The sequence below is a fragment of the Mustela lutreola genome, chromosome 5, assembly GCF_030435805.1.
Source record: "Mustela lutreola isolate mMusLut2 chromosome 5, mMusLut2.pri, whole genome shotgun sequence".
In the NCBI taxonomy this organism is placed as follows: Eukaryota; Metazoa; Chordata; class Mammalia; order Carnivora; family Mustelidae; genus Mustela; species Mustela lutreola.
The window spans coordinates 73,260,184-73,547,696 of record NC_081294.1 but is presented as its reverse complement, the minus strand read 5'-3'; the positions used below and the strand labels follow the sequence as shown (position 1 = coordinate 73,547,696).

Here is a 287,513-nt window from a genome sequence, read left to right as displayed (position 1 = left end):
ATCAAAGCCGAGAACCCACGAATATATAAAAGGGCAGTACAAATACTCTTCCTTTTTCCAACTACACATCTGAAGCGAACTAGACTTTCTTCATGGACTTCAAGCAAGAGCGCATCACCACAAATGACGGGCAGAAACAGGTGAGAATATAGCTAGCTCTATGAAAGCACATGTTACACAGAGTGGCAAAAATATACAACACAGTCACATTTTTCACTGAAGTTTTGCTTTGAAAAAATACATATTCACTTCCGTAAGTTCTGTTCTATATGTTCTCAAGGAGCAGGTTTATTATTATTTTCATGACTTACTCTTTAAATGTCTGTTGTAATTTCTTTATTATTATTATTATTATTATTTTGACAGAGAGAGATCACAAGTAGGCAGAGAGGCAGGCAGAGAGAGAGGAGGAAGCAGGCTCCCCGCTGAGCAGAAAGCCCGATGCGGGACTCGATCCCAAGACCCCAAGATCATGACCCGAGCCAAAGGCAATGGCCCAACCCACTGAGCCACCCATGGCAAATGACAACCTGCATTAACAAAGGTTTCTGGGATGCTCAGTGATCTTTAAGTGTGAACAAACCTGAGGCTAAAAAGGGACCTGAGACCCAAAGGTTTGGGAACTGCTGCACTAGAAAAAAAAAAAAAAAAAAAAAAAGCAGCAGAAAATAAGGAAATTAGGAGAAAAGGCTAATTAGAGAATCAGTTTGGGAAGCTCAACCAAAAAAAAGGGGGGGGGGAATGAATGAAGAATGGAAATTTTTATCAAATTCATAATGTAAGGCAAATCCCTAGAGTTGAATGGAAGTATCAACCAAAAGCAATGCATTTATTGACTCATATTAAGCAACGGAAATGTGACATTTCGGTACCCTGGTGATAAAGAGACAATCCTCAAAGCTTCTGGGTGAGGGGGGAGGAGGGTGGAAGTGGGGAGTATGTGCAAACAGTCACATTCTGAGGACTGGGACACAAAATAGCACCTGACCGGTCAGATAATGGAAAACTTTCTATGGGAAAAGTGATTTTTCCAAGTTTCTAAGGAAAAGCAATTTCAACCTAGGCTTTGATATTTGACTTTTATACTTGATTAATATTTGGGCCAAACAAAGATACTTTCATTCATGCAGTATGTCAGAATCTTTGCATCCCATCTACCCTTTCTCAGGAAGGTTCTGGAAGGCAAGCTCCTTGAAGGTGAGACTAATCACAGAGAGAGCAAGGCATGGAACTCAGGAAGGAGGTGATCCTGCAGGACAATGGCGAAGAGGGAACTCAGTGAAGCGGCAGCACCAGGAGAGCCTAGTATCCAGACTGGGGCTTGAGGGGGTGCTGTGGAGAAACAGAACAAATATTACCTGATGTCTCTGAACACGTTCAGGAAATATTTCCAGTTTAGTCAGAGAACTAGAGGATAAATAGTAATAGAAAACCAGGCCAACTGAAAAGCATGTTGGTTGCTATGTACCTAATTCCAGGGAAAACAATAGTCTATTAGAAAAAAGGCAATCACAGGACACTACGTGGATGGTGACTGACATCGCTATGGGTGTTGACACACTTAGAACCCTGGGGGCTGCCATGCTCTGGCAAGGCTGGCAGAGACTGGGGAAGTTAGGTTAGTCTTACCTGTTTCAGCTGCAAGAGAAGTGGGGCACCTGAGTGGCTCAATGGGTTAAGCATCTGCCTTTGGCTCAGGTCATGATCTCAGTGTCCTGGGATCAAGCCCCACACCGGGCTCCTTGCACAGTGGAGAGTCTGCTTCTCCCTCTGCCTCTTCCCCCACCCCCTGCACTGCACACACACTTTCTCTCTCTCTCTCTCAAATAAATAAAGTCTTAAAAAATAAACAAATAAATGACAAAAGAAGTGATCTAGGAAACCCAAACCCCCCATCTCTCACAACCCAAATTCAAAAAATACTAAATAACACTGAAAAATCAAGAAAGAGGTAGTGTAAGCATATCACTTAGGAATACGGTAAATACCAAAACAAACCAAGAATGCAAACCAGTTACCCCTGGGAAGTGGAAACCACAGGTGAGAGGCAAGGGGCAAGTGGGCTGCTGCTTTTCATTACAAGCTTAGTACTGCTTGGCTATGAATATGTATTCCTTTGGCAAAAATAAAAGTTAAATTAAAAACTACCCGGGCACCAGAAGAGCCAAACTCCCCTCCTCACAGTCTCAGCCTGTAATAAACATTCCTTGAATTTTTACTTGCCTCTACCTTTTTGTTTTTTTTAATTTTTTTATTTTTTATAAACATATATTTTTATCCCCAGGGGTACAGGTCTGTGAATTACCAGGTTTACACACTTCACAGCACTCACCAAATCACATGCCCTCCCCAATGTCCATAATCCCAACCCCTTCTCCCAAACCCCCTCCCCCCGGCAACCCTCAGTTTGTTTTGTGAGATTAAGAGTCACTTATGGTTTGTCTCCCTCCCAATCCCATCTTGTTTCATTTATTCTTCTTCTACCCACTTAAGCCCCCATGTTGCATCACCACTTCCTCATATCAGGGAGATCATATGATAGTTGTCTTTCTCTGATTGACTTATTTCGCTAAGCATGATACGCTCTAGTTCCATCCATGTTGTCACAAATGGCAAGATTTCATTTCTTTTGATGGCTGCATAGTATTCCATTGTGTATATATACCACATCTTCTTGATCCATTCATCTGTTGATGGACATCTAGGTTCTTTCGATAGTTTGGCTATTGTGGACATTGCTGCTATAAACATTCGGGTGCATGTGCCACTTTGGATCACTACATTTGTATCTTTAGGGTAAATACCCAATAGTGCAATTGCTGGGTCATAGGGCAGTTCTATTTTCAACATTTTGAGGAACCTCCATGCTGTTTTCCAGAGTGGCTGCACCAGCTTGCATTCCCACCAACAGTGTAGGAGGGTTCCCCTTTCTCCGCATCCTCGCCAGCATCTGTCATTTCCTGACTTGTTGATTTTAGCCATTCTGACTGGTGTGAGGTGATATCTCATTGTGGTTTTGATTTGTATTTCCCTGATGCCGAGTGATATGGAGCACTTTTTCATGTGTCTGTTCGCCATCTGGATGTCTTCTTTGCAGAAATGTCTGTTCATGTCCTCTGCCCATTTCTTGATTGGATTATTTGTTCTTTGGGTGTTGAGTTTGCTAAGTTCTTTATAGATTCTGGACACTAGTCCTTTATCTGATATGTCGTTTGCAAATATCTTCTCCCATTCTGTCAGTTGTCTTTTGATTTTGTTCACTGTTTCCTTTGCTGTGCAAAAGCTTTTGATCTTGATGAAATCCCAGTAGTTCATTTTTTCCCTTGCTTCCCTTGCCTTTTGCATTGTTCCTAGGAAGATGTTGCTGCGGCAGAGGTCGAAGAGGTTGCTGCCCGTGTTCTCCTCAAGGATTTTGATGGATTCCTTTCGCACATTGAGGTCCTTCATCCATTTTGAGTCTATTTTTGTGTGTGGTGTAAGGAAATGGTCCAATTTCATTTTTCTGCATGTGGCTGTCCAATTTTCCCAGCACCATTTATTGAAAAGGCTGTCTTTTTTCCATTGGACATTCTTTCCTGCTTTGTCGAAGATTAGTTGACCATAGATTTGAGGGTCTATTTCTGGGCTCTCTATTCTGTTCCATTGATCTATGTGTCTGTTTTTGTGCCAGTACCATGCTGTCTTGATGATGACAGCTTTGTAATAGAGCTTGAAGTCCGGAATTGTGATGCCACCAACGTTGGCTTTCTTTTTCAATATCCCTTTGGCTATTCGAGGTCTTTTCTGGTTCCATATAAATTTTAGCATTATTTGTTCCATTTCTTTGAAAAAGATGGATGGTACTTTGATAGGAATTGCATTAAATGTGTAGATTGCTTTAGGTAGCATAGACATTTTCACAATATTTATTCTTCCAATCCAGGAGCATGGAACATTTTTCCATTTCTTTGTGTCTTCCTCAATTTCTTTCATGAGTACTTTATAGTTTTCTGAGTATAGATTCTGTGTCTCTTTGGTTAGGTTTATTCCTAGGTATCTTATGGTTTTGGATGCAATTGTAAATGGGATTGACTCCTTAATATCTCTTTCTTCTGTCTTGCTGTTGGTGTAGAGAAATGCAACTGATTTCTGTGCATTGATTTTATATCCTGACACTTTACTGAATTCCTGTATAAGTTCTAGCAGTTTTGGAGTGGAGTCTTTTGGGTTTTCCACATATAGTATCATATCATCTGCGAAGAGTGATAGAACTCAACCACAAAAGGAAGTTTGGAAAGAACCCAAATACATGGAGACTAAACAGTATCCTTCTAAAGAATGAATGGGTCAACCGGGAAATTAAAGAAGAATTGAAAAAAATCATGGAAACAAATGATAATGAAAATACAACGGTTCAAAATCTGTGGGACACAACAAAGGCAGTCCTGAGAGGAAAATATATAGCGGTACAAGCCTTTCTCAAGAAACAAGAAAGGTCTCAGGTACACAACCTAACCCTACACCTAAAGGAGCTGGAGAAAGAACAAGAAAGAAACCCTAAGCCCAGCAGGAGAAGAGAAATCATAAAGATCAGAGCAGAAATCAATGAAATAGAAACCAAAAAAACAATAGAACAAATCAACGAAACTAGGAGCTGGTTCTTTGAAAGAATTAATAAAATTGATAAACCCCTGGCCCGACTTATCAAAAAGAAAAGAGAAAGGACCCAAATAAATAAAATCATGAATGAAAGAGGAGAGATCACAACTAACACCAAAGAAATACAAACTATTATAAGAACATACTATGAGCAACTCTACGGCAATAAATTTGACAATCTGGAAGAAATGGATGCATTCCTAGAAACATATAAACTACCACAACTGAACCAGGAAGAAATAGAAAGCCTGAACAGACCCATAACCAGTAAGGAGATGGAAACAGTCATTAAAAATCTCCAAACAAACAAAAGCCCAGGGCCAGACGGCTTCCCGGGGGAATTCTACCAAACATTTAAAGAAGAACTAATTCCTATTCTCCTGAAACTGTTCCAAAAAATAGAAATGGAAGGAAAACTTCCAAACTCATTTTATGAAGCCAGCATCACCTTGATCCCAAAACCAGACAAGGATCCCACCAAAAAAGAGAGCTATAGACCGATATCCTTGATGAACACAGATGCGAAAATACTCAACAAAATACTAGTCAATAGGATTCAACAGTATATTAAAAAGATTATTCACCACGACCAAGTGGGATTTATTCCAGGGCTGCAAGGTTGGTTCAACATCCGCAAATCAGTCAATGTGATACAACACATCAATAAAAGAAAGAACAAGAACCATACGATACTCTCAATAGATGCTGAAAAAGCATTGGACAAAGTACAGCATCCCTTCCTGATCAAAACTCTTCAAAGTGTAGGGATAGAGGGCACATACCTCAATATCATCAAAGCCATCTATGAAAAACCCACCGCAAATATCATTCTCAATGGAGAAAAACTGAAAGCTTTTCCGCTAAGGTCAGGAACACGGCAGGGATGTCCATTATCACCACTGCTATTCAACATCGTACTAGAGGTCCTAGCCTCAGCAATCAGACAACAAAAGGAAATTAAAGGCATCCAAATCGGCAAAGAAGAAGTCAAATTGCCTCTACCTCTTAACCATGGGCCCAGTTCTGAGTGGCCAGCCTGGCATCACCGGGACGGAGGGGCGGGGGTGGGTAGGAGCACAGGAAGTTCGGGTCCCTCTATCCAAACGTGACACCTGCCTCTCCCATGGCAGAGACTGAAGCTATCCCAACAAACGTGGTCATTGCCATCACTCCTCCTGGACCCTCGTACGGAGCCTGGCTCATGAGCCCTGTGTCCCCCACAGTGCCAACCACCGTCATTGCCCTCCTTTTCCCAGATGAGGGTGGTACTCAGCCAGGCAGAGGCAGGGCTTACCCTCCCGGGCCCCTCGGCTGCAGAGCTGGGATGGGAATCCAGGTGCTCAGTGAGTCTCTCCAACCCGCACTGCTCTTCCAAGCTGGCTGGAGCCCCCTTTCCCTGTGGCTTCCACAGCCTCAGTCCCCAAACCTCAGAGGGTCATCTGCTCCCCTTAGGAGACCTGTACACACCTGCCTGTCATCCCAGATACCCTCGATAATTCACATGTATTCAAGCAAGAAAGCTGCCACGTGCCCCAGAGCATCACTGTGGCAGGAAAAGAGGCAGGACAAGCATTAGTACAGCTCACCTGGGAGAGGAGGAAGCTTAGACCAGGGAGAAGAAGGGGACAGTCTCAAGCCACACAACAGGCAACCAGGTGGCCTGACTTACCTTCGGGCATCCCTTTGGCTCGACTCGGAGCAGGCCCCTTCCGTGTCCTCGTTCAACCTCTGGAATTGGTCTTTATTCTTATAAAGACCATTCATGGGTTTCCAAAGTCCAGCTTTGAGCTTACTCCTCAGGGACAAGAGTCACAGGTGAACACCAACAGACACTGTGACACGTGGGGCCTGGCTCCTGTCGAGAGGAGGACACGGTGGGGCAGGGGGGGTTGCTGCAGGTCCGGGTGCCAAGACCCTCAGGCTTGGGAAGTCTGCTCCTGGGAAGCCCAAGAGGATGAAGACATATATAGAGGTCAAAGTGACCCACAGGCTTTAGGGAAAATACCTGGCTTCCCAGAGAAGTCCAGAGCTCTTCCTAAGGACCCAAGTGGAGCCAGAGTAGGGACAACATTCCCGTGGCAAGTAGTACATCATTTCTCCTCCAAGCTCCCACACAGGGTGGCCCAGCTGGACACAAACCAAGGGTTCCCCCAACATTTTCTAGAGACACCCTGAGAACCCTTCCCGATGCTGAGGACAGGTCACTTACAGGACTGGGCACGAAGTGGACACTGACGGATGCCTGCCGAATGAGCGTGTAAACCCACAATGCTCCAGGCGGCTGCAAGCAGGCTCCGCCCACCTTGTGAGAGGTTTTAGCTTCTTTCTTAAAAAGACAAGGACATGGTTCCATGGACACCCAGGCTCGCCCAGTGAGTCTTCTTCACTCCTTCAAAGGTGTCCATGGTCCGTTCTCAGACCCAGGGAAGTTCTAGAAAGAGCTCCCCCATCCCTTACCAGAGCCCACATGCTTATCTCTCTAGCGCATCATTTCCCAAGCGTGGCCACCCCATCAACAGCTGCAACATCACCCAGGAACTTGTTAAAAATGTGAATTTCCAGCACCGAGCCAAGACCTAACACATCAGAAATTCTGATGGTGGCTGGGACCTGGAAATCCGTTTTTAATAAGCTCTGCAGGTGATTCAGAACCAAGATGGTTTAGAACCATGGTTCTGGGTATAAACCTGCCCACAGACTCTGTATAAAACAGGCTTCCTCTTCTGAATCAGAAACAAAATAGCTGATGTCAGAGATTACTCGTTGTTAGGATCCTATCCAATTCCTCCAAAATCATTTATTCAGGACCTATTCAATCTCTGTCTACATATACCTGTGGATACACACGTATATAATATTAAAGAGACACAGAAATAAGTTCATGAATGAATGCACACAGATTTTTCACAAAGCTGTGAGTATGTGTTTTTGCCAGCATCTCCCTAAGCTCCTCTATACTCCCTGTGCCTGGGACCCAGTTAGCTCTCCCTGGAACACGGGCCCATCTCTACGGATCTGCACAGGGCTGTTCTGCCCACTCGAGGGGACCCGGGGGTTCAGCTAGCCACCATCCCTCCCTGCCTGCCCAGTCTGTCCCAGATGATCAGCTTCAAGATGCTCACGGCTCAGGCTGCCTCCCAATCCAGGATGAGGCACCGCGTTTCCCTGGTCCCAGGTCACCAGTGAATCAGTGATGGCCCCAAGGGACCTGAAGGACAAGGAGACACAGCCCGTGTGTTTGCAGGGTCCCCTTAGGAACGTGCCACAGGCCAGCCCAGCTGGAGACCTGGGCCTGCAATGTGGACCCCTCTGAAAGCCTCATGAAAGCATTCCAGGGTGTAATAAACCCGTCAGGCCCTGGCTAATTTATATCGAAGCGGATGCTTTCCCATTTTTCAGAATGTAAATGTTTAGATTACAGCATTCCCCTGCCTCGGGATCCGGGGTCCTGGCACGTAAGTGGCGCCATCAGCCCGCTTGCCCTCGGGATCCTTAGATGGAAGAGCCCCAATGCCAGGCTCCCCGACTGGGAAGAGCTTCCTGCCCTCCAGTGGCCCCTGTGCAAATCCCACCCAAGGGAAGCCCTCACTCTGAGTCACTCTCACTTTTCTACACTAGGGGAGGGGGAGTGACCCTTCTGAAGCCAGGATCTCAGAGCCAACAGCCACTCCTACAAGCTAGGTAATTCAAGATAGCATTTCTCATATTCCTTTCCAGAATGTTCCTCATTTGCTCTGGTCTCAAATACATTTTATTAGAATCTGCAATGCATAAACAGGCAAGAGAAGTAGATTAGTGAGAATAAATAAAACGCAACAATCCAAGAAAACAGTCCAGTTCGGCTGAATGAGTCCAAGCATACCACTGCCCGCTCTGTACAGAGAGGCTTGCACTAACCCATGAGACCCCACTAGCTAACACCTGGGGGGTCCACCAGCCTGGGCAGTCCCCAGGAAAGAGAAGCTCCCCACCAAGGGAGCTATGAGCCCAGGGGATCACTAACGTCTCCTTGGTTTCCAGACACTGGACAGTCAGTTCCCCAAGACCAAGAGAACTTCAGGTGATAGCCCCCGTGATAATCCACCCAAGGACGTCAATTCTTTCAACCAAAACAAAGCCATTATTTCAGCACCATGTTCCACAAACGGGTGTCAGTTCATATGTGAGTTATACAGGCCACTCCATCTTTCAGTTTCCTCATGGGCAACGTGAAGCTGACAAGGCCTGACCCTCCCCACCTGCCAAGAATGATGTGAGGAATCCAGAAATGCTACAGGGGAAGGCTTAAGAGTCATAGGAGGAAATCTGCTTCACTCACCCAAGAAGGTAGCAGAAAGCTATGCCTCAGAGCACTGGCCTGGTTGTGAGTCACAGTGCCCAGTTCCTGTCCACCCTCTCCTGGCTGTGTGTCCTTGGGCAAGTCACCTCACCTCACTGAGCCCCAGTGTCTTCCCAGTAAGATGAAGAGGATCTCCATCAATCTCCTAGGTCGTTACTAATACTCCACACGTACTGAGTATTCACTCTCCTAATCCAAGGATAACCAGGTGAGATCACCTGAGTAGACTGTGTACCTGGCTGAATGATCCATTCCCTTGAGGGCACACTGGCTGGATGATGGAAAATGGTACTCGGGCACCATTTTGAGAATGAATTACAACATGAGCGGAAGGCAGACATGAACTAGACCTGTTCCTACACAAAAGCAACAGACTCTGATACCCTTCCAGAGAGCCAGGGCTCTGCCTGGGGTCCTCAGCTCAAGCCAACACTGCTCCCTTTACCAAGAGTACTAGCAGAGGGTGACTGGTAGAATCACTGACCTGACTCACCCAACCATGGTACCCCACACTTGTCCTCAGGACCCATGGCAAAGAGAGGAGTAAAGCCCACCAGGGGCTCTCCCTGCACAGTCAAGTCACTTGACCTGCCCTAAGTCAGCGGAGGACAAGGTCTTCTTGCAAATGCTCAAAAGTGAGCCCAACTTCCATGCCAGCTTTGCCCTAGGTCTGAAGCTCACCAGCAGTCCACAGCTCCACACCACCCCTTCAAGATAGCCAACCAGGGTCTCCTTCAGCTGTGAAGGCTGGCCATGGCACCAAGGGGATTCATCCTGTCTCAGATCTCTGCACACCAAGCCCTGTCCAGCTTCTCTTTCTGGTCTTGGCCAAAGGGACAAAGCCGTGAGGATGAGCAAGGACCCCCTGGCCCCCAGTCCAATCATTTGCAGATGGTGTGTGCTTCCTTCCTTGGCTTGCCTATGATCACCTCAACACTTGCTGGCCAATCCCTACCACAAACCAGAAGTTCTCCCTGCTCTACCATTGGGCAGCCTGGCTAGAGGTTCTATTCCATTAACTTCCATCCTGATAATTAGAAGCAGCTCTCTTCCATGCCCCTGCATGATTTAACAAGCCACATAACGTCACATTTCCCACTGAGGCAGCTTAAACCCACCTTTCACTCTGGGGACACCACCATTCCGTCCTGCCCCTGGATACCAAGCAGCCCAGTGGCCACGTCCTGCCAACAGCCAGCACTTCCCCTTTCCTGCAGTCTAGCCTCCAAGCAGGGCCAGGAGCTCGGGCCTCCACAGGGGTCTCCAACAAACCCCTTGGTAGAAAGCAGAATAGAATCCTCTTCAGACCCACGTCCACATTATGGGTAATAAAGGCCTTTATGTGCCTATAAAGCAAAATTCCTGCAAAGCCTTTCCATCTAGATGTGCCACGTGCAGTAAAGTGGCTGCTGCTTGAACGTGGCCTTTACGCGTGCCAGGGTGTAGCCCACCCCACCCCCCGCAACCAGGTGATACCATACCCACCTGACCTGCACGTGCGTGGGGATCCAAATCCCACCCCCGACACCTGCCAGCTGAGTACGACGGGCCAGTGACTGCATCTCACCGAGCCTCATCTGCCCCCACTGGAGCATGGGATAGCAAGAACCCCTAATTCTATGACTGATATAAAAATCCCACTTGCGTTTTATCCATTCATTGAATCATGGACCAGATACCTACTGAGGCTCTACTCCGTGCCAGGCCAGGTCTGGGCTCAGGAGATAAAACACTGAGTGACAAGATCCATGCCCTCATGGCTTCCATCCTAGTGGCAAGGAGCCAAAGAAGGAGGTTCCATTTCCACTAATGCAGAGTGCCAGGGATGCGATGAGGTGGGGAGCCACGGAGGTGTGGGGGGTATGAACACAGACCGAGGATTAGAATCAGACCCGTTCACGTACGTGATCCCCACAGAGCTAGAAAACACACCCACTGCAGTATTGCACAACATTAATATCTAAAGAATTCTCTACTGTTATCAGTTGCGGCATGTAATGTGCTATTATCCCACATCACAGCACCCTGCGCTCACTGACCCCACAGCTCAGGCAGCCTCATGGAATCCTCTGGATCCTCTGGGGCTTTGCTGCTGCCACATCATTATCAGGGATGACATCTGAGAGCGTAGGCCAGAGGCAGATTGTAACCCTCCCACCAAGCCCTCCCCCACTTCCTCAGAGGGAGTCCGGGTGACCCCCACTAAGGACCAGGACCTCGTCTAGCCTACCCAGGGAACCAGCACACAGCAGATGTCCTGAATGGCTGAAACACCGCCACCCCACATGTGGGGACGCAGGGAAGGAAATCCACATTGTTCATAGGAACGGTAACAGCCAACTGAGACAAGAGACTCCTGCATGCATGCCTTTCCATTTCCATCTCTGCCGAGACTGTGTCACTCAGCCTCAATAACCAGCTCGGACAGTCCTTCAGCCCACCACTCCCCAACTACGGGGGTGATGTGCCAGCCCCACCAACCGCATCTTGGCAGCTGAGGCAACAGTGATAGAGAGAGATCACTCTGAGGTCAACTGGTGTGCAGGCTGTCCTCAGGAAGAAGCCAGACGGGGCCTCCCCAGAAGCCCAACCTGTCCACATTGTCCCCTCCTGCAGGCCAGACCGGTCTGCCTGGTGCAGGGTGTGGGACTGGCCTCCTACTGTGTGCCTGGCCCTGGGCCAAGCAGCTCAGCTGGCACGAGGACAGAGCAGTGCCAGCCCTGCCATCAGACGGCAGATGACGACCCGTGCCTTCTTTCTGCACATGTCCTCCGTCCGTGAGAAGTCGTGCACAGCAATGGTTTACAGCAAGCCCACAGCGAGAGAGCAAGAGCGAGGTCGGTGGGAGAGCGGGCAGTGTCAGGAGCAGGGGAAGCCAGAATGCAGGGGGCAGGGGGTACATCCGGGGAAACGGTTAAGGAGAGGGAGACCCTGGAGCCCTGACCCAGGAAGGCTCCCCACTACATACTGTGAACCTTTAAAATAAAGTGGCCAGGTATGTTCCCACCCAAAAATGGGTTTGTTTGAGACTGGGAAAGAAATGTAATCCAGCACAAGGAATGTAGAGCAAAGCCGCAGGCAAGGCTGGAGAAGAGAGGAGAGGTGCGCTCCGCTATGGAGGAAAGGGGGGATGTCAGGACCGTTACCAACACCAAGGCCACTGGAGCACACTGGCTAAGATGTGACTGCCTCTCACAGGCTGGGCTGTTGCTGGGGACCTGCTAGGGAAGCCCTTCTTCCTCCTGCTGGGGTAGTAAGGTAGTATCCATGCAACAGATGATGAGCGGAGGGCGTGAGAGCTCCTGTCGCCCGACCTCCTGGCTCCATTTCCGCGAGGCTGCCCTTCGTCCATTCTTACAATACCAACAACCTGCTGTCCAGGGGTGCCTCTCCCCGCTCCTGCCCGAGGGTCCCTCAGAAACAGAGCCAGCTCTATGACTGCAAGGGGGACCCCAAGCCCTTTGAGGACAATGGGGTGGCTGCCTCCTTCAGAAAAGCCCACCAGGACGGAGGAGTGTGGAGACTGTAAAGGGCGGGGACCACCGCAGGGCAGGGGAGTCACAGGACACACAGAAGCAGAGTTTTCCCACCCAGCGCAGTTCAGCTATCCTTCCTCTCCCATCTCTGGTGCTCAGGGCACTTGACAAAGCAGCTCAGCCTCCCCTTTGAGAGAGGTCAGGCCATGGGCACCCGTTCCATGGCTGGCACCCCCAGACCACACCCTGCTCATCACCTTGGACCCTAACAGTTCGACTCAGCCCCTTGGCAGCTACCTCACATCACATCTGTCCCAGACTCCAGTCCACAAGGGCCTCCCAGGAAATCTCTGGCCATGGAAAGTCGAATGCTTCCACCTCTCTCTGGAATGGTCAGGTGTGGGAATTCACACCACCTCTGCTCACACACCCCCCAGGGATGGCAAGTGGCCCTCAGAGGGCTGAGTCCCTAGAAGGCCACTCTGACAGACACCAAGTTCCTCCTTAGTGAGCTGACATCTGTCCATCCCAATTTGCCATGGGATAGCCTGGGTCCTGTCCCCCAAGGACACACCATCAAACGGGCGCCTCTCCTAGCAGACAGCCCTTCAGCCACGGGAAGATGCCCTATTCCTCACCATCAATCACCACTGCCAGGAGAGAGGCCACGTGCCAGGCATCAAGTGAGTAGGCCAGGAGCAGAGCCCTGCCCGGCTGCCTGCTGGGGAAGAAAGTGAACCAGAAGGTGACTCAGGTCAGAGAAAAGTGCTCCACGATGGTGAGTGGAGAACAGGGGGAGCAAGGGAAGAGGCCACCAGCTCTATGGTGTCAGAGGAGGCTTCGCATGGAGGCTGTGCACAGGGTGTTCCCGGAGTCGCCAGAGTCTCTCAGTGTCTGGGGAAGAACATTCAGGCACAGACAAGCCCTGGGACCCAGCAAGGCCCAGAGCTGGTAGGTTCTGGGACAGACAAAGACCCACGCCAGGCCAAGACAGGCAGGGGGAGCCTCTTCCCGTATTCCCACCCACACCAAGGCACCTGCCACAAGTTCCTAGCCCTGCCTCCAGGATGCCCGGCTGCTCCCAGTCTCCTGATCAGCAAGGGAGCCTCTGGGGCTAGAGAACCTGCAAAGCCGTCCCCGGGGGGTGCCCAGCATTCCCCAATTCGTTCATTCATCCATCCCCTCATTACTCTCTCAGATACACAGACTCCCTCTCTGTCTCTCTCACCTTCTAGAATGGTCAAAGGGCTCTACCTTGCAGCCTGGGAGGCTTCTCCAGCTAGTCATGCCCTGAGTCCTCGCTGCACTCAGGAGCCAAGTAAACGGAGATGGTGTGCCGAGGGATGGCACCCCCCGCCCCCGGTAACTTTCCTCCTCTCTATAGAAGCCATATAACCTTCTCTGCATGTAGGGCCTGGGACGGAGAGAAGATGGGACACTGTGGTTCCTGCCCTTGGAGCCCTCAGTCTTCTGCCAGATTCTGCCACAGGTCTGCCACCAACCATCCCCTCCCAGAACTCACTTATGCAACAAATACTTATTAAGCTCCCACACTGTGGTCAGCACTGAACAAGTATACTGAAAAGGCTCCATCCTTAGGTCACCACGGTAAATCCCTGTGCCCTCACCCTCCAGTCTGTGTACTACTCATCTGGTATGTATAGGGTCCCATATTGGGCCAGCGCTGTTGAACACACTGGCTAAGTATGAACCTGACAGTTCATACTGTCCATGAAGGTCCATGAAGCTGACCTGCTCAGGGAGCAGAAAGAGAATAAATAAGTAAACAAACCGGTTAAGTGCTGTAAAGATAAATATGGTAAAGTCATTAAGTGACAGAGGAAGTAGGGCAGGGGGGAACTCAGGGAAAAAGCGCTCTGAGAGGTGACATTTAAGCTGAGACCTGAATGAGAGGGAGGTGTCCCATGCAAAAATCTGGGGAAATCATTACTTCAAGCAGATGAAACAGGAAGTGCAAAGGGCCTGAGGTGGGAGACACAGCGGTATGTTCAAATAACAGAAAGCCAATGTCCTTGGTGCTTAATGAGCAAGAAGGTGATGCAAAAAAGGCCTTCTGCTACTTTCATAAGCTCTTAGGTTCTAATTGTAGGCTGGACACAGGGTTTTGTTTCCCTATCTTCCCCCTTCTTGTGCCGTCAGGACAGGCTAGGTATGCTGCAGTTACAAACAACCCCAAAGTCTCAGTGACTTGAACCCACACAGGGACCCTCCTCCTTTACACTATATACGCACCATGGACCAGATGGCATCACTACCTGGCCTCGACTTGCTTCTGGGGCCTAAGCAGACAGATCGGCCACTCTCTGGAATTCTGAGCCAGAGGGAAAGAGAAAGGAAGGCTCGTCCCATGCTGGGTTTTTATAGAGCCACGTGTAACATCAAGGGAACAGAGAAGTCCAGTCCTACGACATGGCTGGGAGAAGAACCGGAAACCGTCGGCGTCATCCCTGCCTGACGCACGGCAGCCGATGTCTCCAAGGCACGCAAAGACTCAGCTGGGTAATGGGAGAGTAAGTGAGCGCCAACACCAGGCCTCTCTTCTTCCGCTCTGCAGTGAACCTTTCCTCTGACTAAGCCTTCTGCTGTGATACAAGCACAATCATGAATACCCCACCTAAGAGGCCCTGCGCACGCCAGACCCGTTCCTCCCACCTCTGTCCCTTACCTAGACGGGCCTCCGAATGCATCATGCCAATCCCTTCCTGAGGCAGCAGAGGGTTGAAGGAGCAGCCTGGACCTCCACAAGGGTCTTGTTTCGCCCGTCCTTCCCAAAAGACTCCGGATTTGCTCCCGTTGCTCTTCGCGCCCCTTCCACGGGCCACCAAGGAGACGACCTCAACTTCTGATGCAACCATGGCTCCTCTGGGTGAGGCCAAGAAGCTTCCAAAACCATAAAGATGTCCAAACATTGGCCCAGCTCCCTCCAAACAGACATAAACCACCTCGCACACATCCGGGCCCACCACGCACCACACCCCCTCCTCCGGGCCTCAGGCACCATCTGGCACCTCCGCCCTCGGGCAGCCCACGGTGGTGTGGTTAGGGGGAGGGGGCACAGGGGAGAGGAGGGACTGGGCCACATCCGACCCCAGCACCTCCACTGCCCGAGGCGTAGGGTGCCTTTGATGGGGCCTATCCCCACCCTTGACAGAGCAGTGACAGCCCGCACGCTCGATTCGGTGCCAGGCCGCCCCAAATCTAGTTATTTTTAGTCTGTTTGTTTACTCCATCTCAAGCTAACTCTGTCACCACTTGTTATCATAACAGAGAGCACCTGGATGTGTCTCGGAAAAGCAACAAATAAGCCTTGGAGAGGCTTATTCTGGCAATTGCCAGAAACACCAACTGCATTTCCAGCCTGATGCCCCCATTGCAACAAAGCAGATTCCTTTCTTCCCTTCACGTGGGAAGCCTAATCCACATAAGCCAGCCAGCAATGGCTGCCTGGCCGCCCGAGACATTCCTTCCCCCTCATCACCCCAGTGCCTGGGGACATCAGCCCAGCATGGGGCTGAGGGCAGGTCCTGAGGATGGTCAATGATGTCCCTCCCCGCAATGAGACAGCCTCAGGCCAACCCATCCACCGAGAGCCAGAACCCCCAGGGATCCTCGCAGTGTGGGGACAAGTAAGCCAGGGACGTGGTCATCCAGGCAGACAGGCCAGAGGGGCATGAACACAATCACTCAGACCATGTCCCGTGAGCCCCATCCTTCCACGGGCAACACACACTGCAGGACGCCAGCCCTCTGCTACCGTGGCCGCACACCAGGCCCCAGAGGGGCTGGGAGTGGGTGCTCTAACCCCCTGGAGCTCCCAATCCCAAGCTTCTACACGGTTCTCTCACCATCAGCACAGCAGCTCCAAGAGCATCGACTTGCCTGGGACATCATCTGAGGAGCAGGAGAACCAGACCACACCATCTCCATCTTGCTCGGTCTTGCTCTCATCTCCACTTGGAAAGAACCAAGGGTGACAGACAGCCCGTTGGGAATGCCTTTCCACCTGGATTTTATCCGAAGTCGTGGCCTAGGTCCAACTCCAGGCAGCACATCCCTGAGCACCTACTGTGAGCCAGCTGTGTACGGGGGGGGGGGGGGGGGGGTGTCCATGCAGGAGATGGGTGAAGGGGAAGCAGTGGCCCAGGCCGACCCAGCCTACTAAGCAGGTCCATGCCTGGTACCTGGACAGAGAGGTCCAGACAGCATCAAACACAGTGGCTCCTCCTACCCACACCCAGCCCTATCCTCCCTAACCCAGGCCTTCATTGTCTCAGAGGTTCTATCAGCCTCGTGAATAGCCCCCTCTTCTCCTACTCATATGTGGCCAAGAGACTCTCTCCGACCATGTCACTCACCCACTCAAAGCTCTCAGTGGTTCTCAGGGTGCCTGGGTGGCTCAGTTGGTTAAAGTGTCAACCCTTAATACTGGCTCAGGTCATGATCCTAAGAATGAGCCCCACATCAGGCTCAGCACTGGATGTGGAACCTGCTTCAGATTCATCCTCTCCCCCCTGCGCTTTCCACTCCTAGGCTTGCACGCTCTCTCCCTTAAAAATTAATTCACTAAAAAAATAAATGAAAAATCAAAATGAAAAAAAAAAAAAAACAACAACCCTTCAGTAATGCTCCTCCTCCCCTCATCCATTCATTCACTAGCCGGTGAGCACTCACTATGCACCAGAGTCAAGGCACCAAGGCCTATGTTCCAGTTCAGTGAGAAATTCTGGATCCCAATTTTAAGGCAAGACCTTCGACATCTAAGGACACTGGCCATGCAGTCAGACCTCAAGACTCATGTCTGCCCCTCGCTACATTGGTTGGCTGGTCCCTGGATATCGAGCCCAGAGATACCCTGGGCGAAGAGAGGTCATTGCAGTGGGAGAATAGGTCCTTGGCAGTGTCCTTGCCTTCAGTCTCAAGGGCCAGGGGTGTGCAAAGCAAGAGGGAGACGCCTGGCCAGCGGAGCAGATCCAACAGAGGCCAAAAGGCACAGAGTAAGTCTGGTTTGGGGAGGGGGGTATTGTCAGATTTAAACAGAGACAAAGTTTGGAGACCAGAGCAAGAGGTCAAGGCCAGTCACAAAGGTAGATTTTGCTCTCTGTCCCCAAGGCTTCTAGGCATATGGTACCAAGCCCAGAACTGCCAGTAGGCAAAGGACTTTCCTAAGGAGCCCTGGTGGTCAAGAGGGTGGGAAGAGACTGGAGTCAGGTCGGTGGGAGTGAAGGATGCCCTTGTCCTGGGGCCCAGGGAGTGGAGCGGAAGAAAGTGGTGGGTGGTGAGCCAGCCTTAACAAGTGATAGCTCACAAGGGCAGGAGAGCTGGGGAGCAGGGCTACACATCCTAAGGACAGGTGTGCTCCCCTACCACGCAGGCATGGCAGCAGAGCAAAGTTCTGGGCAGTGAAGATACTCTGGCTTGGAGCCTGGCTGTGAGGAGCAGGGTGTCCTACAGCAGCTATCCAAGCTCTTTAAGTCCCAAGGGTAAAAGACTTCTGACTGCCAGCCCACAGGACATCTGTCTCACTGCCTCCAGGTGGGACTGCCCACCAGGCCTGGCAGGCAGAAGGCTGCTCCACATTCTTCCCTTGGTCTCAAGGGCTGCTCCATTTCCCCCTGAGACACAGCCATGCCCTCCCCAGCACTGCAAGACCAGCATCCCATCCCTCACCCAGCCCCTGCTCCAGTGGCCCCACCAACCCCGTCCTAGCTCTCCTTTGCCGGTTCTCCACCAGCGTAACTGAACGAGCACCGGGCAGAGACTTCTAGAGAGAGACCTGCCTGCAGAGGGAAGTCCACACCATCACTCACACAGCACTCTACTTCAACCTCCCTTGGGAGCCACACCTGGCTTTGAACATATGGACGAGGGCTCAACCACGCACAGCCAAGTCAATGCCAAACACGACCATGCAGGAAGGTACCATTGCTCACCAGTCAGCCTGGCAAAGATCAGCATGTTTGATAATACCCGGAATGGATGGACATATGGTCCAAGGGCCTCCCTTACGCTCCATTGCTCAGAGACGAAATGGGCAATATGGCAGAAGCAACAAAGCTTATGAACACACTTCCATCAGCATTTCTATCTGTAGGAATTGTTGTTCAAGGCGTGCGTGTTCCCTAGCACACTCGCAGCAGCATGCGTTATCATAGCCAAGATAGAAAGCAACTGCAAAGTCCATCAATGGGGCACTAGTCAAAAAAAAAAAAAAAAAGTATGGCCCAGCTATACAATAGAATAATATGCAGCCAGTAAAAAGAAGGCAACTCAGCATGAGCTGATAGGGAATGGGGGCCAGCATATCCCAAGCATCAAAAGGCAGAAAGCGGGTGCCTGGGTGGCTCAGTGAGTTGAGCCACTGCCTTTGGCTCGGGTCATGATCTCAGGGTCCTGGGATCGAGTCCCGCATCAGGCTCTCTGCTCAGCGGGGAGCCTGCTTCCTCCTCTCTCTCTCTCTCTGCCTACTTGTAATCTCTTTCTGTCAAATAAATAAATAAAATCTTTAAAAAAAAAAAAAAGGGCAGAAAGCCACGGAGCAGCTCAGCACATCGAGGACGGTGCTATTCCCATCAAAGGAAAAGAGGGCTGGTATCAATCTGTGGACAAGCCCTGGCCCCTGTCTGTTTGACAGAGCACATCTTTGGGAGGCACAAAGGGGATGCTGAAAATGGTGATTGCCCCTGGGAGGTAAGTGTGGCCAGAAGCAGGCAGGGGGACGCAGTTGTCACCATGAGGACAATCGACCCAACCAGAGCGTCAGCACAGGGCTGTTGTGCCAACAACAAAGGAAACCAACAAAGCAATTTCTCAAGGGACAGCGCTTCCCATACCCTCATCCTTCTGGGAGGTTCTTTTCCTGCCCCTCCCTCAAGAGAACACAGACGACTGTATACAGCTGCTATTCCCGCGGAGTGCTCAGCACCCAACACTGTACTTGGCACCTGGGAGGGGGGAGGGGAGAGAAGCTTCCACAAGTGGCTGGACAGAAGGACCAGCACTTCAAGGTCCAGGGTCCCCCCGTTTCCCTGGCAAGCTGGCAGAGGCCAGGGCTCACCCCTACACACAGGGTCTCTGGGAGAAGGCGACCAGCTCCCAACTATATTGTTCTGCAGTAACCAGCCTCCCACACCCAGAAGCCAACCCATGAAGGCCAGTGCTTGGTGTCCTGGGAAGACCAACAGGGTGGGTATGGTGTCTGCAGAGGGCTGCCTGGGATCCTGGCAATGGCCTCTATTGACTAACCTCTGCACATAATTCCACCCAGGGAGAGTCAACAGCAGGGCAGACAGGCCTCCTGGAGATTGGCCCCAAAGCTGCTGAGAAGGGTAGGAAGGCAGAGCACACAGTGGCCCAGCCTCTAGCAGACAGAGAGAGAGAGAGACACCCCCCTTCCATCAGGCCACCCCAGCTGTGGCGGCTTCTGCAGTGACAATCCCCCAGGCCTGGGCATAAGCCCCAGTACTAATGATGGGGACATGGACCCCCTTCACTCTGTCTCAGGCCTCTGCTCCAGCACCGGGCCGGGCTGAGCCAGCCCACGCCACCAGACTCCACCTAACCACCCTCCAGAGGCAGACACGGATTATGAAACACCATCATCTGTCAAGCCCTGCGTCCTGGGCAGGTCACTGTGACCTGGCGGTGGGCCTGGGGCTGACCCTTCCTATCCCCATAGGACACCTGCCTGAACAGGCAAGCTTTTGCAGATGCTAGTTAATACCTCACCCCTTACTGCCTGGGTCATGTGGGGCCAACTCTGGTGTTTCTGGTGCCTCAGTGTCCTCACCTGTCAAATGGGCTTCTGACACTCCTGTCTCTCAGGACAGCTGGGAGGGGTACGCGGACTCACGCACCCAGTGTTCTCAGCACGGATGAGGGCTCAGTAACTGGAATCCCCAGGAAATCCATCCCATTCCGCCTCACTACAGCACATGGTCTGAGCAGGGAGGGCCGAGAGAGGGTCCAAGGAGAACAGGCCACTCCTGCCTGGCCCCAGCACATGGAGCAAAGACCGGTAGCAGCACCCCTCTCTGCACCTTTGTTTGCCCTCGAATATCCTCTCCCCTGTGTTGGCCTTCCCAGCCCCGGCGCCAGGCCCTGCTCCTGGAGCAGCAGCAAATCCTTGTCAGCAAACAGCACATTAATTGCTTCTTGGCCCAGTTTCAAATGATATCACAGAACTGAGCTGCTCGGTTTGAGCGAACAAGGAGGAGGAAGGAGGGGTGCCTGGCAACTCACTGAAGCACCCAGGATGATGGGTCGCTCCAATTACTAATTAATTGACTGCTCAGATGGAACAAATATGAAACCCTCACAGGTTGGGCGGGCAAGCCCTGGGCTTCCCGCCAGCGCCTTTCATCACAGGAGAGCAGAGCTCCAGATCTTGGCCACTTTCAGGAGGGAAGCCCTGGAGCCCAGCCGCCCACTGGTCACGGGAGTTCACGGGACCAGGAACTGGGTTCCAGAACATTCACCCATTCACTTGTTCCACCCAGGACACAGCACTAGACGGTAAGCTCTAGGAGAGGGGAATCTGGACCACAGTGTCCACGGCTACACTCCAGTCCTCACATCCAACAAGAGCCAGAGTGGCCCAATGAATGTACAAGCTGATGAAAGTATGAATGAAATCCTGAATATCAAGTATGATGCTAGGTTTGAGGGAAAGGACACTGGACAAACCCAACACAGATTCTGGCCTGATGGTGCCAGAAATACCCTTCGCCAAATAAACAGACCGTTAAAAACCAAATGACAAACACAGTTAGGGCCAGGAAGATGCCTGCGAAGGCCAAAGGAGAGCGGAGCCTATCCCCCAACGGGGAAGTCAGGGGCCTACAGGCTGCGTGAGGAGCAGCCTGCCACCTTTGCACTGTGCCTACCCAGCGTAGCTTCTCCCAGCCCCATACCCCCTGGGCTCTGCCAACATGAGCACCCGCACACCTCTCCTCCCCCCTTAGTAGGGCTGCCATCCACCAGAGGGGCAGGACGCTGGCTGGAGAGGATTTCCTGCAGAATCTGTGACGAACCACCCCCCACAGCAGGAGGGGCCATGGGCATGGAAGGATTCATGGCATGCTTCGATGCCCACAGCATCTAGAACCCCAAGCTCCCCAGGCACTTTTCTTTATCCTGCTGACTTTCTGAGACTATCAAGCCACCATTCCCAGATACCTCTGGGCCTCACAATGCATCAATGTCATGGTGCAGTGTCTCCATTCTTACCTTACACTCCTGGAAACTCAGAAGTTTCCAGGACTTCTGGAAAATGTTTCTGGAAAAGTATATGGGGGAGTGAGGTACAGGCCTGGGTTTGAGCCTTGGGTCTGCTCCTTCTTAGCTATGAGAGCTGGGATCAATTATACCCCTTTTCTATATGACAGACTATAGGTGTGTGCAAGGAGCAGCCACCAAAAGATATATGCCAGGATTTAGGCACACAGACTCCCTGAGGCTGACCAGTGAGGACATCCTTTCCCCTGGCTTCCTTCTCAGATTATTATGAGAGGGGAGTACAAGAAACCCATCCTGGGCCCCAATTTCTGCTTCTCTCTCCAGATCTTTCCACCTGTCCCACATTTTAGCAGCCCAGGTGTGTGCGTAACCAGCTCCCACCTGCATATTCTCTGAACCAGGAATCATGCCAGTTGGGTCCAGAGTCCTTTCCCACCCATAACTGCCTATTATTTGGAAAATGGCATGTCATTTTGAAATATTTCTTCTATCAATATTAATCAGTGACCACTCTAGAAGTCCTACAAAAGGGGGGCATAATGCTGGCCACCTACTTAAAAGCAGGCTAGCAACTTCTCTAGAACCATGCTATTTTTGCATGGATTAGGTGTATATTTTGAGGATCTCTGGAAGGTGTTGATGGAGACTGGGGGGGGGGGGGCACCCATGGCCCCAACACCACCTCCACTGAGTGGACCAAGCTCAGTGCCAAAAGGTTTGCATGTATCATCTCATTTAATTCTCTTAGTAACCAATTAAGTATTATCCCCATTTTACAGGCAAGTAAACTAAGGCTGAGTGACATGAAGGACCTTGTCCAAGATCTCGCAGCTGGATCGAAATAAGAGGCAACCCTTGAACCCAGATCTGTGGGATGGCAAATGAACTACTATTGTCAGAGACGTCAATTACCCTCCTGCCTCGCTCCCCAGCTTCCCCGGGCTCCACTCTCCTTCCACTCGAGGACACCCGTCCCACCCGTTCGACCACCCAGGTCGCCAATCTGCAGCTGGAGGGCTTCAAACTTCAAACTTCCCGCAAATGGATTTCTGAGCGGGAGCTCCCCCCACCTCTTGGTGAGAAGCTGAAAAGATGATTCCTCTTGGTTATTGCTGTCTAGCGCTTGTGAAAACATGCGAGTGGCTTAGTCTAACTCAAGAGGCCAGTGGGTGCTCAGTCAGGTCTGGGCTCTCGGTTTGGGTTCCTCCCCTGCCCAAGTAAGAGAGGTGTGGGGGCTGTTCCCCGCCCCCCTACGGAACGTGCCCTCTTCCCTAACACACCTGACAGATTCTCTTCCACACATGCCGGCCCGGCCCCTGGGACCACACCACACAATGAGGCCCACACCTGCAAGAATGTCTGTAAATCCCGGGGCTCTGCACAGGGCGGCCAGATTGCAGGGAACAGCAGCAGATCCCAGGATAAAAGCAGAAAGCCATCCTGTTGACAGTTCATTCCTGTTTCTCCCCCAAATCTATCCACAACAGAACTGTTAAGCTCATGTTTCCTCTCCTGTTGCAAACAATTGTAAAAATGATTGGTATCTGCCCTCACCATAGAGCCCATAGAGCCCGTCCACTTCATCCCCAGGCTAAATCTTTCTAGAAGGGCCGCATGTGTGAAAAACAGGCATTCCCAAGACGCACAGATAATGGTTACTCTTAGAGACCCTAATCACTCAGCTCAGAGTAATGCAAAGCCTGACTCACCTAACTGCCGAGAGTCCGGAGAGGGGGAAGCCCCCAGCAGACTCAGGGCTGGGCACCTGTGGCAAGGAATGCTCAGGGCTGCCTCTGGAGCCTGGGCAGAGCTACAGGGAGTCATTCCAGCGCTTGACCTCCCCTAAGGAGTCCTCTGGCTTCCAGCAATGAGTCTCTCCTGCCTATGTCCAGAGCTCTAAAACCTCTTTGCAAAGCAGAAGCTGTGGGGGGGAGAGGAGGGGGCAGTGCTGTGGGAGCGTGGTCTAAGGAAGAGAGTTCAGACAGGGCCAGGATGCCTGGTTCCACTCCTGGCTTTGACACGGACTAGCCATGCCCTCCAGGAAAAACCTTTGCCTTCCCGGGCTTTGCTCCTCTCATCTGGGCAACTGGAAGAGAAGGCATCCAGGGCTCCGCACAACTGACCTCTCCCTGAGTGAGAAGGGCAGATGGAGAGATGCTTAAGCCAGAAAGCATCAAAGAGCCCATCGCCAACAGCCAGTCCCCGGCTAAGCCAGGGGGCCAGCATCTGCAGCGCAATTTGGCCTGGGTGGGTGTGTACACACAGAATTGCAGGGGCTGGTGCTGTTAACTAAAGAGGAAAACACCTTCTGCCCCTGAAGGGACCCAGAACTGAGGTACAGATCTTTTTTTTTTTTTTTTAAAGGAAGGTACCACCTATGATGAAAATACCTTTTATCTCCCTTATATCCTTGTCTCCCCGCGCCCCAGGCAAGTGAGTTAATTTTATTGGAGGATCCATCCCTCCCACACTCTCATTCTACACGGGGTGGGGCACAGGTCCCATCAGGCCTTCCCCTGCCCAAGTAATCGGCTCAGAGGAGGGCACATGACCAAAGCTGCCCAATCAGAGTGGGATTGGATCTCCACTAGGTACGTACGCTGGGACAAGGATTCTCCATCCAGCTCATGGGACCAAATAAGAAAGGAAGTGGGAAGACTTTGGCTGCAGCTATCCTTTAAACCATGTGGGCCTGTGAACAGAACTTTGCTTAAAGGAATCAAAGAGTGGGGGAGAAAAACACTCTGTGTCTGGCTCAAACCACACCTGATCTACCCACAAACTACTAAGCTAGAGAATATGAAGGGAAAAACCCACATAACCCCTCAAATTCCTAACCTTTCTCTGAAGAGATCTAAAGAAACCCACCCCAAGCACATCCAGCCAGTTCCCAGGGTTGGCAATGGATTCGTTCAATCATCTACTGATTTAACAAATATTCACTGAGAGTCAATGCTGTGGTCAAGGCACAGTCCCTGCCTTCAGAGCTCTCAGAATGGGGGATATGACCTCACGGATTAGCAGTTTGGCTACAGTGTAATGTCAACTCAAACATTCTCACCCAGTGAAAATCAAGGCAGGCTTCCTGGAGGGTGGCTAAAGGCAGCCACCTACCCAGTTGGGTTTAGAATGGACAAGCCCTTTGCTAAGTCCTCTCAGCAGTCTTCAAAGCAACCCTGAGCCAGCAGGTGGACTGGGATGGCCATCCCCACTTTACAGAGGAAGTGGCAGAGACCAAGAGATGGCTAATGACCTATTCAGGCTCACACAGTAGGTTTGGGGCTAAAGAGGGAGAAGAATCAGGTCTTACACATCCCACTTATCATATGTCACATCCTTTCTGACTTGGCCTCAGAAGGACAAAGATTGGCCATCTGCCCCAGAGGATGTGTAGGGTCTCCCAGGAAGGTGTCAGAGGAGTCAGGCAGGCCATGCACCTGCTGGCCAGGGAGAGGGCCTGGTGTGCCCACTGCCACCACAGCAGACCTTCTGGAAGTATGACAGACCCAGGCCAGGCACCACATAGGCCTTCATCATCAGTGGGGTCCTGCCATTGGAGGGAAAGCTTTCTAGAGTCACAAGTACTTCACACAAAGTCTTTAGCGGAGCCCTGACCAGCCGGCTGCATTCATTATGGCCCATGAGGATGGCAAAGGGTTTGTGGTCACCAACACCAGAGGAAGGGATATGCCCCAGACTCATCCCTACACACAGTCCTTGCTCTGAGAGCAGTGAGGTCCATGATAAAGATGGAATTATATCCTCTCTTGCCTTTGTTTTCACATGACCTAACCCAGTTCAAGTGCATATAAAAGCTATTAAAAGAGATTGAGAGTATGAACTTTGGAATCGAGAAGTCCTAAGTTATACATAGTGATAAAGATATTGTGTTTATACACAACAGAATATTACTCAGCCATTAAAAAAAATAAAATCTTGCCATTTGCAACAGCATGGATGGATCTAGAGAGTATAAAGCTACATAAAATAAGTCAAAGATAAACACCATATGGGGGCACCTGGATGGCTCAGTTGGTTAAGCATCTGCCTTTGGGTCAGGTCTTGATCCCAGGGTCCTGGGATCGAGCCCCTGCGTCAGGTTCCCTGCTCAGCGGGGAACCTGTTTGTCCCTCTGCCTGCTGCTCCCCCTGCTTGTGCTCTCTTATTCGTGTTATCTCTGGCAAATAAATATATAAAATCTTCTTTTAAAAAGACAAATACCATATGATTCCACTCATATGTGGAATGTAAGAACAAAAAAATGAACAAAGGAAAAAGAGATGAGAAACACAGACTCTTAAACACAGAGCAATGGTGGTTGCCGGGGGGGAGCTTATGGGGGGGATGGTTGAAAGAGATGAAGGGGATTAAGCATACACTGATCATGATGAGCTCTGAGTGATGTAGAGAAGCACTGGATCATCATATTGTACGCCTGAAAACAATATAACACTGTATGCTAGTTATACTTGAATTAAAAAAAAAATTCCTGAGTTTGGGTACACTTACTAAGCTGTGTATTATGTATGCTCCTTTAAACAATATTAAGATCAAGTAATAACCAAAGTAAGTCATGATTTCTTTTTTTTTTTTTTTAATTTTAATTCAGTGTAGTCAGGATTTCTAAAACTCAGTTTCCCTATCTGTAAAATGGAGCTAACATCTACCTCCTGGGGCTCCTAAGGCACACGTCAAGCACAGAGGAATGCATAATAAATGTCAACTCAACAGCAGAACTGATACAAAGGGAAGACCATCTTTTGATTATTAGGACTATTCCCACACACAGATGGCCACTCTCTGTCCCCTGATGATAGACAATAGCTACAAAAAAATGGAAAAAAAAAAAAAAAAAGAAAAAAAAAACTGGAGACCCCTTCATTGAAAACAAGGGACAAAGAACTACAGACTAAAATATCCTCCCTTCCCTCAAAGCAAAACACAAAAAAGATAATTTCACAAAAGCAGCCCATGGCCCCTATAGAGCTCCAGACACCATGGCTAGAAGCCTGTGACCTTCTCCATCAGAAGTGTCAAGGCCAGATCTCAGGACCCTAATTTTCTCTCCCTGGGAGGGGGCTCCAAACCACTCATAAGGGGTCTCTCAACACTCCAGGTCCCTAGAGTCTTCAGGCTGCCAGCCCTAGGACACCATACTGCAATTGTGCACCCTCTGACACTCCCAACTCCACAGCCGCATTCCCTCAGACCAAGCATCAGAAGACCTGTTAGGTTTTCCCACAGAAGCCCTGTAGAGGCCTCTCCTTCCAGCCTTCTCGAAAGCAGGCCTGACAGGCCATGGTTCCAGCCTCCTGAGACTCCTCCTGAGGGACTCCAGGGACTGGAGGAAGGCAGGCAGAGGTCAGCCAGTTCCCAGTGGGACCAAGGGCTCAGCTGTGGAGCCCAGAGCATGATGGGAGGGTAGCCCTGTGGACTTAAACTTCAATTCACAGACCACACATGGCCAGGCCCTGAGAGGGCAGGTCACAGTCTTCGTGGCCCAGGAGGGCTGACTCTGGCTCAAACACCCAACTTGCCTTGTTTCTCTTCACACTTTCCCAAGAACAGGCAGTTTCAGATTCCAGGCAGCCTAAAATCCTACCGTTCTCCTCCTCTTGGCCCCTCCTCAGCTATGCCCCTGCAGCAAGCTGAGCTTCTCAGGAAAGTAGCCCCACCGGCCCTGCCCCTCACCAGAAGCCGTCTGTTCCTCAGCCCAGAATACAGCCCCAGAATACACCCCCAGAATACAACCCCAAAATACAGAAGCAGCCCCCAAAGTCTGTTCCATCTACTCCACGCTGGGCATATCTGGGCCCCTAAGATGACCACACACGACCCCAACCCTCAGGAGGCTCACAGGGCAGTGTCACCAAGGCCAGTAATGTGCCAGCCACTGCCACAAGAGTGCCTCCCCTGTGCCAGTCACACCACCACGTGGGTCTTGAATCTTTAAGCTCCTGCATCTGCGAGGTCAGCACAATGTTCCTCTGATACAAATATATAATAGGTGGACAGCTAACATATCTCCCCAGGCACATGAAGAGATCAGGGACAGAGCTGAAATAGGAATCTAGGCTGGTCTGTGCACAAAGAACAAGACTTCAGGGCTGATGGGGTGCCCGGGTGGCTCAGTTGGTTAAGCGACTGCCTTCAGCTCAGGTCATGATCCCAGGGTCCTGGGATCGAACCCCGCATCAGGGGCTCACTGCTCAGCAGGAAGCCTGCTTCTCCCTCTCCCACTCCTCTGCTTGTGTTCCCTCTCTTGCTCTGTCTCTCAATCTATAACATAAATAAATAAAATCTTTAAAAAAAAATAAAAAGAAGAAGAAGAAGACTTCAGGGCTGGCTCTTTGCAGACCACTTTCACTGTGATCTGCTCAACACTGCTCTTCAACAGTGACCAATAGTCATCGTAACTGACCCCAACTGAGAAATACACGCTGAGCACTTTCTAAATGCTTCACGTGCATTAACTCACTTAATTCTCATAACAGCCCTAGAAGGAGGATCTTCTCTGATCCTTGATTAGACAGGAAGAGCAAGCAACAAGCCCAAGGGCTCCCTATCGGTCAAGGGCAGGGGCAGTATTTGAACCAGGCAGTCTGGCCCCCACAGCCTGCTCTGACCCCCCACAGCCTGCTGCCACCCACAGACTCGGGGTCTCATCTTGGTTCTAATACCTGCAGTCTCCCATGTTGGTGAACATCTTCTGATATACACCAAACACAAGTTTCTCGAGGGGCCTTCTGGAGGCATCGGTACCGCTGGTCATACACAGACCACACTCCAGGAGAAGCCTGGGTAGGAGCCCCATAGCTCTCGCGCTGGCCCTAGGCAGACAGCAGCCTGATGCCTGGGGACCCAGGGCCCCCTGGAGCAGAGAAAGCAGGAAGGAGGAGGGAGCACTGGGGGCTCAGATGGAGAGCAGACCCTCAAGGCACTTGAGCTCCATACCCAGTGTGTTCTGCCCCATGAGGGCCTTGCTGGAATTAGCGGGGTCCAGAATGAGCCCAGAGGGACAGAGGCTTTGGGGCCAGCCTGCAGCTCTTGCCCCGGCACCTCCCCCAGAGCAAGTCCCATCACCACCACCCCTCCCTCCAGCTGTTTCCACGGCAATGGGAGATGGTCCTCTAGGTAGACAAAGAACTGTTTTTCTTTCTCAAAAAGCTCCCCTAAAATAAGACACCCCTGCCTGTCCTCTATCCAGGCATCTGTTAAGCCTTGAAGACCAGTCACATCACCCAAGCAGACCTCTCTGCCCCCTCTAGCTGAGGCAAGGTGTCACTTCACCCCACAAGAGGTACCACCTCTGTCCTTCCCCGGCAATCCCACGGCAACATCCATGGGTCCGCTTCAGGGAAAGAAGAAATCGGACACTCTGGCAAACACACCTGCTTTGTCTGCCCCCTCCACTGTTTCCTGGCTCAGAGACTGCCCGAGGTGGCCCCTTAGGTCATTCTTCGGGGAGCTGGTTGCTAGCAGACACACAGGACATGGCTAGGCTGCTCCTGGAGAACAGCTAACATGGTCAAGAAGACAGGAACAGGTTTACGCAGGAAGAAACGGGGCTTTCAGAGACCAGCATCCCAAGTTTTACAGTTTTCACCCTCCACGGACACACCGATGGTCCTGGGTGTCCTTTCGTTCTTCAGCTTCGACACCCATTTTCCATCAATATGCTTGGCAAAAGCCTGTTCCCTGAGCTCTCCATGTAGCCCTTCTCACAAAGATTCCATTCCCCCCCCCAAAAAAAACTATTCCCACAGCCCCCAACCTGAAGCTGAATGCTCCCCAACAACCCACCTAGTGAAGGAATCTGTCCCTGTTGGCCATATGTCCCCAAACCACACACCTAAAGATCCAGAAACGCCCTGGATAATGCCTTATATCAGAAATCGCTCTCACACGGGCGTCTTCTTCCAAAGCAGCACCAGCACTTTCCCTGTCACAGCTCCTGTCCTTCCGAGCCCCAGCCTGAGCGTGGAGATGCACCGTGCCTCTGCCTCACTGCGCTCTCACAGCACACACACACCCAGCCCGGCCAAAGGGCTCTCCACCGGCTGCTTCTCAGACATGCGCTGGCCGTACTGCTGTCTGCTTTGGAGCTCGGATCAGATAATAATGGTCAGGGCTGGGGCGCCTGGGTGGCTCAGTGAGTAAAAGCCTCTGCCTTCGGCTCAGGTCATGATCCCAGGGTGCTGGGATCGAGCCCCACATCGGGCTCTCTGCTCAGCAGGGAGCCTGCTTCCTCCTCTCTCTCTGCCTGCTTTTCTGCCTGTCAAATAAATAAATAAAATCTTAAAAAATAATAATAATAATAATAATAATGGTAGGGGCAGTGGGGGGCAAAGTAAGAGCTTGACGCCTGTGAAAGACATTGGTAAGGTGGGGGAGAATATCCCATGGTATCCACTCCCTGGAAACCGCCAGAGGAAAGGTACAGTGTGGCCTCAATTCCATCATGCAACTCGTGCTGCAGCCCCACCTGCCCCTCTTGGAATGAGGCTCTTAGCTTGGACAGGGCAGAGCTGGCCCACACTCTCCTCCGTCGGCACAGCTCACAGGCCCTTCCCCACCAGGAAAAAAAAAGCCTGCCCAGCTCGGCTTTGGACAGTGACCAGCCACATCCTGACCTGCCCTCTCCTCACGGCCCCCAACACCATCCCATCCATCCCTGGGCACAGAGAGGAAACATCCAGGTCGGGGCCTTCAGCAAAACACCAAGGTCCTAGGGAAAAGCCGCAGCCAAGATAGTGTCATGAAGCAGTTGCTGGTGGGAACCCACCATAGTGGCCAGAGGCATATGCCGTGTGGACAGCCCAGGGTCGGATGGCAGCTCCAACACATGAGCATTTGGTTGGGGTCAAATGGCTATTACCCACATCTGTAAAATGTGAGTGATAATGTTGACCTCACAGACTTGTGGGGTTTAAAGGAATTAATTCCTGTGAGGTACCTACACCAGTCTCTGGCCTGTCTATAAACACTGCGTTAGCCTGATGATTCTTTTACTTTTCAATTTATTATAACTTCTGGTGGCCAGAACAAAACCCCTGTGACAAATGGCCTCTGTATCCCCCACATGAAATCTTAACTCCCGTCCTAGTCACACAGTAGTACCCTGGGAGCCCTCCCTGACCTAAATGCACCTCTTTCTGTGCCTCTCTGCCCTGCCACCCTCTCCCAGCACATCACATAGCTCTGAGCACACAGCTAGGCTGGACGCTATTGGGGAACTAGCCCAGAGAGATTCCAGGTCCCCCCCACACACACACACCCGTGAACTTCTGGGTGTCCTTGCAAAGTACAGCATCAAGGTTTATAACGTTCTGCCATCCCAGGAAGCCCATAAAAACACAAAGCTCGGCCAGGGAGGAAATGAAACTTTGGGCAACAAGACCGTGATCATGAACAGAGCCATGCGAACAACGCCGAAGTGTCCCTGCCTCACTTGGAGATGTCACAGGGCTGTCCCCTTGCAGTAAAAACACCGTGGGAACTCAAACGAATGCCCCAGGAATGGGCACGCGGCAACCCAGAGCGGCTCTGCTCCTTGAGACCGGCCACCTGCTAGATCATCACAGGGACCAGAGGCCGGGGGTCAGGGCTCACCAGTGCCAGCTCCACGAACACTTCCCAGAGCCGACATGCAGGCTGGAGAATTCCAGAAGGAACCGTGAGTGCCCCCACATCCACACCCCACTGTGGTCACAGAAACAGAGCCTGCCAGCGTCAAGTCCCCCCATCTGTACAGACAGGCACCTGAGTGTTTATGTGAGGTCCCACAAGCCCTTCTTTGCAAGGTGCCAGCTGCCAGCGGCAGCCACAGTTTCCACGGCTCAACAATTCCTAGAGGGAGACCATGGCAGGGGTCCGGGTAGGGGGAGGCATATCTCTCCTTTCCACCCAGGAGATGCTCCAGGGAGGCTCAGGCTTCAGGCTAAGTGGCAGCCGCCCTGAACGGCATTCTGCCCCTGCCCACGTGCCTTTACACGGGCTCTCGCCACGTGTGAGTGTCTGCATGAGGCGAACACATGCAGACACCAAGAAGAGGAAGGGAACCTCCCGGAGCCACACGCCGGCTTCTAGATTAGCGAGAGCCCAGCAAGGCCCGGAGCATGAAATCGCCGCCCCCCAAGGTCGCCAGAGGCAGGCACCCTTGGTAATAAGAACTCCACTTTGACCTTGCTGAACGCTCAGCCCACACGACCGCTCCTACGGAGTGCCAGTTAAATATGTTTCGCCAAGAAACTGCAATTCGTAGAACCCAAGGCTTTGCCATTTTTATTCAAAAATGTTTACTTCTTGTTTCCCTATTAAATATAAGCAACTTCCCGCCTTGTATATATTTGCACTACATTCACACAATGTGTTCCCCATCAACATGTGAGTTATGGGCACGGGCCCTGAAATGTTAGTTTTGTGCTAAGATAAATATTGGAATAATCTTCACTCAGCTTTTTTGAAGCAGTGAACACAGTTGGGATGGAAGGCGACAGCTCCATTTGCTGTGTGAAGTCATAGCAGGCCACGCTCTTGGGGGAAAGCGATCACAAGGGCCTCCGGCAACACTTGCACTCCCTTTTCTGCTGACTGAGGACCAGCACAGCTTCTCTGATGGCATGGGGCAAATGCCCCGAGCCTCTGAGCCTGGCCCTGTGAAGACCGGCCACACTCGAGGCGCCTGCCACCACCTGAAGCCCGGCCACGGTGGCCAGACCCTGCCAGGGTTTCCTCAAGACTTCACCTGAGGCTCGAGAAAGAGAAAGAGAGAAACAGAAGGGGATAGGACACAGAGGACTTACCTACGGTCGCTCTCCGGTTCCTAGGTGAGCCACGCCGGCTAGGAAAGCAATGGGCCTCTGATAACATAGCCCTGTGCCTCCCACAGGTGATTCAGCTGAGGCTCTGCGTCTGTGGACCGACATAGTCGAGACCCACTGAGCTCAAACACACAGCACCCTCAGCTCGCCACACGGGATCCACACGAGGGCCATTTCTGGGGAAAGCCCCAGGGCTCAAATCCAGGCCACCCACAGTCAGCAGCCCACCCCTGGTTCTGGCAACTCTGACCCTTCTGGTCATCTTGAGCTCAAAATGAGGCCTGGCTTGAGTCAGGCAGCTTCTCCCCGTACAGGTGACAACACTCTGAGGGCAACGATTCGAAAAACCTGGCAGCACTTGGCAGAGCCCTCTCACCTGGATTCTTTCTCTCAAGGGCAGCCTAAACCAAATTGTGAGCGACTTGGAGCAGGGGTTGGGATCCCCATTTTACAGACGTGGAAACGGAGGCTAGCAACCCTTACCCAAGATCAAGCAGCTCATGGCCCTCTCCCCTGTCCATGCGTCATATCTGCTCAAGGGATCTGTGTCTATGAATTCCATCGAATCCCCCTGCGCTCTGGGAAGTCCAAAAAACTGCGTCCAGGGTCCGTCCCCAGTCCCGGCAGGTGACTGGGAGGTGGATTCCCAGGTGTGTCGTGCCCCGCAGCACCCCTGGTCCCTCAACTATAAAACAAGGCCACTACCCTAATCATCATTACAACCGTTGCTGTCACCTGAAATGTTAGTACTTCCGGACCCCTTGCAAACCTCACCTTCTCTTCTGACCATGACCATCCTGGGAAATTACAGAGAGTTATGCCCAGCTGAGAGCTATGTATCACATATAGGAAACACCTGCTACCCCGGCCCCTTCTAGAAGTCCCTCCATGGCCCCAGCCCGGTGGCATGCACTCCCAGAAATTCTGCTGACGAGTCAGTGCAGAGCAGAGCCAGGCAACGCGTGGCAGCCCAGGAGGCTGGCGGCTTCTCCCGGCCCTAGCACAGCACGCTCGCTTCCCTGTGGGAAAACTGGAACGAGGCTGCATCTGCGCGAACAGCATTAGCTTATGATAATTTGAGCTCTGTGCAATTATTCCTATTAAATGCATGAGCAGAACACTGTAGCTGGTGGGCTGGGTTCTTGTTAAGAAAAATAAGTGGCTTTATATTTCAAACTGGAAGACATCTCTAACCAAATGATCCAAATGAATCAAGTAACTTTAGACCTTTTCTTCTTCTGCCGCGCTTGCCTCAGAAGAGAAATGTGCCTCGTTTAACCAGGACCCCGGGCCCATCCTGGTCCCGTGCTCAGCTAAACCCAGCTAATTAAATTAAGCCACAGCCACCTCATTCTTAACTGGGAGAGAGGGGGGCCCATAAATTACGCTACCCTGAGCTCCCCACAAATTGCCTCTCCCTAAAGAGGGCTTCGCCATTTGAGAAAACGCGTCCAAGGCGTTGCGTGGCGGTAGGCCCTGGTAATTGGCCCTCCCTTTGGCGCAGCCTCTCCCACTCATCCCCCAGCCAGCGGAGAAATAATGAGCTACCAAAGCTTGGGGAGGCTCAGCAAACAGGAGGAGAGAAAGGGCTGGTGCTCCAGAACCTGGGCTAGCCAGCCAGTCTTGCTCCAGCCAGCCCAGAGGGGCAGGGAGGTCTGGAAGCTTCTCCTGGGTGTGGCCTGCTGCTCCATCTTAGACGTACTGCTATCGGCACACAAGCCACACTAGCAGGTAGCCGCCTGGACAGGGGATGGTCAGCACGTCCTGTGGATACCATCGTGCACAACCCCTGGGCTGCCATGTGTCAACAGTTATGTCTGTGAACCCCAGAGGGGAGGTCCCAACGCTGAAGAGTAAATAAACCAGGCAAGGCTTCCTGGAGGAAGAGGCAAAAAGGAACAACACTTAGAACTCCCTACACGGTTACCTGGAGAGGGCCCACTGTCAGAGCACTTTCACTCGGGTCTCCCTGATCCTTCCCACAACAGCCAGAGCAGGAGACAAAGTCGGGGGGGGGGGGGGTTCCAGACAATGTCTCTGCCTCTCTCTATCCCCAGCCCAAGTGACTATTTTTGTGCCCAAGGCAAGGAAAAAAAAAAAAAAAACTCTCCATCATTTTAGCAATGGGAGTTGCCCGCCATTATGGGCTGGGGAAATTCCCCTGGGTATGAAGGGGGATCCAGAGATGGAGAGGAGGTAAAGTAAAAATGCAGGCAGGCCTGGGATGGCAAGTTTGCAGAGCGCTAATCCCCCCTGCACCAAGGGACTGATTTTAACAAGGCAGGCTGTTTGCGAGGCGCTCCGGGTTGACTCACACGGGCTGTTGCGGCAGGCTCTTCTGCTTTGTTCTGCGTTCAGAATTTTCTTCTTGCAGGATTTCTTACCCACCACCCCCCTCCCCCCCAAAAAAAACACGATGTGAAAGCTCACCCCATTTTGGACAACTCCCAAATTTAGAGGACACTTTCTACAGGTCACTTGTCCGCACGATGCTGCCACTCAGAAAGGGGAGGGTGCGGAGGGAGACGGGGGGGGGGGGGGGGGGGGGCTGACTCTGTCCACATGTGCCTCCGCTCCCCCATCGAGCTGGGGGCAAGGACCCTGAGGAAGAGCCAGCCCTCCTGGACGCAGGGGAAGGCTGGGTAATTGGGCTCCACGGCTAGGAAATCCCAGCAGGCCACAGGGGAGCCCCGGGCAGGGCCCTCCCGCGCTGCCTTCTCCAGCAGCTCTTGCCGGGTCTGGACAATAGCTCTAATAGCGGGCATTACCGAGAGTCAGGCAGCAGGCACTGTGCCAGGCACTTTACACGCACCATTTCACCTCGGGCTCACCGCCGCTCCGAGGAGGGCTCCGCTCCCCCTCTCACAAAGAAACTGAGGCCTGGAGGAACGGAGGAGTGTGCCCCTGTCCACGGCTGACCACCAGTGGAGCTGTCTTTCCAAGGTAGCACTGACTCCCACCCCCCCCCCGCCCCTCAGCCCCCCTGCCTCTCGGCGGGCGGGATTCTGCTCCACCCTGTGACGGGGCTCTGGGAGGCAGTGGGTGCAGGGAAATGGGCTGGGCTGGGCTGGGCGGAACTGGTGAGCGCAGAGAAAGAAACCCAAGTGTTCGGAGAGTCCCTGCTTGCTGGGTTAGCCGGTCCCGGCATGTGACTAGGAGGTGGAATCCCAGGTGTGCCGTGCACAAAGCTGCCACAGTCCCTTAACCCCCTTTCCCCACCCCATCAGGGAGCACTACGAGACCTTCCCTGGAGCCCAAGGGGCAGCGCCTGGGGTCATGCCAGAAGCAGCTGGGACATCAGGAAGCCACTCCTCTCTGCACCACTCGACCATATCTGCCAGAGTGCTGGGGCAGGAGGCAGCCGGCTGGGCCACTCTGTGAGTCATAGAGGGGTGTGGGTGACGCCGGGAAGCCGAGCTGAAAATTGACCTTCTCCCTGAGGTCACTGCCAACCCAGTGCCAGTCACGTGGCAAGCCTTTACCAATGGCTTCCAATGGCTTAACCTTCTTCGAAGGGAGAGAGGGCAGCTGGACAGGCATGGGACGTCACCAGCAGTGGAAGATCCACCAACCCTCTCTGCCAGCAAGGAGGCCCAGGGCTCAACGTCCCCCAGCAGGGCCAGCACCACGTGATGAAGGCCAGTCCCCAACACAAGCACCCATCTGCCCGCTCTCAGTTGCTAGCAGGCTGGGATGGGACGGCCACACCTTCCCCGGGCGGCATCACTTCCCTCTACCCACCTCGGTAAACACCAGCTTGATTGGCACTCACTTTGAAATCTGAATCTCCGGGATGGAAACCCAGGGTTGTAAGTGATCAGACTTTGTTAATTTTGCCAGGCATCACCCACAGGGTGTGGCCGCCATCAGCCAAACCAGCCACATCTGCTTGCATTTCATCACCAACATGGTAAAGTTTGACTTTCAGCTGACCTTGAAATTCACAAACTCCAGCAGGGGAGGGGTGGCAGTGGGGGATAGGAGCCAAGTGAAAGCCGCTAAAAGGAAGCAGAAATAAAACAAGCTGGGCCTGCCCTGTGCCCCCCAAAATTAAAACCAAATGAGCATATCAAAGGGCACTTTTCCCAGCTATTTGAGCTCCAACACTCCTCAGCTTTAATCAAGTCCCTGGGAGAGAAAGCCTCAAGTGGCTGTAATTTCCTACCTGCCTTCACCTGCACTGCTTGGACCTGAATCTGGGAGTTATTTGGGGCTGATTTTCCCCGAATGCACAAACCCTTTCACAATGGCTTCTCCCTAAGCCAAGTCCAGCTCTGTAGGCCCTGACAGAGGACATCTGCCGGCCTGAGCTGTCTAGGCCCTGAGGAAGGCAGCAGGATGAAAGGCCGGGGTTCGTTTACCCCTAGGGGGTCTGGAAGGAGAATACCTCTGTACAGTTCCAGGCTCGGACAGATCAGGTCCCTTGGACAAAGAGGAGGTGGGCTGCCCCAGGTCATTTGCAGGGGTGGTAGTGCTGGGAAGAGATTTGGGTCCCTCTGGGCTATTCCATGATGCCCCTGAGGCCTCTCCAGCTCTGGCATTCACACATCTACTCAAAGACTTCCGGGATGTTGGCTCCTGGGGAATCTTCCCTGGAGAAATTACAGCGTCTGTGTTCTGCTGTGAGGCCTCAGAATCCCAGAGCAGAGGGACAGCAGGTGAAGAGGAAGCTAGAACAAGTCATGGAAGCACCGTGTTCCAAGCTCCCCTGCCCCACCTACAGAAGAAGAGCTCCAAGCACTTATTTAGTGCCTACTGCATACCAGATGTTGTCATCTCATTCCTTTGCCCACAAGCCTCTGAGACAGGAACTGGGATCATTCTCATTTGATAGATTTGCTCAATGACTACATGACCCCTGGCTGTGTGTTAGGACGGGATGAGACAGCTGGGGCTCGCCTCAAATGAATGAGGCGTCCAGAGGTCCTACTCCAAGTTGGGACCTCAAGCATACCACTATCATTTATGAGCCAATACCCACAAATACTCCATTTTTTCTTTCTGCATTTGTCATCCTTCATTCTAAAGGCTACCTTTTTGACGGTGTATTCTAGGAAGCATGGAACTTCAGACAGATGCCTGTGGGCTCGTCGGCCTCGGTTGGACTCCATGGCCAGTATACTGGGCTGGCAGTGGGGATGGCTGTCCTGCCATGGAATGCAGAGGCACCTGTGTCCCGTCTGCCTTGGGGCCGCTCGGCCAACACTGGCAGAGTCCCCACAGGGCATCTTAGACCAGGGGCTGGTGGCTGCATGGGTTGGCTCAGAGCCCCAGCTTGACTGAGGTCCTGTCAGCAAGAAAACCCAACCCCAGACCAACATCTTTCCAGGCTGAGGACCCAGCAGCAAGCCCAGCCCAGGAAGATCTGAGCCCTCGAGCCCAGCTCTGCAGATTCTCTTCCTCTGCTTACTCACCCACACAGTCTGCCCTCCTCCTATTAGCTAGCCCAGAGCTGCGGGCCAGATGGGACATCTCAGACCCTCAGACCCTCTGCACAGAAGAGCCAACACCCAGAGCAATCAAGGGACTCAGCCTCTTGAGGTGGTTCTGTCCTATGGGCTTCTGACCCCAAGTCCTCTGCTACTTGCAATGTACATCTCTGGCAGGACAAGGGGCACAGACTTTGATGTCAGCAGGTCTGGCTGCAGATTCTGCTCTGACCTTAACCTCTCCGAAGTCCTATTCCCTCGTGTGTAAAGCGGGGATACTGAGGGGTGGCTGGGTGGATGGGTAAGCTGCCGACTCTTGATTTCGGCTCAGGTCAGGATCTCAGGGTCATGAAATCAAGTCCCACTTCGGGCTCTGTGCTCCGCAAGGGAGTGCTTGAGATTTTATCTCTCCCTCTGCCCCTCCCCACCTTGCATTCCCGTTCTCTCTCTCTCAAATAGATAAATCTTTAAAAACAAAATGGGGGTACTAACCAGGCAGTGGGGTGGGGTGAGCCAAGCAGCCCACCTTGGAGAAGAGCTGGGAGAGGGCAGAGGTTGCAACAGGTGTGCAAGAAGGCTAGGACACCTTCCTTGGGAAGGAAATAAGAGCAAAGCAAGTGCAGGGTTGGACCTGTCAATGAATGAGGCTTGTACGCAGCACATACCTGGTACACCACTGGCTCTGGTAGGGGCTGCAAGAGAGGCCCCGAAGGGGTGAGACAGAGTAGCAACAAGCATTAAGTACCTACCAAAAACACGTGAGATGACAGGGGGGCAACCAAATGCATAAAGAGCACTGTCTAGCCCAGGGGAGCTACCGAGGGCCAGCCTGCCCCACAGGACCTTGAACTCTACGCTGAGGTTCATTTCCATGGCTGGCCCCAGGGCCCTGTGCTCCTTGGCCAGCTCTTGCCTTCAGACGACAACATGGACCCAGGAGGCGTCTCCACGTACTAGGTCACCTCGGCCCACCCCCAACACAAGCCCCTGACACACTCACAGAACACATCTATGCACTCGAGGTCCTGCCCGGGGCTCTCCTGGTCCTGAGGCTGCTTGGGGTTGGGGGATGGGGAGGGAGTGGAGGTAAGGACATGGGGGCAAGCAGCGATCCTGTTAGTCAAGACAACAGATAGCGACCCAAGAGGCCTCACACACATCCAACCAAGCAAGACGACCACTCCCCGGTCAGGAGTCCCTGCAGGGCTGCAGGGTCCCCGGGGTGAATGGACAACTTCAATCCCACAAGGAAGTGACACTGAAATAACCCAGAGAAGCAGGAAGCCAGCTTCTCCCTGCCCTGTGAACCCCCAGTGAAGCACGGCCCCTGTGACCCTAAACAGAACCACACAGGACATGGAACAGTCCTGTCCCAGGTTCACGTCCAAAGCCTGGCACTTACCAGCTACAGGTAAGGCCCTGAGTCACAGCTTCTTCACCTGTGAAAGGGCAGGGAAGAGTGCACAGGGTTCCCCCGGGGGTGTCGCAGGACCCCTTTCGTGTGCCTGAGTCCTCTGCTGCCAAAAGTCTTCTTGGGGACAGAAAGTCCCTGGATCCAGAGTGTAATGCTGAATGGTCCCAGAGCAGGGACGGTTCTCCTTTACAGGGTGAGCAGGAGTCAAACCGAACAACCTTATATGGGGTCCATAACGTGGTCACTAAGTGTGGGGGAATTCCTGATCAGGAAGGAAGCCGGTGCCCCGCCTCTGGGATGAGGGTCAAGGGGAGCATCTTTGCCCAGGTGCCACCAGGACCATGTTCTTGCTTTAGTTAGACTCCCTTGGGGGAGAAGGACGTGCTCTCTCAGCCCTCAGCGAACAAGGCCACACCTGCCAGGACCTCCATCCTCAGGCTGCAAACCAGGGCCCAACATGCCACAGAGCAGAGAGCCTGCTGCCCGCAGCCCCGCTCACGCAAGGGCTTCCTGACCGCTATTGGCAGCGCCTCTATTACCCGAGGCCGGGCTGGGGGAGGGGAAGGAGGAAGAAAAGCCAATTTTATTTCCTGGGGAGAAACGAGATTGCCGCTGACAGCTGTCCGTAGGAAGGCGAAGGCTCGTGCCCGCGTAATCTAAACTAGAGCAGCCTGGGTCTCCCCTCAACCCAGAAATGAGCTTGTTAGAAGAGCCTGGATCCTGGCCGTTTCCCTTGACAGCTTCCTTCCCCTAATACACGCAGCAAATTGGCAACCTGTCCTCGGGCATTTGCATCCGGAGTCCCTGGAGGGAGATATCTCTATTATTCTGTTTTGGATAAAGGAGGCCGTTTGAGATGACAGGTAGCAAACGCCTCTTTAATAAAGCACGCAAGCAGCCACAGAGAGCCAGGCGGTGGAGAGAGGCTTGACAAATAGGTAGATTTGCAACCCGGGAGCATTAGCAGGGCCAGCCAGAGCGGGGAGCAAGGGAATGTCAGGGGCTGAGAGCTAAATCACCCCTTGTTATTCTGATTTAACCATCTCACGGCTGGAGCCCCTGTCCACACCCCTCCAAGAGACAGACTCAAGACACGGACGCACCAATGGCTTTCCAGCCCAGCGTGCACAGGCTGCAACTTGCTTCTGTGAGCTCATCGCCTGCCGTGGTGTGGCACTGCTTCCGTACGGGCTCGCAGATATTTCCAGAAGGGTCCCTGCCCTTCCCTCATCTCCAGTTCAGTCTCTACAGCCTTTTTTTTTTTTTTTTTTTTTTTGCAACTACCTCCATTTTAAGAGAGATAAACATTTACTCCATGTTAAATGCGTCTCACCCTATGTATCGTCCCAAGTCACAGAAGCTCATTGCCCTCCCCTCTTCCATTCAATTCTCTCTCCTCAGGCTCTAGCTTCTCCTCTGTGCTTAATCTGAAAGAGCTGGGCCTAGGACGTTGGGTTCTGTCCAGCGATGTGCAGGCAAACACTTAACAGCCAGCTCTCTGAGAAAATAAATAAAAACCTGATTTGGAGTGTTTGCCGATTTCTGTGGTGTAAATACTCACACTGGGGCTGACTCCAAGCTTCCTGGGGGGATGTCACTGAAGTCAGCTGCAAAGGAGGACACACAGCCGGTGTGGATGCTGGCCCTAGCACCCTGCGGGCTCTGTTTCTCTTCCCCCAAACCCCGGCCACAGTCCCCATGCACACTGGGATCTGCCCACGTGGACTAGACGGATTTGCACGGGTAACACACCAAGAACTCTTCACCGCTGACGGTTCCAATCCCCGCGATATCACCGGAGAATATCCACGTGATGTAGGAACAGTCTGTAGCTAGGCTGCTCCTGAGCTTCTGCCCTGGGAAATGGCAATCCTGGGTCATGTGGAAGCTGTGGGTTACCTGAGGTGAGGTAACCCACAGTCCCTGAGAAGGAGGCCAATTCAAAACAGCAGGAAAGCAAGAGTGTGAGTGGGCCGCCGGTGTCGCAAGCAGGCTCTGGCCTCAGAACATACTTCGTGATGCCCTACGACCCTGATGTGACCCATAGAGACCATGCTGTAGAAGAAATTCCAGCAACTAGGTGGACACAGGACTGTAAGGGTCCCCTGACCCGTGGTGTTGTGTCTCTATGCAACCCCCATGTGCCTACTTCAAATACTCCGAGAATCAGGCAAGACTGTTCTCATGGGAGAAAGCACTCTTGGGGATCATGTGCTCATAGTTGACATGACTGTACACACTGGCCAAAGTCAGCAAACACAGTGTTGGGGTGCATGACCAAAACCCGAGGGGATGGTCCCCCTGCAAAAAATGGGAGTGGGATCGCTGTTTGCCAGGTCATTTTCTGCAGAACTCCATTTCGATGGGATAGTCATCAGGGCTGTGGGCCAGAGAGGCTCTGATGCATTGGACAGAAGCAAGACTAGACAAAGCTGCCTCAGTTTCCCTACTGCATGTCTCTGTGTAATCCTGTCCTTGAGTAATCTCCAAGAGCCAAGGTAAGATGCAGTGCTTCCCAAACTTACTAGACCCTGAAACCTTCCTCCCACACGGCGCCTGCCATGACCAGTGATCCATAAAGCATGTTTGATGAAGGCTGAGGAAGATCTCATGGCTACGAGGCCCTGCCAGGACACCAAGCGGAAGGCGAACCTGCCCGCCCCCGTCCCCACCAAAGGACAGTCACCAAGAGGAGAAGCTGCTCTAGAGACGCGGGAATAAGATGCTAAGCCCAGGATCCACTCCAGATCCCACAAATAGGCTTGAACAGGCTTGGGCAAAGCATGGATTATGTAAATACGTATTTGGGGACTTTTTAAACACAGATTATTCACCCAATTAACTCTAATGGCCCCTCAGAGCTGAGAGAGACGATTGTGTAAACATGTGGGGCAGAATGTGGCCTCAGCCCCAAGATTTCCTCAAAAGACGGGGTTTACAAGTCCCCCATAAGAGTTCCCTCTGGGCCCCAACTTGGCAGATAAGTTCATTGCCCGGAAGGGAATTCTTGCCTAAAATATGAAAGGGTAAGAGTAAAAGGAAGGATCCAGCTCCCTTTAAGCAAGCAGGGCGCTCTCTGGGTACAGATTTTATATATTTTTTCATTTGCCATAAAACATACATTGTAAGACACAGAACATCTGGTAGCCTCTGGTAGTCTCACTCTCTCTCAATACAAGGAGGAATTGTAGATTTGTCTCCAGCAGCCGCTTACATTCACATATTCTGTTTCCCTCTGGATACAGCACAGCCGGGGGACAGGCAGACCCCGGGCCTACACCAGTGAGGCGGCGGGACCCCCACCCTGGATGGCTCTGCTGAGACCCAGGAGGCCGAGCACCCCGGCCCCAGCATGAAGCTCAGGAGAAGCTGGGCCTCCTCGCCAACACAGACAGCCATGGAGACCAGGGGACACATCCAGAGTTGAGTCTGCTAACTGACGAACAACGAGGGGCTAATTTTACAACCTCAACTAGGACCAAGTCTTCTGGAATCCTCCTGGGCCCTAAAAGGCCGAATGGAGCCCTGTAGTCTGAGATCAGCTCCGGAGTCTGGCGGGGAGATGAGTTGAGGGCTGGTCTTCCCTTGCCCCCCAACCCACTCTCTGTGCATCCATATGTCATCCTCTCACAAGACCCAAAGATCTGGAGGAGGCATTGTTTTTCCTTCCTCCCTCTCTCACTGCCCATGCCCCACCCACCAGCACACTGACCCACCTGACTCTAGAAGGTCTCCATGGCTGCCACCCCCACGCCGAGCAACCACGGCTCTCCCGGGCTCAGCTGCCCTCCTCGCTCTTCTCCCAGGCTCCTCTCGGACCTTCTCAGTCTTTGGTCTGTTTTGAGGGGTGCAAAGGTGACATGTCTCTCCCACAACCACAGAGAACTGCTCCTACTACTCTTAGGATGAATACATGAACACAGCTCCTGCCCGACTGGGTCCCACTTACCCTGTTGCTTCCCTCCGCCTAGAACTTTCTTCCTGTCTTTTCCACATCACGTCCCAGCCACCAGAGCTCGGCGTGAGTGGCATTCCCTCCCAGAATGGAGTATGGACTGACTCTCACAACCCTTGGTACCACACATTCCAGCAAAAGTCGTTCCCCATGCCCAGCGCTCGGCCCACGGTAGGTGCTCAGGAAACATTTTTCCGAGTGAGAGGCCTTTTCGGAGACAACCAGGGGACGGGGCACCCACGGGCCTCGCACTAAGAATGGCAGCAGACGAAGGGGGAGAAGCAAGGGCAGGCACATCCTCCCTCGGCTTAGCCCTCCCATCAGCCCTGTGAGGTCAATGCTGACGTGTTTTGGAAACAGACCCTGAGAAGTAACACGCACAGCTGTGAAGTGGTGAAGGCAGGGTATAAACCCACATCTAGCGGACTCCAAATCCCACGTTCTTTCTGCTGCAGGGTTCTGCCGGGGAGTCTAACCGGGATGCCGGGGAATCAGTCATCCTGAGCCCAGAGGAGGCAAGGATGGTCCAAGCAGAGAAATCAGCATGAGCAAATGCCTGGCGGCGGGAGGGAGGCCGCCAGCGCATGTGGGAAAAAGAAGAGGTTCAGGGAAGCTGGAGGAAGTCCTGGAGAACACAGAGCCGAAGCAGCCGGCGGAGCCTGGGGAAGCCTTGCCAGCCACGGGGGCCTCAGTGTTATCTGGGATGGTGGAGAGCAGAACTGAAACCTGTCCCCCATGCTGGGGACCGTCGCCAGCTGCACTCAGGTGAGCCCAGTGTAGACCACTGAGCAGACCAGCCTCACATCACCAGATCCAGCCCAGAAAGGCCAGGCAGGCATACAAACAAAAGGCAAGCGCTATACACCTCTCTCTCTCTCTCTCTCTCTCTCTCAAAAATGGCCCCCAGTTAGAAGCCCTTGAGAATTCAAGGGAAAACATGTCCCACTCCTAGTACAGTCTTCTGAGAGCTCCCAGGGCTGACTAGAACAAAGATCCAGGCCCAAAGAGTGTGAGAAGGAACTGCATCCCACGGCCTAATGCCAGACCCCTCAGCCCTCCTATCCAGGAGGCCTTCCAGGTGGAGGGAGCAGTTAAGTTCTGATGCAGCCCCTCCTCTCACCCACCAACCAAGGGCCCTCTCCCCCTGCACAGCACATAAAGCACAGCCAGGTTCACAACAACAGGGCCCCATGAGCTCACCAGCCCCTCATCCTCAGTATTTCTCTCTGATGTGTCCCCCCATGGCTGTCTCAGGTCAAAACCGCCCACAGGGTACATGAGCCCACCTTACCCCACGGAATAGCCTAGCCCCTACTGCTCTCCCGGGCCTGAGAGTACTTCCGTCGGTGTTAATGTACAGGCTAACTCCAGACCGACCAGGCAACCGACATTTCCTAGGAGCCTACTATGCACCATGCATTGATGAGGAGATAAAATGGTGTGAAATACGGGGCGCCTGGGTGGCTCAGCCAGTTAAGTGTCTGCCTTCAGCTTAGGTCATGATCCCAGGGTCCTGGGATTGAGCACTGCATCGGGCTCTCTGCTCGGCAGGAAGCCTGCTTCCTCCTCTCTCTCTCTCTGCCTGCCTCTCTGCCTACTTGTGATCTCTGCCTGTCAAATAAATAAATAAAATCTTTTTTTTTTTAATGCTGCGAAATACAGGATTACTGCCTCATTCAATCACCAAGATTTCATCTCATGAAAGAATTATAGCAATACAAGCTATAAGGGAAAGTGTGAGTATGTGCAAAAATACCATATGAGTGACGGAGAAGATGCCATTGGCCTTCAAAAGAGGGAGAACAGTGGACCTTTGGATTGGGTCAGGGAGAAAAGACTTGACGGAAGAGCCAGAGGAAGATCCAAGCTGAGCCCTTGAGATGAGCCAGCATGGTGATGGGTGATAGAAAGGGAGCTGGCAGGATGGCTGGGCAGAGGGGCCCAGGCCAAAGCCCAAGAGACAGGACTCCCCAGACTAGGATGCAGAACTGAACCCACAGACCGTAGCCAAGTGACTCTGTGACTTGGCGCAGACAGCGCTGTGGGGACATGGCCGTCCCAGAAATTAACGGCTCCACACACACACGTGTGTGTGTGTGTGCATGCGTGCACAAGGACACACACCCTGCACACTGCACCACTGGCCAGTAATGACTCAAATCTGAGGCCAGGGCACTTCTGTGGGAATCAGCCTGCGGGAATACTTGAAAGAGCTACCAGGAGGTGCCAATCTCCACACCTATGCTTATCAAGTCCTGTAAAACTCCCCAAGTGTCAGGCATGAAGACCATTGAAACAGGAGGGCCTGGAGGAGAAGCTTCAGCACGCCAGCCTCCCAACTCTTCCTACAGCTGTTTAGCAAGGCCTGTCCTCAGGGCTGTCCCAGAGTTGCAGAGCGGGCTGGGGTTTTACCTAATATCTTCCTACCACTGTCCCTGGCAGCCAAAGGCTGTTTCAGCTGTGCTTCTTACCCAACGGGCCTCTTTACGGGCTGTGGATTTCAGAGTGTATCCAAGATCACCACCATATGGAGACCTTCTTAATCTACACATGGCAGGAGTGGACTGTGCGACCAATAAGGACCTGTCTGTTCTATAGCTCTAAGACCTGAAAGAATCCTGTAATTCCTCCACTCAGCATTGGGGCAAGAGTTTACCTGGGCATGAGCCTGACCCACTTATTTCTCCGAGGAGACCGCCAGCCAGCCCTGTCTGAGGCAGAATCTTATGTAACCGCTCCGAGACAGGGCACAGATAATCCCATCACCATGCCAACAGGCCAGCTCTCTCATGACACTGCTCTGGGGATCCAAGGTCAGCGAGCTGAGAGTCAGTCCCAGATCTGACTGTCCTCTAACCACGACAGGCTTGGGGCAAGTCTCTGCTCCCCACAGTCTCTGTTTTCAGTGATGGGACGTAAGAGCCAGTTACCTTCCAGCTGACACTCTCGCAGCCCCATCTCCCATGTGCTGTGGAGAGTGTGGAGCGGGGTCACGTTGGGCAGGTCAGAGACGTGAGAAGGACCAGACTCAGAGCCACACACCACTAGGTTTGATTCCTGACTGATCCCACTCACTACCTTTTTGAACCTGTCAAGGTCACTTAGCTGGCAAGCCTTGTTGACCCTGGGAACATTAGGACTATACTCCATAGAGGGTTGGGAAACATTTAAGACAAACTATATAAAGTACCGGAAACACAGTAGGAACTCAATATTCGGTGATTATTATTCAAAGCACTTTCATAACCAGAACACAAGCAAACCAATGGACAAGGAAAAATCCATAAACAGATGCAAATACCGATAGGAATTTAGTATATGACATAGGTGGCGTTTCTAGTCAGTGAGTCAGTGGCACTGAAACGGATTTTCTAACAAATAGTGTCAAGACAATGGATTGCTGCTTTTTGTTGGTGGCAAGGTCAGGGGAAGGAATGCTTAGACCTATACCTTTGTCCTTAAACTATAAAAAACTCTGGATGGAGCATGGATTCAAATATAAACTATAAAAACTTGCAAGTTCTAGAAGAAAACACAGGTGAATAGTTTTAAAATCCTGCAGGAAAAAGGGATGGTTTTTCTTTTTTTTAAAAAAAAAAGAAGAAGAAAAAGCCATAAAAACCTAAAACTTCTAATTTAAAATCAATTTATGGTTAAATGAACATCAAGACAAGACAGAAAACAAAGTTACTTGTCAACAAAGGTTTATGAAGGGCCTGTCGGGCATGCTGAGTACCACTTGCTACATTCCTAACATTCAAAGAGCTCTCAGTATTCAGTTCTTTAAAATGAGCCCCCAGTAGAAAAATGAGCTAAGAACGTCAACAGGCAATTTGTAAAACAAGAAATTTTAAAAATGGCCCCTAAGAATCAAGTCAATGCAAACAAACACAATATATCATTTTTCCACTACCATAGTGGCAAAAAATAAAAACATTAAGCAAACCCAGGTTGCCTGGAGGGTGGAGAAACACACCCTCATGCCTCGTGTGTGCCCTCGGAGGGTGACAATTTGGCATTAGGCATCGAAATGATACTAGGGCATTTTGATCCTCCAAAGAGAGTTATCCACAGAGACGGTCACCAAAGTTTGTTTATAACAAAGAAAAACTGGAAACAACCTAAATATGCATGAAGGGAAGACTTGCCAAGTCAGTTGTGATATTCAGAGAACACTCTCCCTGCCTAAACTAGCCAGAGAGGTGGGAAGCCCAAGGCTCCTTCGTGAATGTCACAAGAGTGGTGGCACAATGTAATCTAGAAGGGGAGGGCATGTTTGAGCACGACCCTTGGAAAACAATGGAACAGCTCAGCTTTGCCCACTGTGTGAGGGATGGCGTGATGAGGGGGAGGCATCCACTCAGTCCTGGGGATCCAATCCAGAGAAGAGGCCGCACGTGTCCACAGGGGACAACCTCCACGCTCCATGATGGAGAGCAGGAGGTTTGTAAATTACACCCTGGCCACCTGCCCTCCTTAGGTGGGAATGAGAGGGAGGTTGTCTTATATCTTTGCTCCAACATCTCAGGCAGGAAGACCCCAGATTAATGGGTGGGCACTGAGGGCCCAGCATCTGGGTGCAGATAAAGTTACTCACAAACCAAGCCAACCCCTGGGCAACATCCTGAAGGCACAACCCATACTCTGCCCCAGACACATACACAATCCACCTGTTAGATTAGCCTTGTCTGAGATCTACAGGCCTCCTGGGTCAAGGCTTTTGCTCAGAATCTAGCACGGACGGGTAGATGGACTTGGGGCACCAGGCCTCAACACTGGGGATCCCAAGGCAGGGAGAAGGTGGGACAAGAAGGAACCCAGGACCTAGAAGAATATGGTGAGGGAGTTTGGAAACTAAGTCTGACTACCCAAGGAATTCTCAGGCCTTCTATGAAGGAAGTCTCAGCACAGAAACCTCGGCTCAAGCAAAGGTTAAAATGGAACCCCGGTTAAAAAACACACATGCACACCCCAAGGAGGCAGTCACATGGGCAAGAAGACTTGGGGGCTGAGGATCTGTTGTGTGATAGCTCTGTGTGCTCCTCTGTGAGAGGGGAGGAGGAGGAGGGGGCAGAGTCCTGCCTTCCAGAAGCACAGTCAGGTGGGGATAGGGGACTCTGCAGAGGTCGGTCAGAGGAGGGAGTGCTCACATTGGCCATCCTGAGGACAGAGTGGCTCCTGAGGCAGAGACCGCAGACAGTTCAGGAAGACCTGAAGGTCTAATCTGGGAAAGAAGCAAAATCAGCTTCAGAATCCAGTGCAGAAACACCCCCCAGGATGAGCCCAAGAAGAGGTCCCTGCCGGGAGGTGGCGAAGTCTGCTCCAGTCAGAAGTGGAGGAGTGAGGGGAGAGAGTGTGGGAGTGTAGCAGCGGTACCCGGGGAGCCGCCAAGGACTTGAGGAGCTAATCACTTAGTGATTCTGCTTGACTGGAAAAAGCCATGGCTGGAATACAGTGAATCATGCAGGCCCGCGCCCCTGTGGCAGCCCGCAAGCTCGCCAGCCTTCCTTCCCCAGGTGGGCAACACGCAGTTCCTTCAGGACTCCATGGGGCTGGGCGCTCAGCAAACAGGAGGAGAGGAAGTGGACACACACGGGGGCAGTGCCTAGGCCAGCCTCAAGCAGAGGAAGTCGAGGCTGCACGGGCACAGGGTCCCATTATGCCAGAAAACCCTGGCAACGGGCAGCGGGCACCCTCTGAGGGGCTCTACACGGGCCTGACCTGACTTTGGCCGAGTGAGGCCAGAGGATGAGGAAGAGGAGGTGGAAGAGGTTTTACAGGGAGACCATCTGGGTGGAGGAGTGGTGGTAAGCCAGGCCCAGGCAGGGGCCGAGGCCCTGGAGAGGATACAAAGAATCAAGAAACACTTCAGCACCAGGATGGGGGACACAATCCGCCACTCAGGCTGAAAACCTGGACCTTTCTTGCCTCTTCCTCGTGCCCTTGGCCTAACTGGCCTCCCAGAGATGGCTGTCCACGGGAGAGGCAGCAGTGGGAAGGGGTGTGGACAAAGACCATCAGCTTGCGTGTGACCTGGAGAGCGCCCCCTACAGGCAGGACACATGATGCAGCTCTTGGCCACCCACCCCTCTGTACACCTCAGAGCCAGGACCTGGCTTCCTCAACACCACAAGCCCTGACAGAAGGCCACACACGTGATGACACGGCACAGGAGCTTGGCCTGAAATGACTAAAGGGAGGACGCCCAGCAGGCAGCTGGAGGTCAGCAGCTACTGAGAGAAGGGCTATTCAGCAAAGAAGGGCAGCGCCCAGAGCTCTCTTGAGTGCTGACCTGCTGTCTGAGTACTGTCACCATTCTCAGAGCTTTGTAGAGATTAACTCTGCCCAGCCTCATAACCGCCCAAGAAGGAAGCCTTCTTATCGTCCCCAGTTTATAGGTGAGGAAACCGTGTCACAGAGAGGTTGAGAAACATGCCAAAAGTCACACAGCTGGAAAGCTATAGCAGGCAGAGTGGCCCCCACTTAATCACTCTGTGATGGAAACTGGGCCAAGGACATGGGAAAATGTACAGAAAGAGAAAAGAAAAGGACCAAGGACAGAGCCCAGGGCTCTAGCCATGAGCAAAGAGCAACCAAAGGAGAGGAGGCCACCAGGGGAAAGTCAAGAGCATTGACCCACCAGGAGGGTGCTCAATATGTGGCTGAGGAAGTCAATGAATTAGTGAGTAAGTGATGCCCGAGGAATTCGGGTGATGCAGACACCATGAAGCAGACGGCTGAAGGAAAGAGGGTGTGTGTGGTCTGTGGTTCCCCACTTCAGATCTGGGACACGACCTGGCCCTTCCCAGCCCACCGATGCAGTGCTCAGTCCGAGACTGGCTGGGCCACAGCAGGCCTCGATCTGCTCTGCATGGCTGCAAACATTTGCTTTCTCTCTCCATCCACTAGGCTCCTGCTCTATGCCAAGTTCTTTCAAGTGCAGAAAGGATTTGCTCCCCAAACAGTTCACAGCTATTTCTAAAGCTCACATTGCAAGATGTTGCCTATTTATAACCAGAAATGCCTCCATAACCCAACTGGACAAAGAGGAGGCAACTCCTTATTGTCTTTGGTTTTGTTTTAAATAAGAAGAGCTCAGAATTGCGTCCTTGACCGTATCCAAGTTAATCCTTTTCCCCATATATGGTCGGATCCACTGTGTGCCAGGACAAGCCGTGTTTTCCTTATTAAGCAATATACAAAGTTAGCAAATAGAACATGCTCACTGTCCCACACCCCAATCCCAACTGTCCCTACCGGAGCAAGGGCATGACCAAGTTGTAGAGGGTCAGAGGGTCCTAAGGGCAGTGGGGTACGGACCAGAAAACTAGACTGGGGCCTGGGCAGCCTGGCAGCTCTGGCCGCCATGGACCCAATGTTAGACATCAGCAGTGGTAGTGCCTCCTGGGTGCCAGGTTCTGCAAAAAGTCCTGGTGGAGCCTCATAACAACCCTAAGAGGTGGGGTATCATTGTCCCCATTTCACAGATGAGCAGAGTGAGGCACAGAGAAGCCACATCATCTGTTCAAGGTCCTCCGGCTGGGTGGCAGAGGTGGAGAAGGGCCCATTTCTGTCTGACTGCTCAGTTCATCCTCCTCTCTCTTCCCCAAGGGTCATCTCTCCTCTCGGAGCCTCAGTTTACCCACTTGCAAAGTGAGATGGCTGGAAAAACAATTTCTCCACCCCCAGCAACACACACATCAGCACTCACCCTCTAACAGGTATCAGAACATTCCAACGTGTCTGTTGGTCAAGGTCTGGCATGGATGAAGGCTGGAAGGGGTGTGGATACACAGACCTGCCCACCCTCAGCAGAATCCTGAGGCTCCAACCAGAGCAGCAGAGCACCCTCCACCTGTCAGAAACTCAGAACAGTCTCCCTCCACCCACTCAGCGCCTCTCAGATCCCAGGATTTTTCCAATCCTTCAAGACCTCCTCCTCCAGGAGCTATTCTGCCCCTCAGAGCCCACACCATGTCCACAGCCTGCTATCTGAGCCCCCCCACCGGCCTGCCAACCTTGGATGCCCAGGCCTGGAATTTGAAACCTAGGATACACGGGGCAGAGGGGATGCCTATGGCATTAAATGGTGGGGCCTGGGGGTGCCTGGGTGGCTCAGTCAGTTAAGCAGCTGACCATGATCCCAGGGTCTTGGGATGGAGTCCTGCATCAGGCTCCCTGCTCAGCAGAGAGGCTGCTTCTCCCTGTCCCGCTCCCCCTGCTTATGTGTGCTCTCTCTCTCTCTGTCAAATAGGTACATACAATCTTTAAAAATGAATGAATGAATGAATGAATGAATGGCGGGGCCTGGAATTTCCATCCTCACAAGTGGACGGATCCAATATAACCCTAAAACAGGTGCCACCCCCCCCCCTGCCAATAATCATCTTTGGAAAATGCAAGCCTGGGGCTCACCTCTCCAGAGCACAGCTCCTCAGAACCACCTAAGCTGGGCAATTGATTAAGACTTTGGGCTGCAGGGCTCCAGACCAGACTTCTAGAGGAATCTCTGGAGGCGGGCCCTAAATCTGCATGCTTAGCCGGCACCCAAGAGTTTACAGTGGCATCAGTGGGACCCACTGTTCTGGGACAAGCCTGTTTCTCCTCTGGCCCTCCCATCCCTCCTCCCAAAACACGCAGCCTGTACGGTGGCCACAACATGCCCCACACTCCTGACTTTTCCTCCCAGGCTGCATTTGTTCACGTTCATCTGACAATCACAAGTATAATAAACCTGCACTCGGATCTGCCTTTCCTACTTTCAGGAACTATAGCATCTTAATGTCCCCTGGGGTGAAAAGTGAGCATTTTCTCACTCCCGTCTTCTTGGGAGCCCACCTTCTTCACCTTGCCTTCTGGTTAGTATCAAAGCACCAGTTCAACGAATCAATTAAATCAATTAAATATCAGTCACGTGAACACATGAATGGACATCCAACACTTAAGAAGCCAGGTTCAAGCAGTTGATTTGTTTCCCATTTGTCCTAAACTTTCAACAGATTAGCAAATGCTCCAAGAAATGACTAGCGCCCTTGGATCGAAGAAGGATTTTAATCCGTGGTGACAGTTTGTCTTGTATCACGACCTGGCGTACCCTTCTCAGCAAGGTGCTGACTGAGTGCCTCGGATTTCCAAAGACACCTTCCCTTGGGCTGTAACCACACGCCTCCGACCCACCGTGGTTCAGAACAACTCTGCAGAGCTCAGCCCCCAGAACCCATCTGGACCCATGTGACTTCACACACCCTGTCTCCTTTTTTATTTGGCATGAAAACAAGACATTTATCATTTTAATTAGCAGCCTGTATTTTTGTAAAAATCTCAAATGGATCCAAAGCGTATAAAACATGCAAGCCTGATCCCCACATGGGTACTGTGGGCAGAGGAATGGCGTCGTCCCTTCTCCTCGGGAGAACCCACGGCTCGCTGATATACCCGAGTACAACTTGCACAGTTCCATTCCCCTCCCGGCCCCCAGCCATTACTGAAACCAAGGCAGAGGTCACCTGGGGCTCGCTCTCCCTCAGTACCTCTCTCCTCAACCTGAATCATCTCTGCCTGGCCCCTCACAATCACCTCTCTCCACCCCAAACCATCTTACTCGTGGTACCCAGTCACATTTCTTTCATTTTTGTTTTTATGTTGCCTTATTGAAAGTCACCATACACATCACTGCTCAATCCTGGCAAGAGCTCTCCATCCCCAGAGAGGAGTTCTTCATTTCCTCTAAGACAGAGGTCCTCCCTACTTTTCAAGATGTCATCTCTGGCTTCACTTCTACACACCATCTGTATGTCCCCCAGCCCCCTTCTAAGCCCCCAGTCTCCTGTCTTCTTAAATTTGCTCAAGACTATTCCACCTGGAAGCCTTCTCCAGCCCAACTTTGCAGGACCAAATCCCTCCCTTGCATGCCAAGACTCAACTCATGGGCTTCCTCTTCCATGAGGTCTTGTCTGATGCTCCCAGCTGGTTGGGAGCAATGGTTGATTACTCCTTCTTCTGACCTGTCTCATAACACCATGGGAGACACTTCTCTCATGTCTCAAGTCCTCAGTAGACCAGGAAGCTCCTGGGGACAAAAGCCATGTCTTATGTGCTTGATTCCTCCATAGACTGGGATGGCGACAAGCATGCAGTAGACACACAAAGAAAGAAACAACTAGAGGACAGTGTACAGAGAGATGACGCTTGACGTCACTTGAACAGCAAGAAACAAGCAGTTGAGGAGAAACATTTAGAAATATCCAAACTGTGCAGGTACTAGCAATCACAGTTGCAGCAGGAGGTAGAGAAGCAGGGGCTTCTGGGACACGTCCCCTGAGCAATGGTGTCCTGGGCAAGGACAGCAACCTGAATAAAGTCTTAGAGATGAGAAGTAGGGGGAAATGAAGATGGGAAAATGAAGTTGGCGAGAAGGAGGGGGAAAGGAGGGTCAGATTCAGAGGGACTTCACCCCCGGAAAGAAGTTCCCAGTCAACTACTAACAAGGCAGGGCCACTAATCTGGCCCCTAGGATGATGACCTATGGGTTGAGTGGAAGAAAAACATCTCACCCTTCTCACATCTGCCTGAAGAGACCTTCTCTACTTTCTCTTCCTAGAACCAAGTCTTCCCATCCTCCAAGGTTCACACAAAAGCCACCTTCTCTGTGAAGCCAGAGACCAGAAACGAAGACACAAGATCTCATCTATGATACTCACAGAGTGTCAGGAAAAGTGCCTGAGAAGAAGGCTCTCGTAGAGCTTCAGTGACTTCTCAGTATGGAAAGATAATGCTGCTACACCATTCAATGAGACAGTATTTGCTGGAGCAGATGAACTCATGGTCATACACTTACTAGCACAGAGTGTAGGCACAGTGGAAAGTAAAAAGGGGAGTTAAGGAAAGACTCGCTTATGAAGTAACAATCAGGGGCACCTGGGTGGCTCATTGGGTCAATCGTCTGCCTTCAGCTCAGGTCATGATCGCAGGGTCCTGAGATGGAGCCCCGTGTTAGTCTTCCTGCTCAGCAGGGAGTCTGCTTCTCCCTCTCTCTCTCTCTCTGCCTCCCCCCTGCTCATGCTGTCTCTCTCAAATAAATAAAGTCTTTTTTTTTTTAATGTTGAGGTAACCATCAGTTGAGATCAAAAGGACTCACCCTACATCAATTTACATTTATTCATTTGAAAAATATATGAATGCCTGTTATGTGAGGGATACTGAATTCCTAGAAACCGGCTGTGTGGAGGGAAGGGGAGTAACAGGATGAGAACATTCTAGGTAAAAGAAACAAAATCTACAAAGAGGTCAAAGATAAGAGTTGCAAGATTGGGTCTGACTGCCCAGGAGGGGCGGATGGAGCAGAGAGGCAGGAAGGTTTGTGAGAGACAGGTGACAGGATGACGGCTTAAACCAGAGCTGGGGCAGTGACTCAGGTGGAGAGAAGGAGACGCATTTAGGAAAAAGGACAAAGGCAGGGTGTGTAGAGTTGGCTGGTGGGTGCACAGATAGGAAACCACAAGCATCCTAAGCAAACCTGGTTCTGGCACTAGGCCTCCCAAGAAGATAGTCATGCTCATTTATGGGGCCCAACTACATACGTGGCCAAGGCAGGAGCCACGACTGGTGGCCACAGAGAAGGCCACAGACCAAGATCACTGATCTCTCTATGGCTCCCCCCAGTAGGCTGGGTCTCCCCCGGCACAGTGGATTCTCCCAGCTGGCACTGCAGTAGGTAAGGACAAAGTGAGCCTGAACTCTTAGCCCAGAGCCCCACCCAAGAGACTCCATAGAACGTGCTCTCCAGGGATCATGTGGCTGAACATGGTAAGGTTTTGTACTTCTGAATACCAAAAGCCTGAGCCAAGTCCAGATTGTGAAAGACAGGCAAGAAGTAGGGGCTGGCGGGGTGTCAGGGGGTGGGGGGGAACGGAGCAGGGACAGCTAAGCTGGCTTACATCCTATGAAGCCCTAGAACACCGCCCATACCTAAACAGCCTAATCGGGATTTGACCTGTACTGAATTTCAGCTCGTACTCCAAAGTTCTAGTCCCCCAAAGGGACACCGGTATAATTAGGCAACCCGCTGGCTGGAGGTCAGATCAAAATCTCAAGAGAAATGAGTCTGGCAAAATATGCAGGCAGGAGGCAGAGTTCAGGGCCTGGCATGGCTCCTCTCCCTCCTGCTAATGCCCAGAGTCTCCAGGATCAGCTAGTGTCCATGAGGGGAGCCTGACCCCACACAGTGAAATTCTTCTTTCTGGAGCAGGTCCCACTTGGTCCCTTCTTGCTCCTCCCCCCACCCCGTCTTCAGCCCCCTTCATCCTAACTACAGGCTGGAGGTAGGCAAAAGCCCCACAACACACACGCACACATGGGTGCACGTGCACGCCCCACAGGCAGAAGTAGCAGAGCCCTGGCCACATCCCAGTCAGGACACCCTTTCCCCAGTCTCGGCTGGACCTGTGCCAGTCAAGAGTGACAGCTTAGTGGGAGAGCCAGCGATAAGCGGGCCCACGCAGCTGGACCTCATGCCGGGGGCTCCCACATCTCCGTTCCCAGGCCCAACCTCAGTGCTTGCAGCAGACTCCTCCATGCAAACACTCAGGAACCTCAAATACAGTTCACCAAGCAGAACTCACCTCTCTCCCTCAGGACCTGCCACTCCACCAGCACTCCCTGACTCCACAGAGGCTCCATAGGCCTCCCCATTTCCTCAGCAGGAAGCACCTGGTCCCTAGTGAGCCCTGCTCTCCCTCCCTCAGCGTCCACAGTTCCAAGTCTCTCTTCAGTTCCCCCCATCCCACTGCTGCGCTTCTTCAGCTGGTCTCACCTTCCGGACCCTTCTCCTTCTACACAACACCAGGGGGAACATCTTAACATGCAAAGATGCCCACAGCAGGCCCATCACCAAATACCCCTCCAGGTGAAGCGTGATCCCAGGGTCTATGATTCTGGCCTCTCCTATCCCAGCTCCCATGACCTCTCCCTCATCCTCTTTGCCCCAGCCATACTGCCCTTCCTCCCTCCTGGACATGTGTGCACATCTCCCCTCCTCAGCAGGCCTTTGCACGTGCTACTCCCCCAACTTGACCCCTCTGCCTGGGTCCCCCTCCCCTCCTTCAGGACTAGCTTATGCAAGAAGTCTTCCTTGGCCACCGCTGCTTCATGCCAAGCGCTGTAGTTCCCAGGTTCTTGTCTATCATGTCCCTCCCTGCACTATTCAGTACCGGGGGAACACCCTATCACCACAGAAAATTCTCCCAGACACTCTAGACCATAAGTTTCATGAGGGCAGGGACTGAGTCTGCCTGCCCCTCACTGTCACTCAGGGCCTGGCACACACAGGCAAGCTCCATGTGGGCTGAACAAGGGAAGGGGCAGCTGAGAGGGAAAAAAGGAGAGGTGGGCAAGTGGCCTGAGGCCCATCTCCTCTGTGTCGGGGCTGTGCTGGATGTGGTCATTCCACTTGGGGCCTAGTCACTAAGGGAAGACATCCCATCTGGAGAAGCACCAAAGGCTGGTGCAGCAAAGGGAAGTGAGTTGCCAGGAAGAGGAATGTTCTTCAGCTGTCCCAACCCAGAGTGAAGAGCCACAGTCCAGACCTTCCCTCAGCTGCTACCATCCCAGCCCAATCCATGAGGAAAATCTCCCACACCGAGGCTGGTCCTCCTCAAACCCTCTTTGGTGAGAGGGCAGCTGCAGCCACATGACATGGCCTCGCTCCCAGACAGACTAGGGCTAGGCTCTGCTGTGCAGAGTGAGTGCTTTGTGGCTAGCCCCAAAGCCCAAGCCAGTCAGACCCGGCCTTCAGGCTGGTTCAAAGCTTTGTACTCTGGATTCCTGGACTTCCCCGCTGCCTGGTTTCCACCCAAATTCCTGGGGTCTGAATGTTCCCTGAGTCTGTCAGAACACAGGTCCGTGAAAGGGGCCAAGAGGTGAAGCAAAAGTCACAGACCCAATCCCCTACCAGACCACGGCACCCTAAACCACAACTGCCCCACCTGAAGTGGTCCTTCCATGACCAAGGGGTGCCCCTCGCTGGCCCAGAGCCCTAGGGTGGGCTGCCCGGGAAAGATACAGCCCAACAGTCAAGGCAAGGTGCCAGCTCCAGTTGCCACAGTATTGTTAAAAGTCAACTGTCTCCCAGGGAGGTGGTTACACGGGTGTTTGCTTTATAATAATTTGTTAAACTGAACATTTCTGTATGTGTTGTATTTCACAATTTTTTTAAGACTTAAAAAAAAAAGGCAACCGTCTTTGTGGAATGTAAACCCTGGTGAACGTCAAAACTCAGACCAATGCCAGAGTCACCACCCAGGACTCAGCCACCAGCAAGAGCAGCCCCGGGAGCCAAGCACCCTAGAAGCCCACTCTGCGCCCAGGGCCTGGCAGCTCCAGGCCTATACTTGCTGGGGAGAAGGTTCCGCCGACTCCCAGTTAAGTGCCTTGGCAGGAGGAAAGGGGAGAAACAGACGAGCACACACTGCTCTCGAGATGGCACTCACCAGCCTGACGCCTTTTCCACCACCCACACAGCCTGCCAGCCTCTGGACCCCAGGACCCACAATACCCAGAGAGCAAAGTTAAGGATGAAGTGGGGTCTGAGAACTGGTTTTGGAAGAGAGAGTAAAACCACACAGAGAGCAAGCAGTTCACACGATGGCCAGCACACAGAAGAGCTCCACATTGGGGCATCTGGGTGACTCGGTGGTTAAGCATCTGTCCTCAATCCCAGGCTCAGGTCATGACCTCAGGGTGCTGGGATCGAGCCCTACATTGGGCTCCTGCTCAGCGGGGAGCCTGCTTCTCCCACTATGCCCCCCTCGCCCCGCTTGTGTTCCCTCTCCCGCTGTGTCTCTTTCTGTCAAATAAATAAATAAAAATCTTAAAGGAAGGAAGGAAGGAAGGAAGGCAGGCAGGTTCCATCTTACTACTGAAAGACGCACAAACTAAATCAGCAATGGGATGCTGTCTTCACCCAACATACCAGAGATGATTACCAAGAACGATAAGACAGGAGAAAGCAAAGAGCCATGATAAAAGCCCTCTCACAAACCAAAGAGCGGAATATAAACCGGTCACCTGGCTGAGGGCAATCGGGGCTATCTGCCAATGTCGGGGCTTTGAACACCCATCTGGTAATTCCACTCCAAGGAAACATGTGAGGAAACAAAATGACTGGAGTGCAAAGACGTGGGTACACTGGTATTCGGAGCAGCACCCTCTACAGGAACAAAAAATTGGAGGCATCCTAAATGTTTGATGCATAAGTTGTAACATAACGGAAAACTGGGCAACATGTTAAAAAGAAAGCAGAAACTCTTAATTTATTATTAAAAGATGCCGCTTGATCTTTGGCCAATGTTGAGGGAAGAAGACCAGTTAGAGAATATTATGGTATAGTCTATACTGGGATAGTATGATCTCATGTATATTCATGAAGTGTAGGGGCAGGGGCTTACAAGTATGAACAGTTCAGCCTACAGAGGCACACAATTCATAAAAGCAAAACTATCTGGAAAGATAAATTGTTGATCAGCTCTACATGAAGAGGTGGATTCTGAGGGAGGTTCAATGACCTTGGACTGTTCTAATTTTTTCTTATTTTATCAAAGAAGTAATAAAGATATCCCATTAAAATAAAGCACTAGGTAAGAAAAAACAGGCCTAAGTACACATGGATACAAAGAACAGGAAAGGAGCAGACATTTCTCCAAAGAAAACATCCAGATGGCCAACAGATACATGAAAAGATGTTCATCATCACTTATCATCAGGGAAATGCAAATCAAAACTACAATGAGCTATTACTTTACACCTGTCAGAAGGGCTAAAATCCACAACACAGGAAACAACAGGTGTTGGTGAGGATGTGGAGAAAAAGGAACCATGTCGCACTGTTGGTGGGAATGCAAACTGTGCAGCTTCTGTGGAAACAGTATGGAGGTTCCTCAGAAAGTGAAAAATAGACCCACCCTATGACCCAGCAATCTCATACCTGGGTATTTACCCAAAGAATACAAGAACATGAATTCAAAATGATATATGTGCCCCAATGTTTATAGCAGCATTATCCACGATAGCCAAGATATGGAAGCAACCCAAGTGACCACTGATTGATAAATGGATTAAAAAAGTTGTGATATATGGGGCGCCTGGGTGGCTCAGTGGGTTAAGCCACTGCCTTCGGCTCAGGTCATGATCTCAGGGTCCTGGGATCGAGTCCCACATCGGGCTCTCTGCTCAGCGGGGATCCTGCTTCCCTCTCTCTCTCTCTGCCTGCCTTTCCATCTACTTGTGATTTCTCTCTGTCAAATAAATAAATAAAATCTTTAAAAAAAAATTTTAAAAAATTGTGATATATATACACAACGGGATATTGCCAGCCATGAAAAAAAAAAAAAAATGAAACCTTGCCATTTGCCATAACATGGATTGAGCTAGAGGGTATAAGACTAAGCAAAATAAGTCAGTCGGAGAAAGACAAATACCATATGATTTCACTCATATGTGCAATTTAAGAAACAAAACAAATGAGCAAAGGAAAAAAAAAAGAGACGGGGGGAAAGCAAACCAAGAAACAGACTCTTAACTCCAGAGGACAAACGGATGGTTACCAAGGAGAAGGGTGTGAGGGAAATAGGGAATGGGGATGGAAAAGCACACCTGGGATGAGCCCTGGGTGATGCCGGGAAGTGCCGGGTCACTGTATTGCACCCCTGAAACTAACACAACACTGTATGTTGACTAACCGAAACTAAAACAAAACTGTAAAAAAATGAAAGAAAGAGAGAGAGAGAGAAGGAAGGAAGGACAAACAAACGAACGAGGGAGGGAGGGAGACAAGAGCGACAAAATTTGGGGAACTAGGAAGCAGGTAGATGAGAGGAGCTGACTTAACAGACCTAAGCAAACTAAATCCTAAGTCAGCAGTGAGGAAAGCCAAAAAGCCACCTGATGTTCAACCAAGAATTACACAAAGCCTTAGGAATTACAGGCACCAGGGACCAGGGAGAGGTGGGGCGTGGAGCAAGAGGGCGGCTGAAAGCCCCTGTGATCAGCTTTTAGGTCTAGAGATCCCTCTCCAGCTCCCCACAGCCAGGGGGCTGCCCCTCACCTTGCTGGCAGAAGACTGGAGGATTATTTTCTCTGAAGGGCTACGCAGAAGATCTCTGGTTTGGGAACACCAGGTGCAGTTGAGAGCAGAGATACCACACTGAAAACAGGGGAATTAAGCATGGGTTTACACTCGGAATGTTAAGACCCCCTTGCTTGATTCCCCCATCAGATTCTCAGAATGCTGGCAGCACAGTGAATGTCGTCAAAGCTGCAGGATGAAAGAGGCTTCTCTTGGTTACCTAGCCAGCCCTAAAGAAAAGAAGAGTCAGAAGTTCCCCCAAAAGGACTGCTTTTCTGTGCACAGTGTACACACACACACACACATATACCAGAGCTTCCAACCCACTTTTTAGTGAATGTGAATAAACAGGCAAGTATTATCAGACATTAGAAGAAACTGTCTAATAAGAAAGAAGACAAAGTAAGCAGAATAAAAAAGGGAAGAGACAAAGCAAGGAGAGTAAAACTTTAAAGAGTAACAGTTAGTGTAGTCAAAATATGCTTCCAGGAAATTAATAGATTGCTACAGAGCAACAACATGCAAAGAACCTAGGAGTTCTTGGAAATTAAAAATACAACAGTAGTGGGCGCCTGGGTGGCTCAGTGGTTAAGCCTCTGCCTTTGGCTCAGGTCATGATCTCGGGGTCCTGGGATTGAGTTCCACATCAGGCTCTCTGCTCAGCGGGGAGCCTGCTCCCCCCCCCCCCCCGCCTACTTGTGATCCCTCTCTCTCTGTCAAATAAATAGATAAAATCTTTAAAAAAAAAATACAACAGTAGCAATGAAAAATTCAGTAGAAGGAATGAAAGATATGGTTGAGAGAATCTCCCAGAAAGAACAGTAAAAAGAAGGCTAAAGAGCGATGCTGCTAGGTTCAGCATCTGAATGATCAAATATATCAGTTACTAGCACAACAATGATAAATAATAAACTGCAACACGTCAGTGGAATCCAACAATAAGAATGTTCTGCGTATGCATCTGGGATGGTTGCTGACCTTGCCTGGGGACGGTTGGCTCTGCTCCATGTGTCTCTCATCTTTTTCCTGGAAACAGTAGGCTAACCTGGGTGCGTTCTCATGGTGATGACAGCAAGCAAAAGCAAGCGAACTCTATCACTCTATAAGTGACTTTCAGACCTTTATCTCTGTTATGATTACAATATCCCATTGGCCCAGAGCGAGGCACAGGTCTCAGCTCAGAGTCAGAGAAAGAGGGCACGCTGCATTACACTGCAAAGGATATGTTCATGAGGAAGTGGTTGTTCTTGCAGTCGACCATGTAAGAGTTTGTTTTTTTTTAAGACAGAAAATAGAAAAAATAGGAAGATATCACAAAATAAATAATTCCAATATACTTCCTAAAGCTAAAGGACATGATTTTTCTAGACTGCATAGCTCACCAAGATCTTAGCAAACAAAAGGAAATAATATCATACCAAAAATCACACCAAATATTAATTTCAGGTCACTGGGAACAAAAAAAAGTTCCTAGAACTCTCTAAAGAAAAAAGCTACAACAGGATTCATTCAAAACTCGGAGAACCAAAATGACATCTGGATTTTCTTTTTTAAAGATTTTTTTTTTCTTTAATTTGACAGAGAGAAATCACAAGTAGATGGATAGGCAGGCAGAGAGAGAGAGAGAGGGAAGCAGGCTCCCTGCCGAGCAGAGAGGCCGATGCGGGACTCGATCCCAGGACCCTGAGATCATGACCTGAGCCGAAGGCAGCGGCTTAACCCACTGAGCCACCCAGGCGCCCCGACATCTGGATTTTCAAAGGCGAATTCAAAAACTAAAAGGCAATGAACAAAGACCTCAAAATTCTTAAGGAAAATACTTTCAAATTAGAATTCCATACCCAACCAAACTATCACATTAAGTATGACAGAAAAATTAAGAGTTTATAACATATACAAGGTTTAAAAGCTTCACCTCTGGGACATGTTTTCTTAGGAAGCCACAGAGAATGTGAAGCCAGAACAAGGGGTAAACCAAGAATTACAAAGACACGGGACACAGGGAACAGGAAATCCTACTCAGAAGAGAAGAGAAGCCAATTCTCAGGGTAACGGTGAAGGAAAAGTTCAAGAATATAGACATACACCCAGCACAGAGAACAACCAGTCCAGATCAGGGCAAGTCAGAAGGTTCCAGGAGACACTTTCTCAGCAAGAAAATCCTGGTAAAATATTCATGCGCTGAATATACTGAGAGGAGATCTTTGTAAGTCAGGGGAAATATGGAAACAAAACAGTGACAGATGCACAGAAAATTAAGCAAATACCAACAACGATTAATTGTGGCGAAAACACAAGGTTCTTTAGCCAAAGGGAAATACTCACAATTTCCGAGGACATAGGCCAAATAATGTAAACACTAAATACTGATCTATCAAAACATCTATTACAACTGCCCTGGAAGCACAGGGGCGGGGAGGGGGGGCACAGTATGAGAGGGTGTGCAAGCACGTGTGTGTGTGTGTGTGGTGTGTGTGTAAGTGGACAAGAATGCTCACTTTCTACAGTGAGAAGTCAGTAGATAGTGATTAGAAGTAAAACATTAAAAAAATAGCAACACAAACACGTTTTGTAGAATTATGGAAATAGATACTAAAAACGATCAGTTAAAAGGGTTGAAAATGATTAGTTCTGGGATGTGAAACTGAGGACAAATGAGTATATAGGTGGAAGACGGGCTTCCTTTCATAACAAGTGTTATGTAAGCATTTAGTTCTTATGCTAGTGTACAACTTTGGTAACAAGTGGAAACTAAATCTGAAAAGGAAAATTGCCCCCCCCACCAAAAAAGGGGGAAAGAAAACCCAGAGAAACCAGTGTGCTTGCCACTGTCAAGAGCTCAAAAACCAGCAGGCAAGACATCCATCCATGCCAGGCTGAGGAACAAGTGGAGGATAAGGAAGCAAGTCATGGGGGTGCCCGGGTGGCTCAGGCAGTTAAGCATCTGCCTTCAGCCAAGATCATGATCTCAGGATCCTGGGATTGAGCCCTGGGCTCTCTGCTCAGCAGGAAGCCCGCTTCTCCCTCTCTCTGCCTGCCACTCCCCCTACCTGTGTGTTCTCTCTCTCTCTCTCTCTTTTTCCCTCTCTCTCTCTCTCTCTGTCAAATAAAATCTTGAATGAAAGAAAGAAAGAGAAGAGGAGAGAAGATGAAAGGAAAGGAAAGGAAATGGAAGAAAAAAAAAAAGAGAAGAAGCAGGTCATGGGCAGGGGGACCCAGGGGAAAGGACTGAATTCTGAGCAGCCATACTGGTAAAGACTTCTGAAAAGCAGGTGATCGATAATAGAATTTTTCTATTCATCTCAAAGAGCCCTTTCAAAATATACTACTTGCAAACAGTATTTGAAAAAAATGAAAAACTGGAAACATCCCAGGTGTTCATCAGTAAAGGACTTAAATAAATTGCAGACTATCCATCCAATGGAACACAAAGCAGATGTCTGAAAGGACCTAACGTTTTGTGTGCTGATGATGTGGAAAGATGCCCAAGACATGCTATTAAATGAACACAGTGAAATATGTATCATATGCGTCCATTTGTGGAAGTAACTGTGTGTGTGTGTGTGTGTGTGTGTGTGTTTGTCTACATATATTTCTAGAAAAGAATGGTGAAGCTTTATTCAACCATCTATCAACAATGGGTATTTCTGGGAGATAGACCAAGGGAACTGATACTTTCTATAGTCCATTCATATGTTAATCAAATATTTATTGAGCACCTGCATATGGCATGTGCTATAGTACTTGGAATTTTTATCATAAAAATCAGAAGAAAATAAACAAGGATTTAAAAATAAGAAAAAAACAAGGGGCTCCTGAGTGGCATCTGAATCTTGGTTTCAGCTCAGGTCGTGATCTCAGTGTCGTGAGACTAAGCCCCACCCCAGGCTCCATGCCCAGCCTGTAGTCTACTTAAGATTCTCTCTCCCTCTCCTTCTAGCCTTCCGCGGCCTCTCTCTAAAATAAATAAAGATAGATCTTGGGAAAAAAAAAATTTTTTAAAGAACTAAGAAAAAATAGGGACTAAAATAGTTGATTAAAATTTGTTTTCATTTTATAAATAAAATCCCACCCAGAGGATATGGAAGGATGTAGGAGCCAATCAACCAAGGCTCAAAAGGGACTGTTCCAGAAAGTTGGGAGCCTGTAGGTGGATCCTTCCTCCACTTTCTGAGCCAGGAGCCTTTGCCACACTGGAGAGTGAACAGCACCAGCCCTACAGTCGGCCCTGTGGGAGCAGGGCTCTTCATCTCCCGGGCACAATAGGACCGCACACTGGAGACTGGGACACTTGGCTGGGACCAGAAGAGGGACCCAGTTGGCCTGATCCTGGTGAGGTCCGTGTGCTAGTCACTGCTGCATGAAGTGGGGATGTTCTCTGGAGCCTAGAAGCCATCCCTCACAGCCCGTAGAAAGCGCCAAGCTCCCTTCCAGTCTCAACTAACAGAGCTCCCCTGGCAGTGGGGTTCCAGACTCCTAACAGGTACAGGCAAGGGATGCCCCTGTCTTCAACACACAGCGATGACTGAAGCAGCACAGGCCTGAAGGAGCAAGTCAGCCAGCCCTGGGCTCTGCGGTGGGTACTGTCTGACTTGGGAAAGGCCCTCAACCACTCCAAACCTTGCACGCCACGATAATGACACCCACCGGCGAATTCACTGGAATGCGTCACACAGAGTAGCCAGCACAGTGTCTCATGCGGGGAGGTGAAAACGTGAAAGGATGGCAGTGCCGGGTAAAAATACAACCGCAGAAGGTTCCTGACTGGAAAGGCAGAGCGCTCTTACTGGAACAGCCTTCCACAAGCGCACATGAGGAAGTGGGGATGCGTCCTTAAACCACAACAGATGATCTCCCAAGAGAGACGAGGCTGGGCAGGAAGGCTCCACAACTGAGAGACAGATACTATGATCCTCATTTTGCAGATAAGGAAACTAGGGTTTGATCTAACTTCCCCAAGGTTACCAAGGTTAGGAAATGAATTCTGCCTCTTAAAAAAAAAAAAAAAAACAATAGATGTCGCCTCCAAAGCACCATTCCAGCTGAGTGCGGGGAGGACCTCATGCTACTATCAGAGAAATCCAAATTCATGTGCAAATACTGAATTCCTTCTTTTTTTTTTTTTTTTTTACCAAATAGACATTTTTAAAATTGATAATCCACAGACCAAGTAAAAGAGGTCAAGAAGCAGGCATTCTCAGCCTCTGCTGGTAAGAGTAAACAGAGTAAAAGAGTAAACAGAACCTTTCTGTGAACTGATCAGCAATATGTGTGACCAAACACACGCGCTGACTTCACAGTAGCGGGAAATATTTTCAATGGGCAGAAGTCTCCCACTCAGTGATTCGACTCCCAGCATTTCCTATAGTGACACCCGCACAATCAAACCAAGACATAAGGGTGTTCACCACAGCCCACTCTGTCATTTTTTTTTGGAAATGATATAGCTCCACCGTGAAGCTGTTGGGTTGACGTGGGAAGTTGTCCAGAATACACTATTAAGTAGAACAATCACTTTTCACGCTGTTATGAAAGTTCCGAATCAGGGGTGCCCCGGGGGGTTCAGTCCACTAAGCATCTGCCTTTGGCTCAGGTCCCGGCATCGAGCCCCTCGTCAGGCTCCCTGCTCAGTGGGGAGTCTGCTTCTCCCTCTCTCTCTGCCCCTCTCCTCCATACATGCTTCCTCTTGCTCTCTCTCTCAAATAAATAAATAAAATCTTAAAAAACAAAAAAGAAAGAAAGAAAGTTACCAATCAATTATATTAAAGACTCACACGCACACACACACACACATAACTTCTGGAAGGATCCTTAAGAATATGCACGGAGGTAGGGGCGCCTGGGTGGCTCAGTGGGTTAAAGCCTCTGCCTTCGGCTCAGAATATTCACAGAGGTTATTTCGGAGAGCAGAGGTTGATGGGCTTCAAGTGTTTGCTATATTCCCTCCTGCACTCTTTAAACGTTCACCATGAATGTGGTAACTTTAAAAGCACCCACATGATGTAAGCCAGAAAATCCACTTCTAAGAATTTAATGTGTCTTGCTCTCCACCAATATTTCCTGAATAATAAATGTGAGCAGAGATCCAGTGATGCGGACGTTCGCCCACATGGAGGGAGAAGAAAGGAAGAAGCATCTTACATATCCATCCACAAAGTATGGTTCCAGCCAATGCAAGCAGGAGTGCAGCCCCTGGGAAGATGGTCAGGAATGTCCACCAAGACCCACACGCATGGCCAATACAGCAAGAGCAACATCTCAGTCACAGAAATGTTGTACAGTCAACATGACCCCGCTTTGGGTTTTGTATCCAGATGGTGCTATTATTAAGTTCTTTTCCTTTGTATTATCATTCTATAATAATCACGTGCTTCTTTTCAATAATGAAAAAACTTCTCTCTTATAAATGCTAATGCTAGAGCAAAGTCTTGCATGAGAAGCTTGCCTCTGTATAAAACTGATAGTTTCCATAATCTCAGTAGTGATGAAAAGACCATCACCAATGCAATGAGACCTGACACTCCCAGCATGTCCGCCGGGACCAAGGGAACGAATGGTGCCCCAGGTTTGACAATGGGCAGTGCCCACATTTGGATGCGGTCTCGAAATACATGCTCCCCAACTCAAGAGTCCCTATCTTCCTGACCCCTTGAGCCTGAAGGAGGCCAGAAGGCTAGGGAACTAATCCCAGGCTGGGACCATGGCAGCAGAGCATGGTACCGCATCAGGAGTGCAGGCTAGTCCTGTTCTGGCACGTTGGGGGACCTTTACAAGGGCCACGTCCCCTCTCTGATGCTATTGCTTTTTTTTTTTTTAAGATTTTTATTTATTTATTTGAGAGAGAGAGAGCACATGTGCAGGCGCACAGGAGTGGGTTGGGGGGAGAGGCAGAGGGAGAAGCAGACTCCCCACAGAGCAGGGAGCCCAACTCAGGGCTTGATCCCAGGACCCAGATAATCAGGACCTGAGCTGAAGGCAGACGCTTAACCGACTGAGCCACCCAGGTGCCCCTATCATTTTTTTTTCTTAAGATTTGTTTAGTTGAGAGAGAGAGAGAGAGAGAGCAGCAGCAGCACAAGCAGTGGGAAGGGGCAGAGAGAGAGGGAGAGAAGCAGACTCCCCGTTGTGGGTCTCAATCTCACAACCCTGAGATCATGACCTGAGCCAAAATCAAGAGTCAGAGGCTCAAGTGGCTGAGCCCCCCAGGCATCCTGATGCTATTATCGTCACAGACGATGAGAACTCCTATTCTGGCTACCTCGAAATAGGGCTGACAAAAGGAGCAAAAGAGAGGCCTACCACATGCCAGGCACTGGTGGGGTACATGCGAGAAGCTGTTCCTCATAGCCTCCAGGCCTGACTCTCACAGAGCCAAGGCAAAAATCTGGAGATGCCCCCCGGGAATGGGCTAAGGTGGGTTTCTAGCCCACCCCCCCCACACACACACACCCGCATCCCCATCCCCACCCCGCTGTCGAGCCCTCAGCCACACACACCTGCTGTCCCCTCCCCAACGCATCTTTCAAGGAAGTCAGAGTCCCAAAGAAAAGCAAACCCCTTGGGCGGCTCCTGGAAGCAACAGTAGCCCTACTGTCCCAGTTGTAAGAATCCCTTTGCAAAGAAAGTTTTTACAAAGAGAAAGGCAAAGAGAGGAGTGGGGGAGGGTTAACGACAGCAGAAGGGCAGAGTAAACCATTTCAAGTCCTGACATAGGCAAACTGGTTCTTAAAGTCACCTGTTTCTGAACAGGAACGCAAGCTCTGTCCCGTCATGCCACACAGCTGGGGCGCCGCGCACTGCCAAGTAACTTACATAAGCTCATGAAAACCCCATTCTTTTGAGCTCCTGTTTGTGCAAATAGTGTCAGGGGCGCATCCGAGCGCTATGGCCATCCATCATCGCCCGTGCGTTTCCCAGGCTGGCGCTGACTCACCTGGGCCCGAACCCATGCTGTGTACACACCACCCGAGCTCTGCGGGCTGCAGGCAGCGTCTGTCACCTTCCAGCCTCTGGCCACCTTCTTCCCCACGTATCAGGCCCACAAAAGCTGAACTAATGATGACACAAACCTGAGCATTCAGAGCGAGAGGAAAAGGGCCCTGGAGATGGAGAGGATGTGTTCTGTGTTTACTTTGACCGATTGCAACCAAAGCTTGGGGGTTTGGAAACCACTGCCCTGCCCTGGAGAGAAGAGAGCCAATGGGCTTGAGACATCCTTGTACACCCGCCAGCCCAGAGCGAAACCTCAAAGGGCTCTTTTGCTCAGCTCCCATAGCACAAGGGACCCTGGGACTCTAATAATCCATAGTTAGCAACTATCAAGTAGCTGTAAGCTGCTCTCCCAGCCAGTTACTTACCCTCAAAAAGAAATTTTTTTCTAGAAGTCCACTTAAAAAAGAAAAAACGCACACATACCCATTTGCAGCCTCAGAGCCCTGACCCAGAGGACAAGATGGATTCAGCGGCACACACCCACTGGAGCCTGGATCCCAGAGACGATTCGATGCCTTGATTTTACACCACAATGAGCACCAGGCAAGCCCCATCTGTGTCTGAAAATGAGGTGCATTTACTGAGTTACATATCTGACATGAGCTCAGATAAGCAAACGGTAGGATACATCCCACTAGGACACTTACAAAACTTCACACCTTCAATTCTCTGCGTATATTGATCTTTGCTATTTATGTACAGAAATAAATACAGACGCATTCAGGCACACACAGCTAACGTACAAAATCTGGGTGATGTGAATGCTACCCAAACAGACTGGAAAGTGTTAACAAAAATCTGCAACACGGTTCTCACTAAATCAACACCCTTAAAAATCAACACTTGCTGCTTCCGTGAGTTCCTGAGCAACAAAGCTGGGTCGGTCTCCTTGGGAGCACAGATCCATTGGTCTTTTCTCTGTCCCCAAAGTATTTCCCAGGAGACCTTGGACCCTAACCACAAATGAACATCCATCTTGCAGGTCTTGTTCGGACAGGAGAGACCCAAGCAAGCCCAGTTATTCCAGAAGAGATCCATTCTTTACTAACATCTGTATGATCTAAACCCCACTTCAGTGGATAGAGGAGCAGCAAGGAACAAAGAAGATAGAACAGACCTATCCTCCACCTCACAGAGCTCACTTCTTTTTTTTTTTTTTTAATCTATTTGAGAGAGAGAATGCGTGCAAGCAGGGTGAGAGGCAGAGGGAGAGGCAGAGAATCTCAAGCAAACTCCCCAGTGAGCTTAGAGCCCAAAGCAAGGCCCTATCCCACAACACTAAGATCATGACCTGAGCCAAAACCAAGCATCAAGACACTCAACTGACTGAACCCCCCCAGGTGCCCCCATTATGGTTTTTAGTATGGGGTTTTCAGTTTTGCTGATCTGTTTCCTAATCAAGGTGACAAAATCCTTTCAACTTCACACTTTTGTCAAGAGTCTCATTTTTCTCAAACGTGTAAACCGTAGCCCCAATCACTGTATCTATTAAAAGGGCCACATGATCCTGAAGTTAGTTCTAGGCTGAGAAAAGAGACCGCTGAATTACAGCACGGGGTCCTATCTTCTGTTTCTGAGTTACCCCAGAGAGGTCAGCTGTCAGCCTACGTTCAACATTTCTGAACTCCTTGCCATCCGGCTGTGGGAAAACTTTGAGCATCAGACCACCTACCAAGAATCCAGAGAGGTCTCAAAACATCTAGCAAGTCCTGAGATGTCTCAGCAATGCCCTCAAGAAAGTTGTGCCCAAGAGTTAAAACCATCTCTTAGAAAAACACATCACCAGATAAAGAGAAGTTGTTTTGTGGGATCTAATTGTGGGTTCCAGAGTATGTTCCAAACAGGGGGGACAAGAAAGAAGGGCCGTGCTCTCCTGGGCCATGTATGACCAGCAGATCTGGTCTGGTAGATCCCAATGGAGGCTCCAAATCAAGACAGCTCTGGAAGCTCAGGGATAGAATTCAGCCATTTCAGCAGCTTCATGCCTGCCTCTCTCAGGAGCCACGAGGAAGAATGTCTTTCAGCCTGAGCACCTCACCCGCCTGATATTTGAAAGAACATCCCTGCTCATCTGCAAAGGGTCAGCCCCATCGCTCCCTGGGCAAATCAGGTGGAGATGGAGTTTTTCCGAGCTTTTATTTATTCTCTGATTCAGCTCCCAAGAATCCAGGGACAGGAGGGCTAGCAGAGTTTGCTCAGAACTGAGATAATGTGTTTTCTCAGCCAGTTACCACCTCACTGCCTTTCTCCAAAGTGATTATAATTATAGTATTTGTTCCGTAATTGCTGCCTACTTGCACATACAAAATCCCTGAATCTTAAAATAAATTATAGCTCCCTTTTTTATTTAACAGCCATTGTGCTGCTAGTTTACAAAGAAGACGAGATACCTCTAATTATTATTGTAGTAACCAGCCAAAGGTGAGTAAAGCTTGAGTTCTCAGCAGGTGACGTGACTTATTAGTACAAAAGAGAATTATCAAGAATAATTTTACTGAACAGCCTAATTAGGGATGTCTCAATTCTAGGCTCGAGGACCAGCAAGAACAACCTTGGATCTGCCCTTTTTCTGGCTTGCTGCTGACCTCAACACAAACGATGAAGAAAGGCAAGCTAGCTGTGGTCACTGTGACACTTAATTTCTCCACGCCTATTTAAAGAGGGCTCTGGACTTCTCTGAAGAAAAGGGTACAAGACCCAGGAGGTTATTCTGTGTCTAGGAGCTATCAAGAAACCTCTGATGAGCTGGGTCTTGGACCCTGGCACCAAGGCAGGCAGAACAGATTCGCATCTGGGGCCCGGGCAGCAGGGCTTGACGGGCAGGAAGGCAGCTGGTTTAAACCTCCTCTCTGACGTGCCTTTTGCCTCTGAGTGAGGCCAGAAGCTGACACAGCTGTCAGAGCCCCAGTGAGAAGGTCTGAACCAACTCGTGCTGCTATGCAGGGAGGAGGGACTGACAGAGGCACTCCCATCCTGGGAGAGGTCTGTGCCAGGTGCACCCAACAAAAAGCAAGGCCACCGCTTCTCCCTGTTTGCTCACCAGGGGCAGAAGGGGACTCCAGGCCCAAGAGAAGCTCATAGGAAACCAAACCTCACCTTCCAAGACAGGCACCTCCATTCTTGCTGGGGGGGGGCGGATTCTATGGGAGTCTCCATCCAAGATTCCTGCAGCAGGGGGGGGGGGGGTGCTCCCTGACCACACTGCTCCCGGACAAGAGTGAGGACAAGAATGAACTCGGCCGGGTGGAAGGAAAGCCCCACAAGGCCAGAAGCAGCTGACCAGCATCCTCCCATGACTTCTCCTGGTTATCTGAGTTACATAGGGAGTGGCTTAGGGCCATACTCTGGCCGTGTCTGCTCGGATGGCTTTGGTGGCCCCACAGTAGAAGGCCCAAGTGGTCTCTGCTAGGTCTCTATCACCTACCCTGCGATCCGCCTGACGACCAGGTCTAGCTCTCCCGCTCCAACCTCTGGCTCCCTGTCTCTTGTAAAGTCATGCACAGTAGGTCACCTAGGTCACCTAGTCTGAGAAAGGCTTCAGAGCAGAAACTAACACTGTTTTAAAAATATGAATCCCGGGGCACCTGGGTGGCTCAGTGCGTTAAGCATCTGCCTTCGGCTCAGGTCATGATTTCAGGGTCCTGGGATCGAGCCCCGCATCGGGCTCTCTGCTCAGCGGGGAGCCTGCTTCCCCCACCTGCCTCTGCCTGCTTCTCTGCCTATTTGTAATCTCTGTCAAATAAATAAATAAATAAAATCTTTTAAAAAATATATGAATCCCAAACCCCAATAAAGCCAAATGCAGTTGGCCCTGCACCGTGGGGCAGGTGTGCCTGTGTAGGGGGAAGCCGGCACTCCATGCCGGGTGACATGTTGACAGGGTGCAGAGAGTGACAACTGACAGCCCAGCTCCCAATCCCAGACCATCATCTCCTCACTGTGTGATCTGAGGGAGTCACTTACCCTCTCTGTGCCTCGGCCTCCTCACCCACAAATAAGTTTCCTAATAGCCCATAGCCCAAGAGGTTGTCTGAAGAGTAAAATAATGAACATCAAGGGTCCAGGAGATCTTTGCACAATCTGGCTCTCAGTCCGGTCAGCTCTTATCATTCCAGTACTTTTTGGATGGCAGGGATGGGAAGGCCATCGGAGGCACTGTCAGTGACCTCCCAAGTAGCATTTCCTCCACTCCAGGAGCATGTGGGACCTAACAGAAACAACCCTGGAAACCTCTTGTTTGCTGTGGGGGAGGGAGGCAAAGCTTTGGGAGAAAAAAAAAATTCATTCAAATTTTTATGGGCACTTTTTTGTCACAGACTTGAGCATCAGGCCAGCCATTCCTCAAATCTATTCTAAAATCAAAGGCAAGTCAAACAGTAGGGGACGTAGAGTTAATACAAGTCACGATGAACATACTCATCCCAAACCAAATCTGGGAGCGAGAGGAGTTCTTCTCGGTGCTCCGTGCGCGCTCTTGGTTCCGGGGATACCCCCAGATGTGAGTATGGACAGTTCACCCATACCCATCTGGACAGGTGGGATTCACATCAACTCCTGTAATTCACCATGACAAGGTGGGCTCTTCCTCTGTGATATGCTGTTTAGCATCTGCCTCTGGGGAGGAATGGAGTCCCCGCCATAGCCCAAGGACCAGAACACAAAGCCCCAAAGAGAAGGTCATCAGATGCATTAGACGCCAAGAGCTTCCCAGCCACTTCTGGGAACCACACCATGGTCACCAGAGAGCCCACATCTCCAGAATGCACTTCCTCACGTCCCCCAGAAAGCCCAGGCAGGAGCTCCGTCCCCTGCTCTATCCTTCCCTCTCCTCCATGGGCTGCTGCAGCCCTCCCCAGAGGTCAGGCCAACCAGCAGCGCATGGGAGAATTCAGACCTCTCCCCCAGTGAGAGGCCCCTTGCACTGGGCTGCCAGGCCCCTCCGCAGGGCAGTTCCCAGACCTCTGGCCTGCCCAGTCCACAGCAGACCTACCACGGAGGCCACAAGCAGGCACAACTCAACGCAGCCAGCCAGGCCACTGGACCGCCCCAGAGCCCACACCTGTAATTAGGCCACAGGCTCAGGCTGGGGACAATGGCCTAGAAAAGCCAACAAATGGGATACATGCATTAAAGTCAGGTTTCTGTGCCAAGTGTGCGACTTAATTACATAGCCTGGGTACTCTCTTCTCCCATGAACTCTCACCCCAGCGTGTGATGACACAAAGGAGAGATTAAGCACTGCCTGCCACAGGCCAAGGAGCCCGGGTCTGTATCCCAAAAGCAGAGAAGCCAGAGCAGGGTGGAGGAAAAGAGGGACAGATGTTCAGCAGCCACGATCTGTGTGAAATTCTGAGTCTCCTTCCATGATACCGCGTGACTATATGGCCTTCTAGCACAGAAGCCAGGCTGCTGAATGGCCCAGCACTTGCAGCCCTCTTCCCCACTTCGGGCCTTCTTTCTAGGTGTCCATGACCTCAAAAGGTGGCCAACTACTTCACATTGCCATCTCTCTGCAGCCAAGGCCAAGTCACAAGGACAGAATAAGCCACTGACTCTGATGGGGGAGGCGGAGCCCAAGTGGGATCAGCAGGCCCCTGTGGGGACACAACCTGATGGGCACAGCTCTTACCATGAGCTGATCATCCCCACCCTCCAGCTCCCTGCCTTGGGTGGGTTTGGCCCTCCCAAACCACATCTGGAAAATGCTATGACTGAGTGGTGGACAGTGAGCTTCAAGGAAACCCAGGGCAGCCTAAGTTCCTCCTCTCCTGAGGCCCTCCAGCTAGAGTGTGCGCTCCGGGGTAGAGGAGCAGCCAAAGGCTTCCATCCTGTTTGAGTAACGTCACCCCAGTCTCTAGAATGGCCCCCAATCCCAGCCCACGTGCCTAGAGGGAAATACAGGGATGCCACCTGCTCAGGGTCTGGCCCAGCTAGGGACTCAGGGCTGAGACTTAGAGCAGCAAGAGAAGCACAATATCTCAAACCGAAATGGCAGTGGGCGGAGGGGTGGTGTTCCAGTATGCATTTGCAGAGGGGAGGAAGCAAAGCAGGCCAGACCAGTCAAGGAATGGTCTACCAAAGGGAAGAGTCTCCCACTCTTGCCCCAGCCTGACCATGAAGAAGCAGGGGCCAGGAGGACAGGAAGACGCAGGGTCAGACATGTGACCCTGTAGGTAGGTAGGCCTACCTACAAATGTGGTAGGCCTGCCACCCACCAGCCTAAAGGATAGGCAGCAATGGAGCCTGGACCGCAGATTCAAGCCAGGGGCCCCGAACCAGCAGCAGGGTCCCTGGAACAGGGAGAACCCCCATGTTGAGGGGGCTACACCCCTCAGCCCCTCAGCCCTGCTTGAAGCCCTCGTCCACGCCGCCTTTGAAGTGCATGCCAACTCAGCAGCCTCGAGATGCTCTCCACATTCCCAGCCCTGCTGAGGACCCCGCATTCCATCTGTGCTGTCTGTCACTGTGGTCGGGGCCAGGTGGCGCCTCCTGTCAGACCCCCTCAGGCTGTGGTGGGCACATGCTTAGGGCAGAGACTTGCCAGAGCCACGAAACCAGTCTTCTCATTGACCCAGAAACCAGGGTCCCCAGAGTTGGCCCTTCCGGCAGACAACTCAGCAGAGAGGGGTGCTCTGGGCTGGCGACAGACCATTCCAAGAGCTAAGAGAGCACCACAACCCCCAAATTGACTCCATTCCCTGGAGAGTATGGCAACACAGCATTCCAGCCATTGTAACATGAGCAGTTAAGTAACTGCCTCGGGGCCTCAGTGTCCCCATCTGTGAAATGGCCCCTGCTGTAACCCCACTTCAAAGGAGGAAAATGAGGAGGCATTACCAGGGAGTGTGTATCACACTGCTCAAAACACACATGTGGCTCTCACCCTGGGGCTCCTTCTCATTAGCAGGGTTCTGATGCTCGCATGTGTGTCTCCAGTCTGTGGCTAAGACGAAGGACCAAAACTGGGGAACAACTTCTACAGATTTGGAGCAGATTTAAGAAAGCTCCTCTAGCAACATCCCTTTCATCATTGGCTTCCCAATTAGTTTTCCTGTGTGGCAAGGAAAGGGTAGAGCATCAGGGGAGTAGAGATGGTGGGTGGCCTGGCCACACGTAGGGAGGGCAGAGCGCCCGGGACAGCAGTCCTCACGCTGCTCTGCTAGGCATGAGGTAGCCCCCAGCGGCCTGGGAGCTGGCAGAGTGGCCCCAGAGCAGGGGCCGGGGCCGGGCTCAGACCACCAGGGCTTCAAACTCTAGTTCCGCTACTTCCTTGCTAAACTCTCCTGCCTTGGGGTTCTCATCTCTACATTAGGAATCACACTAGCACCTGCCTCTTGGGGTTGAGGATATACAAGGAAAAATAGTGTCTAAACCCCGGGGCACTCAGCCTGGCTCACATCCAGCCCTGGGAGCCCTGGCAGTCATACCAGCCCCCCCACCGCCAACACCAAAGGGCCGGTGCCGGGTCTCAGGCAGTGGCCTGACACAGGCTGGCACGCTGCCGTCCTCTCTCCTATACGCCCCTGGGACTGGGGCTGTAGCCCCACTGTCAGGCGGGAGGAAGATGCTGCCTCCACCGTCTGCTGCTCCCTTCCCAATCTCCACTAACCAGCCTCCTCGCAGGGCTCCTTGGAAAGTTAGGATAGGCAGAGACAGGGAATCAAAGAAAGCAGGGAAGAAACCTGATCCCCTGTAAGAGTCTGAAAATTGTCCTCCTGCACACAGGAATAGGTCCAGGGGTCTGGAGGACTCCAACAGAATGGACCAAGTTCTCGGGAAGGAGGGTCCAGGGTCCCAAGGTGGGGTCAGACAGGTTGGAGAAGCATCCAAGCAGATCCCTGAGTCTCTACTCCCCCGGGAAGCAAGCTGTCCTAAAGGAAGAGTCCCGAGTTTCCCTACTCATGCCCTCTTGATCTCCTCCCCAGGACCGTAGGTCATACCAAAGGAGGTGACAAGTGGCAAACGCCTTGAGACCCATCAGGCCAGCTCCCTGACTGGGGGGACCGCTCCTCTGCAGCCACCATTGGCCTGGATGTCAACGGAGACGCCCTGAGCAGTGATGGGAGGGGGAGACCTGTCCAGTCCCAACCAGAGGGCATTTTCAAAGCCCACCCTCCCTCTTCAGGCAGTAGAGAATGGGCTCAGGAGTGCCGCAGAGAAACTGGAGAAGGGGGGAGAGTGAGCATCTCCCAGGGTGTTCACAGCCAATGCCCAAGAGGCACCAGGAGGCACAGCAAGGCCACAGTCACACTCAGAAGCAACCCTCAGGCCCACTGGTCAGCTACCCGAGGATGACTCTGGACGGTGTGCGCCCTCCACCTGGTGGGAAAAGAGCAAACACAAGACACATTTCCAAAATGAGTTCAAGGAAAATTCTAATCTGTCTTCACTCTGAAGACTACTTTTGAAAAGTGCAGTGTGCCCATGCTCGACGGTCCTTACCCAACCGCTAACCTTATCGGCATCATCACTGCGCTATGATTATTTATTTTTTCGGTGCCCACTGTGCTTCGGGACACAGCATTGCATTTAAGTAGCCCTGGAAGGCAGGCAGTATTATTTTTCTCATTTTACAGAGTAGGAAGACAAGGCTCAGAGAGGTCAAGTGACTTACTGCGAGTCACACAGCGTAGGTCGGGGGGAGCGGGGGGGAGGGGAGCTTCTTATCTCACCTCTGAGAGGCAGCACCAGTCTGCTTCCTTGGGCCAGATGAGCCACCTGCCGTACCCACATGGAAGCTACATGTCCCTAACTCGTCCATCAGTGGCCGCAGGCCTCATTTAACAAACCTGCAAGCACACGCTTATCATTAACTCCCAGGACAGGATCTTCCCTACAACCAAAAGAGGGAAGAAGGAATGTCAACTCTCTCCACATCTCTGGGATCCAAGGAGGCAAGTGCCTGCAGTTGAGACACAGCATCACCACCAACAACCGGGCGATTTCAGGGAGGCCACTGCCCTCTAATGCCTGGATCTCCCTTCCTGTAACACGGGTGGCTGGACCGGCCAGGACAGGAGAGTACAAGGGCTTCTGGCCTGTCCTTCCAGAGAAGGGCAGAGCCGTCGGCTGGTCTACAACATGAGCCATCAATGAGAGCCACGTACTGAACTTTAAATTTCCTAATAGCCACATTAAAAAAAAGAAAGGAAAACGTAAAAAGAAACATGAAATTAAATATAACAATATATTTTATTTAATCCTAGGTAATAGAGACTATCATTTCAACATGTAATCAATATTAAAAAGTTATTAATGAGGGGTGCCTGGGTAGCTCAGTCGGTTAGGCGTCTCCTTTCGGGATCCCAGCATCCCGGGATCCGGGGACCTGGCTGTGTCAGGCTTCCTGCTCAGCAGGGAACCTGCCTCTCCCCCTCCCTCTGTTCCTCCCCTGGCCCCCGGCTCCTGCTTGCTCTCTCCCGCTCACTATCTCTCTTAAATAAAAAAGTTTAAAAAATCTTTTAAAAAAAAGTTATTAATGAGATATTTAAGAAACTTTATTTCATACGAAACTTTTGAAATCCTGGGTATGCTCATGGCACACCTCGGTTTGGACTAGCTACGTTTCTAGCGCTCAGCAGCCCTCATGTGGCTAGTGGCTCCTGAACTGTACAGTCCAGGTCTCACAGAAGTGGCAGGAATCCTTCACTCTACACCTACTTTGACAAGCCTGGAACTGTGAATGCCTTGCTTTTTATTAAAAATGATTATAATTATGGAGTACGAGATAATCATCACTGAGTCGTTCCTATGGGCCAGGCACGCACTTCGCAACCATCGGGTGAGACCAGATTCTACAAAGGAAGAATCTGAGGCACAGAGAGGTTAAGTCATCTGTCGAAAGTCACACAGCTACTATGTGGTAGAGGTGAGATTGGAACCAGGCAGTGGGGACACAGAGCCCAGGCTCCAAATCCCTGCTCTACCCTGTCTCCTCAGCCCCACCCTTTCTGCCTACCCCCTCCCCGGCCCCAGGCCACACCTCAGGCTGTCCAGGAGAGCAGGGCAATACCAGGAGGGCAGCTTTAAGCAGCTCTCTTCCTCCCCTCCCCACCTCCCAGGCTTTCCCTGCTTTCACAGCCCAGGCCTCCACCGGCTGCACTTGGGCGGCTTACCCTACCACCACCTGCGAGAGCTGGCAGGCCTGGCCCGGGAGCAGCCACTTCATTCACAGGCTGGTAAAGGGGCTAATTAAACACCCAGCCCACGCCCCCCCATGACCCGGGAACCCAGCCACCTCGTTGCCCCGCTGCCAGCCAACAGGCTCAGAGCAATGCCACACAGAACTCGGCAGCGGGCAGAGCGGGGCGAAATCCCTCTTTATAGAGTTATTTTTGCTGTGGAATTTTCACTGGCCTGTAAAATATTTTTATATTTATTACACGTTTAACGGGAGCTCCTAGAATCAACAGGGTGTAAATAATGAAAACTAGGGTAGTAAAGGTCCCAATAAACCTCGCACCAGCCCTTTGATGCTCCCTATGAGCTCCAGTTTCTCCTTCCCCCCCAGACCTCATCCCCTTGCCCCAGAGCAAGCCCAGAAGGCCGGAGGGACCCCGGATGAGCCCATCTTTGGCTCCCACAAATTAGGCTCACCCATCAGCTCCCAGACTGTGCCATTAGCAGAGCCTGCTGGATGTGCCGGCGGAGAAAGAGCCTACTGTGCACATGGTCTGCGCCAGTGCTCATGGGAGCTAGGCCAGGAGAAGACCTGACAAGGGCCTACCCCTCCCCTAGCCCTCCAGCCTCAGAGGGCTTTCACGGTCCTCGATCCCAGCATTGGCCCTGCCCCGATGGAACTCGCACGAGTACATCACATCTCCAAGGCCGGAGGATCCCAAAGTCTACTGGGGAGCCTGAAGTCCTATGAGAAAGTGTTCCATCCCCAAATACTGACCTCCATGGGCCCCCCAGCACCCTGTGCCCATAGACAGTTCCCAGAGCCCCTGTCGGCACCCTACTCCCCATATCCCCTTTATAGCACCCACAGGACAAAATCGGAAGGAACCTGGGCCTTACCCTCTATCCCAGGCAGCAAGACCGGAGGCACAGTGAAGGGAAGGGACCCACCCAGAGCGGGGGTACCCATTTGTGGCAGAGCCAAGAGTAGCCTCAGGGCTCGAGATCCTGTGCCCAGGCACACAAACAGAGCCTGAGCTCCTCCCCAGGAAAGAACTGTCCTCTCCATGTGTCAACAACAACTACCCCAGCTCTGCCTCCCAGAGACCCTGACCACTGGGGGACCCAGCCCCTGGCAACCCAATCCTGTCCATTCTGGGTCCTCTGAGTGTCAGCAGCCGTGACAATCCAAACAAAACCTGTCCGCTGCCTCCTCATCACACACATCCTTCACACACCTAGACAAAGGTAAGCACCCCTTCCCAGGCCATTCGCAGCTCCACAAGCAGCCTCATGGTTCCAGGCCACCCCCACCTCTTACAACGAGGCACCCACCCCCAAGTGCACATGCTGTCTCCTCACCCAGTCGAGACACCAAACGTCCATTAGGGCATTTTGAGGCGGCCTTCATGGACCTTTTATCACACAATCATCTCATGGGCCAAGCTGACTCCCACTCTAGCCAGAACCCCTGCTGCTGAGTCCAGTCTGTCTGTCTGCTGGCAGAATTCGGGAACTGATTGACAAACACTGCCTTCACCCTAAGAGAAGTCCCACTCCCTGGCTGGGGCTCGCCATGACCTCCGCGGCACCCCTGCGGTCACAAGCTGTCCCTTGCCAGCTCGGCAGCCCCAGGCAGCCAGCAAGACCACACAGGGTGCCTGTCCAGCCCAGAGCGTCACAACGACGCCCAGCCACACTCCAGCTGAACACCAGCCACGTAGCTGCCGCACCGAGAGAGGCACGCAGGAACCTCCACGGGGAGAAGTCCCCCTGGGGCCACCGTCGGAGAAACGTGAAGGTAGGTGAGGGGCATGAACCCTGCGGCTCTTCAGACACGAGTCAGAGCAGCTCCCCTCTGGGGACAGACCAGGCGGGGCTCCTGCCTGCAGCTGCTCCGCCACCAGGAGATTCTTGTCTCTCAACCCTGGTAATTATAGTCCCTGGTGCTCGGTTAACACCCGTGTCATTGCAGGGTGTTGGAACAAGCAGAGTCGGAGCGAGGAAAATTAAACAACAACATCTGACAAGTGGCCCATCCCCTGTGGCTCCAGGCTGAGCCAGGCCAAAGGGACGGAGAAGAGGCCTCCCTGGCCCACCCAGGAGAGCCCCCACCTCAGGGCAGAAGGCAGGCAGCTCAGGGTAAGTAGGACAGTGGCCTACCTGGGAGAAAAGTGGGAGAAGGGGAGCCACAAAAGCTCTGGAAGGAAGGAGGCTGGAAGCTACAGCCACAAGGGCAGACTCAGGGCTGCAGCAAGGGGACCTCGCCCGGAGGCCTGAGTGGATGGGGAGACTGCGCCTCGCGACACAGAGAGCAGCACGCCACCTCCCCGTGCTCCTGCAGTGGGTCTCCAGCCCGGACCCAGCTCATGAGCAGGCAGGCCAGGGAGAGATGGGATCATGGGGGACGGTGGCCAGGTGGCAGGTGGCCCTGCCGTCCCCGCCCCCATCAGCTCTCCCACATCCCAGGGAGCCACGACCCAAGACGTCAGCACTAAGCCCCACATGCGGAGTCGGCCAACGGTGCTTTGCCCACACCACTGAGTCCCCAGTGGGCTTCCACACAAAGTACACATCCTATATTCTCTGCTCTGTGAAAGCTCCCGGGTCCCAGAGTCAGTCAACAAACGGCAGCAGGTGTTAGCACACTGGGGGCAACTTGCCACACATGCGGGCTTTGCAGAATCCTTCCCCAGACCCAGGGCTAGTGCCAGCCACCCAGCCAGTCCTGCCCTTCATGGTTTCCCCCACGCAGGACCAAACTCGGCCTCACAATGAGGACCAGAGACCCACCAACGGAGCTCCAGCGCCAGCAGCACCGGCCTTTACCAGCTCTGTGCCCAGGCCCTGCAGCCACTCTCATTTAGCCCAGCCTCACGGTTCCTGTGAGTGTCCCATTTTATACCTGAGACAGCCAGGGAGGCCCTCAGAGGCTACGTGGCTTGTCTGAAGGGTTAGATTCTGGGTGTAAACCCAAGGCTGATCATCCCCAAATGCCAGAAGATATCTGAGGGTAGTTTGAGCTTTAAAAAAAAAAAGAAAAAGAATTACCCTTGAGGGCAACCCCCAGACAAGTCTCCCCGAACCCCAGTTCCCAGTGCACCAAGCTGCGGAGCAGAGGGATGGCCCCCCCAGATCCCACACCAAGAGAGGCGCTGAACAGATTTCAGCTTCCTGGCCCCCGCCGTGAGGCGGAACACATGTTTTCTGAGTTCTCTCCCTCCTCTGGCTCTGCGAACATGCTGGGGATATTATTATTATTTATTATTTGCTGAGAGCTGACAGTGTGCTGAGCATCAGGCCTGGAAGCCCAGGCCCTGCCAACGAGGCTTGCCGTCCATCAGCCAACACAGCCCAGATCCACTGAGACCAAGATACCCCCGCAGCTGCCGGGGCTGGTGGCTCGGGTCCCAGCCCAGCCTCCGAGAGCCCCCCCTCTCCGGCCCTCAACCTTCAAAGCCCAGGTCCCTGGGCCTCCAACCCCAGGAGGAGGGGGAGGATTCGCTCCATTCCAGGAGCACCCCCTACCATCAGGGGTCTCCTCAGCTCAGCCCACACTCAGGCCTGCGGTGGCCTTGACAGGTCCTAAAAGAGACCAAGGTGGTCCTGTCCCCACCCCCTCCTGTCCTGGGCACCCAATGAACGCTGCCCTTCTCCTTCCTCAGATGAGAGGACCAGACGCCAGAGTGAGTTCCTGTGGGGATGAAGAATCCCGGGGCCTTCTCCTAGAAGCAGGGCCAGGACCAGAGGGAGGCAAGCAAGGCACAAAACATAAAGGACACAAATGTAAGGAAGCACCAAGAAAACCCAGTCACCAAGATGATAACTATTTCTGTGCAATATTTTTTAAAATCAAAATTAAGGCAAAAGTCCATGATGAATAAAATACCAAGATTTTAAGTGAAGACAGGCTCCGTGTTACTGGTTTTTCCAATGACTCAGGCTCCCTTGGGGTTCCACGCAGCACAGCTAGGAAGACCCCTCTGACCGGGGGGTGCTCCGGAGCCTCCATCACCCCGCAGCAATGTCTGCCTGGGTGTGGACACATAAGAAGGTCATCATCCACCCCTGAGGGTCTTCCTGGAGAAGGAAGTGTCCAGAGGTCAGCAGGAGCCTGTCAACAGCTAGGGGTAGGACGGGGGAAGATGCATCTGTGCCTTTTCCCCATCGCAGAAAGGGGCTTCCAGCCCAGGAGCTCAGAAGCCACTGTCCCCTGCTGCTCCACACACACACCCAGCCCCAAGCTCAGATACACTACAGCAAAAGCCTGAAGAAAAACCCACCTTGGGTGTAGGACAAGCCAAGAATGGGCAGTCCTCACAGTCAGGATGCCTGCACCTGACCCCTGCGGGTGAGACCATGTCCAAGTTGCCCAGAGCCCCTCAACATCCCTACCACGTAACTGGGGCCACTGGGACCCAGACCCCCGAGCCCCTCAGCATCCCTACCACGTAACTGGGGCCACTGGGACCCAGACCCCCCAGAGACCTCCCAGCCCCATCTCTCCTGTAGCCCCACCTACGCATGCATACATGTGAACCAGCCATGGCCCCCGTCCTGGACAGCTGGGGGGACCCAGCCACCCCCATCATCATTCCTGACACACCAGCCTCGTTCCAGGACCCTCTACTCCCTCAGCTGATTCATTCTTTTATTCGTGTATTTCACAATGCCCACTGGTCGCAAGCTCAGGGCGGGGTGCAAACTGGCCTCAGAGATGGAAGGGTCCTGCTCCACCTTCAGAAACTCACAGGAGGGGGAGGACACAAGCGTGGGCCTTGACTACTCAGGCAGGAGCCGTGGGAGCTGCCTGACCCAGGCAGCAGCAGAGGCAAGAAGGCAAGCAGGCAGAGCAGCTTTTGGGAGGGGCAGGGGGAGAGGTTAGCCAGGGGCAAGCAGTTTGCACCAATTTGGGGTGAGAATAAGGTAGAAGGAGGAGGGGGCTGTGGGCAGAGCAAACGTGCAAAGTGTGGAAGCAAGGAGAACCTGGCACGTTTGGGGAACTGCAGGTAAACGAGGTGCAGGCCTGGAAAAGGAGGCAGATGAGGTAGGGTAAGGCAGCCTTCTGAGGAGGGGTCCTCCACACCACTTCCGGTTGAGGAGTTTCCACAGTTGTGGGTCTGAGGGGGGACCTCCTACCCTAGAAGCCAAAGAAAAGTCCCATGCTTTCTTGTTTCTGGCTGTGGAGATCCCTGAGCCTCGGAGGGAACAGGGGGCATCCTCGGCCCCCTCCAAAATGCCCATGTCCTAATCCCCAGAATCTACCATCACATGGTTTACATAACAAAAAGGGGTTTCTGCAGGCATGATTAAGTTTAAGCGTCCAGAAATGGGGAGATGATCCTGGATTGCCTGGGTGGGCCCAATCTAATCCTGTGAGTCCTTAAAGGCAGGGAACATTTCCCAGCTGTGGTCAGAGACAAGCGTCTGTGCAAGGAGAGCCAGAGAAATGCAGTGTGGCTGGCTTTGATGACCGAGGAAGGGGCCACCAGCCAAGAAACGCAGGCGGCCTCTAGAAGCTGGCCAGGGCAAGAAAACAGATTCTTCCCTCGAGCCTCCAGATGGCACGTCATCCTGCCGACACCTTGATGTTAACCCAGTGAGCCCCTGTCAGCTTCGGACTCACAGAATTGTAAAATGATAAACGCGTGTCATTTTAAGCCCCTAAGTCTGTTGTAATCTGTTACAGCAGCGGGAGAAAATGAATATGGCCCCAGAGCCATTGGCCTCCCTGGCCGAACCGCCTCCTCAGGCTCCGGACAGAAGGTCCTCCCCTGGGAGGCTGTTTAAGGAGCTCAGCTCTGAGCTGAGCTGCCTGAGGCGGCCTGCTCTCTGAAGAAGGGCCAGAGTCTGTGCTTAGAGCCACCCGAGCCCACAGGCAGCCAGGGGCCCCAGCAGAACGTTATCTCATCAGCCAGCTCGGACCGCACACCTGGCCCTGGCTGCTTCACCTGCAGGGCTCTGCACCCCCAACCCCCGTCAGTCCTCCCGGCCGCCGTCGGGCTCAGAGCCACGTGCACCTTGCTGCTACGGCACTTCCAACCTCTCACTACCTGCTGCAAGACCATCCAGGCCCCTGGGGGCTGGGGGAGACAGGCTGAAAGGCAAGTGAACAGAGATCCTGAACCACCCTCCCCCCGCCCCAGCTGCTCTGAGGTCATATAAGCCAGAAATCCCTTCCACAAAGGGACCTCTGGATAAAAAAGAAATGTGAGTATTCTGGCCTGAGGTACAAAGTCACCAGTCAGCAACAAAGCTCCGCAGAGTGCCCCCCATGCACCCCCAGCCTCACACCCGGCATCAGAGTATCTGTGTCTTCTACTGTGACTGTCGGAGTCCCCTCTGTCCCCCTCCACGGGCTGTGAGTCCCACGTGCGTGGAGACCGTGTCAGTTTGTTCCCACCTTGGAACCCCAGAATCACACACAGTGATGGAACTCGTGAGTGAATAATTATGAATAATGGGATGAACAAGGGAACGAATTACTGAACACTCCCTACGTGTCCCACGGACACACGCCCGTGCGCGCACATACAGAGAGTAGCCCCAAATCTCCACCCAGCCTCTCAGCACGCTGTCATAGCACACACCCAAGAGCTGGCCTCTCAGGGGCCTCGCAGGACCCACCCTGGAAGTGGTCCTGGGACGGAGGTAGGGGAGAGGGCGCTTGTTCCTCTCCACTCCTTAGATGCTGCCAGGCTCGGGGCTGGACCTGTCCGAGGTGCTAGCCACACAGACCAAGGGTCAGCCATCAGAGGCGATGGAAAGAGGGTAGGGGTAGGGGGTTCTCCCTTGCTGTAAGCCTCCTCCTGCTTCCTCTCTGCCTGATGCTGCCTGCCTGTCCTTGAAGCATCCTCTGGCAGCCCACGAGTCTGGCCAAGGACAGGGGATCCAAGTGTACTTCCACAAGCGGAGGTGTTTACAAGTTGGCCCTAAGTACACACATTGACCCACCCCCACCCTGGTCAGAGCCCCCAGGGGTTAGAGTTGGTTGTGCCTTCTGAGCCACTGGGAGAAGGGATGAGGAAAGCACTGGGGGGCCTCGCATGGGTTGGGTCTAAGCACTGGGGCTCCTACCCTGAGCCTTTCACGCTCCCATCCGCAGACACCATCAAGAGACAACACGCACCGGGCACTCTCTACCCAGACCCTGCAGGATGTCTGCACACAGTAGGCACTCATCTCCTGGCCGCGGCAGCAGCTCCTCCCCAGAAAACTTCCCTGGGCCGGGAAGCTTCATCTGGGCAGCTTGACAGCCGGCTCAGCTCAAGCCTTCACACGCGTGTGCGTCTCCATGCGCCAGCAACAGGCTCCGAGAGCCCAGGAGATACAATCAGGGAGACACTCCAATCTGTGTAGTGCACGGTGATTCACAGCCCAAGACATCCCTCCCCGGGCTAGGCTGAGGAATTATCGGCCCTACCATCTTCAATTACGAGGCTTTGTCACTCATCTCCAGCCATCAGAAGGAAATGAGTGAGGAGATTAATGTCTTTTTTAAAAACTGCTTTCATCCCCTTCCTTCACGGATCCATTTGCATTTCTAAGAGGAAAGGCTCTCCACCCCCTCTGTCATCTTTGATCATCTCTCCTCTCCCAAGGCCTTCCAGGCCCTGCAGGAATCCCTTCCAGCTGAGGGCCCTGGTGGGCTCCCCCAACCAGCACCTGCCTCCCCAAGACCCAAGCAGCCCCCCTTGGACAGCTCAACTCCTCTGGGCTCCGCTGAGAGGACAGGGGCAACAGGGCTTCAAATCTGGCGGTTCCACAAAGCAGTCCCCAAGTATTTCCCTCAGGGAGTCTAGGATGAATTGAATTGTGTCTCTGGAAGCCCTAACTCCCCAGTAGCTCAGAACGTGATCTCCTTTGGAAATTAGGATGATTGCAAACGTCATTAGCTAAGAGGAGGTCAAACTGTTGTAGGATGGGTCCTTGAGCCAACGGGACCGGTGGCCTTAGAAGAAGGATACTCAGGGGTGCTTGGGTAGCTCAGTGGATAAAGCCTCTGCCTTTGGCTCAGGCCATGATCTCAGGGTCCTAGGATCGAGCCCCGCATCAGGCTCTCTGCTGAGCAGGGACCCTGCTTACCCCCACCCTCCCTGCCTCTCTGCCTACTTGTGATCTCTCTCTCTCTGTCAAATAAATAAATAAAATCTTCAACAAAAAAAAAAAAAAAAGAAGAAGAAGAAGGATATTCAGATACAGCTGCACAAGGAGAATGCCAGGGGAAGATGGCATCAGGGAACGACACAAGGCATATACCAAACAAAGAAGGCCAAGGATTGCCAGAAGCTAAGAGAAAGGCATGGGCAAAAGTCTCCCTCTGAGCCTCTAAAATGGGCTGTCCCTGGTAAGACCTTGAGTTCAGGCTTCTGGCCTCCTGAAAGGGGAGAGTGAACTTCTGTAACTCTGTCCGAAGTACATTTTTAGGATGCCCCCAGGACCCTAATACCAAGTCCATGGCCACCCCCAAGTCCTTCATCCAAGACACCTTCACTCTGGCTCAAGTAGGGGTGTGGGCACTGAAAACTGAGCACAGAGAAGCTCACCATCAGTCTCAAGATAAGACAGGTCCCTCCTCTCACCAACGGGCTCCCAGCTACACAGGCTAATTCATTAGAGAATTGCCATCACCAGTGGGGCCTTCTGCCATACTATTAAAATCTGTTCTCTAGAGATTTAAGGCTGAGTGTGTCACTAAGTTAAAAGCTCTGGCTCCTACTCAATCTGTCCAGACACTAAGCAAAGGAAGCCCTAAACTGATGGACGGTGAGGAAGGCTCGAAGTCCTCAGAAATGCTCAGGCTGGGACACCTGGGTGGCCCAGTGGGTTAAAGCCTCTGCCTTCGGCTCAGGTCATGATCTCAGGGTCCTGGGATCGAGCACTGCATCAGGCTCTCTGCTCAGCGGGGAGCCCGCTTCCCACCCCACCCCGCCCCCATCTGAGTGCCTCTCTGCCTACTTGTGATCTTTCTCTTTGTCAAATAAATAAATAAAATCTTTAAAAAAAAAAAAAAAAAGAAAGAAAGAAAGAAAGAAAAAGAAAAAAAAGAAATGCTCAGGCTAGCCCAGGGTTCAAGGTAAATGCCAGCAGGTGTGGGCACCACCTGGAATGTGTGCCCAGCCAACAACACTGGACCATACTTGAAAACCATGCTGGTTGACCTGATCATGCTGCCCTGGGACAGGGATGGCTCTACCCGCAAGGCCTGACATGGGATTAACAGGCAATAGAACCTTCATAAATGTGTACAGAATGAATACATTTCCTGAAGGAGAGACCAAGGTCAGGTACTGCCGGGCCTCACATGGCAGATAGCGAGGGTGAGGAAAAGAGACGCTAAGACAGGTCCAGATAACTCTCCAAGACAGAATCAGGAAAGCCCTCCACCCTCCGAGGGTATGCCCCACAAACCATGGTCAGGTACTGCCGGGCCTCACATGGCAGATAGCGAGGGTGAGGAAAAGAGACGCTAAGACAGGTCCAGATAACTCTCCAAGACAGAATCAGGAAAGCCCTCCACCCTCCGAGGGTATGCCCCACAAACCATGCCTCCATGCAAGGCTGCCAACAGACATCAGCATTAGGACCCAGCCAGAATGGGGTGGCCCTACACTTCCTAGGGGACAAGTGTCACCATAATACCTGGTAAGGAAGAAGCGATAGTTTTTGAGCTTAAATCAAATTTGTATTGGCTCAAATCCTATATAGGAAACCATCTCAGTTTCCTCATCAGTAAAATGAGAAGGTAACCACACCAGTCTCTTGGGCTGTGGTTGGATTCAGTGGGCTAATACATGGAAAGCACTCAGTACGGTGCCGGGCTCATGGTACATGCTTGGTAAGTGTAAGCTGATCCTGTCTGCTATCATTATCCCATGCCCTTACAACTCCAGGGAATAGATCCTCCCACTTGCTTTGTTGGCATTCACTAATGGCTCTGCTCTGTATGACAACACCCAGCAGCTATTTACAGAGAATGGTGCCTCATGCCAGGAACACAGAAGAAAGTTACCAAGGCCCAGTAGGAAAAGGAGATAAAACACTCTGAGAATATGAGATATAAGACATCATCAACAGTGGAGAACGAGTGACCTGGAAGGTCATGTTGGTGAAGGTATATGAGACCAGAAGACACTTGGGTTTTGAGGGTTGAATAGGAGTTTATCAGCTGATTCTGAACCAGCCTATAACAGGTGTTCCATAAATAGGTAGTGATTAAACAAGACAGAGCAGAAGAAGGGCATTGCAGCCAAAGGAACTGAGATTTTCTGGTGTGTTCAGGGACAGAGAAAGGACAGTACATAATTTAGCTAGAACAGCAAGTTTGTGGGCATAAAAGCAGGCAATGGGTTGAGGCCAGGTTGGAGAAAGTTCTGAATGCTATACGAAGGGTTCTTGGCTTTATTCACAGGTTATGCAGGGCCAAGTCAGAGGAGAAGTGACAATTAAGATCTGGGTTCAGAAAGATGGCTCCACTTGCAAAGCAGGTGACATAGGACTAAAGACAGCAGACCCCAAGAGGAGACCATGGCAGTCTGTCTTCCCTCCACCAACTGAGCCCCGCTCTCCATTTGCCTTTGAACTTTTTTCCTCATAGAACATGTTCTCAAGTTCACACCCCCAAAGACCCCACATTCCCAGCTATTCTACTTAAGGACATGGTGCCCACAGCTGCTTGTTACCAGAAGTCAAGACCTTTGGGGAAATGTTCATGTCTCCATTCAGTTCCCGGCTGACAATGGCGCTGGGTTGAGAGACCAGTTCAAGACATACCCTGGAAACCCCTAACGGCAGACTGGCTTCTGGAATTCCAGAGGACTGAATTTTGGGTTCTTAGGGCCAGCAGCTTTCTTCTCCCTCACCCGCCCAAAGGGCCGCCTACCCTTCCACTCAGTCCAGAGGTCCTGGTGCATGGATTTCTTCCCAAACGCAGGTTGTGATGTTCTGTGTCACGGACACTTGAGAATGCCCTTGAGGCTCTGTGACTTAACCAGCCTGAGTCCCAAAGCTGTGCTCTGATCTCAGCAGCCTGGCAGAAATGTTGGCAATGTTGCGGACACCACCCTGACCGTCTGCCCAGCGGCTGGGGCCACACTTAGGCAGCTGCCCCATCAGGCACTAAAATTAGGTGACCCATCAGACCCAGGACACGGCAATCACGGGCAGGTAGCCAAAGCTGCCCAGAGGGTCATCCGTCTTTGCTCGGGACTTGAGTCAGGGCACAGCAAGAATGGCAGCCCAGAGTCCCCTTTCATGCCAGGGAAACTGAGGCCTGGAGAACAGCAGAGACCACTAAAGGGGTGAGAACTTGAATTTCTGTTTTTTCCCTAAGTAAGTGTCCCTAAGAATAAAAAGTAATATACACCCCTAGGAGAAATTTAAAATATATTCCATGAAGATATAAGAGAATTTAAAAATCACAATACCCATCCTCTACGTTAACTTCTACTTAAATTCTGTCGTATCTCCCTCCTTCTTTGTTTTATACAACAGAAACACTTGACAACCTGTAAAGCATTCCCTTCCTCTACTTAGAAACGTATCGATGAATCATCCGAAATCCTTCACATGGACCAGTTTTAATCTACATACAGTTGCTTCCCCCCTCGTGCTCTTCTGAGTCATGCCGCAGTGAACATCTGGTACAAGAGTCTTTGTCCTCATCCGTGATGATCTCCTCAGGCTGGATTCCCAGCAGGCGAATGAATGGGTCACAGGAGAAGGACATGTCAGGGTCCCAGAGACAGCCTGCATCCTCTTTTCCAAAAAGTCACCCCACACGCACCTCTGTCACCTATGGCCGTGGCCCCTTCCGTGGGCTACTTTCTCTGCAAAGGAATTCTGTGTCCGTAACACACATCTGCCTCATGCTGCAGACAAATGTCTCCTTTCAGGGCAATGCTTGCCCACCGTTCTGTTCTCCTAAACTAACCAGCCGGGAGACGCAGGAAATATCAAGGCCCCGGGGCCCAGGGACTCAGAGTTCCTTCTCCCATGTTTGTGGTCCTTCACTCAGGACTCAGAGGGAAACGCACTGACCAGGTCCTCCCAAACAGTCTCGCGCTCCGGTTCACCTCCACGGCACACACCCCCAGAAAGTGATTTCCCTCCAGTGGGGCTCTCCATCCCCAGCAAGCTTAACCAAGGAACCGAATTAAGCCAGCAAGCCATCCAGTGACTTGGCCAAGAATCGAATTGCCTTTTCACTTCCCCGCAGAGAAACTAAACTCCAGGCTCAGTGTAAATAGGCTGTCTCTGGTCCGATGTCTGCCCCGCCGCCGACAAGTTATGGATGGCATGGCCATATCCCCCGTCATAAATATAGCCCCTCGGCTAAACAAAGCTGACGGTTTTGTGCCAATAACCTTTGAACCACTCAAGCCCAGTGTCAATTGTATTTGTCTTCCAGCTAAGGTTTACTCTAGACTGTCGGCTAAATCACGGCTCATCTGCGGAGATAATTCAAATATATTACAGACCTGGGGCAGACAGGAGGGCCACCTCCCCACGCTCCGGGGCCTCCCCCACATGGCCTCACAGGCCTGCAGGCAGCACCTTCCCCTAACCATTCAGCAAGTTCTACCGGAAAAGCACAAGAAACAAGGGACAAGAAGCAACACCAAGCCCCAGCCTGTTGCCCCCGGCTCTGCCGCCAGCCTTCTGTGGCCCCCAGCAAAGTCGCCTGCCCCCCCCCCCCGGGGAGCCTCTATCTCCTCCCAAGTGAAGGAAATATGGAGTACCCATTCTGCTGAAACTTGGAGTACCGGCTTCGGGAGGACCGTTCACGCATCAAGTCAGGCCACAGGAAGGAACCAGCTGGGCAAGGGGATAACCCAGGAAGGGCAGACGTACAGAATGAGCTCCTGGTCCCGGGCAAGGGGTGAACGTTGCTCGAGAAGACAGCAAGACCCTCCACATCCTGCTGGGCTGAGCAGCTACCGATGCAGAAACTCTTGCACCTGACTGGGGTGCAGAGGGTTCTAGAGACATAGGATACAGACATAATAGGCTCTAATAGACGCTTACCTTCTAACAGAAAGGGAGAAACACAGGAAGTCACTCTGGGGTCAAGGCAGGTGCAATTACTCTGGCCAGCCTAGGCCAGGCTAATTTGCGCAATTAGCATTTCCTGCCACATGCCAAGCCCTGGGCTGCTCCCAAGGAGAGAGGAACTCCGACGAGATTCCTGGTCCTGGTCGGGTGGCTGGGGCTGCTCCGACACCCACCACCACAACTACCCCCACCCACCTACCTTTGAAATCTGGGACCCTCTCAGCCATGACCAGAGTGCTCAGTGCCTCTCACCATTTGTGGGGCTTCCGCCAACCACATCCCAAGCTGACTGGAACTCAAACACCCCCAGGGAAGGAGGAGGAAAAGGCCCAGGAGACTTCACCTACTCTGCTTCTCGGGTGGCTCTGCACCTCCAGGCTTGGCCGGCTACGAGGCCAGAACCACAGTGCTAGGGTGGTGTTGTTTGGGCTGTGTTTGGAGACCTCCCATGAACCTCTCTTGTTGAGAAGAAACTCAACAAGTAAAGCTCAGTGAAGGACCAGAGGGGCGAAGAGGTGTCATCGTTAAGAGAGCCCCCAAGCCGGGCAGCTACCTAGCACCTCGGAGCACCATTCTCTGCTCTCTGTAAAATGGGAATCACATTCTCTGCCCAGAGGGTCACTGCCAAGAGCACACAAAATGGGTAGCACTGAAGCCCTTCATGTCTGGAGACACACTCGGGTCATGAGGCTGTTTCCTCCACATTCTCATCCTGGCTCCGCCTCTCCCTTGCCCCCTGCCATCCCTGGGCTCGGTGGAATCAGGACAGGCTTGTATAAGGCCATCCCTAGCGTCCTTTCAGTGTTGATGACACAGGAGTCAGGACATGGGTCCACCCCTGAGGCCAGCCCAGGGTGGGGTGCTCCCTCTGCTCCCTCATCAATATCAAGACAGTCCAGGGACGACGTTGACAGGACCAGGGCCCAAGATGACATCATCACTCACCTCTGGGAGCCTCACCCCCACCTGGGGATGGCGGGACCGCTCTGGCTTCCCCTTCTCATCTGTGCTGGCACTGGGAGAAGGGAGTGCCTGCACCAGCTCCGCACCCAGGGGGAGATGAGAAAGAGCAAAGCCACAGCCTCTGTGCCGAGGGGAGAAGGCAGAAGACATTTATAAATGACCCTCTTAGCTATTTACGAGACACCTTCTGAGAGAAAGCAGGAGAGGAGTAGAGGAGGAGAAATAAACTTGAAGTAGGAGAGCCGGCTGGTGTCTGAGATGAGCTTTGATAATCCAGCTGTGGCAGCATTTCTTCTCTGTTTTTATGGCCGCCTTTACAGCCCTGTGTTTGCGACTCTTTATCAGGAGCCGGAAGGAGAGAGTGAGCAAGATCCAAGGCAAAGAGCCTTCCCCAGCAACTCCACAAGCAGATACCACCTCATCTGGAGATCAAGATAACCCCAGTTTTCCTCCCAGGGCGGGCGGCTGTGCCCCAGACACGGGGATCTGGGCTGGAGAGGCATTCCTGAGCACGGCAGTAAATCTGCAGAGCCAGGCCCTCCTGGCAGTCCAGACTGGGCTGCAGGCACCCGACCCTGGAGCTGGGGCGGGGCCTGGGACTGAGGTTCTCCGGAGATCCGGACGCTCTGGATCCCTTGTCCCAAAACTCCCTGAAGTCAGGGAGTCTCTGGGCTCCATAGGCATAACCTGGTGCCGCCCACTGGGCCTGGGCGTGACAGCCTCACAGTGGTCACACCAAGGCTGGGCCTGGGACTTTGCCATCCTCACCCTCCTGAACTTTCCAGGATTATGAAACAATGGGGGCTGGGGAGGACTCCCATCAGGCAACCTAGATCTGAATCCCAGCTTCTCCCCTTGCTCTCTGGGGCAGGGAACTCTCTCTGGGCCTTCATTTTCTCATCTGTAAAATGGCCCCTGTGAGCGGTCCCTAACCTTGCATGAGGGGACCCCCTGCAGGAGCTCAACAGATTGCGGTAGTCTTCGTAGTGGGTGACCAGCCTCACCTAAATGATGATGGCCCTGTTCCCCACCCCACACAGGCGGCGTACCTTACTGAGCTCTTAACATGGGCCAATATGCTTGCAGGAAAGGGACGTGTCACAGAAATGGCGAAAAGCATAGGCCTGACCCCTAGGCTCCTCTAGGGAGCCCAGAGTCTGAAGCCAAAAATAAATCTACAAATACAGGATCTGCTAAGAGTAAAACTCCAGGATTGTGCAAAGGGAGAACGATTGTGGATACAAGTATGGCTGGGGGCCGGGGTGGGTGGGGGGTGCCAGAGAAGCTACTCAGAGAGGTGTCTCCAAGCTGGGACCAAAAGAGGGAGTAAGAGTTGGCCAAACAAAGAGGAAAGGGGAGCTGTTGCCTGTAGTCAGTTAATGGCTGGTACTGGGAAGCTGCTGAGCCCCACGCAGGGGAGGCAGAGACAGCTGGACCCCGGCCGCAGGGGAAGAGAGAAACTGGCAGACCAGGATCCAGTTAGCAAGAGCCTCTCTTGTAGGCTGGGCAGCCCCGGGCTGATGCGGAAGATGCTGAACATGGCGTCCAGGGCCAGGAAGGGGTGGGGGAGCGCGGTGGTGACATGAAATCAGAGTGCCTTTGGGGAACTTCTCTGGGATCCCGGAAGATGGCAGGTAGGGGAGGGTTGGGGAGATCTGACAAAGCAGCAGCTGCAGCAGGGGGATGGCCTGGAATCTGGCTCCTTCCAGCTGCCTGGAGTGTCAAATGCTCTTCAGTGAACCCACATGGCCACATAATTGCCCCACCGCCTACACTTCCTCGAGCAGACCTGCTTCTCCAGGGCAGCCAGGAGGCCAGATCCAGGTGCCTGGTATTGGGCCTGGCAGCTTCGGAGCCCCCAAGGGCCACAGCGGGCTGTGACACCTGCCTCCTGGACCCTGGATGGAGACACCTGCCCCTGGACAACCCAAGCACCTAGAGGTGCAGACACCCTGCACGTTGCCTCTCCACTGCTGGGTGACAACCAGGGCCCCCACTCTTGAGCTGCCTTTGGGAGTACAACCACACACCTTCTTCTCCTTGCTCCTCCTTGAGCCCAGCTCAACCCAGTTGCCCCACGCTCCTGTCAGGTGGTGCTTATGGCCACCCGAGCTCTGGGAGTCCCCCTAGCCAGAGCCCTGGATGGGCTCAGTGCGACGAGGTGTCGCTCCCAGCTCCTTGTACCAAACAGTGACTCTCTGTCTCCCCTTCTGTCTCACTGGCCTTCCCCTTCCTTCCTTTCCAAGGGTTCCCCAATAGCTCCTACTGTGCTCTGTGGGGACATGCCCTCGACCCCTCAAGCAGAACCCCAAACTGGCTTTCCAACATTTTATTTTTAAAATAATATGGATTCACAGGAAGTTGCCAAGATAGTACAAACAGGCCTGTGGACCCTCCCCCGCAAGTCGCCCATGGCTACATCCCACACTCCTCGAGGACACACCAACCGCAGTAAGCCCACATTGCTATCAAGGGTGTGTACCTCCCGTCATCTCATCATGTGTGTAGACGCATGAGATCACCACCAAAATCAAGATACTGCACCATTCATTAACCTGATCTTTGAGATGGCCTCTTTTTTTTTTTTAAGTATATGCGATAAAACTACCCCCCAAAAACCAAATCGGGATGAAGAATAGAGACTGAACTCAAGAAATTTAACATTACCAGCATTGATCAAATGTCCCCACCTGAGCAAAGACGCAGACACCTTGCTGCCCTCGGCCCACCTTCCGTCCACCCAGCCCCACCCTGGCCCATCAGAGAGAGGCAAGCAGGCAGCAGGAACCCAGGATGCAGCTCCATAAGAGCCAGAGCCCTGCATTTCTCTATCCCACCCACCAGGGTGAGCCACTAGTCTTCCGGGCAGCCTATGCCCCTGCCCCTTCCCCTTCCATACCGTGCAAACCAGCTACTGCTCAAGTCACTTCTTGCCCCTCCTTGAAGGCCAGATGGGGCTTCTCCAATGCCTCACCATTGCCACAGATGGACCCCTAGCCAAGTGGGGTTCCCACAAAGTTGCTGAATGAAGGAGTGTGACCGTGGACGAGTCCCTTCCCCTCTTAGTCCCTGAGATTCCAGCCCCACCACCAAAGTGTGGTGCACAGCCAGGGAAGCTCAGATGGGAACTCCACATGGGCTTGTGACAGGGTCCCAAAAGGCAACAGCACTTAGACTTTGTCTCCCAGGCCTCCTGGCCAGCCCTCCCTCTCCTAGGGACCCCTGGAGCAGACTCCTGGGAGAATACTGGATACCGGGGAAGCAGAATCAATGGCAAGCCTGGGAAACGAGAGGGAGACACCGGAAGCCAGCTCCCTGGTATGGGGCCCAGAGATCCAGAGCCCAGGGCTCTGGGCCACCTCTACTCAGAAAGAAAGGACCCTGGCCCCAGGAAAAGAGGCCAAATCATCAGAGTGAGGGCAGGGATTGGGCTTCCCCTGTCCCCACGCCCACCCACTTCAGGAACTCCTTCCCTAGCCCAGAGGGAAAAGCCAGGAGCCCTCTGGGGCCCACCTCTGGCCTCTCGTTCAGGCCTGCCTCGCCTGTCTCTTACCCTCTTCTCACCATCCTAGAGCAGAGCCCTGCTCAGACCACTTCCCAACTCAGTTACCCTCCATGTGTCCCCATTTTCCCAGGGGATCCTTTGTCCTGGCCTAGGTCCATCCCACCCCCATCACCCTCTGCCCTGGGTCACACTGAACGAAACCAAACTGACAGATGCCCAGGTACTCCCCACATTCCCCATTTCCCTATTCCGGGTTCACCTATTCCGTGCGCTCTCCTATATGGCCTCCCCCTCTGCTCCAGAGGAAATCTCCCCTCTTCCTATCCAGAAAGCCTGCTGACCTGCACCGGGAAATCAGGGACTAGGGGCTAGCCAAGGAAAAGGATGTCACATCAAGCTGAGGAGACTGAGGCCAAAGTAGGGTATCATGCCCTCTGCCCCCTACCTCCTCTGTTCTGCCCTGATCCTTGGAAAAAGATGAGTGCCCATATCTGCCTGGACCATGGGCAAGAGATAGGAAGGTCACCTTGTACACTTCCAGAATAGTGAGGGGGTGGGCCTCTCTGACCTGGGTACATCCAGGTGTCACAAGCTAGTGCCAGACCAGCTCCACCTTGGAAGTGCCGGCACTGCAGACTAGAGCCACATTTCCTGGTTCCTAGAGGAAAGCGACCTTGGGATGTGCAGTTCACACCCACCTCCCAGCAGGTGACCCAGCTCCCAAGGATTCCTAGGGAGATGCGGCTCAAGGGGGCAGGAAGGCTGTCTGGGCCTCGACCCGCGGGTCCAGAGCTCTGGGAGAGGATGGGGGCATCCTTCAGGAGAAGACACCAGCCCAGGACCAGGCCCCATTCAGGCCAGGCTGCTCCTCCTTCCTCACTATTAATGGCTCTCTGCAGGCTGCTCTCCCCTTTGTTCTGCCAAACAAGCTCACTCCTGACTCCCAAGTCAGCCAGGGACTTGGCAAACATTTGTCAAGACTCGTTCCCCTCACTCTGTGTTTGTCTACTCAGCAGAGATCTGGGCTCTGTGCACAGACAAGCTTTGCCCCTAAGGCTCAGAGGGAGCCCCATCGTCTGCAGGTACAGCAGGCTGGGTGTCTCCCCATCCGCCAAAAGTCCAGCCTCCCTCCTCCCGACAGGAAATCCCACCCGATCCTCAGTGTCAAGCAGCCGCCCCAGGGCAAAAATCACAAGCAGGCCTTGTCCATGGGACAGTCACACCTCAGGGGCAGCAAGTTTGAGGCCTCTAGAGATAGGAGGAAGGACAGATTGCATGGACTCAAGCTTTGCGGCTCGGGTGCTGAGTGTGAGCTAAAACCCAAAAGAAGGACAGCTATGGGGAAGCAGGAGTAGCCGCCACTGGCTCACCCCATCCCCCCCCCTTTCCTCTGCATGTCCTGAAGTCAGGAGGGCGGCGCCCACCAACCAGGGTCAGTGTGCCCTGACCGATGCCACCAGATGGGCAGACGGTCCCCAGAAAGGCAGGCAGTCTGTGGAGAAGCCAGACTTGGAAGTCACAGTCACTGCCAGGGAGAAGACACATGGAGGCCCGTGCCAGATGGAGACCCCCGAGGGCAGAGACAGTTCAAGGGAAGTGAGTCTCTGGGCCTCCGTTTCCCTAGATGCACAGCAGGAACAGAAATGGGAGGGAGCTCACCCACCAGCAGGCACACAGGCAAGCTGCCTCAGACCCCAAAGCACAAGGCAGGAGAGAGAGAGAGGCTGGGGGGCAGGGTCTAGAAGCTCAGGCGGGTCTCCTTGCCCTCGCTGGGCTTGCACTGGTTTGCTCCTTGGAGATGGAAACGTCACCTGCTTTTCAGATTCGCTCTGAGAGGTGGAGCTGCTAATGCATGGGGACATATTGGCAAAGGGCTGGCACACACCAGGGGCTTAATCCATGGGAGCCCATGTTAATGTCACTGTGATTCGTGATCTTGGGCGAGTCCCTGATCCTCTCCTTGAGCTGTAAAATGGGCTGATGGCCACCGGCAGTGATGAGAAAATGACCTGCTACGAAGAGCTCTGTGTAGACCTGGCATCCAGCTGGCGCTCGGAAGTGTCGGCCCCTGAGCACACATCCAGTAGGTATTCAGCAGACGCTTGTTGGGCTGCCCCCAGGGTCCAGGAGACTAGGACTGGACAACCCAGAAGGAGCCTCCTTACCCTGATGCTTGCCAACTGTGGTCCTGGGAGCCCTGGGGCACACTAGATGCTGCAGAGCCAGATGGGGATACGGGAGTGGGGAGGGCGCATGAGCTCACACACACTGTCACCCAGAGCAGAGCTACACTCATCTGTCTAGCAGTCCTGGTAAAGCTGCATCTGGAAAATGGGCCCTGCTGCTAAAACTAATCCGACCCCCCGTTTTCCAAATGAAGAAAATAGCATCCAGGGCCACCTGGGTGGACCAGTCAGCTAAGTGTCTGACGCTTGATTTGGGGTCAGGTCATGATCTCAGGGTGGTGAGATCGAGTCCAGCTTCAGGCTAGCGCAGGGTACAGAGTCTGCTTAAGAGTCGCTCTCTCCCCCTCTGACCCTCTCCTACCTCTCTCTTCCTCTCAGAAGGAAGGAAGGAAGGAAGGAAGGAAGGAAGGAAGGAAGGAGAGAGGAAGGAAGAAAGAAAGGAAAGGAGGGAGGGAGGGAAGAAAAAATTAAGCCCAGAGAGGCCCATAGACAAGGAGTCAAGCACCTTGGAGCCACGGGGCCCTTCTCAGTGCCTCTCTAGGCTACCATCGCCACAGCTGGGGCAGGGGCTATAATGGATAGCCCATGTCAGATGGATAACATCCAGGCTGAGCCTGCACTCCCCGAGCTTTGTCATTACCCTGCCCCAACCCAGCCCTGGGGCAAACTCCTGCTGCCTCCACAGCTTGATGGGAAGGTCTCTTCCTCCAGAAAGTTTTCCCTGACCCCAGGTTAAGTTTGCTGCCCCCCCGTTCTGTCTCCCATGGCTCCTAACCTGCACCACTTCTAAAGACAGACTCTTCTTAGACTCAATCCCTCATGAAGACTTGCACTGGGGCTGCTCATCACCTCTGTGTCCCTCAGCACCAGCACATAGGACAGGTGCTCAAGTATTGTCTGTGGAAGGAAGGAACCATGGCCTCCATTGTCCTCATCTATGTAATGGGTACATACCACCCCTCAGGATGAGAAAAGTGAACCATTTACCATGTCTGGCAGATCAAGGGCTTAAAAAGGCAGGGGCCTCTGTCCTGATGTCTCAGGCAGGTTCAAGGGCTGGGGGCCAGGCAGCCATTACCCACCAGCCTCTGCCATGGCAGTCTCACCTCAAGGAGCAAAGGCCTGGACTGGGCATGTAGAGTCCCTCACCAAGAAGCCAGGGTACCTTGTCCAGCAGGAGTGCCTGCCAGGCCTGCATACCCCTTCCCAGCACTATGCATTCAGAACTTACAGAAAAGAGAAAACACAAAGCACACAGCTGAGGAGAAGGGCCACGAAGCCCTGAGGATCCAGGACGGACTCGTCTAGTTGGCCCTGACCTGACCCCAGTGTTCCTGACAAGCTCAGGAGCCTGAGGATGAGGCCAGACCCAGCACACAAGGGCTGTGCTAGACCTCACAGCCCAACGAGGCAGGAACTCTTAGTATCCACCATGGAAAGGCTGAGAATGTGAGGCTTATGGTGCAAAGGGGCAGAACCGGGATTCCACCTCATCTGACTCCAGGTGAGCCTTGAGTGCCAAGGAGAATCTAGGCCAGACATGAACACACGGAACATCTCAAGTCCCCAAGTTCTATCCTGCTTGGCCCTGATAGCGAAACTGGAGTGCTGGGAAAGGGAGGGTATAGCTTGGAGTGGCGCATTAGAGGTAGAGGTGCCCCAACCGCCCTCACAACTCGGCACAAAAACACTCCCATCTCCCGGTCTCAGGGTAGTCAGTCTGAGGAGTCCCAGGGACAGCAACCAGTCCTCTGCTCCCAAGGTTCCCCAGCCAACGGGAAGCAATCCCACAACACCGAGAAAATCAATATTTCATGAGCAGCTCCCTCCTGGTCTCCAATCATATTTTCAATTGTCACAAAACAATTCAGAATTTCCAACTCGGGGCTAATAGGCCGCCATCAGCCAGTCAGCGAAAGCAAGCCAGGGTAATTATTTTAAAAGCTTTCGACAGGGCTATTCTGAGCTGACTTCCCCAGATTGTCTGTCTGCAGCAGTGACTGTGCCCCTTCCGGCCCTGGGCACCCTGTCTCCCCTCGTAGGAAGCTGCCATCTGGAGGGCTACTGAGGTCCCGGCCACAAAGCCCCAGAGGATGGGACAAACAGCTCAGGTCTGCAGAGGGTGATCTGGGGCAACAAGGGACAGCTCGTGGCAAGCAAGTGTCAAAACTTCCTACCTTCACAGTTCTCAGGCCAAACTGTGGCCCCCTGTGCCCATGGAGGGTGAATGGACCGACAGACACATAAAAGGATGGACAGAGAGGCAGAGTGATGATGTCACAGGAATTGGCTCTGATCCCATCTCAAACCTATCCTCTATTCTCCAGGCACAGCGATCTTTGTAAAAGAGAAATGTGACGAATTTCCCACTGTTAAAACTCCCCCTCTGCTCCTCTTTGCCTTCAGGATAGCATCCCACACTCCTAACAAGGATTATGAAGCCCTGTGATATCTGGTTCCTACTTAATTCTCTAGCTTCCTCTTCTCCCTTTCTCTGCCTTCCCCCCTGTCCCAGTGCTGTTCCCGGCGAGGAATGGGGAGTGGAGAAACTGTTCAGACAAACTCAAGACTTATATGGCACTCAAGACCCTTCAAAAGCAGGCTATAGATTTCCTCTCCAGCACTGTGCTCCAAAATGGTTATGGGTTGGTATGTCTGTCTCCAGCTCAAATAAGCAGGGGCCATCCATCCTTGTATCACTGCAATCACAAGCACAGAATAAGTGCTCTCTAAACTTGCTGACCTGATAAAGGCCAGTCCAGGAAGGTCCCAAGATCAGGTCTCTTTCCACTATTCCATGCAGATGCTGATACGTTTGCAATGAAAGAAAATACTTAAGATGCCCAAATGGTTCCTATTTTTGCTTTGGCTGCCAGGAAGCTCAGAGGGCAATATAATTATGCTCCAATAAATTAATATCTTACCTGATCGTAGGTGTTCCTCTCTATCTGTAGAGACTCTAATTCCCTCCTCACAGGTAAGAAAGAGTACCCAAATATCCCTCCCTTGCTCTGCAGATCCATCCCTAGATACGAGTCAGTAGACACTGAGCCTCACCCCCACAGACTTTCGGTAGCCCTCCAGCTCTTTCTACAGATGAATGCAGGAACAATCCTGATGGACTTCAGACTGTCCCAACAAAGCCAACTCCTCCCCATCACACTGCAGCGGACTCCCCACCAACACCATCAGCAGCCCTCTGAGAACCTTCACAGTGCAGGGACTTCTTTGAAAACCAACACATTCCATGCCACAAGGAGCTCAGAGAACTTGCTCAGGACAGCAGCCAGGATTCTTGGGGTAGTGTGCTCCTTAAGATGGGGGAGCTCCCCCTCCCAGCCTTCTGGGGTGGATCCTGTGACCCTGGCCTAGCCAACCACAACCCTGAACCACTCTTCCTCACAAGGCGATTGGCTGCCCTTTGGGCATGTGAGTTGCACCCAACCAATCAGCACAACAAATCCCTTGGCCCACCCTAGGGAGGGACCTGTGGTTGGCAAGAGAGACTCAGCCCCGCTTTTAGAGACCTTAGAAGTGGTAGGGGCAACGGGTTTTAATCAGTCATTACACAGATATTGGTATCAATCCTAGTGCAATAAGTGCTATGAAGGAGAAAGAGGACACTTTCCCTACTTTCACTGGATATGGAGATGAGAAACTATGGGAAGAATTTATATGCCTTTCTGCACAAATGCGACTAAAGACGTTTGCCCATTATGTTTAATATGAAGTCATGCGACAAATTCATCCCAGAGTTTTGTACTGGGGACAAAAACTTCTGATTTGAGGACGTATATGAGTTTGGAAGGAAAAACAAAGCAAACGCATCAGGAGTTCTGCTGATCTTTTGTGATTAGGTCCCTGGAAGCTCACTGCAAACGTGATACTGGGGTCGAGGACTGTGTTACCTCTGTTCCTGGTCGATCCAGCTCCAACCCTCCTCTCTCTGAAGCCTGATCTCTCTGCCTTCGAAGAGGAAATGTATGTGCCCCAAGATGTCAAAACCTGAAGGGAAATCGGGAAAATTTCTTTTTTGGAGGAAGTGAAAATAAGATCTTTTTTTTTTTTTTTTTTTAAGTGTTTTGACCCACTCCATTTCTTGAAGAACTTCCAGGCCTTCGGGGCCTGATCTCACCCCCACCCACCTGCCTAGTCTCCCTGGTCTGAAACTTCCTAGAAGCTAAGCAGGGCATGAGGGGCAGGCCTACTAAACCAGAGAAGGGACCTGCTCCTGCCTGACTCAAACAACAAGAGCACAAAGAAGGAAACAAAAGTGAGAGCAAACTATTTTAAAGAGCAAAGCAACCTGGCAGGTTTCACCATTAACATTGGAACATTTGGCCCAGCTGCTCAACTCCCGGCAGGGCCGCACCTCTCTCCATCAGCTTGCAGATTTCTCCATGAAACCAAAACTCTTTTTATTCCCATTTTGCAGGTAAGAACACTGAAGCTACAAGAAGTTATGTGATTTGCCCAAGTCCACATGGCTAGTAAAAAACACAGACAGGATTCCTACCCCAGCCCTTGGGTCTCAGAGGCAGCTTTCTGGCACCACAGGCTCTCCCTGTAAACAAGGGCACACAGATATCCATACATACACATGCCCTGCAGTTGCTGGGAACAAAACCCGGAAAATTGTTGGTGTGCAGGGGTAGGGAGGTCTGATTTCCCAGTGCAGATGCCAGAATGAAAGCCACTCCAGCTAGACGCGGATGTCACACCCTCTGTGCAGAGTAAGGGCCCAGCAGTTGCACTTATGCCCAAAGACACTAGGCCACCTTGGGTCTCTGGGAAGGCTGCCCCAAGGTCGGAAGTGTCTCAGCTTAGCAGCCTGCAGGGCCAGATCCACCAGCAGACCAGTTTCACACATAAAACAGCCAATATCACGGCAGCGGAGAAGCAGAAGCTAGAATTCCTGAAATGCAGTGTCCAAGCTAAGCTGCAAGACTACAGGGCCACCTCCAGGTCCAGGTCTGAAATCCTGTGCGCTAGGGGACTTGGCTCTTAACCGTTATGATCCTCTGTGCACCAGAGCCACAGCAGCCACCGGAAAAGCATTCCTGCTGTTGACAATGGAGGGGAGGCTAGGAGTCCTGAAACAGTAAGACAGGGGGCAGGGGCCATTTCTCAGGGCCCAGAACGTGTGGAATCTGCGAACTTGGGTAGGCTTTGCGAGTTTGCAAGGAGTTCCTGTCTCTGCGATCCCGCGCCAGGTGGCCCTGGAGACCCGGGCAAGCAGAGTGTCAGAGCGTCAGAGCGGGCGCGGGCCGTGGCCTCTCCCGCGGCAGCTGTCGGCTCAAACCAGGCAGGGAGGCGCCGCTGGTGACTGCACCTCATGAAACATTGATGCCCGGCTTTCACAGTGCCATCTTCCAGCACCTTGAGCCAAAGCGGCAGCCCCAGAGACCCATGGCCATCGGAGGGCATCTCAGCGGCTCCTGCCCCCCAGGGTGGTCCCCCGACATTCTGGTTTGCGGGACCCTGTCGCATCGCAGGGCCCCAGCAGCAGTAGGCTCAGACTGGGGGCTTGGGGAAAGCAGGAGCCTGGGTCAGCCAAATGTTTTCCCCCAAGAGGCTTCCAGAGGGGTTATCTGGCTGTGGGCAACACCGGGTGGAACCCAGATCCCATGAGTCCTGCCCATCTCCCAGAAGGAGGTCAACGGGGCCACATGGATAGAGTCCTCCCTTATACGGGGGATGGAGGGTGTGCGAGGGACGGAGCAAGTGGCCACAGATGTATCTGCGCTCCGGCTCCGTAGCCTTGATCTCTCTGCTCATCAGCCCAGCCCCGGAGGAGAATTAGGGAGGGGGGTTCTCCTCCAAGCAGGGCAGGGGTCGGGCGTTCGCCCCTCCCCAGTAACAACACCCCCCCCCTCCAACACCCACAGAGAAATTCTGGGGTCGGACCTCAAACCTCCTTGGCCGCCAAAACCTGCGCCGCGGACACTCCCTGCCAAAATGCAAGACCAGCTTCCTCTCGCAGGCTGAGCGGAAAGGGGAAAGGTAGAATCTTAGAACCCCGGCGTGACCCGCGCCAGGCAGGACCAGGGGAAACTCCAAACAACCCGTCAAACCGAGGTCTTCCTGGGCCCCTGGTGTGCCAGGTGGGGAACGGAGCCGAGTGAGGAAAAGTGCGCAGAGGCCAGGCCGGGACCCAGGCGGCTTCGTCCGCATGTGGCCCGGGTCCCCCTTCCGCCCGCGTTCCCCGGCCTCAGACCCCGCCGGCGACCCGCGCCGACCTCTGACTGCGCCCGAGGGAGGCCCGGACCCCTAGCCCGCAGGACGGCGCGCCGCCCCTCCCGGCTGGTCCAGGCGAGCGCCTCGCTTCCCCTCCCCACTTCCCGCCTCCCCGGCCCGTGTCCCCGCCTTCCCCGCGGGCGACGGGCGGCGGCGGCGGCGGGAGGAGCGGGCCGAGCCGAAGCTGCCTGGACCTTGCGCGGAGCGATGTAGCGAACCAGCGGGCACCCGAGCTGCGCGCACTGCTGGAGACGCAGCTGGATCTGGGGCCCCAGCCGAAGTCGAAACCTCAGGCAGAGTCCGTGGCTAGCGAGCCCGGAGCCGAAGAGCCGCACACGCAGCGCAACCCGCGTGGGGTAAGAGTTGTTGGGCTGGGGGCGCTGGGTCGCCGCGGTGTTGGGGCGCAGGGAGGCGGTGGCAGATTCCGCACTGTTTGCTCCAGGCGTTTGTGGGGTCCAGTGGGTGGCGCGGGACTGAGCGCACCGCCCGGGAGTCCGGGCGCCATCGAGGCAGCGCAAGGACTCGCTCCTGAGCCCAGCGCTGAGCGCTGCCTCACCTACTTGGAGGTCCCACCCATGCTTTGGCTCTAGGCACCCCAAGAGGGCAGCAGCCCCGGGGGCGCGGGCCCCAGCCCTGCTAAGGGCACAGCCCAGGACGCCCTTCGCAGCCCCTCGCGGGGGCGCAGGCCTCCGGGGACCTCTAGGAAAAAGGGCAGGCGAGAGGGCCGCCCGCCGCTTCCCGTTGCGCCGCGGAATGGGGGCCCCAGCACGAGCAAAAGCGCTGGCCCCTCTGCACGCCTGGGGACTTGAGCCGCAGCTTCGCGTCAAGAGGGTATTTTTTCTAAACGACACCGCTTCGTTCGTTGGTTCGTTGGTTCCTTCGGGCGGCTATGCCGCAGAAAAGCAACAGACACCGGCCAGAGCCCCGGCTCTCTTCACCAAGGACCCCGACGTCCCGCCGCCGTGCTCCGAGGCGCCCCCAGCCCACGGCGGCCTGCTCTCGCCCGCAAGAGTCGGGCTTTTTCTTACCCAGACAGAAACCCCAAATGCTCTTCGCAAAATCCAATAAAGACACTCCCGCGGCTTCTCCGGGGTTTGGTTGTTCACGCAGGGTTCCCCGGCACACAGCCGCTTCTCTAGAACCGGGTTTTGGAAATCTGAAATTGACCAGCCGGCTCTGAGCCGTTTCGGCCGCGGTCAAGCGAGGGCCCCGAGGCCGGCATCGCAGAAATGGGAACCCCAGGCTGGAATCCGGTTCCAAGGTTTTCCGATTCAGGAATCCCCTAAATCTAAAAATATTTGAGCCCACTTTTCTGAGAAACTAAGGCTTGGGTATTCTGTTGGCAACCCAGGGGACTCTGACAGCCACCGGGCCCAGAGGAAGGCAGTCCCAGGTTGCTGCCCCTTTGGCCAAAGACACAGGTCTAGGGTAATGGTTAAAGCTACAGACTGCAGAGGCAGCAGGGGAGGGGGGACTCGCTGACTCCCTCCCCTTTCCTCATACTGCTTGGAACTCTTCATCTCTGCTCGGAAAAGGAAAAGAGGCAGACAGGGGCATGGAGACCAGCCTGCCAGGACTCTGGGGTGCAGGGGAAGCATTGTTGCTTCTCCAGCCATACTCAGAGTGCCCTTCTCTCAGGAAAGCAGGTCTTGGGAAGAGGAGGCTGGGGTAATGGCTTTAGTTGACCCTCTGCTCCCAAGTTGCGTGACCAGCCTCGGCCATTCGCCCACCCTTCTCCGCCCCTTGGCTCAGCCATTCTCAGGAACCAGAGAACTACCCGTGAGTGGACTCCGTGAGCCATGAGGCCAGCCCTGCCAGCTGGTGCCAGAATTCCGAGTTCCCTGCTCCCATAAGCACCCCACTCAGCCATCCTGCCTGAGTACATCCCAGGTTTCTGCACCAGGACAGGCTCGGGAAGCCCAGGTATCAGGAAGGCTCAAGCTGGGATCCTTGGAAACCTAGAGAATCCAGTGAGATGGTTCCCTGCCCCACCTGAGCACCCCTTTCCCCCTTCACCCAGTAATTGCTTGTATTCAAAGAAACAAGAGCTTTTATTGGAGAGGGGGGTAGAGCAGACAGAAGGAGGTAGGTGGTCCCAGATGCACTCCCAAAACTGGGTTTTCTAGTTTGAACTTCTCCACAGCCTAAGAGGCTTAGGGTTGGAATGTCCCAGAGAGTCATGGATGGCCTCGAGGGCAAGCCACGGCACATTCCTTCCTTTTTCCTAAAATCCCTCTATTCTAATGCAAAGATTAGGACAGGGTACCCCCCATAAGCGAGCGAAAGGATGCCCTCCATGAGGGCCCTCCAAACACTCTTCCCAAATAAGATTACTGAACCATTCTTGGGCACAGAATCTGTTTTGAGCAAGCCGGACCTCAGGAAAGGTCCCTGTGGGGACTACTTCAAACCCCACAACAGCCTAGGCTTCTTCACTCAACCCAGCCAGGACTCCAAGCCTCCAAATTTCCTGAAAGTCACAGATTCATCGCTAGCTCTGTGTCGCCTGAAGGGATGGGAACTAGGGCACATGGTTCCAGCTCCAGGAAGCCCTCTTCCCTCCTCTCCTCACGTCCCCATCACCAAGCAAGCTGGAAGCTGAAGCAACAGGTAGGAATTGCTGAGTCCCGAGTCAGACATGGAAACTGGGGCACAATGCAGGCCAAGCCTTGCCCAAGGTCAGATGGCAAAGCGGGGAGAACACTGAACCCCTGCTTTTACTCCTGAAAGAGAGCTGCGTCCTGTCCTGTGTGTGTGATGCATGTCTGTTAGTGTGCTCAAAGCCCCTTCCCTGCCTGGGATAGTGCCCAGCCGGCAGAGGGTGAGGCTGGGAAAAAGAGAAACTGTCCGTGTCCATTCTCCAGCCAACACCCTGGCTGGCCAGGGTGTCCTCCCTGTCAGTCCCTTCCTCGCCCTGTACTCATTCAGCATTGGGGGGAGTGCTGTGCAGTGAAGTGACCACCCCCCCAGCCCCTCTCTAGGCCTCTGGGCCCCTGGGGATATGGAGCTTCACCCTGAAATTGACTGAGGGCCTTTTGGTGGTCCACACAGCAGGCATCAAGATTTCCAAAAAGAGGGACTACTGTGACTGCCTAGATCACTGCCAGAGGCTTGGGTCCACTGCAGCACACAGCAGGTGCTCGATAAATGCATTAAATGCATCAACAGTGAACGAGGTGAGCCCCTCAGACGGACCTGCTAGAGCTTCAGAGTCACAGAACACGCTCCATTCATCTGTGGAAGATGGTCTCTTTACATCCCATGGACAGTGGAAAGCTAGAGCTTTCAGCCTCTGGACACCCAGAGGTGCCCCATTCATTCCCCGTCACCACCCAAGCGGCCACTGTGCTCCCCACCTTGGCCTGACACCTGGCAGCCTTAGAACATAGCTCCTGTCCCCGACCAGCCTGATTTTGCATTGAGCAGAGTTCTGGAACCCAGAGGTCTGGCTGTGGGCATGCCTAGGTGACTATATGCAGCCCCATGGGTGGATTTATTGAGTATGTATGCATCTGTGTGTGCCGCACACCTACATTGTACGTGCTACATATGTGTGTGTGCACGCGCGCGCGCTCCTGAGTCCTGCCTGTGCCCGGGCAGGCTGGGTCACACACTGTGCTTGAAAAGAGTTACCTGCTGCTGCAACCGCAACTGCGAAATGTGGTAAAAGATGGGGCTGAGGGCAAATGCAGGACAACCATACTTCCCAGGCCCCCTTTCTGCCATCCTCCCCCTACACACACACACACACACACACACACACACACACACACACACACACACGACTTAGAGAAATTCCCCTCTGGGAGGAAAGGGCAGGAGTTGCAGAATCTCCCCAAAACCAAACCCCCTGAGGAACATGGTCCCTCTGTGGCCTCAGACCCAAACCCTGCCCCTGCGGCCACAGGCACCACTGAGAAAGTGCTCCAGACCCCAAGGAGCCATGCTTTCTCCCAGGGCCCCCGGGCTGGGGGCCTTGGGCTAAGCTTCAGTGAGTGAGAAGCAGGCCTGTTTCTACCCTTCAGCCATGGACCCCTGCAATCCTCGCCAAACAGCTCAGCCTGAGGCTGTGGGTCTCCCTCTGGTGAGAAGCCAGGGTGAGGGCAAGAAGGCAGTGCCTGCAGAACATCGCAGATCTCTCAGCCTGCTCAGTCAGTCCCAAGCAGAGACCTTCCTGGAGGAAGAGATGCAGATGCACCACGCCTTGGGGTGAGGCGCAGGGCCTGGAGAGTAGGGCAGTGCTTCTCCATCGGGGTGCTGTCCTGCCCAGCGCTGCTCCTATATGGGGAAGTTGGTCAGCAGGTGAGGGGCAGAGGGCAGTCTGGGGTCTAGCTGTGGTCAGAGGAACAGGTCAGGGTCGCACTCTCCCACCCTAGCTGCCCTCTGTTTGCTCAAGACTCTGAGGTCTCAGGGCCGGCTAACAATTGTTCGGCAAAATCCTTCAACAAACTTCATTGAAGTAGAACTCCAGAAGGGCATCATTATTGGGGTGGGGAGAGAACGTCTGTGCCTGCACCCATGGAGGCCCCACTGAGCTGAGCTCAGCCACCACTGTACCAGAGAGAACCTCAAAGGGGGTAGCCTTCCTGGTCTGGAGACCCAGGGCTCGCAAAAGGCAGGCACCTGGCCTCGCCTGCAGGCCAGGTGCCTGCCTCTCTGGGAAGCCACGCAGAGGCCCCAGATCGCTGCAAACCTGCCCTGAAGGGGGCAGAAGCCAATCCCCTAGCTGCCAAGGCCCGGGCCTGGCTGATTTGGCCGGACTGGCGCAAAACAAGGGGAGCGAGCCCTACAGAAGAGGCTAAGGGGCCTGGTGGGGCTCTTGGGGTCTCCCGCTGCACTCGCCAGAGGCCTGGAGCCAACAGAAACGTTTCATCTGATTAGAAGCCATCAGTTCTATCCCAATCCCAGAAAATTGACTGCGGTGCAGAGGGGGAGGCCTGAGAAGCAGCCTTGGAGGACAGGGTCCAAGCTAATTAGGAGGCAGCATCCGGGGGCCCATTAGAACGCAGGCTGCTGTCACTCAGCCGGGCTCAAGTCCCGGGAGAAGAGGCCCCGAGAAAGGAGGGGCGGGCGGCCCTTCGACGAGGACGCCGCTGGGAGCTGCCGGAACGGGCCCCGGGCTCTGCCCCCGCCCTGGCGCTGGCTCGGAGGCGCCCGCTCCTTGCGATCCTGCTCGGGGAACATTCTCTCATCCTCGGCTGTTCTCGCCGGGGGCTGGGGACTTCGAAGCGGCCCAGACAGGAGTTGATTCTGAGCAAAACAAGTCATTTGGGGCTTGAGGTGGGCACGAGCCACGCGGGACTTGGAGGCCAGATGCGTTTCTTTTGTGCGGCCGAGGGAGAAGTCGGTGTGTCAACGGGGAAGGAGGGAGCGGCGCGGGGAGGCCGCGGGGGGGTGGGGTGGAGGGAGGGGGCGGGGAGGCGGCGGGAAGGTGGCTGCGGAGGGGAGGGCACGGGCAAGGGAGGGCGGGCGGCTCGGGGCTGGATTCCGCCCGCGCTCCCTCGCTCGCTGGCTCGCTCCCTCCCCAGCCCCCTCCCACCCAGGCCCACCCCACCCACCACCCCTGGCGCAGGGACTGCTGGAACCTGGCGGTGCGCGCTGTCGCTTTAAGACAGCCTCTGCCGGCGCCGTCCGGAGCCTTAGAAACCGGCCCCGGATCGGGAGCCAGAGCTGGGGCCGGGCGGGCGGCAGAGGCCCGAGCGGCGGGAGCGCAGCGCGGAGCGCGAAGCCGGGCATCCGGTCGCGAGAAACCGCTGCAGCTGCCGCCCGCCTGGCCCCGCAGCCCCGGGCGGTCCATGGGGCGGGCGCGGCGTCGTTGCGGGCGCGGGCAGCCCTGGGGGGCAGCCAGTTAGGCGCTGTGCTCTTGTCCCCGCAGGTCGCAGCCAGGGCGGCCGGGCGCGCCCAGCCCCGGCCCCTGGAGCGCCCGCCGCGGTACCCGCCTCCATGGACGCCTTCAAGGGGGGCATGAGCCTGGAGCGGCTGCCGGAGGGACTCCGGCCGCCGCCGCCGCCGCCGCACGACATGGGGCCTGCCTTCCACCTGGCCCGTGCCGCGGACCCCCGCGAGCCCCTGGAAAACTCCGCCAGCGAATCGTCCGACACGGAGCTGCCAGGTAAGCGCAGCTCCCCGCGAGGCGCGCACCGAGCCGAGCCGGGCGCACAGAGCGGGGAGCGGGAAGCAGGGCCTGGAGCCGGCGCCGCGCGGTCAGGCTCCCTCTACACCCAGGAGCGTCAGGACCTTTTCTTTTCCCGTTCTCGGCCTGAGGGTGAACGCGTAAATTTACGCGCTTTATTAAACGAAATTCAGTGCTCTACTTCCACCCGGTCCCCACGCGCCAGATGCACAAACCTACAACGGGAGGGTCGGACTGACAGCCCCTCTTGTTCAGAAGCAAAGAGAACAGGAAAAGAAAAATCCGTTTGCGTAACTGGGTGCCCAGGGGCCGATCAGACCGCCGGAGAGGAGTAGATCGAGAAGGGAATGGGGCAGCGGACGAGAGAGAAAGTGCCGGGAGAGACTGAGACGGGGGCACACACCCCGACAGGCAGTGGGCGACAGACTGAGGAGGGAGAAATCCGAGAGAAGGGGCGGCGGGAAAAGTCAGGAAAACAAACTGAGGGGAGCGGCGGTGGACAACCGCAAATAAAAAGAAGGCAGAGGACAGCAAGAGCGAACAGGCCAAGGGGTGCGCACCCGGCAGGACCCCCCCATTGAGGGAGCCCGGTCCCACGTGCGCCGCGGGACCCCGGAGCTGCCAGGCGGCCCAGCCAGGGCCCTGACTCGGCTAGTGCATGTCTCCCTCCGCGCTGCCTTTTTGTCGGAGCTCAGGCTTTCCCCCCCAGGCCCGCTGCGAGCTGGACCCGCGGGTGGGTGGTGCGGGCTACATAGCGCGGCTAATCGTCGCCGGGTGCCGGCCCCGGGGGTCCCCGTTTGGCTCCCGCAGACGGCGCCCGGGCAGAGCTCCCTGCTCCGTGGGCGCCTCTGCTGTGCTCATTTCTTAATCCACCGCTGAGTGTATCTCTACGCGTTTTTAATCTCTATTTGTTTCTGTTTTGCATCCCTAAGTGACTTTTTTCTGAGAAGTTCTGTTTGCTTGGCTAAGAAACAATCAACGCGGAACTGTACTTTTGTTTTCAAGAGTTTTTAGCGTGGCCTTTGGTTGGTTTTTATTTGTTAAAACCCAGAGGAATATACAGCGGTAGACTGCTTTGTAAAACCAAATCTACGTGGATATATTTAATTCTTTAACTGTAATTTTCGGTGTAGAAAGAATTACTACACTAGGCATATTTCTCTGGAATTTTAAAAATCTCTACATACAACATTATTCTTGGGGAGATGTTTTAAAAGTCAATCCAAAATGGCGCGTTTCTCCGGGATTTTTTTTTTCTTCAAAATCTATTTGCAGCGGTGTTACTTTGATAACTTAAATTATGTAGCTCTATAGTGCTGTATTTCCCTGGGACTTAAAAATTATCTCTAGAAAGGGCATTATTAGGAAGGGGTTAAAAATCTATCTACAACAGTACATTTTTTTTTTTTTTAAATCCCAGAGAAATAAATGCCTGTGTCTGCTTGGAGTTTTTACACCCACAGCACTGTATATAGTTAGGGGTGTGTTTGCACGGAGATTTCAGGCATCTTAATTTGCATTTGCTGTGTTCCTACCTATTTTTAAGATTTTGTGAGCCTTTCTATGGTTTTAGGATAGAATTGAGTTTATCTGGGCTTCTATGTTTTGTTTTTAAATTTTGTCTTTTTATTTCCATGTGTCTGTGACTGAAGGTGTTTTGCGTAGCTGGAAAGAGTGAGAGGCTAGAGCCCCAGGTCACCTAGACAGTCTGTTGGTCTGGGCTGCCGCCTGAGGGATTTTTTCTGGGTCTCTGGACTTGAGGCCTGGAGCAAAGGCCGGGAACACAGCTGTGTTGTGCCTGCCCATGTGGCTCCCACACAGCCCTGGGGAGAAGAAGGTGGAGGGGCCACGGCCTCGCTCCAGCTCCACCGACCCACTAGCTTCAGGCTGAAATATTTGGTCCTGGCTCAGAAAAGCAGAACCCCTCCTGATTGACACCCCAAAGAGCCCTCAAAATTTCATATACATGCGGGTGACAAAGCCAGTCGGGCTCAAGCCCCAGCGGAGCGGCAAGAGCAGGCTCTGCCCAGCCAGGAACCTCAGCCTGTGCCTCCGGTTCCTGGGCTCTTCGGGAGTGCGTCAGACCAAAGGTGACTACTGACGATCTGGCCCCCAGCAGGCTCTTTCAGTGGGGACAATTCTAGGGCTCCTGGCGGGAGGAAGGGCATGCCAGCGCTGGTGGCAGGCGCTTCGGTGGAGCCGGGATGGGTGCAAAAGGGCAGAAGCCCAAGGTGACTGGGGCCTGTCCTGTCCGATTCAGAGAAGGAGCGCAGCGGGGAAGTCAAAGGGCCGGAGGACAGCGGCGCAGGAGGCACGGGCTGCGGCAGCGCGGAGGACCCGGCCAAGAAGAAGAAGCAGCGGCGGCAACGCACGCACTTCACAAGCCAGCAGTTGCAAGAGCTGGAGGCCACGTTCCAGAGGAACCGCTACCCCGACATGAGCATGCGGGAGGAGATCGCGGTGTGGACCAACCTCACCGAGCCGCGCGTGCGGGTGAGCTCAGCGTGTGCGCCTAAGGCGACCGGAGCGGAGGGCTGCTGGCCACCTCTGCCGCCGTCCTCGGAAAGCTTTAGACCCTGCTCAGATTTTGTCTCTGTCCCACCACTCAGACCTGCTCTTTCCCTCCGTGGGAGAAGATTCCACTGTAGGCCCCTGTCTCCGGGGCTGCTGCTAAGCCCTTTAGTGGTTAGAGCCCTTACCGCCTGGCAGCCTACCTGACCCTGGGGCTCTGCTGCGGCTTCACCCTAAGATCTGTGGCCCCAGGGGGGGGATTTCCCCTGTGCTGCAGTGGGCCCTGGGCCCACTCGGATATGACCGCCCTAGACTGCACAGAGGATTCCCACTGATGGTCACCTCGGAGCTGCTGGCACCTTCTCCAGAAAACGAAAGGGAAAGGCACGTCTTGCCTAGCCACCTGGCAGAGGCCTGAACAGTACCTAGGCTTGGAGGCTCAGAAACTCCCGGGGCAGTGATCCCAACCACACAGGCTGCTTCTCCAGAACCTCAGCATAGTCCCCGCCTGACTCCTCTCCAGCCAGTCAGCCAGTAGGGAGCTGGACCCTTTCCCTGTTGCCCTTTCCTTTAGGGGCTGGGTTCAGGTGAAAGAGGAGCAGCTCTGGTGGAAGAGTGACCCTCAGGCCAAGTCCCTTTGGAGATGTAAGATCTCTGACCCGTGACCAGACTGCACCCTCCCTCTCCTCGCCTTTTCCTTCCCAGTGAAATCAAGAGCGAGCGAAGAGGTTATGTTGCCAGAGCAGCAAGAGAATCATTTCTTTTCTGAGTACGCAAATATTTAATCAGATACTGGGAGGACGTCCCAAGCGAGCTCAAAGTGCTACCTGGCCTACTGACTCCCTGCTATAACGCAAGCTCTCGCCCCTCCCATCAGGCTGGCCAGCCCAGTGGGACACGAGTGAAGACAGCACTCAGTAATCCTGAACTCACTAATCCTGCCCAGGTTTATGGTGATTCGGGTGGTGTGGGGTGGAATCAGGCAATGTCAGTGCCCGGGACTAGAAAAGGCTGAGATGCAGGGGTCCGGCAGGCTCGCTCAGGAAACTCAACCCAGGGCTGGAAGAGGGCTTCGGAGGATAGAAGGCATGCATAGGAGTATAGAAGAGGACGGGCAAGGACCAGGAGTTGGTAAAGAACAAGTTCTTATTAAATTTTGTGGGAGAAAGTAGAGGGGAGATTAGAGAGAAACTAGTTAAGAAGTGAAAGGAAATTAAATATTTGCAGAGAAACATATTTGGCATATATTTAGGTGGCAGGGAAGAAATTAACTATTTAAGGGAGGGCAAAAGGATCAGATGGTTGAGAAAAATAAAGAATCAACTATTTAAGAGAAACAATAACGGTCAGATATTTGGAAAGATGGGGAAAACTATTTGGGAAAGAATCAAAAGGATCAAAAATGAAGGATAACGGAGAAAGTGGACTGAGGGGAAAGAAAGCAGTTCAGAGAGCAGGGTGGACCAAAAGAAAATAAACATTTAGCGCAGAAATGAGAATATCAAATGTTCCCAATAAATATGGATACAAACTATTTGAGGAATGAAAAAAGTGAAAAAAGAATAAAGGGAGTCGGAAGACCCTGCATTTCAGGGAAGAAAAATACCTTTTACATTAGAGGGCAAAGAAAAAGAACAGAATATTTAGGAGATAGACCGGGGCCCCTTCTGGGGAGAAGGCTGGAGATGGACTGGTTGAGAGAGGAAAAAGCAAACGAATATTTGCTAAAACAAAAGAGGATCAATCCGTACTAGGAGAAGTCATCAGATTTAACTTAGGGGAGTGGATATAGATCAGAAATGGGGAAAAGACGAAATGTTTTCTGGGGACAGGAAAGGAACCATTAAGGAGCACGGCCCGCAGGGGCGGAAATAACGAAGAAAAGAGAAGCTATTCGGAGAGGAGGAGGCAGCGGAGGGATGGGGTGGAGGGGTGGAGGTGGAGGGGCCTTCCTGCCCTCGCCAGCCCTGACCGTTCTCCTGCCCCCTCCCCCAGGTCTGGTTCAAGAACCGGCGAGCCAAGTGGCGGAAGCGCGAGCGTAACCAGCAGCTGGACCTGTGCAAGGGCGGCTACGTGCCGCAGTTCAGCGGCCTGGTACAGCCCTACGAGGACGTGTACGCCGCTGGCTATTCCTACAACAACTGGGCCGCCAAGAGCCTGGCGCCAGCGCCGCTCTCCACCAAGAGCTTCACCTTCTTCAACTCCATGAGCCCGCTGTCGTCGCAGTCCATGTTCTCGGCACCCAGCTCCATCTCCTCCATGACCATGCCGTCGAGCATGGGCCCCGGCGCCGTGCCCGGCATGCCCAACTCGGGCCTCAACAACATCAACAACCTCACCGGCTCTTCGCTTAACTCGGCCATGTCGCCGGGCGCCTGCCCGTACGGCACGCCCGCCTCGCCCTACAGCGTCTACCGGGACACGTGCAACTCGAGCCTGGCCAGCCTGCGGCTCAAGTCCAAGCAGCACTCGTCGTTCGGCTACGGCGGCCTGCAGGGCCCGGCCTCGGGCCTCAACGCGTGCCAGTACAACAGCTGACCGCCCCGCCAGGCCCCGCGGGCCCGCGGCAGGCGCGGCGCCGGGCCGGGGGCGGCGCGGAGGACCTCGCCACGCCGCGCCCCCTGCGCCCGCGCAGCCCTCTCCTCCCCACCTCCCCACCTCCGGGCTGGTTGTGTGTTTGCTTTTCTGGACCCCACTGTGCCCTCCCAAAAGAGACGAAACAAAACAAAAACACGTCGGAGAAAAGTGCTGCGAAAAAAACGGATGAGTTGCAATTTCCCTCGGGGTGGCGCGGGTGGTGTGTGTTCGCTCCCTCGGGCCGGGCAGACCGTTGCGCGGAGGGGACGCGGGGCGGGAGGCCGGCGTTCCGGAGAGGGCGCCCTGGGAGCCCGCGTTCCCGCCGCGCCTGCGAACTGGACGCGCGGAGCCCGCGTAGGCCGGCCTGGGCCCCGTAGGGACCAAGGCGCCCCCTCCAAGCTGGGCCCGGCCGAGCGTACCTTAGCTCGATTCGGATCCGAGTTGGAGCGGGCGTTGGGTCGGGGATGACGGTGCCCAGCCTGGGTTCGGAGACTCGCTGTGGAGCTGCACGCAGCACCGGCGTGCCCCGCGTGCCCTCGCAGCCGCGAGCACCAGATTCCTATTTTAAGGCTACGGAGCCCCAGCTGGCGGTGCGGACGCGGCGGGAGAATGGGGCAGGCTCATCTCCTAGCACCCCCGGCGCACCCCCACCCCCACCCAGCTTCGCCACAGGCCCGGACCCTCCACTCCGCTCCCTGGCTAGGAAGTGGTCCCCTTGGCCCGGCGAAGAGCACCCCCTCCTCACCGCCTGCCGTGCAAGAGTCGAGCCGGGAGAGCTCGGGGCGCGGCCAGGCCCCCCCCCACCCCAGCGCGCCGCGCCCACTTTGCACACCCGCTCTCCGGCCCGCGCCCCTGTTTACAGCGTCCCTGTGTATGTCGGACTGACTGTATAGAATTATAAATCTGTCTATATCGACTTGTCCATGTACGTCTATTAAAACCATAGTACAAGCGTGCTAACCGCTGCCGGCCCGGACTGCTTCATTCCACTGAGAAGGGAGGCGGGTAGAAAGGGAACGGCGCCACCGTGGGCCCTGTGGGTAAGGAGAGAGGAGCCAAGTGGCCGCCTCCTAGTGGAGTGGGAGGTGCTCTCTTCCACCACGATTCCTGACCTGCTCTGCCCGACTCCATGAGGGCCCCATCCGGAGCTCCGAACTCCTTCTCCGCGCCCACCAGGTACTCCCCGGCTGGACCGCACAGCCTCCGCGCTGTGCTCTGTGCTCGGCCACCCTAGCCAGCACCCCACTTCCCCCGCTGCCCGACTCTGCAGGCTCTTTCCAAGCTGGGTCGGCGGGGACCCCCAAGCCCTGGGACTCTGTGTGGCCCTTGTCCACCCGGAGAGTCGGGGTGAAGGCCGCTGAAAGCTCCTTTAGTCCTGGAGTTGCCTTTTCTCCTGTGGCCCCCGTACTCCTATCTTGAAGCCCTGCCCTAGCTGTTCCAGGGGAACTGAGGATGCGAGATCCGCCAGGGCCTCCCTCTGTTCCCCACCCCCTCACCCCCCGCCCCCGCGGAAATCCCACGCAGGGGCAACTGGCAAGGCTGTGCTGGAGAAAGCGTCCATCGCAGGGAACTAACGTCTCACTTCCCTTCCACCCCAAGGTATGGGAAGGAGGCTGATGCCGCTTCCACCCTCCCCAGGCTTTGGAAACTACTGAACAAGATCAGCCTGTAAAGTGCCTGTAAAATTCTGCTTCCCTTAAGTCCCTTCACTTCCAATGGCAAAAGAGAATGTTTGCAGCTGGAGTGGGGGAGGGAGGAGGGGCTGGTATTCTGCTTTAGACTCACCTTGTGACTGGGATTGGCGCTGCCCTGGAGCTGGACCCCCGACAAGCCCCAGATGGGAAGGGGGCCCAGCCATAGGCCTAATCACCAGCTACTAGCTGGAGAGCCCTGTGCACACATTCTGAAACCAGGTCAGCACTGCCTCTGAGGGCAGGAGTGTTGTCCCTATTATACACGGGATAGAACCAAGACTTCACCATGCTCTGCAACTGGGCCAAGGTCACAGGGAGTCAACAATCTTTATATTCCAAAGCATCTTTCCACTGATCTTCCCACTTTTAGATGAGGAGTGAGGAAGGGTTCTTCCCGGAGGATGGCTCAGCCTGATGCTATAGAACTTAACAGTGTGGGGCTCTGAGGACAGGGCCAGATACACAGGCCAGAGGAGGGAGGTAGGAGGAGGGAAGGCTGGGGCAGGGGGCTGGAGCCAGACCACCCCGCCTCCCCCAACGGCTCCAGTCCAGAGCTCCGACCCCTTACTCTCTGGAAACATAAACACACAGCCACATCTGGACTCAAAGTTCCTACCCCAGCCTCACACATCTGCCAAGGCCAGGGGGGCCCTGGTCTCAGTTGAGGGCAGAAGGCAGGAGAGACCTAGGAGATGGGACTGGAGGAAAAAGGCAGAGAGGCCTCTCCTGAAATTCAGGCCCAGCCTCAGGGGACACGGCCGACAAGGGGCTCTGGCAGAGGCTCCAGTGTGGCTTTGGGGTCCCAGACCAAGCAGCTGCAGATAGGGGTGACAGGGCAGAAGCAGTCCCAGAACAACCTCGTCACCCACCAAGGAGCATGGCCAACAAGGTCAGTGTCAGACCCTATGGTGGACTCCGCCCACCTCTTCTGACCCCGTGGTGGGTGTCTGCAGAGAGGAGTACCAGCCGGCCCTCCCCGCTGTACCACCACGGGGTCATCTCTGAAGGCAGGCTGAGGAATATGTGGGGCTCTGAAAGTCCAATCTTCTGGGGAAAGAAGTAAAAAGCCCTAGTTGTCTTCTGCCTCAAGAAGCCCCGGGGAAGGAGTGCCATTCATTCACGCCACATTTACTGTGTTCCTGCCCTTGGCACTTGGGATTGAGCGCTGGGAAACAAGACAGTCCAGGCTCTCACGGACAAGTAAACAAACATGTGTATAATTACAAACTGGGCTGAGTGCTTTTGAAGAAAAAGAACAGGGTGCTGTGAGTCAGAAAAAAAATGAGAATTCTGCCTTGAATAGGGTGCTCAGTGGGCTGTTCCACAGACGTGGCTCTGTCTCTCATTTCTTCAGCCCGTTTGGGGCCCAGGGCCCAGGGCCGGGGCTAAGCGTACACTGCTGGGTCAGCCCCCTTACCTGCATGCCAGCCCTAGAAGGAAGCGTTCTCATTGTCCCCTTTCCCTCTTTCCCGGATGAGGTCCCTGAGCCTGACAGAGGTCAGGTCACTTGGCCAAGGTCCACAGCAGGAAGTGATGGAGTGGGCTCCAGCCCAGTCCGTGGCTGCCCTAGCTTCAGCACCAGGCTGTCGCATGTGCAGCAGCGGCACCGGGAGCTACATGGTGGGGAGGGGAAGGAGTCTGGCCTGGAAGGGGCTGTGATTTCTCCTGGCTACTGGGGACTAACCCCAGGAAAGAGGAAAGCAGATTTGGTCCCTGCTTGGTGCCAAAAGCCCCAAAGGGCTGCTGCAGGCTTAGTGCGGTTATGAATTAGAAACAGGTGGGCCAGAGGAGGGTGTCCAGCTCTGGTTTGCGGGCACTACGGGGAACCACCACCAGAGTCCCTGGTCACTGAGGGGAACCGAGGTACCTCCCCTAGCTTTAGGGACCAGGCCAGGCTGTGGGCTGTGGGCTGCCTCGGTGCCATGGCCTCCCCAAGGACAGCTGCCAGAGTCATCTAGAAGGTGAGGGGAAGTCACAGCTGGCAGATCTGCCTGGGAGGGGGCATTGGCCCAGGAGTCCAGGCCCTGGAGGTGGGCTGTGTGTCTTCCTTCAGCACCACGTGCCCGAGCCTGCTGCTCCCGACCAGCGGGGCCCCCATCAGGAGAGAACAAGTGTGGGGAACAGAGGAAGGATGATGCGTGCCCACCGACCTCCCCATCTTCTGGGCCAGTTACTCAGCTCTGGCATCCGAGTAAGCTTCGCCGTGGTCTTGGAGAGCAAGGGTTTGCGTCTGGCTCCACCTCTGAGTTGCTTTGGACAAGAGACGACGTCTCTGAGCCTGTTTCTTCTTCCATAAAAGGGAATAACAATCACTTTACACAGTTGCTTGAAGGATTAAAGGAGATAACATGTAAGACATTAGTTGTGGGGCTGGTGTAGAGTTATTACTGACGGTGGTGGCTGTGTTGCTGTTACTAAAGGGACATGTCCTGCTGCTCCCCTTGAGGGACTTGTTCCCTGCTTTCCACATTAATAGGACTTCTCTAAGTTTCTCAATGGGTCCTTTCTGAAAATATCATTTGGAGCCCAACTTGGGTTTTCCCTCTGGCTTCGCTGGGTGTCATGGATGTGAATTGTGACAGCCCCACCGACCGCCTTCACCACTGCATCCCACCTGGGGACCCATTCCGGACTTGGACCCACAGGAACCCAGCCCAGTGTCCTAGGTCCAGGGCCTGGGAGGCCCAGTGGAACCAGGCCCAGTCCCTGTTGTCCCCGGGCCTCAGGAGAGGCCCACAGGTAGTGAGTATTCTGACAGAGGAGACCGGGGAGCCCAGGAGACCCTGACCCTAGAATTGTCCTCTAAAGACTCTCCGCAATGTGGGATAAAGGGGCCTGGACCCTTCTTTTTGTGTTCTAGATCTTACTGATAGCTAACATCCGGCCCTTCCTGAGTGCCAGACCCCAAGAAGCACTTGATAGCAATTCCAGCACTCCCTCCTCGGGGGAGGGAGGGGCTCCTTATGTTTACAAAGGAAGAAACTGAGGCTCAGAGAGAATCAATAGCTCACCTGTGATGCCACAGTGAATGAGGGACAGCGTTGGGACCCAGGTCCCTGGTCCCCTCCATGCACCGGGTACTCTCTTGGCATCTGTATTGGGCAGCAGGGGATGGGGGGAAGGGTAAACAATTATAGGAGCATCTGGGTGGCTCAGATGGTTAGGCATCTGCCTTCAGCTCAGATCATGGTTTCCAGGTCTTGGGATTGAGCCCCACATGGGATTCCTGGCTGGCTCAGGGGGTAGACTGCTTCTCCCTCTCCCTCTGCCTCACCCCCTGCTTGTGTGTTCTCTCTCTCTCTCTCAAATGAATAAATTTAAAAAACCTTTAAAAAAACAATTATAATTCATGTTGATTCCTATCACGAAGCTGGGCTCAGGTGTGCTCTGGGAGAGAGAAAGAAAAGGCCCCAGGCCCCAGGACTTGCCTGCACTGAGCTCACTTGGCTCTGGGGAGGAGAGCAGCAGAGGGCACAAATAACAGGGGGACTGAGGAAGCCCCGGGATGCTGGCAGCAGAATGGAGCGAGCAGGTGAGGGCACAGAGCAGCTTTCTGGAGAAGGCAGGACCCTGGAATATCAGCCATTAAATCCAAACTCCCGTCTCCTTCAGTACTACAAACTTCTCGTTTCCTAGACACGTGCTTCTAGTCTGCCTCCCTCTGGAAGCTCTCCTCGGCGTCCTCCCACCCCTGGCCGGCCTGCCTCTTTGCCGCTTTCACCACAGGAACCCGACTCTTCACACTCTCCATGTTGCCTTCGCAGGGCCCTGGACCCGGCCTCCCAGTTGGCTGGTGCTGCCCAGAGCAGGTGTCCCCCTACTGAGTGGCTGTAAGAACTTCAGGAGACTCAGCCCCCAGAGCCCAGCCAGGCTGGAGGATGGGGGTGCTGTGACCCAGGGCAGAGAGACGCTGCTGAGGAGGAGGTCAAGATGCAGGAAGCTGCATCGGGAGGGGGTGGAGGAAAGCTGCTCTGGCTGTCTCCATCCCGTGGCCCCATTTCACTCTGCACTGTCCCCTGCTGCGCATCGGACATATTTTATTTCTCTTCCTCATCTCATTTTATAGATGAGGAAGCTGAGGCTCAGGCTTGTCATGTAACCTGTCTAAAGGGTACCCAGCTTCTAGGAACTCAGGTCCCCACCAGACCGCAGAGCCCACAGCACTCACTCATGTGGACAGAGCCTCCCAGAGGCAGGGCACTGGCAGCTGGGCAGGGCAGCTACTGTCACAGAGTCCACAGAGTCGGCGCGCTGAGGCGAACAGGTGTGGACAGCAGCACCTGGAGAAGTGTCTGCACATGGTCATGCTCACGGCGCATTTGCTGAATAAAAGAACTGAGGGATTGGGGCGTCTGGGTGGCTCAGTGGGTTAAGCCTCTGCTTTCAGCTCAAGTCATGATCTCAGGGTCCTAGGATCGAGTCCCGCATCGGGCTCTCTGCTCAGCAGGGAGCCTGCTTCCTTCTCTCCCTCTGCCTACTTGTGATCTCTCTGTGTCGAATAAATTAATAAAATCTTTAAAAAAAAAAAAAAAAAGAACTGAGGGGCTGCAGTCCACAAAACAGATCCTGGCTCCTTCTCCCTCTCCCTGCTCTTCTCTCCTCTCTCTTGTCTCTTTCCTTCACCCGCACACACTTACTCCTCGCGCTCAGCACAGGCCGCTCTGGGCACGGCTTTTCAAGGTGAGATGACAGGGGCACCTGGTGACGCGGTCAGTTAAGCATCCAACTCTTGGTAGTGATCTTGGCATCCCGAGATGGAACCCCACATTGAGCCCCCCAACAAGCTCCTCGTTCAGCCAGGCATCTGCCTGGGATTCTCTCTCTCTCTCTCTCTCTCCCTCTGGACCTGACACCCACTCTCTCTCAAATAAATAAATAAATAAATAAATAAATAAATAAATAAATCTTTTTTGGTTTTAAACTGGACCAACCAAAAAAAAAAAAAAAAAAACCCACCCAATTCAAAAATGGGCAAAGGATCTGAACGGACATCTCCCTGAAGAAGACAGACGCATGGCCAATAAGCACATGAAAAGATGCTCAGCATCACTACTCATTAGGTAAATGCAAATCAAAACCACAGTGAGATACCGCTATACATCCATTAGGAATAAAACAAGATACCAGGTGTCAGCAAGGACGTAGAGAAATTGGAACCCGTGTGCATTGGTGGTTGGAATGTAAACGGTACAGCTGCTCTGGAAAACAGTATGGCAGTTCCTCAAAAAATTTGACAGATTATTACCATATGATCTAGCAATTCGCACTTCTGGGTATTTCCCCAAAAGAAACAAAAGCAGGGACCCCAAAAGATAAGGTGTACACCTGTGCTCATAGCGGCATTATGCTATGGTGGGAGCCACCCAACTGTCCATCAACAGATGAATGGAAAAAATGGAGTCCATGCATACAATGGAATACTATTCAGCCTTAAAAGAGGATATTTTTTTTTTAAGATTTTATTTATTCACTTGACAGAGATCAAAAGTAGGCAGAGAGGCAGGCAGAGAGAGAAGGAAGCAGGCTCCCTGTTGAGCAGAGTCCCACACGGGGTCGATCCCAGGACTCTGGGATCTGGGATCACGACCTGAGCCAAAGGCAGAGGTTCTAACCCACTGAGCCACCCAGGTGCCCCAAAAGAGGAGGATATTCTGATACCTGCCATGGACGAACTCCAAAGACATTATACTAAAGTGAAATATGCCAGACCCGAAAAGATGACTATTGGAATTCCACTCATCTGAGGTACTTAAAGTAGGCAAATTTATGCAGACAGAAAATAGGACGGTAGTTGCCAGGGACAGGGGGGGGGGGGGGGAACGGACAGTCATTGCTGAATGGGTACCAAGTTTCAGAACAGAAATGTTCTGAAGATGGACAGTGGTGACGGTTGCACAACAATGTGAATATGGTTGATGCCGCTGAACTATCTACTTTTATCTACTTTTAAAAGGTTAAGATGGTAAATTTCACATCATGTGTATTTGGTCACAACTCTTTTTTTAAAAGATGTATCTGTGTTTATGTCCCAACCTTCTCCAGAGAGGCTAGAGCCCAGGACGTTCAAGGGCCAAGGCCACCACCACTGTTGGTCTGCTGTTGATCGGAAAACAATTCCCTGCAGCTGTCTTTGACTGGCAGACCACGCAAGCCCCCCAGACAGCTGACCCTCCCCCGTGGCCCTCAACCCATTCTCCATCCCTTCATGAAGCACAGCAGTGGGAACCCAGTCAGGACACTTCCCTTACCAAGTGTCTATTCTGCAGCCAAGAGAGAACAACTGGTATGGATAATTTTTCTCTATCAATTTAGCATAATATTAAATAACAGGTCTGCTGCTGCCTCTTTTTTTTTTTTTTTTTAACTGAGCTTCTCTGCCAGAAAACCAAACAAGACAGGCTATAAAACAGTATTTAAGCACTATCCCATTCTTGCTCTTATATATGCACAGGGAAGTTTCTGGATATGCACAAAGTGTTAACACCAGCTGCCCTGGGGGTGGTGGGAAATGAGGGATTTTTTTTCATTTGTCCTTTCCAAGCTATTTTCACTGGGCTTGTGTTACTTTTGTAAAAGTGACACGAAACAAAAGATATTACTTTAAAAATACCAAGATCTGTGATCTTCAGGGCAGGGAGTGGCGTGCCTCCGGGACCTTATCCTCACCCCGAAGGTGTCAGTCATCACCTGCCTGCAATGACGTGTCAACCACCAGGATTCAGCCTCATTTAGGGGCAAGCCGGTGTGACAAGTGTCAAGTAAACCTTTACTGTCAGATTTCTACAGAAGTGAACTTTTTGTTTCCAAACACATTCTTCTTTAAATGGAGGTCAAATTAATAGGTGCTGAGAGGAGTGTTCAGAGAGGAGAATCACTCATGATGTTCTTTTTTTGCTAAGCAAAAAGGGCTCAAAGTTTAATAAACGGCTGTCATAGGCAGGGAATCTGTCCCTCTCCCTGTGTCCCCTCGCTGCACCCCCTCTGACACATGCAGGTCCTCCAACTCAGCAGCCTATCTACACTCCTACCTTGCCTACACACACACACACGTGCGCACACACTCCTACCTTGCCTACACACACACACACACACGTGCGTGCACACACATGCATGTAGGGTGTGCCTGCCAGCCAGCGTGATCATGGAATCTTTATTAAAGAGGTCCAAATTACCAAGGTTTTACTACACTACTAAAAATAGTCATGCTTACTTAGCCTGCTTAATAAGCACACCATTTCTAATTTTTCTGCCTGAGTAAACTGAAACATCATTCCAGAAATACATTTTTACTGAAACAAGAAGGCTTATTTTTTCTCCTTCGTTCATACCTTTTTTTCCCTCCTTCCCCTCTCCCTCCCCTCATCTCCCACACTCCTCCCGCTCAGCGCCCCACCCCTACTCATTTTTAAATTTCAAAACATAAAGGGGAAAGTAACAGTAATTTGGACTTGGCTTTCACACAAAATGGGCCAATTTTTTTAAGTGTTGGTAATTTGTCCTGAAAATGGATATAGGGAGTGGGGCTGGGAAGGCTTTGAGGAATGGGGTTTTATGAGAGGGAAATGAGGCCTGAGCGTGCAGGACGGCGGGCTGCACCTTCCCTCTGTGCCTGGGACAGTGCGGGCACGTGCAAATGGCCACAGCTAATAGCACCATTATTGCTTTTATCACATTATATTATTATTAGTCATCAGAATCAGACAAAGCATATTAACCCATTTAATTGAACCAAGGGCTTAACGTCCCAGTGATTTCATGGGAAGTCCTGGGCAAACCCTCCAAGACACTGCAGCCACGAAGCAGCCAGCCGCTTGGCCACTTGCCAGGCTGTGGCAGGGCCCGGCAAGGGTTTCCCCAAACTGTTCCCGCCTGTGGCTTCTCTGGGAACTTTCTAGGACATGCTGGGATGGATGCTTATCCCCACCCTTACTCCAGCCCTTCCGTGCACATACCTCTCTGTCCCCATGGATAAACCCAATCTACTAAAGGACAGATTTCCATGAACTACCCCACCCCCAACACACACACATACACACACATGGTTGGCCCGGGACCCCTCCTCTATTCGAACCCGAGCTGGCACTCCTCTGAGTCAGCAAGGCCGGTACTGAGCACAGGCACACACTACTCATGGTGAACACCTGGCTTCTCTTGAGCTTGCTGCCCACCCCTTCAAAGCTCCTTGAGTTTCACATGCCACAGGTGTGGGTGCACACATCCCGTGCTTAACATTTCGTTCTGTGCTTAACATTTCGTTCCAGGTGAACATTGTGTGATTTTCCCTGATTATAGGATACATAGTCATTCTTAACATTTCTGAAGTTCAGAAAAGCATGTGGACCAACCGAGACATCACTGATTAAAACCTTCCAGACATCCCCCCACCTGTACACAGGTGCGTTTACACATATATTATATGTGTGCACATAATATTACAGAAAGGATATCCTGCCACGGATTGCTTGAGAAGCCACTTTTTGGACTTAGGATAGTATCAAGAACATCTATTCTTATCCAAAAAGTACTATTTTTAAGGACCACATGTCTACATTCATAATCATTTAACCAGCATCCTCACCAGTGGGCATTGGGGTAACGTCCTAATTTCTTTTGTTGTGTTTCTCCTCTAGCACGCCACTGCAGACATCCTTCTCCATGCGTCCCTATGCACTAGTCATCGGGCACATCAGGGTAACTCCAAGAGCAGATCTGCCAGGCCCCAGGAACATGCACATAAAACCCCTTTCCTGCTGACACGAAGGCCACGCCTGTGGCCACTGCCAGACATGGCCAAGGGGACCCATTCTCCAGATACTGGCCAGTACTAGCTTTTGTCTATCCTCTGCCACCTGCAAGAGAACAGATAGCTCATGGCCACTTTGCATATGTGGTTTTAATTATTTCTCCTCTTCAAAACAAAAACAAACACAAAAACAGATTGTATCGTGTACATTCAGTTCTGCAACTGGCTTTTCCCATCTGCCAACTTCCACTCCTTTTGGGCACGCTCATTCCAGGGTTAGGGGAAAAACCAGCTACTCAAGACAAGAGATTCACCAAGTGCCCCCTTCGGGTGTCCACAGCTTCTATCCTTGCTAATGAGTTATCTGCAGGTGCGGCAGTGAGGGAACAGAGAGCCAGAAAGGACTGACTTCAAGGTCACCACCCGAGAGACCAACTTTCTGGGTGCAGGAACAGCTGGGCTGCTCTATACGGCACTGCCAAGGTGGGCTCATCCCGCCCAGCATGTCCCTTTTGCCGGCCAAGCCTCGGTGTGGGCCAGCTTCACTAAAACCCACTGAAGGGTGACTTGTAAGCCAAACCCCGGGCGGCCCAGGCTGTAATTTCCCCATTAGGAGCTGGAGTCACAACCCATCTGCGCGCACCATCCCTCCATCTCTGAGGCTCCCAAGCCAAGCCAGGGGCTGCTGGGCCAGCAGACTTCGGACTCGGGCCCCACTTGGAAGGGAAACATGGCTTGAGTTTTAACGTTCAAAAAAATCGCTCTGGAAAGAAAGGACTAAGGCTGCTGGGAGGCTGTGGAGCAGAGGGTACCTGTGTAGCCTGCACTGAAATCCTGACTCTGCCGTTTAAGGACAATCCCTGCCAAGTGATGGTCCCTGTGGGGGCCTGCTGACCCACCTGTAAAATGGAGCTAACGACTGGTTACAAGATTGGCACATGGCTTTGCGGGAGAGTGTTGCAAATGCACATTGCATGACTGTTGAGTCCTGGCTCTTCCTCCTTACTTGTACAGTCTAAGGGGAGGGGGGCGCTCTGTCACCTTTCCAAACCTCAGTTTTACCACCTGTTTAAGGGGAATCATGAAAAACACCTAAGTGTTGTGATATGATTCGGATGGTGTATGTGAAAGTATCTTGGTGGCAGAAATGCCAACAAAATAGATGGTAACGTTTCCACTGTCAACAATGCGAATGGGCTGTACCCTCAGAGCCTAGGCCTGAACTCTGCTTGGACACGTCCTCGGTGAAGAGGTCTTCTCGTCTCACACTGCCATTCCAGGCGTCAAGGTCCTGTTGGGGAAGGAGGGAGTCAAGGGCCACATGTGCTGACCTGTGGGCCAGTGCGGGGGCCCCTGCTATGAGAACGTCATTGTCCCATCACCACCAGCTTACAGAGCTTGGAGTCAGTCCCCAGTGTCCCAAGAGTTCTGGAACAGATTCTCATCCCCCTTGGGCTTCTTCCACACCTTCCTTTGGAAACTTGGGTTTTGTTTTGCAAAGGGCTAGCCACACGTGGTGCCACCAACCCCGGGGGTGCTTCACCTAGAGGCCTCTGAACCCAGGTCGGGCTTCAGGTGGGGGTTTGTAAACCCCTCGTCACATTTCCCAGTTTTAGCCTGAGAGGTCTCTATTATACCACATGATCTTTGGGCCCCCTAAATAAAATCCAGATTCTATGTGGTCAAATCTATTCAGGGGTTGCCATTTTTAAAAGGCAGAGACAGCAACCAAAAATCATCTTTAAATGATTCCAACCACGACTTGCCTCTCTCAAAGAACATCTGGGAGGAGTCCATCCTCACTCCCCAAGGACACCTGTCGTCCCCATTTCTCCACTTTGCAAGCCTCATGCTCCAGCTAGGTCAGAACCTCTGTGTAAAAGCCTCTGACTCTTGGCCCTCGGCTTTTACTTCCTTTTTCTCTCCCTGTCCCAGCTCCTGATGGTGCAGACCCATCAAACCTGGTCGGTCTCCTCATTTGCTCTCTGTTTTGCCCATTATCCTGGCTCTCCAGCATGGAGGAGACCAAGAGAGGACGAATGCTCCCCTCTCCTCCCTTTCCTGATCCATCCTGCCTCTCCCCCATTCCCCAGCACTTTGTCACCCAGAGTCTACATTAAATCAAAGACAGAACTTGGGACGGTGAAGCGTGGGATGGACCAGCACAGAGAGAGCTCCGGGCGGTGGGAGTGGATAGGAGCGGGGCACTCACGTGGTGATAAACCTGTCTCCGTCACATTTACCCCCTTTCTCCACATTTCCCAAGCACTTGGACTCGTATTGGCGGCCATCGCCTCTCCCTTCTGGGCAGGCTACTTAAGAATTCAGAGCCATCCTCTCTCTTGAGAGCCTGTGAACCAGAGAGCAGTCCCCGGCAAGCTGGGCCAGGGACAGAGACCAAAACGGGGAAAGAGACCACTGAGAGCAAAGTCTGACTGGGTAAAGGGCTCTTGAATTAGAATGTGGCCTGTCTCACACACATTTGATGAAAACACAAGGTGTGCAGTTCCCAGCATCTCTGTGTAGGATTTCTAGGGGCTGTTGGAATAAATAGGAGAGTTTATATTCTCACTCCCTGCCTGGTTCTCCATCATATAGGGAGTGCTTCCTGCTGGTGGAATCAACAAGCAGTTAAACAAAAACAAAAAAATCCGGCCACCTTCCAAATACCTCCAGCCTTAGATTCCAGATCCTTCCCACAGGAGCTAGGGGAAGGCCTGAGTGTGACCCAAAAAGACTCAAGCCCAGGTCCCCTGCATCCCAGTGCAGCTACCAAACCACCAGACTGCCAAGATGGAGATGAAAAAGCCATCTGGGGACAGCTCTGCTGGACCCAAGGCCTAGAGGGTAGTGAGAAGGGTCCTGCTTTCCACAGCCAGGCCTGGGCAGGGCAGAGCACTTCTGCCCCAAGCAAATCAATTGAAAGTTGTGGCCAGGCCTGTTTGAGTTGGTGAGAGCCCAAGTGGGAATTCCAATTTGCCAGTGTTTGCTCTGCAGACAAATAGAGCCAAACAGAAACACTGCTTTGGGACTTTGCGCCAAATACCCGCTGGCTTGTTCTGCCAGTAGTGCTGGGCTGGCCCTCTGCACGTCACCCTCTCCGGGCTTCCTGCTTGGTGACAGCCTTCTGCTTGTGCCCTTCAAGGCAGCTTGCCTTCCCCGCTGTGGCCCAGAGCCCTGTGCCTGGGGCTTCCCTGTGGGAACCCAGGCCTTCCAGCTCATTCCATGCCAGCTCCCCATGGAGACCCCTTTACCACCCACCCCCAATCCTGGCTCCTGACGTCTCCTTCCTGCTCTCGGTGCCATACTGTCCTCCCTCCCTAACCCTGACGTTGGCCCAGGCCTTCTCGGCCCCTGACCAGCATGGCCCGCTGAGGCTGGCCACCCAGCAGAGGCAGAGCTGAACCGGAGGAAGCACCAGCCACAGCTGCCTCCAGCCTTCTTCATGCTCTCACATATATTTCATTCTGTCCTCAGAGTGGGTCAGTTTTATCAGCCCATTTCTCAGAGGAAAGAGCTGCATTTTCAGAAGATTTGGCACCTTGCCCAAGGTCACCCAATTACAGAATCCAGACCTCCCCGCTCCAAAACCGGAGCACTTTCCAACTTACCTCTCTGAGGCTAATTTTTTTTAGTCTTTTGTTCACTTCCAGGGGCTTAAGGCAATTCTCGGGATTCCTGGTGAGAGCAGGGGAATGTGTTTTCATATTCTCCTGAGCAACACAGGCACACAGCAATGCCAAGAGTGTCCACAGCAGTGTGAGCAGCAGGCTGTGTTTGCTTTGCCCCAGGTCTGAACCAGAGCTGTGGCCTGAGGCCTGCCTGTCCTACAGGCAGGGCCACAACCCCAGAGTGCCCATGGAATCCCCCAGCCTTCAGGGTCAGGCACCGCAGACATAAAGCCCTGGGCCGCTCCCCACTCCACGAGGGTTCACATGTCCTGCATACTTCAGTACCCTCCCTCTCCACTAAGGGCACTGGCATAAAGTTTTCTGCACCTTCAGAAAGAACGAGTCTACCTCTCCCGCCCTCAGAGGGCTCCCCAATAGCATGGTGACAGGTCTCACTCTTCAAGGCAAGCCTCTTCCACATCTTTACACGATGGGAGTGTGAACATTTACAAATAGCAATGATTTGACTCTCTTAGAAGACGCATGCTCTCTGCAGGCAAACAACCATCACTTACTCAAGGAAATGTCTCTCATCCAGTCTGGCTGGATTACTGATTACCGAGGCCCCCAAGAGGACCAGGACTGGACTGTGGGTTTTTTCATGACAGCACTGCAGCACCTGGCACAGCTCAGTAAATAGTAGTCGGATGCATGAACAAAACCACGAGGAAAGGTTTCCAAGTGCACTTGTTCCATGGCCTTGGAGGAGCTGTCACCCATGCCCACAGACCACGGGTCCATGCAGGGGGCCCTTCATCCAACCGCTCTCCGTTTTATCCCATGTGTTTTCCACTGACCCAACTGCCCAGTGGGTCTGGGGCTTTTTTCCCTCAACTGTATATGCTGGTGTCCCACCCCAGCTCTGCCCAGGACTCCCTTCTCCCTCTGTCAGACAGGGCCTGCTAAAGTAACGGGCCTCGAGAACAGCCCCCAGCAATGGGAGCAGAGGGGCACCACAGGCCCTCCAGCCTGGCCAGTCAGGGACAAGGGGTGTCAGCCAACCCTGCCTCACCTGTGCCTTCAGAAAATTCCATCACGGCTGGATCAAGGGAGCGTCAGGAGTGCGGCAACTCTGCTAGTCATGTGGCCAGGAGGGACAAAGAAGAGGCCACCTTTCAAGTGAAAAGTCCTAACTGACCATACAAGGGGCAACAACCCAATACTGCTGCTCCTCTGACCCCTCTGGGAGGTCCCCCCTGCACCCACTGAGGGATCACAACCACCGTGAGCCTAGAGAAAAACAGAGCCAACTTCCAAACAAGGGTCGTCACGGGAGTAGGTGCATAGAGAGAAATGCTACTCTTCCTGCTGTGGGGCACCCACAAAGAGCCACCGTGGCTCATGTAGGGGGCTACTGGAGGCCCTTCTTGGTCTGGGGTCCTCCGATGGCTTTCCCAGGAGCCCAATGAGTCCTTGCTGCTGAGGTCAAGAGAGGAGAGAGCCAGTGTGGCCCCTGGATGAGCTGTCTGGCCAAGGGCAAGTCCTGAGCATCCTCTCCCCACCCCCCAAGCCGAGGGGGGAACAGACCGGGCAATTGGACTTTATGGGTGCCTACCGGGGCCCAACCCCCTGCGGCAGGGCAGTACCATGAGCTTAAGCAACTCAGAGAGGGCAGTTCAAAAAGCCTTTGTTGAACGAGGGCCTGTCACAGCCTGTAAGACCCCTTGGTGTCTGGGTGCCCACGTCCCCTATGTCTCTTCAGAGTTTTCGGAGGTCTGGGACCGTTTCTTCTGCGGCAAGTCTTCGAGCATCAGGCTCAACACATGTGCGATCTCGTAGTACAGCTCCTGAAGCCTGGAGGTAGGGCCAGGGGGGAGGGCCTGGGCTTGGGGTGGGCTCCATGCCCCTTGAGCCCCCCCACCCCACCGCATGCCCACCCTCGGGATTCCCCTGCCTGGTCTTTGTGGGTGCAGGGAAGAGCAAGGGCTGTAGAGGCCAGATCGGGCCAACTGGAATCCAGGTCCACTGCTCAACCCATGACCTCCGAGTAAGGTATTTCAGTACATATGTCAGGTTGGAGATGCCAGATCCTGGGCTGTAAATGAGGTGACTACGGGGCAGTGACCAGGCACTGCCTGGCCCACTCTTAAGCCAAACGTGGAGGTTCCCTGACCCCCTCCTTTGAGTTCCTCCAGGCCATGAAGCCCTCCAGGGGGCTTCTGTCATGAAGCCAGCCTATTGGTGCCCGTCCTCACTCAAGAGCTCACCATGACTCCTTAGCAGCTGTGCCCCCGCCTTTCTGCTCAGTGATGGTCAGGTTTCCTTCCAGCTAATGCACACAGAGCATAGCCCTGGACTGGGCCAACTCAAAGCCTCACACACTGCTTTTGTAGCATTGGCTCTTGTGTGACAGGTGGGAAAGGGGCAGAGACCTTCCCAGAGTCACAAAGGAATGTCATGGCATCACCAGGCCAGGAGCCTGAGCTCTTGCCTTGCTAACTTCTGGAAAGGGGGTGGTGAGGAAGGCCCTGAAGAGTCCAGGGCCCAGCACTGCAGGGCCAGTGAGAGCAGGCTGGGGAGGGCCAGGGAAGCAGGGGCCTCTGAGCCACAGGCCTATGCACACATGGGGGCCAGCAGCCCCAGGAAGGGCTGCAGTTCAACCACTCGCAGACAGAGCAGCATCCCCTTGCTTTCCCAAGGCACCTGCTGTGCCCCACCCCCTCCCGAGGAAGCTTAGGGACTAGGAGAGGCCCCATCTCCCAGGATCAGGGGCAGTGGGGCAGGTACTGACTTGTAGATCGTAGCGTCCTGGTTGTCCAGAGTGGACAAGTAGACATCGATGAAGGGCAGGCTGGTGCCGAAATCATCCAGGACCATGGGGTCAGTGTGCTGCAGGGTCCTCTTGAAGTTCTCCACCAGCTCACTGAAACTTTTGTAGTCAGCATTTTTCTAGAGAGGATAGCATAAAGAGGGCAGTGAAGAGGAAGGCACAGGGACCCTTCACGAGGGGCCCAGGCATAGGCCTGACCCCAGCCCCAGGAGAGACCCTGCGCCGAATCACAGCTTCAGCTGGACTCCCTCCAAGTCTCAGCCCCCTGACCGCAGCAGCCTCGTGAGCCACCATCACTGACATGAGGACAGGTGACACAGAAAGGAACCAGTGAGAGCCTGAGCATGGCTCGGCGTGGTCTCACCCCGCCCTGCACAAACTCAGGCACAGTCAAGACAAGCAGATGACTCCAGCTCAGAGAAGGGGCTCAGGAGGGATGCACTGGCTGCATGGGGGAGGGGAGGGGGAACAGGGGTTCAGGACCCAGCAGAGCACTCAGTGCCCGGCCTGAGGAGGTCAGAGAGCTTAGGCTGAAAAAAGAAGGCTTGCCCCCAGGCTTTCACAGGCATACCCCTCTGGACGGAAGATCTCCAGCCTGCTGTGCTCATCCTAGTTCCACCTGAGAAAAACCGGAGTTGAGGAGCACCTGTCAGGACCTCCATGGCCTTGCCCAACGCAGTGGATGGGCCCCCTATGGCTGCCCAGCGGCCAGGGGGCCTCTGTAACAAGAGCATTCCAGACAGAGGGCCTGGCAGTGGAGTTGTGCCCAGGAAGAAGGGAGAAACGATATCTATAGTCCTCAACTCCCTAAGAGGTGCAGAGAGATACAAAAATACAGAGAATAAAGCCCAACTGTGGAAAACACAGGGCATCAGAACCTGCCCTCCCTAAGACCAGATAGGGCTGACAGCACCTGCTGCCTGCATGGGCCCCAGAGCCCCCTTTGTCCATGGGCCTGCCCCCCACCAAGCCTGGCGACAGCCTACCTGCATCTGCATCAGCCTGCTGACCTCTTCCTGCTGCCGCCTCAGAATCACCTGCTTCTCTCCCATGAGCGCCATGTGCCTCTCGGCCATCAGGTCCAGCTTGAACTTCTTAAAGGAGGCCTAGAGATGGGGGGAAAAGGGGGGAAGATACAGGCTCTCACCACACACCCACCCACCCCGTCTTTCTTCTTCCCTAGACTCGTGTGGCTCCTCAGCAAGGGTGACACCATACAGGGCCGGCCCCTAACTCAAGCTGCCATCCGCAGCTGCAAGGACTCCTCAGGCCCCTGTCCTGCTGACCACCAGCACAAGGCAGGAAGATGCCCTGGCCCAGGGAGAAGAGCAGGGCTGGGCAAGGGAGGGCCCACGGAACCCCCTCCCCACACACCCCCACCCCGGAAATGGGGGCCTGTGGCTCTGCCTGCCACGAGAGCGCCAACCCGGCCATCCTGATGAGCGCAGCCTCACCTCAGTGTGAATGATCATCACACCCACGAACATACTGAGGAAGATGAAGGTGGCAAGCAAGATGAAGATGATGGTGAACGTCCGGCTGAGAGCCAAGTTGCGATTGTCCAACTGCTCCTGCAGGTCTGTCCAGCCATCGACCTGCGTGGGCAAGGCATGGTATGCTGAGTGCCAAGGCCCCACGGGGAAGGCCTCCCCATTCCCTGGGCTACAGCAGCCCCGGCCCCACTGAGGATGCGGCTGGCTCTGCCTTCACATCAGCCCCACACCACCACCCCCAGCCAAGGACCCTGGTCTATGCATGGTGGCTGGGGACGCAAGGCTCCATGGGGTACAGACGCTACTAGCCAAGGTGCCCTGGGGGCTCTTTTCCCAAAGGACTCCCATCCTTCCAGGAAATACACTGCCTCTCTACAAGGCCCTCCTATGCAAAGACCCCAGAGTCTACCCTTCTGGACTTGGGCACTGCAGACCGATTTTGGGTGGAGTTGTGACAGCCTAGTCCCAGAAAGGCTACATGACATGGCTTTCATTTCTAAAGTAAACTTGATCCAAATGAATTATCTTTTGAGAACTTCTTGAAAGTTTTTATAACCCTGTGGGTCAAATGGGAATGCTTTAGGGAGCCACAAGATCAGAGAGAGGAATGGACCCCTGGCCAGGGCCCTGGCATCTGCTTAGCTCTGGAAGGCCAGCCCAGCTAAGTACCTGAACATGAGGACGATCCCATGTGAGGCCCAAGCTGTCCACACACCCACACCAGCTGGCACCCCATTCCTAAGGCCACTTCCCCAACCCCTGTTCCCACAGTACCGTGGCCAAGCTGAAGAGAGTGAAGAAGGCCACAGCCAGGTTCCCCCAGTTATTCAGGTCACCCCTGTCTGGAGTTCCAAATAGGCAGAAGCCCAAGATAGCGAAGATGAACATGAGGACGAAGAACAGGATGAGCACGGAGGCCACGATGTAGGCTGTCTGCCCCACAGCAGTGATGAGGGTCTGCAAGGCAGAGGCACGGGGGCTAGGCCAGGCTGCCAGGCTGAGTGGGGCTCAGCGGACAGGTCCAGTCTGCCCAGACCCCAGCTGGTCCCAGCATCCAGTGCCAGGCCCCATAAAGGGATGGATGGATAGATGGATGGATAGATAGATGGGTGAATGGATGGATGGACAGACGGATGGGTAGGTGGATGGATGGAGGGATGGATGGGTGGATGGATGGATGGATGGATGGATGGGTGGATGGGATGGATGGATGGGTAGATGGGTGGATGGGTGGTTAGGTGGGTGGGTGGATGGATGGGTGGGTGGGTGGATAGATGGACAAGTGGTGGATGGATGGATGGACAGACGGAGGGGGGGTGGATGGATGGATAGATGGATGGGTGGGTAGGTGGGTGGGTGGATGGGTGGGGGGGGGATGGGTGGATGGATGGGTAGATGGATGGGTGGGTGAATGGGTAGATGGATGGGTGGGTAGATGGATGGTTGGGTGGGTGGATGGACAGATGGATGGACAGGTGGATGAATGGGAACTGTACCCAGACTGAGGGCTGGACCAATCCAGTAGTGCTTGAGCAGTACCTGACCTCTGTCCTCAGTCCCCCATGGGGAGATGGTCCTCAGGCCTGGGTGTCTCCCCATCAGCACCACTGGCAACTCCACTTGAGTCCCAGCCTGCCTCTGTGGTCATTCCAAGTTGTCCCACTGTGCCTCTCAGCTAAGAGCCAGCCCTGTATGCTCTGCCAAGCACAGAAGTTCCCTATTGGGGAGCTACCCTGGGAGTGGGAATGATGAAGGCTCAGAGGGATATTGCTTCCTGTTCTTTCTGGGTCCTCCTCCACAGACAGGTCTCCATCCCATGACCTCAGTCTTCCTCTAGAAAGTGCTCATATGTCTTGCCTCCCACTATGTTCACCACTCCTGGGGAGCACAGCATATGGCTCTTCGTCATTCATTCTCCACACCCCTGTCTTGCATACACTTGGTGCTCAAGACATGGTCACCTACCTAGATGCTGCCCCAGACATTATTTCAAGGCAAGTGGGCATTATCACTTGTCATGTTTTGAGATGAGGAAGCAAAGGCTCAGAAAAGCAAAAATTCTTGGCCAATACAGTGACAGAGCTAGGACCAACTCCCAAGCCCTTTGCCGTATAGCTCTTCACCTCAAGGCCCCCCCTTGCAGGTCCTAAAGCTGTTTACTAGCTTCACACTAGGAATGGAGGCACTTGAGAGAGCTGCGCCCCGGGACAGTGAAGTGTTAGTCTGGGGTAACTTGGGAAGCAGAAAGACAAGGGGAGAGCCCTGGCGCTGCCTTCCACATGGACGGGCTAGATAGCCGCCTACAGAGGGGAACACATCCCTCTACCTGGGGGAAGAAAATCAGTGTCTGGGATTAATTCCAGAGGCGAGAGGTACAAAACTCTCTCCCTCCCTGTGAGACAGAGACAGAGCTTCTTCCCCAAGAACTACTTAAAAAGGGAAGAGACAAGATCTCGTGAGAAATGCTGCCCTGGGATATAGTCCACAGAAGAGGCCTGCCCAAGCCCAGATGTGTGGAGAGTGAGGTGCTCCAGGGAGCAGGAGACGAGCACCGGGAGGCTGTCACCAACCCCCAGCCTCTTTGTCCCTTAACTCCTTCATCCCCATTGACCCCTACACCACTTTCGGCTCCTGCTCCCTTGGTGCCCAACACCTGCAAAAAGTAGCCATGCTTCCAACTGTCTGACTGTCCCTCGGTCTGACGTGCCTATCACCCAGCATCCACCTCCCAGGGACCTCTCGTCTTTTCTGTCCACCTGCCTTACCACCATCCCTACCAGCCACAGACTCCAGTGCCTGGCACCTCTGATGCTCCCTTCCCCCGCTCCTACATACATTATAGGGTCTATTTCTAGCCTACAAATAAGGGGAGCCACTCTCGGGTTTGAAAGGAAGGCTGCCGTGATTTGAGGTACCCTTTGAAGACTCTCCCCAGCAAGTGCTCACCATCACTTGGCGTCAGGGAAATACAAACCAAAACTACAATGAGATACCACCTCATGCCAGTCAGAATGGCTAAAATTAACCAGTCAAGAAACGACAGGTGTTGGTGAGGATGCAGAGAAAGGGGAACCCTCCTGCACTGTTGGGGGGAATGCAAGCTGGCGCAGCCACTCTGGAAAACAGCATGGAGGTTCCTCAGAAAGTTGAAAATAGAGCTACCCTAGGACCCAGCAATTGCACTACTGGGTATTTACTCTAAAGATACAAATGTAGTGATCCAAAGGGGCACGTGCACCCGAATGTTTATAGCAGCAATGTCCACAATAGCCAAACTACGGAAAGAGCCTAGATGTCCATCAACAGGTGAATGGATAAAGAAGATGTGGTATAGGGACGCCTGGGTGGCTCAGTTGGTTAAGCAGCTGCCTTCAGCTCAGGTCATGATCCCAGCATCCTGGGATGGAGTCCCACATCGGGCTCCTTGCTCTGCAGGGAGCCTGCTTCTCCCTCTGCCTCTGCCTGCCATTCTGTCTGCCTGTGCTTGCTCTCTCCCTCTCTCTGATAAATAAAATCTTTAAAAAAAAAAAAAAGAAGAAGAAGAAGATGTGGTATATATACACAATGGAATACTATGCAGCCATCAAAAGAAATGAAATCTTGTCATTTGCAATGACGTGGATGGAACTTGAGTGTATTACGCTAAGCGAAATAAGTCAATCAGAGAAAGACAATTATCATATGATCTCCTTGATATGAGGAATTTGAGAAACAAGATACAAGGGGAAAAGTGAAATGAGTCAAAACCAGAGAGGGAGACAAACCAAAAGAGACTTTTAATCTCAGAAAATAAACTGAGGGTTGCTGGAGGGGAGCAGGGTGGGAGGGATGGGGTGGCTGCATGACGGACATTGGAAGGGTATGTGCTTTGGTGAGTGCTGTGAATTATTTAAGACTGATGAATCACAGACCTGTACACCTGAAGCAAATAATACATTCTATGTTAATTGAAAAATTAAAATTTAAAAAAAAGATTCTCCCCCAGCTGGTGGGGGGGCATTTTTGCCCCAGGGCTATCTAAGGAGTGTGGGAAGCCAGCGCAGGAATCCTGACGAAGTTGGGTGGTGATGGAGAAAAGATGAGGACTGGTCATGAACGACGTAGCAGGTCACGCAACAGGACTTTGAGACAGAGGCGTCAATGCTGACACTCAAATTTACAACCTGGCTGTTATGTAAAGACACAACACAGAAGGATGGGCCAGGGTCTGGGGATGTGAGGGTGGGGGAAAGCGATGACATACAGCTCAGATGGCCTGGGTTTGAGGAGCACAAGAGACGTCCAGGAGGCCATGCATCTGAAGGTCAGAGAGAAGCGTGGGCAGGTGATGATCCCTGAAACGTAGGAAAGATCACCCAAGAGGGTACGCAGAATGGGGTGCAGGTGAGAAGAACGTGGGGTACAGTCTTGAGAAAACGCATGCACCCAAAACGTTAAGCTCAAGAGGCTGGAGGAACCCCAAGAAAGGGCAGTGACAGGGTGCCAGTGGGACTGGCCAGGGGACCTGGTGACGAGGAGGTTGCTGACTACCTCAGAGAGGCCAGTTCCTATGGAGGGAAGAAGCCAGGGTACAAATGACAAGTAAGGAAGTGGGAAGTAGGAGTTACGCCCCCCTCTCTCCAGGAGTCTAACCATGAGGGGGAAGGCAGGAGGCCTGTTTGGGAGGCGCTCCAGGGGCCAAGTGACCACATGAGAGCATACAATGAATGAACGGGGGTCTGTGCCAAGGGGAACTCTTCAATGCAGTCTTCGTCTTGTCCCCCAGGCCTGGGGCTGCTAAGTATAGGGCCCAGGTTCCAGACAGACGCCCGGCTGGGCAATCTCTCAGCAAAACAGGCCAACACATACCCAAGCTGGTCAAATGCAGCCAAGACCGCCCCTTCCTGGAGAAGCACAGACACGGGGCACAGAGCCACGGCAAACATACTGTGCCTGGGATGGATGCTTCAGGGCGGGCTGGGTCAGCTATGAAACCTTCCAAGCCAAACAAAGACTGGTCACCCCATGACTTCTAGCAGGAGCCCCATTCCTGGAGCAGCCTGAACAAAGTAATGCTACTATTTCCGTCAGGAGAAGCAGCAGATTTTTAGCTGTATGGGGAAAGCACACAATTGGAATTGAGTGGCTCATGCCACCAAGGCGCCGGAGACTCCTGGGAATGCAGCTCGAAGGGCCTGTACCGTAAGCAAGTCTGTCCCTTTGGTAGCATGGGAGAAAGGAAAAGTTAGCGTGGCCTCTGGAGTCAGCCACACCTTTCAAATCTCGGCTGTGATATTTAACTGCTGCGTGACCGTGGGTCTCGATTTCTTCACCTGTGACACAGAGCTAAGGACACTCTTCCGCAGTTGTTTTAGAATGAAATGAGGTAACATGGGTGAGGAGTGACCTGCCCTACAGTAGGGCTCCATAACCGGATGGTCGGGGGAGACAGATTATTTCCTCGGGGGCTGGTGGGCAGACAGGCCCCACGGCCGGCGCCTCCAGCCCACAGCAGCCCCAGGTCACTCACCCGGATGCCACGGCTGTAGGTGATGAGCTTGAGGATGCGCAGGGACTGCATGCCGTCAGCAATGTTGAGGTAGGGGTAGTGCTTGCCCTTGAATCTGTGCAGCCCATAGGGGATGAAGATAGTGACGATAATGATGACATCCAGCAGGTTGTAGCCATCCTTCCAGTAGTTGATGGGGTCCACATAGAGCTTCATGCAGAACTCAGAGCTATAGATGGACACAAAGATCAGCTCGGAGACCTGCGGGGGGCGGGGGGTGCCGAAGATCAGAGGGTCAGGCCAAGCGGCAGAGCCCCATCGTCCCTCCCTCTCCCTGCAGGAGGGGCCCAACTGGCTGTGTGCATCTCGGCAGACGGAGGGTACGCCTAGGTCAACCACATGACAGAGAAACCCAGGCAGAGCTGCAGGCACACAGCAGACACACGGTGGGCCCTATTCTCTTCCCGTTCTGCAGCTTCCCTCCCTGCAGCCCGAAACTGGGGCTAGGTCACACCCAGGGGGCTTGAGAACGACAGACTGACTGGAAGACAGAATGACCACCTAGACCCCAGTCTAAGTCAACTGCACATGTGAGGTAACCTGAATGTAAGCTTTCCCAAAGAAAAGATCCCAAGAGTTTTCTGGCCAACCTGAATTTCCAAACTTTTAGGAACAGAGATGAAATACTCAAATATCTATTAATATTTATCCATTCATCACAAATACTGAAAATCAGTTAATTGTTTTAGAACAGTTAGAACAGCAGAATATTCTGCTTTTTTTTCCCCACTTCTGTACTTTATGAAATAACCTTATTCAAATTCTTCTCGTGCATCTACAACCCCAGTGGCTTTGATTTTACCAAAAGGTGCTTCCTGAGTGATCTTTTCCTTATTATCAAAACACAACAGGGGCGCCTGGGTGGCTCAGTGGGTTGAGCCGCTGCCTTCAGCTCAGGTCATGATCTTGGGGTCCTGGGATCAAGTCCCACATCAGGCTCTCTGCTCAGCAGGGAGCCTGCTTCCCTCTCTCTCTCTCTGGCTGCCTCTCCGTCTACTTGTGATTTCTCTCTGTCAAGTTAATAAATAAAATCTTTAAAAAAATAATAATAAATAATAAATAAATAAATAAAAATTAAAAAAAAAAACCACAACAACGAATTAGACAGAAAATATTCAGCCCCCAGGAAGCATATGATCTAGCAGAGGGAGACAGAAATGAAGGCTCAAACAAATACGGAAATAAGATGACCCCAGGTGGGAAGGAAGGGGAGTGAAGGAAACAGCCAAAGGAGATGAAAGGGCTGGTTGGGTTGGGGGAGAGCCGTGGCAGCTATTTTAGAAAAGGTGGTGAGTGGAGGCCTTGGAAAGGAGCCGTGCTAAAATCTGGGACAAAGTTCCCAAACAGCAAGTACAAGGGCCTTCAGGTGAGAAAGGGTTTGCTCAAAGAACAGCAAGATCCACGTGGCTAGAACAGAAAGGGGTGAGGAGGGTGGGAGATGCCATTGAAGGGGCAGGCCACAGAGGGCAGGCCTGGTGAGAGCTTTGAATTTTAACCTCCACCTTGGAGGATTCTGAGCAAGGGAGTGATAATTTATATTTTTAAGAGATCTCCATGGAAAAGCGACTAGTGCGGAGCTGATGAGAAGGGTGAGTGGGGTGGGTGAGGGGGGTGCTTAGGGAGGAAGAATCAGAGAACAGGAGTTCTCTCTAACCAGCTAGAGGGGAGGTTAGACCGGACTGGACTGGACTGGGGATGGTGTGGCATCAAAGGGAAGAGGGAAAAGCCTGTCTTTTGTAGGCTGCCAAGTCAGGACTTGCTGCTGGAGTTCGGAGTGCACAGGGAAGACAGGAGGCCAGAGAAGATTCTAGGGCTTGAGACAGAGCAACTGGGTCAGCAGTGATGCTTTCCCTGGGATGAGTTTGGGATGCACTGAAATGGGCTGGAGAGAGTTTCTGGAGAGAAACAGGAAGGCTTTTGAGATAGAGCACCTTTTAAATATATGTCAGATGCTGCCACTGGAAGATGTAACTGAGGCCACAACTATCCATTCCGATAATATTAGGGCAGCTGGGATTTTTATTTGTCCTGCCTACTTATGTTTGTGGCCCCCTAACTGGCAACTATTTATATACATTGTTATTTTTTTAACTACTACCTAATATTTAAGATACACAAAAAGACATAAAGAATATAATGAAAGCCACACACTACCACCCAGCTTAAGAAATAAAATATTATTACCATTGCAGGCAGCCTCCTGTGTAGCCCTCAGGGACCATATGTATCCCCAAAAGTACCTGGCATTCTTTTGCATTTTTTTAGACATCACAACAAACAGCATAATGTTACACTGAAGTGCTCTTGGCAATTTGTTGAGTTTTTTCCATTTAAAATTATGTTGGAACACCTGAGTGGCTCAGTCAGTTAAGCATCTGACTCTTGATTTGAGCTCAGGTCATGATCTTAGAGTTGTGAGATCAAGGACCCCCTCATACACACACACACACATGCACTCACTCTCTCTCTCTCCCGAAAATGAATAATTTTTTTAAAGATTATATTTATTTATTTGAGAGAGAGAGAGAGATAGCACAAGCAAGGAGAAGGAGAAACAGGCCACCACACTGAGCAGGAAGCCTGACACGGGACTCAATCCCAGGACCCTGGGATCATGACCTGAGCCAAAGGCAGACACTTAAATGACTCAGCCACTCAAGTGCCCCTAAAATGGATAAATCTCTCTAAAAATAAATAACACTATGAGATTCATCTATGTTGATATGTGTAAAACTAGTTTACGCAAAACCTAGTGGTTTTACTACTATGTAGCGATACCACTCGTGAAAATACTATATTTATCTAGTTACCCATTGGGGATATTTGGCTTGTTGGTAAATTTTACTATTGCAACAGCACAACAGTACAAAAAGGGTGAGTAATTGGTATATATCACATATATATTTACACATATCCATGTGTAAAGCTTCCCTTGGGTACAGACCCAGGAGTGGAATTAGGGAGTTGTAAGGTAAGAGCACCTTCAACGTGACTGCAAGGTGAGAAGTGTTTTAACTTTTAATCCCACAATGTTCCTACTGCTTCACGTGCTTACCAATGATTCCCACTGTAGAACTTCTCCATTTTTGTCAGTCTGATGAATATGCAATGGTATCTTTTTATGTACTTTCTATAATTAATGAAGCTGGACATCTTCTTATACACTTAATTGTAAACTGCCCATTTCTTATCTTTTGCCAAATTCTCAGCTGGATTGTTTTGTTTTTTTCTTAGTGGTCTGCAAAAGAATGAATTTTTCCAGATATTTTGAATCCTGATTCTTTACCTGTTAGATGTGTTGCAAATATCTTCTCCTCCGCTGACTTATATTTTCACATTTTCAATGATCTTTTGATGAACAGAAGTTTAAAATCTTAATGGAATCAAAGGAACCAAACTGTTTTTTCATGACTTACGGAGTTTGTTTTTCATGACTTACAGAGTTTGTATTTTAAGAAACCATCCCCTCCTGAGATTGTGTAAATATTCTATATTTTCTCTAAACATTTTGAAGTGTCACTTTTCAGGTTGGGTCTTTAACCCAGTCATGTCTGCCATGAAGCAGAGATCCAGTAACATGCTCTCTCTATACCTACGACCAATGGTCCCAGTATTGTTTCCTGCAGAAGGTACCCTTTTGGCACCAGCCCACAGGGCCCCCTGACAGGTGCTGGGTCTCTGTCCAGACCAGGATCTGTTTCCCTCTTGCCTGTTGCGCTGGCCTCTACCCTGCCTTCATTACGAAAGCCCTACAGTCTGCTTATCTGGTTAAGTCTAGCCTTCTCTTCCCTTTAAACTTTCAAAGTCATCTCGTTTGCTTTTTCTCTTTCATTCTTTTCCCTAAATTTTAGCATCAGCTAAACCTTCACATATTTGAATTATTTTCTCCTAAAAGATCACACAAATCTGGGGCGTCGGGAGGGCTCAGTTGGTTGTGTCTGCCTTTACTCAAGTCATGATCCTGGTGTCCTGGGATCAAGCCCCATGCTGGGATCCCTGCTCAGCGGGGAGTCTGCTTCTCCCTCTGTCCTTCCCCCTTCTTGTGCTCTTGCTTGCTGTCTTTCCCTCAAATAAATAAAATCTTTTTTAAAAATCACACATCTTTTTTTGATTTATTAGATTTTATTAAATCTTTTGTCAAAGTACTTTTCATATTCCATTAGAAGTGCTGTTTTATAACTGATATGTTAAATGTAATTAATTTTATTTATTAATCATATAACCAGCAAACTTGCTGGGCTTTATAATAACTTTATTAATTAGTATTAACTTTATTAGTTAACAATTTTTTTCAGATTCTTTTGAGGGTTCTATGCAGAAATGACATTATTTTTCTGAACTTTGAAAGAGAATACTGCTAAAGTTTCATCACTGTGTTAATTTTGATACAAGTTTTACATACCCTTAATTGGGTTAAAAATAAATCCTTTCTATTCCTAGTTTGCTAAGCTTTTATCTCCCTGTTTTTTAGATTTTTAAAAATGTATTTATTAGACAGAGTGCATGAGTGGGGAAAAGGGGCAGAGGGAGAAGCAGACTCCTGCTGAGCTCAGGGCCCCACATGGGGCTCCATCCCAGGACCCTAAGATCATGACCTGAGCTAAAGGCATATCCTTAACCAACTGAGCCACCCAGGTGCCCTGCTAAGTTTTTATCTTAGTGGATATTCATGATATATATTTTTTCCTGCATCTCTTGAAACTATCTGATGGGCTGTTTTTTTCTTCTTTAATATTTTAAGCTGGTTAATAAAATATGTGGATTTTTTTAATACTTGAATTTCTGAAAAACTTGGCAATGATATATATATATATATATATCATTGGAATGGAAGAAAAAGAGTATATATATATATATATATATATATATATACTCTTTTTCTTCCATTTTCTAATTCAGTTTCTTAATTTTCTCTTTGGGATTTTTATGTTAATGTTCATATAATTTGGTGTCATTTTTCTTTCTCATATTTGTCTAGTTTGGCATGGAAGTTATACTAGCCTCACAAGATGAACTGTCTGTGGGCAAGGCAGATATACTCATTTATCTAATCACTGTAAGCACTGTATATGTTTAGAATGGTATCTTCCATCAAGGTATAACTAGCTAGTCTGGGTTAGTTCGTAGTTTTCGGGGGTAAAGTTTTGGTTTTTGTTTTGTTTTGTTTTAAAGAATTTATTTATTTATTTGACAGACAGAGATCACAAGTAGGCAGAGAGGCAGGCAGAGAGAGAGAGAGGAGGAAGCAGGCTCCCTGCTGAGCAGAGAGCTCGATCCCAGGACCCTGGGATCATGACCTGAGCCCAAGGCAGAGGCTTTAACCCACTGAGCCACCCAGGCGCCCTCGGGGGTAAAGTTTTAACTACTAATTCAATGCTTTATAGCCATTAAAGGAAATATAAGGACATACAAAGTTTATTTCAAGTTTTTGCTTTTTTATTGAAAATCCGTTTTGTAAATTTTTTCTAGAATATCTTATTTCAGCTAGGTTTTCAAATTCATTAGCATAAAATTATTAGATTACTGACATCTACTGTATCTGTAATTTTCCTTTTAAATACCTGACATGAGGGGCACCTGGAGGCTCCATCAATCAGGCGTCTCCCTTTGGCTCAGGTCATGATCCCAGAGTTCTGGAATCAAGCCCCAAATAGGGCTCCCTGTTCAGCAAAGAGCCTGCTTCTCCCTCTGCCTGCTGTTCCCGTTTGTACTCTTGCTTTCTTTCTCTATCAAATGGATAAATAAAAAATCTTAAAAAAAAAAAAAAACCCAAACCCTAACATGATTCAGAGCTTCCATTTGCCTTGTCTCATGAACAAAGCTATTTCATAATTGTTTCCTAAGCTCTAACTGTGGCGTTGTTAATACTTTCCCTTGAATCTTTGCTTTCTATTTCATTAATTTTTGTCCCTACCTTTATTATTTCCTTTTTTCTATTTTCCTTTATTCTTCTACGTTTCCTTCCTTTATCCTTCTTTTTGATTTTGTTCTGTTCCTCTTTTCCAAAAGGTCAGCTCATTAAATTTCTAAATTGAGGTATAATTCATGTACCATTAAGTTTGTCATTTTAAAATGTAAAATTCAGTGAGGAGGGGATTAGTTTTGAGTATTTATAACATTTGTTTCTACTTATTGTAAGATATATACATAACATGAAAATTACCCTATTTAATCATTTTTAGATATACAATCAATTCAGTGGAATTAAGTGCATTCACAATATTGTGCAACCATCACTACCATCTATTTCCAGAACTATTTCATCCTCCCAAACAGAAGCTCTGAACCCAACAAACAGTAACCTCACATTCTCCTCTCCCCACATCCCCCAGAAAATTCAATTCTACTTCCTGTCTATATGAATTTTCCTCTTCTAAATACTTTATGCAGATAAAGCCATACAATATTTGCCCTTTTATACCTGGTTTATTTCACTTGGCATAATGTGTTCAAGGTTTATCCACATTGTAGTGTGTATCACAATTTCATTCTTTTTAAAGGCTGAATAATATTCCATTTTACGTATAGACACATTTTCTTTATCCATTCATCAGCCAATGGACACATGATTTGCTCCCACCTTTTGGCTACTATGAACAATGGTGCTGTGAACACTGGTGTACAAGAATCTGTTTGAGTCTCTATTTCTTTTGTGTGTGTGTGTGTGTGTGCTTTTTTTTAATTTTTTATTTTTTTATAAACATATATTTTTATCCCCGGGGGTACAGGTCTGTGAATCACCAGGTTTACACACTTCACAGCACTCACCAAAGCACATACCCTCCCCAATGACCATAACCCCACCCCCCTTCTCCCAACCCCCCTCCCCCCAGCAACCCTCAGTTTGTTTTGTGAGATTAAGAGTCACTTATGGTTTGTCTCCCTCCCAATTCCATCTTGTTTCATTGATTCTTCTTCTACCCACTTAAGCCCCCATGTTGCATCACCACTTCACCACTTCCTCATATCATGGAGATCATATGATAGTTGTCTTTCTCTGATTGACTTATTTCGCTAAGCATGATACGCTCTAGTTCCATCCATGTTGTCACAAATGGCAAGATTTCATTTCTTTTGATGGCTGCATAGTATTCCATTGTGTATATATACCACATCTTCTTGATCCATTCATCTGTTGATGGACATCTAGGTTCTTTCGATAGTTTGGCTATTGTGGACATTGCTGCTATAAACATTCGGGTGCACGTGCCCCTTTGGATCACTACGTTTGTATCTTTAGGGTAAATACCCAGTAGTGCAATTGCTGGGTCATAGGGCAGTTCTATTTTCAACATTTTGAGGAACCTCCATGCTGTTTTCCAGAGTGGCTGCATCAGCTTGCATTCCCACCAACAGTGTAGGAGGGTTCCCCTTTCTCCGCATCCTTGCCAGCATCTGTCATTTCCTGACTTGTTGATTTTAGCCATTCTGACTGGTGTGAGGTGATATCTCATTGTGGTTTTGATTTCTATTTCCCTGATGCCGAGTGATATGGAGCACTTTTTCATGTGTCTGTTCGCCATCTGGATGTCTTCTTTGCAGAAATGTCTGTTCATGTCCTCTGCCCATTTCTTGATTGGATTATTTGTTCTTTGGGTGTTGAGTTTGCTAAGTTCTTTATAGATTTTGGACACTAGTCCTTTATCTGATATGTCGTTTGCAAATATCTTCTCCCATTCTGTCAGTTGTCTTTTGATTTTGTTAACTGTTTCCTTTGCTGTGCAAAAGCTTTTGATCTTGATGAAATCCCAATAGTTCATTTTTGCCCTTGCTTCCCTTGCCTTTGGCGATGTTCCTAGGAAGATGTTGCTGCGGCTGAGGTCGAAGAGGTTGCTGCCTGTGTTCTCCTCAAGGATTTTGATGGATTCCTTTCGCACATTGAGGTCCTTCATCCATTTTGAGTCTATTTTTGTGTGTGGTGTAAGGAAATGGTCCAATTTCATTTTTCTGCATGTGGCTGTCCAATTTTCCCAGCACCATTTATTGAAGAGGCTGTCTTTTTTCCATTGGACATTCTTTCCTGCTTTGTCGAAGATGAGTTGACCGTAGAGTTGAGGGTCTATTTCTGGGCTCTCTATTCTGTTCCCTTGATCTATGTGTCTGTTTTTGTGCCAGTACCATGCTGTCTTGATGATGACAGCTTTGTAATAGAGCTTGAAGTCCGGAATTGTGATGCCACCAACTTTGGCTTTCTTTTTCAATATCCCTTTGGCTATTCGAGGTCTTTTCTGGTTCCATATAAATTTTAGCATTATTTGTTCCATTTCTTTGAAAAAGATGGATGGTACTTTGATAGGAATTGCATTAAATGTGTAGATTGCTTTAGGTAGCATAGACATTTTCACAATATTTATTCATCCAATCCAGGAGCATGGAACATTTTTCCATTTCTTTGTGTCTTCCTCAATTTCTTTCATGAGTACTTTATAGTTTTCTGAGTATAGATTCTGTGCCTCTTTGGTTAGGTTTATTCCAAGGTATCTTATGGTTTGGGGTGCAATTGTAAATGGGATTGACTCCTTAATTTTTCTTTCTTCTGTCTTGTTGTTGGTGTAGAGAAATGCAACTGATTTCTGTGCATTGATTTTATATCCTGACACTTTACTGAATTCCTGTACAAGTTCTAGCAGTTTTGGAGTGGAGTCTTTTGGGTTTTCCACATAGAGTATCATATCATCTGCGAAGAGTGATAATTTGACTTCTTCTTTGCCAATTTGGATGCCTTTAATTTCCTTTTGTTGTCTGATTGCTGAGGCTAGGACCTCTAGTACTATGTTGAATAGCAGTGGTGATAATGGACATCCCTGCCGTGTTCCTGACCTTAGCGGAAAAGCTTTCAGTTTTTCTCCATTGAGAATGATATTTGCGGTGGGTTTTTCATAGATGGCTTTGATGATATTGAGGTATGTGCCCTCTATCCCTACACTTTGAAGAGTTTTGATCAGGAAGGGATGCTGTACTTTGTCCAATGCTTTTTCAGCATCTATTGAGAGTATCGTATGGTTCTTGTTCTTTCTTTTATTGATGTGTTGTATCACATTGACTGATTTGCGGATGTTGAACCAACCTTGCAGCCCTGGAATAAATCCCACTTGGTCGTGGTGAATAATCCTTTTAATGTACTGTTGAATCCTATTGGCTAGTATTTTGGTGAGAATTTTCGCATCTGTGTTCATCAAGGATATTGGTCTATAGCTCTCTTTTTTGATGGGATCCTTGTCTGATTTTGTCTGGGTGATGCTGGCCTCATAAAATGTGTTTGGAAGTTTTCCTTCCATTTCTATTTTTTGGAACAGTTTCAGGAGAATAGGAATTAGTTCTTCTTTAAATGTTTGGTAGAATTCCCCCGGGAAGCCTTCTGGCCCTGGGCTTTTGTTTGTTTGGAGATTTTTAATGACTGTTTCAATCTCCTTACTGGTTATGGGTCTGTTCAGGCTTTCTATTTCTTCCTGGTTCAGTTGTGGTAGTTTATATGTTTCTAGGAATGCATCCATTTCTTCCAGATTGTCAAATTTATTGCCGTAGAGTTGCTCATAGTATGTTCTTATAATAGTTTGTATTTCTTTGGTGTTAGTTGTGATCTCTCCTCTTTCATTCATGATTTTATTTATTTGGGTCCTTTCTCTTTTCTTTTTGATAAGTCGGGCCAGGGGTTTATCAATTTTATTAATTCTTTCAAAGAACCAGCTCCTAGTTTCGTTGATTTGTTCTATTGTTTTTTTGGTTTCTATTTCATTGATTTCTGCTCTGATCTTTATGATTTCTCTTCTCCTGCTGGGCTTAGGGTTTCTTTCTTGTTCTTTCTCCAGCTCCTTTAGGTGTAGGGTTAGGTTGTGTACCTGAGACCTTTCTTGTTTCTTGAGAAAGGCTTGTACCGCTATATATTTTCCTCTCAGGACTGCCTTTGTTGTGTCCCACAGATTTTGAACCGTTGTATTTTCATTATCATTTGTTTCCATGATTTTTTTCAATTCTTCTTTAATTTCCCGGTTGACCCATTCATTCTTTAGAAGGATGCTGTTTAGTCTGTATTTGGGTTCTTTCCAAACTTCCTTTTGTGGTTGAGTTCTAGCTTTAGAGCATTGTGGTCTGAAAATATGCAGGGAATGATCCCAATCTTTTGATACCGATTGAGTCCTGATTTAGGACCGAGGATGTGATCTATTCTGGAGAATGTTCCATGTGCACTAGAGAAGAATGTGTATTCTGTTGCTTTGGGATGAAATGTTCTGAATATATTTGTGATGTCCATCTGGTCCAGTGTGTCGTTTAAGGCCTTTATTTCCTTGCTGATCTTTTGCTTGGATGATCTCTCCATTTCAGTGAGGGGAGTGTTGAAGTCCCCTACTATTATTGTATTATTGTTGATGTGTTTCTTTGATTTTGTTATTAATTGGTTTATATAGTTGGCTGCTCCCACGTTGGGGGCATAGATATTTAAAATTGTTAGATTTTCTTGTTGGACAAACCCTTTGAGTATGATATAGTGTCCTTCCTCATCTCTTATTATAGTCTTTGGCTTAAAATCTAATTGATCTGATATAAGGATTGCCACTCCTGCTTTCTTCTGATGTCCATTAGCATGGTAAATTCTTTTCCACCCCCTCACTTTAAATCTGGAGGTGTCTTCGGGCTTAAAATGAGTTTCTTGGAGGCAACATATAGATGGGTTTTGTTTTTTTATCCATTCTGATACCCTGTGTCTTTTGACAGGGGCATTTAGCCCATTAACATTCAGGGTAACTATTGAGAGATATGAATTTAGTGCCATTGTATTGCCTGTAAGGTGACTGTTACTGTATATGGTCTCTGTTCCTTTCTGATCCACCGCTTGTAGGCTTTCTCTTTGCTTAGAGGACCCCTTTCAATATTTCCTGTAGAGCTGGTTTGGTGTTTGCAAATTCTTTCAGTTTTTGTTTATCCTGGAAGCTTTTAATCTCTCCTTCTATTTTCAATGATAGCCTAGCTGGATATAGTATTCTTGGCTGCATGTTTTTCTCGTTTAGTGCTCTGAAAATATCATGCCAGCTCTTTCTGGCCTGCCAGGTCTCTGTGGATAAGTCAGCTGCCAATCTAATATTTTTACCATTGTATGTTACAGACTTCTTTTCCCGGGCTGCTTTCAGGATTTTCTCTTTGTCACTGAGACTTGTAAATTTTACTATTAGGTGACGGGGTGTGGGCCTATTCTTATTGATTTTGAGGGGCATTCTCTGAACCTCCTTAATTTTGATGTTCGTTCCCTTTGCCATATTGGGGAAATTCTCCCCAATAATTCTCTCCAGTATCCTTCTGCTCCCCTCTCTCTTTCTTCTTCTTCTGGAATCCCAATTATTCTAATGTTGTTTCGTCTTATGGTGTCACTTATCTCTCGAATTCTCCCCTCGTGGTCCAGTAGCTGTTTGTCCCTCTTTTGCTCAGCATCTTTATTCTCTGTCATTTGGTCTTCTATATCACTAATTCTTTCTTCTGCCTCATTTATCCTAGCAGTGAGAGCCTCCATTCCTCCATTTTTGATTGCACCTCATTAATAGCTTTTTTTATTTCAACTTGGTTAGATTTTAGTTCTTTTATTTCTCCAGAAAGGGCTTTTATATCTCCCGAGAGTGTTTCTCTAATATCTTCCATGCCTTTTTCGAGCCTGGCTAGAACCTTGAGAATTGTCATTCTGAACTCTAGATCTGACATATTACCAATGTCTGTATTGATTAGGTCCCTAGCCTTTGGTACTGCCTCTTGTTCTTTTTTTTGTGGTGAATTTTTCCGTCTTGTCATTTTGTCCAGATAAGAGTATATGAAGGAGCAAGTAAAATACTAAATGGGTGGCAACAACCCTAGGAAAATATGCTTTAACCAAATCAGAAGAGATCCCAGATCGTGAGGGGGGAGAAAGTGGATAAAAAGAGGTTCAAAAAGGAAGAAAGAAAAAAAAAAGAAAAGAATTTAAAAAAAGAAAATGAATAAAGAAAAATATAAAAAAGAAAAAATATATATATTAGATAAACTAGTTAAAAAACGTTAAAAAAGAAAAAGGTAAAAGTTAAAAAAAATTTTTTATCCGAAGGCAAGAAAAAAAGAAAAAAAATGAAAAAGAAAAAAATTAAATTAACTGCAAGACTAAAAAAAATCACAGGGAGAAAGCCATGAGTTCCGTGCTTTGCTTTCCCCTCCTCTGGAATTCTGCTGCTCTCCTTGGTATTGAAACCGCACTCCTTGGTAGGTGAACCTGGTCTTGGCTGGATTTCTTGTTGATCTTCTGGGGGAGGGGCCTGGTGTAGTGATTCTCAAGTGTCTTTGCCCCAGGCGGAATTGTACCACCCTTACCAGGGGCCGGGCTGAGAAATCCACTCGGGTTTGCTTTCAGGAGCTTTTGTTCCCTGAGCACTTTCCGTAGAGTTCCGGAGGATGGGGAATACAAATGGTGGCCTCCTGGTCTCCGGCCTGGAGGAGCCGAGAGCCCGGGGCCCCACTCCTCAGTGCGCCCTCAGAGAACAGCGCCCAGTTACTCCCATCTGCCTGACCTCCGGCCGCGCTCCGAGCTCACTGAGCCTGTGGCCGGTTCAAGGTAACACCGAGCTGTGAGCTCACTGTCGGCTCTGTCTCTGTAGCCGGCTTTCCCGTTCCAATACCCACAAGCTCTGCGACACTCGGACACCCCCGATCCTTCTGTGACCCTGTGGGACCTGAGGCCACGCTGACCCCATGTGGGCTTTGCCCCGGTTTAGCCTCTGGAGCAATGTCCCTCAGTGGAACAGACTTTTAAAAGTCCTGGTTTTGTGCGCCGTTGCTCCGCCGCTTGCCGGGAGCCGGCCCCTCCCCCCGCGGTCTATCTTCCCATCGCTTTGGATTCACGTCTCCGCCAGTCCTACCTTTCAAAAAGTGGATGTTTTTCTGTTTCCAGAATTGCTGTTCTTCTTCTCTTCGATCTGCCGATGGATTTGTAGGTGTTGCAATCTTTAGATAAGCTATCTAGCGATCTCCTGCTAGCTGAAGTAGTCTCAGCCTGCTACTTCTCCGCCATCTTGACTCCTCCCCTTGAGTCTCTATTTCTGATTCTTTCCGTATACACTTGGAAGAGGAATTGCTGGATTGTATGGCAATTCTACATTTAACTTTTTGAGATGTGTTCTAGAGTGGCTCCGTAATTTTACATTCACACCAACAATGCACAAGAGTTCTAATTTCTTCACATCTACAGCACCAACACTTGTTCTCCATTTCACAGTTTTTGTTTTTATAATGACTGTAATAATTAGGATGCGGAGTTGTATATTTTTGTGAGTTTGATTTGCATTTCTCATCCTAATGACTAGTGATTTTGAACATCTTTTAATGTGCTTATTGGTCGTTTGCTTATCTTCTTTGGAGAAATGTCTACTCAAGTCCTTTGGGTATTTTTTATTTATTTTTTTAAAGATTTATTTATTTATTTATTTGACAGAGAGAAATCACAAGCAGATGGAGAGGAAGGCAGAGAGAGAGAGAGAGGGAAGCAGGCCCCCTGCCGAGCAGAGAGCCCGATGCGGGACTCGATCCCAGGACCCTGAGATCATGACCTGAGCCGAAGGCAGCGGCTTAACCCACTGAGCCACCCAGGCGCCCCCTTTGGGTATTTTTTAATTGGGTTATTTTGTTGTTGATGTTATTGTTGAGTTGTGGGAGCTCTTTGTATAGTCTGCATATTAACTATCAGATTCATGATGTGCAAATATTTTCTTCCTTTCTGTGGCTTATCTTTTCACTCTCATGATAGTTCCCTAAGACTCACAAATGTTTTCATTTAATGAGGTCTAATTAATCTGCCTTTCCCTTTTGTTGCCTGTGCTTTTGGTGTCATACGTAAGAATCTATTGCTGAGGTCAAGGTCATGAACATTTACCACTGTGTTTTCTTCTAAGAATTCTAGCTTTTATATTTAGGATGTTGATCCATTGTGAGTTAATTTTTGAATACAGTGTAAGGTGGGCGTCTGAGTTATTCTCTATGTGTAGATATCAAGTTATCCTAGAACCATATGATGAAAAGACTATTCTTGCCCCAACTAAATGGTCTTACATTCTCATTGAAAATCAATTAGCCATACTTAATTTGGTTTTATCCCTAGAATTTCAATTATATTCTTTGTCTATGTGTATCCTTATGTCAGTACCACAGTTTTTATTACAATATCTCTGTAGAAAGTTCTGAAGTCAGAAAGTACAAGTTTTCCAAGTCTGTTCTTCACATTCAATATTGTTTTGGCTACTCAAGGCCCTTTGCACATCCACATGAATTTGAGAATCTATTTTTTAGTTTCTTTTTTTATTTGTTTTTTTTTAAAGATTTTATTTATTTGACAGAGAGAGACACAGTGAGAGAGGGAACACAAACAAGGGGTGTGAGAGAGGGAGAAGCAGGCTTCCTGCCAAGCAGGGAGCCTGATACGGGGCTCAATCCCAGGACCCTGAGATCATACCCTGAGCTCAAGGCAGACATTTAATGACTGTGCCACCCAGGAACCCCAGTTTCTTTTTTAAAAAAAAGAAAATTTTTTCTCTAAATTTGGATAGGGATTGCAATGAATTTCTAGATCACTCTGGGTAGTCTTTGTAACAAGTCTTTTTTTTTTTTTTTTTTTTTTTTTTTTTTTTTTTTTTTTAAGATTCTCTCTTCTTATTTGAGACAGAGACAGAGATACAAGCAGGGGTAGGGCCAGAGGGACAAGCAGACTCCTTATTGAATGCAGAGCCTGATGCAGAGTCCAATCCCAAGATCCTGGTATCATAATCTGAGCTAAAGTCAGTCACTTAATCAACTGAGCCAGCAAGGCACCCCTGTAACAAGTCTTAACAGGTATTCTAATTCATGAATTCTAATCCAGGATGTCTTTCCACTAATGTAGGTCTTATTTCTTTCAGCAAGGTTCTATAGTTTTCAGGACACCCATCTCTCATCTCCTTGGTGAAATCTAGTCCTCGGCATTTTATTGTTTTGGATGCTTTTGTAAGTCAAATTTTCTTAAGTTCCTTTTCAGATTGTTCATTGCTAGTATACAGAAATGTCTGATTTTTGTTGTTGATCTTGTGTCAAAAACTTTGCTCAATTTGTTTAATAGTCCTCATAGTTGTGTGTGTGTGTGTGTGTGTGTGTGTGTGTGTGTGTGTGTATTATTTGGGATTCTCTATACATAACATCAAGTCACATGCAAACAAAGATAATCTCAATTTTTCCTTTCCAATATGAATGCCATTTTTTTTGCCTGCTTAATTGCTCTGGCTAAGGCTTCCAGCATAATTTTTAAAAATGGTAAAAGCAGGCATCTTTGTCCTTTTCCTGATCTTAGATAGATTAGAAAGATTTCCAGTCTTTCACCCCTGAGCATGATGTTAACTGGATCTTTTTTATAAATGTCCATTATCAGGTTAAGGAATTTCCCTTCTACTTCTAGTTTGTTTTGTTTTGTTTGTTTGTTTTCTTTTTTCTTTTTTTAAAATTTACTTGACAGACAGAGATCACAAGTAGGCAGAGAGGCAAGGAGAGAGAGAGGAAGGAAAGCAGGCTCCTGCTGAACAGAGAGCCCGATGCGGGGCTCAATCCCAGAACCCTGGGATAATGACCTGAGCCGAAAGCAGAGGCTTAACCCACTGAGTCACTCAGGCACCCCTGTTATTTGTTTTTAAATCATTAAAGGGTATTGGATTTTGTCAAATCCTTTTTTAGCAAGAACTGATACAAACTTGGATTTTATTTTTTCCTTCATTCTACTGGTATATTATATTGACTGACTTTCATATCAACATAAGGCATTCCAGGGATAAATCAAGTAATGAATCATGGTGTCATGATCATGATGTCTAATCCTTAAAAATAGGCAGCCTATTGTTTACTATCTCCATGAGGATTTTTGCATCTGTATTCATAAGGAATATCCGTCTGTAGTTTTCTTTTCCTGTGATGTCTTTTTCTGGCTTTGGGGTCAGGGTAATGCTGGACTGATGTAATTAATTTGAAAGTGTCCCATCCTCTTCTATTTTTTGGAAGTTTGAGAAGCATTGGTATTTGTTCTTCTTTAAATGCAGAGGGAAGGGGATCCTGAGTGGTTTAGTTGGTTAAACATTTGCCTTTAGCTCAGGTCATAATTCCAGGGGCCTGGGATTGGGCCCCAAGTTGGGCCCCCTGCTCATCAGCAAGTCTGCTTCTCCCTCTCCCTCTCCCCTTCCCCTGCCTGTGCTCTCTTTTACATACACACACACACACACACACACACACATACACACATACACACATACACACATACATAAATGCAGGAGCAAAGTAACTAGTGAAGCCATCTGGTCCTGGGCATTTCTTTATTGGGAGGTTTTTGCTTAGTGATTTTTTTTTAAAGATTTTATTTATTTATTTGACAGAGAGAGATCACAAGTAGGCAGAGAGGCAGGCAGAGAGAGAGAGGAGGAAGCAGGCTCCCTGCTGAGCAGAGAGCCTGATGCGGGACTCGATCCCAGGACCCTGAGATCATGACCTGAGCCGAAGGCAGCAGCTTAACCCACTGAGCCACCCAGGCGCCCTGCTTAGTGATTTAACATCTTTACTTATTATAGGACTGTTCTAATATGTCAGTTTCCTATTTTTTCCTTAAGTCGGTTTTGCAGTTAGTAAGTTTCTAGGAATCTGTCCATTTCATCTAGGTTGTCTAATTTGTTGGCAGCCTATTGTTTATAGTGTTCTCTTATAACCCTTTTTATTTCTCTTAGGTTAGTAGGAATGTCTCAACATTCATTTCTACTATTAGTAGAGTCTTCACTTATCTTCTTCAATCTAGTTAAAGTTGTCAATTTTGTCAATCTTTTTCAAAAAATGAAATTTTGAATTTGTTGATTTTGTCTCTTGTCTTTTTATCTCACTCTAATCTTTTTTTTAATTTTCTTATTTCTGCTAGCTTTCAGTTTGGTTTACCCTTCTTTTTCTAGTTCCTTAAGGTCTAAAGTTAGGTTATTAAACTAAGATCTTTTATCTTTCCTAATGCAGGCATCTGCAGGTATGTATTTCCCTCTGAGCACTGCTTCTGCTGCATCCTATAAGTTTTATTATTATTATTTTTAATGGAAGTATATTGACATACAATATTAGTTTCAGGTGTAGAACAGTGATTTAATGTTTATGTACATTATGAAATGTTCACCACAGTAAGTGTTGTTACCAGGTGTCACCATACAAAGTTATTACAATATTATTGACTATATTCCTTATGTGTTAAGTCGTGTATTCATTTTCTTTTTTAAAATTTTTTTAAAAAATTTTATTTATGACAGAGAGAGATCACAAGTAGGCAGAGAGGCAGCCTCGGCGGGGGGCGGTAGGGAGGGAAGCAGGCTCCCTGCTGAGCAGAGAGCCAGATGCAGGACTCAATCCCAGGACCCTGAGATCATGACCTAAACTGAAGGCAGAGGCTTAACCCAATGAACAACCCAGGCGCCCCTGTGTGTCCATTTTCATTTACCTTAAAGTACTTTCTAATCTCCCTTGTGATTTCTTCCTTGACCTGTTGTTGGTTATTTAAGAGTATTTCCGTATATTTGAAAAATTTCCAGTTTTCCTGTTATTGATTTCCAGTTTCATTCCACTGTTGTCAGAAAAGATACTTTGCATGATTTCAATATTTTAAAATTTATTGGATCTTGCTTTAAAGCACAACATATGGTCTATCCCAGAGAATGCTTTATGTGCATTTGAGAAAAATCACTGTGTTTTCTTGGTGAATTGACCTTTTTGTTAATATATAATGCCCTTGTCTCCTATAACAGTTTTTGCCTTAATATCTATTTTGTCTGATTTGGGTACAGCCAACCTAACTCTCTTTTCATTTCTACTTGCATGTTATATATTTCTCTATTCTTTTACTTTCAACCTATTTGTATTTTTGGATCTCAAATAAATTCTTTGTAGACAGCATATATTTGGATTTTTTTTAAGATTTTTTAAAAAATTTATTTATTTGACAGAGAGACAGTGAGAGAGGGAACACAAGCAGTGGGGGAGTGGGAGAGGGAGAAGCAGGCTCCCCACTGAGCAGGGAGCCCAACGTGGGACTCAATCCCAGGACCCTGAGATCATGACCTGAGCCAAAGGCAGACATTTAATGACTGAGCCACCCAGGTGTCCCAATATTTGGATTTTTTTTTTTTTAAGATTATTTATTTATTTATTTGACAGAGAGAAATCACAAGTAGATGGAGAGGCAGGCAGAGAGAGAGAGAGAGAGGGAAGCAGGCTCCCCGCTGAGCAGAGAGCCCGACGCGGGACTCGATCCCAGGACCCTGAGATCATGACCTGAGCCGAAGGCAGCGGCTTAACCCACTGAGCCACCCAGGCGCCCCCAATATTTGGATTTTTTAAAAATAACCCATTCTGTCTTAATTGGAGAGCTCAATTCCTCTATATTTAAAGTAATTACTAATAAAGAAGAAATACCTCTGCCATTTTGTAATATTTTATATACGTCCCATTCTTTTTTGTTCCTTAATTCCTCCATTACGACTTTCTTTTGTGCTTGATTCTTTTGTAGTGTACCACTTGGATTCTTTTCTCATTCTTCTGTATACTTTTTCATTGTGTTTTTCATGGTTACAATTAAGCTCTTAAACTTGTAATAATCTATTTTTAATTAATACAACCTTAGCTTCAATAGTATATAATAATTGTTTCCTTAGAGCTCCGTCCCCACCCCCCTTAAAAAATCAGATTCTTCCCTTTCCTCAGAGTTTGTTACTTTCTGTGGGTAGTGTTGTTTGTTTAGTGGCCTGGCTCAACAGTTTTTTTAAAAACTGTATTCTTTGCAGGGTGCCTGACTGGCTCAGTTGGTACGGCATTTAGGGCTCTCTAAACTCTACCACATACATGGAAGTTTGTTAATGCCTTCATTTTCCAAAGACTGACTCTCCTGGACTTTCTTCAAGGCATTCAGCATGTCCTTTGTTTATGTTAACTGGTCTTTTGTTGTTGTTGCTGTTGTTGTTTTGCCCTAGATAGCAGTGAGTTTTTCATCTGTCTCTCAATGATTTTAAGAAATGCTCTCTGCAGAGTCACCTTTCTGTGCTGAGAAAGTTCCAAGTCAGGCAAAACAAAGGCAATTGCCTTGCATCAGTCCTTCAGGCAGCCCTCAAACAGGTCAAAAGAGACAACATAACTCTTTAAGAACAAAGTCTGTTCTTTTTTTTTTTTTTTTTTTAAGATTTTATTTATTTATTTGACAGAGAGAAATTACAAGTAGATGGAGAGGCAGGCAGAGAGAGAGAGAGGGAAGCAGGCTTCCTGCTGAGCGGAGAGCCCGATGCGGGACTCGATCCCAGAACCCTGAGATCATGACCTGAGCCGAAGGCAGCGGCTTAACCCACTGAGCCACCCAGGCGCCCCAAGAACAAAGTCTGTTCTGTGGCTTCAGGAACCAAGGAGACCAGAATTCCACAATGAGAACTTAGGCTGCCATCTTCAGGGCCATCACCACGAGGAGGAGGGGACTGGGCCAGGGACAAAATAAAATGTTGTAAAGTTTTATCTTTTGAAAGCTGACTCTTTCTTGGGTGCCTGGGTGGCACACTTGGTTAAGCATCCAACTCTTGGTTTCAGCTCAGGTCATGATCTCAGTCATGAGATAGAGCCCTGTGACAAGCCCTGGGTTGGGCTCCATGCTCAGCAGGAAGTTTGCTTGGGATTCTCTCTTCTTCTGCCTCTGCTCACCCCCCCCCCCCTGCACTTGCTTGCACTCTCTCTAAAATAAATAATCTTTGGGATGCCTGGGGCTCAGTCAGGTAAGCATCTGCCTTTAGCTGAGGTCATGATCCCATGATCCAAGTCCTTTGTCAGACTCCTTGCTTGGGGAGCTTGCTTCTCCCTCTGCCTACTTCTCCCACTGCTTGTGCTCTCTCTCTGACAAATAAATAAAATATTTTAAAAAAATAATATTTTAAAAAGAATAAAAAGTAAAAGTTGACTTTCTTGATTCAATCTTCACTCATTTGCTATAAATCTTTGACTATTTTCCAGAGTTCTGAGAGTTTTTGTCCCTTTTCAGGTACTTCTGTGGACAGATGGACCCTTAGAGTACCTAAGTACCTACCATTTTCACTGACATCATTCATCTTTTTCATTTTTGAAGGATGGGTTTTCTGGATGCGGAAATCTTGGTTTGTTTGTTTTTCTTTCAGCACTTTGAATACAACATCCCACTACCTTCTGGCCACCATAGTTTCTGGTGACACATCAGCATTAATTTTACTGAGGATACTCCGTATTTGATGAATCGTTTCTCCAATGGTACTCTCAAGTTCTCTGACTTTCAACAGTCTGTTCATGATGTGTCTAGATGAATTTCTGAGTCTACTCTCAGAGTTTGCTGGTGTTTTTGGATATGTAGATTAATGTTTTCCATTGAATTTGGGGAATTTGGGGCCATTATTCCTTTATAATTTTTTTGCCCTTTCTCTCATCTCCTGGGACGCCTTGTTTATCTGATGAGGTTCCACATGTCTCTGATCATTTTCAGTCCTTCATTTTTTTTTTAAGGTTTTATTTACTTATTTGACAGACAGAGAGATAACAAGCAGTGGGAGTGGCAGGCAGAGGGAGAGGGAGACCCACACTCCCACTGGGAGCCAGATGCAGGATTCAATCCCAGGACTCCAGGATCATGACGTGGGCTGAAGGCAGCCTCTTAACCGACTGAGATACCCAGGCACCCCCTAGTCCTTCATTTTTCTTTCTGTGCCTCACACTGGAGAATCTCAGTTGACCTATCTTTGTTTTTCAATTCCTTCCTCCACTAACTCAAATCTGCTACTGAATTCCTTTAATGAATATTTCAATTATTGTACTTCTCAACTAAAGAATTTTTATTTGGCTCTTTTAAAAATTTCTCTCTTTACTCATATTCTCTATTTGGTGAGGTATTCCTCTCATATTTTCCTTTGGGTCTTTAGATAGGATATTTTTTCATTAGTCCTTTGAACATACTTACAATCTCCAATTTAAAAACCTTTGCATAGTAAGCCAAAGAGATGGGCTTCCTCAGGGACAGTTTCTATTGACTGTACTTTTATCTGCTTGTGTAGGAGCCATACATTGTTTCTTTGTGTGTTTTGAGATTTTTTTTGTTGTTGTTGGAAAAGGGACATTGTAAATTACATAAAAGTGGAACCCCAGGGACACCTGGGTGGCTCAGTTGGTTAAGCAGCTGCCTTCAGCTCAGGTCATGATCCCAGCGTCCTGGGATCGAGTCCCACATCGGGCTCCTTGCTCAGCAGGGAGCCTGCTTCTCCCTCTGCCTCTGCCTGTGCTCGCTCTCTCCCCCCCTCTCTCTCTGATAAATAAATAAAATCTAAAAAAAAAAAGTGGAACCCCAGAAATCTGATGACCCCCACTCCCTAGAATTTTATTGCCATTTTTTTAGAAGAAACTTTCCAGAAGTACTTCTGTAATGTCTGTATTCTTTGTCATGTCTGGCTAAAGACCCACTCAGCTAACTTAATGGTCTGCTAGTGAATGGGCAGATATTCCCATAAATGCCTGGACCCACTAACTCTCCCAGCCTTTGCCATAAGGTTCTGAGTGTTGCAGCAGACATTTAATAGTCCAGCAGTTTAGGGCGCCTGGGTGGTTCAGTGGGTTAAGCTGCTGCCTTCGGCTCAGGTCATGATCTCCGGGTCCTGGGATCGAGTCCCGCATCAGGCTCTCTGCTCAGCAGGGAGCCTGCTTCCTCCTCTCTCTCTCTCTGCCTGCCTCTCTGCCTACTTGTGATCTCTCTCTGTCAAATAAATAAATAAAATCTTTTAAAATAATAAAAAAAAATAGTCCAGCAGTTTATGTCTCTGCCTTAGCCTTCATTTCCTGCTTGCAGAGTCTCAAGATTTTCCAGAGGTGAGATTTCAGGGCCTTCTCAGGACTTTCCTGATACCTTCGTTGAGATTCTCCAAAATGGTAATAATTTCTCAGAGTTTCACAGTTAATCAAGGGTTTTCATACATGTTATCCAATTACCTCAGCCACCCTGTGTACATTAATGACATCACTTTATGAATGTTGAAGCGCAACAATTTCGAGATTAAGTAACTTGCCAAAAACCCCGATTTCTCTAACATTGAAATCTGCATCCCTTCCACAGCACAGAATTTCCCCCAGGCTTGCAAACCGGGATGCTACGGGAGGTACGTTATGTGACCCATATGGCCTCTGCAGGGCAATCAGATTTAGATTCCTCAACTCAGCTCTTGCCCTGACTCCTATCAAGTGCCATACCTAACATGATGCTCTGTGGTTCATTACCAAATGCTGTGGAGTGCAATGCCACACCGACAGGTTCAGAGATGTGGTGCCAAATGGACACTGGCGCATTTCATGCATTGACTAGGGTCCTCCACCACCTACCTCCATGGCCTCTGACTACATGCTGGGTTGATGTTGACCACTTTCACCACCAAGAAAGAAACTTGTTATTTACCATAAAAGACGACCGAGTACATTTTTATCCATTTTATTATACAACAAAACATACATATAGAACCACACAAACAAATATATAGCCTAATGGACTGTTCCATGGCCCACACGTTGTAACTACCACCTAGGTCTAGAAATACAACTTTGTTCACCAGCTATCCCACAAGTCCTCCACGTGTGCCATCCCAATTACAACTTCCTCCTTTCCCCCAAATTAACCACTATCCTGATTTTCATAGTCATCACTTCTTGGATTTCTCTATAGATAGGAACACATGTATACATCCCTGGAACTAATACTTTAGTCTTGCCTTTTAAAATCTGTTTAAATTTGGTGTCTTTTAAGTCTTCCATTCCTTTTTTTCCTTTCAACTTACCTATTGATGAATCCAGGCATTCTGATGGGTAGAACTTCCCAGTCTAGATTTTGCTACCTACACACTCATGATGCAGCTCAGCATGCTCCCCTGTCCTCTATCTTCCAGAAACAGGTAGTTAGATCCAAAGACTAGACCGGATTCAGGTTTCATCTCTTTAGCAAGATCATAGCTTCTGTTCTTTCATAGCAAGCATATATCTGCTTGTCTCCCTTCTGATGATGGTAGCGGCTACTCATTCTTATTGCCTAGATCCATTTCTTCACTAGAGGCTGAAAACAGTGATACTCTAATTTTATCATTTCCTTTTTCACTTATTAACTGGGATATTTCTATAAAGAGAGTTCTCTCTTATTGACTGTATGGTTACTCAGTAATATGGTTCATATTAGGTCAATAATGCTTGATTCTTTCTCTTAATGTTTTAGAGATAAAAATTAGTTCCTTATTACCCTCCAAAAGTGACCAGTTAGTTTTTGGTATCATTATGAACTTATGGATTATTTGAGGCATTCCAATCCATTTTAATTATCATCCTTATCAAAGCTCAAAGTGTCCCATCTTCCGCTAGTAGCAGGCTCTTTAAGTTGTCTCCTGAGTCCTTCTGACACAACCCCCGTAATCTTTGACATCTTCCTTGCTAATATGACAAGATATTCCTTACTCCTCTGGTATGTTTTTTGCCTTGACTTGTGGTCAATCATTTCTCTAAAAATCCCTAGTTTGTTTTCAGTGAGAAATGGCATTTCAAAATCACATGAATTGTGAGCACTATGGCTGTGTAACTGCTGGAGTGGTCAATGTTTAGGTCTTTCATGGTTAAGGATAAAATACTTTCGTCATTTATCCTGATATTTCCAACTTAATGTCAAACTGGAGAATTTTTACTTAGCATTGTCTGTATTACCTCTGTTTCTCCTTTCTTCCATGAGTATACTGATTCCCAAGAACAGAGAGGGTAAGAGAATGAAACTGTCCCATGTTTGCCCATCGACTTTATCCCATATGACACATACAACAGTCTCAAAATGATATTACTCTAATATATCTCCACTAATTTGACTCTTAAAAGTGGTTTAAAATTTTCTGGGCATTAACTCTCCCCACTCTCCTCCATGTTTGAGTCATACTGTATCTTCACCATCAGAGGACAGATTCATTCTATGGCGTATTCTCTCCTTGTTAGCCCACAATTAGCATTAATTCTACCAATAATTGTATTTAACACTCACCATCCATCCTAATGTTGATGCGTCTCTAGTCATTTTGGTTGGCTTCAATTTATTCTTTACCAGATTCTGACAGAAGGGCTTAAGGAAACATCACCCAAGGGTTTTCATGACTGATGACAGTGTATCTCTGTGTGCATTATACTTGAAATTTCATCAGTTTTAATGGATCTAGAACTCTTGGTTCATTTTCCTCCCTTAAGTATCCTAAATATGTTTCTTTCTTTTAGCATAAAGTGTTAGCAAAGTCTGCCAATACTTCCCCTTTCCTTAGCAGCCTCTTTGCCCAGATGCTCATAATTTCCTCTACCCTCTTTCATTTAGAGTCCAATAATTTTAGTAGAATGTTTCAGTGCTTGTTGTTCTAAATTCATATTCTCAGGTGTGTAATGTGTGCTCTTTCAATATAGAACTTCAGTTCTTTAAGGTAACATTTCTTAGATTATAGGTTTCTCTGTGTTCCATCCCTTTACTTTGTTACTGTTTCAAATTCAGGGACTCCTGTTATCCTTATGTTGGATCTTTTCTTCCCCCCATTTTCTTTACAACTTTTTTCTTTTCACTTTTTTTAATTTTTATTTTTAAGTAATCTATACCCAACATGGTGCTCAAACTCACAACACTGAGATCAAGTACTGCATGATCCACCAACTGTGCCCGCCAGGTGTCCCTTCCCCCATTTTCAATATTCATTATTTTCTCTTGAATCCTTTTTATTTCTTCATTATTGATTGATTTTAAAATTCTCTTCCTTGGGCATCTCGGTGAATCAGTTGGTTAAGCATCTGCCTTTGGCTCAGGTCGTGATCCCAGGGTCCTGGGATCAAGTCCTGCATCGGGATCCCTGCTCAGCGGGGAATCTGCTTCCCCCTCTGCGCTCCTCCAGCTTGTGCACTCTCTCGCTTTCTCTCTCTCAAAAATAAATAAATAAAATTTAAAAAAAAAAAAATCTCTTCCATTAATCCAATATGTCTCTTAAGCTATTACCTGTTGTGCTTAATTGCTCTTAGCTACATCTTCATTTCTGAAATGTCTTTTATTTCTAATTCTTTCCTGAGTCTTTTCACTTTGCCTCTGTTCTTTCCTTTTTCATATCATTTTCTTAAACATTTACCTTGTTTTGAAATAAGATGCTACAGTTGTTATCTGTTTTGTGGACATGTCTTTGTGGTGGGCTTCTACCATCTACAGGGGTATTATTCTCCAATATATTCTCTTTTCTCACTTCACAATCATTGTGTGGGATTTTACTTCAATCTCTTTATAATATACTTTTTTCTATGACATTGGTTTTCCTGAACTTTTAGAAGGTGTGGTTCTGACTTCATGTAGCTCCCTCTTCTCTTTCAAAGACATGCTAGCTTGATTTTTAAGGTTTCTTCATTCCATTCCCCTCCTCCAATTTTATCTAGACTTTCTCTTCCTTAATCTCTGGGTCTCTCCCCTGCTCAATTTTTATTCCACTCCTTTTATTTCTTCTAAGTGGATGGGGATCATGGGGGATATCCCTGAAGGAAACTCTGGCTGGTCAGTCTTCAGAGTTCACAAGATCCAGACTGTTTTAGGTCCTTCAGGAATTACCAGGAACCTCTTGCATTAACCCAGTACTGGACTGAACAACACCCTTCCCAATATCAAATACTGATCATCAACAGAAGAAAAAAATATATATATATGAAATTATAATGTATATAATACATATAATGAAATTATATATATATATATATATATGTTAGTCATCAAAAAGAATGAAATCTTGCCATTTGTAACAATGTAGATGGAACTAGAGGGTATTATGCTAAGTGAAATAAGTCAGTCAGTGAAAGACAAAATACAGTATCATTTCACTCACATGTGGAATTTAAGAAACAAAACAGATAAATATATCTGAAGAGAAGGAAAAATAAAATAAGACAACAGGGAAGGAGACAAACCATGAGAGACTCTTAACTACTGGAAACAAACTGAGGGTTGTTGGAGGGGAGGTTGATGGAGGATGGGGTAATAGGATGATAGGCATTAAGGAGGACCCTTGAAGTAAGGAGCACTGGGTGTTATATGCAAATGGTGAATCACTTAATTCTACCTTAAATTAAGTATTTTCAGTTTACTTAAATTCTACCTTATAGACTAATAATACAGCATATGTTAATAAAAAAATATGTTCTCATATCAGCCCATATTTTCCAACTAATATTTATTGAACATCCTCTGCTTCCTCTCCCTCAGAGGCTAAATCTGTGCAGTTGGGGCTCATAGTAAGGATATGTTTTTAACTAGTTTTGATTTTTATACTGCCTGTGGATTCTGATTTTGCTCCCAAGTTGCTCTGTTTCCCCCCACACTCCGATTTTATTTATTTATTTTTAGAGGGAGAAAGAGAACATGCACCTACAGGGAGAAGGGACAGAGAGAGAATCCCAAGCAGACTCCCTGCCAATCCCTTGCCTGTCACAAGGCTATCTCATGACCCTGAGATCCAATGACCTGAGCAAAAACTGAAAGTTGGACGCTTAACTGACTGAGCTACCCAGGCACCCTCCAAGGTGCTTTTTTTTTTTTTAGGAGAAAATTCAGAGAGATTAAAAAACCACGTTACCACTGCTAATATTGTTACCATCTTTCCAAAGATTTTAGAGTATATTTTTTAAGTCCTTAGAGCTTTCCTATGGAAAATTTTCTTGAACAAAATGCCTTAAAAATCTTAAAATGTTTTCACAAATAAAAAGGATGAAACAGAAGAGACTCTACTCATTTTGTCTGCTTACCTCAAAAAGTCTGAACAAGTTGTATTTTGTATTATAATCAGTCCACAAGACCACAAAAAAGGCATTCAGGGAGACGGTGCTAATCATAATTATCTTAAAGAGACGACTCATTATGACTCTCTTCACAAATGCCTGGCACTGAGTATCTCTCCTCCTGTCAAAAAGTTGAATAAGAGGTATGATTATCTTACAACAGAACTAGATCCCAAATACTACACACTTTTTGTGAGACTAGGTCCTGCTTTCTCCCCTCTACAAATATAAATTTAAATATACTTTTAAACTGCAACACATTGTAGGACCCCTGGCTGGCTCGGTCAGTAGAACAAGCGATTCTTGATTTCAGGGTCATGAGTTTGAGCCCCACATTGGGTGCAGAGATGACTTAAATAAATGTGTGTTTTTTTCTTAACTGCAACACAATGCTAGCATTGAAGGACCACTAAAATATGTATGATGACCTCTGAGTTGATCTGTTCCCACTCAGTTACTTAGTTCCTTCTAAGTAACTAAGTGTGGGGGGCGGGAATGATTCCTAGTCCCTCTCAAGCAAAATAATACTCCTTCCATAAATTTTTACTGAGTGGTTACTAATACCAGGCAAGATAGCAGACAGCAGACACTGTGGATATAAGGAGAACAAAACTAAATATTGTCAGTCTAGTAGGAAAAACTGGTACTAATCAAATCATCACCTACATAATTGTTTACAAATCAGTGATTTAAAAAAAAAAAAAAACTGGACACCCTAAAAAAACAGGCAAAATCAGTCACTTCATGAAACAAATTCAAATGGTAATGAACTTCCCCCAAAATGTTCAGTAGCATTACTAACGGGGAAGGGAGGTTGCAAATTAGGTCCAACCATTATTTTGGCTTATAAAATTAGCAAAGTTTTAAATGTCATATTATCTAATGTTGGCAGTCGTGTGGTGTGATGAGGTATTCTCATAAACTGCCAGGGGGTGTGGAAATTGGCCAGCTCCTCTGAAAAGCCTTAGAACTATTTTTAACCTCTGATCCAAGGAACCTACCCCAAGAGAATGCAATCTGGAATGAAGTGGCTTTGGCCAAACATGTTCATCCCAGCTTTACTTACAGTAGTAAGAACCTGGAAACAGTTTAAAAGTCTAACAAGAAAGACTGGTTAAGTAGAGATGGCCGTCCACTTCATGGAATCTTACATAGATACGAAAAAATGCCTACGACTTTTTCATGGTTTAAAAAATGTTTATGATCCACCAGCTAGCAAAAAACAAAAACAAAATAAGAGACCAAATTCTCTACTCAGTATTATTTCAACTGTGCAAGAACAGGTGAAAAAAACTGAGCAGGACACCGGCCAAATGCTGACGGTGTCTGCCTATGATGGCAAGCTTATAGTAAATCTTTTCCTTGGTTATTATATTTATCTATGCTTTCCAATTTTTCTCAAAAAGTATGTATTTTTCCCCACTATATGTAACAAATGGACACACTCCTCCTAACAGTAAATACAGAATGCATATACTTTCATAATCTAAAAAACAAGATGTATAGTTTTCATCATCTGTTTTGAGATGAGGTCAATTACCTTCAAATTTTCTTTTTTTTTTTTTTTTTAATTTATTTATTTGACAGAAAGAGAGAGATCACAAGTAGGCAGAGAGGCAGGCAGAGAGAGAGAGAATGGCATGCAGGATCCTCGCTGAGCAGAGAGCCCGATGTGGGGCTCGATCCCACTACCCTGAGATCATGACCTGAGCTGAAGACAGAGGTTTTAACCCACTGAGCCACCCAGGGGCCCCTCCTTCAAATTTTCTAACACAGTAGCTAATAAAAGCAAAGTAAGAAGGACAAAAAGATAAAAGGATTAAACCATCAAATTCAGTGTATGGGTCAAGTAAGACCGTGACTGAACAATGACTTAACTAACCAGTCACAATATTAAAGCCAAAGAAGCAAACTGTTTGGCTGAGCCTTCACCAACCTCCCCAGTGAGAGCACAGGGGTGAGTGTACCCAGAAGCTAAGAGTATACTGGCACCTTGTTCCTAAGCTGCCATCTGCTCATTTCTTAACAAGCAATAGAAATAAAGAATATTTACTGAAATTTCCTGAATCTTGCACAGAACTCTGCTGAAGAATTATCCAACAGCGAGCTCGAAATGACTCTTGTATCATTCTGGTAATGAAACTGTTGAGACATTATCCAAATTCCCAATCTTTATTCCTTGCTCTGATCATCCAAACAGAAAATCTCTGTTTAGGGATTTCCTTGGCATCTAGATTCCAAGAGGCCACAGACCAGGGCCCACAAAAGGAACTCCCGCTTTATGACATAATTCTTGGGTGTCATAGTGCGTTACTAGCCTGCAGGTCCCCAGAGTCAAATACTTCCTGTGCTGAGATCCTGTCTTCCCAGGGAGACTATGCACCTCAGATCAGCGAAAGGGATACAAGTACACAGGAACTGTGAAGCTCCAAGCTGAATCTGGGAGATACCAGAGCTAGAGCAGAAAAAAGTAATTTCTCTCTCAAGAAGAATCCACATATGGGGGACACCTGGGTGGCTCAGTTGGTTAGGCGTGTGCCTTTGGCTCAGGTCATGATCTCTGGGTCCTGGGATCGAGCCCCGCATCGGGCTTCCTGCTCAGCCCCTCAGGAGCCTGCTTTTCTCTCTGTCTCTCCCTCTGCCCCTCCCCACTGCTCATTCTCTCCCTCTCTCAAATAACAAATAAAATCTTAAAAAAAAAAAAAGAAGTACCCACAAAATCCCTTAATAATGTGTTAAGACTAAGTTAAGCATCATATAAGAGGAAAAAGCAAACTATTCTGAGGTTCTAAGAGCCAAGAGCATACATTGGGGCACAGGACCAGAAACATCAGGATAGACAGAAAAGATGTCGATGGGTTTGGGGCTAGAACACAAGAAAAAGGAGGAAAAGAGAAGGTCATCCACTCCCAGCCCTACCTTATAGGAAGCCTGTAATGTGTATATATGACCCTCCTGAACAGAGCATAGGAGATGAGCCTGTGGGGCCAAGATATTTTAAGTACAAGAGCCATAGGGTTTTTGCTCTGTTCAATTCTTGGGATTAACTTATTCTCTTTGCTTTCCTTCTTCTAATCCCTTTGGCTTCCAAGGCAAATCTAGACAGAGGGATCTGGGTAGCCCTCCATTGTATTAAACCTTTAGTGGCTAAACTAGTCACATTCCCGAAAACATAAATTCTTGAGCTCTAAGAAAAGCAAGTAACCACCAAAATAGCTCTGTAGTCTCAGGCATTCTAGAACAAGTGTATGTTACTATTCCTGGTAGGAAAACACTCTTGTAGGCAACCAATACACTAAACTAGGAAAAACATCCTATTTATTCAATTTCTGTATTTAAAATCATCAACAGTGAAGCGTTAAGAATCACTTCAACTCATAGCCCCAAGATTCAAACTTTAGCCTCATCGTCCCACTTTACATTCTGTCCCCCAGGGATCAGCTCCTCCTGTACCTCCTACTGCCTCCTTTGGTCATATGGGCCCTAATGCCTTCTGGGCTCATGCCCCAACATCCCCAAAGCAGACTCCTGGAGCAGCTGCTGGGAGAAAGCCTGAATTAGTCCTTCACCTGAATCTGGTTCCACCTGCCCCAGTACATCAGTGTCTACTCAAGTTGGGGGACACAGAAGGCCCTTGGTGGGTGTATGCTGTAGAATTATACAAGTGAATGGCACTAGAGACCCTCATGCTCGCTGAGCATGGTGAGAGTCCATCTCCGGGAACCCCAATGGTCTACTTCCATGCCTTCCCTCATGGAGCATCAAAGCACTCTTTGGGGGAGAAATAGAGAGGAGATTAAGGATGTAAAGAATTCTTTCACGATGCTTGGAGGGATGAGGAAAGATGGCCAGCTGGAAGCAGCAGAGAGAAGTCCGGTTGTTGTTAGAATACCCCACAAGCACAGCTAAGCACGGCTGAATGTGGTTTCTGAAGTCACCGATGAACACATCAGTCTGGGAATGGAACTCCAGCTGTGATTACAATCAGATGTGACAAGCTTCTCCAGGACCTACTGAAATCATCCATCTTTTCTCACAGATAAGTGGACACAACAGGCACCCTGCGATACGAAGCCAAAGGGGGCACCTCCTCTGCCCTTTCAGCAGCAACTCACACTGTGCTCACCGTGGGTGTCACCAGCACAGCCCAGCTGCACACAGAGGGGGACATCAGCAGTCAGCCGGCATGGCAGCTTGGTGACTCAAGTCTTCGGCTAAGAGTCATGTCTTTACTTGTCCCAAGAACCGGCACTGGAACAGAAACCTCACATATTATAGCCAAACCCTCATATAGCTCTTGGTATTTTGCAGGAAATTCCACAAAATTGAAAGTCCCAGAGTTCAACTGGTCTATTTTTGAACACTGGATGAGAGAGCATAGAGACCGCTGTGTACTTCCACCAGTCCTGCAGGACAGTAATGGGAGTCAGTTTGGGTTCAAACACAATATACATGCTACTGCTTTCTGTCTAGAGCAAAAACATCAAGAACCATGCTTATTCTGTTTATCCAAAGATTTCCTTACTCCTATCAATGCCAAAAAGTAACCACTACTTTTACAACGTTAACTTCAATCTAGAAAAGGGAACTGTCAAACATGCCGGCAAGCTGGTTTGTTACTCAGGAAGGTCTTCCAAGGGGTCATAGTTCATGTCTATGGAACTCCTCTCTCCTCCAGAGTTTCTTTAGAAAGAAAAGAAAGGGAAACCAAAGCTTACTGCATCAGAAAACCACTGCTGTCGCACAAAGATTTAGAATAGAAAGGAACCTGGGAGCCTCCAACTTTGACAGTGTCTTTTGAGGCTGAAATGTCAGTTACTTGAACAGAGTCTGGAAGTTCATTCTGTTGGAATTTACCCCGGTTAGTACTCCCACAGCCTTCTACTGCAGGGGCTCTGGTGGTCTACAGTCAGGTCTGTGAGTTCCAGCAGATGCAACAACCCTTAACAAAGACCTTATGTCAAACCCTCGTGTAGTTGCTAATTAGTAAATGCATTCTCGGGTCTTCAGCACTGCAATTACAAGCCAAATCCTGCTCTCTCTGCTGTACTAATATGTGGTGTATGTCCCAGTCAACAAGCTGAGCCCCTCATGCTTACATTCAAAATAAGGGGAAAAGGGGACGCCTGGGTGGCTCAGTGGGTTAAAGCCTCTGCCTTTGGCTCAGGTCATGATCTCAGGGTCCTGGGATCGAGTCCCACATCGGGCTCTCTGCTCAGCAGGGAGCCTGCTTCCCTCTCTCTCTCTCTGCCTGCCTCTCCATCTACTTGTGATTTCTCTCTGTCAAATAAATAAATAAAATCTTTAAAAAAAAAAAAAAAAGAACTGTGAAAATTAAAAAAAAAAAAAAAATAAGGGGAAAGGTTTCAGGGTACAGTGAAACAAGCTCAGTGACACCAAAGGGAACAAACAAGTCTGGAAGGTGGAATATTCTACAGGACACCTGATCCCGTTTTTACAGTAAGTCAATGACATGGGGGACAGGGAGGAAGAAAGGGGAGCTTGCTCACTCTAGATTGAACAAAGAGACTAGACGTGATGGGTGGACTTCATGTGGATCCTGATTAGAACAAAAATACTGTCCAGATGCACTCCTGACCTTCAAGAAAATGATTTTGTCTGGGTGTTAGATGATACCAAGGAAATCATGGTTGATTTTGTTACAAGGTGAAATAATGGCATTATGGTTTATACAAGAAAATGACCATATTTTCTAAAGATATTTACTGAGGGATGTAAGGACATGCTACCTAGGATTTTAAATGTTAAAGCTATTTTGCCTCTTTTAAATGCTTTAGCAAAGAAAAGAGAAATGGAGACTTATGTGAAGTAACTGATGTAAAATCTTGATAATTGTTAAATCTGAGTACATAATGGTTTAATGTACCATTCACTTTATTTTTAAATATGTTTAAGTTTGTTCGTGTTTAAAAATTCATGTGAGGGGGGCCTGGGTGACTCAGCTGGTTAACTGGCTACCTTCGGCTCCGGTCATGATCTCAGGGTCCTGCAATCAAGTTCCAAGTCAGGTTCCCTGCTCAGCACAGAGCCTGCTTCTACCACTCCCTCCGCCCCTCCCCACAGCTCATGCTCGCTCTCTCTCAAAAAAAGAAAATCTTTACAAAAATAAAATAATAGAGACACCTGGGTGGCTCAGTTGGTTAAGCAGCTGCCTTCGGCTCAGGTCATGATCCCAGCGTCATACGATCGAGTCCCACATTGGGCTCCTTGCTCAGCAGGGAGCCTGCTTCTCCCTCTGCTTCTGCCTGCCACTCTGTCTGCCTGTGCTCCCTCTCTCTCTCTGACAAATAAATAAATAAAATCTTTTAAAATAATAATAAAAAAATTAAAATTCATGTGAAAAAATTAAAGCACTGAACTAAAAATCTCTGGTAAATAAAATGTATAAAAGTCCCCAAATCTATAATATAGAAAAGAGTTTATAAAAACACAAGGCAGGGCACCTGGCTGGCTCTGTTGGAAGAACATATGACTCTTGATCTCAGGGTTTTGAGTTTGAGCCCCAAGTTGGGTGCAGAGATTACTTAAAAAATAAAATCTTAGGGACGCCTGGGTGGCTCAGTTGGTTAAGCAGCTGCCTTTGGCTCAGATCATGATCCCAGCGTCCTGGGATTGAGTCCCACATCGGCTCCTTGCTCAGCAGGGAGCCTGCTTCTCCCTCTGCCTGTGCCGGCCATTCTGCCTGCCTGTGCTAGCTCTTCCCCCCCCCCTCTCTCTCTCTGATAAATAAAATCTTTTAAAAAGATAAAATAAAATAAAATCTTAAAAAAAAAAAAGTTTTGCTTTTTCCTCTAAACAAATTTCTAAGAAGCACCAATGATGCATCTCCTGGCAGTCACAGAAACTGGGCGGCTCTTGTCCCTCTTCATATGGAGGGTGTACTCCATATCCACAGGGTAAACTGACCCAGCCAACAGACCCAGCCAAGAACTGGCTTTGGAGAGCTCAGACTCCCTGTCCCATTTCCATATGATTTCTCTGACTGGGGCCCCGGTTGGGTAGGGAGGGAAATGTTTGCTTGTTTTAACATATGGATTTTTCTGGTCTCTGAAACAAGGTGAGTTACACAGAGATGATCTCTGTTTAATCCTGGTACCATAATGCTTCAAGAGATTAACACACCTTCTTTGGACAAATATATATATATATTTATATATGTATTTATTCTTTAAATTTATATTCTAATCTTATTACTAAGTACATTCCATGGGGTGCCTGGATGGCTTAGGTGGCTAAGCATTTGCCTTTGGTTCGGGTCATGATCTCAGGGACCTGGGATCCAGCCCTGCGTCGGGCTCCCCGCTGGGCAGGGAGTCTGCCTCTCCCTCTGCCCCTCCCCCCGCTCATGCTTTTCCTCTCTCTCAAATAAATTAAGTAAAATATTTCAAAAATTAAATTAAGTTTTAAAAAAGATTAATACAATCCTGGGGCACCTGGGTGACTCAGTCGGCAGAGTGTCTGACTCTTGGTTCTGGCTCAGGTCATGATCTCATGGTCATGAAATCAAGCCCCACATCAGGCTCCGCACTCAGTGTAGAGTCTGCTTCAGATTCTGTCTCCCTCTCCTTCTCTCTCTCTAAAACAAATAAATAAAATCTTTAAAAATAATAAGTACATTCCTGAGTTTCTTCAAAGAAACACTGGCATTTTAATTTTTAAGTAACAGATTACTTTATATTCCATTTTACTCCTATCAGTGACACACAGAATATAAATAGAGCTCATTACGGGATAAAAACTCAGTATCTTCTTTTTTTTTTTTTGACTTTTTTATTCATTTATTTGACAGAGACGAGAAATCACAAGTAGGCAGAAGTAGGCAGAGAGAGAGGGGAAAGCAGGCTCCCCGCTGAGCAGAGAGCCCAATGTGGGGCTCGATCCCAGGACCCTGGGATCATGACCTGAGCCGAAGGCAGAGGCTTAACCCACTGAGCCACCCAGGCACCCTGAAAACTCAGGAGCTTCTAACTTAGTGGCCATGTAGACCCTCAGTTCAGGAGTTACAAACTGCATATGATTTTTTAAAATGACCCTTAGGAAAAAAAAGAAAAAAATGACCCTTAGGGCACCTGGGTGGCTCAGTCAGTTGGGCGACTGCCTTTGGCTTGGATAATGATTCCAGGGTCCTGGGATTGATTCCCATATCAGGCTCCCACTGCTCTGTGGGGAGCCTGCTTCTCCCTCTTCTTTTGCCTGCTACTTCCCATATTGTGCTCTCTCTCTCTCTGTCAAATAAATAAATACAATCTTAAAAAAAAAAAAAAATGACCCTTAGTTCCTCCTAATGCAGAGTGTCAAATAATGATCTGGCAAGTTGGTCACTGTGATGGTGAATCCTTATATTGCCCCAGAGGCCACTGTTTTCTCCTTCAACTCCCTCTCTGAAAAAGATAAAACAAGATAGCTTACCAATTTTCTGTGACTTTTGTAATCTAACTACTTAAAAAGCAGCTACACTCCAAATCAACTTCAGCATCGTAAGAATTGTTATAGCTGTGTTAAAACCCTTTACCTACAGAGTTCACCATTCTTCTTCTACTTTCTAATTATTCTCCAACACAATGTATTGGTAAAGTCACCATCATCACTTGAATTTCTGGGTTATAAAATGTGTGCATACTCCCTCATCCCAATTTCTGGGCTTTAAGAATGCTATTTCTCCCGCTGAATATTACTAATGTAATTCCCTGAGTTGGTTTACCTTATATATATGATTAGAAATAATGAGAAATCCTCAGGCTCAAATTTAAATCATTTTGTAATTAAGAACTGATTGTACAAAACACTGTTCAAAAGATGAGCTTAAACTGACAAGCGAATTTGTTCATGTGAACTTCCTTCCACATACATGATGGCTAAGACGTGCACCGGGTTTGACACGCATTTTAGAAAAAAATCACACAGAAGCGGCTGCTTTTTCAATAAACTTGGCCAGTTTCACATCTCTCTTGGTCAGTCCACCATAGTCGTGCGACGTCAGGGTTATCTGCACCTAAGAAACACAGAAGCAGCTGCAATTCATGGTTCTCATCTTGGGTGGTTCAGAAATCAATCTATTCTTCAACATTCACATCTGACAACTGGGGAGATTAAATGATTTACAAAATACTACGTTATGAATAAGTACAGCATTTCCAAAACCTAATGAACTCCAGGTACACAGTCTGCTTCAGGCTGGGCCCAGCACCTGCCCAGGGACAAAAAGGCCCTCTCATGTGAAGGACAATTCAGCGGCCTGAATCTGAAATCTTGTCTCTCAAAAAAAAAAAAAAAAAAAAAAAAAAGAGAGAGAGAGAGAAAGAGAGAGGCTAAGGTTTCATTTTAACTCCCATTACTTTAATTACATGACTATTTTCAGGCCACTGAGAAAGACCAAGCTATCAAATGTAGTATCTTAGCAACTACATTCAGAAAAGCCCATTTCTAAATTAGGGAAGTGGGTCGGAGGTGGGGTGGAGGAAAACACTGTGGCTTCTTGAAAAATCAATTAAAAAGCACAAGCAAAATTATGGACAAAGAGAGGCAAGTAGGAAGGAAAAGTTTATCATGGTACCTGCATATTCTGAACTATTCCAATAAATCACAAGTACATCAGGGAATGTTCTCTTTTTCAAAGAGACTTTTTAAAGAGAAAACAGAACCACACAGAAATCTAGATGACAAGATTATTTCAAATGGCATATGACCATAAAGGCAAGGACATTTGGGGTGGGGGTGGGGGAGACCATGATTCTTCTTACTGAGCCCCCTTAAAAACTACTTAAAATTTTTTTAGCCTGCTCTTTGTCCTAAGAAGGCCAGTTCCTACTTAGAATGTAGAATTTAATAAACAGTTGTTTTTAAAGCACAGTTCTTGAGCATAATTATTTCAGTAAGGTAAATAAGGCCGTATCTCTCTTATTTGCTACCATAACTTTCAAAAATTTATCTTAGGAGGGTTTAACATGTATCTACATTTTAATTCAGGAGCCTCACTTGGCCCAAATGGCTCATATTAGTTCCAGTAGATGACAGGCATGAAAATAAAGAGTTTGGTCACTGATGTCTTGAGCAGATTGGAAAATTTGTTACTAATTTGCAATCATACCCAGGGATCCTTGAGGAAAGAGTAAGAGATGCTTTCCTAAGCACTACTGATCACACTTGACACATGGCTGCTCTATGAGGATAACAAGGAAGAACAAAGTTTCTCAAACTCCATAGCTCAGGTGATCCCCAAATAAGGCAATTTAGTTACCTTGTTGTACACATTGAACCATTCCGGGTGATGATTCATCTTCTCGGCTTGCAGGGCGACTCGGGACATGAAGCCAAATGCCTGCACGAGACAAAGCTGAAAGTGATTAGTGGCACTGCCTTCTACTCTGGACCTGCGAGCAAGAGAGAGAGACCAGAACAATCCAGCCAGATAAAGACAAGGCTCAGATCCTTAGGGAAACCTGGAGAAATCCAATAGGAAGGGGACTGCTCTCCACAGAGCTGGGGTAACGGTGTAGCAGGACCGTGACCTGCTGCTCAATGGTGAAAAACAATCAGGCTCAAATAAACAAACCAGGAAATTGGTCTCACCCAGTGACCTGTCTGGACTATTTAATTGTCCTCAGGACAAGACTTGCCAAAATAGCACAGGAGTAATTTCCCTTCAACCAAGTGCCCTGGATCTCACTACCTGGCCCCAAATCTTAGGGGCTACTTTTCATGTATCCCCACTCCCTTTGTGTTTGGTTGTTGGCTTGCTAACTAACACATCAATCCCAAGACCATGGGAAAAAAATCTTACTGAACAACATCTCCCATCCCAGCTCCCAGACAGGACAGAAGGGGATAAGAGACTTTTTTTTTTTTTACATCTAGAGTCAAACAGGGAAGTCTGCCTTGCCTGCTCAGGGTCTCCTTGCTATTGTCCCCATGCCCTGTGGAACAGGAAGCCTTCGCTCCTCCCCGAGCAGAGAATGGAGGACTCAGGCACACACCTAACTGTGGACCTGTAGGGCTCTATCTTCATCCACAGAGAAAGTACAAACCTAATTTTGCTAATCAGAAGGCAAACTTGTCCTGAGAGTATGAAAAGCTTTTTCTCTTTTGCTTGCTTTCCAATTTTTATGAAGGTAATTGCAAACAATAGGAGAGTCTGTCTCTACTGTGTCCAGAAGGCAGAAATACTTGGTGAGACTCTAAGGTAATGGTACAGTAACTACAAATTTACAGTGGAATTCACAGGGCAGTAACCACTGTAGCCACATAAATAAATATTTAACTTCACAACCCCTATCCAGAAAAGCTGGAGTGATGGTAGTTGAACTGTTTTCTGAATCACCAAATTGACATTAGAGCACATTTCCAAGTTAAGAATGAGAGGTATGGAAGACGCCATTTTAAACCATTCTATGTTATTCATAATGGTTCTTATGTCAGAATAATTTTATTTAGGAAAAAGACTCTCATTTTGGTCTTTAATTAAAGGCATAAAGGTTTTTCCCTGTCAGGATAAGGAAGAATATTCAAGCAAAATCCATGTATGGAATTATCAGTGGAAAACAATATTCACCCCCCCCTTCCTCTTCTCATCTCATATTCTGATCTCTAGATTGTGTTAAATGTGAAAGTCATTTAATTATTCAGAGTTAACCTGCATTAAACTATGTATAATGAGAATTTTTTAGTCTATTTGCCTCTAGTGCCTTATTCTTGTTTAGCTTTAAGACTTCCAAAAAAGTTAACCACAATCTCTGAGAAAGGGTAATAGAGTCATTAAGGGCATAGGCTTTTGAGCCAGGAAGGCCTGAATTCAAATTCCCATGCTACAGCCTGTCGTGTGAGCCTCAGTTCTCTGTTCAGTAAACTGAAGATAATAATAAAAAGCTCATGCATTCATCCTAATAAAAAATGAGATGGGGATATAAAAGCACTTAGCATAGCACTTGGCCCAGAGTAAGAGACCAGTAGTGGCAGATACTGCTACCATATGCTGCTCTGGTGAGGCTGCACAAGGTATATGCATCACACACACTGTCACAAAATGTAATGATAGGTGAAAAGCCCTAATAAAATAGCCTTAAGATTCTAAGACTCCAGTTGCTGTCTCCCAGAAGAATGGTGCTTTCCTATCCCACATGCCATAAATACTCAAACCCACACACCAGACAGAGATCACACACTACAAGGTAACACCCTGATGCACGCTGCCTGGGGAAAACACCTTAATGACAAGATATTAGGTGGGCAAAGTCAGTCATTACCCAAGTTCTATGGTCACAATTTGTTTGAACTATGCAATCCTAAAGGTCCAAAGTGAGGCTTGGCATCCCTTACTATTTCTCAAGAACCAAGTGGATCAAGGGGATGATTTGAACAGAGTCAGAAGTGTTCCTCAAAGCTTTGATTACCAGCATGCTATCAGCACGTTAGCAAAATCTACTCTATCACAGATAGGGCTTAAAAGAGAACACTCCTGAGCCTGGGTGGCTCAGGCACTTAAGCATCCAACACTTGATCTCAACTCAGGTCTCGATCTCTCGGTGCTGAGTTTGAGCCCTACAAATGGGCTCCACACTCAGCGTGGAGCCTACTTAGAGAGAGAGGGAGAACAGCCACATCCAAAGAGTTACACTGATCAAAGAAAAACCCTGGGCGCCTGGGTGGCTCGGTCCGTTAAGCATCTGCCTTTGGCTCAGGTCATGATCCGAGGGTCCTGGGAATGAGACCCACATCGGCTCCCTGCTCAGTGGGGAGCCTGCCTCTCCTCTTCCTCTGCCTCCCACTCTAATAAATATCATTAGCTCTCTCTCTAATAAATAAAATAAAATAAAATAGCCCTCTATCATATCTACATAAAATGTAAAAAGAAAAAAAAAGATACTTTCAAAGATCCTCCAAACTTATGTATTCCTCAGCTTTACATGTTTCCCTTCAACTGTCATCTACACTTGCATTTAACAAAATATCATAAGCCTAATAAACCACTTACACAGGATCTACTCCTAATTCTCCCCAAGGGAAAGAACACTTGCTCCTGCTCTGGGCGCAGGGAGAAAATTTCATAATCCTTCTTCCATATAACAGAACTAAATAGTCTCCAAAATATTCATTTTTAAATCCACAAATTAAAAACATTCACAACAAAACACATTCAAATTAAAGTATAAGTATTTCTGCAAGGAACTGAAATGAGAGAATAGGAGAGGGAAAAAAGCAAAACCTCAACAGGGAATTTTGATTATCTGACATTAATAAAGAAAGAATATTACTTAACAGCAAAACTGGCAGATAGTGAAAAGCATCTGTCCCTTCTTTCCAAGATTTCTTTTTTACAGCCCTAGCTACTTGTTCTCAGGAAGCCAGTTGGAACCTACAGGCCTTAAGCTAGCTAAGACTCCAGGCTTTCTAAAACCATGTCATCAATGAAAACTGCAAAGAGCCTGAGGCAGAATACACACCACTAACAATCCAGCAAGAAGCTGAGGGGCCAGGACTAATAGACAAAATGAAGCAGAAGTCAGCAAGAGTTTATAAGAATTAGGAAATAAGTAGAGAACACAAAGTACATCTAATATACATGTAACTTTAGTGAATAAGAGAACAAACACAGAAAGAAATGAGATACATAATTCAAAAATTTTTTCTAGAAATAAGATATTTCAATCTATAGATTGGAAGAATTCAACCATTTCTAGACATCCTAGTGAAGTTAGGGAATTTGAAGATTAAAAAATCCTTATGGCATTTAGTCAAAAAAATCAATTCACCTACAAGGAATGAAAATAATGCGGCGGACTTCAAACTTCCACATACCAGCACTGAACAAAAGAAGTCAGAGAAACAGTGCCTATAAAGACTTTAGGAAATCAAAGTGCAAAGAATTTTATACCCAGCTAAACTGTTTTCAAAACTACTACAAGAGACATAATTTTTAAAAGACATTAATTCAGGAAATAATTCCCCTTCATCCCTACTAAGGAAACTTTTTTTTTCCCCCAAAGATTTTATTTATTTATTTGACAGACAAGAGATCTCAAGTAGGCAGAGGCAGGCGGTGGAGGGGGGGGAGCGGAAACAGACTCCCCACCCGGTAAAGAGCCCGATGCAGGGCTCCATCCCAGGACCCATCATGACCTGAGCTGAAGGCAGAGGTTTTAATGTACTAAGCCACCCAGGCACCCCAAGGAAACTTTTACTAAAGGATGAAATACAGGTAACTAGAGATGGATGGAGCAACAATATAAAAGTTATCAGCAATGAACAATTCACTCAGGTCTAGGATTATACTTAAAACAATGTGGGGATTGTAGTCACTGAATAGAATGCAAATGTTATGAACTATTAAAAGATGTGGGAAAAAAAAAGAGAAGAAATGGGGATGGTAGATGAAAGTTTAAAAAGCCTGAAAGCTAGAAGATCCAAAGCATATTTCAAGGTGTAAAACTAAGCACTAGAACTAAAAATATAGTAACAAAACTGCATGGTGAAGGGAAAGTAAGAGAAAGTATGAGTTTAATTTTGACACTGCTTAGTGGGGAGACCACTATCTAAAGAAATGTTATCTAAAGAAACAAGATTAAGTTTACCTTGTAGAATTATAGGTATAACAGCATCCCCAAAATTCACAATTAGGTCAAAGAAAGCACAATTAAAATGAAGCAAACAAAGCACAGCCAGGGCACCTGGATGGCTCAGTAGGTTAAGCATCTGCCTTCAGCACAGATCATGATCCCAGGATCCTGGAATCCAGTCCCACATCAGGCTCTGTGCTCAGCAGGGAGTCTGCCTCTCCCTCTGCTCCTCTGCCTCCCACTGCTCATGTTCTCTCTCTCACTCTCTTGCTAAGTAAATAAATTTTTTAAATCCTAAAAAAAAAAAAAAAAAAAAAGAATAGAAAACACAATTTCACATCATGATTTCAATTTAGGGAGGAAAAAAAAGCATATGGATTCTGTCATGTTTTACAAGACCAAACATCTTTTCAATCAATATATGTAAAGATCCATATTCCAACTGATTAAAATAAAACTTGGGATGCCTGGCTGGCCCAGTCAGTAGAGCATGCAACTCTTGATCTCGGGCTTGTGAGTTCAAGCCCCATGTTGGGTATGGAGATTAAGCAAATAAAACTTTAAAGAGAAAAACAGAAGAAGAAGAGGTAACTTTACACAGATCACAAAGCAAAACTCAACTGCTGAAAATAAAAAGACACAGGCAAATGTAAAAAAATTTTTTTAACTTATAAAAGTATATCCACAATGAAAACTGAATAATTCTGAGTATCTATACTGCAAGTAACACAGCATCAAAATCAATGAGGCAGAAATGACAGGAAATATAAGACAAACAGAAACATTCATAGTAGAAACTTTAATTTCCATTTCTTAACCCATGGCACAGTAACCAAACAAAATCAAGAATATGGACTACTTATCATTTAAAAGGCAGATCCAACTGGGGCGCCTGGGTGGCTCAGTGGGTTAAAGCCTCTGCCTTTAGCTCAGGTCATGATCCCAGAGTCCTGGGATCGAGCCCTGCATCAGGCTTTCTGCTCAGCAGGGAGCCTGCTTCCCGCCACCCCTCCCCCCCGCCTGCCTCTCTGCCTACTTATGATCTCTGTCAAATAAATAAAATCTTTAAGAAAAAAAAAAAAAAAAGGTAGATCCAACTATATACTTTCAACTCTCAGCAATAAGACAATATCTTTTTAAATATCTACTCGACATTCACAGACACTGAACACATATTGGCCCACAAAGAAAATCTCAATTTCAAAAAGAAGAAATAGTGCTGACAACATTTTCAGTTAAAATTAAAAACAAAACAAAACAAAGCAAAAGTAGCAAAAAAAAAAAAAAAAAAGTACTACCTGGAAAAGTTCTTTTTTTTAAATATTTTTAAAAAGCTTTTACTTATTTATTTGATAGAGAAAGAGAAAGAAATCACAAGTAGACAGAGCAGCAGGCTGAGATAGGGGGAAGCAGGCTCCCCGCCAAGAAGAGAGTCCGACGCGGGACTGGATCCCAGGACCCCAAGACCATGACCCGACCCAAAGGCAGAGGCTTAACCCACTGAGCTACCCAGGCGCCCCCCTGGAAAAGTTCCTAAATCCTTCTTTTAAAGTCTTAATTCAGAGAAGAAATCAAAACCTAAACTGAATAGAAATTAATCATGTATGCAGGACATACAGGACACACATAAAGTAATAATCAGAATAAATACCCTTAAATACTTAAATTAAGAACGTGAAAGAAAATAAATAAATAAACATAAACTTAGGGAGAACAAGAATGAATATAAATAATGAGAACAGCAGATGTAAATGAACAGGAAAGAAAAAAATGGCAGAACCAATAAATCCAAAGGTTGAAATAATTATGTAACAGAAAATTGGTTACTCCATTTAAAGACAAACAAAAGGCAGGTAGAAAAAGCACAGATAAATCAAAGAGAAAATGAGAATAGAGAAGTAACTACAGATAAAAGAAATTTCAAAACATTAAAAAAATTTTTTTAAACAAATGCAATATTTATACAAATAAATTTCAAAACATAAGTAAAATAGTTCTATAAAAATTATCCAAAAAATTTATCAAAACTGACCCCAGAAAAGAAAATCATAAACAGGAGTGACACCAAAAAGTAACAGTTTCTAGTCATTTCACAGAGAAATTCTACAAAACCTTGAAGGCAGAGTTAACTCTACACGAATTCAACTGTTCCAGAGCAGAGAAAAAGACAGACATTTTCAAATTAGTTTTATAAACTACCATAACACTATCCCCAAATTCCCTCAAAGATAGCATGTAACAATGAAAGTACAGGTTGTTTCATATTAAGTGAAATCTTAATAAACAAAAACCAACAATACACTAAAAAAGCAAAGTACCATGAGCAAATGGGATTCATTCTAAGAATGCAAGGAACATTCAATATAAGGAATATATTGATATAACTCACATATCAATAAATCAAAAGAAAAATTATATAATGAGTTCCATAAATCCTGAAAAGATATTTGATAAATTCAATATTTCTTATTTATTAAATCTCTTATAAAATAAGAATTTATGGGCCTCTCTTTTTTGTGGTTATCAACTGTTTTCTTTATTTTTAACAAGTAAGGAGTACAAAAATTGCTTTATATTTGGAGGGTTATAAAGGAGCATGTAACCACAGCATCAAAATATACATTCCAAAATTGGCTACATGGATAATCATGACTGTTCATAAAAGCAGCAGATAGGAAGAATCCAAGTTGGACACCTCTTTAAATAGAATATATTCTCAGCCCAAAAGGTAATATTATTCTTAAAAGGAAAACACTAGACGATTCCTATTAAAGAATTTAAAAAAAAAAAAAAAAGCCTTTTATCCAAACAATAACTAAGCAGAAAAATATCTTGGAAGAAAATTCCATCTAAAGTGGCTCCTAAAATTATCTAGGAGTAAATTTAGTAAGACATATATGAATTCTACAGGCAGAAGACTTTAAAACACTACGAAATAACAGGTAGTTCTTATTACTTTAAAATTTTTCTCTGTATGGCAATAAAAACCAACAAAAAAAATTAAAAGACAAACAACAAGCAGGATTTCCTGTACATATTTCCTTGGCATATAAAGAACTCCCACAAATTAATAAGAAAAAGATCAACCACCAAATTTTTAAATGGCCAAAGGAGATAAAAGGTGACAAATGGGAGCAAATGGTTCTTAAACATAAAAACTGCTCAGACTCATACATGATAAAAGAAGCACAAATTAATACTAACTTTTACATCAACTATACCTCAGGAAAGCTGCACAGGGTGGGAAACTAAGTTAAACCTATCAGTTTGGTAAAGATCAAAAAGTCTGATAATATTGCAGGAGAAAAAGCACTTATACATCATTACTCTGGAAGAGAATTTGACAATATCCACCAAAATAAAAAATGTCTGTGCCAGAGGTGCCTGGGTGGCTCAGCTGGATATGCATATGCCTTTGGCTCAGGTCATGATCTCAGGGTTCTGGGATAGAGCTCTGCTCGGTCCCTACCGGTCTGCTTCTCCCTGTGCCCCTCCCCTGGCTCTTGCTCACGCCTTCTCTTTCTCCGAAATAAACAAAATCTTTAAAAAAAAAAAACAACAAAAACGCCTGTGCCTTTCAGCTACATAATCTCTCTTTTAGGAATTAGTCCTGCAGGCACATTTATACCTGAATTACAAGCCTGGTCACCGCAGCGGCACCAGGGTGGCAAATCGGTTGAGCCTCTGACTCTTGGTTTCGGCTCTGGTAGTGATCTCAAGATCAGGAGGTCGAGCCCCATGTGGGGCTCCACAAACAGCACAGCTGGGATTCTCTGCCTCTTCCTCTGCCCTTCCCCCCATACCCCCACCCTCTCTCATGGTCTCTCTCTAAAATTAAAATATCATTTTAAAAAATGGGTCACTGCAGGGGCACCTGGGTGGCTCAGTGGGTTAAGCCTCTGCCTTCGACTCAGGTCAGGATCCCAATGTCCTAGGATCGAGTCCCGCATCGGGCACCTTGCTCGGCGGGGAGCCTGCCCCTCTTCACCTCTGGCTGCCTCTCTGACTGCTTGCGCGCCCCCACGTTCTCTCTCACTGTGACAAATAAATAAATAAAATCTTTAAAAATTTAAAAAATGAGTCAATACAGCACAGCTTGTAAGGGCCCCAGATTTGAAAAAGCCAAAGGATCATCAGTAAGAAACTGATTAAATACAGGATGGTCCATTTATCACAGGAATACTATGTAGCCATTAAGAAGAATGAAGAAACTATTTGCTAGGAAGACCTCCAAGATATATTACTAAATGAAAAACAAATGCATAACAATAGTCTGTGCATTGTAAAAAGGAGAGGACACTATATGCTTTAATATCTCCGCAACCACGTATGAGAGATCGGTAACTGGGAGCGACAGTGGCTGGAGAGAGGAAACTGGGTGGTTGAGATCAGGGACCACAAAGGACTTACTATACTCTTTGGTGCCTCTGAATGTGCCACTAAATACCTGTCCTACTTTTAAAAATTAGTTAGGGAAAAAAACAAAGATGGCATGCAAATGAAGATCTCACTCTAAGGGGAACAGAGATACTACAATGTACGTAACCTGGTTCATATTAAAATATTTTGGCTGATGTTAACTTCTTAACATACGCCTACCTGCTTAGGTGGGTTTTTAGTGCCAATTTACAGCATAGTTTGTCCGTGAGCCATGTTCTGCTGAGCCACGGCCATTTCAAACAAACATATGGCCAACAAATAACATATAATGGCTGATAATAGTTTCAGTCTTTCCTCTATTGCAAATTACAAACATTTTATGAACAAGTCAATGAATGCATGATGAAGTATGACTTTTTAAGTCACTCTGCCATGTTAAGGAATGTAAGCATTACAATCATGGTAAATTGGGCCAATGAAGTTTGTCATTTGGAAATCTCCAAACCATCAGCAATTAAAAGATTTTTCCATGAACCCCAAATCAAGTATTCCTAGGAAACTTTAACTTCTCTTAAAGTTCCTTTTGTTTCATTTTATTCCATGAAAATATGAAAGACTATCAGATGCACAAAACCAAAACAAAAACCATGTATCAATCTGTGAAATGTTTAACAGCACCCTGAATTTAAAACGCAGCTTCAGTCCAAATAGCATGTATGGCTTATTAAAGTTCTAAGACTTTAACTTCTAGCACATATTTACAATACGAATCTTTCATTACTCCCAGCAATTCTCTTTGATATAAGTTCTTTAAGTCTGCTGCCTTTTATATTTTGATTATAGACTCTTTTAATTATGCACTAAAAAAGAACATAGCTCCCACTAAGAAAATGAGCACCAGTGACTCCAAAGTAATTTCCCCAGTACAATCTCCATTAAGCCTCTAAATACTTCCTTTACTAATTCAATGAATTAGAACTCCATTGTTTATGAATCACCTTTATGTTTGTAGGCCTATAACTCTTCTTTTATAAAACACAACTGCTATGGAAGGAAATGATATTTACATCTGATTAGAAATAAAAACACTATTACATAAATCAGCTTGGGCATTTCTTCACGTCTTGAAACATGATCGGCAATTTAGTCTAATTGGTGATCAAGGAAACTATCTTGTGATCAATTAAAGTAATTACCAGATTCCGGCAATACAACCTACCTTAATTTCAGCTAGAGTCTGCACTTCTTCAACTTTAATTAAAAATAATGAAAATTATTAAGCAAAATGCACGGCAAGATCATTGCCAAGCACGCACATGTCATAGGACAGGACCTTCCCGTTGGTGACTGATCGATCACACAAACACTGCTTGGTACACCAAGGAAAGGCATACTTTGCCCCAGAATATTACATGACTCACCACGACTTTCTCATGGAAAACAGTTAACCGTTCCAGCCACTGCAAAGGGAACATAAGATACTAATTTGCCTGCAACAGAAGAATACTCTTGCGTAGGAACTCAAGAACTGTGAGGAACAGACCCAACCAAAGATGGAGTTGTTCTGTGCATTTCTTCTCCAGAATATCACTCGTGTTTTGGGCACACTGGTCAACTGCAGAAACGGTAGGGTCAGAGACAGAGACTGAAACATCCTAGCGCTGCTATTATTCCTAGCTATGTGACCTCAGAAAGCTCACTTAACATTTGAAATTATCCTGACTTTCCTAACATGTAAAAATGTAAAAATGGAGTATGTACCAGGCATTCCATCAGGAGCTCAGTTAATGCTAGTGATTATCATCATGAACAACACTTTAATTCTATAGCGTCTGAAGCCTGGACAGGAAGAATTCCCTTCCAAACCCAGCAGAAGAACCATTCAAGACCAAAGAAATCCACCCCTGCAAGGACGAGAAAATCCGAAACATGCTAAAAACTGTTTTTCTAAGTGGGTATCCTCACAGAAAGACTTCCAGTGGAAATGGTAATTTGACAGTGAGCATCTGCAGCCAAGCAGGTGACTCCTGTGTCCCTGAGGAGCCAGACTAAAGACCTTACCTGAGGACCACCCCCTAGGCTGTCCAGTATGTGTGTCTGGGGACAGTCACTACTCCCACTAATCCCAGGCCCCAGATCTAGCTGCCACCTCCTTGATGCACTGCAGAGCGGGACATCTCCGATAACTCAAGCCAAGAATATCTGGCTCGGATCTTAAAACTGGCTTCCCCAGGGCACTAGAGACAATGCCCACAAGGTAGGAAACAAGCAGCTGGCTCCACTGTGCCCTAGGCTAACCCAGCGCCCCTTCCGCTGTGAGGCAGCACGCTCACTTCTACACACAGCCCTCAAAAGCTGTGCTCACAGGACCGTAACATTCCAGAGCCTTACAGAAAAGAAGTTCTTAAGTCACCATTTTTGGCAATTACCATAATATCCCAAACAGCCATATGGAAAAATAAGATAGCTTTTAGCTAATTACATGGTACTACCTTCAACATACACTGTTAAATGAAGCAAGGTGCAGAACAGTTTTCTTTTGCAGAACAAGGACTTATAATTACATAAGTAAATTCCCCCTGAATTCCCAGGCCAGGAAGACTAGTCTTTGGCGGAATAGACGCCTACTAGTATCCATTCTTCTCCAGGCAGCAGAGTTGAATCAACATCAACCCCTCTACCCACAATTTTACCTAAGAGCCCATCATTTCTGTTCCATTGTTAGGGAAAGTCCTCTAATTAGATAGATATCATCTATCTGATGTGTGCCCAAGAAGCATTATGGACAAGACGATCACAGACTGAGAATATCTTATCCCTGAAAAGACACAACTCATTTCTGAATTCCTCTGCACCTAAGTGTAAAGTACATTTTCCCACATCAACAGCCGCTACTATGGGGCATACCAACAGCTCTGACTGATGAGCTCCTTCTAAAATTTCTCACGATCCTTCAGTTTTGCTCTCTGGGATTCAGCACCTTTCACCAGTTTCCTGTCTGTCTTTTCCCTCTAAAGCTGAGTGAAACACGGGTTTCAAAAACACTCCAACAGGAATCCACCAGAGAAACCATTTACGTGGAGTTCCCTAACGTCCAGTAACTTCTGATGCCTCCCTGTTCCCTATAGTTGCCCACCACGGCCAGCCAGCCACTTGGGAAATGTCCTGCTGGAGGCTGTCTTTCCTAATCAGCTGATAATCCTTGTTCATTAGCTTTCAGGGGTCTCATGAGGTGAGAGGTATGGCAAAGACCCCCAGAGTTTTTTGTTTTGCTTTAGCAAATTAGAATTTATGAATTAAATTCTTAAATAATAAGAATTTATGCTCCTTGGCATTGTCGTCATTATAAAGTTTATAAAAATTCACACTTTTATAGAAAAATACTCTTAGGCTTCAACGTTATAAGTCCAAACCACTAAGATATATGGACTATCTGGCCAAAGACATTTTTAGAAATCAAATAATAGGCAAAATGGCAGTGTTCTCCCGATCTTTGCTTCTTTACATTCAGCTGGCTCCTCTTAGGAGATGCAATTAGATGCAACTAGTGCTCACACTGTGAAATTCCAGTATATATCTGACATGAACTTGTTCTGCCCTATTCTTGTACCTAAGTTTCAAAAGACAGAGAGAAGGCTAAAAAGCTTCTGCTCCAACTGGAGTATTTTAAATTAAACTGCAAGTCAAGATCCGCCAGCAATAATTAAAAGGGTTGAGGAAGAGAAAAAGGGCTCAGAGCAGAAAGAATACCCACTCCCGCAGCACAGGGCGGGGAGAGTGGGACTCCAGGAAAAAAAAAATTTTTTTTAAAGAACAAAGCAATACCTAATTTGGCTGAATTGTACAAAAAATACATGTTCTACAAGCAGTACACATTTTGTAAAGCAGAGCCTCATGTCACTTTGCATCACAAAATATCTGAATGTATAAAGAGGTCTGTCACAACAGCAACAAATTCCTACTTAGTCTTTCCTCTGTTTCCTTCTAAATGGGATCAATCCTCCTTTTAACAGTTTTTCAATAGAGTTTTGGCAACATGCGCCAATATTTTCTGTGGGAAAACTACATCACCCAAAAATCCTCAAGCCTGATCAGACATCCTGATAATTTGGCAGAGGACCTCCAGTGATAGATGGCTGCAATGCATCACCTCAACCAAACAGTCTGCCGGAACCCTTTCTCAGAAAACAGTGCCAATGCAGAAGCAGCCGGTGAGGAAAGAGATCCATCTCCTAAGTAGTCTGTATTTATTTGTTTCAATGTGCACACATAGGTTGTGAACTTGGAAAGGTCCCTGAACCTGTCAGAGTCTTCAGACACTGAGCTAAAGCAAACCACAAATATATTCAGAATTTATCCTCAACCTGTTATGAAGAGGCTTAAGGAGAAACCTTCCTATGGTTAATGGATTGAAACTAGGGACTTATTCATTTCTGTGTTTTAAACCCTATTACTAAAGAATTAAAGAACAAACTCCGTGCTGGAGACACACACAGAGTAAAATAGACTTAGCACTTACCCTGCTTTTGGTATCAAAAGACTCAGAAGGTCTGGCGGATGGTGTCATCTCATCCTGAAAAGTTTTAATCCCAGCTCTGTCTTGTTCTATGGTCTGCAAATCCTAAACCTTGCTCACCTCCCCTCATCCCTGTAAATCAGAGACTGCACTACTTCATATCACTGTGCAAGACCTCATAAAAACACACAGAGTGCTCTGCATGCTACTGTGAGACACCAAAAAGGTTCCAATCTGCTTGAATCCTACACAAAGTAATTTTATGCCATTTTTTTTTTTTCCGAATCTAGAGGATTTGCTCTGTGTGGCCAAATCAACTAAGTTGCATCCTCGACACAAATGAAAACATTTAAGTGTCTGTGATAAAAATTCACCGAGTAGGCTAGTAATTTAGGAAACAGTAACAAACAGAAGAAACATTTAAAAGAACAAATGCTAACTTAGGTCAATTCTTTCTGCCATACTCCTATATAAATTATCTTAGCTTCGGCTGTTGATCAAGTTGGGCTTTTTTGGGTTTGGGGTACTTTTTTTTTTAATCATTCATAATACCCTGAGTTGGGGCGGGGGGGGAGGGGCGGCTTGTTTTCCTGGATGCATCTAAATGGGCAAGTTTGTTTTCCCTCTTGAGAAGGCTCCCATTTAGTTCCAGCCCAGAGGGGCTGCCGTCTCTGTGCACGTGAGGGCTGACCGGCAGGCAGCACACAGCAAAGCCCCATCTCTGCACCAAGCCCCCCGCACACTCACTTGCAATCAAAGCAGAGGAAAAGAACTGGCTCTAAAACCCCAGGACAAAGAAAGCAGAGAGATACTGATGCAGTGGAAGCGCTGTGCCATTTGAAGCAATTCCTAAAGAGAAAGTTCTTCTCTTTCGTTCTTATATGTTTATTATTTCATACCTTATGCAAATCATACTTTATATATTAGGCAGTAATATTTTAGAAATACTCAAGTCAAATTAAAGGCTTCAATAGCCTTGCCAAAAGCACTGTGATTTTCCTATAAAAAAATTATTCCAATTTGTTGATCTTACATAGGATGAAACATACTGTAACAATCTTCATAATTTATGTCCTGTTGGGACACAATGATTTAAAGTAACATAATACAGAGCCGCATCATGGCTAATCTAAACCACCTGACCAGATAAACACCAGCTTCCCTTCTCTCTTCAGCAAGGGCATTTCTGTTTATTGTCATATCATTTCCTCATTCTAGGAACATGCAGAATAAAGGCAGCCAACCTGCATTTCAGTGGAAGGCTAAGCTGGCCTCTCCCATGTCGGGAGGTTTGTGCACACACAGGTACCAGTACAATGTCAAGGGCTTACAAGACAGAAAACAATCCAGGAATTCCACCCTCAAAATCATTTACAGCGAAGCAAATATGGATTCAACCAGTACAATCTGGACCAGGTGTGGTGTTATAAACCACAATCTTCAGGTTTAGGGTTTTTTTGTTTTTTTTTTTAAAGTCACTGAAGAGGTAATTCTTTCAAACAAATTATGGGGCTTACTATGAGCCAAATTTTTATAAATGTTTCAATCATGCCTCTTCCTATGTGCACAGGCACTCATGATCTGATTAACTAAACTGGAACACCCAAATTAACCAATGTCTTTTTGGGGCGAGGCATCTTGGTGGAAGAGAAAGACAAAGAGCCCCCACAGCAGGACCTCAGCCATTTCTGGTGCAGACTGCAAACTGCGAGGTTTCTCCAGGGCCCAAATCCCTTCAACCCTTCTCACAGATGCAAACCTTACTGGGCAGAGCGAGCCTTTTCAGGGGGACTTAAGGGAAGGGTTTAAAGTTTCAGTTGTGAAAGAAAAAGTGCAGGAACACATGTGCATTCAACAGATAACAATTCCCTGAAAATATTTTAAAACAAAACAAAACGCCTGTCTGACCAAATTTTTATAAACTTGGTTAGGGAAGAGGAAAACAAACAATTGTTTAAGGATGGTTTCAAATACTGCTCTCCGCTATTACTGAGAATTTTCAAAGGTTTTCATGCTCCATTGGAAACAGCTCTGCTTCACAAGCTGTTCTTGCCTGTCCTGCCAAAGAAATGGTCTGATACACTTTATTGCAAGTTTATCGATTTGCTTACCCAGGCAAATATATATAATTATCTCTGCCTATCAAGACTGGGGTACAATAGGATTCCTCCACTGAAAGCAGGGAGATGATTAAAAACCAATGGGAGGAGATGGGTTAGCAGACATGAGGCACATGCATCCCCACCCAGCCCCACGGCAGTGGACACTGCGACACCCTGACCCAGTGCCACCAGTCCCAGATCACACACAACCTGAGCCAACCTGACCGGAGCTGTCCCTCACGGAGATGGGTATAGGAATGGACACAGCAAGCAGATACATTTTTGGCACAACCTAGAGCCCTCTGATTTGTGAAATTCAACAGAAAATATACTTTGTGAAATCAAACAGAAAGTAGCCTTTTTCAGACAACAGACATTCAGTAACTTGGGCTTGAATTTAACACTGTGCATATCTGTACAAATTTAAGGTGACCAATTATAAACCTTTACTGTTACTGATGGCATTATCAGTTAGCACTAACCAACAGTGAGTTCTGGTAAAAAGTGGTCTCTCGCCCTAAGGCACTCACACCTTGGACTGAGAGCCCACTTGCTAATTCTTGTTTTCAGTATGTTTGCACTGTATGTACATCGCCCCACACTTCCCGAACCACTTCAAAATCAGCTCACGTGGCTCTGAGGCCAGGACGACTTAGGTCGCTATGGATTTCTCCAGCCTCATGCAAAAAATAGGTTTCTCTGACGATGAAGAGCCTTGTCGATGAGCTACAATGTGACTGTCCCCAAGCCCTGACTTCTCACAATCCTGTACATTAACTTTGTTAAGAATCTGTACCCCAGAGAGGAATCCCAGCAATTGCATTTTTAGATGTCTACCCTAAGGAAGCTCGCACATCTGTACACAAGGAGACACAAGGATGCATGTTACAGAACTGACAGTAATAATGAGCAGTGCCAAGAATCAAAATGTCCATCAGTAGGGGAATGGATAAACTTGGTCAACTTATTCACAACTTTATTTGATTTTCAGAGGAACAGAAGATTTAAAAACAATCTACTAGGGATATCTGAGTGGCTCAGTCAGTTAAGGGTCCTGGGATCGAGCCCCGCATCAGGCTCCCTGCATAGTGAGGAGCCTGCTTCTCCCTCTGCCTGCCAACCCCCCTGCTTGTGCTCCCTCTGTCTCTAACAAATAAATAAATACAATCTTTTTACAAAATAAAAATAAAATAAAACAAAGAACCATCTACTATATGAGAAGCGGTGTAACGCATGGAGGGAGTATTAGTCTAGGAACCCAAAACCTGGGCTCTGTACCCAAGCCTTGAGCAAGCTACATGGCCTGCTGGGTTAAGACTCCATCTGGACACAAGGAGGTGAGGTGTACCAATCACAGATCACAGTGCCTTCACACACACAGTAACACTCCATTAAAAAGAAGAGCAGCTAATAACTATAGCAGGTTGATCGTTCCTATTTTACAGAAGAGAGAATTGAGGCTCCAAGAGGGTAAGTCACATGCCCAGAGTCACACATCTCACAAAAGGTGAGGCTGGGATTCAAATGCAAGTACGTCCAACTCCAAAGCCTCCATGTGTATGTTTAGGACAAATCCCTGATGGTTATACTTTTTCCATTTCTCTCCTTTACCTAAAAGCTAATTAGAGCAAAAACCAGTTTTCTATAGTTTCTGTTTTCTAAGTGTAACTACAAGGGAAAAATTAAACGTAACAGAAACTTTAGAAAAAGGAAAAACTATTAAATTTTTTTTCCTGTGCCTTTTCCCCCTCAACTGTCATGATACTGTGTACCTTGAACTTTCTTATAACATTAAAACAACCTACTGATTTTTCAGTTACCCCCATGGTCTTATTTCTTTTTAGAAGCCACACAATCTCAGAGAGAATGGGTAATCTTCTCTTTGAGAAACTATTTCAGGTACATGGCTCAAGCATGTAGGAGAGAGACAGGGACACCAAATAGCTCTTTTTAAGCCAAGCCTTCTGAACATTAAGACTCTTTGAATTCTCTACCAATACACTGTGGAGTTCTAAGAGCAAAACCGGAAGAGTAACTATATAATTTGGGGTCTATGGAATGAATGAGAAGTCTTTCTTTAAATCCTTTTTTTCGGGGCACCTGGGTGGCTCAGTGGGTTAAGCCTCTGCCTTCCGCTCAGGCCATGATCCCAGAGTCCTGGGATCAAGCCCCACATCGGGCTCTCTGCTCAGCAGGGAGCCTGCCTCCTCCTCCCCTCCCTCTCTCTCTCTCTCTCTCTCTGTCAAATAAATAAATAAATAAATAAATAAATAAATCCTTTTTCTCAGTGCCCAGTGACAACATTAGATAACATGATAAAGTCCTATTTAGCTGAGCACCTATTAAAACAACCAATTAGCTCAGGTACTGTGCCAAACCCATGATAAACTGAATCTGTAAAAACAAAAACTCCACCCACCAAACTTGAAACGACAGGGACGTTGTCATCCAATCTTCCAATCTGCAGAGAGTCTGCACTGTGGAAAGATTCCCAGAATTTCTATGGGACCCAAGTTCTTATCCTCGGATACTTCTTCCAGCCACACACGTGCCTGGGGCGTGCCACCCAATCTTCATGCCCAGCTACCCTATTTGTTCAGGAGAGGACCACTCGCTAATGGGCTGTGGAAAGGAGGAGTCAGCATGCGTAACTGCAGTTATGTATTTCTGTCTCTAGTGCTTAGAGAAAAGAGTACAGATCTCAGATGATCTGTGTCTTAGGCTTTCAAAATTATGATGCTGGTAGACCATCATCATAAAGTCAAAGTCTCCATTACCCCATGGGTCCGCCTAATCTTCCTCAGGCACCAAGGGCAAATCTGGGGGACATGCCTGCCCTGGTGTTCTGAGATGTATTCTTCATGGAAACCTTGACAATTGTAAGCAGCTCCAAATCCAAACACAAAAGAATATGGAGAGTGTGCAGGAGGTCAGAAGTAAATTCAGGGTGGTTCTGAAAGATGTGGAGCATCCAGAGAGCCACGTTTCATGAGACCAACAGGGTTGAGGCCAGCAAGGACAGCAGCGGTTACCTGGCCCTAATCCCCAAGGCTCAGAAAAGGATGCCTTGCAATTTCGAGTTTGAATTAATTTTCTTTACAAAAGAGATGTTCTGCTTTAACTTTAAATCCTTCTGGGGGCGCTTGGGTGGCTCATCATTAAGCATTTGCCTTCAGCCCAGGTCATGATCCCAGATGCCTGGGATAGAGCCCCAGGCTCAATGGGGAGCCTGCTTCTCCTTCTCCCCACACTTCCCCTGCTTGTGTTCCTGCTTCCCTTTCTCACTGTGTCTCTCTCTGTCAAATAAATTTTTTAAATTAAAAAAAAAATCCTTCTGAGCCCTGCAGAATGTTATGGAAAAGTGCCTGAGTCGTCCTGTGACACAGGAAGTCCAGAAACTGAGAAGGGAAACGTGTGCTTGAAGTACAAACCTAGCATGCCCACCTTGAATACTTACTCCTTCCCCCACCAGCCTTGGCTTCCCTACCATGGCAGGAAGGGGGCAGACCAAGGATGGCAGGGTTCCTCCCACTGGGTGATGTGATGACCAGAATACAGAGATAAGTGATGTATTCCTTGATGATTTAAAAAAAAAAAAAAGATTATTCTCAGAGCACAGATTTGGGGTCTCCCTAAGCCAGCAAACATGCTATTTTAGAAGGTTTGTTTCTTCATGTTACTTTGGGAAGAATCTAGAGTTTTTTTTCTGGCATAAATGACCTATTTGGGACCTCAGAAGTGTTTTTACAAGATTTGGTAAAACTTTGAGGTAGTTAAGTATCCAAGTTATCTTTCAGTTCCATATATTGGGAGAGTAGACCACAAGTCATAATGATCTGTCCCAGCCTTTCCAGAAAGAGTACTTGTGAACCTTCTTACATGTTTCATCTGTTGCCTTCCTTACATGCAATGAAGGTTTTGGGCCTGGAGATTGTGTCTACATGTGGTGGAGGCAGGATAGGATTTTAGCAGTCTCTGCTTTTTGGCACAGACTGAGGTGAGGCATTACTCTTTCTCCTGAATGCCTCAAGATTTCAGCTAAAACCCCCTCAAAGACGAAGAAGGTTCCTAGGACTCAGATGACCCACACACGTTACATGGGCATAACAGGTTATGGATATAAAGTTCTAAAATTTCCACAATCTCAGGGAAAAAAAAAAAACCTGAATGGTAGAAAATCAGTGACTGGGGGCATCTGGGTGGCTCTGTGGGTTGAGGCCTCTGTCTTTGGCTCAGGTCATGATCTCGGGGTCCTGGGATGAGCCCTGCATTGAGCTCTCTGCCCAGCAGGGAGCCTGCTTCCCTCTCATTCTCTGCCCGCCTCTCTGCCTACTTGTAATCTCTGTCAAATAAATAAATAAACTCTTTTTAAAAAGTTAAAAAAAAAAAAAAAAAAAGAAAGAAAGAAAGAAAAAAATCAACGATTGTATCAAGATAAGCTTATAATAAAGTTAGAAATCTTGTCTGGCCACTGTCCATACACCACTTTCTAAGAAAGCAGAACAATATCGACCAATGAGAGAGAAAGTTCTAAGTTAGTATATTCTCTTGAAATTCAATACTATTCAGCACTCTCATTAAATGTATACCCTATAAACAGTAAATATGATCAGGTATATTTCAAATGTGATTTTTTGAAGACTAAAAACACTTGAAGAATGGATTTACTTGAGACACCTGGGAGGCTCAGTCGGTTACGTGTCTTTTTTTTTTTAAGATTTAAATTTATTCATTAGACAGAGAGAGCATGCACATACAAGCTGGAAAAGCAGCAGACAGAGGGAGAGGGAAAAGTAGGCTTCCCCCAGAGGGGGAGCCCAATGCAGGGCTTAATTCCAGGACCCCAGGATCATGACTGGAGCCGAAGGCCATCCAGGTGGGCGCTCCTGTGCATCTGACTCTTGATTTCAGCTCAGATCACGATCTCAGGGTTGTGAGATTGAGCCTTCCACTGGTCTCCACACTGGGCATGGAGCCTCCTTCAGATTCTCCCTCTCTCTCCCTCATCCCTCCCCTCTCCCTCTATTTAAAAACAAAAAATAGATTTAACTTAAGAAAAATCTGCTCACAACTAAGGATAGAGAAGATAAAAGTTATATTAATATAACAAGTATTTACATTCCCTTTAAATAAAGCCTTTGGCTTTTACAAGTATAGGTAGGCCTTACTTCATTGAAAAGCTTAAAAAATTAGAGGTAAACAGATTTTTTTGATGCAACACCTTTCTGTTGCCACTTGTGAGTTTATGAGTTAGTAACAAGTCTGGTTCCTTCAAAGCAAATGGGAAATGGTTTGGGCTTTAACACAACAATTTAAAACCTAGTAATAAATTCCTTTAATAGCATTCTAAATATACATATTAAAAGTAATTAAACTTTCTAAACCAATGCTTGAATTTCAGACAGCATTCAACATTCCTAACTTCATAACCTGCTAACTCTATCCCTTCCCCCTGCCCTGCACGGCCTCAGCACAAGCCCCCCAGCCTCTACTAGCACAAAATTAATTCAGAGGTTCATTTCCATTAGCCAAAAGCCAATCCAAATTCCAGTCCTGGGCTTCCCAACTACCCCCCACCAACACCGAAAAGCACCATGTGACTGTCTCTGGTCCAAAGGGTGGGGGCTTCTCGAAAGGGTGACACCACCCAACCCGGAAAATCAGCAGTAAAACTCAGGGTGCCACTAAGAGCCACCCCGTATTACAGAGGTGAAGCGGTCAGTAAGTGGAAAAGCTACCTCAGAATATCTCTGCTGCCACTTCTCAGTAAGAAAAATCACTTTTAAGAACCAGTCAAAGCTCCATGAGAGGGGAGAGGCTCACCGAGCCACTGTCGGGTTCCAGTGTGGTACCCAAGGTCGGTGGCCACAGGACCAGAGCCTGAGATGCGCGTTACGATAAACACTGCAAGGCAGCAACAAGGTCGGCACAGAGGCGACGAAACTGCAGACCAAGAAGCAAAAAGCTCAGCCCCAACGCTCACAAAGCTAAAACGTTTCCTCGTGTGAGAAACAGAACCACCACTAACAATTTTCGGAAATAATGTTTGAGTCTTGGCTCAATTGGATAATTTTGTTCTGCACCAAAGACAATTCCATTCAAATTCCCAAAGTCTATGGGTAGATCTGTACTAATTTCAAGACATAGTTTCCTTCCAAGCCCAAAGAAATGAAAGGCAGAAACCAGCGAAAGAAAAAAAAATAGTAACAACATACATGAGAGGGTTTGCCATTTTATGAAAAACAAATGAAGAATTACAGTCACATCACACTGATAAACTGAGAGGCTGCCAGTGGTTTTCAGGTCAGATGTAACATTTTAACAAATGTGATTGTTTGTGAACGAAATAATTCTGATCAAAAACTTAATTGCAGCCAAAGTGAGCCCTGGGCTGTGTCACCATAATCCACTCTGACAGGAAGCAGTGAGTGGAGATTCCTACTGTGAACGGAGCACATGTGAAAGGTCAGCTCTGGCCTGGAACTTCAAAACCGTTAACGTGTAAAACAGTGTGCATTAGAGCCCGGAACGGCTAACCACTGGATTAGCGGATGTCCGCTGTGTGGGTCTGATGTGCTTTTGGCAGGTAATGGTTAATTTGTAAATAGGCAATGTATTGTGACTTTCTTCTGTGCCTCTTCCCAACCCTGGTCAGCAGAGCCCATTCTTAATTACAGACCCAGGGTATTACAATATTAGATAGATGACATGGGCTTGTAACAAAGTTTTGTATTTTAAAAATTAAACTTATTTTTTAATAATTTGGTAAGGAAAAGTTGTGTGTCACTAAAAAAATGAATGTCTGCTGATATAATGAGCAAAAAAATGTTTCATGTAAAATCTACTTGTCTATCCAATAGCAACTATATTATAATAGCCAAAATTTGCCAAGCAAGGATTTCATTACTAGAAATCTAAACTTCACTTAGATACTATCATCTGAAAAAAGTTACATAATGTTGTTTTGCATGGCTTAAAACAAAATTCTAAATAAAAATCCAGTTCTTACCACAGCTTTCATTCCTCAACATGAGATGTTAACTTATGAAAGAATCAGGCTCAAAGTGCCTTCTAAGCCAATGCATGCAAAAGTACCTCATACATACTCTGAGCTATCAAGTTGGCCCATTTGACTTTAAATTAGCCATTTCTCCCATATCTAAACCACTTCCAGCAACACGACATTAATAAGAGATAAAAGCTGACACTGTGCACTTCAATTCAGTGATTTTAGGATTTAACTCATTTCTGAGTTGAGAGGAAATAATACTTATCTTTGACAATAAGGTCTTCCAAAATAAGCTTTATTTCTGTTCAAAATCAGCCTTCTAAGGTGGTGTCTCTCTGGTGCCGGACAGATGCAGCTGTTGGGCCCTCTTTAGGCTAAATCTAGGGATATTGACAGAGGCTCTGTGGCAAGGTAGCCACGTGGCCAGCACTCTCATGATTCCTATCCCCTTCAGAACATCAAATGACATGTTTAAAAACAAAACCACACACGGGCTTCTAAAGGCAGTGGAAGATGGAGGAGAAAAACTAGTGGCCAGCATAATTCCTCATGTTTCCACTTTCCATACACAATCTGAAACCTTTAACATATCGGGAAGATTTGGGATCTCCTCAACAGTCTGCCCCTCAAAGTACTGGGTATTCAAATATACCAGTCTGCCGCTCTGTCCCCAACAACCCCCTGGCCCCTAGGCCTGCAACACTGTCCCTGCCCCCCGCCCCCTGCCAGGAGCCTACAGTGCGATGGAGAAGACAGAAAGGCCAACCATGAAGACCTAGTACGGAAAGGAGGTAGAGGACTACAGAGCCAAGAAAGGCTGTGAGAGACTGGTGCTGGGCACACCCGTCTTCCCTCTTCACCCCTCTTTTCCACAGACATCTGAGTAGATACTGCCCTGCCAGTTACCCTAGGAGCTGAGTATATCATAGGTACACACACAGGAAGGAGACGTCATGATTCACCAAAAAAAATATTTTACAAGGCTCCAAACTGGTCATTACGGTATTTTTTCATACTGTTAAGTAACTAATTACACCAGGTAACACACTCAATGTATAATTTTGCCCTCACTCAAAATCATTTCTTCCACTCACCATAACATTTTCAGCCCAATTATTCTTGGCTACCCTTCTTCTTCATCAGTGAGGCTCAAGCTCAAAGAAGCTTACAAAGGTCCCTCCAGAAAGATGAGCAACAAAGCAGAAATGCCTCCACACTGAGTTCCAAACTAACGTGGATACGCCCACTCAGGTTCAGGAACCCCGTGCTGCAGTGCTGCATGCCACCCAACCCACAGGGTCAACACTTAGGACGCTCCCTCTCTCCCAGGAACAAGAGGATTGCTCAGAAACGGTGCTTATTTCTTAATGGCTTATATTCGTTTACACGTTAAAATAGTGAATGTCCAGAAAGCTGAATTTATATTTTAATTCAGTTCTGGACAGACGGCTGTATGGCTCAGTCATTAAGCATCTGCCTTTGGCTCAGGTCATGATCCCAGGGTCCTGAGATCAAGTCCCACATGGGGCTCCCTGCTCAGTGGGGAGCCCGCTTCTCCCTCTGCCTTCTGCTCCCCCTGCTTGTACTCTCTCTCTTTGATGAATAAATAAAACCTGAAAAAAGGGGGGGCACCTAAGTGGCTCAGTTGGTTAAGCAACTGCCTTTGGCTCAGGTCATGATCCTGGAGTCCCAGGATCGAGTCCCACATCAGGCTCCTGGTCAGAGAGGAGTCTACTCCTCCCTCTAACTCTCCCCCCAATTCTCTCTCTCTCAAATAAAATCTTTACCAAAACCATTTAGAATTATTATTATTATTATTCAGTTCTGGACTGTGAGTTAGTTTTCACAAATACAAAGAAATATGTTACCAGCTTCTTTTTAAGGACCCACATTCAAATGGGAGGACACTGAAGAAATTTATCATTCAATTCTTATTTGTAGAAGCAGATTCTCTGTAACTTGTAAATTATTGTGATTTACAGTGAATCATTATTGTATCCATAAATGCTGGAAAGTTGGTGAACAACATGATATAATGACACCCCAAAACAATTTTAGAACTGCAGGTGCACAAATCATAACATGTGGGAGATGACTCAAAGGATAATGGGGAATAAAACAGTTTAGGAAGGGTCACATGGAGGAGGGAAAGGGGCGAGGGCACACACCCCAATTTTCTAAGATGTCTGTAAAACCACACTACTCATTTATAGGCAGATGCAGTGGGGCAGGCAGGCATGGGCCACAGAGTCAACAGCCACGTTCAAACAAGCAAAGGCAAAATGCTCCGTAATTTACAACAACCCAATCACATCGCTCATTCTTTTGAGGTTAAATGCTACTGACATAAGTTCCACCTGAATCCAATCAATGTGGAGACGTTGAGAAGATTCACACGAAAGGACTAAATTTGTCACAAATGGGTTGGTTTCCGATCTTAATGTAGCCAAGTTGCTTTACTCTGACCTCCATTGAACAAATCAACTTAATGGGCACTAGGAGTGCTATAAAACTTAACAATGGAGTGATTTTTAACTTTTAAAATATAGTTATGAAGCAAAATGTTGGATAGCTTCTACAATACTGGAAATCAAATTAAATCTAGATGTTTTTTAACAGTCTTGACAGATATAATCCTAGTTACCATGTAAATTTATGGTAAGCTGCTGTGATATTAGCCACAGGTGCTACTTTTAATATATGAGCCGCATCTGGCTGGGAATAGAATTTCTCAGAGGACTGAAAATGACCTCACTATCAGACAATGGAAGGGAAAAAAACAAGACCACTGTGGCATATAAAACGCTGAAGATGTGGTCCACAACTAAATATTTCACATAAAATTCATTTTAACTCTGCAGTTATAGGTTAAAGGATATTATGCTTTCAATATGTAAGAGGCGTAGATATATTTCAGCCAAATAGCCAAAAGATTAAGAACGTAAGACAGTTATGAATGCCCTGGCTACACACAGAATGCTGGTTTTCCAACCTTTGATCAATGTCAGAAAAATGATGCAAGAAGACTTGAAAAGAAAATTCTTTCATGATTCCCAAGAACGCGACGTGATTAGACACCACCGAGCATACCAAACCAAGATGTGACAATTACTGATCTCCATGCAGCAGCAGCAGCTCTCCAGTGCCTGGGCAACATCACTGGCTGGGTTCTTAAACTTCTGTGGAGTCATTCATCATGCCCAAGAAAACATTCTCATCAGGCGAAGTTTTTGAAAAATCACTTCAAGTAATTACCATTCTGAGTTTAAAACCCACCAATATCACCCACAAATACAGGCAGAGAAGACAAGTTTCTCTTACCTCTCCAACTCAAAAGTTAAAAGACAAGTATGTAGAAAACACGGGATTGTTTCCTTTTCAGAAACCCTTCCTGAGCCATTTGAAAGCCACCATTTGCCAGAGAACTGGCAAGTGTGGAGATGTGATAGAGGGTTTACAAAGATTTAATTTCCTATGAAATAACTCTTCCTGAATTAAACAAGCCTTCTTTATCTGGAAAAAGAGAAAAGAGAAACATTTCTTTGAAAATATTCCCTACATCATTGCACTAAGCTGTGAGAACAGTAGCTACAAAGCCCTATAACATAAAATTTTCCTTCTGACCTTCTCAAGTAACTTGAAAGGGCTTGATTTTTTAGCTTCAAGAAATCAGCTCAATCTAGGTGATGATTTTTCTTTTCTTTTCTTTTTTTTTTTAAACAAGTAACTGGATCCAAACCTGATCTGCGAGGGCATCAAGACCCTGAGTATCTTTAACAAGAAGAACCCAGTATGACTCCCTGATGCTTCTGTGACCAGCTGGAAGCAAGAATATGGATCATTTAGAAAAGGTAGCTCACAAAGCCTCATCTGTGAGATGGTTAGTCACTGCAGAAAGGGACTGGTTGAACTAAATATGGCCTTTCTGTGCAATGGAATACTATATAAATATCCCACCATTAAAAGTCATGAAGTAAAATATTTTACTGACAGAGAAAAATGTTCCCTATACACGAAGGGAAAAAAGCAAGTGAGAAAACTACATCTACGACATGACCCCAAATATATATGCATACATACCTATGTACATAGTCATAAAATACAGATTCACGTATACTGCTTTTTAAACAGGCAAAAGGATTACAAGTACATCTTGCTTCTTTGTACTTTTTTTGCTTTCCAAATTATAAAACACAGTATACCATCAAGAAAAAAAAAAAGTTATATTTTATTAACAAGCTAAACATACCACACGAGTGTAACTGGTAGCCATCGTTCCCAGAAGAGCAAGAGGGGCCTGGCTGATGCCTGTGGGGTATACAAGCCATGCATACATGTTAAACCCTTCAAGTGAAACCTTGCAGTTTTAAGTAAACAGAAAGATGGAAGAAACTTGTCCTCAAGCTAACATAGCAGAATCTCACTTTAAGACACTGAGAAGTACAACGGCCCTCTCTTCTACACATCTGTATCCACAGCTATGGTCAGGGGCTCAGAAAGCTGGTGTCTCTCAGTGCAAGACAAGCTTACCCTCTCTACACAGAGTTGTAATTTGCCAAGTAAAGTTTGCTAATTAGCTGCTCTCTGCAGACCTTATATCTGGAAGTGACTTCCCTCTCCAGGTACTGGATGAAAGCTGACTTTCATCCGGAGTCAACTTAGGGCCAATAACTGAATGATCAAGTATTATAAATGAATGCTATCAGGGCAAGGCATGGGGAGCCATATAGCAATTTACAGGTCAAAAGTCAAACAGTACCTGGCTTCTCTTTTCTTCAAAATATAGCCTCCTTTAGGCCCTCCAAAATAGATGTTTTATCCTAAACAAAGAAACAGATTCAACTTTGAACTCAACAGCAGAGTTGTTCATTCAGAGGTCTAAGACGTTCGGAAATAAAAAGGCAATCCACATCCTGAACTATTCCACAAACCTTCAAAATCCAGATCTGTGTTAGACAAGAGCTTTGGCCTTAGGGCAGGAAGCCCAGCCTGGGAGGGAAACCCACTGCCTCCTTCCTCTGTTAAGTCTGAGCAGGGTCCTTAACTTCCCTCTTTCCACCATGACCAAATTGGGTTACAACACCTAACCCTGTAAGAATGCTGGGAAGCTTCAGTGAAATAGAAAGAAAGAAGGAAGGAAGGAAGGAAGGAAGAATGAGAAAAAGAAAGAAAAGAAGGAAAGAAAAAAGGAAGAAGAGGAAGGAAGCAAGCAAGCTACATCATCTTCCAGGTCCCTAACAGAGACCCACTATCACCTACTAGATGCTCAAACACTCCTTAGTTCATAAACATTTCTGTGACTCTCCAAACTCACAAAGACAACTGGTGTGACTGCATTTCAGGTAAATAACACAACACTGAGTGTTACCTATATACACTGGCACCTGGATGGCTCCATCAGTTAAGCGCCTGACTTCCGCTCAGGTCATGATCTCAGGGTTCTCGGATTGAGCCCTGAATCATGAACCCCCAAGTCCCAGGCTTCCTGCTCAGTGGGGAGTCTGCTTCTTTCTCTTCCTCTGCCCCTCCCCCTGCACATGCTCTCTCACTCCCTCTCTCTCTCAAGTAAATAAAATCTGTTTAAAGAAAAAAAAATTATCTGTATATAGAACGACCCTAAAGCAACATTTTTCATTTAATTAAAATTTCTAAAAGTAATTCCTGAAAAACGTACCCAATGAATTTATAAATTTTTCTACCTAAAACACCAGGAAGTTACTATTTTTTTAAAAAGTCAACCAACAGTAGTAGACCAATGAACACAGAAAAATTAAAAAAAAAAAAAAGGATCTAGGATTAAAAGAATTGTCTTGAAACAAAAATGAATGCCTAATCAATATTAGTAAACAGGCCTAGGACAGTATCCCAGCAAGACATTTTGTGGAAGCTTGGAAGAACCTTCCATGAGCTCTCAGCACACCGAAATTCACAAAAGACAAAAGTTGTGGGTGGCTGAAGCTGTGGAGCCCAAATTCCAAGTGCTAACCTCAATCTCTCATTATTAGAGGCAATTTACTACAGATGCCCGTCTGCGGGCATGCCCGTCTATAAGGGCCCCACTTCCTTCTCTGATACTTCCAAACCACAAGCTGCACAAAGACACAATCAATTCTGTTCTGGGAAGCGCCAGCAGGCCATTACAGATGATCCCATCGTACTCAACTACTTAGCCACCAACACCACCAGTCACCATTAGGAACCATCTGTGTCCAAGAGTAAGGAAAAGAGGGAGGGGACAAGTCCCTGGTGAGAAAGGATTTTAGGTATATAAATAACCTGTAGGAGACAAAGAGATGAAAAACATAACTCCCTGGGGCCAAGGGCACGGGCTAGGACCACCTATGGTGAACCCAATCAAGGGACCTCGTGCATTCAAGATACATGTAAGTCTATCTAAATCAAAGCAAACAAGCAAAACACGTACACGTACGTAACACTGGGCTGGGTACTGTGAGAAATGTACACCAGCACAACCTGAGTCTCTGCCCTCAAGGTGCTTGATTCTTAGGTGGGGAGAGACAAAGGTGAGTAGCTACATCTCCCGGCTGCAAGATCTAATCGGAATTTAGTCACATTCTAATTCTCCCACCAGTTCATTGTTAATGTGGGCAAACTACTTCATCCCTTAGCCTTGGTTGCCTCAACCCTTCTAGCTCTAATGTTCATCGATTCAACCTCAAAACAAGGCTGAAAGAATACCACAAACAACACAACCCAGAATGGAAGAACCAACAAGACTAATGTCTGTGGATACGAAGGACTGTATAAGGCACCTGAGCTCCGAGTCCTGCCAGGGCTGGCCTGTACCATCACATCATCCAACCACCCTCACCACAGATGTCATTGATGACATCCATGCCACTTAATACAGTGGTCATCCTTTGGTACTACTTGGACTCTCAGCACAACTGATTCCTCCTCCCTTTTAAAACACCATCGTTAGGATTCTGTGATAGAGTAGGGGCCTGACTGTCTTCCTGTTTCACTAGTAAGTCTTCTTCAGTCTTCTGCCAGCTCCTGCTCTTCCTTCCAACCCCTAAACAGACTGCATCATGATCCTTCTTCTCTCCTCACATTACACTTTCTGCCTGAGTGGTCTCTTCCATTACCTTGGCTTTTTTACACACATACCTAAGACTTCCCAGCTACCCACAACCCAGACCTCCACTCTAAGTCCCTAACTCAGACATAAAACTATCTTAAGTTGAAGTTGGGTATCTCCCAGCAACTCACACTTAACAATGTTCCAACCAGAAGACTTCCATCTCAGCACCCCCACCATGTTCCCCTCTCCCATACTTCCCCAGATTAATGAATGCCACTTCTGACCACCCGGATCCTCTAAAAGTCTTTTTTTTTTTTTTTTAAGATTTTATTTATTTGCTTGACAGACAGAGATCACAAGTAGGCAGAGAGAGGAAGGGAAGCAGGTTTCCTGCTGAGCAGAGAGCCCAATGCGGGGCTCAATCCCAGGACCCTGGGATCTTGACATGAGCTGAAGGCAGAGGATTAACCCACTGAGCCACCCAGGCGCCCCGTCTAGAAGTCATTTTTAACACTCCTTTCTCTTCTTCCTCCTCACCCATTACCACTCCTCCCTAGTCAGAGAATCTCAGGTGCTCCCTTTATAAAAGGTATGTGTGGCACCACTGGTCCCTGATCATGTGAGCTCCGAAATACAGCTTCAACCCTCTAGCTCTCTGCTTGTCCTCTGTCACTACCACAGTCCACAGCCCCCTGCTGGGTCCACCCTAAAGACAGGTCTCACCTGGATGACTGCACAAGCTCCTTACTATTCTCCCTATATGGCCTTTGTCCCCTCCCTCTTCCACTCCATCCTCTAAGAAAAGGCATCAGTCCTTCACCCTCCCCCCTCTACTTTCAGGATATCATCCTTCCCTTTCCACCCCTCTGAGAGTCTCATGACAACCTTTCTGCTTCCCATAATACTTCACACTTGACTCCTAGTCATCTTCCCACCATCTTTGCTTGCCACTGTCATGGTGCCTATGGATGTCCTCACAGATGCTTTCAAGTGTATCAACAATGCCAAAAGGAGAGGCAAACACTACTTTCTTCTTAGACTGTGCTCCAAAGTCATTGTCGGGTTTCTGACTGTGAAGATGAAGCATAGTTATGTTGGTGAATTAGAGGTCATGGATAACCACGTCAATCAGGAAATGGTCAACCTCAGGGGCAGGTCAAATCGGTGAGGAGTGATCAGCCCTAGATCTGATGTGCAACTCAAAGATCTAGAAAAACAGCTAAATAGGGGCTCCTGCGGGGCTAGTCAATTAAGCCTCTAACTCTTGATCTCAGCTCAGGTCTAGTTCTCAGGGTCCTGAGTTCAAGCCCAGTACTGGGATCCATGCTGGCTGTGGAGCCTACAAAGAGAGGAAGGAAGAAAAAAAGGCTAAATAACCTGCCTTCATCCTTTTGATTTCATTGTACTGACAACCTCAGCTGGCATCATGGACCACTGAGAATCAAGAAGTAAACATAGGAGGGAAGATCCCAGGATTCTTTTCCCAGGAATGTAACACGTCTGCGCATATAAAATGCCTCAAGGGACCAAGCAGTAGGGGGGAGAAAATGCATCAGCTTCTCAGCTCCTTAGGGAGAACTTTCGTGAATTAGGTCTTAACCATTATTCTTTCTCATAACAGTCTTTTCTATTGGAGGTGCAGCATCCATTCTGGCAAATGGTTGGCAAGTGATTGGGAACTGCCTGAGGTCAAGTTCCAAGTCCACTGGACTAGCTGTGGGGCTTTGGGCAAGTCACTTAATCTAAACCTCAGTTTCCAATCTGTAAAATGAGGAAAACAGTCTCTAGTTCACAGGGTTTTGTGAAGATTAAGTGAATAAACACATAGAACATCCTTACAAAACAGTGCCTGGCCCAAGGTTTAGGTGTTCATTAAGCATTAGCTACTAGGATTTTCCTTCATGGCACTTATCATAACTTGCAATTATACAGTCATTGCTTTATTTATGTTCTCCCTCCACTCCAATTTCTAGTGAGCTCCGTGAAAATGGAGACAATATCTGCTTTGCTCATCACTGCACCCCCGGGGTCTAGCACAGTGCCTAGACTATGTAATAGCTTATTAGTGCTGGGTGTATGTCAGGAAAAACTTTCTGGAAGTGGGTGAGATGCAGACATACGAAAAAAAGATAGGTGGGATGGAATAAAGAAGGTGAAGAACAGCTTAAATAAAGGTAGGAAAGAAATGAACCAAGATGTTCGAGGTCTTGGCTCCAGCTCCAGCATTGCCACTGTTTCCTGCTCCCTCTATCTGAACCTGTCTCCCCACTTCTTCAGTGAGGATGACGACTAAGTGACCTCTTAGTTCTAATCTCTAACAGACTAAAGAGGCCTCTGGCAGAGAAATTACGAGAGGTAGGGTTAAGGGCCAGCCTGTGGGCAGCTCTGAAAACCTCTGAACAGGGAAGCCTGGGTGGTACAGTCAGTTAAGCATCTGACTCTTAGCTTCAGCTCAGGTCATGATCTCAGGGTTCTGAGATCAAGCCCTGAGTTGGGCTCTGCGCTCAGCAGAAAGTCTGTTTGGGATTCTCTCCCTCTGCCCATAGCTACCCACCTCCCAAGCACACCCTCACATGCTCTCTCTCTCTCTCTAATAAATAAATCTTAAAAAAAAGAAAAGAAAACCTCTGAGAAGATGGTGTTTTGGGGCCCCTGGGCGGCTCAGTCATTAAGAGGCTGCCTTCAGCTCAGGTCGTAATCCCAGAGTCCTGGGATCAAGCCCCCTGCTCTGCGGTGGGGCCTGCTTCTCCCTCTCCCACTCCCCCTGCTTATATTCCCTTTCTCACTACGTCTCTCTCTGTCAAGTAAATAAATAAAATCTTAAAAAAAAAAAAAGAAGAAGAAGAAGAAGAAGAAGATGATGATGATGATGTCTTCTAAGATAAAATAGGAAGGAAATGGGATTTTCTGAGTAGAGACCAACTTCGTCACACCAAAGCAACATGGAGACCAACACACGAAGGGAGGTAAAAGGCTGTAAGAAAGCTTACACAGGAACTCAAGGGGGAGACAAGGTGAACCCAGACTAGAGCACAATCTTGGGGAAAGACACTGAGTTCTCAGTAACTGATAACCAAGATAGTTCTTCACTTTTCGGTCAAGGTGCTCAGGAAAATGGTGGCACTGCTGAGAATAACAAGCAAGTTGGAGGAAAGAAAGGTAAGTTTGTTTTCAGATACTCTAAACCTGAAACACTAAACTCAGGAGAGACAGCACCACAAGGACCCACCTTTCCAATCTTCAGTCCATCTCACTGAACCACACTTAGGGCTCTCATTTCCCCAACAGGTTACAAATAAAAAAGACGTGCCCCGCCCCCGTCCTTGACCTACATACTTCCTTAGCCCCTTCACTCAAAAAAACCTATCAAACTTTTTCTTTTTTCCCCGTACCTATTGACCACCTTTCTCCAATTCCCTCTTTCCCCACCCTCCATCTCTGGTAACCACAAGTCTTGATCACTTTTTATGTAAGTCCTTTTGTTTTCAGATTCCACGTATAAGTGAGATCATACAGTATCTATCTTTCTCTGACGTATTTCACTTAGCATAACGTCCTCAAGTGGTAGGGTTTCCTCATTTTTTAACGACTGAATAATATTCCATTGTAATATATACCACATCTTTTTTTTAATGTTTATTTTAATTTCAGTATCATTAACATATGGTGCTATATTGGTTTCAGATTTACAATATAGTGATCCAATAACTCTAGGGTACAGGTGCCTGGGTGGCTCAGTGGGTTAAGTGACCTACTCTTGGTTTTAGCTCATGTCATGATCTAAAGGTCGTGAGACGAGCCCTGCAATGGGCCCACACTGGGCAGGGAGTCTACTCAAGGGTCTCTCCCTCTCCCTTTGCCCCTCCCCCTGCTCCAGTGCCCACTCTCTACCCCCCTAAAATAAATAAATAAATAAATAAACAAGACGGTTTTTAAAAATTCTATGTATCAGTGCTCATCACAATAAGTGTACTCTTGTTCCCTTCACCTATTCCCCTCACTCCCCCACTTGCCTTCCCTCTGGTAACCATCTGTTTTTTCTCTCAAGTTAAGAGTCTGTTTTTTGGTTTGTCTTTCTTTTTTTCCTTTGTTCATTTGTTTTGTTTTGTAAATTCCATATATAAGTGAAATCATATGGTATTTGTCTTTCTCTGACCGACTTATTTCACTTGGTGTTATATTCCCTAATGCCATCCATGTTGTTCCAAATGGCAAGATTATGGCTGAATAAGATTTCATTGTGTGTGTGTGTATGTATAAACAAACAATTTATAACATAGGTATGTACTACATCTTCTTTATCTGTTCATCTATCAGTGGAACTTAGGCTGCTTTCATAACTTTGCCATTTTAAATAATACTGCAATAAACATAAGGATGCAGATATCCTTTCAAATTAATGTTTTTATTCTTTGGGTAAATACCCAGTAATGCAATTACTTGATCATAGGGTAGTTCTATTTTTAATTTTTTGAGGAAACTCCATACTGTTTTCAGAGTGGCAGCACCACTCTGCATTCCCACTAACAGTGCAAGTTTCTCCACATCCTCACCACCTGTTGTTTCTTGTGTTGTTGATTTTAGCCATTCTGACAGGTGGGAGGTGAGATCTCATTGTAGTTTTGATTCGTATTTCCCTAACAATGAGTGATCCTGAGCATCTTTTCATGTGTCTGTTGGCCATCTGGATGTTTTCTTTGAAGAAATGTATGTTCATGTCTTCTGCCCATTTTTTAATTGGATTATTTGGTTTTGGGTGTTGAATTTTATAAGGTCTTTATGTATTTTGGAAACTAATCCTTTGAGGGTATGTCATTTGCAAGTATCTTCTCCCATTCAGTAGGCTTTCAGTTTTGTTAACAGTTTCCTCCACTGTACAGAAGCTTTTTATTTTCATGTAGTTCCAATAGTTTATTTTTGCTTTTATATGCCTTCCTCAGGAGACACATCAAGAAAAGTGTTGCTTCGGCTAATGTCAGAGAAATTACTGCCTGTGCTCTTCTAGGATTTTAACTGTTTGGGGTCTCACATTTAAGTCTTTAATCCATTTTGAGTTAATTTTTGTATACGGTGGAAGGAAGTGGTCCAGTTTCATTCTTTTGAATTTAGCTGTCCAGTTTTCCCAACACCATTTGCTGATGAGTCATTCTCCCATTGTATATTCTTGCCTCTTCTGCCAAAGATTAATTGACCAGGGGTGCCTGCGTGGCTGAGTGGGTTAAAGCCTCTGCCGTCGGCTCAGGTCATGATCCCAGGGTTCTGGGATCGAGTCACGCCATCGGGCTCTCTGCTCAGCAGGGAGTATGCTTCCCCCACCCCCTGTCTGCCTCTCTGCCTACTTGTGATCTCTGTCAAATAAATAAGTAAAATCTTTAAAAAAAATTAATTGACCATATAATCACAGGTTCACTTCTGGACTTTCTATCCTATTCCACTTCTTTTTTTTAAGATTATTTATTTATTTATTTGACAGACAGGGATCACAAGTAGGCAGAGAGGCAGGCAGAGAGAGAGAGGGAGAAGCAGGCTCCCCGCCGAGCAGAGAGCCCGATGCGGGGCTCGGTCCCAGGACCCTGAGATCATGACCCGAGCCGAAGGCAGAGGCCCAACCCACTGAGCCACGCAGGCGCCCCTATCCTATTCCACTTCTATTTTTGTGCCAGTGCCCTACTATTTTGATTACTACAGCTTGGTAGTATAACTTGAAATCTGGACTTGTGATACCTCCAGGCTTTTCTTTTTCCAGACTATTTTGACTATTTAGGGTCTTCTGTGGTTCCATACAGAGTTGAGGATTATTTGTTCTAGTTCTTTGAAAAATGCTGCCATTGTTCTTGTTTATTAAGTAAGCTCTACAAGCAATGTGGGGCTTAAACTCACAACCCTGACATCAAGAGTCACATTCTCTATCAACTGAGCCAGCCAGGTGCCCCTAATGCTGTTGGTCTTTTGATAGGGATGGAATTAAATCTACAGATTGCTTTGGGTAGTATGGACATTTTAATAATACTTGTTCTCTCAACCTATGAGCATGGAATATCATTCCATATGTTGGTGTCATCTTCGGTTTCTTTCATCAGTGTTTTATAGACTACGGTCTTTTTCTCCTTGGCTAAGTTTATTCCTAGATATTTTATTATTTTGGGTGTAAATGCACATGGGATTGCTTTCTTAATCTTTCTGTTGCTTCATTATAGTGTACAGAAATGCAACAGATTTCTGTATGTACACTGATTTTGTATCCTGCAACCTTACTGAATTCATTTATCAGTTCTATTAGTTTTTTGGTGGAATCTTTAGGGTTTCCCACATATAATATAGACCACAACTTCTGTACTCATTCACTCGTCAATGGACACTTAGGTTGCTTCCATGTCTTAGTTGTTGTAAATAATGGTGCTTGAACAAGTGCCTATACCTCTTTGAGTTACTTTTGGATCATTTCCTTAGGATACAGTCCCACAATATATATGTTATTGGAACATATGGTAGTTTTATTTTAATTTTTTGAGGATCCTCCATTATGTTTTCTAATCTGGCAATACCAACCTGTCAGACCTTTAAGGACCAACTCAAAACTCCCCTTCTCTAGGCAGCCATGCTAGAGTACACCTTCTGTTTATTAGTACTTCACATTTTAGTGCCTCGTCAGTATGAAAATTTAAAAAACCAACTATCTTGTATAATTCATATATGCTACCTCCCCAATAAAACTGGAAGGTCCTGGACCACCTGGCTGGCTCAGTCAGGACAGCATGTGACTTGATCTCGAGGTTGTGAATTCGGTCCCCATACTGAGTGTAGAGATTACTTTAAAATAAAATCTGGGGGGCGCCTGGGTGGCTCAGTGGGTTAAGCCGCTGCCTTCGGCTCAGGTCATGATCTCAGGGTCCTTGGATCGAGTCCCGCATCGGGCTCTCTGCTCGGCAGGGGGCCTGCTTCCCTCTCTCTCTCTCTCTCTCTCTGCCTGCCTCTCTGCGTACTTGTGATCTCTCTCTGTCAAATAAATAAATAAAATCTTTAAAATAAATAAATAAATAAATAAATGAAATGAAATCTGGGATGCCTGGGTGGCACAGTCAGCTGAGTCTGTCTGACTCTTGGCTTCAGCTCAGGTTGTGATCTCAGTGCCATGAGACTGAGCCCCACATCAGGGTCTGCGCTGAGTGCAGAGTCTGCTTAAGACCCTCCCTTTCCCTCTGCCCCTCCCCTCTGTGCTCTCCAAAATAAATAAGTAAATCTTTCAAAAATCAATAAAATCGAATCTCAAAAACCCCAAAAACCTAGAAGGTCTTCAGTGCAGAAATGGAATCATGTACTTTACTTACATTGTCCTCCTTCCACGCTCAGAGTAGAGCTAGACCCTCAGGGGTGACCAGCTCAAAGACCACGCCACATTCCCTGATCCCACCAGAGGTAGGCTCTGTGGCTCTCAGTGGGAAGACCACATAGCTCCCTGCCCAGCCCTAACTGGATCTTCTCCAGGTGCCTGGCATGCGTCCACAGCCAGGGCTGCAATGGTGAGGACAGGGCACTGGAAATCAGTTTGATGAATGATAACAGTAGAAGGCCACAATCCTGCCTTGCCGGCTGAGGGCATAGGAGCAAACAGATTCATTAGCCGCGATGGCTGTTTTGATAAGATTGATTTTAACAATACAATTCAATGACCTGATTGCTCAACAGTGATACCCGGGTTACTCTTGAACAAGTACAGCTTTGTTTGTTTTAGCTGGTGAATAGTGCCTTTCTCAGGAAGTGTTGTCAAACCCTTTTAAGGTAGAAAGTAATCCAACAGGTAGTCCTTGGAAAAAAGGTATCTCCTAGAAAAAAAAAAAATAATAAATGTAAAAACAAAACAACTTTCTGTGTCACTGTGGTATCAAAACATGTTGCTGTAGGAATCAGAGATGTGAGTGTGACACCCACTGTGCCATGATCCAGAGTGACCGCAAGCAATCTCAGGGTCTCGGTCTGGTTCAGGGTCCTTCTGTGAAATTCAGTGAACTAGTTAAAATGGCCCATTCCAGCCTGGATCGGAAGGGCAATACAACAGTCAACTATCCACAAAATGGGGGAGACAACGTGCTGTTCTGTTTACAGTGATGTAGGGCAAAGAGCAGAACACAAAGACCTCCAAGCTATGGAAGAAGCTCCTCTCCCACCTGTCCACAGTTGGGGGCTGACTCCCTCCTGGGAGAAGAGGGTACCTGGTCACCCTCCCGGCCACAGAAACAGTAGTGCACCATTCTACTTGCTGCTAGGTAGAGATGACCAGCTGCTGAGGCTGCTCCTTCACGTACCCAAGATCCATACTTTGAAAGAGTTGAATATAAGTTTCTACATCACAGCCATAAGGCACCAAAACTCTATAGACAAAACTCTTTGCAAACATGGACACTGTTTTCAATGGCTGTATTGAAGCAAAAGGCTGGTATGCTCAAGAAAAACAGAACAGAAAAGAGGAAGACCAAAATACATTGAAGTTATTATCTGAGGTCTCCTTTAAATTATTTTCTGTAATTACTGAGCCGGCAGTCCATTGTTATTAATTCATATTCAACCTATTTTTTTTTTTTTAAAGATTTTATTTATTTATTTGACAGAGAGAAATCACAAGTAGGCAGAGAGGCAGGCAGAGAGAGAGAGAGGAGGAAGCAGGCTCTCTGCTGAGCAGAGAGCCCGATGCAGGACTCGATCCCAGGACCCTGAGATCATGACCTGAGCCGAAGGCAGCGGCTTAACCCACTGAGCCACCCAGGCGCCCTCATATTCAACCTATTTAAGCAGTCCCAGCAATGCAGGCGGAAAACAAATGCCTCGGTAATTTCCTAACTTTTGAGTGTTATTTTCTTGTCAGTTAAATTTAAAGCAACCCATTTCTGACCACATTATACCAAGTTAATCTCATTTAAAGTGCTTCACAAACCCTAACGGCTACACTAAGGTTTTGTACTAATGAAAGCAATTTACATAAATGAAATTTATGTCAATGCATTTCACGAAAAATTTTTTACTTTATAATAACTATAGTACTTATATGATAACATCTGTTGATATTCACAGTCTAAAGCTGGCAAAGATTTAAACCCACAACATTTTCCATGCATCATGTACATTATCTGTGAAAAGCAATAAAAAAAAGCAATGAATGCATTAATCATACCAATATCATCTGCAAAGCATAAATCTGAAATACCTTTCACGTCAGCTCAAACTGCTTTTTATTTTTTACACACCTGATTTTACGCCATCTGTAAAAGGGCAAGACAAAGACTGCTGAGGAAATTCTATTTCTTGGCTGTTTGACTTTCACAGAATACTTTGGCTACGTTCTGTAAACAGAAGATTTACTATACGACTAAGAAAACGCAAAGCAGTTGAAAGTCCACTTTTATGAAAGGCCGGGGTAGCAGCCCCAGTGTTTTCACGCCACACTGTGGCGCCATATTTACATGTTGGACACCTGTTTTACATTTCCCCTTGTCTGTCCATTACATGTGTTTTCACAAATACACATAGGGCCTAAACCCATTTTATGAGATAAACAGCAGAAGCAAGATGCCCAATGACACCTTTTTAGTCTCTAGTTTCACGCCTCTGAAGTACACCAACACTGCTGTCCCAGCCACCGCACGACACCACGAGCATCACCTGCCCACAACTCCCAGGAGCCCAGCATGAATACACCACACAAAAATTTTTTTTTAAAGATTTTATTAATTATTTGAGAGGGAGAAAGAAAGAGCTAGAAAGCACAAGGAGGGAGAGCACCGGGGAGCAGGAAGCCCGACGATGCGGAGCCCATTCCCAGGACCCTGGGATCATGAACTGAGCCAAAGGCAGACACCTAACCGACTGAGCCACCCAGGCACCCCACCACGTAGGTATTTTTAATTAGCTCCTCCAATGTTAGGTAAAGTTTGCTCAGATGTGTTGCTCTCCATTACAGTGACAACGAAGGATGCTTTCTGAGGTTTCGAGTCAACGGCAGCCACAGAGCCCATCAGTGGGCACGAGTGACGCCAAGGCCACCGTGTGCAATAAGCATACAGGTTTTCACCTGACCTGGTTCCCAGACACACAGACAGGAGCCTCTAAGGTAACAGCAAAGGACACTCTCTAAGCTACATGATGAATCAGCCTTGGGAACACCCTCCTGGGAGTGTTCCCCTACCTTCAACAAGCAGGGTACGTTTCTACTTTCAAGAGCACTCAGATGTGACATTTCTATTATTGCATTACTGACTCAGAACTTTGCACCGAGTTTTGGCTTACAACAATGAACAATGAAACCTGAATTAATTCTTCCACAACGAGAACTGTTGAGAACTGTGTCCCATTGAGGACTGTTAAGATTTTCATTAACAGTTGTCTTTCTTCTGGTATTGAGCTTCAGACTTCACTAAGTGTTTCAAAATGTTAACCATAAGCCTATTATCAAATTCCTCAATAAAACATTTTTATAAAGTAAGTGAGCAACAGTAACTTTCAACAGCTCTACAGCAGGAGCTCCAGGGCACAGGAAGGGAAAGATTTTACCAACCCCAAACTCACATATGGTGCTACTGCTGCTAGATGCACGAAATGGTGTTCCTTGGCACCCCACCCTCACGGCCCCGCCACTCAGGGGGCCCCTCCCCGGGTCCCACCCTCTCAGCAGCAGCAGTTACAGCAACCGCAATGTGAAGAACAAGAGGCCAAACAAACGAAGCTCGGGCCTTGCCTGCAAGCTACACCTGAGACCAGCTATGCAGTTGAAAAGGGCCATTTTTATAGGTCAAAATGGGCTGAGGGTAAACCAGTTTCTATGAGCACTCTAAGAAAATCGAATGCCTCAAGGGCCAGTCTACTGGAGGCAGCCCTGGCGGGCACAGGAGCTCCTCTGGGAATGCAGGGAATCCCAGGTCCTTGTCGCAAGGCTGTGTCCCCTTCTCCTGAGTCAAAAGTGTTCTCCATTACCAACTGGAATCTCCTTGTAGCCTTCTCCTGGAATTCTTCATTCACCCAAAAGATACCAAATCAGGTACAATGTCCCATGGCAGCTTCTGGCCTATTCCCTATACTCGATCCTCTCTACCCTGAACAAGGGAGGCTCAGCTCCCTGAGGGAGAGACGGGGAACGGTCCCCAGGGGCTTGAGCTGCTGCACAGCCACTCAGAGCTCCTGCCCAGGAGGGCTCCACCTGCTGGCATCTGGGATAGCTGTTTCCTGGGTTCCAGAGCCTTCTTCTGCACCTACCTCCAAAGCTTCAAACCGCACCTGATTCTGGAAGCTTCCCACTTGACCCGACCCATAACACCTAATACAATTTACCTTTATAAGACATGTACCCTGCGTTTCCAAGAAGACATCTTGTTCTTTCCATGCAGGCACCCTGCAGTTGCCAAACACCGAAGAATCAGTTTGTCTCTGAGAGACCTCTCCCTCCTTAAGTCTACAAGAACAGAAGAAAAGCATCTAGCGCTCATAAACGTCCTCACAAATGCCAAGCCCACCCTGTGTGAGTCCAAGCGCTCCAAGAACAGACACCTGTGGCTCCAAGTCCAGGCAGCACTATGCTCTGACGGCTCAAGGAGGCTCGCCGTGCCCGTCATGCTGCCCCGCGACCCTCCACGCCTCCCCCAGGAAGACTCAGCGGCTCCTGGCCACACAACCTCTGCCCCGGCAGCCACCAACACTGTTAGAACCCCTTGGGAATTCTGCTCTTACAGTCTCTAAATATTTGCACCCATCTGAGCTATCAAATGAATGCGGACCATTTGGAACTAACCATATCCTAGAATAAAACCACTAAGAAAAAAAAAGTTCCACTGTATTTTTTGCTGGCTACTTATTGTTATAGTGAAACCTAGAATAACCCAAAGCTTTGAGAATTAGGTCTCTCACCCAGGGTCACTAATTTTTCTCCCTCCCCTCCTTCCTTCCTCCTTTCCTTCCTTTCTTAAAATTTTACTTGAGAGGTAGAGAGAAAAAAAAGAGAGAGAGAGAGCAGGAGCGGGAGGAGGGGGAGGGAGAAGCAGCCTCTCCACGGAGCAGGGAGCCCACCTTGGGACTCGATCCTAGGACCCTGGAATCATGACCTAAGCAGAAGGCAGACACTTAATCCACGGAACCACCCAAGCACCCATGAAAAATGTTTCTAAAAGGTATGGTTCATTGCCTATAGTAATAAGAGAAATGAATTCTAACGCAAATTTGTGACAACATTTCATTACACATACTACATTAGCAAGCCCTTTAAAAACGGTAACACCCAGGGCGCCTGGGTGGCTCAGTGGGTTAAGCCCCTGCCTTCGGCTCAGGTCATGGTCCCGGGGTCCTGGGATCGAGTCCCGCATCAGGCTCTCAGGGAGCCTGTTTCCTCCTCTCTCTCTCCGCCTGCCTCTCTGCCTACTTGTGGTCTCCCTCTGTGAAATGAATAAATAAAATCTTTAAAAAAAAAAAAAAACGGTAACACCCAGCAAGTGCAACCTTCCTCCTGAAGAATTATTTTAAGTAAAAAGACAATGTAGAGAACTGTAAAATGTCCATAACCTATTAAGATAAAAAAGAACAGAATTTTTAGCTGTATGTTCAGCTCAGACTTTTAAAAATATATAGACATCCAGTGTGGGCTGAAGTCCGCTAAGGGAAAGAGGGGACCAGTTCGGACAGCAGCTCCCTCCAGTTTCCAAAGCTGAGGCCAGGAGAGGTGCTGCCACTGCCAGGAACACAAGGGGCATGGGGGCCTCCCCAACTCTTGCTAAGGGCATGGCCACGCCAAGGGAGACCTGGCCTCATGGAACTGTGCCTACGCACATGGAAATGCCTCCTCACAACAGAAAATTCTAGGCTAACATTCTCACTATCCATTTTGCACACACACAGGATAATACCTAGAAGATAAATTTCTAGATTCGGACAATGGGTATGTGCATTTTAAAAGCAGATACACAGGGGTGCCTGGGTGGCTCAGTGGGTTAGGCCGCTGCCTTGGGCTCAGGTCATGATCCCAGCGTCCTGGGATCAAGTCCCACATCGGGCTCTCTGCTCAGCGGGGAGCCTGCTTCCTCCTCTCTCTCTGCCTGCCTCTCTGTCTACTTGTGATTTCTGTCTGTCAAATAAATAAATAAAATCTTTAAAAAAATAAATAAATAAAAGCGGATACACAGGGCGGGGGACGCCTGGGTGGCTCAGTGGGTTAAGCCTCTGCCTTTGGCTCAGGTCATGATCCCAGGGTCCTGGGATCGAGCCCCTCATCGGGCTCCCTGCTCAGCAGGAAACCTGCTTCCTCCTCTCTCTGCCTGCCTCTCTGCCTACTTCTGATCTCTCTCTGTCAGATAAATAAAATCATTTTTTAAAAAATAAAATAAAAATAAAAGCGGATACACACTCCCCAACTACCCTCTAAGAAGGTTACACCAATGGACAGCCCCACCTCTTGCCTCACCGTCTCCCACATCACAGCCCCACCTCCCTCCTTACCAGCTAGATTACAAGTGCCAATGTTTTAATTCCTGACTTTACTTACGCATTACTTCCCTTGCCCCTCAGTTCCTCCACTGGACTCAAAACCTTGGGATCATCCTTGACTCTCCCTCCATCCGCACCATATCCAATCTAACAGCAAGTCTTGTTTGTTCTCTCTTCAAAATATACGAGGAACTGGGACGCCTGGGTGGCTCAGTTGGTTAAGCAGCTGCCTTCGGCTCAGGTCGTGATCCCAGTGTCCTGGGATCGAGACCCACATCGTGCTCCTAGCTTGGCAGGAAGCCTGATTCTCCCTCTGCCTCTGCCTGCTGCTTTGTGCTCGCTCATGCTATCTCTCTCTCTCTCTGACAAATAAATAAATAAAATCTTAAAAAAAAAATATATATATATATATATATATATATGAGGAATCCTACGTTTCTCTTTACTGCCATTTACTCATTTGCTTCTTGTCTATCTTCTGTACTAGAACAGAACTACCTGAGCTTAGAATTGTGCCTGGCACAGTGAAGATGCTTCATACATATTTGGTGAGTGAATAAATACCATTTTTACAATAAAAGTCAAGCTGGTTTTTAAAACCATCACTGCATGAAAAGTACTATGTTGTGGATAAACTCTATCAGAGGAAAAAGACTAGAAAATAAACACTAGATGAAAGAAGCTGCAATGGGACTTTTTCTTAATGTACAACATCCTATTTTAGTGTTTCCTATTATTGTTTTATAATAAAAACGAGGGATCTTTTCTGTCCTAAATAAAAGGTTAGTGAACATCTATGAGGAAGAGAGGGTCACAACTGTAAGCATCGGCTGTGAAAAAGAGAAAGGTAACTCTGAGAGCTGGAGCTGGCCTGGCAGGCACACCAAGGCCCTGAGGTTACACACAAACAGCAGACAAGGCCACTCCACAAGCAGGATGGATTCAAACAAAAACAAGACCAAGTGCAAGATTAAGTGAACACAGACAAAACATAAATCCTGTCCACACCACAAAACACCAAACGTCCCCCCTCTCCCAGCTAATGAGTGAGTGTTGCTTCTCTGCCCACTTCAGCTTTGGTCCCACTTTAGTCTACCCTCCCTACGGGTAAGATGGATTAAAATACTGAAGCACAGAACTGCCCATTTTCTGACAGCGTCCAAGCCAGACCAAACTATCTTCCCAACACCATCAGTTCCCTGATACGCACAGTCTCCCTCTTGCTGCAACAAGCAATTCAGTCCCACCTGCTCCAGGAAACCCAGGGGTGGTCCTGGTGATCTTGGGCGGGTGGGCAATGACAGGTGTCATGACATCAGCTGCAATTACCAGCCACTGGACATGCAGAAGCCCTAAGAGACCCAGCTGGAAAACTGACCCCAGGAGATGATCTCAGGGCTGGTTCTCTGAATACACTCCCTGATTTTCTTGTCATCTGCCTCTTTCTCCTAAAAGCTGAGTGAAGAAAATTTAAAAAAAAAAATTTTTTAAGTCAAATTAATAAACTGTCCCAATGAATAGTATTACAATTAATCAAGGATGCCCTGCACAGCTTCTCTTTCCTCCCATTTCTGAAAGTCGCCCCAAGCACAGGGTTAGCGGGGGCTGGATGACTGACTCTTGGGCAGAGCCTGAGGCAATGCTACTCAAATACTTTAAGCCACATGTTCAAGCCCAATAAATTAGCCCAGGCTTAAAGAAGTCAGGCTGTACACATGTAAGAATTTTAATAAGCCCGGAAAATGCTACCTAGAGCTTATGCAGGAGCTTACTGTACCAATGGGATTCGCTGCCACCAGCCACAGAGTGCTAAGCCCCTGACAAGAGCTGTCGAGCACATGGGGCAGCAGGGACAGGGAGCCCGCTTGGTCTAGGTCTCCTCAGGAGCTGGAGACTGAAAGAAGGCTGGCAGCCAGATGGATGGAGAGCAGAAGAGGGCACGCAGCTCAGTGGAGCCAACGGCATTTCCTAGGAAAACATGTCGAAGGTTTGTTTGGTGGAAACCTGGTCCTCACACACCCTTCCAGAAACTAGCAAACACTGTAATCAATGTCTGCATTTATCAAATGCCTGTTTGTATCCAGAACTGTGTTAGCTACAATAGAGAGTTATTGAAGCAAACATGGTCTCTGCCTTCTAGATGCTGACACCTAATATAAATAAAAACAGTAAATCTGTCCAGAGGATTACCAAACTCACTGAACAAACACGAAATAGTCAAAAGCACCGACCTTGTACAAATGCTGTGGGGTAAGAGCTGCAGGGTAAGTCATGGGAGATGACTCTCTAAACAGGGCGGGGCTCTAATGGAACAGTCACCTTGTTAAAGCTGAGTCTCCAAGGGGGAAGGTCAGCTTTTAAGAAAAGCTGCAAAGGCTGGGATAAAATAAGCCAATCAGAGAAAAGCGTGCAGCTTGGGGCTTGAACTAGAGAATGAAATACATGTACACAGAGAAAGAAAACTTGACAAGCATCCAAGAAAAGTAGGGGGAAATCAGTCGAGCAGGTGTATGTTTCTGCACTGCTGTTCCTCAAGCCCTCTTCTGATATGCACAAGAAACTCACACATCCTTTTAATGTTATTTAAACTTTGAAAGGAAACTAAATGTCCTAACCCATACCAAACCAGAGGGTTCAGAATCTGATTTTCCAGATGACAAAAACCTCTCCCTTCCCCTAGAGCAGGGACTCCCCAAGGACAGTGCAGCTGTCACTGACTTCTTAAGGATCTTAAGGATCCACACGGGACCAGACCACCAGTAGTATTAAAGAGCCACAGCCTGAGAGGACACAGACAGGCCAGGGTACTAGCAAGGATATGTCATATTTACCTGATTAAAATTTTTGAAGGAAAATTCCTTGTAGATGGCATCTCTCTCATGTAATTCTGACCATCCTGCTGCTTTCAGGTCAAGGATAACTTGGTTCCTCTCCTCTGCTGTCAAATGGCGAGCATCTGCTGCCTATAAAAGAACACACATAATACCTGAAATGTAGAGGTTCAGTCAAACTCGAATGCATAGCCCTTTTCCTTATGAGAGATGCAAAAAAATACCTTAAGGGCAACAATCAGTGACCATTTTGGATTCCTCTGTTCTCAAAAAATTAACAACGAGGCTAGCTCCATACAAAATAAGCTGCCTCCATGCTAAGGTGTCTCACACTTCACAATTCTGTGTCTCTGGTTTATCACAGATACAACCATCAGCCGTTACCGCTGGTCATCTTACCATGACTGTATTACTAATGGCCAGCATGCCCAGATGTAGGAAATACGGTAAGCATACCCATGCAAGGAGACCCTGCAAGTCCGCTGTCAGGTCCCAAATTAGAACTCAGGGCTCTATACTCCTGGTCCACTGCTCTTTGGACAGTCCCACACACCTTGGTGCTCTTCACTGCCTATTCACAGGGCTCTTAACTCTCTGGGTGCACTATCCCCTTTCTGATGAAAACTAACCTCCAGGGGGGAAAACACAATCACACACTTAACACAAGATTTCGGATAATAACTTCTGGGGGTCCACAGATCCCCTGCGCTACAGGCAAAAAGCCCTTGCCTTAGTACAGTGAGTTTTTCCAGGAAACCAGTAAGACAAATCCCCCCACTCTGGCCAGAGCACTGTCCACCTTGTTCCCACACTCACCCTGGTGATGAAACTCACAAACCCAGAGTCCTGTTGGCTAACATGCCCCCACTTCCCATGCAATTTGTTTTTTAATTGAAAGAACTCTATACATCATGGCCAGAGAAAGGAGAGGACACTCTAGCAGAAGTCAGAGGAGCTTAGCTCTCGCTCCAGCATAAATGCCAACCAATATCTCCGACCATACCTATTTGCAGGGCTACTGAAGGCTCAGGTAAGAAAGGGATTGTCACCCAGAAAGACAAAACATATTATAAAGGGCTCCTCATCAAACAGCAACTGGGGGCTTAGCTGCATCCCCTACCATGAAATTACAACTCATTCCCACTTCAGAAACCCTGAAACTGTTCATCAATCACTAACATTAAAGTAAGTAAAATGGCAGAATAAATAAAACTACTTTAAGACAATTTATTCTGGGACACCTGGCTGGCTCAGTCGGTTAAGCATCTGCATTCAGCTCGGGTCACGATCTCAGGGTCCTAGGATCAAACCCCACACCAGTCTCCCTGCTCACTGGGGAGCCTGATTCTCCCTCTGCCTCTCCCCCTTCTCCCATTGGTGCACGTTTGCTAATAAATAATATCTTTAAAAAAAAAAAAAAAAAAGGACAACTTATTCTAAGAAGAGGAAAAAGGGTTGCTAATGAACCAATTTTCTTGTCTCTCTTCCTTGCTAGGTCAACCACCCTTCTCCATAACTAACGTAAGAAAAAAAAGAGGGGGAAAAAAAACCCTCTTAATTAAATAAAAACATTTGAAGACCTGTTATCAAAAGCACTTAAACTATTAAGATCCAAAACATCTCTTCATTACTCTTACCGTGACCTGTTATAGGAAATAATCTAAAATTTTATTAGTCACTTAAATATGTTAAGACAACTCAGGAAAGTATGGAAAATAAATTAAATTATGTGTCCACTCTGAGTAGCTGCCAAGAAAACTCTTAACCATGCTGTGGGCAGTGCAGCAGTCACCTGGAGTGAGTGAAACACGGCTCCTGCGCTGTTTTCCTCCACATTCTCTGCCATGTACATCCCCAAAGAGGGCAATGGTATGCACTCTGTGCTTACCACAGGTGTCTGCCCAAGAACAGGGACCGTGTCCAGGGTTGTGAAATGGAGCAACTTCATCTACGAAACACAAATGGTCCCCTTGGAGACACACCTTCTGCAGAACCCTTTATGATGGGCTTATTTTTTTTTTCCTGCGGGAGATGGGGATGGGGATAGGCAAAAGTAGAGAGGATTTGGAGAGAACAAACTTCATCCAAGGCCTCACTTGGTTACTTTCAGCTATGGGGATGCTGAACAAACCACTTAGCTTCTCTCAATACCAGTATCTCGTTTCTATGGTGGGGGCATCACAACCTCTACCTGTCGACACTTTTTTAAGATTTTATTTATTTATTTATTTGAGAAAGAGAGAGACCACAAGCAGGGAAAGTGGCAGAGGGATAAGAGAACCAGACTCCCTGCTGAGCAGGGAGCCCAATATGGAACTTAATCCAAAAACCCTGGGATTATCACCTGAGCTAAAGGCAGACACTTTAGCCACCCAGGCGCCCCGAGATTTTTTTGAGAGAGTTAAATTTAAGGAGATCTTGAATGTGAAGGCACCCAGCATTAGACCCTGGCACGTGGCAGCCTCTCAAATCCTGTTTGTTCACTCCTCTGAACCCCATATTTTTACTTAATCATCAGCACCTTGGGTACAGGTATACCCTGGGACACGCTTAGGTGACAGTAAGCACAGAACTCGTGCTCTCACCTTAGTGGCCACGAAACAGTATTCAGCTTCCTCCACCATCGAGCTATCTTCAATGTGTCCTATTAAAGACTTTCAAAGGGCCAAGGGGCTCCAGCCAGCCTCTTAAGATGACACACGAAATTTGATACAACATTTCCCCACTAGGTGGTGCTGCGTGTTAAAGCTTCCCCTCAGTTAATGCATCCCAATATATTAATTTCTGATGCCAGAAAAAGGACGAAACTCCCCGCGGAAGAAGAAAGAAGTATAGATTTGCCTCCCCCAAATACGATAATTTGTTACTAACTCCTCCCAAACATCACAGCAAAACAAGTGAGCTAACTCCGCGCTGAGCCAGAGGCTTTTCGGCGAGTGCGCCGCGCCTTTGGTCACTTCAAGTGACCCTCAGCGTCAGACAGCTTTGCAGCTACTTGTACTTTCTTTACACAAAACTGGTCCTTGGTTTTCTTCCGGCAGGCAGCTTCGCAGACAAGACAAACGATGATGCTGCGGAGCCCCTGTCTCCGGCCGGGCGTCTGGCAGGTGCCCGGCGCCCGAACGCGGCTCCCCGAGGTCCGACACCGGAAGCCGGGCCCACTGTGGGGCCGGCCCGGGTCCTTCCCCCACGGCCACCAGCCGGCGCCGCGGGGCCTCGCCCTCCTCCCGCACCGCGGGCCCCCGCACTCACCGTGGCCGAGAAGCTCCGGGCCCGACCCCGCAGCGTCGCCAGCAGGAGCCGCGACGCCCCCCGCGCCCCTAGGGCCGCCGCCATGGCCGCCGGCCCAGGGCTGCCCGGCGCGCTGCCTGCCCGCAGCCCGCAGGCGTCTGCCCGGGAGCCGAGAGCAGTGCGGGTGGCGCCCAGCCGCGGGCCAATTGGTCCTGCAGGCGCCCGCGCGGCCCGCCCCGTAAGATCCTGGGAGCTTCAGGGCCGCCGACCGTGCTGGCAGCAGGCGGGCGGGCGCCGCAGGCCCCCGCGCTCTCAGGTCCCGCTCCGCGCGGGCCGCGTCTTGCCCGCCTCGTGGCCGCTCTCCCGCCCGCGTGCTAAGGTTTAACCCCCGGTGGGCTCTTCGGTATCCGAGCTCCGGCTCGCCGCTCTCTCGAGGACAGTCGGTGCTGGGCTCCCTGCTAGGCGGTGGGGCCTAGAGCCCGAGTCGGTGGCAGCATTTTGCGGGCGGGCACGGGGCGAAATGGGCTCCGGTGGGTGGGTGGGAACCAGTCCCTTCCGCGCTCGCGGAGGGCAGAGAACCACAGTAGTTCGGGTCTGGGCATGTAAGGCAGGGAGCCGTGGGTGCTGCTGGGCCTGCCTAGCCGCTGAGGCCTCGGGCACGCTTCTTCATCGGTGCTGGCCCAGATAAGACAGTCTGGAAACTCGGCTCTTCAGGCTTGCTAAAGAGCAGCGCGCAGTGCGCGCTCCGGTGATGAAGCAGACAGTTACAGGAGTCCCCCCGCCCCCAAAGAGGTGGATTCTTTTATGTATGTATTTACTAGTATTTTATTCTTACTCTTTTTTTTCTTGCCTTTTTTTTTTTTTACATGTCACATACAATTTACTGGCTTTTAGTATATTTACTTGCACCTTTTTTTACTAGCTTAAGCAAATTAATAATATAACCAAGTTTGCTTAAGATTTAGCCGTCTACTCAGTTTTTTAAATATCAGAGTCCATGTAAGTTCAACTTAGCAGTTGCTAGCAGTTAATTTTATATTCCATATGGAGTTGGGGAGGGGAGCTTTCTTGCCTCAAAATATCCTAAAATTCAAACATGGCTCAATATGCATTCTTAACATTTGCCCACTTGACAAAAACTCAAGGGAGGAATCTTGCTGCAAACTCTGATCAGATGTCACTGACCTCAAGGCATCCATCTAAGGCACTACAGTTTCCGTTGCCTGATGCCTCAAGTGGGCAATGACTGGAGATGGAATTAAAAGTTTCGTTTCCAATACTTAATCGGGTGTATACAATCATAAATACCCTGCAGACTTGCTTATTAAAGTGAGAACTGCAAAATGAACTGGTACGTGTGAGGTAACAAGACTCCTCATTTTCCTTCCCTAAATCCACTTTAGGAAACTGGTGTCTCAGCTCTAGTTATGAAAAGCAGCAGCGGTAGCATGCCAGTAGGGCCTAGGGCAAATGATGTTCACCAGTAGGGGCTGTGGATACTCAGCCTTCACATGTACGTCTCCAGTTAGTAGGATTTAAGTTCCTTACCAAAGATTTATTGAGCAAGTCCTCTATAGTGGGTACTCTTGGGAAAGGCAGTCAGTCTCCTGCTCACAGTCTTTTAAGCCCTGCTCACCCATGTAAGAATGGGCCTTAGGCCTAGAACACTCCCTTACTGATTGTTACAAAGAGCCCATACAGCCTGTTCCAGGCTTAACACCTTGTGTGGGAATATCCTTCCCTGATCCAGGCTCACTCAATATGTACTCCTGTATTCTGCTTAAGCAGGCAAGTCAGAACCCTGGGGCATGCCCCCCTCCTCCCAGCCATCCCCTCCCCCTTTCAGTATTACAGACTCCACTGGGTTGGGAGGAGCTTGTGCTAAGACACTAGAGGGGCACTCTGGCCTTTCACTGCTGGGGAGGATCCACTTGCCTTGGGGACCACCGCACACTCCTAGAGCTGATCTCGCTCTCTTTTGTTGAGTACAAATGCTGTTCCATCCAGTATGGGACTGTGTTGTGTCTTCCTTGGCAATTGATACTAACCAGGAGTGAGCACAAGTGTCTGGATTTATGTCCCCGATGACTGGCTTCTCATGATCTTTCTGTCTTCCATGTAGCTGAATTCCCGCCCTCCCCATCCCTGGCATTGGTACCAGTGCACAGACATTGGCTCTGCTGCACAGACACCATGCTTGGCTTGAGATGGTTTACCTGATGTTGGACCTTTCGTCCTGCCTGCCTCCGACTTCCCATTCCCTCAGCACCAGGGCTTTCCAACTGATGCTCTCTACACTTGAACCTCCCCTCTAGGGAATGGCCCTCCTCCACCTTCCCTCCAAGGGAAACCCAGGTAGCTTGTCTTAGCTTAGTATTAGAAGCAAAGCCATGGATCTGTTGGCCATACTAGGAGCCTGTCCTCATCCTCCACACCAGCATAGGGCCCCATTACATATCAAAGGCATGAATATGCCTGTATCTTTAATAAGACAGCTTTCTGGGGGCACCTGGGTGGCTCAGTGGGTTAAGCCTCTGCCTTCGGCTCAGGTCATGATCTCAGGGTCCTCGGTTCGAGCCCCGCATCGGGCTCCCTGCTTAGCAGGGGAGCCTGCTTCCCCATCTCTCTCTCTCTACCTACTTGTGATCTCTCTCTCTCTCTTTCTGTCAAATAAATAAATAAATAAATCTTTAAAAAAAAAAAAAAAAGACAGCTTTCTCATCTGGGAGTGTGCCCCCCCCCCCGGGGAAATAAAACTATATACAGTCATAAGTTTAAAAAAAAAAAAAAAAGTAATGCTGAACCTTCTCAAAGATCTATTATGTAGTCATGGTTAGGAAATCTCTTGGCAACAGTGAAATATTTATCATTTGTTAAGCCAAACAAAACAAGGTGCTAAATGACAATTATGTTATGACTCTAACTATGGGAAACAAAGGAGAGAGACAAGAGGGTAATGGATTATGATTGTCTCTCAGCTCATAGCACAGGGGCTCCTCCAGTCACCATGCTTAGTTTGGAACGTGGGTCCCCCTACTGGAAGCTGCATGACCCAGAGCAGATTATTTGGGGCCTCATTTATTACCCTTCTATATAACAAGGATATTTAATACTAGTGTCAAGCTCAGAGCTACTGTACCAGTAAATGAAATGGTAGGTAAAGAACTTAAAATAGTAGGAACACACACAGTTAGACTCAAGTGTTCGTTATTGTTATAAAAGATGGAATCACTGTTTTTCTTAGAAGTACACACACACACATACATGTAAAGGTTCAAATCCAGCTTCATCAGCTTACTGTTTATGTAACCTGGGCAAGTTACTCAGCCTCTCTCCATGCCTCAGTCTGCTCATTTGTAAAGTGAAAAAAGTACTAGTACCTTTCTGAACCACCGTCCCTTCCACCAGTGACCACCCCAGCCATAGCTGTCCACAACTTAAAGTTGTAAACTCCTGCCCAACATAACATTCAGACAAGGTGACTCAACTAAGATTCTATTTCCATAGAATTTAGGGTGCGTGATAAAATGAACTGCTCTATCTGAAACACTGGAAACAGTCACTACAAAGGTTACTTGTCATTATGTGGTCAGATGTCTTATATCTGCATTTAAGGGATCTTTTAGAAACAGCTTTTCAAAAAAGTTGGTATAAATTACACATTGTCTCTTTTCTACCGGTGTCCTAAGCTAGACTATAATCAACTTGCAGGCAAGAACAGTGTTACGTATTTCTTTTGGCTCTGACAAACTAGCACAGTGCCAAGAACGTTTTAAGGTTGAATCAGTGCACGCTGGTTAGGTAATGACTAAAATTTGAGTTATGCTTTAGCCTAGAACTGTTAATAAATAAGCTTTAGTTTGATGATAATATTTACTTTCTCCTAACATCTGCCCTATCCAGAAATGACTTAAACCACTTCAAATTCTTCCGGTGAAATTAGAGATCATAAACACCAAGTACTTGACTCTTTTATTTTCCCAGTTACTTACAAGGTCACACTTATCAATTCTATTTCTTCCACAACAGAACATTTTCCTGCTTACAGGCTCTGAGAGAAAAACTGCAAATGAAAGGAAACCAACCTTCTTAGACATAAAGATTTTTTAGGAATCAAGACTTTTCTAGAACTGTACTGTGAAAAGTCCTATTTCCTCCTCCTATGAAGCCAAATATCATTCTACGCACTGTTCCACCTGAACACAGCTCCCATTTGAAACTGGATTACCCCCCTTAAAATATTGGATTAATAAAAACAAGAATGGTGACTTCTGTTGAATTTGCATTTGTTTTTTGTGGTACTAATTAAAAGACCAATTTATAATTTTTTAACACATTCAACAGTTCAACAAATGCATGATCCTTTTAATCTGACTAAAGCTGTAAGTCTATACTTCACTGGAGAATATGTAAGGAAGTGCAGCATTAATTTCTGAAATTTCTTGTCCTGACGTCTCCTTTCAGTCCGTTGCTATTCAGCATGTTCCTGCTCCTGTCCTGGAATTAGCCACCGAATGCTCTCAGTTCGAATGGTAGCGTACATAATAAAACTAATCAAAAAGAATAAGGAAAATACAAGCAGCCAGTCCACACTTTTTATCAAAGTGCTGGGAAGAGGGCCTATTTGGTCAGCTTGAGTTACCACCACATTTTTCTTGGCTTCTATACCTGAAAGAGAAATCAGCTGTTTCAAATCAGAGAGAAAACATACCCGCTAAAGATCTTTCTGAAGTATTTTGCGTGGTATGCAAAAAGATATGCAGTCTTAAAATAAACACCACATGAGTATATCTGGGATGGGTTTCACTTGCCTGTTAGTGTAATTTGTAACTTGCCTTTCTCCCACCACATCAAAGGAACAGGAACCCATTCAGCTGTTCAAACCTAAACACTAGAATTTCTGTGAACTCTTCAGAAGGGTCTTCAGGCATGGTGAGAGTTGTCTTTTGTTCTCTTTGAGATCAAAATTCAATAAGCAACTGTAAAGCTACTCTCAGGAGTCTACAGAATGTTTTCACAGGTGAAGGAATGCTAAATTCAAAATGCTTTTAAATAAGTCACTGAAAAAATTGTTAGGACTAACCATCACTGATACCAGAGACTACCAAAAATGCTGTGACTCCTCAATTTCTTTTAGGTTCTAGGTTTTCTTAGAATGTTGAGCAAAATGGCTCCCTCTCTCCATTTTAACCTGATTGACAGTCATGGGTTTGGTACTATAATACTTGAATAGCTAATTAACTGGTAACAATTCTTTCACTCCTATGAGGTAACTCAGTTTTATGTTCTTTACTGTGAGATATAAGTAATGAGATGCAACTTAATACATATGGAAGGTATGTTATAACTCATTTTGATTTCCAGTGAATATACTTCAGGAAGAAGTAGGGTGCTCATAATTAAGGCATTAAAGCTTTTATGGAGCAAAGTTTTGCAAAAAAGATTTCTTCAATAGTCCGTGGTCAGAATTTTACAAAATAAAAAATATGGCCACATGTTTTGGCAAATATTAAGGAATTAAAATAGCATCTGCATATGGATGAATAAATGGAATACTGCACAGCGACAAAAAGGAAGAAAATATAACCATATGCATCAACGTAGGTGAATCCCACAAACATAATGATGACTGAAATGAGCCAGACACAAGGGAATCTATTATATGTGTCTCCATTAATATAAAGTTCAAAAACAGGGACGCCAGGGTGGCTTAGTGGGTTAAAGCCTCTGCCTTCAGCTCAGGTCATGATCCCAGGGTCCTGGGATCAAGCCCCACATGGGCTCTCTGCCCAGCAGGGAGCCTGCTTCCATTCCTCTCTCTCTGCCTGCCTCTCTGCCTACTTGTGATCTCTGTCAAGTAAATAAATAAAATCTTTTAAAATATATATATATATATATATATAAAGTTCAAAAACAGATAACACTAGTCCATGGTGTTAGAAGTCAAGATGGTGGTCACCCTGGTGGGCAGGAGCAGTAGCACTGAGGGGATGGACTGGTAATGTTCTCTCTGGGTCAGATTCTGGTTATCCAAGGCATTCATTTTGTGAAAATTCATCACCCAGCACACCAATATAATGCACATATTTGTGTATTTATTACACTTTAGTGTAATATATGTATGTATGTAAAAAGTTAACTACGGGTGTATATTATTCTATATAATGTATGTAAAAAGTTAACTACAGGTGTATATTATTCTATAATTAGTGAATTATAGAATAATAAAGCTGGCTTTTTAAAGGTATCAATAATCATTAAAAATACCTATTCGTGTTAAGCTTGCTGCTGGTTGAGAGACTTTTAACAGAATCATGGTAGTTCTCATGAAAAGAAGGTTTACGCCTGAAATCCAGTCTTGATTCCTTCACTTAAGAAGAGCAGACAGGAACCCACAGAAGACATATACCTCCAGCAATAAAGTCCCTTCTACAGCATATAATTTGTACATACCTGTCTGGTTAAAAAGGAAGACTTTCAGTGTTTCCAATGTTCGGTCTGTATGATTAAATCTAGCCATTGGCTTAGCTCCTTGAAATAATAAAATGTTAGGAACAGCTACGGTGCCAAACCTGGTAGAAAGACTATAACAGAAAGCAGTCAGTCACACAACCTGAACTACCAGCGGGTTTCCTCACACAGTTACCATATCAGAATGGATGGCAATAAATGAGAAAGTATCATTTTCCTGTGACCTACAGAGGTTTCTTTTTTTTTTTTTTTAAAGATTGTATTTATTTATTTATCAGACAGAGATCACAGGTAGGCAGAGAGGCAGGTAGAAAGAGAGAGAGGGGAGGAAGCAGGCTCCCCGCAGAGGGGAGAGCCCGATGTAGGGCTCGATCCCAGGACACTGGGATCATGACCTGAGCTGAAGGCAGAGGCTTTAACCCACTGAGCCACCCAGGCGCCCCCCTACAGAGGTTTCTGACAGTCAAACTATATGCTTATAGCTATTTCTGAACTTTTTCCTTATGGGTTGAGGTTGGGGGCATTCCTATTCTGCTGAGCTGCTTTCTGTTACAACAAGGAACTACCCTTGACACAGTTATTCCACTTTTTTTTTTTTTTTAATTAAGTAAACTCTACCCCCAATGTAGGGCTGGAACTCACCACCACAAGATCAAGGGTCGCATGCTCTACCGACTGAGCCAGCCAGGCATCCCCTAGTTATTCTGCTATTTAAATTGCAAACTGCCAAAAGAGATCAGACCAGAAAATTCTAATTCATGGACAAAACAAAATGTGTCAATTAACTTGACAGAAGAAATTTCAAACTCTCCAGGATGCCCATCTCCATCCCTCATACAAGAGTAATGGGAGTCTGCGGTCTAGCAGACACACCAGGAAGTTCACAACTGAGCCAGGATGTAACAGGATCTGAGTGGGACTGGTTCACCTTTACATAATACAAAGTCATGGTATAAGCTCTGGAGTCAAAACACATGAATTCAAGTCTCAGGTCTGTCACCTACCCAGCTGTGTGAGCTTCGGGCGGACTATCTAACCTCTTTAAACCTCAGTTTCTCCTGTTAGTAAAATGATAGTACTGGATAATCAGGATTTTTTCTTTTGTAAACATGCTGTCACTTAAATATTAACACAGGAGGCGGGACGCCTGGGTGGCTCAGTGGGTTAAAGCCTCTGCCTTTGGCTCAGGTCATGATCCCGGGGTCCTGGGATCGAGTCCCGCATCGGGCTCTCTGCTCAGCAGGGAACCTGCTTCTCCCTCTCTCTGTCTGCCTCTGCCTACTTGTGATCTCTGTCAAGTAAATAAAATCTTTAAAATATATATATATATATATATATATATATTAACACAGGAGGCAAACACATGTCGCAGGCCAAATAACAAGGACAAGTATCCTCTACTCTCCATGATTAAGGCACCATAGGAGGCACTGAGAAGGACTCATGGAGATGACCAAATGAAGCAGATGATAAAAGCCCGCAGGGAATGGAACCCCAAATCCAGAGTACTAAGCTGGTGCTAGGACCCAGCCTGGCAGGCTTGGGGCAGGGGAATGCCCAAAGTCTAACACTAACCTAGACCATCCTTTCCATCAGTCTGCTCCCTTGGGCCAGGCCACATAGATATTCCTCTGAAGCCCTTGTGAGAATTACTAATTTGCTGTGATTCTTTCTCCCTAAAAAAGTTTAGGTAAATATTAGCAGTTACATTATCCACACTGAACATCAATAGAGTGTAAAGTTTTACTCAAAATTTTTACTCAAGGGACACCTGGGTGGCTCAGTGGGTTAAGCATTCAACTTTGTGTCAGCTCAGGTTGTGATCTTAGGCTCACAGGATCAAGCCCCATGTCAGGCTCTGCAGGGAGTCTGCTTCTGTCTCTCTCTCTCCCCCTCTCCCTGTTCACTCAGTCCCTCCCTCCCTCCCTCTCTCTCAAATCAAGAAATAAATAAATATTTTTTTTTTAAAGATTTTATTTATTTATTTGACAGAGAGAAATCACAAGTAGATGGAGAGGCAGGCAGAGAGAGAGAGAGGGAAGCAGGCTCCCCGCTGAGCAGAGAGCCCGATGCGGGACTCAATCCCAGGACCCTGAGATCATGACCTGAGCCGAAGGCAGCGGCTTAACCCACTGAGCCACCCAGGCGCCCAAGAAATAAATAAATCTTTTAAAAAAATTTTTTTACTCAAAAAAGTTTAATCAACTTCATTTTTACCAACTTGACCATCTTCCAGACTTCCCAAACTGATTCCCACACAACCTCCTGCGCCCTGCTAATGGGCATGTGATGTAGAGGAGGAGGGTCACACTTTATAACCCAGGCACAGTCACAGCACTGGGGGGAAATAGAGAACATGTGAACATAGATCTTTATAATGCAGCTCACTCAACATCTAAATAAGACAAGAGCCCACTGAATAATATAAAACAAAAGTAAATGTCATTTTAAGGGCCTAAATTAATTCATTAATTGATTCACTGTGCACTAAGGAACATACACGCAAGAATAAATGTAAACAAAAGGAGAGAAGAAAGGGGGAGGGAAAGAAAGAAATCCTGAGCAGACATACAACAGGGTGCTGAGTTGGGGCTGCCAGGAGTAGAAATCTAAACCGTGGTTGAGTCTCAGGAGGGTCCCACTTGTAATACCAATTTTGCTAATTTAGGCTGGCCAACACCCTAAAGAGTCCTCTGGCCTGTCCACTGCCATCAGGTGGAGCCACCTTTAAATTCCACCCTGCAAACTGGTGCAGACCCTATGGAAAACAGTGTGGAGCTTCCTCAGAAGGTTAAAAATAGAACTACCCTAGGATCCAGCAATTGCACTACTAGGTATTTATCCAAAGGATACAAACATAGTAATTCTAAGGGGCACCTGCACCCCAGTGTTTATAGCAGCAATGTCCACAATAGCCATAATATGGAAAGAGCCCAGATGTGCATCAACAGATGAATGGATCAAGATACACACACTCACACAACAGAATATTACCCAGCCATCAATAAGAATGAAATCTCACCAGGTGCAGTGACATGGATAGAACCAGAGAGTATTACGCTAAGTCAGCCAGAGAAAGACAGATACCATGTGATTTCAGTCATACGTGGAATTTAAGAAACAAAACAGATGAACATAGGGGAAGGGAAGGAAAAACAAAATAAGATAAAAACAGAGAGGGAGGCAAACCTCATAAAAAAAGAAACTCGTAACTCTGGGAATCTAACTGAGGGTTGCTGGAGGGAAGGTGGGTGAGGAGAGCGGGTTAACAGGGTGGTGGGTACGAAGGAGGGCACATCCTGGAATGAGCACTGGGCATTACATGCAACTGCTGAATCACTAACCCCTACCCCTGAAACTAATAATACACTATATGTTAACTAAATTGAACTTAAATTTTAAAAGAATTATTAACTCAGTCATAACAACTCATTCATTTATATAATACAACCTAGGGCTAATTACTTACTTCTGTGCAAAATGGGAAGAAGTTATAGTATGTAACCACTCCCCCTGTTTTGAGGACAAAATGATATACAAAATGAAAAGTGCTTTCCCCAATATCTAGAACCTGGTAAGCCCTCAGTAAACAAAGATATGATTAATATAAAAATAGGTTAGATGGATAGATAGATGATTGACAGATAAATTCCACTGTGCAGAGAACAGTCCTTCCTCTTCAGGGGCCTCCAGAAAGTGAGGCCTCAGCTCCCTGAGGAACGTGACCACCCTCACCACTCACCCTTGTCTATCCCTCTAGCTAGTCCAGCTTCCATGCTCACACCTACCTCCTCAGCTTCAAACTTAACTGATGACAACCTCCACATAACTGCAAGCATCAGCCAGGGGGGTGACACATAAGCTCTACTCAGGGAACATACCTGCTGTGCTGAGATGCATCCAGTGCCAAAAAATGAAGAGCTGGAAATGCCCGGGGCAGAGAATTAAAATGAGGGGCCAAACTGGCAGAAAATCGGCACCACGGGGTGTAAAACAGGACTAGCGTGCAGTCACTACCATTTGGGTTTAGAAAATCCATAAGGTCCTGTAGTAAAAGAAACAAGTGTGAAAGTCAGCAGAAAGTGTTCACGTACATTCCTCTGAAAGAATGCCCAAGAAACTGGAAACACTGCTGCCTCCAAGGAGAGGAGGCAGGAACACGAACTGGAGAGAGTCTATAGGTATCCCCTTAATAGCCTTTTGGGTTTTGAACCATAGGAATACATGAATCAGCAGAAAAGTATTATCAAATAACAAATCATAAACTTTCCTATAAACTTCCTTGATAGTACTATAGAGCAATTTTATTATTTTTCATAATCCATCAATTCAAATACTAAGTACCGACAAGGCACAGGCCTCTCACACACTCTAATGGCATTATTAAAGCACTGAGATCTCAGGCCCCAATCATCAACTCAGCAGATCCCAATCCATAAGCAGTTGAATCAGTGTATTCGGCCAAAGGCTAGTTCAATTTAAGGGTGCACCCGCCCTGCCACCACCCTACGCACACTGCTGAAATAGCTCTCTCTCCTAGTCAAGGGTGTGACACCCTAGAAACAGTCCTGCAGAGCAAAGGCACAGGGTTCACCAGGCGCTGAGGGGATGGTGTGAGGCCAGCGCTGACCACTGCACATGGAGGGGCTACAGACGCTCAGTGTACCACATACCCTCATTTAAAATAAGCAGTCACAGTGTGCAGAGCGAGGACTTTTTCTCGTATTACATAAACAGCCTGAACTCATCCTGCTACCTAGCTTAACAATCCCACAGAAACAGTCATTATCCCAGTATTCTCTTCAGAATTATCCTTTATCCAATGGACTGGTAAAGCATGGCTGGGCTGGGGACAACTATCTCAGCTCTCACTCCAGAGAAAACACTGGAGTCAAACTCTTTGAAGGAAAGAAATTTTTCATTAACATAGAATGCTCCCCAGGGGTATCACCACTCTAAACAACGCTAAATCACAATCTTAGTAATTCAGATTTTTTTTAACTTGCCTCTGTAATAAATACCTCATTTAGAAGAAGAAAAATGCTAGGAATTCTAATCCCAAGCGCCTATCTGTTCATTGGGATTTTTTTTTTAAAGATTTATTTATTTACTTGCGAGAGAGTGAGAGAGAGGGCATGAGAGTGGGGGAGGAACAGAGGAAGAGAATCTCAAGCCGACACTGTGCTGAGCACAGAGCCCAATGTGGAGCTTCATCTCATGACCCCAAGATCACAACCTCAACCTAAATCAAGAGTCCCACTTAACCAACTGAGCCACTGTTGGTGCCTCTGTCTGCTGGGATTTTCATCATGAGGCCTGGTGGAGAGAGGACCCCAAGGGTCAACGCGTCTAAAAAACATAATTGACACTAGTTCTATCACCTCCTCTCCCTACGGACATCATAGAAAGCCAAATGAATTTTCAGTGATACACCCATTAGATGCCGTCCCACCTATAAAATGATAAAAATTCTGACCCAGCAGCTGAAAGTCTATAAAATCAATAGCAGAAAAGGAGAAAAGCGCTAAACCATTCTTTCTTACCTGTGACATATTTAAAATTTTCAGAGTGAAGTTTTCTAATCCCGTCACATTTCTCTCCTCACAGTTCACCTTGGGGGATTTCAGACTTTCCGTGTTATTGGAGTCCTCGGGTGGGGCCGGGTCAGATTCGGCCACTTCAGGCTCTGAGTAATACTCCTCCTCCCTGTCCTGGAAGCCGGGTCCCACGCCATCCAGAGAGAAGATGTGCTCCCGGAGACTGCACCTTGAGTCCTCCTCCCCTCGGGCCCCACAGGTGCCACCGCTGGGCTCGGGACTCAGCTTGTCCTCGGTCTCCCCGGGGATTACAGACAGCATCACCACGTGGTCGCCGTCAGGGTCCAGCCCCAGCACAGAACCGGCCTCTCCTGCTGACATGTCCTGGCCTGCGAGGCCGCGTGGGGGCTCCTCCTCACTGGCCAACACAGCTCCCGCCTCCAGGGAGGGAGCACGCTGCTCCTCCGACTGCAAGTGACCGCTGTCCTCTGCAACTGAAACATGCCAGCATGGGCCCACTCATAAGTCCCTTCAAAGTCCATGAACCCCCCAGAATTACGGTTCTCCTCAAATAAGAGATTCTCCCCAACAGAGAAAAGAGGTAACCTTCCCATGAAACTATCAGAGGGCCATCCACCATTCTCAATAACGAAGAAGGTCACCAGGAGGTACCAGATTAATGAATGTCAAATACAAAGTGGACAAATACACACCTTCATGTGATACCTGCGGCTTGCCGTGCGGATTATAAGCAAAAACATCCCAGTGCAGCTATCCAATAAGGAAATCCAATGAGGAAAACATAACACAAACACCTTAACAAGTTCATTTGTTTGATGAGAATATCCAACAAAAAAAATGCTGCCTTTATAGAAGATTCTACTCTAGCGATGCATCCTTGCATACATTCTAACAGCTCTTAGCCTGGCAGGACAAGGGTTACCATCCCCACTTAGCGGAGGACCAAGCTGAGGTAGAGAGAGGCAATGTAACACCCAACAGCACACAAGCTAATAAGGAGCAGAGCCAGGTCTCTGAGTGAAGTCTTCTGGCTGCTGTGCCAGATTGGGCCTTACCCTCCCCTATGATACCTCGGGGCTGAGATGATGCCTCGCGGCCTGAAAACAATGCTCCAGCCATACAGCAGCTCCTGCCTGCCTACCTCTCTAGCCAGACAGAGCCTACTCTCCCGTCTGCTGCCCTTGGGAGTGCCAGGAGGTGCAGCCCTCAGGGCCAGGGCCACAGCAGGGTGAAGGAGGACCTTCTTCCCACTGTGGAGCCACAAGATAGAACTTGGGCGAAATGCTCAGGTAAGGGAAGAGTCTGGGGAAGTCTCATTCAACCACTGAGCAACCTCCACTCACCTCTGCAACAGGGACTCCTGCCCTCCAACTCCCATTAACTCAACAAGAGCTGCCAGACTCAGAGCCAAGCACTGACCAGGGGGGAACCAATGAGCCCAGCTGTACTCAGACAAGCTCACCATGTGGCTGGGAAACCACCAGCCATGCAATGGGCTCTGCCAAGCCAACAGCATGTCATCAAAGTGTAAATAACCAACTGGCTTTAAAGTTAGGGAAGCTTCCTAAGGTATGCACACTTGTACAGGTCTCAGAGAATATCCCCATAGAGATTTGCAGATTCATTCAGCAATTCAAAAACCTTGTCTGAGAATTCTGCTCTGGCTAAGCTGGAGTAAGAGTGATCAGATTCACCTTCCTTAGTGAAACAACCCAAAAAAGGTCAAAAATGTGAACCGGTTTCAGGAGACTAGTTAGCAGGCAACAAAGGATAAGGATCCCTGAGAAACAGGAAGAGGAGAGTCCTGCAGGTGTTCCAGTTTACCACCAGAGGGAATGCCTGCCATGGCTCAGGGAGTGGGGAAGGAAGCAAGCAGAGTCCAGCACTCCTCAAGTTGAGGAGATGGCACTGAGGGTTCACAGAGACCAAGAAAGCTAGAGTTCGTGAGACAGAATAGTAGAGATGGGCAAGCTCCAGAGACCTGCAGAGTGACCCCAATCTAGTACACCGGTCAGCATTTACATGTGGGTAAGCTCCCAAAGCTAGGAAAAGAACCACCCAAAAGGATCAGAGGCAACAGTACCCAACCCTCACACAGAGCTGGGAAGCATATCTGTTCCCACCAGCTAGACTGGAAAAACTCACAGTTCCCTGAGCACTGGGGAGCGTACACAAAAGTAGTGGGGCTCTGCTCTTGCCTAGCAAACCTTAAAAGCAAGGAACATACTATACTCAGCTAACTTAACTGTACCCTAGAACAAAACTCATGAATATTTAGAGGAATACTAAAATATCCAGCACTCAACAAGGTCAAATTAATGTCTGGCATCCAATCAAAAATTACCAGGCATGCAAAAAAAGCAGGAAAATATGATCAATAATGAAAAAGGTAATTAACCAATTAAAACTGACCGACAGCTTGCAGATGTCAGAATTAGGAGATAAGGATATTAAAACAGTAATTATAACTCCATTACATATGTTCAGAAAGTTAAACAGATATAGAGACAAAAGATATAAAAGATCCACATCAAAACACAAATCGAAACCACAGAGATCTCACCTCCTACCTCTCATCAGCTATTATCAAAAAGACAAGAGATAACAAGTGCTAGTGAGGATGTGGAAAGAAAAGGAAACCCTTGTACACTCTTGGAATGAATGTAAATTGGTGCAGCTATTGCGGAAAACAGTATGGAGGCTCCTCAAAAAATTAAAGCTATAACTACCATCTGATCCAGCAATTCCACTTCTGGGTGGAACAAAAACACTAATTTGAAAAAAATATATGTACCCCATATTCACTGCAGCCTTATTTACAAAAGCCACAGAAGCAACCTAAGTGTCTACCAAAGGATGAATGAATAAAGAACACAGAATCTACACACACGATATTATTATTCAGTCACAAAAAGAGGAAACCTTGCTATCTGCAACATGGATGGACCATTACACTAAGTGAGGTAAATCTCAGAAAGACTAATACCATATGCTCTCATTTACATGTGGAATTTTTATAAATAAATAAATAACTAGCTCATAGATCCAGAGAACAGACTGGTGGTTGCCAGAGGTGATGGTGGGGGTGAAATGGGTAAAGATGGTCAGAAAGTACAAATTTCCAGCTACAAAGTAAGTCATGGCAATGTAAAGTACAGTATGGTGACTCTAGTTAGTGATACTGTCTTGCATATTTGAAAGTTGCTGAGAGTAAACCTTAAAAGTTCTCATCACAAGGAAAAAAATATAACTACGCATGGTGTCAGATGTTAACTAAACTTACTGTGGTGATCATTGTGCAATTATACACAAATAATAAATCATTATGTTGTACACCTGAAACTAATATAATGTTATGTCAATTATAATATGATTTTTCAAAAAGACTCAGATTGTACTCTGGCAACGAAAACTACAATGTTTGAAATGAAAACTACACTGGGTGGAATAATAGCAGATTAGGCAATGCAGAAGAAAAGACAGACTAGTGAATTTGAAGGATAGCAAACGAGTTTGAATTTGAAAGCACAGCAATAGAACCTATCCAAAATCAAACACACAATGAAAACAAGAATCCAAAGAAATTAAGAGAATCAGTGAGCTGTGGGATAGTTTCAAGTGGCCTAACATACAGATCATGAGAATACCCAGAAGGCAGAGTAGGGAGGTTAGTGTGGACAGAAAAAGTTTATGAATTAATAACTAAAAACTGCACATACTTGATAAAAATCATAAATCTATTGATCTAAGAAGTTCAGCAAATCCCAAGCTCAATGAACTACACCAAGATATTATCATAATCAAATCGCTCAAAACCAGTGACAAAAACAAAAATCTTAAAAGCAGCCAGAGAAAAAAAATATACTGCATCCAGAGGAAGAAAGATAAGGATGACAGCGGATTCCTTGATGAAAACAATGCAAGCAAGATAAGTAGCAACTTCAGGGGCACCTGGGTGGCTCAGTGGGTTAAAGCCTCTGCCTTTGGCTCAGGTCATGATCCCGGGGTCCTGGGATCGAGCCCCACATCGGGCTCTCTGCTCAGTGGGGAGCCTGCTTCCCCCACCTCTCTCTGCCTATCTCTCTGCCTATTTGTGATCTCTGTCTGTCAAATAAATAAATAAAATCTTTAAAAAAAGAAAAAAAAAGATAAGTAGCAACTTTAAAGTACTGAAAGGAAAAAACTATAAACCTAAAATTCTATACCCAGGAAAAATATCTTTCAAAAATGAAGGGAAGGGGCACCTGGGTGGCTCAGATGGTAAGTGTCTGCCTTTGGCTCAGTCCCACATGGGGCTCCCTGCTCAGTGGGGAGTCGGCTTCTCCCTCTCCCTCTGCCCCTCCACCCTGCTCATGCTCTGTCTCTCTCTCAAATAAATAAATAAATTTTTTTAAAAAGAAAAAAAAAAAAAGAAGGGAAAATAAATACCTTTTCAGAAACATTAGAAGCTAAAAGAATTCTTCACCAACAAACACCCAGAACAAGAATCTCAAAGGAATTCTTTCAGGCCAAAGAAAAATGATACTGGATGGAAATATGGATCCACACAGAAGAATGGTGAGCACAAGAAACAGTAAGGACACTGATAAACAGACACAGCTTTTCTGAAAATGTAGCTAGGAAGGGGACAAGAAAGCCAGGGTGGGTGATAAGGGGCCAAAGGAGGTTTCTGTTTCAGCTGTTAGAACAGAGAAGTTTAAGGATATATCAAATTGATGGGAAAGGTGAGGAGGGCGAGGGAACAGCAGAGATCAGACAGGGCAGAGTATATGGCATCAGCAGCAAGGCGTGTCCTTGACAGAAGAAAGTCAAGCTCTTGTATGACTGTGACTGTGACTCAGAGAAGGCTCTGGGTGCCTCTGCAGGAAACCCTGCCAATTTGGTGGCGGTGGGATCACAATGACAGTCTTTCTGTAGCCTTTGGTTGATGAGCATGTACCACTTATATAATCAGAAGAAAAACATGTTTACTGGGGCGGCCACAAAACAGAGGAGAAAAAAAAGCCAGAAAGGTTACATGTCTGGAAAACAAAGGGTGCCAGGTATAGGGGCCAACCCTTCTCCCAAATGCCCCAGCTCCACAGACATCTGCTCTCTCTGAACCTAACCAACATCTTAGGTCTCATAAGTACTTAGAAAATACCAAGATCCACCTCAGGAGGAAAAAAAAAAATTCAGGGCAGAAATTAGAACCTGGCTCTTTCTAATCACCCTCACGAAAATGGGTAGATATCCCCTGCAAAAAATCAAAAAGGAGTCTGAGTGATGCACACACAGAGCTGGTATTTTCAGTTCAGGAGGGTTACTCTTCCCTCCTATAAAAGAGTTAAGTAGACTGGGCGCCTGGGTGGCTCAGTGGGTTAAGCCGCTGCCTTCAGCTCAGGTCATGATCTCAGGGTCCTGAGATCGAGGCCCGCATCAGGCTCTCTGCTCAGCGGGGAGCCTGCTTCCTCCTCTCTCTCTGCCTGCCTCTCTGCCTGCTTGTGATCTCTCTGTCAAATAAATAAATAAAATCCTTTAAAAAAAAAAAAAAAAGAGTTAAGTAGACAGCACACATTAGGCACCATAATATTCTTATGCCCTCAGGTACCACTGTTTTCACTTAAGTATTGGAAAGAGAGGAAACTGAATTATTCCACACCAAAACAGAAATGACATAACTTGTGAGAGCTGCTGAACCCTTGCAGCGTCACATGCCTTTTAAAAGAGAATGCTTTATCTTTTAAAAGAGAATGCTTAACCTCAACACACTGACTGCGTGTGAGCCACGAAAAAATGACAATCACTGCATCACTGGCAGCAAGAAAAATATCTGGTGGGGCACCTGGGTGGCTCAGTGGGTTAAGCTTCGGCTTTCAGCTCAGGTCATGGTCTCAGGGTCCTGGGATCGAGCCCCACATCGGGCTCTCTGCTCAACGGGGAGCCTGCTTCCCCCTCTCTCTCTCTGCCTGCCTCTCTGCCTACTTGTGATCTCTCTCTCTGTCAAATAAATAAAATCTTAAAAAAAAAAAAAAAAGGTGGGGGGGGGGTTAAAGTGCGTTAAAGCCTCTGCCTTCAGTTTGGGTCATGATCGAACCCCACATCAGGCTCTCTGCTCAGCAGGGAGCCTGCTTCCCCCTCTCTCTCTCTGCCTCTCTGCCTACTTGTGATCTCTGTCTGTCAAATTAAAAAAAAAAAAAAAAAACTTATCTTTTTAAAAAGATCTTTAAAAAAGAAAGAAAGAAAGAAAGATATCTGGAGAACAAGGGTGGGGGCACAGAGCCCACACTGCCAGGGAGCCCTAGCCTAGGTCAGATCCTTCACACCCTTCCAGTTTTGCTCAGAAGGCTCTCTACCAGCCGCAGGTTTTTCACAATGGCTTCTATGGCAGCAATACCAGGCCCCTCACTGTGTGGCCTCTGTCCACACTCTGAACGAGTTCACCAGACATATTGGTCCCTGAACACTTGCAATCTCTTCCACCTACCTCAGTGTTGTCCCAAGGGCTGTTTCTTTACCAAGGAAGCCCTCTACGGGCTCTCCTGCTGGCTAATCTGAATCATCTTTCAGATCTCACCTTAAACTTCACCTTTGCAAGGTGAATTTCAAGGTGAACTTCACCCTCCCTGACCCTTAGACCAGAGGGGTTTCCCATCACAGCACCCAGTAATACCCTGGGACTCTCACTGAAGCATTTTCCACTGTTGGAATTTACTTAATTATTTGTAGTCATTTAATGCCTATGCTCGCCAGCAGATAGGAGGGCGGGCCTGCTCTGTCTGGCTCACCACTGTACCTCAAGCGTTCAGCAGAGCATAGGACATGTGATGTATGCTCAGTAAAAATCTGCCAGTTGACAGCCTAGGGAAGACAGGCATGGGGGTGCTGAAGCCAAGAGGTGTTTCCTATACTTTGACACCTGGACAGCACTGCTACCTCCAGCTGCCAGTAGTGTCCACTACAGGCCCCAAAGCCTTGGATTTCCAGCCACCCTAAAAAGGACCCAGGTGGTGAAAGTCCCTCTACTTCATCCCATTCAAGGCCACACCATGACGACCAATGGCCCACCCTATGGCTGGTGTTATCCTCACGTCTGCATGCACGTGGCCCAGACTGATGGGGGTGGGGAGGGGAGTGTTCACATCACACTACATCACACTGACTACAAGTCGGTCCCCCAAATCAACAAGATTCTGCCTGGAAGGGTGCCTGGGTGGCTCAGTGGGTTAAGCCTCTGCCTTCGGCTGGGGTCATGATCTCAGGGTCTGGGATCAAGTCCTGCATTGGGCTCTCTTCTCCTCAGGGAGCCTGCTTCCTCCTCTCTCTCTGCCTGCCTCTCTGCCTGCCGCTCTGCCTACTTGTGATCTGTCAAATAAATAAGTTAAAATCTGCTTAATTAAAAAAAAAAAAGATGTTTAAAAAAAAAGATTCTGGGGCGCCTGGGTGGCTCAGTGGATTAAGCCGCTGCCTTCGGCTCAGGTCATGATCTCAGGGTCCTGGGATCGAGTCCCGCATCGGGCTCTCTGCTCAGCGGGGAGCTTGCTTCCCTCTCTCTCTCTCTCTGGCTGCCTCTCTGTCTACTTGTGATTTCTCTCTCTGTCAAATAAATAAATCTTTAAAAAAAAAAAAAAAAAGATTCTGCCTGGAAACAGAGCACACTCAGCATGGGCAATGTGAGAAGATATTAGTAAAGGGGCCACCAACATGTGGGCTGGATGTCAGAGAAACCAAGAGCAATGGTAAGGCACTTCAGGGCCAGGAACAGCACAGAGGGAGCCACTTAACCACTCACAGACCTTAAAGAGATCAGAAGCAGGGGTGCCTGGGTGGCTCAGTCATTAAGCATCTGCTTTGGGTCAGGTCATGATCCCAGGTTCCCGGGATTGAGCCCCGCATTGGGCTCCCTGCTCAGGGGGATGCCTGCTTCTCCCTCTCCTACTGCTTCTTCCTCTCCTACTCCTTGTGCGCTCTCTCTCTCTCTCTCTCTCTCGCAGTGTCTTCTATCAAATAAATAAGTAAAATCTTTAAAAAAAATTTTTTTTTCAGAAGCAGCAACAGTCACAGAACGTTGGAACCATGTGCTCGCCCTTCTAGAAGCTGTGACTTTCCACGGAAGGACAAAGCCAACCATGATAACCCCGAAGGGAGGAAGCTGAGAGAATCAATATCCTGACCTCAATGCTCCCTTCATTCCAACCCACCAGAACCCAGAAGGCAAGACAGCCAGTTGTTAGGCCATATGGGACAGCTGCTCAGGGCACAGCGCTGGACAGACAAGGCTAGAGAACGAACTGGGAAACAAACAAAAGCTATCCAGCACATGCTGTCCCCTCTCTGAAGCTGGTGGTTAAGCACAGTGACAAAGAAATGTAGTACAGAGATCTGACTGTGAAGCAGGCAGGCATGGGCGTGAATCATGGCCTCCTCAACTTCTGCCTGCTGGAGACCTTGGCAGAACACTTACTGACACTGAGTCTCGGTTTACTCATCTGTAAAACGGGAACCAGAGCAACAGCTTCTTCATAAACATCTGAAGATCAAATAAGATGATGCTCATAAAAGCACGAAGCACAGCACCTGGTGCAAAACCAGTGCTTTCATCAGTGACTGTTACTATACTTCCCCCTTCCTCCTGCTCAGCCACCTGGCGGCGCTGCCTCCTGCCTGGACAACCCACGGAAAGCAAAAGCCCCTACGGAAAGCAAAGGCCTGCCTATTCCCGTAGGAAGTGACAAGCAAGGCCGGAAGAGCTAGACGTTAACAAATTGTGAGCAGTGGGGGGCCGTGGAACTGAGGATAAGGGGCCCTAGGAGCCCTGCCTCCACGGTGGCTGCCTCCCGGCCTGAAGCAGCCCCAAGAGCATGCCAGGGCAAGCAGGGGGTTACCCAGGGAGTCTCCTCTATTTTTCTCATCCAGGCCACCTGAGCAAGAGCAGCCTTCTTTAAGAAGGGATCCATAGGGGCGCCTGGGTGGCTCAGTGGGTTAAGCCGCTGCCTTCCGCTCGGGTCATGATCTCGGGATTCTGGGATCGAGTCCCGCATCGGGCTCTGTACTCAGCAGGGAGCCTGCTTCCTCCTCTCTCTCTCTCTCTCTCTCTCTCTCTGCCTGCCTCTCCATCTACTTGTGATCTCTCTCTGTCAAATAAATAAATAAGATCTTTTAAAAAAAAAAAAAAAAGTGGGGGGGGATCCATCAAGGTGCCAAGTAAAGCGTAGGCTCTGCCACGACCCGAAGGGCAGATGCGACCCTGAGCTCCGCGCCTCCGCCTGTAACGTGGAGAGCCTCTCGCAGCCTCTCTCCTACGTCGGGTGCGAGCGCTAACCGCGGGAAGGCACAGTCCGGCCTCCTCGAAGGGGCGCCGTAATTGCCGGCTCTTCGTTGCGGTTTGTCTCATTCATAATAAAAGGTATGTCTCAGTAGGAGCTAGTACACGGCCACTCCCGTGACTGACGCCCGCTGCGGGGGCCTGCACGGGCTCCCCGCCACCGCGGACCACCACTCCGGGCCACACGTTGGGAGGAGGAACGACGCGGGGCTGGGCGCGCCAGCCGGCGCCAGGAAAGGCCGAGGGGGGCGCCGCGAGACCCCGCGCAGGTCAAAGAGCGTCGTCCTAGCGGACCTCCCCCTCGCCCTGTCATTTCACTCGCCGCCGCCGGCCGCCCCCGGCCGCAGGCTCTGCCCGCACTCACCCTCCAGGCCGCGGGCGGGAGGCCCCAGCACCCACAGGAGGACCTGCCACCACCCGAGGAGCCGCATGGCGCGGGTCTAGAAGCTGCCGGGACCACCGACCCGGACGCAGGGTAACCGGCGCACGACGACGCGCGTCGCGCTCCGGGCCTCCCGGGCGCCTGGGGGGAGGGGAGCCGCGAGCGCGAGCGCAATCCCGTGCGGCCATCTTGGAAGCTGGCAGCGCCCGCTGGCGCCATCTTGGAGTCGGGCGGCCTGCCTCTGGCCTGTGGTCTCCGGTGTTTAGGATTCGCTGTTGTTCAGAAGCCGAGAGCCGGATACCTCGGGTCGCATCGAACGTTCCTGAGCCCCGAGCCCCGGACAAGGTTCCAGCCCAGGCTAGCGGCCGTCTTCGCGCGCGAGCCGGTCTGGCTGCTAGCAGCACACACTGCGCCTTGTCACGCTTCACTCCGGGCCCCAAAAGGCCCTTCCGCCTCCTCCTTCGAATCCCCAGCCTTACCCCTGTTCCCCTACCTACGGGTGCCAGGTGAAATACAGGGTGCCCGGTTAAATTTGCATTTCACAGAAACCACGAATTGTTTTTTGGTTTTTCTTTTTTTAAAGATTTTATTTACTTGACTTTTTTGTTTTTTTAACTCCCAAGAAACATACGGATATTCCAGTGTAAATATGTCCTGTAATTCTATTTGTTGCGTCTGGTCACCCTGACCCTACCTCCTGTGAACTTACGGCGGGCAGTTTTGGTCTGGTGGTTGGTGGGTTTGCAGGGCAATCTCCTGCTAGCTGGGCCTCCCCTAGTAAAAGCAGCTCGGAAAGGACCTAGAGTGTAGAAAGGCCTGGATGGGGAGGGGTGGTGTGCCCCACAGCAGGGCTCTGCATTCCAGAGCGCGGCGGGGGTGGGGGCGGGGGGGGGGAGGGCGGCGGAGGGACCTAAGAGACAATGCTCAGAGATGAAAAGAATGACTCTCCCAGTTAGCAGTTAAGGGAAGGGCCTCCTAAAGTCAATAAAGCCACTATAAAGCAGTGGGCAGGGGCTATGCAGAGGGCTGCTGTCAAACTTATTTGAAGAGGTTGATTAACACAAATAGGTTTCAAAGGCCTTTACATCAAATCGCTGGTAGTTAAAGTAACGTGAAGAGGAATCTAGGGGTTTTTTGGCCATATGGTGAATCCCAACTCCCAACATTTATAGGGATATATGGTCAGTCAGCAAATTATGTAACTTTTCTTAAATTCAGTTTCTTCATCTATATAACGAGATGAATTTATGTGAGTTTAAATGAGATGTAAAGTGATGAGCACAGTGCATGATGCCCAGTCAGCACATCAAAGCGTTACCCATTATTTGGATCGTACAATTCTAGTGCAGTAACCACAATCCCCTGTGCCCATCGAAGAGAGTTAAACCAGGAAGATGTATCATCAATCTGAACTCATTGATTATTCTTCTATTCTAAATAAACCGCCAGGGTTTTACTATGTAAGTTCTCAGATGCCTGTGGGTCCAGGAGACAAGGAACAACACAGCCTACATTTCTAGGGCCGATCTCTACAGTCATCATTTGGTTGAACTACCTCCCTTGCCCCCTACCCAGTAATAACAAACCTTTCCTCTTCCTTCCTTCCTTTCCTTCCTTCTTTCTTTCTTTCTCTCTCTTCTTTCTTTTTCTTTCTCTCTTTCTCTCTCTCTTTCTTTCTTTCTTTCTCTTTCTTTCTTTTCTTTCTTTCTTCAGTAAAATCTATGGAGCTTGAACTCACCACCCTGAAATTGAGCTTCATGCTCTACAAAGTGAGCCAGCAAGCGCCCCAAACCTTGTCTGCTCTAACTTATTCTCTCTCATACCCTTCATACCTAATTTGAAGGTGCATAAAAGCCAATAGGACAGAGGATTAAGGGGTTTAGGATTTATAAAAAGGAGAGTGATTTGATTTGTCTGGGCACTCTGGAGTGGATGCTCTGTTACTACTTCTTTTTTATTATGTCCTTTCCCTCCCTGTGTTTGTGCTTTGGCTGTTTGTTTGGACAATACCCTTGCAGATGTTGGAATTGTTGCCTTTCCTTAAATACTGTGTATACACTCTCAAATGACAACTCGGAAAATGCTGTCAACAAGACAGAGTTCACATTTGACTGTCTCACCACCAGATGGCACCTGGACTTATTTTCTCTCTCTCTTTCTTTTTTTTTTTTTTTTTTAAGATTTTATTTATTTATTTGGCAGACAGAGATCACAAGCAGGCAGAGAGAGAGGAAGAAACAGGCTTCCTGCTGAGCAGAGAGCCCGATGTATGGCTCGATCCCAGGACCCTGAGATCATGACCTGAGCCAAAGGCAGAGGCTTTAACCCACTGAGCCACCCAGGTGCCCCTGGACTTATTTTCAACACAAAAATTGCCTTCAGGGTTGTCTTGAAACTTTATTTTTGTTTCTGAGGGGAAAAACATTGGTATCATCATCTTTGGCTGAAATGAACTCTGTGTACCACCATTTGGCCCGGGATTGTTCATTCGTATGAATGACAATAATTTGATAATAATTGGAATTGTTATGCATAACTACACACCGGCATGCCAGGTGTTTAGTTTGTCCCCTTGATGGATTTGCTTAATTTGTTTTGAATCTGATGAGTCATGAGAGCTTCTCTTTAATGGTGTCTGTGTCTGTCTCTCACAGGAAAATAAACAGTATTTCCATTCCCTTAGATCACTGCAGCAGAGTATATTTTCCAAAGACTGCCACAATAATATCCTTCCTCCCACATGCTGCTCTACAAAGTAATTTTGCCCCTGCCCCATCAATAGATAGAATCAAATTCCCCTTCCCTTGAATCTGGGTGGGGCTGTGATTCACAAGGAACCAAGAGGATGTAATAGTACATGAAGCCATTCTGTGTAACTTCTGAGGCTATATAGCCTTACACTTCTTTGCTGGAAGATTTGCACTGAAGCTCTGAGCCACAAAGTAGGTGGTTGGACTGTCTAAAGCTGCCATGTTCTGCGGAAGTTCAAACCAGCTTGCTGAGAGAAGCCTAGACCCTATGAAGAGAAATGCCCACTACCACTCACTGATCCCAGGCCCACTCGGTTCCACCTTTGGCTATCACTGGACTACTACTGCCTGAGAGACCACAGCCAGAAATGTTGTGACCCACAGATACAGAGATCAAAAAATTATTGTTATTATGAGTCATTAAGCTTGGGGTAATTTTTTTTAGAATAGATGACTGGATCATTTTATTTTGTAATTTAATAACTTTTAACCTGAAGATACTATGTGGATTAATTTAATAAATCAGTATGTTGGGCATATATTCATATACTTATTCTGCCAAGTTTCTTTCTCTTTTTTATGATTTTAATGTTATATTTTGATGGACTTCAGTTAACTCACTGTATTCATTATTATTTAATCAATACTGAATATTCTATGCAGTTATAACAAACTGATTAAACTGAGGTCCTTCAATAATTCAGTATCTTCTCAAGGACAGTTCGTCCTCACAGGGCAGATCAGAGTAATGTATAGTAGTTAAGAAAACCGTAACAAAAACCCACAAGCTCTCTTTCCCAACTTTATCTATTCAGGATATATATCCTAAATTTCATTCCTAATCGAAATCATGCTTTAGTTTGATGTATATTAGGTGCTCCCTAGTGTACTCACAAGTATGAACCGTCATAGGAGCCCTCTGCATTTCTAACCTAAGTACTAATCTCTTGGCATTTATGTTTTCACTCGGATGGTTTTCTCCCAAATATACCATTCTGATTTGACATAAGAGGAAACAAAAGCACAGGAAAAAAAAATGGTTTGGAGTCACAGAGGGAGTTTCTGACATAGCTAAGACAGAATACCAATCTGAATTCAACACTTTATACACTCTGGTATACAATCAGTAACTCATTTCAAATGCTAGCACACTGTTAATCAGTACCTCTGTAATGACTCATGTAAATAAATAGAGATTTAAATAAATTCATTGTATTCAACTAATGAGAAGGATCCTGTGGCAAGAGGTTGAAGATCTAGGAGAGAGGAAAAATTCTGAGAAGAAAGTAGAGAAGGGGATCTGGCGAGGGATAAACCTGAAACAGTAAAAGGAATACAGTAAGAGGAATACACCTCCATTGTAATAGGAGGAAAGGGTGAAGGCAGATAAGCTATTTTCTCTGTCAGGAAGATGGTAGGCTGAGAGAGAGCCTGTGGTGGTATCTAAGTATCTTAAGAGCGGAGAATGGGAATCCAAAATAACCTAAATGAAGAGTGCCATGAGACCTGACTAAGGATACAAAAGAACATCCTGGCAGCACTGGGGATCAAGCTGTGTTTGGAAAGCAAGAATTTTAGTGGCAAATGGCACAGGTATTTTTCTCCATTTAGCATTTAGCAGCCCAGGAGTAAATGGTAGCCAAAATTAGACCAGAGTTAGTGTTTTGTCAAGCTTGAGTGATATATAGACCAGGGGCAAGTTAACTGAACATAATGATAGTTGCTAATATCTTTATGAGCCTAGTTGAATCCTGTTTTTACCATTTCTTAAACTGTATTTTTTTTAACTCCAATATAGTTAACACACAGTGTTATATTAATTTCCAGTGTATAATACAGTGATTCATGAGCATAGATGAGTCTTAACATTATCTTGAAAGGGAAATTTCATGAGTTGGCCATTCCTTAGGTAGAAGAATACTTCATATAACCTAATAATTATTTATAATCAGTATATTAGTTACTAGGGCACCTGGGTGGCTCAGTAGGTTAAAGCCTCCGCCTTTGGCTCAGATCATGATCCCAGGGTCCTGGGATCAAGCCCCACATCGGGCTCTCTGCTCAGCAGGGAGCCTGCTTCCTCCTCTCTGACTGCTTATGATCTCTGTCTGTCAAATAAATAAAATCTTTATTTATTTATTTTTTTAAGATTATTTATTTATTTATTTGACAGAGAGAAGTCACAAGTAGATGGAGAGGCAGGCAGAGAGAGAGAGAGAGGGAAGCAGGCTCTCTGCTGAGCAGAGAGCCCGATGCGGGACTCGATCCCAGGACTTTGATATCATGACCTGAGCCGAAGCCAGCAGCTTAACCCACTGAGCCACCCAGGCGCCCCAAATAAAATCTTTAAAAAAAAAAAATTTTTTTTAAGTATATTAGTTATCTATTGCTACATAACAAATTACATTAAACTGGGCTCTTAAAACAGTAATAATCAAGGGCGCCTGGGTGGCTCAGTTGGTTGGTCAGCTGCCTTCGGTTTCAGTCATGATCCTAGGGTCCTGGGATCAAGTCCCACATTAGGCTCCTTGCTAAGTGGGCAGTCTGCTTCTCCCTCTCTCTCTACCTACTACTCTGCCTGCTTGTGCATTCTCTGTCAAACAAATAAATAAAATTTATTTGGCTGAATCGTTAAGTGTTTGCATTCAGCTCAGGGCATGATCCTGGGGTCCTGGGATTAAGCCCTGCATCGGGCTCCCTGCTCAGTGGGAAGCCTGCTTCTCCCTCTCTTACTCCCCCTGCTTGTGTTCACTCTTGCTGTGTCTCCCTCCATCAAATAAATAAAATCTTTTTGTAAAACTACCAATAATTATTTATTATCTCACACCTTTTATATGGGTTAGCAATTTAAGCACTGGCTTAGTTAGGTGGTTCTGGCTGAGAATCTCTCAGGATTTTACATTCAAGAGGATGGCAAGTGTCACAGTCATTTGAATACTTGATTGGGAATGAAAGACATGCTTCCCAGATGGCAAGTTGTTGTTGACTGATGGGAGAAGGTCTCTGTTCTTAACCATGAGGGTATCTCTATAGACTGTTCGTATGTTCTCATGACATGACAGATGGCTTTTGCCAGATCCAGTGACAGAAGAGAGCAGCAGTAAAGTTGCAAAGTCTTTTATGTTCTAGCCTCAGAAGTCATACACCATTATTTCTACAATATGCCATTAGTTACACATGTCACCACAAATAATGTAGGAGTAGACTATACACGGACATAAATACCAGGAGGTAAGGATCATTATGAGCCATATTGGAGGCTGGCTTACCACAAGTGAGTAATAGTACTTGGATTTCTATAGTATTAACCCTTAAAGATGTTATAAATAACGCTGTGTTGTTTGTTTGTTTTTAAAGATTTTATTTATTTAATTGACAGACAGAGATCACAAGTAGGCAGAGAGGCAGGCAGAGAGAGAGGAGGAAGCAGGCTCCCCGCTGAGCAGAGAGCCCGATGTGGGGCTCGATCCCAGGAGCCTGGGATCATGACCCAAGCCGAAGGCAGAGGCCTAACCCACTGAGCCACCCAGGCACCCCAATAACACTGTGTTAATAAAAACTTTTTAAAAAGTAATAGCTGAGAAGAATACTGTGTTATAAATAATATGAAAATAACATAGGGGCACCTGGGTGACTCTATTGGCTAGGCATCTGCCTTCAACTCAGATCATGGTCCTGGAGACCTGGGATTGAACCCCACATCAGGCTCTGTGCTCAGTGGGTAGCCTGCTTCTTCTCTCTCTCTCCCTGCCTGCTGCTCTGCCTACTTGTGATCTCTCTCTCTCTCTGTTAAATAAATAAATAAAATCTTTAAAAAAAAAAAAAAAAAGAGGGGCACCTGGGTGGCTCAGTGGGTTAAAGCCTCTGCCTTAGGCTCAGGTCGTGATCCCAGGGTCCTGGGATTGAGTCCCACATCAGGCTTTCTGCTCAGCAGAGAGCCTGCTTCCCTCTCTCTCTGCCTGCCTCTCTGCCTACTTGTGATCTCCGTCAAATAAATAAATAACATCTTTTTTTTTTAAAAGATGTTATTTATTTATCAGAGAGAGAGACACAGCAAGAGAGGGAACACAAGCAGGGGGAGTGAGAGAGGGAGAAGCAGGCTTCCCGCTGAGCAAGGAGCCTGATATGGGGCTTCATCCCGGGACCCTGGGATCATGACCTGAGCCAAAGGCAGACACTTAACGACTGAGCCACCCAGGCGCCCCAATAAATAAAATCTTAAAAAAAAAAAAAAAAAAAGGGGCGCCTGGGTGGCTCAGTGGGTTAGGCCACTGCCTTCGGCTCAGGTCATGATCTCAGGGTTCTGGGATCGAGTCCCGCATGGGGCTCTCTGCTCAGCAGGGAGCCTGCTTCCTCCTCTCTCTCTCTGCCTGCCTCTCTGCCTACTTGTGATCTCTCTCTGTCAAATAAATAAATAAAATCTTTAAAAAAAAAAAAAAAAAAAAAAAAAACCCTTATCCAAGCCATTACCTAATGGTCAATTACCTGCTTACCTAATATGTTCTTCCTTCTCTTCTCAACTCATTGAATCTGATTTGAGAAGTACTTGGGCTTACAGCATATTTGTGAAGCTCTATTAAGAAAATACCAAATCTTCGTGGCTCAGGTGGTTGAGGGTCTGCTTTCAGCTCAGGTCTTGATACCGGGGGCCCTGGGGTTGAGTCCCACAGCAGGCTTCCTGCTCTTCAGGGAGCCTGCTTCTCCCTTTGCTTCTGCTTCCGCCTCTCTCGCTCATGAATAAATAAATAAAACCTTTTTAAAAAGAAAAAATACCAAATCTTCAAGCAATAAAGAAATCCTTAAACTGTGATTCACCTTACTGTGTTTGATAGTGTATCCAACATAGTATTTGGAGAAATTGGTTGACTAATCCTGCCTTCACAGTATTAAAACTGACGTCAAAATGATGACTATAAAAGAAAGGCAAACAGGCCATATATCTTCTGTTTTAAAAGCAGCCCATGCAGGGGCACCTGGTTGAGCAACCAACTTTTGGTTTTGGCTTAGGTCATGATCTCAGGGTCCTGGGACCAAGCCCCACGTCAGGATCTGTGTTAAGTGTGGAGTCTGCTGGAGATTATCTCCTTCTGTTCTTCCTCTGCTCATGCTCTCATTCTTTAAAATAAAAATAAATAAAATCCTTAAAAAAAAAAAAAAAAAAAGCAGGTCGCCTGGGTGGCTCAGTGGGTTAAGCCTCTGCCTTCTGCTCAGGTCATGATCTCAGGGTCCTGGGATCGAATCCCACCCCCCTCTCTCTGCCTGCCTCTCTGCCTCTCTGCCTACTTGTGATCTCTCTCCGTCAAATAAACAAATAAAAGCCTAAAAAAAAAAAAAAAAAAAGCAGCCCATGCAAGTAAATAAAAATAAATAAGAAATAAAATAAAATAAAAACAGCACAGGATATTTTTTTGTTTAAAATAATCCCTACATCCAGTGTGGGGTTCAAACTCACAACCTGGAGATCAAGAGTATCACGCTTTACCAACTGAGCTAGTCAGGCACCCCTGCAACTCTTGAGAAGAAAGATAAAATCATTTAAGGTTTGGAAATACCTTTTTAGCCAAGCCTCCCGAGTAAAAATAACTGTGCATTAGCGGATGTCCCTCTTCTCTCTTTGCTTCATCCCCACTCCAGATCACCTTCAAATAACCTGAAGTTGAAAGGAATACCTCATGGTATTGTTTGGTGTTCTGCTGATACCGATACCCACATGCCCAAAGGAATGGGCAAACTTTGCAGATCGAAAAATCCAGCATCTAGGGGCTCCTGGGTGGCTCCAGTCATATTAGTGTCTGCTTTTGGCTCAGGTCATGATCTCAGGGTCCTGGGATTCATCCCATGTGCCACCCCCCCACCTCCACACAGCAGGTAGTCTGCTTCTCCCTCTCCCTCTTCTCCTACCCCCCATGCTAAATCTCTCTAATAAATAAACAAAATATTTTTTAAAAAATTCAGTATTTGGGGGCGCCTGGGTGGCTCAGAGGGTTGGGCCTCTGCCTTCGGCTCGGGTCATGATCTCAGGGTCCTGGGATCGAGTCCCACATCGGGCTCTCTGCTCAGCGGGGAGCCTGCTTCCTCCTCTCTCTCTCTCTGCCTGCCTCTCTGCCTGCTTGTGATCTCTGTCTGTCAAATAAATAAAAATAAAATCTTTAAAAATTCAGTGTTTGGGACGCCTGGATGGCTGGCTCAGTGGGTTAAGCTGCTGCCTTCAGCTCGGGTCATGATCCCAGGGTCCTGGGATCGAGTCCCACATCGGCCTCCTTGCTCAGCGGGGAGCCTGCCTCTCTTTCTGCCTCTGCCTGCCTCTCTGCCTGCTTGTGTGCTTTCAATCTCTCTCTCTCTGACAAATAAATAAATAAAATCTTTCAAAGAAATAAAAAAAAAATTCAGTATTTATCATCTATCAGCTATCATTTTATTAAGACACTTGCATATTAAAAGATGTTTGGGGATTTATAAAAACAAAAATTAAAATTATTGTACTAAAATATGCCAAGTGCTGGGGTGCCTGGATGGCTCAGTTGGAGGAATATGATACTCTCAATCTCAGGGTTATGAGTTTGAGCCCAAATTGGGCATAGAGTTGAATTTAAAAATAAAAAATAAAATAAAAACAGATTCAATAAACAATAATTAAAAGTGCCAAATTCTGGATTAAGTATTTTAGTTTGCTTAGATATCCCATCGAATTCATGTAATATTCCTGGCATAGATACTATACATATTTTTTGAATGAAGAAAATAAGAGCAAATAATTTGCTTAAGGTCCCACATTAAATGGCAGAGCTTGAATTTGAACCCAAAGCCAGACTCTGTCAGTCTGCCAAATTGCCCAGATGCGTTATTCTCATTTACTTCTCAGGACAGCCCCATTTCTGAGGCTTGGAAAGATGAAGCAACAACTTGAGAAAGGTCGCACACCAGTGAGAGACTGTGCAGGTCCTTCTCTAAATCCCACGTGTCTTGCTACCAAGATAGAAAGGAGCACATAGTATAAATATTAAATTACAAAGAAGAACCAAATAGACAACTGAAATAGGCGGCGAGTGCCCTGGACACTTCACAAGGGCCCAACGGAACTACAAGAAACCAGGGTTCAAACATGTCACAAAGGCCAAATCAACAATATCTAGCTTCATGCAAATACAATGTAACAAAAGTGCTACTTTGTCAAATGCCAAGAAAAGAACCAGTCTTGATCCAAATGTTTCTGCTCCCACTGGAAGGCTGCAAAGCTGCTGTGGGGGGAACAAATCTCAGGCTGGATGCAGCATTTCAAACTAGGGCTGTTATGAATCATTTGCTTTCTTTCCTTATCCCATCTTTCTTTAAATATTCTTTGTTTCCAAAAAAAAAAAAAAAAATCAACATCATAAAGTCATTGTAAGGATTCTTTCAAGCAGTTAAATATTTTATAAAATAGCAATTTCAGAAAATACACCCTAAAATTCAAAACAGAGCACAGAGCTTCCCCAAAGTGTCTCAAAAGAGCTTTTGCTGAGTGTGGAACATCCTGTAATACCAAAACACAAGGAAGCTGGCAAAGAACACTACGGTTATGTCAAAATGAATAAGGAGCCAGTCTAGCTTCCACCAGCCAAAGATGGGACAGTCTGAGTATGAGACTGGATAACTGCAATAGATAGACAGACATCACATATGTTAAAATCAAGTAAATTCAATAGATAGAGATATAGCACATACATTAAGAACTTTTAATTAATTACCTTTGAAAGATGCTAGAAAACCCAACTCATTCTGAAAACTGGTAGGAAAAGGAAAGAATCGGGCGTTTATGTGCCTTTCTTGCACAAAGTTTTTATCAGGGTCACCACTTATTTGATGAAGGGAAGTTTTTCTATATAGAAATATGTAAGCTAGTGAATAAACAAGAGAATTTAAAATTGCCATTTTGCAGCCCTTAATGAAGTAATGAAACTAGACTAAGATCAGCAAAGGCTACTGTGATGGTTAATTTTATGTGTCATCTTGACTGGACTAAAGGATGCCTAGAGAACTGGTGAAATATTATCTCTGGGCATGTCTGTAAGGGTGTTTCTGGAAGAGATTAGCACTGGAATTAGCAGACAGAGTAAAGAAGATTGCCCTCACCGATGCAAGTGGGCATCATCCAATCTGTTGAGAGTCTTCATAAAACAAAAATGTGCAGTCAGGGCAAATCTGCTTTTTTGTTCAAGGTGGGACATTCATCTTCTCTTTTCCTCAGACGTTGGTGCTTTTAGCGCTCAAACTTTCAGGCTTGAACTGGGACTTAAATCATCGGTCCACCAATTCTTGGGCATTTCAACTGGGACTTACACCACTGGATCCCCTGGTTCTCAGGCTTTGGACTCATTTTTATTATTTTTATTTGGACTCAAATTTTATCACCAGTTTTTCTGGTTCTCTGACTTGCAGTGGCAGATCATGGGATTTCTAGGCCTCCTGAATCTCATGAGCCATTCCTATAAAAATCACCCAGCCTTCCTTCCTTCTTTTCTTTCTTGCTTGCTTGCTTTCTCTCTCTCTCTCCCTTTCCTTTTCCTTCCTTCCTTCCTTTTCTTCCTGTCTGTCTTCGGTTCTATTTCTCTGGAGAACCTAGACTGATATAGCTACCAAAACCATTCACTAAATGAAAAGCTGAAGAGGAATTTTAAACTGGATGAATCAGACAAAAAACACCTGAACTCATAGAACAATTTTTAGTATCACAGTAAAAGACAAGTTATTATTCTGAGAAAACTAATATGATGTAATAGGAAATACAAAACACCACCTAAAGTGACCAAAACATCAAAATGGAACCTCATCACACCTCTAGATCTCATTACCAGTTTACAGAAAATACAGAGGTTAGAGAATTTAAAATAATACCATGTGGATATAATCAACAATAACCAAAACTTAGGGGAAAGTGACCTAGCTTCAATAAATAAATTACAAGGGGGGGGGGGAGAGAAGTGGAATCCATAAGAGAAACTTAAGAGACATATCAATTGAATGCAGGTGGGGGCCTTGTTTTGATGTTGGTTCAAACATTTATGTGGGGGCACCTGGGGGGCTCAGATGGTTAAACATCTGCCTTTAGCTCAGGTCATGATCCGGGATCCTGGGATGAAGCCCTGCACCCAACTCCCTGCTAAGCAAGGAGCCTGCTTCTTCCTCTCCTCTGCCCCTCCCCCCTTTCTCTTTCTGTGATTTCTCTCTGTCCTGTCTTCTCAAATAAATAAATAAATAAAATATTTTTAAAAAATTTATGTGGTGAAAATTCTTTTTTTTTTTTTTTAATATTTTTTTAATTTATTTGACACAGAGAGAGAGAGAGATCACAAGTAGGCAGAGCAGCAGGCAGAGAGAGAGGGGGAAGCAGGCTCCCTGTGGAGCAGGGAGCCCGATGTGGGGCTCGATCCCAGGACCCGGAGACCATGACTGGAGCCAAAGGCAGCGGCTTAACCCACTGAGCCACCCAGGCGCCCCTGTGGTGAAAATTCTTAAGAAAATATTAGCAGGGGCGCCTGGGTGGCTCAGTGGGTTTAAAGCCTCTGCCTTCGGCTCGGGTCATGATCCCAGGGTCCTGGGATTGATCCCCGCCCTGGGCTCTCTGCTCAGCGTGGAGCCTGCTTCCTCCTCTCTCTCTGCCTGCCTCTCCACCTACTTGTGATCTCTGTCAAATAAATAAATAAAATATTTTTTAAAAATTAGCAAACAAATTCAGCAAAATATAAAGGGAATTATACACCATGACCAACTGGGGTTTATCTCAGAAATGCAAGACTAGTTTAATTTTTTTTTTTTTTAAGATTTTTATTTATTTATTTAACAGACAGAGATCACAAGTAGGCAGAGAAGCAGGCAGAGAGAGAGGAGGAAGCAGGCTCCCAGCTGAGCAGAGAGCCCGATGCAGGCCTCGATCCCAGGACCCTGGGATCACGACCCAAGCCGAAGGCAGAGGCTTAACCCACTGAGCCACCCAGGCGCCCAAGACTAGTTTAATATTAAAAAATCTATTAATGTGGGGCACCTGGGTGGCTCAGTGGGTTAAAGCCTCTGCCTTTGGCTCGGGTCATGATCCCAGGGGTCCTAGGATCAAGCCCCACATTGGGCTCTCTGCTCAGCAGGGAACCTGCTTCCTTTCCTCTCTCTCTGCCTGCCTCTCGGCCTACTTGTGATTTCTGTCTGTCAAATAAATAAATAAAATATTAAAAAAAAAAATATGGGGCACCTGGGTAGCTCAGTGGGTTAAGCCTCTGCTTTTGGTTTAGGTCATGATCTCAGGGTCCTGGGATTGAGCCCTGCTGAGCAGAGAGCCTGCTTCCCCCCGCCCCACCCCTGCCTGCCTGCCTCTCCGCCTACTTGTGATCTCTCTGTCAAATAAATAAATAAAATCTTTTTTAAAAATCTACTAATGTAATACACTACATTTGTAGAATAAAGTAGGATAAACCAGTTATAGGATAATGGGCAGATGATCAATAAATGCAGAAAAAGCATTTTACAAAATCCATAGCCCATTCATGATTTTTTCCTTAATTCTCAAAAAACTAAGAACAGGGCGCCTGGGTGGCTCAGTGGGTTAAGCCGCTGCCTTCGGCTCAGGTCATGATCTCGGGGTCCTGAGATCGAGTCCCGAATCGGGCTCTCTGCTCAGCAGGGAGCCTGCTTCCCTCTCTCTCTCTCTGCCTGCCTCTCCATCTACTCGTGATCTCTCTCTGTCAAATAAATAAATAAAATCTTTAAAAAAAAAAAACAAACTAAGAACAAAAGGGAACTTTCTCAACCTATAAAAGGCCAAATGTTTTATGTACCATAAACACAGAGCTGACATCATACTTAATGATGAAGACTGAATAGTTTTTCCCCCAATATCAGGAATAAGGCAAAAATGTCCTTTTAGACTATTTCTATTTAGTAATATACGAAGGTTCTAGCCAGTGCAACCAGCAATAAAAAGAAATTCAAAGTGTATAGTTTGGAAGAAATGAACAACTATCTTTTTTCACAGATAACATGCTCTCAAATGCAGAAAATCCTATGGAAGCTACCCAAAAAACTATCAGAACTAATAAGTGAGTTTAGCAAGGTTATAAGATACAAGATCAATATACAAAAATGGACTTTATTTCTATACACTAGCAAGGGAAACTAAAGTGAAATAAAGAAAGCAATACCATTTACAAAATCATCAAAAACAGTAACACAGGCGACTCTGTTAGTTGCGCATCTACCTTCAGCTCAGATCTCCGAGTCTCGGGATTGAGCCCTGCATCTGGGTCCCTGTGCATAGGGGAGTTTGCCCCTTCCTCTCCCTCTGCCCCTTCCCCAGCTTATACTCATTCTTTCTCTCTCTCTCAAATAAAGAGTCTTTTAAAAAAAATTGCCAGGAATAAATTCAACAAACGTAGTTTAAGTTCTGTACACTGTTAGTGAGTGTGTAAATTAATGGAGACACTATGGAAAATAGTACAAGGGTTCCTCAAAAAATTAAAATTAGGGGCGCCTGGGTGGCTCAGTGGGTTAAGCCTCTGCCTTCAGCTCGGGTCATGATCTCAGGGTCATGGACTCTCTGCTCAGCGGGGAGCCTGCTTCCTCCTCTCTCTCTGCCTGCCTCTCTGCCTACTTGTGATTTCTGTCTGTCAAATAAATAAATAATCTTTAAAAAAAAAGTTCTTTAAAGAAATTAAAATTAGAATCACTAATATATTTATTTTTGTAAGTGATGGTCTGTGGTGAACATGGGGGTGCATATATCTTTCTGTATATAGTGGTTCTAAGGATCCAACAATTCTACTTCCACGTAATTATCAAAAGAAAATGATAACACTAATACAGAAAGATAAAGGTACCCCCATATTCACTGCAGCCCATTACTTACAAAAGTAAAAATATGGAAGCAACCCAAGTGGGTTGAACAGTGGATGAACAGATTAAGAAAATGTGGTGCATACACACACACACACACACACACACACACACACACAGAGAGAGGAATATTATTCAACCACAAAAAAGGAAATATTGCCATTTGTGACAAGATGGATGGACCCTGAGGGCATCACGCTACGTGAACCAAGTCGGACCGGGGAATCCAAATACCATATGATTTAACTTATATATGGGATCTGAAACAAAAAAACAAAACAAATGTACAGATACAGAGACTAGATTATTGGTTGCCAGAGGCAGGCAGGAGGTGGGCAAAATGGGTGAAAAGGACTAGCTACAAAATATATAAATCATAGGCATATAATGTACAACATGACCACTATAGTTAATACTATACTGCATATTTGAAACTTGCTAAGAGAGATCTTAAAAGTTCTCACCACAAGGCACACCAGGGCGGCTCAGTCTGTAAAGTTTCTGCCTTCAGCTCAGGTCATTATCCCAGGGTACTGGGATTAAGCCCTCTGTTGGGCTCTCTGCTCAGCAGGGAGTCAGCTTCTCCCTCTGCCGCTCCCCCTGCTTGTGCTGTCAGGTAAATAAATAAAATCTTTAAAAAAAAAAATAGTTTTCACCACAAGAAAAATAGTACAACTATGTATGGTGATGGATGTTAACAGACTTATTGTAGAGATCATTTTGTAATATATACAAATATTGAATCATGTTGTACACCTGAAACTAATATAATGTATTAGGTATATCAATTATACCTCAGTTTAAAAAGAAAGAAGGGAGGCCTCAGTTGCTCAGTCAGTTGAGCATCTGCCTTCAGCTCAGGTTGTGATCCCAGCATTCTGGGATCAAGTCCCACATCAGGCTCCTTGCTCAGCAGGGAGCCTGATTCTCCCTCTGCCTGCTTGTGCTCTCTCTCTCTCTGACAAATGAATAAGTAAAATCTTTTAAAAACAAAAAATAACATAAAAAGAAAGAGAAAAAGTAGTTCCTTTATGCCTTGCAACTTTCCATCAGCTATAAAAACCAGTATTTACTATCATCCACAAAGGGGTAGACCCTGAGCTATTTTAGAAAAAAACATTTTGATGTAGGCAGAGGCCATCTTAGTTGTCATATTTGGCTTGGATATGCTCCATCTAATCACTCCCCCCATGCAAACACTCACACATTCTTTCAGTCACTACTATGTCATCACTCATTATTTTAATTTGTCTTAAAATTTTAGTGTTTTGTTTTGTTTTAAAGATTTTATTCATTTATTTGACAGACAGAAATCATAAGTAGGCAGAGAGGCAGGCAGAGAGGGAAAGGGGAAAGCAGGCTCCCCACCAAGCAGAGAGCACGATGCGGGGCTTGATCCCAGGACCCTGAGATCATGACCCAAGCTGAAGGCAGAGGCTTAACCCACTGAGCCACCCAGGCAAAATGTTTTTGCCTTTTGTTTTGTTTTTTTTTAAATTTATTTATTTGCCTTTTTTTTTTTTTTTTTTTGCTAGACAGAGATCACAAGTAGGCAGAGAGGCAGGCAGAGAGAGGAGGAAGCAGGCTCCCCACTGAGCAGAGACCCCGATGTGGGACTTGATCCCAGAACCCCGGGATCATGACCTGAGCCAAAGGTAGAGGCTTTAACCCACTGAGCCATCCAGGCACTCCAATATTTTAGTTTTAAGTAACTCTACACCCTCTACACCCAGCATGGGGTTTGAATCTACAAGCCGGAGATCAAGAGTCACATAATCTACCAAATAAGCCAACCAAGTGCCCCCCACCACTTAACATCTTTGATTTCTTTTCCCCTCAATACTGACACCAGGTTTTAACAACTACCTGTCTCAGATCACAATCTCTCCCCTCTCTCTTCCCCACTGCCCAAATTTAATCTTAGTATCTCACCCAAATGAGACTTGACCACTGTGCCTGCCTCTAATCTCTCCTCCCTCCAAGCCAACCTAAACTACAAATGTAAGTCATCTCCTTATTTAAAACCTTCCAATGGCTCACCATTGTCCTCAAAATAGAAACTCTTTAAATTGATTTTCTGGGTCCTTCTATAATCAGGTCCATTTCATCCCTACTTCTCAACCCTTGTTCACCACTACTACTCACCATACAGCTATTCGTTATTGAAGAATATCATGCTCTCCAGGCTTTTGTGTGTTTTCTTTCTGTTGTCTCAATACTCTCCCCTCTTCCTTACATCAATCCATCTCATTTTCAGTGCTTAGCTTAAATGTCATTTCATTTTAAGTATTCTTATAGTCTTCTCCTCCATTTACTCCAGAAATAGCACTACTTATATTGTGTAATTGTCTGTTTACTTGGCTGATCCTTTCATTAGACTACAAACCATTAGTCTAGTGTACTCTGTTAAAGTGTTTGACCCAAAAATGGCACTCAAATCTTTAATGAATAACATTTGTTTAAAAAAAAATTAGATCTAGGGACGCCTGGGTGGCTCAGTTGGTTAAGCAGCTGCCTTCGGTTCAGGTTGTGATCCCGGCGTCCTGGGATCGAGTCCCACATCAGGCTCCTTGCTCCGCGGAGAGCCTGCTTCTCCCTCTGACTCTGCCTGCCACTCTGTCTGCCTGTGCTCACTCTCTCTCTGACAAATAAATAAATAAAATCTTAAAAAAAAAAAATGACATCTAGTAATGATTTAAATTAGCTTCAAAAACTTGAGTTTGGGGCGCCTGGGTGGCTCAGTGGGTTAAGCCACTGCCTCTGTCTTTGGCTCGGGTCATGATCTCAGGGTCCTGGGATCGAGTCCCACATTGGGCTCTCTGCTCAGCAGGGAGCCTGCTTCCTCCTCTCTCTCTCTGCCTGCCTCTCTGCCTACTTGTGATCTCTCTATATCTCTCTCTGTCAAATAAATAAATAATCTTAAAAAAAAAACAAAAAAAACTTGAGTTTGGTTTCATGTAATCTGTAGCATTTTGCTTCCTCATTCTACTCCAACTTTAGCTCACAAGACTTACCTATAAGGCTGTGGTAAAGATAGCCACTAAAATCCATTCTCTCCCTCCATAACTGATCGTGCCTGGCCAAGAATGAACTAGATTTCCCAATGCCTCTTGCAGCCATAAGCAGTCATGTGACCAATCCTTAGTCAAAGAACTGTGAGAAATGACACTACTTACTTAAAGGGCCTGAACTTCCAAAGTCCCTTCCTTTAGGCCAACCAAAAGAAAAACAGAATAGTCTTGGAAACCATGTTTTGAAAATGGCAAAAGTCACTTGGAGACCAGGTCTTTGAAAAACTGCACAAGACATTTATATGGTGAGAAAGTCTACCTCTATTAGAGCCATTGCATTTCAGGGTCTCTGTTACAACTATCATTACTGTATGGGCACTGGCTGGCTCAGTTGGAAGAACACATGACTCCTGATCTCAGGGTTGTTAGTCCAAGCCCTATGACAGGTATAGATATTACCTTAAAAAAAAAAAAATCTTTAAAAAAGTAAATAAAATCTTTTAAAAAACCCTATCATGGCACCTGGGTGGCTCAGTGGGTTAAAGCCTCTGTCTTTGGCTCGGGTCATGATCTCAGGGTCTTGGGATCGAGCCCCACATTGGGCTCTCTGCTCAGCAGGGAGCCTGCTCCCCCCCCCCCCGCCTGCCTCTTTGCCTACTTGTGATCTGTCAAATAAATAAAATTAAAAAAAAAAAAAAACCTCTATCATTACTGTAAATCCTAATACACGGGATATACAGATGAGAAGAAATGAGAAACTTCAGATATTCAGAAATATATTAACCTAATAAAAAGAGATTAAAATTTCCAGTATCAAAAGCAGCATTATTATGAACCAAGGGTCATGTAAATATAGAAACTAGGATTCATTCAAAACTAATTAAAAGCATATTCCTTGAAGAGATTGATAGGTTATTTGAGGCAAATTAACAAGTAAATTTTAGCAAGTAAAACCAATACAAAAATGACAAAGTGGGGATGGGGGGGCATCTGAGTGGCTCAGTGGGTTGAGACTGCCTTTGGATCAGGTCATAATCTCGGGGTCCTGGGATTGAGCCCCACATCAGGCACTCAACTCAATGGGAAGCCTGCTTCCCCCTCTCTCTGCCTGCCTCTCTGCCTACTTGTGATCTCTGTCAAATAAAGAAGTAAAATCTTAAAAACAAACAAAAAAACGACAAGGGGAAAAAAAGAACTGTTGTGAGGGCTGGCCCAAGGACAAAGGGATAGATGATAGACAATATGTATCGAGTACCAACTTCTTAGCAGTCACTAACCAGTACCAGGCAGCTCAGAGACAAAAATGGGCCAGTTGTACACAAAAACATGCCTATCTCATATGGCTGTAAACACCTAACAGAAAGGACTAAAGATTTTAAGAGTAATGAAAAAGATAAACTACTGGGGCACCTGGATGGCTCAGTTGGTTAAGCAACCACCTTCAGCTCAGGTCATGATCCCAGGGTCCTGGGATCAAGTCCTGGATGGAGCTCCCTGCTCCCCCAAAAGCTTGCTTCTTTCTCTCCTTCTGCCTGCCACTCCCCCTGCTTGGCTGTCAAATAAAGAAATAAAACCTTACTTTTTTTTAATGCCTCTTTTTTTTCTTTCAAACAGCATTTTTTTTTAAGGTTTTATTTATTTAGGGGTGCCTGGGTGGTACAGTGGGTTAAAGCCTCTGCCTTCGGCTCGGGTCATGATCCCGGGGTTCTGGAATAGAGCCAGCATTGGGCTCTCTGCTCAGCAGGGGGGCTGCTTCCTCCTCTCTTAAGAAATCTTAAAAAAAAAGATTTTATTTATTTATTTGACAGACAGAGATCACAGGCAGAGAGAGAGGAAGGGAAGCAGGCTCCCTGCCGAGCAGAGAGCCCAATGCTGGCTCGATCCCACGACCCCAGGATCATGACCTGAACCGAAAGCAGAGGCTTTTACCCATTGAGCCACCCAGGTGCCCCAAGAAATAAAACCTTAAAAAGATAAAAGAAAAAAACAAATTCAAGAAAAGAAGTCTAATTTTTCTCTCACTCTCTTTGTTAAGAAGCTACTTTGGAGCCCCTGAGATCTCAGAAGAGAAGAGCTACTGGCATGAAGACAAAATGAATATATTAGTTTTTCAAAGCAACATTTATTTTATCTCAGGGTCAGTACAAAAATACCTACTACTAAAAGCAGAACCATTTAAAAATTTTCCAATGGTGAGTAGAAGATTGTGGTTAAGAGCCCCTGCTGACTACTATTTACTGGGTGTATAATTCTGGGTAAATTATTTAACTTCCATGAGATTCAAGTTTTCTTACCACTAACAGGGGTGTTCCAATTCCTCTGACACCATTCAACAAAACAGCAGTAATTTGACAGAAGCAGTGAAGTGTTTTATTACTTATGCCAAGTACTATACTAAAGCCATTATCACTATACCCTATTATACTTGGACTCCAATGGGGGTTTTGTGCTTTGATTTTTAGAAAAGATTTAAGTTTGACACTAATACTGAAGCCACCAGAAGTTCCTTTAAGGGTGATGTTTTTGTTTTTTTTTTTACGATTTTATTTATTTATTCATCTGACACAGAGAGATCACAAGTAGGCAGAGAAGCAGGCAGAGAGGGAAGCAGGCTCCCCACTGAGCAGAAAGCCCAATGCTGGCTCAATCCCATGACCCCAGGATCAAGACCTGAACCGAAGACAGAGACTTAACCCACTGAGCCACCCAGGCACCCCAAGGGTAACTCTTTAAAATGCTATCACCAAAAAGGCCACATTGTAGTGTATTCTGTTCACCAACAGCTTACCCCATTTCACCTCTGTCTCTTGACCTCTACTACTCTAATGCTTTTACAGAAATCAGGCATTAGAATTCCCATACACTTCATGAGATACTTGTGATGCACATCTTTTAATTTTTTTTAAAGAATTTATCAGAGAGAGAGAGAGAACAAGCAGGGGGCAAGGCAGGCAGAAGCAGCAGCAGACTTCTGGCCAAGCAGAAGCCTGACACGGGACACAATCCCAGGACCCTGGGATCACGATGTGAGCCGAAGGCAGATGTTTAACCGAATGAGCCACCCAGGCGTGATACAAATCTTGAAACAGGATATTAAGGATGAAACCCTCATAAACTCAGAACAAAGAAATCTGAGTGCTAAGAAAGGAAAGGGTATGGTGGCAGCAGACCAACTTTCATTCTCGTAGGACATCGTTAGCAAAAGTGTAACATTCTGTGTTCGTCCAAAATTCATGCTTCTATATTGTTTTAAAAATTATTAAATTCCAATTGATGTACATTTTCCCAAAGGTTGATTCGTGACTGACTCTCACACACCATTGGTGACTAATGGGATCAAAACCACAAGTTTGTTAATTTAATATTCAAGGCATAAATTCCAGATGGTAAATGGAGACTGCTTTCTCTTCAACCCACAAATCATCAATTGGCTGGCTGTCAAACCAAAGGGGACACTGATTTGCTTTCTGACTATTGTCAGAGAATGAGAATTTTGGAATTACAGTGAACAAATACGTTTTTCCTATAAAACTGTATATAAAGATCTACAGAAAATGTGGTAAAGACATTGTAAGTAACTAAGTAATCCTTTGAGCCACAGCGAATGATCCAGTACTATGATGGTATAGATCTCTTCCCAGATTAGAAGAGTTTCCCTAACCAACAGCACATTCTCATGGAGAAGTCCAAGTACTTCAACAATTCGAGGAAAAGCACACAAAAATGTTTTAAAGCATAATTTGAAGAATATTTAAAACAATTCAAAAGCAAAAAAAGCCATTTGCACAGGTTTTGAAATTCAACATCAAATTTCATGTTCCCTACTCCAATTTATCTTTCTAAATGAGGGGTCAGCAAACTTTCCCATAAAGAAATAATTAGTAAATAATTTATGCCTTGCTGATCTTATGCTAGAACTCCTCAGCACTGCCACTGTATTACAAAAGCTGCCATATACCTTTGTCTGAGAATGGCTATTCAGCAAAACTCTATTTACAAGAACGGGCAGTGGGCCTTAGTTTGCAAACCTCTCATGTAGATGATCTGCAGGTTTTGGAGAAAATAAAAAATGAAGTTATATGCTCAAAAAATTAGGAGAAAGTGGGGTGCCTGGGTGGCTCAGTGGGTTAAAGCCTCTGCCTTCAGCTCAGGTCATGATCCCAGGGTCCTGGGATCGAGCCCCACATCGGGCTCTCTGCTCAGCATGGAGCCTGCTTCCTCCTCTCTCTCTCTCTCTGCCTGCCTGCCTCTCTGCCTACTTGTGATCTGTCCGTCAAATAAATAAATAAAATCTTAAAAAAAAAATTAGGAGAAAGTGTTTCCCTTTTATAGCTCCAATATTTAACAAAGTATGCACTTACTGTTCTCCCTAAGGTTAACATCAAAACGGAGGTGCCTGGATGGTGCCTCAGTTGGTTAAGTGACCAACTCATGATTATGGCTTAGGTCATGATCTCATAGTCATGAAATGAGCCCCATACTGGGCCTGGAGCCTGAGATTCTCTTTCTCTCTCTTCCTCTGCCCTTCCCTGCCACACCCCCCCCTCCTCCTGCAAGCTCTTTGTACCAAAAAACAAAAACAAATCCACATTAAAACAACAGCAAATTAGCCATGTTTAACACCTGAAATTTTTTGGAAATATTTATTTGAGAGAGAGAGAAACCACAAATGGGGGAAGGGGTGGCAGGAAAGAAAGAGTAGAGGGAGAGGGACAAACAGACTCTAGGCCAAGCGCAGAGCCCGACAGGGTGCTTGATCCATGACCCTGAGATCATCACCGGAACCAAAACCATGGGTCTGACACTTAAATGACTAAGCCACCCAGGCAGCCCCATCCGAAATTTTTTTTCAAGATTTATTTATTTGAGAGAGAGAGAAAGAGCGCGCACACACAATCAGGGGAGGAGCAATAGGAGAGAAGAGAAAGAAAATCTTGAGCCGACTCTACATAGAGAGTGGCACTGGATGTAGGGCTCAATCCCAGGACCCTGAGATCATGACCTGAGCAGAAACTGAGAGTCAGACACTCAACCAAGTGAGTTGCCGAGACATCCTACTACCTGAATTTTATAAATTAAGAAGATCAACCACACTTAAAATTTAAATATAACCCTATGGCAGAACTAGTAGCCTGCTGTATCTTAATAATGCGAAGAAAAAGCAAACAACACGAGATCTGTTTATAAGTTGGGATTTTAAATTTCAGATATATAAATATTACTATTTTTTAAAAAGATTTTATTTATTTATTTGACAGAGATCACAAGTAGGCAGAGAGAGAGGAGGAAGCAGGCTCCCTGCTGAGCAGAGAGCCCGATGCGGGGCTGGATCCCAGGACCCTGAGATCATGACCTGAGCCGAAAGCAGAGGTTTTAACCCACTGAGCCACCCAGGCGCCCCTAAATATTACTATTTCAGGAAGCACAGCCAAGAAAAATATGAGATCCTGTCATGATAAAGGTTTACTTACCATCCGTCCACTTCACAAATATTGTGCTAAGAAAATAAAGCAGTAAACAGAATTGGTTTTAAAGCAATGACTTTATTAATAAATATACATCCATATGATGATGTAGATACAAATCATGAACACTACTCCATTCCCATACACATAATTGCACACGAGTAGCTCAAGTTCATGGACATAAAAACATACACAGTATCTATTCGGACTTTTTACAGCAGAGGACAGCGTGCTTATATCAGTTAATTGGTAATTATTTTCTCTGTAATTATCTGTGGAAAAAGGAAACTATGAAACTTAAAGAATCAAAGTGGTCTGATTATTATAAATCACACACTTGATTTACTATAGCATTAAATTTTCCAAAAATTAAATACATTGTATGTGAGAGTACAGGTTTACCTACTTCTGAGGAGGGGGAGGGAAAAGCAAAGGAAAGATTTAGATACATCCTAGAGTTTAATAGCATATAGTTAAGCCATAATAAAAACAAAAATATAATAGCATCTCAATATTTTAGGTCCAAGGAAAAGTTCTGAACTGTTGTGAATTTTTATATTATGAAGGGATAAAATTTTACTGCATAAAGAGACAACGACCGACAGAGCAGCAGTTATCGCCAACATCCCCTGAATTATTTTTTAAAGCTTCTTAGAATAGAAAGAAGGTTGGTTTTTTTTTTTTACTTTAGCTCATACACTGGTTTTTCTTACACTGGCTGGATCACCTTTAACCTAATAAACGGATCCAGAACATTGTTTTTTCCTCCTTAACTCAAAGAAACTCTATTACATCATGAAAATATACATGTAGATTCACACAAACATCAGTTTGGAATGAAGATTACTTTTATTACTTTAACAGATATTTTCTTTTAAAAAGTAAATAAAAAATATAAAGAATATTTTAGTCTAATTGAATACTGATTTTAAAAATGTCCCCAAATATTAAAAATTAATCAGATACTTATTTTCTTCCAATACATTGTGCCAGTATTTTTTTAATATCCAGTGCAAAACTCCAAAGATAGTATCAAAATCATCCCATACTAAAGATTAGTTATGCAAGGTTATATCTGTCAAAAAATGAAAATTTCATCTGTATTAGCTGCTTATTTGTTAATATGATAATAAATAAGGCATGTTAAAATAGTTTTCAAAGAAAATAGTAAAGCAAACTTACTTGGATAGCAGATCATTTTCTGACCAACAGTTTTAATACAGAATAGTGAAACCTATTTTGTGAAGAACAGAATTATACAATATAAAATTAGCAATTTACCTTTCAAGGAACAATCACACAGTTGGAGGAAAAAGCCAGTTTTCCCCAACTGATTATATTAAAGTATAGGCAATTGTTTAACATGCTATTTCAGTGTTTATCATGACAAGAGACAGTGTTACAAAAGATGCACAATGTAGTCTTTATAGAGAAGTAAAAATATTTTATATTTTAAGACTTCATGTTATCACTTAGATGTCTTTCTCTTCAGCATGGCACCAATAAACTGTTCACAAGGAGAAAAGGAAGTGGAATCAGGAGATGCTCACCATCATACAGGTCTAATACTCCAGGTAAATGCTTACATGAACAGAAAATTCAGCTCTCTAAACAATGTTAACCATTCACAACTGTAGCCATTTGCCCCCTCTTTTTCCTGGGACATAGCTCCTGATATTAATAAACACTGTTATGAACAGAATTCCTTTAGCTGATTTCACCATTTCATTAACATGTATACAAAATTCATTATACAATAATACACCTGCTTTATCTTCTGACACACAGCACAGCACCACTGAGTAGATGTGCTGGAGGATGGGGAAAGAGGCAGGGCAATGAATGAATGAAGCAAAGGCAAGAGAAAGGGAAGGGTATGTACAACAAAATCAGGAATGAAAATAAACTGAAAGGGAATCGCCAAACAGACATAGTATAAAACAAAAGTCAACCAAATCCTAGACCGTGATCTATATTACCCTACCATAGAACATTTAATGAAACAACCATTTTCAGGAACTCAAGAGGGTTTCTAAGTCACCATGTGCTGAACAACAACTTGAGAAACAGGTAAATGACAGATATATATCAAACGTGGATAAACATATGAATAAAGATGTAAGCATTTGCGTGTGTCAGAAGTTATACTGTTCTGAGTAAATTATTCAAAGTTTTTTATTTTAAGCTTCTGCAAAGAGAAACTCTTGTAGCAATTTAGCTGCCAGAATGTTACATCTGATTATATAGTCATCCAATATTGTTCTCTATGGTTTGTGCAAAGCTAAAATTGTTGAGGTCACTGTCTTAGATGCCAGTGGAAACAGTCCCCACGTACAATGTAACACCTCTTACTGTAAAGAGCAGCGTAAGTCCAGCTCATTGTGTCAGGTATCACTGGAACACCTAAAAGCTTGCTGCTTTTTTCCTGATGAAAAGGTACGAAACATGACATCCATTTGCAATGAGAGTCTGCATTAACTGAGAGCAAGCCCAAATAACACAATGTGCGCCCTTTTAAAATTTTAGTTATTTAAAAAGTTTTTGGGTCCTGCAAATCTACACTAGAATCTCAAAGGCATTTAAAATTCCACAATTTGAGTGGAATTTTCTTTTTTCAAATCCAAAGTTTGTAATAGTTTATTTAGAAGAAACTCAGAATAAATAAAATGTGTATTAACAAAGACTATCCCTTTCAGAAAGGGGAGAAAAGTGATTTCTCTCTGTCCCTATCATACACATCTACACAATACTTTTTCTTTGCTATCTTACTTCTAAAGCAAACGTTGCTGGAAAAGATCTTCTTTTGGATGAAGTGGTCCCACTGGAGCCACAATTAGATTTTTAATTAAACTAATCAACATATTTCTACATGATTCATGCATAGATGGATTCCTATATATTTCTTAATATTTGGGTTCTGACAGACAATTGCATCTTGTTTATACCAGTTTTAGACTCTACCATTCAATTTGTGTCCTTTGGTAGATATAAACCTGAAACCACAGTAAGTGCTAATGCAATGGGACAATTTCTCAGGAAAACACTAAAAAATTTTTGAATAAATGAGCATTAATAAATGTTTTAAGTATAATGCTTTAAAACTAAATATTTAAAGGCAAAATGTAGTGACTACAGCTACATGCAGACCTTAAGAATATTTCTTTTTCTATTATATTAAGTATGCTATTCTCAGAATGCATATTTCACCAGAAATGTAATGTGCAGTTTTTCTTAAAAAGTTTAATTTTTCTGTAAATATGAATTGCTTGTAGTGTTTGGTATATATGCTCTCAGACAATTAAAGATACACAACGAATCAATGTTGAAAGGCAAACATAAGAATTCTTTTAGGAATAATGGTTAAATCAATTAATACCATGTAAATCAGTAAAATAAAATAAATAAGCTTCTGCTGCTTAAACCTAGAACATTAAAAGATTGTTAACATCTGAAGTCTATGGAAATGCCAAAGCATACAAATATCTGTGTCCTGTCTCATGAAAATAAATGTTACAAAAACTCACAGCCATTACCTCAAGTAATCCTGAATCATTAGTTTGCTTTGTTCCATCAGTTAAAAATACCTTGGATATTATCTTTATTATATTGTAGGCTTACTTCACAAACTAATAGGTATAATGGTTTCAGTTGTTTAGCACATAAAGCATCTATTTAGAATGGCCCAAAAGGAGTAATGAAATATGAGACACAACCAGAACTCTAAAGGAAAAGCAAAAATGACGTAGTTAGGTATTACACTTGAACCTATATACAAATACAATGCCACTGCTCATGCCCTGAGTGCATCTGTCAGCATATGGCAGTTTCTGAGCAAAACCAGGAAAACAAATCAAACAGAAAAACAAATTTGGAAAGCCCAGGCCACAAAATCATCTATGTCAAAATAAAACCAAGAAGCTTTGGGATTATTCACACTACTCCTTCTAAACCTGGCCCTCCTTTCCTGCCTCATTCACTCACTGGGTGGCTTGACTTCACTGCTGGTTTCCTCTACCCCATGAACTGCTCTGCCATGTATCATAGGGTAAGGAAAAGCAGCGGTGCCACAGCCATAACCAAGATCGGCAAGACGGGATAGAGCTTTAATGCTACCTGGAGGTCTCCCTGGGCTGACTTTGTATCCAGCAGCTTTAGTTGTACCCAGAGGTCTGCCTGGACTTGTCTTAAATCCAGCTGCTTTGGTGGTTCCCAGGGGTCGGCCTGTGCTGGTACGGTATCCTGCAGATTTGGTGGTTCCTGAAGGTCGGCCACGTTTACCAGATCGGTTGAGATTTTTCTTTTTCTTTAGTTCATCTTTTATCTCTAGACTTCTGCCACTTGTAGTCTGCAAGTGTGTTTCATTTAATGGGTCTTGCCTCTGACAAGCCATTGGTTTGTGGCTGACTGTGTGGCTATATTTGCTTTGCTGGGAGGAATATATGTCAAACTGATCAGCAGCTCTCATGGCATCTTCACTGAGGCAGGAAGGCTTGCCAGGCCCACAGAAAGCTGGATTACTGCTGGCAACAGGATGCATCATTTTCTACCAAAAATAAAAGACAAATATGCATAAATACACATATACAAATACATACCTGTATGACAGTATTCAGTGAGAAAATAGTCTGTCTTCCAAAACGGATGCAGGCGACCTAAAATTAGACTGACAGGCAGGACTCCAGACCACTTATAAACAAACACGCATCAGCAGATTCAAAGACACTTGTTTTCCTCAACTTAATCAAGTGTATGGACATAAGTCATGCAAGATAACTCAACTATAATAGGCATTAGTAGCCATAATGTTCTCTGCTTAGGAACTGGAAAAGTGGCTAACTAGGGAATGAATCTGTTACATTTTAGAGGTTCTTTTTCCCTAGATTATGAAACCCTGAAACAGTAACAACAAAAACAAGAACTCTTATTAACAGTATTCTTTTTTTTTTCATTTGCCTAACATTCTTAGAGTATCTTCTTTTGGCCCTTTATTTCTCACATATACACTTCTGACCTAGCCACAGTTGCCACAAGGTGGACATTTCTTCCTTATAATTTATTATTTATCTAGAACCCTCAAGTGTAGGGGCGCTTGAGTAGCTCCCTTCAGTTAAGCAACTGACTCAGTTTCCGCTGAGGTCATAATCTCATTGGTCTTGAGACAGAGCCCCTGCTTCAGGCACCGCGCTCAGCAGGGAGTCGGTCTGCAGATTCTTTCCCTCTACCCTCCCCTCCCCCACTCGCGCATGCGCTCTGGATCTCTCGTGCTTGTTCAAATAAACAAACCTTTAAAAAAACAAAAAGGATCCTCAGCAGTGTAAGCTACACTTTACAAATCACGGAATGTGCCAAGCAAAGAACACAATCTCTCAAGATACTCCCTTTAAATTAACTAATCCATTAAAAACAAACAAACAAACAAAAAAAAAACAAACCCCCCAAAACAAAGTTTTAACCCAAACTATCCAAACAGGAGGAAGTACGAATAGGAGAGGTGAACAAAGGTTTCCATTAGCTAAAATGAATCTACACTTATACAACTGAGAATTACACTACAAAAATATGGGTAACAATCAACAAAAAAACTTCCTATTTTAAAGGTATGATTATCAAGACAAAAAGCTGCATGTGCAATTTCTTCCTGATCGTAAGTATGTGTGGATCTTCCTCCCTTAAAAGAGCCTTGTGACTAATTAACAATGAGTCCAGTCTCTGTTTAGTCTGTGAAGACATCCCTGTGATTTTTTTCTCTTTATGAAGTATATATTATGACCGGTACCATAACAGGCCAGCCCTAAACAGCCATATCATTTAGACGCACAGAAAATGTTTGTTTTTTGTTTTTTTTCTTTAAAAATTTATTTATTTGACAGAAAGAGCATGAGCTGGGGAAGAGGCAGAGAAGGAGAAGCAGACTCCCCACTGAGTAGGAAGACCAGGACCCTAATCTGGGACTTGATCCCAGGATCATGACCCAAACAAAGGGCAGACATTTAACGGACAGCCACCCAGGCGCCCCAGAAAATGGGTGAACTAAAATATAGTATTTCAGTAAGATAAAAAAAATAAACATATGGGTTCCAATTCAGATTTAGAAAAAGAGTCACAGGTGTACAGTAAGATCTAGCCTATTGGGCACCTGGGTGGCTCAGATGGTTAAGGGACTGCCTTCGAGGCTCAGGTCATGATCCCAGAGTCCCAGCATCAAATCCCGCAGCAGGCTCCCAGCTCCACGGGGAGTCTGCTTCTCTCTGACCTTCTCCCCTCTCATGCTTTCTCTCTCTCTCAAATGGATAAATAAAAAATAAAAATTAAAAAAAAAAATCTAGCCCATAAGCTGTTAATGTTTGCCTATACCACACATGTAAAATTGCATCAAAACCTCAGTTATAAAGGCAAAAGGAAATGGGAATCAAGTCACAGAACTGAAAATCAACAGATACAAAGCTATTCACCAGCTGGCTTAAAGTTTTTTTTTTTTTTTTTTTAAAGACTTTATTTATTTATTTGACACAGAGAGAGAGATCACAAGTAGGCAAAGAGGCAGGCAGAGAGGGGGAAGCAGGCGCCCTGCTGAGCAGAGAGCCAGATGTAGGGCTTGATCCCGGGACCCTGAGATCATGACCTGAGCCAGGCTCCCCACAGCTGGCTTAAAGTCTTAACTATAAAAGAATATGTACAATGAGAAGCTATTTGTTTACAGCAGAAGCCTTACAGACTTGAGAACACAAAACAAATTAAATATTAAAAGGAGTAATTCTTTGCTTAATCCCAAAGATACAATTAGAAATAGGTTATTATCACTTCATCAGCTCAAATTCTAATTTCAGCTCAGAAATAAAAACAGATCAAGATGTGTTCCAAATGTAGTAATATTAGCTGAAAGTTAAGTTTTTGAACATTTCCTATGTGTCACGTAAAAAGGTTGGCATTTTGCACAGTATCTGATTTAATCCACACAACTCTGTGAGGAACATACTATTATTAGCCCTATTTTACAGAAATGGGAGGGATTTTTATCAATTTGCCAAAGTCACACATTTGGAAATGGTAAAGCCAAACAGGAATTCAGGTAATCTGACATCAGTACCAACAATTCCAGCATAATATAACTACATCAGGATTTCTCAATAATAGCACTGTCATTTGAGTCAGATAACTCTTGGGGTTTGGGGGGGTGATGTCCTGTGTATTTTAAGATGCTTAGGAGCACCCCTAGCCTCTACCCACTAGATGTCAGTAGCTACACTCTCTTCTTCTCCCTCCCAATTTGACAACCCAAGTTTCTCCATACATTGCCAAATATTCTGGGGTGGGGTGGGGATGGGGGGGGGGAGGAGTAAAAATTCACCCCTGACCATGAGAATGACCCAGCTATACGAAAATGAAAACCCAAGAACCACTTTAAAATATTCCTGTTTTGGGGGGTGCCTGGGTGGCTCAGTGGGTTAAGCCTCTGCCTTTGGCTCAGGTCATGGTCCCTGGGTCCTGGGATCAAGCCCGGCATCGGGCTCTCTGCTCCACAGGGAGCCTGCTTCCTCCTCTCTCTCTCTGCCAGCTTCTCTGCCTACTTGTGATCTCTGTCTGCTAAATTAAAAATAAATAAATAAATATTAAAAAAAAAAATCCTGTTTTGGGGCACCTTGGTGGCTCAGCCGATTAAGCATCTGCCTTAGCTCAAGTCAGGTTGCTGGACTCCCAGATGGAGTCCCACACAGGGCTCCCAGCTCAGCAGGGAGTGTGCTTCTTCTCCCTCTGCTTCTCACCCAGCTCGCATGCTCTTTGTCTCAAAAATAAAATCTTTAAAAATAAAATAGGGGCGCCTGGGTGGCTCAGTCTTTAAGCGTCTGCCTTTGGCTCAAGTCATGATCCCGGGGTGGGGATCCTGATCCGAGCCATCGGGACCCCGCTCGGTGGGAGGCCTGCTCCTTCCTCTCCTACTCCTTGTGTTCCCTCTCTGTATTATCTCTCCGTCAAATATAATCTTTAAATAAATAAATAAATAATATCCTTTTTTTTTTTTTTGAAGATTTTATTTATTTTGACAGAGAGCGATCACAAATAGGCAGAGAGGCAGGCAGAGAGAGGGGGGAAGCAGTCTTCCTACGGAGCAGAGCCCGAGGTGGGGCATGATCCCAGGACCCAGAGGCTTATTAACCCACTGAGCCACCCAGGTGCCCCATATTCTTGTTTTTTATTCACCTCTGTCGCTCATACTTCTCCAAACAGCCACAAAATCTTTCTGTTGATAACATCTACAAAGTCAAACAGATTTGTCTTCCAAACTGAAGAAAAGCAAACGTTGGAATTTGTGAAGGGACTAACCACATTCTTTTTCCCTTGAAGTTATAAACTAATTGAGACATATAAACAGGAATTTCACAGAAATCAAAATACCAGTTTATTGCCAATAAAGTTGGACTAGAGACCACATGCAAAAACAAAGATAAACACAGACCTCTGAGAAGATTTTAAGAGAAAAAGTGAACCCGTTTTCAATTTTATCATTCAGAAATCACCCTGCTGAACGGAAAACTCTAGTAAAAAGAGGTAGAAAGGCACAAGTTCCCATCTACAACCAGCACTGACAGTAAAAGAAGAAAATGTTTCTTCCTACAGTCTATTTCAGTGCTTTACATTTTATGCCTTTTAAATTCCTATCATTTACCAAAACCTTTCCTCTGGATCTTACTTCCCTTAACTTTACTTCCTCTTAATTTAGCAGAACACTCACCATATATTAGCACTCAGGATACAGAGCCAGCTTAGAAAGATGTGGCCATGTTTCTTCTACTCAGATACCAACAAACACTGAAAAAAGAACCAACAAAAAAACCCCACACTACTTAAAAAGTAGACCTGTAATTTAAAAAAAAAAAAAAAAGAAGAAGAAGAAGAAAAAGAAAAGAAAAGCACCCCTCACCAATTCCTTTAATCTTCTCCAGGAATTCAGGCATTTGGTTTGTATTATGTTAATTTAGTTCTGACACGGCTCACATTTATTGAGAGCCAAGTCCATGCAAAACATAGCACTAGCACTAGGACACAAAACAGGAGTACAGTTGTTTATTCCAATGGAAAAACAATGAGGCACTGACTTAAGGAACATTTCTAAGGGCAAGTCTTCTACATGTTCTGTTTTCCTTCCCCACAACAGTAAAAAAAAAAAAAAATCAGTACAGTATTGCGCTTACTCAATAACTGATTAAGACACTAGAAAAGAGGGACGCCTGGGTAGCTCGGTTGGTTAAGTGTCCCACTCTGCACTTCGGTAGGGTCCAGCTCTCAGGATCATGAGACAAAACCAGGTGTGGGGCCTGCCTTAAAAGTTTCTCTCTCCCTCTGCCCCTCCCCACTCTCCTCACCCACACCCTGAGCTCTCCACTTTTCTTAAAAAAAAAAAAAAAAAAAAAGTTGGAAAAGAAATTAATCTACTATGACAGTTACTGATGTAGTTAACTAAAAAGGAAACAGTTTCTACTTTGAAGTTCAACCTTTTCAGATGGGAATCAAACAACAGCCATTAGATCCTTTTGTGCATCATCACCTACACACACATACACAAGATAGATGTTTGTAAGCAGTTATTTATATATACAAGCATTACTTAATCCTACACTTATTATAATGTCTCCTACTTCAGGGCTTGGCGGCATACTGTTCTTTCTTCTAAGAGTCTTCCCATAACAGTACAGAGTTCAATGAAAAGTATGCAGGCCACAATTCTTAAAGAGAGAATGAATTCATTTCTCTAAAGTTTGGACTGAAAGAAAGCCAAGAGTTACATAACTGAACGTGTAGCCTATCAAAGGTTAATTACCTTTAAAAATAGTTCACTGAATATAAGGGAGTCAACTAAGAGCTTCTATATATTTTAACTATGACTAAATTAGAATTTTTAAAGCACACACTGGGGCGCCTGGGAGGCTGAGTCGGTTGAGAAACTGCTGATTTCCGTTTGGGTCGTGGGATTGAGCCCCAGCGTCCAGCTCCAAACTCAGCGGGGAGTCCGCTTCTGATTCCCGCTCCCTTGCCCCTCCCCCTGCCCCCTAAAATAAATAAATAAATAAATCTTTAAAGGGGGGGGGGGAGAAAGCACACATTAAAACTTGCTATCTTTGATACTGTTCTACTGTGTTTAAATTCGGCATTCTCTGGGTGAGCCATTCTTTACGAAATAATTCTTTTCCCTTTTCTTGAATGTGGTACTCATTACTGCCAACATAAAGAACTATGACTATTTTTATTAACTTCACAAAGCACTCCTGAAGCTTTCTAAACACGGAGAAAATCTTCCTTTCAAGAAATCCAAGTTGTGGTCTCTTCCAAAGATCAAACATCAAACAATTCTCAGATTTATTTCAGGTCATTTGGGTTGTAACGATTATATAGAATCATATGTGTTTTTATAATTCTAAATAAAAGTCCATTTGTGACCCACATTACTCAGAAAATCTATTCAGCAACAGCCAAAATAAATGCCAAAAGCCATGCAGCCTGTCCCACCACAGAAAGTTTTGATACCACGACAGATCATAAATAACGGCCTTCTTTGTCTCCTCTCTACCCCTTAATTGTGCCCCACGGCGCAGTTTCCCTCGTACCAGAATCCTTACTTGACAAGAGGCGTTTGAAAATGTATTAGCTATTGTAACCAAAAGCGATTATTAAAGCATTAACATTAACTTTACAGAAGATACACGCCCACACCAGATAAAGAGTCGCGTACCCTCCAACAACCAAAATTCATAGCCCGCTATCCCTGCACTTGGGGAGTTCTGCGAGCGGCAGAAGTCCACAGGCCACTCCATCTAGAAGTCCATCTCGAAGCCGGCAGGCTTTAATTTAACGAGGGACAGGGAAGACTGCTAATTTTGACCTCTTAAAGAAAAGAAAGGGTGACCCCTCCCCCGCAGCCGGAGGCAGTTCCCCCCAATAATGGCTCCACGCCGAGGGAGAGCAGGCTACGTCCGGGGCCCCTCCTCTCGCTGCGGGCTGGGCCAGAGCCCCTCCTCAGACGTGGGTCGGAGACCTCTTCGCACCGGCAGCGCCGGTTCTCGCTGCCTCTTCGCCTTCTCCAAGAGCTCCCGCGGCCCCAACTCCGCTCTGAGCCAGACTGACAAACCCCCGCGCACCCACCTACCTCAGCTGCTGGTAGCCCGGCCCCTTAGCGAGCCCAGGGGTTGCCCATCAGCTGGGAACCTGACGACGACGCCGCTCCCTTCCCAGACCGTCGCTTCGGCACTGCGCGAAGAGCACAAGTCGGAGAGGCAGGCAGCGAGGGCGGTGGCGGCGAAGTGGACGCTGGCTCCCAGCTCTCACCGCGGCCACCGCTCAGGGTCCTGCCCCAAACGCAAGAGGAAGAGGCCGCCACAGCCCAGAACTGCGAGGGGAGGCGTGCGCGAGCTCGCAAGGACCGCGCACGCACACGCATACGCACATCGCGAGACCCAATCTCCCGCCGACGACCAGCACGCAAGCCTGGGGAGAGTAGCCGGCGGAGCCAGGCTGCGCTTGCGCGTCGTGGGGACGGGCAGGGGGCGGGGCTTAGGCCCGCGCGGCTCAGGCTGTAATGCAGACCGTGCGGGTCGGATGGGCTGAAGACACAGCTTAGGGGTAATAACTTGCTTACGGGATTGATGTTTCACCCCAATTCTGTGATGTTGGAACTCCTACTTGACCCCATTACTCAGATTACAGGAGTCAGGATTTGAATCCAGCTGTGATTCCAGAAAGTGTGCCTTTAATCGCTGTTGGTAAAGATTAATGCCTAATGTATCATATGCTTTCCAAAACATGTTGAAAGGACCTAACTTCTGCCCTTTACTGGTTATGGATAGGTGGGATGAGACCTCCACCTGCTAACAAAATGGGTAATATTCAAATAATAATAATGCTATTGGACCCTCAACCCTAGGATCATGTGATAATGAAAAGCTGCATTTTGTGTGACATGCTATAATTTTTAAAAATTTTTATACTCATGACCTCAGAACTGCCATATTCTTCATTACACCATCACAAGGACTGGGACCAGAAGTAGTTTGCTTACAAAATCACCCCCTTTATGTAGTTACTGTGAAATTTCTAGCATATCAGTCATCACGTACAAGCCACTTAAAAGGGCTGGTTTCCCCAGTTCTTCACGCTGTGAATTCGAATATGCTAGAAAGGATAGGATCCAGAATTAGGAAGACTACCAAGGAGATGACCCTTTACTAGGTAGTGCTAAGAGGCTAGGGATGGTGCTTCTCCTTTTTTGCCTATGCAGTGAAGACTGTTTGAGGAGGTAATTCTGAGCACTGAGTTCTGCTATGAGCACAGCACTTGTCCAGGCACTGCTGCTAGTAGAAAAGACAGGAGCAACAGGAAAACCAAATACAGTACATTAAACAAGCTAGTCCATTCATTTTCTGGCAGGCATAGTTCCCTAACTACAATTCTAAATATTGTGACTGATTACTTCTATGAAATAATACAAAACAGAACTGATTAGACCAGTACTATTCATATATAAAAAGAAAATACCAATGTAGAAGACAGCTAAAATATGTACAGATTGGAGGACATATTAAGTACCCTTCCAAAAAACATTATAACAGGTTTTCTCAAGTCCTCTTTTTTATTCTTTTTAAGATTTTATTTATTTGAAAGAGAGAGATCACAAGTAGGCATAGAGGCAGGCAGAGAGAGAGAGAGGAGGAAGCAGGCTCCCTGCTGAGCAGAGAGCCCGATGTGGGACTCGATCCCAGGACCCTGAGATCATGACCTGAGCCGAAGGCAGAGGCATAACCCTCTGAGCCACCCAGGTGCCCCCCTCTTTTTTATTCTTGAACTGGAATTTGAAAATGCACTCTAGCACTCCCATACCATGACTATTCCTGATCTGTAATTCTGTATTTTGGTCTGAAATGGCATTTGTACATAAAACCACTTAAGAAACAGAAACTTTTGTCCTAATGAGGTCTGATGATTTGCAGGCCCAATGGAGAGGTAGCCAGAATAACAGATGAAGTCAGACACTGCTGGGTTTGAATGCCTCTCTGCCATTTGTCTCCTATGGTACCTTGGGCAAGTCACAGTTCTTTCCAGAAGTTCCTTGTGTGAAATGAAGACAATGTCCTCCTTGCAGGGATAAGAAATTAAATGAGCTAATGGGTAAAGATAGAAATAGAGATAGATTTAAATCTAGGTCTACTACTTATTAGCTATATGATTTTGGACAAGCAACTACTCAATTCAACATATATTTACTGAATGCAAAGTCCTGGGGATACAGGACTAACAGGGCCCTTGACCTCTGGGAGTTTAGATTCTGGTGAGGTAGACAAAAATGCAAGCTGACAGTCAGAATATAATGTTAAATGCAGTAATTTGTTGTTTTCTCATAATCATCTCAGGTTGGCCTTAATGAGGTGCTACAGTACACACAGATAAAATATAACAATTAGTCCTGAATGTAGAGGCTTTTTCAAGAGCAAAGCCATTTATCATCACTTAAGGAGCAACACTTTTAAATGTCATACTCTGACTTATCAACCAACGTTTCCTCTTCAAAAGTATATATCCTTGAAATACAATATGAACTCGATCCAACATTCCTCATTCCTCTTCCAACAGCTTCACTGAGCCTGACTCTGACAGGCCAGATCAGATAGACAGATGACTAGCTTATAAGATTTTTGAATGATAAATGGTGGTTGTACACATGCAAAAGGAAGGCCATAACAGGAATATTTGTCTAGAGCCAGGAGCTGGCTGTCTCCAGAGACCTTTGAACTGTGGCAATAAATGTTCCTAAATACTTTCACTTGAACTGAAAGATACACGAAGAAAAAAATGAATCTTACTTTCTAGACGTTAGTTTATCAGTAGCCATCGACTGTCCTCAGTAGGTATACAGCTTATAGCAATATTGAAAATAAGAGCAATATGGAGAGAGCATGGAAAAAACCCATACCACTGTAATGGTAATAGTACTGATACTTACTGGATGCTTACCATAAGCCAGGCACTATCTTTGTGTTTTAAATGTTCTATTTCACCTCATCCTCACAACAATCCGAAGAAAGATATTATCACACCTATTTACATATAAAAAAGCAAACATTTTATTTTATTTTATTTTTTTTTTTAAGATTTTATTTATTTATTTGACAGAGAGAAATCACAAGTAGATGGAGAGGCAGGCAGAGAGAGAGAGGGAAGCAGGCTCCCTGCTGAGCAGAGAGCCCGATGTGGGGCTCGATCCCAGGACCCTGGGATCATGACCCGAGCCGAAGGCAGCGGCTTAACCCACTGAGCCACCCAGGCGCCCCAAAAGCAAACATTTTAAAGCATTTAAGGAACCTGCCTCAAGTTGCTCAGGTACCCCAATATAGTAAATGTATTTATAATTATGTGTGTGAGCTGTTTTACCAATGTTGTAACCAATATATTTAAACACATCATGTTAAACAACATATTATAAAAGCTACTAAAAATTTTTTTAAAGGATGGGGCACCTGGGTGGCTCAGTCAGATGGGTGTCTGGCTCTTGATCTCAGGATCCTGGGATTGGCTCTGTGCTCAGTGGGGAGTCAGCTTGAGGATTTTCCCCCTCTCTCTTTGTCCCTCCCCCCCCAGCTCACAAGCACTCTCTGTGAAATAAATATATTTGAAAAAACAACTTAAAGGATGAGATTTTATTTATTTTTTTAAAAAAGATTTTATTTATTTATCTGACAGAGATCACAAGTAGGCAGAGAGGCAGGCAGAGAGAGAAGGAGGAAGCAGGCTCCCCGCTGAGCAGAGAGCCCTATGCGGGGCTCGATCGAAGGATGCTGGGATCATGACCTGAGCCGAAGGCAGAGGCTTAACCCACTGAGCCACCCAGGCGCCCCAAGGATTAGATTTTAAAAGTAACACAAATAGCTCCAGTATTTTCTACTTGCTTTCCAAATGACTTACTATACATGTGCCCCACTTTGGAGACCACCACGTTAGATCACAGGCAGTCAAAATCCAAGAACAAAAGTGAACATTATCAGTAGTTTTCAAATTTGGACATGTATCACAGAATCATTATGACCCCAGACACACTTAAATAGCACCATTAGACCCCTAAAATTTTAGAGGAACTTGTGTTCTCCTCGAAACTCCCAGGTGTTCATTCCTCTGCTCTTTCCATTAAGCTTTCCAAATCGGTGATGTAGGCCCTGGGCTGGCGTGGGAGATAAAAAAACTCTTTTTTGCAAAGTCAAAATACAGTTCTAGGGGTCTCAGCTTTCAGAAGACTTCTATAGGCAAAAGCAGAGAGTAAATAATGCCTTCAAGAATACTTGAACTGGGGGCGCCTGGGTGGCTCAGTTGGTTAAAGCCTTTGCCTTCAGCTCCGGTCATGATCTCAGGGTCATGGGATGGATTTCCACATCGGGCTCTCTGCTCAGCAGGGAGCCTGCTTCCTCCTCTCTCTCTGCCTGCCTCTCTGCCTACTTGTGATCTCTATCTATCAAATAAATAAATAAATCTTTAAAAACAAAATGGTTAGGAATTTTTTCATTCTGAAACTCTAGCTTTTATAGTAATCCTAATAATATCTGAATGGTAACTCTGAGCTCTAGATTTCCAAAGTATTGTTAAAACTTTATTTTTTTATTTCATACTTTTTTCTCCTCCCCAAGGTTAATGCAAAGTTAGAATTTATTTTGAAAGCCTAGACCTTCAGAATCATGAATAAGCTGAAGCCATATCTGAAGAAAAGTAAGGTCAAGAAAAATAATCAAAAGTAAATTCCTCAGGGTACCTAACTGGCTTAGTCCGTGGAGCACACAACTCTTGATCTCAGGGTTGTGAATTCTGGGTGAAGAGATTATTTTAAAATAAAATCTTAAAAAAAAAAAAAAAGTTAATTCCTCTCCAGTCATGTGATTTGACAGTATGCACTTACAAGTACACAAATACCAGCTTAGCCAGAAGACACTATAAAGGTGAGATCACGAATATTGCAGGGATTTTGCAAAGAAAATGTTTGTTTACAATTTTCCTCCATATTTCTACTTGGATTCCTGCCTGAGGAAAATTTTAAGTTGATACAGGAGGGGGGAAAAAATGACCTTCAAATAGCTGTAATTGAAAACACCAGGGGATCTTTAACTAGGGAGGGAAATGTAGCCATCTTTAGCTCTGGAGAACTTGCCTAACGTTAAGCAGTAAAATGCTGATCATATTCCCAAGCAAAAGAGCCCACTCAAGAGAGATCTTATTAAGGCTTTTTGATGATTATATTACCTAAAATGAATAAAAAGATAAGACATCCCCTCCACTCCTCCACACACATTCATTTACTCTTTGTCTTTATATTTACATACCCATCTTAACTTCAGCTTTTTGTGCCAGAAGCAGAAGGCACAAAAAAATACAAGCATATTCCAATTGTTAAAACTATGTACCAAACTGAAGAACTAGTAGCTCCAGATCTCAATCCAAGAGGAAGCATCTGACCTCAAGGATCACCCTGGGCTAGCTAGTCTCGCCTGCTGTAAAAGCTTTGCATCCATCATCAATAAAGTAACAAAAATATAACATTTTACTAAACAAAGTGTAGCTTTCTATCCTAGAATTCAACTACCATTTCCCCCCCAGTTCCCATCTTAAGCACTATGTTATCTGTTAGTAAATGACCTCAGCGGATGGTTTTATAAAGGAAAGGAAGGCACCACAGGGAAAAGAGCTCACGCATAGCTTAAGTTACAACTCTGGAGGTTTTGCTTTCTAGTCTGTGATCCCTACAGTGCTAATATGCTATTTAGGAACAGATCCCACAGTTGGCTTTATAGGATTTATAAATCCCAGGTACTTAAGGGCTGGTTCTGCTCAAACAACTTCACATGTCCAGTCTGCCTGCCTCAGAGGAAGGACTGCGGTCTCAGGTGCACTGTGACTCCCAGCTGACCACCATCTGTACACCAACGAGGCTGGTAAGACATGAAACATATCAAATAATAAAGTGTCTACAATGACTTGGAAAGAACTTAGCCATCATTGTTAAATTTTATACTTCCATTTTGTAAAACGAG

At 47.4% G+C, this 287,513-nt stretch overlaps 5 protein-coding genes and 1 long non-coding RNA gene across 11 annotated transcripts; 2 read left to right on the top strand and 4 right to left on the bottom strand.

Moving 5' to 3' along the window:
- Positions 1-104,653: 104,653 nt before the first annotated feature.
- Positions 104,654-116,689, top strand: PITX1 (paired like homeodomain 1). Of its 2 annotated transcripts, none has more exons than XM_059174620.1 (4): positions 104,654-104,859; positions 110,379-110,615; positions 112,897-113,129; positions 115,143-116,689. In XM_059174620.1, the coding sequence occupies exons 2-4, from the start codon at positions 110,447-110,449 to the stop codon at positions 115,683-115,685; spliced, it is 945 nt and encodes a 314-aa protein (XP_059030603.1). In that variant the 5' UTR covers positions 104,654-104,859; positions 110,379-110,446; the 3' UTR covers positions 115,686-116,689. The 2 variants fall into 2 exon arrangements, with proteins under 2 accessions (XP_059030603.1, XP_059030602.1); XM_059174619.1 differs by lacking the exon at positions 104,654-104,859 and adding an exon at positions 109,647-109,850.
- Positions 116,690-130,186: 13,497 nt separating this feature from the next.
- CATSPER3 (cation channel sperm associated 3) lies at positions 130,187-171,612 on the bottom strand. Of its 2 annotated transcripts, XM_059174617.1 has the most exons (8): positions 168,574-171,612; positions 166,488-166,641; positions 139,605-139,844; positions 134,870-135,052; positions 134,057-134,197; positions 133,589-133,708; positions 132,564-132,721; positions 130,187-131,626 (listed from the first exon to the last, which is right to left on the bottom strand). In XM_059174617.1, exons 1-8 carry the CDS (start codon positions 168,672-168,674, stop codon positions 131,521-131,523), a joined length of 1,203 nt encoding a protein of 400 aa, XP_059030600.1. In that variant the 5' UTR covers positions 168,675-171,612; the 3' UTR covers positions 130,187-131,520. The 2 variants fall into 2 exon arrangements, with proteins under 2 accessions (XP_059030600.1, XP_059030601.1); XM_059174618.1 differs by lacking the exon at positions 134,870-135,052.
- Positions 171,613-175,281: 3,669 nt separating this feature from the next.
- Positions 175,282-225,823, bottom strand: PCBD2 (pterin-4 alpha-carbinolamine dehydratase 2). 3 transcript variants are annotated; one of them, XM_059174614.1, is made up of 4 exons: positions 225,681-225,823; positions 222,429-222,560; positions 176,779-176,874; positions 175,282-175,533 (listed from the first exon to the last, which is right to left on the bottom strand). In XM_059174614.1, the coding sequence occupies exons 1-4, from the start codon at positions 225,762-225,764 to the stop codon at positions 175,438-175,440; spliced, it is 408 nt and encodes a 135-aa protein (XP_059030597.1). In that variant the 5' UTR covers positions 225,765-225,823; the 3' UTR covers positions 175,282-175,437. The 3 variants fall into 3 exon arrangements, with proteins under 3 accessions (XP_059030597.1, XP_059030598.1, XP_059030599.1); XM_059174615.1 differs by having other exon boundaries at positions 176,779-176,859; XM_059174616.1 differs by lacking the exon at positions 225,681-225,823 and adding an exon at positions 203,347-203,405 and having other exon boundaries at positions 176,779-176,859; positions 222,429-222,561.
- A 3,791-nt stretch (positions 225,824-229,614) lies between these two features.
- Positions 229,615-247,563, bottom strand: TXNDC15 (thioredoxin domain containing 15). Its single transcript, XM_059174613.1, has 5 exons — positions 247,357-247,563; positions 237,674-238,161; positions 236,012-236,175; positions 232,113-232,243; positions 229,615-230,327 (listed from the first exon to the last, which is right to left on the bottom strand). The coding sequence occupies exons 1-5, from the start codon at positions 247,421-247,423 to the stop codon at positions 230,131-230,133; spliced, it is 1,047 nt and encodes a 348-aa protein (XP_059030596.1). The 5' UTR covers positions 247,424-247,563; the 3' UTR covers positions 229,615-230,130.
- On the top strand, positions 246,359-250,673 carry LOC131832060 (uncharacterized). Its single transcript, XR_009353911.1, has 2 exons — positions 246,359-247,073; positions 249,555-250,673. It is a non-coding gene; the product is annotated as an uncharacterized LOC131832060 (long non-coding RNA).
- Positions 250,674-270,517: 19,844 nt separating this feature from the next.
- On the bottom strand, positions 270,518-281,739 carry C5H5orf24 (chromosome 5 C5orf24 homolog). 2 transcript variants are annotated; one of them, XM_059174612.1, is made up of 2 exons: positions 281,600-281,739; positions 270,518-275,002 (listed from the first exon to the last, which is right to left on the bottom strand). In XM_059174612.1, the coding sequence occupies exon 2, from the start codon at positions 274,997-274,999 to the stop codon at positions 274,433-274,435; it is 567 nt and encodes a 188-aa protein (XP_059030595.1). In that variant the 5' UTR covers positions 275,000-275,002; positions 281,600-281,739; the 3' UTR covers positions 270,518-274,432. The 2 variants fall into 2 exon arrangements, with proteins under 2 accessions (XP_059030595.1, XP_059030594.1); XM_059174611.1 differs by lacking the exon at positions 281,600-281,739 and adding an exon at positions 279,191-279,280.
- Between the last annotated feature and the right edge of the window lie 5,774 nt (positions 281,740-287,513).

What these genes read in the sequence shown, in the direction of transcription:
- CATSPER3 (XM_059174617.1), bottom strand. Translation starts at nt 168,674, where the DNA reads ATGTCTCAACAGTTTCATTACCAGAATGATACAAGAGTCATTTCGAGC. An exon ending in CCTACAGCCGTGGCATCCGG is followed by an intron (nt 135,053 to 139,604) that starts GTGAGTGACCTG and finishes TCTGCCTTGCAG; the next exon opens with ACCCTCATCACTGCTGTGGG. An exon ending in CAGGACGCTACGATCTACAA is followed by an intron (nt 131,627 to 132,563) that starts GTCAGTACCTGC and finishes CCCTACCTCCAG; the next exon opens with GCTTCAGGAGCTGTACTACG.
- TXNDC15 (XM_059174613.1), bottom strand. Translation starts at nt 247,423, where the DNA reads ATGCGGCTCCTCGGGTGGTGGCAGGTCCTCCTGTGGGTGCTGGGGCCT. An exon ending in GATGCATCTCAGCACAGCAG is followed by an intron (nt 232,244 to 236,011) that starts GTATGTTCCCTG and finishes TTTCTGTTATAG; the next exon opens with TCTTTCTACCAGGTTTGGCA. An exon ending in CTTCCTTTTTAACCAGACAG is followed by an intron (nt 230,328 to 232,112) that starts GTATGTACAAAT and finishes TTTCTCTTTCAG; the next exon opens with GTATAGAAGCCAAGAAAAAT.
- PITX1 (XM_059174619.1), top strand. Translation starts at nt 109,817, where the DNA reads ATGCGTTTCTTTTGTGCGGCCGAGGGAGAAGTCG. An exon ending in TGCGGCCGAGGGAGAAGTCG is followed by an intron (nt 109,851 to 110,378) that starts GTGTGTCAACGG and finishes TTGTCCCCGCAG; the next exon opens with GTCGCAGCCAGGGCGGCCGG. An exon ending in GTCCGACACGGAGCTGCCAG is followed by an intron (nt 110,616 to 112,896) that starts GTAAGCGCAGCT and finishes TGTCCGATTCAG; the next exon opens with AGAAGGAGCGCAGCGGGGAA.
- PCBD2 (XM_059174614.1), bottom strand. Translation starts at nt 225,764, where the DNA reads ATGGCGGCGGCCCTAGGGGCGCGGGGGGCGTCGCGGCTCCTGCTGGCG. An exon ending in CCCGGAGCTTCTCGGCCACG is followed by an intron (nt 222,561 to 225,680) that starts GTGAGTGCGGGG and finishes GTTCTTTTATAG; the next exon opens with GCAGCAGATGCTCGCCATTT. An exon ending in CCTTCAAAAATTTTAATCAG is followed by an intron (nt 176,875 to 222,428) that starts GTAAATATGACA and finishes AATCACTTTCAG; the next exon opens with CTTTGTCTCGTGCAGGCATT.